The sequence below is a fragment of the Coenobita brevimanus genome, chromosome 100 (genome assembly GCF_032717465.1).
Source record: "Coenobita brevimanus isolate Jiangsu-jjx chromosome 100, ASM3271746v2, whole genome shotgun sequence".
NCBI lineage: Eukaryota > Metazoa > Arthropoda > Malacostraca > Decapoda > Coenobitidae > Coenobita > Coenobita brevimanus.
In genome coordinates, this window is record NC_137053.1 from 29,577,277 (window position 1) to 29,865,634 (window position 288,358).

A 288,358-nucleotide genomic window follows, 5' to 3' on the forward strand; every position below is an offset into this window, starting at 1 on the left:
AACTCAGTAACCAAAATCCATAATGACCTGATCCCTACCAGTGATCGAACAGATGAAAGTGGAACTCGTGTTCAACGACTCTGAAAGCTAATTGATGAACAGACATGGCCACACTTAGATTCAGCGCAACAAGAAGAATTAGCTAACGTAATTCTGCAACACGATCCCCTCTTCATTTTGGAAAAAGGAGAACTAGGAACCATCAGCGGTCCCCCCGTTCACATTAAAGTAGCAGATCCACAGCCCAGCCGTGGACCGATCTATCGATACCCTGAACAAGCTAAACAGGTGATCGCGGAAATGTTGCAAGACATGGAAGAGAGAGAAATTATTGAAAGATCAGCAGCTGCCTGGTTATCTCCTATTGTATTAGTTAACAAGCCGGACGGCAGCAAGCGCATGTGTTTAGATTATCGCCACGTGAATCAACACCTAGCCACGGATATCTATCCACTGCCCAGACTGGAAGAGTTAGTCGAGCAGGCCGCAGGTCATAATTACTATGTGACTCTTGATATGCGTGAGGCATATTTTCAAATCATGTTGGACGAGGAAAGTCGTGATTTAACCACATTCAGTGATGGAGTCACACTTTACAGATTTAGGCGCTTACCATTCGGACTAAAATGTTCACCAGCCATATTTTCCCGACGAATGCAGGACATTCTTACTCCATTGTTGAAGCAAGGCTGGGTAAAGAATTATTTGGACGATTTGATAATTTGGGCTGATGACTTCTCCATGTTCTTGAGTCGCTTACAGCAACTATTCACTTTACTCTCACAGAATGGGGCCAAGTTAAATTTAAGCAAATGTACCTTTGGGTTAAAAGAAGTAACCTTTCTTGGCCATAAAATCTCAGCGGCCGGGAGTACGCCGGACCCTAAAAACATAGAGGCTATCAACAAAATGAAAAGACCCACCAAAGTAAAAGAAGTCCGGAGATTCCTTGGAATGTGCGGATTCTACCGAAAACACGTACCTTCGTTCGCAAAAATAGCAGCTCCCCTAACTAACTTAACCAGATCCAGAGTAGCGTTCGAATGGTCAGATGAGTGTCAATCCGCTTTTGATCAATTGAAGTCGAGCTTAGTGAATGCGCCAGTATTGGTAAGAGCCAACGTGACTCGACCATTCATTGTAACCACCGACGCGAGCAACACTCATATTGGTGGCGTATTGAGTCAGATCCAACCAGACAACTCCAACTTGCCAATTGGTTACTTTTCCAAAAAGCTCAATCCTTGTGAAAGGAAATATTCCGCAACAGACAAAGAAGCATTGGCAGTTGTTCTCACATGCCGCAACTTTCACCATTACTTGTGGGGTTCCCACTTTACTATCTTGACAGACCATCAACCGCTTACTAGCATTTTTAAGCGAAAAACCAAATCCCCACGTATGAACCGATGGATTCTCGAGATGCGTGAGTACGGACTACAACGTGCAGTACGTCAAGGGTAAATATAATGTAGTCGCTGATCAACTTTCTAGACCTGTCAGAGTGATATTCCACCAGTCAGAAACCAACTGGCTTGGATTTAGTCGAGACGAGATGAGAGCTAAGCAACGAGAAGAACCCACGTGGGATGAGTTAGTTAAGTACTTGCGTAGTGAGAAGCTCCCTGCTAAAAGACTACCGAAAGCTATGTTGAGCCAGTTCGCATTGATTGACGAACTATTATATTTTGCCCGTGAAACAAGTGATGGTAGCATCCAATATTGTTTGGTGATTCCTAAGTCAATCAGTAGAGAAGCTATCAAACACGCTCATGAAACCTCAGGACATCTAGGTCAGAAAATCTATTAAGAAAGCCGAAGAACTATTCTATTGGCCAAATCTAAAGGTAGATGTATGCGAGTATGTGAAACAGTGTCCCACTTGTCAGAGATTCAAAGGTGAAACTGGGTCGCAGCAACCTTGGAAAGGTTTCCCGCCTGTAAGCAAACCATTGGAACGTATCGTGATTGACTTGACTGATATGGTTGCTGGATCTCAGGGTTACCGCTATGTCCTTACTGTGATAGATCATTATAGTAGGTTTGTAAAATATTATCCCATCAGGGATAAACATACACAACACATCATACACTGTCTTGGGCAATACTTCACCGACTTTGGGACGCCACGAGGTATCATGCTGGACAACGGCGGAGAGTTCATGAGTGGAGAGTTCAAGAAGTTCTGCCGGAGGAACCAGGTGGACTTGTTCTACGTCACCCCTTATCATCCCCAGGAATATTCCACCACTGAAAGGATGCATTGGACTATGAAAAGCATCCTAGCATCTCTCTGCAATGGACATCCCTTACGTTGGCCTCAGCTGCTTCAATCGTGTCAAGCCGTCATAAATCAAGCGGTGCACTCGAGCACGGGACAACAACCTTATTATGCCTTCTTCTCACGCCATCCCCCTCGCCTCATTGGTACCTTATTGCCTTCTGTGGATGCAGAGGAGGACGACCTGGCGATAGCACACACTCTCATAAAGGATACGAACCAACGGATCACGAGGCGATACCGGGAGGTGGCCAACAGGCGGAGGAGAGCCCAGAAGGTTGAAGTCAATAGTTTGGTGTGGGCGAAAAAAGAGACCATACAGCCGGGTACCTGTAGAAAACTGAATGCCAAATGGGACGGCCCGTATAAAGTGATTGAAGTGCTGCTAGATGGAAGTGTTTACATAATTGAAAATGTATTTAGTGGAAAAAAAATACAAAGGGCTGCTGAAAAGGTAAAACCATATTATGGTACCGAGGAATGGCTCTTAGAACCGCTGCAACAGGAGCTCGCCCCGGAGCCCGAAGATGAGCGATTACCACCGCGAGTGAGGAATGCCCCTCGGAGGGTCATAGAGGAGTGTTAGTTAGAAAAGTGGATAAGTGCATGTGACGAATGTTGTGAAACATAACTGCTTAAAGTTATGTTCCAGGTGGACTCATCTCCGAGGAGAGGGTGTAAAAAGGGAAAGAGAGAAGAGTTCCTGTTGGAACCGGGAAGTGCCTGACTTCGAGGGGAGTAATTAATCCCCTCACCTTACAGTTAGCACGGTTTGTGAGGTAGTGGAGTCTTCATGACAGAATGAGCGCTCACCTTTCGCGGGCGGAAAGCTAGAAACAAAAGGACAGAGTGAATGTGATTGCGAATGGAAGAGTGTAAGGAAGCCCCTCCCGTGGTGATCTCAATCTCGAGAGACCCTGTCGAGCTCATGTGAGTGACAAGCTATCCTCCAAAACCTGAGGCTGACTGGGGCATAAATTCCCTCATAACATCTCGAGTAAGGAGAGATCATACCTCCTAATGGAGTGAGTAAGCGACCTTCCGAGGTACGCATCAGGTGTTTAATGTGGACTGACAGGTGCCACCGATTGTGGGGAAAGGTATTCCAATTCAAAGTGTTCATAGCAGTTATCAGAGTAACAACATTCCATCCATGCACATGTCATAGAAAATTGACTTGGGTAAAATTTGTTTTCCGAACGTGGGAGCCGTGTAGTGCCACACATTTGATATTCATGTATGTGTTTAGTAGTACTGTAATTTTAAGTTAGATAGGGTGTAACCTGAAGATTAGTTTATAAGTTCCTACTCTAAGTAGTAATTCATATGTTAATGATTAATGTAGGGTTAACACTTTTTACATGTATGTATCTCTGTATCTATGCAGTGGGTGATGTAATTGTGGATGTTGAGCTATGGGAATTCCCCATCTGGCCGAGTAATGAAAGACATATGCGAGCAGCTTATCCCCTTCCTTTGTGCGTCGTTGCTGGGCGCCGAGTTTAAACCTTAAACAGAATGATGATGAATATACAATTCTTTCCGTAAACTAGTTGTGAAATGTTTGCTAATGAAGCAGCTAGAACACAAGTATGTAAGATTAGCAGTCCAAAAGGCCTAAATAATATCATTTGTGAGGATTTAAAGTTCCGTTTATCTTGGCCGTCACTAGATGGCATGAGCTGCTCTCAGATTCAAATTGAGATAGTGATAGAATCAGTATCTAAATTAAGTAAGGAATAAATCCCAAATTTTCCCCAATTCAATCAAAAGTCCTGGCATCATGGGTACACTGCTAAATAAATTGTAAAGAAAATTGAAACCCACCATATTTCAAAAACACCATCTCATTTGACTAAGCAGTGGCTGCCCAACGTAGTCACTCGAGCCCAGACGTCGTATCTAATGGACGTTCGTTCAGGTGAGCCGTCCACATTTCTTCTTCCTCCCCCTCTTTTTCTTTGTTTAATCCTTACTTGTTATGGACTATATGAAGTAATATTGTTGAGAGTTTAACGTAGTCACTCGAGCTCCAGACGTCGTATCTAATGGACGTTCGTTCAGTCCCCAGACACCGGCGACGTCAAAGTGTGCACGAGGCCTTCTCGTGGTATTGCCCGTAGACTCTTACATACACACTCACACTACCCATGAATTATTTTACAAACCGAAAGTAGTTGATATGGTATTATTGATCCTATCAAGTGAACTTTTTTTTGTAGATAAGGAATAGAAATTTAAAAGTGATGTGATCTTGTAACGGAAAGGTGAAATTCAAATTCATTAACCGTTCTCTTTCTTTAATATTAATATGTTAGAAAAATCAGGAGCGTGGAAGGGAACTTAGTGGTTGTGAGCAATAATGTGATATTTTGAGTTGTACCTCGAGGCTAAACAAGCCCGAGTGATTGGGTATTCTTGGTGATTATATTTCCTTTTTTTTAATTATTCCTCGAGGCTAGACAAGCCCGAGAGATTATGTATTTCTAGTGACTATATAGCATTGTTGATTATGAACTGTAAATAATACTGACGATGTGGGATTCTAGAAAATTACATGAGGAGAATATATTATATGGGTGAAAGATGAACACAAGTAATCATTCTTATTGGTTCGAGGCTATGCCAGCCCGAACAGACAATTCATGCCCGTAAAAATGTCCCTGTCTTGAGGCTATGGTTGAGCCCAAGAGTAACGGCCAAAAAGAAAGTAAAGTACAACAACTCCATACCGCGCGTGTATCAAATTGTTTTCGTCTGGTAATAATGTTAGAGGAATGATCACCCAAAAACCTTGGTAACATATACAATCTTCTCTCATACTAAAAAGGGTCATGTAATTAAAAATGTTTTGTGGAAATTAACAGAATTATTAAAGTAGAGTAAAGTATATATCATTTTCTTTTATTTATTACTGTACCTAATCAAGGAAATTATGTCCTCAAGCCAAATTCACTCCCCTTCCAATTCAAGATTCCTTTGCTGAGGGAACGACGACCACCTGTGGTACTGACTAAATCTAAGTTCGGCCAAAAACTACAAACGCTACCACAATTCTTTCTTTTCATAAATATTTACTATAAACTGTTATACTAAGTCGAGTACCACTTGTATTATCCATGGATGAGTTGATCAGTATCAACAACAGGTAAGAATATAAATATCACTATCATTACACTGGTGAATACCGGTGGGGTAAAAAATTCTTATCATTACACTGGTGTCAACTGGTGGGATAAAGTTTCAGGTGTTACACTGGTGAATACCGGTGGGAAAAAATTCTCTTAGTATTACACTGGTGGCAATAGCGGTGGGATACTCATCGTTCCCAAATTAGTGGCGTTGGTGAGAAAATGAAGGGAAGTGAAAGGTAGAGAGACTATTTCAAAATTTAATTTCCTCTTTTTTTGTGAGTAAGAATAGTACATTAGGGTCACCATGTCTCTATATGGACAGTTGTTTGCTCAGACACACCCGGAAGCTGATCGTCCGTCACAAGTAGGGCGAGATCATGTAACCATTCAATTGGATGAGGCTGAGGAACAGTTCGGTGCTACTAACAGAACGCTGCTTTCACACTCGACCCCTTGTTCACACATTATGAGTTCACATCACTTTCTCACAAAACCGCGCGATATCCCAATTTTGGAATTAAATCAGCTGCAAGGGATAGAAGCTACATCTCGCCTCGAAATGTTTTGTGAGGCGGTGGAACAAACTCATACTAGCAACGCAACTAGAATCCAGGTTGCCAAGAGTCGAATGGGTTCTGAATTGGCCACTTTTATTCATAATTATCAAAAGAAACATTTTGCACTGTCATGGCCCGAGCTTAAAAAATTCTTGAATGCAGAGTTTGCCATCGAGCTGAGTGTAGATCGAGCTTGGCAAGAGTTAGAGAACATGACCTATGACTGGGAGGAATCACCCCAGGCGTTTGTACATAGGTTCATGTGTAAGCATGCGGCTCTCAAAACAAAGTTCCCGAAAGAAAAGTTTCCCTCGCGAGATAAACGGATCAAGAAGAAACTGTGGTATGGTCTTCCACTCAAGTCTAGGGAAAAATTGGAAGCTTACCTTGATGACGGATATCCACTCCGTAAATTCATTGACAGGATCGAAAATGAAAGGCAGCTTCTCGAAGAGAGGTATACCACCAGAGTTAATGCAATGCCGGATAGAGACAATAAAAATGAAGATCCATCAGTTACCAGTGTAGTTGATAATCCACCAAGACCATCCCATGATAATTGTCAATCCGAGTCAGACAAGGAAGTGACTGAACTGAAAGCTCAATTAAGGGATTTGAACACAAATTTAGAGCAACTCAATCAAAAACAATCTACTGTAACACCGAGGCGAAAATACTGTAGTCATTGTCTGAAGAGTTCACACACGTTGCAAGAATGTTAGGCCAAACCACCACCAGGCCACTGTTTTGATTGCCGTAGGTTGGGATGTCGTAGAGGCAGTAATGATTGCCCAGGGCGCATAAACCGCAGCACAGCGATGCGGGGCAATAACAGATTTCACCCACCCAGTCCAAATGCGAGGCAGACCGCCACTCAAAGTTCCCCCATCAGGCTATTTGACTAACCGCAGGTATAACATCGCCCACAATAAGTGTCAGCGTGAATAATAAAATAGTGGAAACTGTTGTTGACACAGGGAGTGGATATACCTTACTTAAAGAGGCCACCGCGAAGCGGTTAGGAACAGAAATAAACACGAAAAGAAATCCACCGAGATTACAGGGAGTCACAGGAGCGCCACTCCGTATCCTGGGTATGGTCAAAGTAGATATCAGAGTGGGAGATGAGAAAGTTCATCAACAGTGGTGTCCGGTCGTTTCGAACGCCTACTTGACCACTGAAATGTTGTTGGGATGTGATGTCCTCGGACAATCTCCGTTGATCTGGAATGGTGCACAACGAGCGCTAATGTGGGGAGGAGCCCCGTACGTCGTGAACTACGTTCCGCGGCGAAAAGGAAAAGTTGAACGAGTCCAGGCCACACCTATCAGAGCCGTCAGGAACCCTCAACAGTTGAAGCAAATTAATCTTGTAACAGTAGAGAGACTCACCCCATATCAAACCGAATTCATTGCCGTGCCAGTGAGTGAGGAGCCTAAAACCACTTTACTGTTTTACCCACAAGCACGTTTCAGTCATAATAGTCACCCTTACTTATTACAGGTGAATTCAGAGGGCCTAGTCTATTTGCCCCTCAATAATAGAGCCAAACAAGACAAACTGTTTCGGATAGGTACCATTCTAGGCTCATATGAAATCATTGACGACCCTCCTGTAAGTACAGTCAACTCAGTAACCAAAATCCATAATGACCTGATCCCTACCAGTGATCGAACAGATGAAAGTGGAACTCGTGTTCAACGACTCTGAAAGCTAATTGATGAACAGACATGGCCACACTTAGATTCAGCGCAACAAGAAGAATTAGCTAACGTAATTCTGCAACACGATCCCCTCTTCATTTTGGAAAAAGGAGAACTAGGAACCATCAGCGGTCCCCCCGTTCACATTAAAGTAGCAGATCCACAGCCCAGCCGTGGACCGATCTATCGATACCCTGAACAAGCTAAACAGGTGATCGCGGAAATGTTGCAAGACATGGAAGAGAGAGAAATTATTGAAAGATCAGCAGCTGCCTGGTTATCTCCTATTGTATTAGTTAACAAGCCGGACGGCAGCAAGCGCATGTGTTTAGATTATCGCCACGTGAATCAACACCTAGCCACGGATATCTATCCACTGCCCAGACTGGAAGAGTTAGTCGAGCAGGCCGCAGGTCATAATTACTATGTGACTCTTGATATGCGTGAGGCATATTTTCAAATCATGTTGGACGAGGAAAGTCGTGATTTAACCACATTCAGTGATGGAGTCACACTTTACAGATTTAGGCGCTTACCATTCGGACTAAAATGTTCACCAGCCATATTTTCCCGACGAATGCAGGACATTCTTACTCCATTGTTGAAGCAAGGCTGGGTAAAGAATTATTTGGACGATTTGATAATTTGGGCTGATGACTTCTCCATGTTCTTGAGTCGCTTACAGCAACTATTCACTTTACTCTCACAGAATGGGGCCAAGTTAAATTTAAGCAAATGTACCTTTGGGTTAAAAGAAGTAACCTTTCTTGGCCATAAAATCTCAGCGGCCGGGAGTACGCCGGACCCTAAAAACATAGAGGCTATCAACAAAATGAAAAGACCCACCAAAGTAAAAGAAGTCCGGAGATTCCTTGGAATGTGCGGATTCTACCGAAAACACGTACCTTCGTTCGCAAAAATAGCAGCTCCCCTAACTAACTTAACTAGATCCAGAGTAGCGTTCGAATGGTCAGATGAGTGTCAATCCGCTTTTGATCAATTGAAGTCGAGCTTAGTGAATGCGCCAGTATTGGTAAGAGCCAACGTGACTCGACCATTCATTGTAACCACCGACGCGAGCAACACTCATATTGGTGGCGTATTGAGTCAGATCCAACCAGACAACTCCAACTTGCCAATTGGTTACTTTTCCAAAAAGCTCAATCCTTGTGAAAGGAAATATTCCGCAACAGAAAAAGAAGCATTGGCAGTTGTTCTCACATGCCGCAACTTTCACCATTACTTGTGGGGTTCCCACTTTACTATCTTGACAGACCATGAACCGCTTACTAGCATTTTTAAGCGAAAAACCAAATCCCCACGTATGAACCGATGGATTCTCGAGATGCGTGAGTACGACTACAACGTGCAGTACGTCAAGGGTAAATATAATGTAGTCGCTGATCAACTTTCTAGACCTGTCAGAGTGATATTCCACCAGTCAGAAACCAACTGGCTTGGATTTAGTCGAGACGAGATGAGAGCTAAGCAACGAGAAGAACCGATGTGGGATGAGTTAGTTAAGTACTTGCGTAGTGAGAAGCTCCCTGCTAAAAGACTACCGAAAGCTATGTTGAGCCAGTTCGCATTGATTGACGAACTATTATATTTTGCCCATGAAACAAGTGATGGTAGCATCCAATATTGTTTGGTGATTCCTAAGTCAATCAGTAGAGAAGCTATCAAACACGCTCATGAAACCTCAGGACATCTAGGTCAGAAAAAATCTATTAAGAAAGCCGAAGAACTATTCTATTGGCCAAATCTAAAGGTAGATGTATGCGGGTATGTGAAACAGTGTCCCACTTGTCAGAGATTCAAAGGTGAAACTGGGTTGCAGCAACCTTGGAAAGGTTTCCCGCCTGTAAGCAAACCATTGGAACGTATCGGGATTGACTTGACTGATATGGTTGCTGGATCTCAGGGTTACCGCTATGTCCTTACTGTGATAGATCATTATAGTAGGTTTGTAAAATATTATCCCATCAGGGATAAACATACACAACACATCATACACTGTCTTGGGCAATACTTCACCGACTTTGGGACGCCACGAGGTATCGTGCTGGACAACGGCGGAGAGTTCATGAGTGGAGAGTTCAAGAAGTTCTGCCGGAGGAACCAGGTGGACTTGTTCTACGTCACCCCTTATCATCCCCAGGAATATTCCACCACTGAAAGGATGCATTGCACTATGAAAAGCATCCTAGCATCTCTCTGCAATGGACATCCCTTACGTTGGCCTCAGCTGCTTCAATCGTGTCAAGCCGTCATAAATCAAGCGGTGCACTCGAGCACGGGACAACAACCTTATTATGCCTTCTTCTCACGCCATCCCCCTCGCCTCATTGGTACCTTATTGCCTTCTGTGGATGCAGAGGAGGACGACCTGGCGATAGCACACACTCTCATAAAGGATATGAACCAACGGATGACGAGGCGATACCGGGAGGTGGCCAACAGGCGGAGGAGAGCCCAGAAGGTTGAAGTCAATAGTTTGGTGTGGGCGAAAAAAGAGACCATACAGCCGGGTACCTGTAGAAAACTGAATGCCAAATGGGACGGCCCGTATAAAGTGATTGAAGTGCTGCTAGATGGAAGTGTTTACATAATTGAAAATGTATTTAGTGGAAAAAAAATACAAAGGGCTGCTGAAAAGGTAAAACCATATTACGGTACCGAGGAATGGCTCTTAGAACCGCTGCAACAGGAGCTCGCCCCGGAGCCCGAAGATGAGCGATTACCACCGCGAGTGAGGAATGCCCCTCGGAGGGTCATAGAGGAGTGTTAGTTAGAAAAGTGGATAAGTGCATGTGACGAATGTTGTGAAACATAACTGCTTAAAGTTATGTTCCAGGTGGACTCATCCCCGAGGAGAGGGTGTAAAAAGGGAAAGAGAGAAGAGTTCCTGTTGGAACCGGGAAGTGCCTGACTTCGAGGGGAGTAATTAATCCCCTCACCTTACAGTTAGCACGGTTTGTGAGGTAGTGGAGTCTTCATGACAGAATGAGCACTCACCTTTCGCGGGCGGAAAGCTAGAAACAAAAGGACAGAGTGAATGTGATTGCGAATGGAAGAGTGTAAGGAAGCTCCTCCCGTGGTGATCTCAATCTCGAGAGACCCTGTCGAGCTCATGTGAGTGACAAGCTATCCTCCAAAACCTGAGGCTGACTGGGGCATAAATTCCCTCATAACATCTCGAGTAAGGAGAGATCATACCTCCTAATGGAGTGAGTAAGCGACCTTCCGAGGTACGCATCAGGTGTTTAATGTGGACTGACAGGTGCCACCGATTGTGGGGAAAGGTATTCCAATTCAAAGTGTTCATAGCAGTTATCAGAGTAACAACATTCCATCCATGCACATGTCATAGAAAATTGACTTGGGTAAAATTTGTTTTCCGAACGTGGGAGCCGTGTAGTGCCACACATTTGATATTCATGTATGTGTTTAGTAGTACTGTAATTTTAAGTTAGATAGGGTGTAACCTGAAGATTAGTTTATAAGTTCCTACTCTAAGTAGTAATTCATATGTTAATGATTAATGTAGGGTTAACTATTTTTACATGTATGTATCTCTGTATCTATGCAGTGGGTGATGTAATTGTGGATGTTGAGCTATGGGAATTCCCCATCTGGCCGAGTAATGAAAGACATATGCGAGCAGCTTATCCCCTTCCTTTGTGCGTCGTTGCCGGGCGCCGAGTTTAAACCTTAAACAGAATGATGATGAATATACAATTCTTTCTGTAACCTAGTTGTGAAATGTTTGCTAATGAAGCTGCTAGAACACAAGTATGTAAGATTAGCAGTCCAAAAGGCCTAAATAATATCATTTGTGAGGATTTAAAGTTCCGTTTATCTTGGCCGTCACTAGATGGCATGAGCTGCTCTCAGATTCAAATTGAGATAGTGATAGAATCAGTATCTAAATTAAGTAAGGAATAAATCCCAAATTTTCCCCAATTCAATCAAAAGTCCTGGCGTCATGGGTACACTGCTAAATAAATTGTAAAGAAAATTGAAACCCACCATATTTCAAAAACACCATCTCATTTGACTAAGCAGTGGCTGCCCAACGTAGTCACTCGAGCCCAGACGTCGTATCTAATGGACGTTCGTTCAGGTGAGCCGTCCACATTTCTTCTTCCTCCCCCTCTTTTTCTTTGTTTAATCCTTACTTGTTATGGACTATATGAAGTAATACTGTTGAGAGTTTAACGTAGTCACTCGAGCTCCAGACGTCGTATCTAATGGACGTTCGTTCAGTCCCCAGACACCAGCGACGTCAAAGTGTGCACGAGGCCTTCTCGTGGTATTGCCCGTAGACTCTTACATACACACTCACACTACCCATGAATTATTTTACAAACCGAAAGTAGTTGATATGGTATTATTGATCCTATCAAGTGAACTTCTTTTTTTTGTAGATAAGGAATAGAAATTTAAAAGTGATGTGATCTTGTAACGGAAAGGTGAAATTCAAATTCATTAACCGTTCTCTTTCTTTAATATTAATATGTTAGAAAAATCAGGAGTGTGGAAGGGAACTTAGTGGTTGTGAGCAATAATGTGATATTTTGAGTTGTACCTCGAGGCTAAACAAGCCCGAGTGATTGGGTATTCTTGGTGATTATATTTCTTTTTTTTTTAATTATTCCTCGAGGCTAGACAAGCCCGAGAGATTATGTATTTCTAGTGACTATATAGCATTGTTGATTATGAACTGTAAATAATACTGACGGTGTGGGATTCTAGAAAATTACATGAGGAGAATATATTATATGGGTGAAAGATGAACACAAGTAATCATTCTTATTGGTTCGAGGCTATGCCAGCCCGAACAGACAATTCATGCCCGTAAAAATGTCCCTGTCTTGAGGCTATGGTTGAGCCCAAGAGTAACGGCCAAAAAGAAAGTAAAGTACAACAACTCCATACCGCGCGTGTATCAAATTGTTTTCGTCTGGTAATAATGTTAGAGGAATGATCACCCAAAAACCTTGGTAACATATACAATCTTCTCTCATACTAAAAAGGGTCATGTAATTAAAAATGTTTTGTGGAAATTAACAGAATTATTAAAGTAGAGTAAAGTATATATCATTTTCTTTTATTTATTACTGTACCTAATCAAGGAAATTATGTCCTCAAGCCAAATTCACTCCCCTTCCAATTCAAGATTCCTTTGCTGAGGGAACGACGACCACCTGTGGTACTGACTAAATCTAAGCTCGGCCAAAAACTACAAACGCTACCACAATTCTTTCTTTTCATAAATATTTACTATAAACTGTTATACTAAGTCGAGTACCACTTGTATTATCCATGGATGAGTTGATCAGTATCAACAACAGGTAAGAATATAAATATCACTATCATTACACTGGTGAATACCGGTGGGATAAAAAATTCTTATCATTACACTGGTGTCAAGTGGTGGGATAATGTTTCAGGTGTTACACTGGTGAATACCGGTGGGAAAAAATTCTCTTAGTATTATAACCTAAAGAAGTATTTCTTAGAAGTTGATTGGGAAAATGAGCTTAGAGGACAAGATTTAAATGCTGTATATAAAAAATTCTGTGAATTTTATGAAGTAGGAGTCCAGAAGTACATCCCACAGCACAAAGAAGCAGATAAGAAAATACAGAAATGGTTCAATACAGAATGCAAAAAATCAAAAGAAAAAAGAAATTTCTTGTGGAATAGATACAGAAGACACAATAGTGAAAGGGCATATAATAATTACAAACAGGCAAGAAACGATTATACAAGAATAAGGAGGGAAGCCCAAAAACAGTTTGAGGAGGATATAATAAATAAAAGTAGTGATCAACCGAAGCTATTTTACAGCTACATCAGAAGCAAAACCAAAGTAAAAGATATAATACAATCCATTACGGACGAGGGAATCACCTATACACAAGAGAAAGATATTTGTGAAGCACTAAATAAGAATTTCCAATCAGTTTTTAAAGAAGAAAAAAAATTTGAGATGGACTATGTGGAACATGCATGTCCACACATACTACCAGATATTACAAATATCAGAAAATGTAATACAGGAGGAGTTAAGTAAAATAGACAGAGGAAAAGCAAATGGTCCTGATGAAATTTCATGTTGGGTATTACGAGAATGTGCAAAGGAGTTAAGTAAACCATTATTTTTAATTTTCAAGAAATCCTTGAATCAAGGTACACTACATGATATTTGGAAGAAAGCTAATATTGTCCCCTTATTCAAGAAAGGGAATAGACAAAATCCACTCAACTACCGACCGGTATCACTGACTAGTGTTGTAAGCAAGGTATTAGAAAAGCTTATAAGAAAAGCTTGGGTAAATCATCTAGAAGAACACAATATGATAACAGAAAGACAGTTTGGTTTCAGAAAAGGAAAATCATGTGTTACTAATCTGTTGAGCTTCTATGACAGAGTAACAGACACAATACATGGAAAGAGAAGGTTGGGTGGACAGTATCTATTTAGATTTCAAGAAAGCATTTGACACAATACCACACCAAAGACTTTTATGGGAACTGTACCATCAAGGAGGAATTCGAGGCAAACTGTTTTGTTGGATGCAAGATTTTCTCATAAAAAGAGAAATGAGAACAGTACTAAGAGGAAACTACTCATCATGGAAAGAAGTGACTAGTGGAACACCACAGGGCTCAGTGCTGGCACCAATCATGTTTTTAGTGTATATAAATGATATAGACAGTAACACTGGAAATGAAAACTATCTAAATATGTTTGCAGATGATGCAAAAATACAAAGGAGAATTACTAACACAGACTCTTGTAAAGAGCTACAAGAAGAATTAAATAAACTTCATGAATGGAGTAATACATGGCAAATGGAATTCAATGTGGACAAGTGTCATGTAATCAAGTTTGGTAAAAGTGGAAAAAGACCTGATTGGGATTATACGTTAGGAAATAAAACCCTACACACATCAGAAAGAGAGAAGGACCTAGGTGTGATTATCAATAACAGACTATCTCCGGCTGACCACGTCAGCGAGAAGGTACGGAACATGTATACACTGCTTGCAAATATGAGAATAGCATTCACATACATAAATGAAGACATGCTAAGAAGGATAATAACATCATTCATCAGACCAACCCTGGAGTATGCATCAGTAGTCTGGAGTCCTCATCTCAAAAAACACATACAAGATTGAAAAAGTTCAAAGGCCCGCTACAAGATGGATACCAAGCTTAAGGGATCTAAGCTACGAAGAAAGACTAAATAAACTGAATCTACCAACACTACAGGAGAGAAGGAAAAGAGGTGACATGATAATGCTATATAAATGCATATCGGGGAAGGAGAAAATAGACATTAATGATTACTTAACATATGGAGAAGCATCAGCAAGAGGACACTGCAAAACACTGCATAAGAAGAGAGGTGATAAAGACGTAAGGAAATTCAGTTTCCCAAACAGAGCAATTGATCAATGGAATGCACTACCGAATGAAATAGTGTGTGCCAAAACAATTCACAAATTTAAGGATATGTACGATAAATATGGTCTAAGACACGGGACAATACGAGCTTGACTCATTCCTTGATACAATTAGGTAAGAACAATTAGGTAAGGTAAGAACACACACACACACACCATATGATCAGGACTCTTTGAGAAACCCACTTGGATCTACTAAACAAGATTGTCATCGGCCTGTAGTGAAACTACTCGTATGCATCGGCTGATGCAACAAATCAACTTACAGTTTCAAGATGAGTAACTTTGTATTTCATAAGAAAGTCGTCAAAATGTCCCTTTATAACTGACACTGGGAATCTCCTAACAGTCAGCTGATGCTTCAATTGGTGCAATTGCTGACGTGTTAAATCAAATCAAAATTTCAAGGTAAGAAAATCGCTCAGAACTGTCCATTAGCAGATATTCGAACTCTCCTTGAAGGAGAAAGAAATCGCATAATGGTCAGCTGATGGGTTAGCTAACGCAACAGCTGACCTATTAAATCAAATCAAAATTTTAAACTTAGCAACCTTGTACTCGTATATCATATGGAAATCGCACAGAGCTCTACAAGAGCAGATGTTCGAACCTACCCTGAAGGAGAAAAAGAAAAAAACCTCACTCGTGGATCTTTTTACACCTGTCGGCTTCGCTGCAGGTAATAAAGTACTACTAATAAAATATCTACCTCTGAATACTATTATCACCCCATACACTGTGTGGCCCTGTCAATATACAGTACATAAAGGGTTACATAATAGTTCTGATTATGTAAGCCACAAAAAGATACCTCAGGCTCTTTGTCGTTTTAATTCAGAGTGGCCAGAAAGTTTTTTTTTCCCCTAATACCCAGCGTTAGTTTTGTGAGCGATATACTGGTAAGAAGTAGAGTGATTAAAATTTGATGTATTACAGTTACATATACTAAGACCTACTGACTGTAAAGCCCTTTTGCATTCGATGACGTGCAGATAAGCTTCGATATGTTTAAATATTCACGTTTACTTTACTGATGGTTTTCAGATTGGTAGGAAATACATTTAGATCATTACGGACGAACAATTAAAAAATACATTGTACAAAAATGTTTGAAAATCGAGATAATTTAATCAACATCCGAATTAAAACCATGCTGACCTGTTGCTTATGGCGCTAATATACTCGTAATCTTGTATAAATAAACCACCTAATAGAACCGTAACCTCTCTCAACCACCATAACCAGGTTTGAGCATAATTAAGGTCACATGAGAGGCATTAGTCATTTTCTTGAATATTGGTAAACGCGCTTGGGCATACATGCTATTCTCACTTACACTACTCTGACAGTTTAAGAACCATAACCAGAAATTATTCCCGTTATCCTACCAGACTTTCTGGTACCTCTCATTAGTGTTTTATTTAGCATATTACATCCCAGTATTCCATTTCAAGCTAGGCATGCACATTATGTAAGAAAATATTACCGGGTCTATTAAAATTCTGATTTTCTGCTACATGTAAAGAAAATCAAAGGTTAATAGTCTGCAGATTTACTAATTTCCCGAGGGGGGGGGGGAATGAACACAAAGCCAAAATCAGAATCCCCTCATTTCGATATGTCGAGATGCATTGTCATAAACAATAGGAAAGACAGATTGTGGTATGCAGTTCCAGAGTTGACCAGTTCAGTGTAGGAGAAACCGATTATCGATAAATTCTAGCAACAGAAGTAATGAGAGAGAGAGAGAGAGAGAGAGAGAGAGAGAGAGAGAGAGAGAGAGAGAGTTGGGTGTCTCCGAAACTGACGAGAAAAAGCCGCAAGACCGAGTAGTTTCTACTGGTACTTACATTTTGCGCTAACAGCAGAGTGTGCCCAGAGGATGAGTAGGAGCGTGACAAGGATGCTGTGATGGAGGCTGTGGTGCCGCCTTACGCTGTGGCCTCCAGAAAACCACTCCCATATCCCACACTCATTCACCATTTTCATTAATTTGCACATATTTCGTAAATAATTTCACACTACAATGTATCTCCAAGTTTGTAAAAGTGTGTAATATACTTTCCCTATACAGTATATGTGTGCCTTATTTTCCCTTCAGACTTTTATTATTGATTTCATATTATCAATATATATTTGAGAAAGGACGTTTTTTTTTTTTACAAAAAGTCGACGCCATATGTTTCACTGTAAACTTCACACATGTTCTCTAATAAGAATCTCTCATGCTGTCTCTCAATTTGCATCAGAAATTAGGTTTCCATTTTATGGCTGTCCATGTGAATAATATTTTGGTGATTCCATGAAGTTTCACTGAAGTTTTTATCTCGTAACTAATATGCTTTCTTTAAATGTTTTACTGAGATATCTTCATATTGAAGCATAAATTTTAATATCACATCGTCCTCTGTTCTTTTTATAAAGAATTATGCTTTTCAGCACTAAGATCATCAGAGTGCAATAATTCTTTTTGTGATATATTTGTTTAACTTTCTGTAAAAGAAAGTTCTCATTTGCAACAGCCAAAATTTTCTGTGAAAGCCAATGTTAGGTTATTTATACTGTAAAGCAACAACATGTACCTACAATTATATTTGTAAGCGTATTTATTATATGCATACTCTATGTGCAAAGATAGTGTCAATAGTTAAATATCTACAAATTTTAGTTACTGTACCAGAATCATCACAAAACACAATTATTTTAAAAGACCGCACTGATATCAACATTTCACCTCAATATATTCTTACACAATTCTCACATGAATCTTAATATATTTAGTGCATTTTTTAAAAGTTTCCATCGATAGATTCTTAACCTCTTTTACTAAGGGTATGCTCGAGGTTCATCTACAATTTACTACAGTAAAACTAACTATGATTAAGCGACGCATAAGTTTATCTGATAAATCCTGCTGAAACATCCACAGGATTTGACTCATTTTCTGAAAGAGTGAAGGATGAACTTTTGATGACTTGATGTACACTTATGCGGGACTTGTCTTCTGAAGTATCGCCTGCACTCTGGAACCGGCAAAAGAAAGACAGATAGAATCAGCTAAATATATAATAACCATAATGGACAAATTTCAGGAAGGTGGTTTGGATGGAGCGAAGAACTGTTGCTGAGTCAGAATAAAGCTTTGTGCAGGTGTCTTTGGCGTGAGAAAGACAAGAGAGTTAAAGATATATATATATATATATATATATATATATATATATATATATATATATATATATATATATATATATATATATATATATATTGTATATAGGCATATAGATAGATTGATATAGATATAGATATATACAGGGTGATTCAAAAGAAACGTTACCCAAAATATTATGGTATGTAAACAATGGAAAGTAAATTGTATTTCTGTTTTCTTCCAACAGATGGCGTTAGTGGTATGTGTTGATGATGTGTTAGCACCCTCTGTAAAGCAGCGTACGTGAGTGAGCTACAGTAGTGATTTGTCTTTAGTTAACGCAGGATGGTGTTCTCCCAAGAGCAATGTGTTCTCATTCTTGAACAATATTTTTCATCGCGGTCTTATGCACTGGTGATAACATCGTTTTGAGAACGATATCCTTATGACCCCTCGGTCAGTAAGATGGTGATTTCAAGACTCGTTGTTCGTTTTCATGAAACCGGAAGTGTGCACAACAGGAAGCACAGTGGACAGCCGTCTGTGCTGACGGATGTGAAGCTTGAAAAAGTGCGGGCACGCTTACAGAAATCACCAAAAAAAAAGTCACAGGATTCTTGCATCTCAAGTAGATATGTCTTACTCAAGTGCCAGAGGACTGCAAAGAAATTACATCCGCGGCCCTATCGTATTCGTGTGGTCCATGAACTGCGACAACCGGATGCAGAAAAACGTTTATATTATTTATGGTGGTTTAGAAGGTTTGTTGAAGAACATGGGGTTAGTGTGCTTGATAAGATTTTCTTTAGCGATGAAGCATGGTTCCACCTTAATGAATATGTTAACAGTCAGAACAGTAGGATCTGAAATGCTGAAAATCCACATATGATTCACGAAAAAAACTCAAATTGCCAAAAAAATTGGAGTGTGATGTGCTGTAAGTCGGCGGCGTGTGGTGGGTCCGATTTCCATTACAACAACCGTGACTGGTGAATGTATACCGGAATCTTTATTATGCAGTTTGTATACTTCTTAATGAAGATGAACGTTTCTGCTGGTTTCAGCAAGACGGTGCCACATCCCACATATCAAATGAAACAATGTCATTCTTGCAGGATTTTTCGAAGACCGAATCATCTCCAAAAACTTGTGGCCACCAATATCACCAGACCTAACATCTGCCGATTATTTTCTATGGGGATACCTGAAAGGCGTGGCCTATAAGGAAAACCCACACACATTAGATGAACTGAAGGCCCAAATTGAAAATGCAATAGCAAAAATAAATGTTGCAACCCAACGTAAAGTGTCTGCTAGTATCGTAAAATGGGTACACGTGCATGCATCCATGAAGATGGGGCACACTTCCAACATATGCTTTGATTATCAACTGCTTTTGCCATGTAAACAATGTACATATGTACAGTATGTAATGTCAAAAATGTTCATGTACAGCACACAACGTACAATTAGCAAATCTAACTTGAAGTCAGAATAACGTTTCTTTTGAATCACTCTGTGTGTGTGTGTGTGTGTGTGTATATATATATATATATATATATATATATATATATATATATATATATATATATATATATATATATATAATCAGCACATCAGCAATGGACCCATGGCACCGTAATTTCCATAAAAGATCCCACACATGTATCCTGATGATGGCCAAGAGAAGTGTCCGAAAATTTGGAGAAATATATCGAAATAAAATGCTGGCGGGTGTAATCTCCATCCTTATTTGTCTTTTACATATATATATATATATATATATATATATATATATATATATATATATATATATATATATATATATATATATATATATATATATATATATATATATATATATATATATATTAGGGCGTTTCAATAATAGGGTAACAATTTCAACACTATATTTTTTTTCTTGCAAGAACATCACTCCCTTGTTACACATCTCATAATGATCATTCAAGCCAATTTTGGAGAAAATAGATGTATATTTAGAGGTCGTTCAAAATGATGACTTTTATCATTGTAATGGAAAATAAATGTTTGCTATTTTTTTTTATTCAAATTAAAAAGTGCCATACAGAAATTAGTACACTAACCAAAAGCCACTTTCGCCAGCTCGTTCTTCATCTTCCTTGGGTGTGCTTGCTCGGGGGCCACCTTGAGCAGGAACTGTTTCTGGTCCTCCTTCGTCATGATCGACAAATGCCACGCTCAGCAGCGTCACTGACCACCTTCAAGGACTTCACTCGTTTCTGGTAGTTTCCATCATCCTCCCACTCCTCTGGATCCTTGTTCAAGAACGTTGGCTCCAAGCCAGAAACCATCAGACACTTGATAGACTGGCTGATTTTTCGAAAAAGAAGTCCGCCAAGGGCTTATTCGACCAGGCCTTCTTGCCTTCAAGCCTTTTCAAGTCTGCTGTATGCTGCAACTCTTCCTTTTCAAGTTCTTCACCATGTCCTGCTTCGCTGAAACTTCCAGATGCACGTCAAAGAAGGCAAGGCCCACAAGGCCCTCTGTCAGATACCACAAATGATGTCTTGCCGCCTTTACAGCCACATCGGCAACTCTCCGATCTGAGTAGTTCTCCAAGAGAGAGAGAGAGAGAGAGAGAGAAAACGGAGATCATTTCGAGGTGCCCATTGAGGAATCATCGCTTCATTCCATGCTTCAACATAAATCAAGGAGATGAAGAGTGCAATCTGGCACATGCCTCGTGCCTCTCTCTGCGTCACTGTTGGGAATTGGCTGCCGAACATCACAGTCGTAATTGCATAAATCCCTTATGTCATCCATCATGCCTGATGCATGGCTCCTGGTGGGCAGAAAGTTGACTGGTCAAGTTGACCCCCCAAGAAGATGTATGCCAACTGGAGTAGATCCTTGCAGTCTTCACGAGGATGACTTCCACTCTCAATGGCTGATTTCAAGAATGTCAGCATGTACTTCTTCCATTCCTGAAGGGCGATGTTGATGGAGAAGAGCTCCATAAAATCTTCAGTATCCACAGTCTTGTACAAGGACTGACTGATAAGAGGCCAGTGTGTCTGCAACCACTTGCATAATCCTATATCTGTCCAGAGGAAGATCGTGGCAAACTTCACAGACGGTTTTCAGGATGACTTCATGAATATGATGTCTGCAAGCCAGCCACACAATTAACCTTCCGAGTTCTTGCTCAGTTACCGTGCAAGCACCCTATTTATTCCAGTATTTGCTGCAGTAGTATCGAAGATCAATGCAACAATCTTGTCTTGAAGATTGGCCTCCTAAACCTCAAAGAGCACAATACAAGCGAGTTCTTCTCCAGTTCCATTCATTGCTACTGGAACACCTAGGATGTCTTCAGTCTCCTCCCCAGAAACCAGTACTGTAATCCAGCTTTGCGAACTCTCGCCTTGACATATTTGGAAGTAGATTTTCATCCCAGTGAAGTGTCAATGGGATATCCTTTGACCTGATTGATGCAGAGATTCCAGCTGCTATCTCTTCTCTGTTCTTGCATCGAGCTCCATGGATTGTAGCAAGCGAAATCACAAACTCCCCGAGCTTATGATCAAGCTTTGGGCAGCAGCAGGATATGAACTTTTTGCCTGGCACACCGAAAGAGTGTCCCGATCCCAGGCAGCAGTCAACTTCTTATCCCAGAAAGCTTTCGGATTCTTCCTTGATGCTGCATGACGAAAGTACATTTTTTTTTTTTTTTTTTTAATAATGAATGGAGGAAGGAAAAACAAAGGATATAAAAAAACAAGTCCATGTGCCTAAAGGCATCCTCCATTCATAAAATATTTATAACAACTGGATTTAAATAAAGTGGATTAAATGATTGCGGGAAGCAACTCCAACGAAGTGAATTCCAGACAGTAGTATAGTTCTGGGGATAAATTAATTTTGATAAGCACAGGTTCTGCATTGTGGGGAAGAGAGTGTAAGTTCATGGGCACTCCCAGCTGCCTGAGTATTTTGGGAGCAAATGTGAAGGGGAGGCACAATTGGAGCAAGTTCGTCAGAGCACTTTTGGTAAAAAATATCGGTAAAATAATGCTAAAGATGCAACATCTCTACGTACTGATAATGAAGGAAGATCCTGCGTAATGGCAGGATTATTGACTAATCTAATTGCATTATTTTGAATTTTGTCCAACTGCCTCAATGCAACTGCTCCACATCCACTCCACACTGGCGAACAGCATTTGATCTGTGAACGCACATAACTTTTGTATATTGTGGCCAACTGCTCGTAAGTGAAAAATTGACGAACTCTGTACATACGTCTCAATTTTTTAGAAACATTTTTAACAAAGGATTTACCATATGCTATCCATCTTAGGTTGATGTTTGGTGACACCTAGGATATCAATTGTAATGGACATGGGAATACTGACATCATTTTAAATTATGTGGGAGTCTGAGGGATTCTTTCTGTTGGAGAAATGAATGTATTTAGTTTTCTGAACATTAAATGAGACCAGATTTGTCTGTCCACATTGATTGATTTTAGAAAGGTCCTGGTTCAGAGAAACTCCTGTGTTTATTTGGGAATTTATATCAGATTGTGTAAAGGAGGTACTAAATGTGAAAGAACTATGAAGTGTCAAGTCATCAGCGTAAGAGTGTATTGGGTTGTGAGTGACAGATAGGAGGTCAATTATATGAATGAAAAAGAGGGTTGGGGCGAAATCTGATCCCTGATGTACGCCAGCATTTATGGAATGAAATTGGGAATAAATTCCCTCTACCATGGCCCGTAGTTTTCTATTATGAATGTAAGAGGAAATTATAGGAACCAGTGATGCAAGGCCATAGTGTGACATCTTAGACCAGGGGTGGGCAACCTTTTCGGAGCGGAGGCCAGATGAGACTTTCCGGAGCAGCCCGCGGGCCGGAGTGACAGATGAGAACACGAAAGTGACTATATACAAGAACTGTATTGGAAAACATAGAAATTAAATCTATTTCAGGATATAAACTTCCATATTTGAAGGGGTGGAAACCGTGGAATGTGTTTGAGCTCGCGGGTTAAGATCTCAAAATATGTATGAACTTGAAAAGTACTACATACATACATGGACACACAACAAGTGTGTACCAGCCTTAAGAGTGACACATACCTCCTCTCAATGCAGAAGTCCTATGGACACTGGCGTCTGGCAGGATGATGGAAAGATTTGTCGTGCAGGATGAGGGAAGCACCAAGTTTCAAAATAGCATCTGCCAGCTGCATGTGCCCAGCAGATGCAATTTAACAGAATTTGATTTGTTTTGGCTGGGGTCTCGCGGGCCAGATTGCTATGCTCATGCCAAGCAGGTTGGCTGGCCGGACGTTAGACCTTCGCGGGCCGGATCTTGCCCATGGGTCGGAGGTTGCCCACCCTTGACAATATGGCATGGTGCCATACTCTGTCAAATGCTTTTGAAATATCAAGTGCTATTGTGTGTGCTTTACCATGTTAGTCTGTTGTTTTGTTAATCTGATGTGTAAGAAGGCAAAGAATGTCTACAGTTGAACATTCTTGTCTAAATCCATACTGCCGATCATTGATTAATTTATTATTTTCTAGGTGCTTGAGTATGTATTTGTTTATTAGTGCCCCCAAAACTTTACCGAGAACGTAAGTTATGGCGACTGGTCTGTAGTTTGATGGCTTTGAAGTGGCTCCCTTTTTAGGGGGGCCACTGTCTCCTCCAACCTCCTGCTTTCCTTCAAGTCTATCTGTTTTCACTCCTAGGCATCTGAATCGCGTTCTTCTTTCTCTCCTTGACCTTAGCCATTACAACATTGATATCAGCTACTGAGGACGAGGCTTTGTCCTCACGCTGACTAATCAGAAATCGCATATCTTCATCTGGAATGTTCATGTTCAATGCCTTCGAGTGTGCCACGTCGAATGTCTCTTCCAGATCCGCTTTGAAGAGACCTTGCTTCATCTTCTCAGTCTCTACCTTTATTCTTCATCATCTTTACATACTTCTTATATGGTTTCTTGGGCTTCTTGATTTGCCACGCTCCATCATACTGTGGAAGGCTGGCTCTTTTCCAGATATCCCTCACCTTCAAGATGGTTTCTTTGGCAGCTTTGGAAATTCTCTTTCTTTTCCACATGATGGAACATAAACATTTCTGGTACTTGTTCCACAGAGAATAACCGGCTCCCAGTTATATCCGGCTGCGGTATTCCAGTTAAACAGACCAGTGATGCATTATTGGTTACCAAGCTCTCTCGAAAGAAAAGTAAATGTAATTAACCAGGGAAAATAAATTGCTACATGTTAGTTTCAGATCTTATACTGTAAAATGCAAAACCTTTCTATTAGAGTGCACAGATGCATCACGTTAGAAAAATAGTGAATTTTTCAAGACATTAAAAACGTTTTACTTTTGAGCGACCTCTAAATATACCTCAGTTTCAGTGAAACTTAGCCAGAAGTGTTTTCCCATAAAGTGGAACTACGGTAAGGAGAACTTGTTCAAGTTTTCGAAAACTGATTTTTTAAAAACACCTTAATATATATATATATATATATATATATATATATATATATATATATATATATATATATATATATATATATATATTGACTGATCAGTAGATAGGTCGAGAGACAGTACACATATGGCATGCATATATTAAGTATACACTCGTTGTTATCGTTGTGAAGGCAGATGCATCATACATTACCGATAAATATGCATCACTAAGCTTTTTAGAAAGAAACCTAAGGTACGAGTTCGAAAAGAAGCAAGAGATTCCTTTGCCCTCAGCAGAGACCAAAAGGCACTTAACATTTTTTCAATGATTTATAAGGGCATTTACTGAGCGTTAAAATTTATTTAAGTGTCAAAGGGTTCTTGCTTATTTTTCACCTTGTTAGTCAAATATTTGTGATAACTGAATGTAAAAATTCCAGTGGAGCAAATGTGAGCCCAGAAAAAAGTTAAGATACTTTCCTGGCTCTCAGGAACAATTCAAAGAAAGGAGGTAATTCGATATTTTTTCTCTCTTTTCTTGTTTGGTTATTTTTACCTGTTGGGTAGTGCCAGATGAGCTCTTGTCGTTATAACCTCAGTATTTATGCTCTTCCTGCCGTTCAGATCTGTGTTCACATTTCTAGGTTTCTCTCTCTCTCTCTCTCTCTCTCTCTCTCTCTCTCTCATAGAGCTTCGTCACCCACCCTCTTATTTTCTCTTTTAGCTTTACTCTTTATTACATGGCTTGCTCCCAAAACCCTCTATTTCATCAGCGCCTCCCTTAAACCTTGCAGTACCATGATCTCTTATTTTGAATCGGTATGAAGGCTGAATCCCTTCAGCCAGATTGCATACTTTTTTTTTTTTCCTTTCTAGCCACCCCTGACGATTTAATTCAGCGTACAACTGACTTTTTGGACTGGAAAGGTTAGGTAAATGTCAACAACCCCTTTATCGCTAGAGGGTTCCCTTAAGGTTAGTAAAATCTCATCGCTTAACCACAAATCAAATACATTATGACGTCGTCTGTTGAAATGATTAAACCAAGCAGTATGATAATGCCTTTTAAGTTATATTCTTGCCGCCTCACACGATTCTGTTCCGTTCATCTATCTATATCTGGCACATCAGGAGTGTAGAGGCCCGGGGCTAAGCTTTTTAGTCCCAGGATTTAAGCCGAGGGTGACCAGCCTCACTAACCCACAGGTATCACTACGTGAGCGATAAACCTCGACCGCCTATCGGATGAAGACCTTTGCGAGTGCCATTCAGTTGGAGCGCCCTAACCCACTGGAACATCAGGTTATGGGTATCACCTAGTGTAGTAAACGGTTTCCTAGGTTACATTAAACCACTTGGTTTGTCACTCGGTGTGGAATCAACTGAAGGCACCACTACACTGAGTAAGTGGACCGTAGACTCCTTCACCAACCACAGTTTTGTTCATCTTACAGTAGGGCGCGTCTACATGTGTGCTGGAACAAGTGCTGGCAACATGTAAACAACAGAATAATGAACTAGCTTCAACCTTGCTCGGAACAGCATCGCCCACATCATGTTAGCAACATCATGGTGAAGTCTTAGCTGCCTTGTATGGACAAACCGCATCACCTCTGTTGCCAGTAAGTTGGAAGTTGCACCGAAACATCTTTACATACATGTGTCCATATCCTGCTGCATTCATGTATCCAAGCATATTGCCATCTGTCCTGTCAACACATGTCCGAGGACAAGTGCGGACGCGCACTTAGGAAATAACTGCTATATTAAGAGGATTAAGAAAGACATTGTCTAACTCCTAACGACTGCACCTATTTTCTTAACCCTAGTAAAACCGTTTAAAGATGACTAGAAAAAAAAAGTAAATGACATAAACACAGTGAAAGACTTAAACTATCTCTTCCTAAATGACGTTTGTCTAGTCGATAGGCATATGCCTGTTGTAAGTAACTAATACTGGATTCTCGGTTATTATTGGTGCCTTGAAATGGTCAAAATGATCTCTGGAAGTGATAAGATTACTGACATTTTAAGTAACTGATGTCAGAGGTGTAAGGCTGAGAGGAAGACAGCGAATACGATGAGTGGACAATGTGAAGAAAACGTTCGATGGGAGAGGGATGTCTGTAGGGCAAGGAAAAGTGGATGCGCATGATAATGAAGAATGGAGAGAAATTGTTAATGCATAAATGGTGATGCGATCCCGACGGGATGTTCTCCTGCATCTGGTCTGATCAGCTGATCGGGTCAGGAGCAGGGAAGGGGTTGGGTCCACTATGATGTGGCAGGTGGAGACCAGCTCTGCTGCTGGAACCTGCTGCAGATGTCACTGGATTGCACTGTTCAGTTGACCCTCGTGCGGTGTGGTGAGGTGAGGAGCGGTCTCTTCTCCGCTTAAAGGCTAACATACGAGTAAATCTGTGTGTGTGGATATGTATTATGGTGCTTGTGTCGTCCTGTCTTGGCTACTCCCCTAGGGGGAAAATGTCTAGGTATATAGATGGCTAGAAGTAACCAATACTGAATTGTCTGTTATTATTATTGTTATTATTATTATTATTATCATCATCATCGTCATCATCATATCATTATTATTATTATTATTATTATTATTATTATATCTATCTATCTATTGCCAGATGCCATAATCCCGTAAGGGGTGGCCATTTGACTTTGAGTTATTTATTTTACTGGGAGGGGCACTAACCCTCCACCAACCCACTTGTTGACACGTAGGGAGCACGTGTAGTTTGGTTATCTGGTTACCACCCAGCGTTGTAAATGGTTTCTTGGGTTACAGGAAACCATTTGGCTTGTCACACAAGGTAAAACCACCTGTAAAGGAGAGAAAAGCAATAAGAAGTGACAGGAAACGTGGGAGAAATAGGAAGAGAGGAGGGCAGGCACAGAAAAAGAATGATACAGGCTAAGGAAGAAGTAGGCAGCACTACATCAAGTGAGTGGATGATGATCGCCACCACCTACCACTGATTATTATTATTAATATTATTATCATTATTATTATCAATATTGTTGTTGTCATCATCATCATCATCATCATTATTACTGTTATTATTATTATTATTATTAGTAGTAGTAGTAGTAGTAGAAGTAGTAGTAGTAGTAGTATCAGTAGTAGTAGTAGTAGTAATAGTAGTTGTAGTAGTAGTATCATTATTATTATTATCATCATCATCACCAACATTATTATTATTTTTCTCTATCCTTCTATCTATTGCCAGACGCCTTAATCCCGTGAGGGGTGGCCACAAACAAATCACCTGCATGTCGCCCTCTCCCGTGCCACTTCACTGCCCTGCTCCCAGCTTACCTCCCCCCCACCCCTCTCTCATATACATCTCCACTCCATCCCTCCATCTCACCATCGGCCTCCCCTTCCCTCTTCCCCCTCCACCTCACTCGCATACACTCTCCTCGTCAGTTTCTCACTCCCCATCCTCTCCGCATGGCCAAACCACCTCAGTGTGTTTCTCCTAACGCTTCCTATTACATCCACATCCACACCACAAAGCTCCTTCGCTTTCTCATTTGTCAGCCTGTCTCTCCATGTGACTCCACATCCATATCTATCTATCTATTGCCAAACACCTTAATCCCGCAAGGGATGGCCACAAACAAATCGCCTCCATGTCGCTCTGTCCCCCGTCATTTCACTGCCCTGCTCCCAGCTAACACCCCCCTCTCTCATATCCCTCTCCACTCCATCCCTCCATCTAATCTTTGGCCTCCTCTCCCCCTTCCCCCCTCCACTTCACTCACATACACTCTCCTCGTCAGTCTCTCACTCCCCAACCTCTCCACATGGCCAAGCCATCTTAATGTGTTTCTCCTAACGCATCCCATCACATCCATATCCACACCACAACACTCCTTCACTTCCTCATTTGTCAGTGTCTCTCCATGTGACTCCACATGCTCCTCTCAAATAACTTATTTCCACTGCTCTCACTCTTGGCTTCTGTCTCTCCAACAAGGTCTAAGTTTCACTTCCATATGTTAAAGCTGGTATCACAATGCTGTCATGTAGTAGCTTTTTCACTTCCATGCTCACTTCCCTGTTTCTTATCGCTGCTTTCAAGGAACCAGCAACCATTCTTCCCTGCTGCACCCTTTCAAGCACTTCACCCTCTAAACTTCCATCCTTACTCATCACACCACCCAAGTACTTCATTTACATTCTCCATCTCCTTCCCATCCAATCTCACTGTGCATTCACTGACTTCATTTCTCTCGAAGACTCCACTTGCTCCTCTCAGATAACTTATTTCCACTATCCTAACTCTTGACTTCTGGCCCTCCGACAAGGTCCAAACTTCACTTCCATACGTCAGAGTTGGTATCATAATACTGTCATGTAGTAACTTATTCACTTCCATGCTCACTTCCCTGTTCCTTATCACTGGTTTCAAGGAACCAGTATCCTTTCTCCCTTGTTGTACCCTTTTAAGAACTTCATCCTCCAAACTTCCATCCTTACTCATCACACTACCCAAGTACAGTACTTAAACGCACTCACATTTTCCATTTCTTCCTCATCCAACCTCACTGTACATTCACTGACTTCACTTCTCTCGAATACCATAACTTTACATTCACCTTTAGACTCTGTTTCGTACACAATCACCAAGTCTTGCAGCTCCCCTTCGTCTTCCTTTAACAACACGGTATCATCTGCAAACAACAGTACAGGGAGTTTCCGAACACTGCCCTCTCCCATTAGAGCCACTCCAACATCACTGCCCTACCTAGTATCTCTTTTATAACCCCATCCATATACAGTGTGAACAACCATGGAGAAATGACACATCCCTGTTTCAGTCCAACCTTGAAGTAGAAAAATTCGCTCAGTTCACCATCCACACTCACTCCAGCCTTAGCACCTTATACATACTCTTCACAGCATTCAACAACTTCCCATCTACTCCATATCTTCTTAATATTTCCACAATCCTTGTCTATCCACCCTGTCGTATGCTTTCTCCATATCCATGAAGGCCGCATACAACTTCTTTCCCTTCTCTAGAGACTTTTCAACTAAAGAGCTAAGAATGAATATCTGATCTACACAACTTTTTCCCTTCCTAAAACCTCCCTGTTCTTCTCCAACTAATTCCTCTGTTATTTCCTTAACTCTGCCAATAAATATCCTACCATATACTTTTCCTATTACACTAAGAAGACAAATGCCCCTATGATTACCACACACTTCTTTTTCCCCATTTCCTTTGTACAAGGGAATAATTATTCCTGACTTCCAGTCGTCCGGGACTCTACCTTCCTTCCAGGCCAATCCGCACATCTTCCACATCCATTCTACTACTATCTCTCCCCCATGCTTCAGCATTTCACCACACATTCCATCAGTTCCTGGGGCTTTCCCCATTTTGACTTTCTTCATTACTTCCACAACTTCCATCCTACTGATTTCTTCTTCTGTTCTCACATCCCTCCTTCTCCCAGCCATTCCCCAGCCACTTATACTCGCATTACTTTCATTCTCTATGTTCAGCACTTCCTTAAGGTGTTCTCTCCATCTGCTTACTTTTTCTCCCTTCTCCACTGGTAATCCACCATTTTTATCTTGCACTCCCCAACAAACTTCATTGACACCCTGTCTAACTCTCTTTACCTTTTTCCAGAACATTTTCTTACATTCCTTCCACTTTACATTCAAATTCCTTCCAAATTCCTCATCCACTCCCTCCTTACTCTCTCTTACTAATCTTTTCACCTCTCTCTTCCTCTCTACATATAACTCTCTCTTCCATCTCTCAGTTTCTTCCACGTCCCTGTTTCTCATCCACTCACTATATATGTTTTCTTCTTTTGTGCCATAGCTTCTCTCACTTCTTCATTCCACGATGCTGTTCCTTGCACCCACTCTCGTCTTCTCTTCACCCCCCACACCACCTTACATGATGCACAGATTTCTTCTGTGAATATCTTGCACACGTCTTCCACGTCCCCCATCTGCTCCAATCCATATTTACCCAATTGCTCCTCCACTTCTCTCTTATATTCTGCCTTTTTCTCATCCTCTTGTAACTTTTCCACTCTCCTTGCATATACTACTTCCTCCCATCGTTCTGTTCTTCTATTTCTCCATTTCACTTGGACCTTGATTCTCACCACCACCAAGTGGTGCTCAGAAAGTCCACTCGCACAAGCTGTATATGCTGTTACATCCATCACACACCTTCGCATCCCTTCATCCACACACACATAATCAATCACTGCCTTCCGTTCATTAAGGTATAGATGGCGAGTGATGAGAAGGGTGGGACCCCTCTCATCACTCGCCATGTATACCTATGGATCATTTTGTACCTGAAGAGGGTTTTGGCTATCACCAACCCTCTCCCGGCACAAATGTCCACTAAAACTCTGCTATTCTCATCTATCTCAGCAGGCACACCTCACTCAGCAACTACTCCACCCATCTTCACATTCCCTACTTTACCGTTCATATCGCCAATCAAAAACACTCTCTCATTCCTTTCAAACTTTTCCATGCATGCTTCCACATTTTTCCAGAACTCTTCTCTCACTCTTGTGTTGGCGCATACATGCACACAATCGCCCACATTTGTAGTCCAATTTTCAATCTTACCCACACAGTCCTTGATCGAACTGATACATACTCTCTTATTCTCCTTCCACCTGTTACTCACCACAATACACACTCCTTCTTTTGCCCTCTTATTCTCACCTACTCCCGCACATATACCCCATCCATAGTCACATTCTCTACAATCCATCTTTTGCCCTCTCATTCTCACCTACTCCTGCGCATATACCCCAACCATACTCTCATTCTCTCACCCTCTCACCCCGTCATTTAGTTTCAGTTAATCCACATACATCCACTTTCCCACCCTCAAGCACCTGGACAATCTTTCTCTCTTTCACCTTATCATTTGCACGCCTTACATTCCACGTCGCCATCCGCATCATGTCCTTTGTTCGGTCCTCAGTCACCTTTTGGTCAGTCCTGGTCCAAGGCTTCTTGTTCGTATTTTTTGTTAATTATTTTCCGGGGAAGGGCATTAATCCTCCGCCAGCCCACTTGTTGTCATGTAGGGAACACATGTTGGTTAGTTATAAGGTTACCACCCAGCGTTGTAAATGCTTTCCTGGTTTACAGGAAATCATTTGGCTTGCCACTCAGTGTACAGCTACCCTAAAAACAGAGTACCACTACACTGAGTGGATGGTGGGCGCCCCCACCTACCACCAATAATAATAATAATAATATTATTATTATTATTATTATTATTATTATTATTATTATTATTATTATTATAACAAATACTACTACTACTACTAATAGTATTATTGTTATTATTTTTTATATTTTTTTACGCTCAAAGTGATCTCTTGAAGTGTTAGTATAATATTAACACTAAAGTAATGCATTTTCTTCATACATTTTTCTCCTAACATCAAATATATTTAACTTAGAGGATATTTATCGTACTGAGGGACCTATCTCATGCCTGTTCACTTCCACTCACTTTCTTCCTTTCTCATTATTTTTCTTTTGCATATTATTTCTATTCTTTCTCTTTCCAATTATGGTTTTCTCTTTGCACTTATTGTCCTTTTTTCTTTCCTGTTCATATCTGCATGTCTTTAGTCACCGCAATATGTCTTTATCTGAAGTTACACTGGTATTTTTCCCCCTCTCATATCTTCTCTTCCATCTTTCATCTTCTTTTATTCTTCCCCATTTCTCATCCTGTCAAACTTCGTCTCATAATTTTCATCCCCTTACCGTCTTTTTCATGCTGTTTTTCACCCTCTAATCTCTTTTATCATACAGTTTTCACACTCTGGACATCTTTTCTTTCACAGTCTTCAGCCTCCCCATTTCCTTTTCCGGCAGAGTTTCACCTCTACCTCCTCTCACATTATTAAGCTCTCATCTTCATTTTCTCTTTTTTTTTTTTTTCACCATTTCATCTTTCCTCTCGTTTTTCATCGTATATGCTTCTTTTCTCTTAAATTTTTGAGACTCTTTCAGAGCTCTGATTGCCTTCTAATATACAGTACTTTAGCACTAGCCGTGTGTGTGTGTGTGTGTGTGTGTGTGTGTGTGTGTGTGTGTGTGTGTGTGTGTGTGTGTGTGTGTTTTGGGCAGCCGAAACTACACATTCAAATCGCGCCAAAATTGGTATAAAAATCGCAAAAACTCGCTGATGTGAAAAAACTTGGTCCCATTACGATTGAAAAACTTTTAATATATTTAATGAACGATCACATTTTGACCAAAAAACGCCGCTCCCGAAGCCCGGCATAGGATCTCCGTAGAATTTTTTGCCCAGAGGTAGATCTAAAATAAACTGTAGCAGTAGCCGTGTGTCTGTGTGTGTACGTCGGACTTGCGTTCGGACAACTTGGGTTCCATTCCCGAAGCAGCAAATAACATGATCAGTTGGTTAGCTGCAAAAAATCCAAGTGACAACGTTACACTAGAACAGCACATAAACGCGAGAGCCCTCCGCAGGAGCAAGTGCGAGGGGCCCGAAGGGCCCACGAGCACTTGTTCTACTCTATTATATTTCTCTACGCGTCCCTTTTTCACGTTGTCGTCCTTCTTTTCCCAAACACTTCACTCGCTCCTTTCCTTTTTATTTTTTCATGTCTCTCCCTTACGTTGTTTACGTGTCAATTGATCTTCATTTTTTTTCTTTTGCGTTTCGTCCTGCCTGACTTTTTACTTAACCCGACCCTTTCTTCTATTCCTGCACTCCTCTCTCTCTCTCTCTCTCTCTCTCTCTCTCTCTCTCTCTCTCTCTCTGTGTTTGTGTGTGTGTGTGTGTGTGTGTGTGTGTGTGTGTGTATTCATGACATCTTTCTCCGTACCGCAGTTCCCTTTGCTCCTCCATATAGAGTACCCCGTATTATTCCGTGTCTCTCCCTCCTTCATTCCATTGGTATACTACAGTTTTTTGTCTCATTTACCTCTTTTTTCAGCTACTTCCTCACTGTTCTTCCATATCTTCCTGAATTTCTTATACTCTCACCTTCTCTACATCTTATCTAGCATCTGTCCAATTAAGACAGCCAGCACCCCCCCCCTCCCTCTCTCTCTCTCTGTTCTCCTTGTCTCTCTTCTTCTTCTTTCTTTTCTCTCTTTTTTCCTTTCTTCTGATCTCTCATCTTCCCTCTCCTTTCCTCTCCCTTCTCATCTTTTACCATTCTTTTCCCATCCTCCTACTACCTTTCTATTTTTTCTCCCTCCTCCTCTCCTCTCCTTTATCCCCTCGCTTTCCTTTCCCTTTCTCTGCTTTCGTCGTTTACTTAGCCTCTTCCATTCTCTTCTACTCTGATGTATTTTTCGTTGCTTTTATCTCCTCTCCTCATCTACCCCTCTGCTATTCTGTGTTCATCTCTCGTTGTCTGATCCTCCCCTCTCCTCTCCCCTCCTCTCCTTTCCTTCCGTCTTTCTTTTCGCCTTCTCTTCTCTCCTCTCTTCTCCTCTCCTTGCTGCTTTTGGCCTCTGCCTTGTCACCTCTGCTCTAGTTTGTTCTTATCTCCTCTTCTCCGCCCTCCTCTTCTCTGTCTTTCTTTTATGATTTGTCGTCCGTTGTTCTGCTTTGAGCGTCTTTCCTCCTCTCTCCTTTTCACTCTTTTCCTCTGCTTATATCCTCTTCTATGCTCTCCCTTTCTCATCTCGACCCTGTTCTGCTCTGCTCTGCTCTGCTACGGTGTCTGCTCGTCCCACATGTGTTACACTTGTCCTAGTATTTACACCATTTCGCGTTCCAGTCAATTGTCCCAAACTGAGGCCATAGCCTCCAAGGAGGCCATGCAGTGGAGAAATCCTTAGCGCCTGGAGTATGTAACGGCAAAAGTTCTCAATGTGTTTTCTCAGAGATGTTCTCTTATCTATGTTGTGCAAAGCATACATGGAAGCAAAGCAAAATTAATTTTTGGAACTTCGAAACAACTCATTGCTAAGGACACATTCATGGAGTGGAGTCTGACGAAGGTTTGAGTGACAATGGGGTACTGGCTCATTATCAGCAAATTATCTGGTTGGTTTTTCACGCATTTTCGTCCATAAACCTCTGCAAAGTGACAATTTCCGACCCACTTGGCCATATAAGAACAACATCGTAATTTGTTTGTAGCAGATCACCTCTGCTGTGCCCTTACTGTGTGAGTCAACCACAGATACCTCAGTAGCAAAATGCAGTTTGAACCATATCAATGAGTTTTCCCCATTTTTCGTGGGGAGGGGAGGGGGCTTTTATGTACAGGTGCTCCTTATTCACCTGTTATTACTAGAGTTTTAAATTCTTACACTTAATATGCCCGATGAAGCCATGTTGCTTTGTTTGTTTCTTCCAAATATATATGAAGACACGGACCACGAATATCACCGTATTTTGTCCAAGGGACCACAAAACAGAAAAGTTTGGAAACCTAGCTAATGATCCGACAGCCTCCCAATCAAGCACACCTACTTCCTCCTGCGCCAAAACTTTTCTCCCTTCCCCATCCCCTTCCCCCCTCTCTATTTTTCCCACCCTCTCCTGTCTCTTTCCCCTCGTTCCAAACTCCGCTCTCTCTCTCTCTCTCTCTCTCTCTCTCTCTCTCTCTCTCTCTCTCTCTCACACACACACACACACACACACACACACACACACACACACATTCGTTACTCCTCCACTCTTACCGGTACCCTGAAAACATTAAGAAAACCTACATTTCTGCAACCAGTTGATGTCATTTTCATTTCGTTCTTGGTACCTCCAGATGATGTTTTTAAACTTAGGAAAGAATTTTTGAACTGTCAGTGTCAGGTGCTGCTGCGATATTCCTTGCTCTGCTAAGGTGCCTTCCAGTGATGTATGAAATCGTCTATTAAAATCGTCAAGTAGCAGAAGAATAAAATAAAGACCGACGACCTCTGGCTGAAGGTGTAAACACTAAAATATGAGGAAAACCTGTGGATGTTGCAAGTTTCAGAGTTGAATGTGTGTGTGTGTGTGTGTGTGTGTGTGTGTGTGTGTGTGTGTGTGTGTGTGTGTGTGTGTGTGTGTGTGTGTGTGTGTGTGTGTGTGTGTGTGTGTGTGTGTGTGTGACCGACTCTGGGCATAGGCCTCACAGCCTGCTTTCAAGGCCCAGTAGTCCTCCAACGTACCGTACACCTCTACATGTCACCACTTCGGCGCTATCACCCACCGTCCCTACTGAATACATGCTAGGGCTGTCTCATACAAGACTGGTGTATTGGTATTAGCGAGGGTATTTTTACATGTCGGCGGGTCTTCTGGTAGATCAGTAAAGTCTGGTATTTATGAAATTCAAATCCTTAAACTGTTCCCTGCCCCAGAGGGATTTGAACCCGGGTCCGTTAGGACTGCAAGCCAACTGTGTGTGTGTGTGTGTGTGTGTGTGTGTGTGTGTGTGTGTGTGTGTGTGTGTGTGTGTGTGTGTGTGTGCGTGCGCGCGCTTTACACTGTTAATGTAGATTTTGTCTAACGTTTTATTTTAGTTTTAATTCATTTTTTTTTTTCATAGGTTAGTTTCTGTTTTATATAATATTTATCCTTATCATTATTTTTGTAATATGGTTTCTTATTACCATCTTTTAAAATATCCATATAGGACTATATTTTTTTGCCTTTGCTTTGGTAGATTTTCTTCACTTTCCACCATTTGATTATCTTTTTCCGGACTACATTTGTTTACCTATATGTTGTATACTCGTATTATTTTTCACAACTGTAACTTTCAGTATATGCCTTCCGTCGCATTCCTCCCCTTTCCACCCATGCTAGTTTTTCCATCTGCACTTTTCTATGACTGGATGTTCCCCGTATTGTGGCAATATTTCTCCAACTTTTGTTTCTACGACTTTTCTTGAAACTTTCTTCCCTCCTTGGGTTTTCCTTTCACATTTTCTAATTCTTTCAGTGCGATGACGCTTTTTATTATACTTTAACCTTGCTACCATCAAAAGATTTTTTTTTTTTTTTCATATCACCTTTATTTTGTGGTAGGTGGGGGCGCTCACCATTCACTCACTTGATGTAGTGCTGCTCTCGGGTGTCTGCCCTTTCCTCTCCTCCATCCTTTTTTCCATCCATCCTCTTCTGTCTTTCTTTCCTTCATTCTTTCCTCTTCCTTATGCCTGTGGGTGACTCTACACTGAGTGACAAGCCAAATGGTTTCCTGTACATCAGGAAACCATTTACTACGCTGGGTGGTAACCATATAACCAAATTTTGGCTCCTGGTGGGTTAGTGGGTAATAACGGTGCTCCAGTCGGATTGAGCCGGTGAAGGTTTATATCCAAGGGTGGTTGGGGTTTACTGCTCACGTAATGCCACTCAGGGATGAGTGAGGCTGGTCACTCTCATCTTAAATGCCAGGACCAACTTGCCTAGCCCCGGGCTCCTACGCTCCTCATGGGGCAACGTAGGATAAGGTGATGGATGGATGGATGGATATTCCAGGAAAGTACCTTTTTTTTTTTTTTTTTTTCCATTTAGCTTTTGCCTCCCTTTGACGATGTCATCAGCTTAGGAAAAGAAATAATGTAGTTTGGAGGTTGTTTATGGCTCTGTGTAATCCCGTGGCTATAGAAAGTTGTTTCTAAATCGTTAATCAAATTGTCTAGTGAGGTTAGGAACACGGTAAAAATAAGTAGTCGGATTGAGGAGATTAAGAAGGATTTTTGACAGTTAGCGATTAGAAATGTTCTCTATTTACCACTTTGAAGATATTTATTATCTTTTTTTATTTTTGGGCCTAACGCCAAGCAAATGCATGAAATTTTGCACTGGCTATTGTAGCTGTGGAACCGGCAAAATAAATTACAGTGTCATTAATCCTTTCAGAATGTCGACATCTTTTGTACTGTAGCCTTGGTAATACCAGACTTTTTTTGTCTTTTTTCTGGGAGAGTGGCCAAATACTGGAGAAGTTTTTGAACTGAAGTTGAAGTCGTTATTACAGAGTGGCTCGTAAGTTGCTTTAATGAGATGTAAATATTTACTGCAAGTAGATCTGCATCCTTTTGAGAATTTAATGTCGGCAGTTTGTAGGCATGTACTTTTCGGAAGTGTCGTATGCCGAATTGTATGTATCTATGTATGTACACTTTCGGGACAAAAGAAAATATTTCACGGCATCATCTCACCTTCAATTTCTAGTTGATATTCCAAAGTTGTTAAACGTTTGTTATGTTCCTCTGCCAACAAATGAATTTTACACCTCCAATCGCGAAGCGAGAGTGGACGCTATGTTATGCCTGACGTACGTACGTACGTGTGTGTGTGTGTGTGTGTGTGTGTGTGTGTGTGTGTGTGTGTGTGTGTGTGTGTGTGTGTGTGTGTGTGTGTGTGTGTGTGTGTGTGTGTGTGTGTGTGTGTGTGTGTGTGTGTGTGTGTGTGTGTGTGTGTGTGTGTGTGTGTGTGTGTGTGTGTGTGTGTGTGTGTGTGTGTGTGTGTGTGTGTGTGTGTGTGTGTGTGTGTGTGTGTGTGTGTGTGTGTGTGTGTGTGTGTGTGTGTGTGTGTGTGTGTGTGTGTGTGTGTGTGTGTGTGTGTGTGTGTGTGTGTGTGTGTGTGTGTGTGTGTGTGTGTGTGTGTGTGTGTGTGTGTGTGTGTGTGTGTGTGTGTGTGTGTGTGTGTGTGTGTGTGTGTGTGTGTGTGTGTGTGTGTGTGTGTGTGTGTGTGTGTGTGTGTGTGTGTGTGTGTGTGTGTGTGTGTGTGTGTGTGTGTGTGTGTGTGTGTGTGTGTGTGTGTGTGTGTGTGTGTGTGTGTGTGTGTGTGTGTGTGTGTGTGTGTGTGTGTGTGTGTGTGTGTGTGTGTGTGTGTGTGTGTGTGTGTGTGTGTGTGTGTGTGTGTGTGTGTTAACAATGTAAACAGTTTATAACTGAGTTTAACGAGGCTGGTGGAGTGTTGAGGGTCTATCAAAAGACTGGCCTTGTGTTTCTGAAAACAATTAGTCCTTGAACTTAAAATGGCTGGAAAACAGTGACGATGGTATAAACATAATAGTGCAGGCGCATATGTGCAGATATGAAATCCTGTGGGCATCTTTTTGAAGAAAGCATGGCACCTGTTTAGATGTCTTAGGGACATAGCTACAAGAAAAATCAAGGTGGTAATCTGAAATATTGTTAGATTCAAAATGGCGGCCAATTTCGAAAATTGTCACCAAGCGATATTGATATTTCTTAATATACAGATAGAATCGGATAGGATAGTCCGATTTTCATAATCTTTTCATCAAGTTGCATGTTTCTGACTATGCTGTAATGAAGTATTACACTGTTTTTAAGAAATTATCGAGGATTCTGGACCAAAATCTAAAAATAAAGGTAGAAATATGGGGGAAAAAAAAGTCAGTTTCCTTGAATTTTTCTTAGCAACTCTTTCTGCAACTGTATTGGAACGCCATGAAAACAGTGTTCTGAAGCTTGTAGCTACTTGAAGAGGCTTTACAAATCCCTGTTCAACTTGGTTATCAAATCAGTCATTCCTGAAAATGTCAAACAGGATCTTTGCAAACTAGATGAGATTGGACAAGAATTTTTTGAGACATGTTGCTAAACGAATCAAAAGTGTATCTGAAAACCTCTGGGCCCCAGTGAAGAAACAGAAGCTGGCTACAAGGAAGAGTACAGTAAAGAAAATAAGAATAACTACTCATGACAATGTGGTTGAACTGAAACAGGATTGTTCATTGATTGCAAGACTATTGGTTGACTGCAAGGCTAGGCCCGACATAAACTTAGATGCTGTGGGGAAATATGAATTTTCTATTGTCCCAAGATCTCTGTTTGCACCCGATGGTACAAAACTTCTTTGTTCAATGAAGATCAGTTTTATGGACATCCTAGAGAAGCTTCCTGGAAATAATGAAATTATGACCAATGCAACCAGCACTAATGATGGCACAGCTGAAGGACCAATGAAAACAGTAGGCTAGTCATTGTTGATGTAATGGCAGAGGTCCAAGCTTTTGCAAAGCCAAAGGACGTGAGGCACTGTTAAGAGCTTGCACAAAGATTTACGGAACACATCTTGCAGAAATACAGTGATTGTGATGAGCTGCGCCTAATATTTGACAGATATGATATAGAAAATTCACTGAAACTGGCCATTAGAGTAAGATGACATGGAGGGCAACCACCAGTCGCGAATCACATGACAGACACAACAAACATTGCCAGCATATCCTTGAAGAAACCATTGTCTCATACACAAACAAAGCATGAATTAACAGCATACGTGGCAGAGAAACTACTGACTGCAGCTGCTGAAAATCATCAAAATGTAATTAGCTAGTGGTAGCAAGCGTCAAGGCACATACAGGGATATGAGCTTCCTTGACAGCAGCCAAGAAGAGCCAAACACCAAACGTCTGCTGCATGCTCTGGATACAATATCCTCAGTTGCAACAACTCTGCAGATTCATTCCCCAGATACTGACGTGTTTATTCTCGCTACCAGGTGGTATCCAGATTTGTGTCAAGACATCATTTGTGACAGGAATGGGACAGCGGCATAGAGTGATCCCTCTGAGACCAATTGTTGAGGCACTTGGTCCAAATAGAACTGCTGCCCTTCCAGCATTTCATACACTCAGTGGTACAGATAACACAGGTAGCCTTCCTGGCAAGGGGAAAATTAGCTGTTGGAAAGCTTTTCAGGATGCAGAGGATGATATTCTATCAGCACTGACAAGTCCAGGCACTAGTGACCGAACAACAGATGAAATACTCACCTCCATCGAGATATTTGTTTGTCAGATTTACCTTCCAAAGACTCATATTTCCTGGCTGAAAAACTTAAGATGGTGGTTTTCCAAGAAGAAGCAGGCTGAGTCAGAAAAACTCCTACCAACCTCTGAGGCATATCCTGGAGGCCATATTGTGCACACATTACCAGTTACTGGTATGGAACCAAGATCGAATTGCAAATCCCAGACTACCATCACCTGAGGGTTATGGGTGGAAGTTTGATGGAAAAGAATGGGAACCAGTTATGACTAAACAACCACCAGCACCACATGCAATGATTGACTTGGTTAAGTGTGGCTGTAAAAAGTCTGTTACATTGGCCATTGTTCTTGTCAAAGTGCAGACTTCAGGTGTACAGATTTATGCAGTTGCTCTGATAGTAAGGTAGAATGTAAAAATACAGAGTCCATAGAGTTAGATGAAAGTGATGATGAAAATTGAGATGCTATTTAGCGATGAAAATATACATAGGCACAGCACATAATACCATGTTGGTTTTAGTTGTTCTAATGCTCCGTTTCATAGATTATACTTTTTATTCATGAACATAATTTGTCAGCAAAGGACTCATATTGGAACTATTGTACAATATAGCTCTCTGGTTGAATCTTTTGAGTCAACTTGAACAGTAAAACCATTAACAGCATAATTATTCGCTGTACATTCAAAGGTAATAGTTGATCAGGCATGTATGAATCGCTAGTTCTTTGATAAATGTATGCATGGTAAATGTGTGTAACATCTTATTCCAGGTCATTATTCTAATAGCACATTTAAGTGACATTTCAACCAATTTTACTTACACTTTTTAATTGTCAGAAAAAGCTAAATGATGTTAAAGAAACTAAATGATCAGCATTTTGGGCAATAGTCTGTTTAGGTAAACTTCATCACCTATTCCTGCTATTGTATGATTACTTTTTATATATTCTGACTTAAACACCAAACAGTATAGAAAATCATCGTTCTCTGTTGTCTTCAAATTCATGATTAAAGAAGGTTTTTGTGTCAAATATTGAAATATATGCCTTATTATTTAATATTTTGGGCCTTTTCAACTGAGTTACATGTATACAGGTGCAATTATTTGCTCCGATATTAGAGAAATAAGCAAATAAATGAGCACATGTCATATCAATGCATTTTTAAGGTCAGAATCAGATTTGCCATCACCAAAAACATATAATTTGATGTATAGATCATTATAATCGAGCAATCCTGTGATATTTAGCTGTAAGAATAAGAATCATCATTATTGCTAAGCGGCAATCTTTGAAACTGGCTGCCATTTTGAATCTAGCAAAATCTCAAACTGCCACCTATGTTTTTATTTATACTGAGGTTGTATTTTAGACATCTGAAGAGGTGCCATGCTTTCTTCAAAAAATGCCCACGGGATTGCACATGCTCCTGCACTATAACCCTCAAGGATATCTGTGGATGGCATTCTGAATGTAATTTACTCTTTCTGTCTTTTATACCATAGTAGCATTGTCCTAAAAAGAGGACCAAAAAACATACACTAGATTTAGGAGCAGTCTGGACTCGTTGAGGAAGGGACATTACTTTGATGAAAAATTTCACCAATATGTATATTTGTGAACTGCAATAAAATTTAATATCAATGTGCTTGGCAAGTCATTTAACTGGAGATTTCCATAAGCCGAACAAATCTCTAGTTATTATGATGAATATAACCTTCTTCCCAATGGCATGCTGAGGTGACGAGAAAATCACAGTGAAGTAAAAATTAAGGAACCCAGATCAGTCTTCTAATTCCTATGGTGTGAGATCTGTAAATCTGCTTGTGCCACAAATGGTTGGCAGTACGGCTGACATGTGCCCATGCAACTGTAAAATTTAACACAGAACAGCCAAATCAGTGTCTTAGCGTATGTAACTGTAATATTAATACCCAATACAGTATAAAACAGTTTAACCCAAATTCGAAGTACTTTACCTTAACCTAAGTCAATTTATTCTATTCTCTTTTGTCCTAACCTGGTAAAACTTGATTTAACCTAAATTAGCTTAACGCGGTCAAAATTAGATCAGACTAATTGCAACATCTCTTCGCAATCACCATATTCGGTAAAGAACGTGGGGTGAAAAATTACTTGCAGCTATGATTTTTAAAAATAATTTTGATAAAACGAGTTGGAAGTGGTGACCCGTAAAAGAATGTCTTCCGCTTTATACTTGGATTACCTTCGTGGAGAGTTATTACCGTAGGCAGCGGAAGTATTAAACAACAATTCTCTCTCTCTCTCTCTCTCTCTCTCTCTCTCTCTCTCTCTCTCTCTCTCTCTCTCTCTCTCTCAGGCCGAACCCTTAGGCCCGAATTCAGGACGACGGATTAAACTGAGGATGGTTCAAACCAGGGACTGGGGATAACTCTATCTATCTATTGCCAGGCGTCTTAATCCCATAAGGCGTGACTACAAACAAATCACCTCCATGTCGCCCTGTCCCCCGCCATTTCACTGCCCTCCCCCCAGGTCACATCCCCCTCTCTTATATACTGATACACTTCTCCACTCCATCTCTCCATCTCATCCTCCACCTCCCTCTGCCCCCCTCCACCTTACTCACTCTCCTCGTTAGTCTCTCGCTCTCCATCTTCTCCACATGGCCAAGCCACCTCAGTGTACTTCTCCTAACGCTTTCTATCTCATCCACGTCCACACCACAATGCTCCTTCACTTCCTCATTCGCCAGCCTGTCTCTCCACATGCTGTCCACATGCTCATCTCAAAAAGCTCATTTCCACCGCTCTCACTCTTGACTTGTGTCCTTCAAACAAGGTCGAAGCTTCACTTCCATATGATAGAGTTGGTATCACAGTATAATTATGCAGTGACTTTTTTTGCTCCCATGCTCGTTTCCCTCTTTCTTATCACTGCTTTCAAAGAACCAGCAACCTTTCTTCCTTGTTGTACCCTTTCAAGCACTGCATTGTCCAAGCTTCCATCCTTACTCATCACACTACCCAAATAAACGCACTCAAATTATCCATTTCGTCATCATCCAAGCTCACTGTGCATTCAGAGACTTCAATTCTCTCAAAGACCGTGACTTTACTCTTGCCTACATTCACCTTTAGATTCCGTTTCTTACACACTCTTCCAAACTCATTCACCAAATAATGCAGTTCCCCCTCGTCCTCACTTAACAATACAGTATCATCTGCAAACAGCAATACTGGAAGTTTCCAAACTGTGCCCTCTCTCATTAGGGCTGCTCCAACATCGACTGCTCTACCTAGTATCTCTTTTGTAACTCCATCCATATTCACATTAAACAACCATATAGACAGGACATATCCCTATTTCATTCCAACATTCAGATTTAAAAATTCACTCAATTCGCTATACACACACACTGCAGCCTTAGCCCCCTCATACATACTCTTCACGGCATTGAACAACTTGTCATTTACTCAATATAATCTTAGTATATTCCCATTCCTTATCTACCCACTCTGTCATATGGTTTCTCCTATATCCATGAAGGCCGCATAGAACGTCTTTCCCGCCTCTAAAAACTTTTCCACTAAATACTTAAGGATGAGTATCTGATCTACACAACCTCTTCCCTTCCTAAAACCTCCCTGTTCTTCTTCAATTAATTCCTGTTATTTCCTTAACTTTGTCAATAAGTATCCTACCATATTATTTGCCTATTATACTAAGAAGACAAATGCCCCTATGATTATCACAAACTTCTTTTTCCCCTTTTCCTTTGTTCAGGGGAATAATAATACCTGACTTCCAATCCTCCGGGACTCTACTTTCCTCCCAGGCCAATCAGCTCATCTTTCACATCCATTGTACTACTATCTCTCCCCCATGCTTCATCATTTCACTCAAACTCCATCAATCGCTGTGACTTTCCCCGTTTTAACTTTCTTCATTGCTTCCACTACTTCCATCCTACTGATCGCTTCCTCCCGTCTCACCACCCTCCTACTCGTAGTTAGCCATTCCCCAGCCACTTATACTCACATTGCTTTTATTCTCTATGTTTAACTGTTCCTTACATTGTTCTCTTCATTTGCTCACTTCTTCCTTCTCTATCATCAATCTACCATACTAACTTCTTTATCACCCTGTCTATCTCTCTTTACCTCCTTCGAGAAGATTATCTTAAATTCTCTCCATTTTACAATCAAATTCCTTCCAAATTCCTTATCCACTCTATACTTCCTGTTCCTCTCCGCATATAACTCTCTCGTCCATCTCTCAACTTTCTCCATGCTTCTGCTTCCCATCCACTCACTATACGTTTGCTTCTTTTGTGCCACAGCTTGCCTCACCTGTTCATACCACAATGGTGTTCCTTGCACCCTCTTTCGTCTTCTCATCACCCAGCACACCACCTCACATTCTGCACAGATTTCTTCTATGAAAATCTTGGACACACTTTCCACCTCCTCCATCTGCTCCAAATCATATTGACTTAATCGCTCCTCCACTTCTTTCTTATATTCTGCCTTTTTCTCCTCCTCGTGCAACCCCTCTATACTTCTTGTATGGACTTAATCCTCCTGTCCTTCCCTCCTTTTATTCTTCCATTGCACTTGAACCTTGACTTTCACCACCACCAAGTGGTGGTCAGAAAGTCCACTTCCCCAACATCTGCATACTCTTGCATCCATTATATACCTCCTCATTCCGTCATCCAGACACACATAATAAATCATTGCCTTCTGTTCATCGAGTTCACCACCCCACCTTTCTCATCATTCGCCAAGTATACCTGTGGATCATTTTGTGCCTGAAGAATGCACTGGCTATCACCAACCCCCTCCCAGCACAAATGTCCACTAGAGTACTGCCATTCTCATCCACTTCAGCAGGCACACCCCAGTCACCAAATACTCTATCCACCTTCACATTCCCTACTTGTCCATTCATGTCCCCAATCAAAAATACTCTCTCACTGCTCTCAAACTTTTCCATCCACGATTTCTCTTTTGCCCAGAACTCTTCTTTCACTCTGCTTACACGACTTTGCATTGGCGTGCGCAAGCACGCACACACACATGCACACACACACGCACACACACACACATACACACACACGCACACACACACACATACACACACACACACACACACACACACAGAGTCGCCCACATCTGTATTCCCACTTTCAATCTTACCAACACAATCCTTGAACAAACTGATCTATACTCTCTTACATTCTACTTCCATCTCTTGCAAACAACAATACATACACCCGCTTTTGCCCTCATTGTCACCTACTCCCGTGCATATACCCGATCCATACTCCCACTCTCTTACCTCCCCATTTAGTCCTAGTTAATTCTCGTATGTGTACTTTTCCACCCTGAAGTACCTGGAATCTCTCTCTCTCTCTCTCTCTCTCTCTCTCTCTCTTGCACCTCATCATTCGCATCTGTTATATTCCATGTTGCAATCTGTACCATGTTCTTTGTCAAGTCTTTAGTAGTCACCTGTTGGTCCGTCATGATCCGAGGCTTCTGTTTGTATTTTTACCCATCCCCATCCTGGAGGGCTTGGGAACGGGTATTGTTTTCACTTGGTTTGTCTGTTTGTTTGTTAGTCTGTCTGTCTGTAACAACTTTAACCCATTAACTGCGGGGCATCACTTTCATGACACTCAGGCACAATGGATCATACCTCGGGGCATCACTTATGTGATTCTGTGTTATTTTGAATTCTCCCGAGCCTTCAAGTGGTGGCTTGTATCATCTATCAGTACTGCTAATGTCCAACACTAGTCAGCACTCCTAATCTCATCTGTACTCCCATCCATTGTTGACAATTTAACCATTTTTCCCCGTTCTTGACTCCCCTCCCTACCTCCCCTCCATTACCCTCTCCTCTCGCCTGCCCGGCCGCGCTGCGCTAAGCAAATCTTCCCCGGAATTTTCCACTGATTTCATCCATGGAAATAAGCCCTATCCCCTTTTGTGATACAAATAATATATACAAAAAAGAAATACGGTAAGTGATAGTGCCATACACCTGTAATTGGCTAATTATCACCTGACAACACCTCACGTGCACTCGTTCGCTAATTTTCCCTGTTTATTTCCCCTTGAAATATGCCATATAATCTATTCTCTTAGTAAAAATATATATATGAAAGGAAGGGAGAAGCCTAAGTGATATTTACATTCACATGGAACCTACCTATTTTTTTATGTATTGTCGAGATTTCCTACCAATCATTTCATAGCATGTAAATTAGCAGCTGTCACCCTATTGACCTTGTCAACTCTTGCCTGTCCATATATGCCATGGGAATCAGTTCCTTGTCGTCCTCTGAGGTGAAACCATGTCGCACTCATGCCCCCGCCATTTCCGCCACTTCTGCGCCCATTGCAAAGGGCCCTGTGACCTCTACCCCTAGAAAAACTCGTGTGGGAAGCAGTAAAGTACTTAGTGACTCGGCAGTGGAACGTGAACTGGCAGAATTATCTATGATAATGATGGATAATGACTTTGATCCTTCGGGTGAATTGTGTGATGAGTCTGGGGAGGAAATCGTTACAGATACACCTAGTACGAGTGCTTCAGTGTCCCAAGTTATCCCTAGCTCCAAGGGAAAGGAGCCCTTAGTGCAGCAAGGGAAGGAATTTGGGAAGGGAGTGAAAAGGCAGTGGGTTAGCCCCACGTAACCCAGCCCGCCATGAGTCCCGAGCTGAATCACCTCCCCGCTCCCCCAGCCCCACTTCACTAATTTCTTCCTTATCTTCAGCGGAATATTCTCCTAAATCTTTGTCGTCAGAGTCTCCACCAGCATCTATAGTGAAGGCAGGCCATAGGGGAAGAGGTAAATCCCTGACTCGTTGTAAAAGTAGAGCAAGTACAGTAAGGGCTGCTAGTGCTACACAGCAACCTAGGGTCAATGAGAGTGACCTTGAAACAGCCCAGTCTGCCTCACAGCCACCCTCCACCCTCACTCACCCTACACCACCACGACAGGGAATCCTGGACGCCTTCGAGTGGACGGAAGGTTCCGATTTAGTCCCTGAATATCTTCATTTTTATGAGAGTTCCTTAGGGATACAGCCTGCCTTCACTCTTGACGAGGATGCTGAGTGTGTGGACTTCCTTTTGGCCTTCCTCAATGACAAAGTCATGCAGCACATATGTGATGAGACAAACAGGTATGAATCACAATGTGCTGCAATAGGCGCAGGTGCAGCGAATATGCAACAGTGGACTGTGCTGGGAGTGCAGGAGCTGTATGTGTTCTTTGCCCTCATGCTTCTCATGCCACACTCAAAGAAGCATGAGTTGGAAGAATACCGGTCCATGGACCCCTTACTACCCTCACCCACCTTCAATAAGTACATGGCCAGAGATCACTTCCGGAACATCATGGGAAACCTGCACTTTGCCAACAACGATGTACCTTCCCAAACCGACCCACTCTGGAAGATCCGGGATTTTCTGAGCAGAATGAAGGATAAGTTTATGTCATTCTTCCACCCCTTTCAGAAGGTTGTCATAGACGAATCCTTGGTTTTGTTCAAAGGACATCTTAGGTTTGTACAGTACATTTGAAGCAAATGCCATCACTTTGGAATCAAGTTCATTGTACTGTGCGACTGTAAAACGGGGTACATCCTCGACTTCGTCATCTATTCAGCCAGCACTGTCGATCTGGACCAAACACACCCCCTTGGCTTCTCAGGCTGTGTAGTGAAAGTGCTGCTTGAAAGGTATTTTGGTGGGAATCATGTGCTGTATACTGACAGTTATTATACAGCACTGAAACTTGCTAAATTTCTTTCAGAGCTTGGCATCGGCTCCTGTGGCACTGTGAAGAACAATCATGCCCACTTTCCCAAATTCCCAGAGGCAGGAAACTCGCAGCGAGGAGACTGTACCTATGCAAGTCTGAGAAGATGCTGGCAATACGGTGGCATGACAGGAGGGTCGTGCACATGCTCACCACCGTACACAAGAGGGAAATGAAAGACAGTGGGAAGGTTGACCGTTGGACAGGCAAACCTGTGAGGAAACCTGATGCTGTCATAGACTATAATATCAACATGCGGCTGGTGGGCAAGTTCGACATGATGATTGGAGAGATCGACTGCCTCAGGAAGAACACTAGGTGGTAAAGGAAAGTGTTTCTGTATCTCATAGACATGACGATGCTGAACGCCTTCATCCTGTGCAAGATGAAGGTAAAGTCACCCAAGTCCTTCTCCCTGAGGTTGTTCGCCAGGACTTGTGTTCAGCAGCTGCTTGAGAGATATGGTAGGGTGACAGCAGCAACTCCAAGGCGCCATGCAGTAAGACTTCCCGACAGACTTGAGCAGAGGGCGTACATGGATCAGCACAGACTGGTGCAAATGCCTGCCACAACCAAGAGGAAGGCTGCGATCTGCATGTGCCAGGTGTGTGCACATACCACCTGACACACACCTGAGCACAAACGCACCTCTTGGCAGTGCGCTGAGTGCCAGGTTCCCCTCTGCATTACCTGCTTCTTTGATTACCACAGCCTGAAGCAGTTCTAAAAGTGCAAGTGGAAAATGTAAATAATGTGTAAGTAATGTGTAAATAATGTGTAAATAGCAAGTGAAAGCAATGGATGTAAATATGATGGAACAGTAACAGTTTTAGAAGTTACTGCAAGTGACAGTGCATTACATAGTGTAAGTAAAATAGAAGTGTAAATATTGAAAATATAATAGGAAATGTAAATAGAAATGTAAATAATTAGTAATACAAGAATATGAGTACAAATACTTGAAGTTATGACAGCGAAAGTGAAACCTTGGTTCTCTTTGTATTTTACTGAAAGAGAAATTGAATGCCTACAGTGACAATAAACTACTATTACTGAAGGAAACTTCTGGATAAAGACTGAATATATATATAAACGTTATATAGTAATAGGAATATAAAGTATGAGTGTTTTTATGAATAATAAATGACAGAATAACAGCGGCGAATGAGCGCAAGTAGGAAGGTTATAGCTCTTAATTTTCACTGCTTTCACAGTGTTTTTTTTTTGGAGTATGGATTCCAAACTATTTGAAAATCATAGAATAGTGTTTCTAGTGATAGTATCAGGCTGCGGTAATCATATTACGGTTGTCGGGAAGTGTAAAGTGGAGACTTCGTTGCCCAACTTCAAGGTCTCCACAAGCCCTACGGTACTCGACGAAGGCTCAACAAACATCCTAGGAGATAGCTGAAAGTATGTGCCATATACATATTTAATTTTAACAATCTAGGACTAGTAACTGATTTTTGGCAAATATTTTTAGAAAGTCTGTCGGAGCGCGAATATCCTCGCGAGACACGCAAGTCGAGCCAAAACAACCCCGTGGTTTAAGGGTTAACCGAAAACTACTGGGGCGATTATGACTACAATTATAGGGACGATGGGCTATGACGTTCTCATCACCAAATTAAGTTTTGGGCCAAACTGGGCCAAGGCTCAGGCTGTAAGCCCAGAAAAAATGTAAAAAAAAAAAAAAAAATAGCTTTTTCGTCATAACTCTTTTCAGATTCGTCATATCGACAAGAAACCAAAACCTAAAGGTGCATCTTTCTTTCATATTAACATCCTGTAACATGCCTCATTACATCAGCGGGGTCACCCCCACCCCTAGTTAACAACAGAGGGTTCAGTGTCTGGTGGGTTGGTCCTAAAATTTCAGATGGGCATAAAATCGTCAATTTTCACTCGATGTACCCCAAATTTGATACGTGACATCTTTGACTTGATATCCTGTTGCGTTTATACGTCAGCACTAAAATGACTACCAGGGACGGGTTTGTTGTGCCTTGGCACCGCTTCTTGTTAGTTGTTTTTCGGGGAGGGACACTTACCCTCCACCAACCCACTGGTTGACACGTAAGGAACAGGTGTTGGTTGGTTATAAGGTTATCACCCATCATATTATATGATTTCCTGGTTTACAGGATATCATTTAGCTTGTCACTCAGTGTAGAGTTACCTGAAATAGAGTACCACTACACTGAGTGCATGGATGATGGACGCCCCCATCGATCATTAGGATTACTTGATTCAGGATAATAGCTTAGAGATCAGTCATATTCAAGTCGCTGGATTCTATCACAGATAATTATCTCGAATTATAATTCGAGTTTGAGTAATCTGGGACCTACACCTCGATGTGAAACACGCATTCGGACAAGGTGATCACAGCCAATCAGCACGCATTCTTAGCCTAATTGGAATTTGAATGAAGCGGGAAAACCAGCCTCTAAAGAAAAATAATAGTCGCTCCCTGCCCAGTTGGTGCATTATTGAGACAAAAAATATTCCAGGATATAATGCAATATTGCTATAGCACAAGCAAACTGAAAACAATCCATGACTATTCCTGAATAATACAGTACTGTTAAGTTGGTAAGCTTTAGTAGGGTGCATAAACACTTTACATTTGCAGTTCATTAGTTCTGTACCAACACCTCAGCTATCACTGTATTTACCACATGCGGATTTTATTATACAAGTTTTAATGCGATATTATCATTTGCTCATTACTGACACGATGTAAAAGTATCACAAGTTGAAACAAATTATGTCAGACAACATCGGTGTACTATTACAGTTGGGAGGGGGGGGGGTAGGAAATTTATGAACAGCCTGTTTAAATGATGTGGTCTACCATTGCACATGCTTCTTTGAAACAAATCTAAATTCATGATAATGCAAATGTACTTTGAGCACTAGAAAAAATATATTAATTGATGAAAGCGTTTATGTCACAAAAGTATGATAGGCTACCGGTTGTACAACTGACGGTTTTGTGATACTGACATACGATGATATAATATGGGTTACTGGTTACACAGCTGACACAGTTTTGTTTTTGTTATACAGAAGTAGTCGGTTACTGTCGCGCATATGAAATAAAATTCATCAGTACGGTATTAACAGGCTGTTCTTCTCACAAATGACAAAATTCTATGATAGAGGAAGTAAGACAATTATAATGCAATTATCACGCACGTCAACCAATAGTCTCCTCTCCACAAACTCTTCAATCTGTAACAATGTTTGGAAAGAATAATCTCGTATTTATGTTGATACTTGCCAGCCTCAGTCTCTAGTCAATCCATCCCCTAGAGGCGGTTTAAACAACGAATGAATTACACCTCGGATTATGTGCTCAGAGGCTCAAAACCTCTTTCTGATACCTATGATCTGGAATTATGCATTAACCCATGTTTAAAACCGGAGATCGGTTTCAAAACCGGGATATGAGTTTGGGCCAAAGAGCCTGACACATGAATCCAATGAAATGGAAAGTGTGTTTGGGACAACTTAATTGTTAGAGGCTGGGTCATTTTTAAAGTTTGGTGCCAGTCCTGTGGTGCTAAGAGGTGGGGAGAAATAAGAGGATGGTGCTGTGATGTTGTTTCAGTGAAAAAGTGGTAAGTGTGAGTTGATGCGATGCTTTTGGGATGAGTATGGTATGCTGTGATGTGGATCTGGTGTGGTATGCTTTCATGTGGATCTGGCTGTGGTGTGATTTAGTGTGATGGTGTGGAGATTAGTATGGTGTCGTATAATGGTGTAAGGCAGAGGGTGATGTATGATGTGGTGTTATGGTGAGACACTGAATGCGGTATGGTGTGATGGTGTGAAGCCAAGTGTGATGTGGTGTGGTGTGGTGTAATTGTATGGGGGTAAGTGTAAGGTGCTGTGATGTTGCCGATGAGTAGACTGTGATGTGGTATGGAGTGGTGTGAAGGTGTGTAATTACTTTGGTGTAATGAAAAGGTGTAAGGCTTAGTTTTGTGTGTTGTGAAGGTATGGGCCTGGATGTGGTGTGGTGTGACGGTTCTGGGCTACATGTATTATGGTGTGACTTTGCTATGATGGTATTATGGTAGTGTAAATGTAGTCAGTATGGTATGGACAGTGGTGTTATGGTGTTGGGCAAAATTTGGTATAGCGATATGGTTTGGGAAAGAGAGTGGTGTGGCGTGATGGCTTGGGTTGTGTGTGGTGAGGTATAATGATGTGGGGATGCGTGTGTTGTGATGTGATGATGTAGATGAGTGTTGGTGGTGTGATGGTGTGGGGCTGAGTGAGGTGTTGTGTAATGGTGTGGAGATGACTGTAGCGTGGCACCGGGTTGTGGTATGATGGCGTGGGGACAAGTGTGGCGTGGTGTGATGGTGTGGGGACAAGTGTGGTGTGGTGTGATGGTGTGGGGACAAGTGTGGTGTGGTGTGATGGTGTGGGGACAAGTGTGGTGTGGTGTGATGGTGTGGGGACAAGTGTGGTGTGGTGTGATGGTGTGGGGACAAGTGTGGTGTGGTGTGATGGTGTGGGGACAAGTGTGGTGTGGTGTGATGGTGTGGGGACAAGTGTGGTGTGGTGTGATGGTGTGGGGACAAGTGTGGTGTGGTGTGATGGTGTGGGGACAAGTGTGGTGTGGTGTGATGGTGTGGGGACAAGTGTGGTGTGGTGTGATGGTGTGGGGACAAGTGTGGTGTGGTGTGATGGTGTGGGGATAAGTGTGGTGTGGTGTGATGGTGTGGGGATAAGTGTGGTGTGGTGTGATGGTGTGGGGATAAGTGTGGTGTGGTGTGATGGTGTGGGGATAAGTGTGGTGTGGTGTGATGGTGTGGGGATAAGTGTGGTGTGGTGTGATGGTGTGGGGATAAGTGTGGTGTGGTGTGATGGTGTGGGGATAAGTGTGGTGTGGTGTGATGGTGTGGGGATAAGTGTGGTGTGGTGTGATGGTGTGGGGATAAGTGTGGTGTGGTGTGATGGTGTGGGGACAAGTGTGGTGTGGTGTGATGGTGTGGGGACAAGTGTGGTGTGGTGTGATGGTGTGGGGACAAGTGTGGTGTGGTGTGATGGTGTGGGGACAAGTGTGGTGTGGTGTGATGGTGTGGGGACAAGTGTGGTGTGGTGTGATGGTGTGGGGACAAGTGTGGTGTGGTGTGATGGTGTGGGGACAAGTGTGGTGTGGTGTGATGGTGTGGGGACAAGTGTGGTGTGGTGTGATGGTGTGGGGACAAGTGTGGTGTGGTGTGATGGTGTGGGGACAAGTGTGGTGTGGTGTGATGGTGTGGGGACAAGTGTGGTGTGGTGTGATGGTGTGGGGACAAGTGTGGTGTGGTGTGATGGTGTGGGGACAAGTGTGGTGTGGTGTGATGGTGTGGGGACAAGTGTGGTGTGGTGTGATGGTGTGGGGACAAGTGTGGTGTGGTGTGATGGTGTGGGGACAAGTGTGGTGTGGTGTGATGGTGTGGGGACAAGTGTGGTGTGGTGTGATGGTGTGGGGACAAGTGTGGTGTGGTGTGATGGTGTGGGGACAAGTGTGGTGTGGTGTGATGGTGTGGGGACAAGTGTGGTGTGGTGTGATGGTGTGGGGACAAGTGTGGTGTGGTGTGATGGTGTGGGGAAAAGTGTGGTGTGGTGTGATGGTGTGGGGACAAGTGTGGTGTGGTGTGATGGTGTGGGGACAAGTGTGGTGTGGTGTGATGGTGTGGGGATAAGTGTGGTGTGGTGTGATGGTGTGGGGATAAGTGTGGTGTGGTGTGATGGTGTGGGGATAAGTGTGGTGTGGTGTGATGGTGTGGGGATAAGTGTGGTGTGGTGTGATGGTGTGGGGATAAGTGTGGTGTGGTGTGATGGTGTGGGGATAAGTGTGGTGTGGTGTGATGGTGTGGGGATAAGTGTGGTGTGGTGTGATGGTGTGGGGATAAGTGTGGTGTGGCGTGATGGTGTGGGGATAAGTGTGGTGTGGTGTGATGGTGTGGAGAACCGATGGGTGTGGTGTGGTGCGATGATGTTGAGAACAAATGAGGGCGGAGTGGTGTGATGGTTTTGGTCTGAGTGCGGTGTACTGTGATGGTGTTGTATGGTGTTATGGAAGCTATGAGTGGTGTGTGTGTGTGTGTTCTTACCTGATTGTTCTTACCTAATTGTATCTTTACAGGAATGAGTCAAGCTAGTACTATCCCGTGTCTTAAACCATATTTATCGAACATATCCTTAAATTTGTGAATTGTTTTGGCACACACTATTTCATTCGGTAGTGCATTCCATTGATCAATAGCTCTGTTTGGGAAACTGAATTTCCTTACGTCTTTATCACCTCTCTTCTTATGCAGTTTTTTGCAGTGTCCTCTTGCTGATGCTTCTCCATATGTTAAGTAATCATTTATGTCTATTTTCTCCTTTCCTGATATGCATTTATATAGCATTATCATGTCACCTCTTTTCCTTCTCTCCTGTAGTGTTGGTAGATTCAGTTTATTTAGTCTTTCTTCGTAGCTTAGGTCCCTTAAGCTTGGTATCCATCTTGTAGCTGCCCTTTGAACTTTTTCAATCTTGTCTATATGCTTTTTGAGATGAGGACTCCAGACTACTGATGCATATTCCAGGGTTGGTCTAATGAATGATGTTATTATCCTTCTTAGCATGTCTTCATTTATGTATGTGAATGCTATTCTCATATTTGCAAGCAATGTATACATGTTCCGTACCTTCTCGCTGATGTGGTCAGCCAGAGATAGTCTGTTATTGATAATCACACCTAGGTCTTTCTCTCTTTCTGATGTGTATAGGGTTTTATTTCCTAACTTATAATCCCAATCAGGTCTTTTTCCACTTTTACCAAACTTGATTACTGTAATAAAGTCTGGGCACAGGCAAGGGAAGGAGGAAGACAACCTCTTCGACTGCTGGTTTTATTCTCACTAACTCGTCAATAAACAGCCAACCCTTTCATCAGGTCGGTTTGATAACCGACAGATTCGAACACAAAGTTCGACACAGGATGAATTCTTTTCTTAAATATACATAAAATGGGAAAAAGGGCAAATGGCATTATTACCACCTCTAAGATCAGCACCAACTTAACAGACATAGCATGACAGACATAGCATGACAAGACATAACACTCCCCCCTGATCTTCTAAAGATCACTATATTGGAACAGCCGTACTGGACGGCGCTCCCTAGAACCTCGACGGGGCAGTGGTCTCCCTGGACTATCTACTTCGTCTTCACTTGACGTATCACTTGACGTAGACTCATTCGAAGGACCTCTCACATCGATTAGCAAATCATCTTCTGTTTCTGATTCAGGGCTTTCTTCAGCTAGTGAATCCTCTGGGGCAGTAGACAGCGATGTTGCCAGCCTTAGGTCACGCACATGACGAGGCATACCATCCACCTCGACGTTCTGGGCAGATACAACTCGCGTTACTGTGCCCTCTGTGCTTCGAGAATCGCAGCGTCTGCTGGGATGCCGGATCCATACACGATCACCGACGCTGAAGCGATGATGTTCTTCCACCGGCTGATCTTGCAGAGTTACTCCGTCGATACCCAGCAGTCTGACCTCGTATCTAAATATTTTGTTGGCAGGGGTAGATGAGGCATCATCGCCTCGTGGCATAACGTTGTAGCGGTACACTGCTTCAGCTACGGAACAGCCTTTCCGTGCCAGTATAGTTTTCACGGTTCGATGATTTCTCTCTGATATTCCATTACCAGATGAAGCGTTGGCACACCGATACCCGATGACCATACCCCAACGCCTGGCGAACTCTTTGATCGCTGAGCTACGGAAGCTGGCAGCATTGTCAGTTAATAGCTCCTTAGGTGCTCCACGTTCATAAAACACAGACTCTAGCTGTTCAACACCGATACCCGATGACCATACCCCAACGCCTGGCGAACTCTTTGATCGTTGAGCTACGGAAGCTGGCAGCATTGTCAGTTAATAGCTCCTTAGGTGCTCCACGTTCATAAAACACAGACTCTAGCTGTTCAACAACACTGATGACATCTTGCCGCCTGAGTCTTTTCCAGATGGCATAACGTGTTGGCTCGCAGTCGATGAGCGTCAGATAGTGCTGGTTTCTGACATGACAGACGTCCATGCTAACTCTGCTCCAGATCTCTGAAACCCCCAACTCCCCTTTCTTCCACTTCTCTGGTGCCGGATCAAAGGATTGACATTCTTGACAACTCTGAAGAACACTGCGAACCTGCTGCCTCTGAACCGTAGGATAGAGCCTTCTGCAGAAGTACAGTGTACGCTTGATGCCGGGATGCCCGCTGGTTTCATGAATGTTAACGATGTCCCTGTCTGAAACACTGGCAACAGCTGCACAGCTTGTCTGCCCGTTTGCTAGTGTCATCCACCTCTTCGGTACTCGTGTTAGCGCATCTGCTTTGTTTTCAGTAGAAGACACAAACTTTACTTCCAGACACAGATTATACTTGACGATGATAGATTTAAAAGTCTCTAGGCGCCTACGGATCAACATTTCACTGGAAGCTCTAGTCTTCAAACGAGATTTTCCTGAGAGAGCATCCGCGATCCAGTGGAACACAGTTCTCGAGTCGTCATAAGAGTCAGCTGTTTCATCTTCCAGGAGATTGCAAGATTTATCCCCTTAATAACAGCGTCCAGCTCCGCAAGATTAATGTGAGAGCACTCGTCCCGTCATAACCAACACGAGTCTTCAATAACTTCACCTTTCACCTCCAACACAGCTCCCAATGCGAGAACTTGCATCTACCCATAGTATAGCTTCGTCTCCCGCCACATCCCATCGTCCTCGGGCCGGGTCTGAGTTCTTCACCCGCTCCAACGTGTCCGCAAGCATCGAGTGCAAACTGAGGTCATTAATCTCGTCGTCCCACGTAGTCGTGACCTCATTGGCCCGTCTTTTAATGTACGACGCCGCCACTCGCAACCAGCCACAAACAGGAAGGTGACTCGTTAGCTGCCCGCAGAGTGAAAACACTGTCCGCCTAGTCAGCTTTTCAGGTAGCTTGCCAACGCCGTTATCACGCTTCCAGACGAGACGATCGTGCTCCCCCCAGACTCTAATGCCAAGCACAAGAGCTCCTTCAGACACAATCTCGGGAGGTTTGCAGAGCAGGCCGTGACGACTAAGGTGACATTCCACTTCTGCTGCACTCGCCACACTTTCGTCCACCAGAATATCGTCCAGGTATGGTGAAGTGGCGCGGTTTATCTTCTCGTCCATGCTCAACACACGACTCAGGACCTCCTTCAATACTAGTGGTGCGATGTTCAGTCCAAAGCCCAGTCTAGTCAAACAGTAACGTCCCCCACGGAACACCACTGTCTGGGAAGACCATAGCGATCTGTGAACGTGTATCTGTAGGTAAGCCTTGCGCAAGTCAATGAGAGCGACCCTCTGTCCACGCCTGCGCCACTCCCGTATCTTCTCAGTGCAGACGTCCGCTTCAGCTGTGTGCAAATTAAGATGGGCATTCAACTCGCTAAAATCAAGGACAGGGCGTACTTTTTTCTTGTTTTGCTGCACGACAGCCATCAGAGGGATAGTTCCTTTCACAGGGCCATGTATACACTCGTTGTATGGAACCAGCCATCCGTCCTTAATCCATTCACACAGTTCATTTTCATATTCTTTTCGAGCTTCATTCGGCACCCTGTATTCAGAGACAGTATTCAGTAGTCGTGGAGGCTCTGAGTTATCACGCCAGTTCCACAACACTGTCCACTTTTTAGCTGCACTGTCATATGTTACTTCAAAATCCCTCTCGACAATATTTCGTTGTATGGTAGGTACTGTCACGGCTGAAGCCTGCACTTCCTCAATACCAAATCGCACTTTGTCCGGTGAATGCACTGTCACTCCCTGCAGGGCTTCAACACCGTTCATGCCCAGAATAAAGTCAAAATTAAGCGGCTTGGAAGGCACTACAATCACATTCACAGACACGGACACTTCTGACAGTAGCTGGACTATTACCACACCTGTTCCCATACACATATAAAGCTCACCGCTTACTGTCCTCACACTGATATTTCCTTTGGTCCAGCGAGAGCACATGGAAACGTGTGCAATACTCTGAGTACAGCCGGTGTCTACCAGGGCATCACAGTTCTTTCCATCAACAACCAAGCGAGTCACTGGTAAAGCGCCTCTCACTGACGGTCTGGAGAGGAGGCTGGCGCTGGTCCCACCTCTCCTGATCCATTTCCCGAAGGGCATGAGGTAGCGATGTGGCCTCGTCCCCCGCATCTGAAGCAGCGCACATTACCTCGCCCACCTCTACCTCTGCGCACACTGCGTCCAGCCTGGCAGTCACGAGCGTAGTGGTTCGGCTGGTTACAGGAATGGCAGCGCACACCACCAACACCAACTAATGCAGGAGCCACTGTGTGCTGTCTGGAGCCGGCTGGTTGTGCTGATGCCCCATCATCGAGGTAATTATCCGCTAGAACAGCTCGAGCACGGTTCAGAAGTTGGTTAATATCCATAGTTTCCATGCGTGAACCAGCTCTCAGAATGTGGCGAACAGCTAAAAAAGCACAACATAGACCGGCGTCGGTCATTCCTCCAGATCGTGTAGCCAGGTGGCGCAGGTCAGCCAAGTACAAGTCAACAGACTCGCCATCACGCAGCCTACGGTCCACAAACTGCTCATAGGCAACAAACTTGTCTGCAGCAAATGCCGAGGTGAGTGCATCCTTTATGGTGTCGAAGTTCCCCTTGTCTAGGCTGCCGAGCTGCTGATAAACAGAGAAAGCCCCGCCTGTGAGTCGCAGTGGCACAATGGTGTGTAGATCAGAGATCCCTCGTAGCCGACAAACCAGCTCCAGCTTTTCGATCCACTCTACCACCGAGTGCGAAGTACAGTCAAATTCCGGGATCAGACGAAGTTCCATCGTAAGGCTGTCTCCTCGGGCTGAGGTTGACGATGCCGGTTTGCCACTATCACTTCCGTCCATCATAAGTTGCGAGAGAATGCCTAGATAGCTTGTAATAAAGTCTGGGCACAGGCAAGGGAAGGAGGAAGACAACCTCTTCGACTGCTGGTTTTATTCTCACTAACTCGTCAATAAACAGCCAACCCTTTCATCAGGTCGGTTTGATAACTGACAGATTCGAACACAAAGTTCGACACAGGATGAATTCTTTTCTTAAATATACATAAAATGGGAAAAAGGGCAAATGGCATTATTACCACCTCTAAGATCAGCACCAACTTAACAGACATAGCATGACATAGACATAGCATGACAGACATAGCATGACAAGACATAACAATTACATGACACTTGTCCACATTGAATTCCATTTGCCATGTACTACTCCATTCATGAAGTTTAATTAATTCTTCTTGTAGCTCTTTACAAGAGTCTGTGTTAGTAATTCTCCTTTGTATTTTTGCATCATCTGCAAACATATTCAGATAGCTCTAACGTGTGTGTGTGTGTGTGTGTGTGTGTGTGTGTGTGTGTGTGTGTGTGTGTGTGTGTGTGTGTGTGTGTGTGTGTGTGTGTGTGTGTGTGTGTGTGTGTGTGTGTGTGTGTGACTAAGCTGTAATGGTGTTTCATGACGGAGATGAAAAACTGTGTTGATAATATACTGTAGCGGTGCTCGTATTAGAATGATGTGGCGAAGGTTTGGTGTGAGATAAGGAGTTATGATGCAGACAACGTACATAACAGTGTGGTCGTGCAGTAGTGATGTGTAATGGTAAAGCAGTGTGGTGGTTGAAAAGTGATTGTAGTGATAGCAATGTAAAGAGATAAGAGTTACAGGTGAGGTGAGGTGATGAAGTGGAATGATACATGGCATTAGTGTGGTGCGGTGTTGTGAAATGTGGGGAAGATGTGACGTGGTACTGGTGTGATGTGATGAGCTAGCGTGCAGTGGTGGTGCGGTGAGGTATTTTAGTAACTGGGCGTTGGAAATGACTGAAGGCTGTGGTGTTAAAATTATATAATGGCAATGCTGTGTAGTACTAAGATACAGGTGGTGCTTTTAAATGACTGTACTGTAGATGCTGTGGTTGTGTGGTGAGACTGTAGACATGGGGAATGGATGAGAAGTTGTAGGTTGGTGAGTGAAGAGCTAAGGGGTGCGGTATGATTAGTGCCTTATTGTGTTAGTATGATTGGACTGTTGTGATGGTGTTGTCAGGTTCTGTGGTGATGGTGTTGAGAAGTCGTGCGGTGATGCAGTGGTGAGGTATTAGGATGATGGTGTGGTCAGGTGTTGTTTTGAAGGTGTGGTGAAGTACTGTGGTGATGCTATGGTGAGGTACTGTTGTGATGATACGGTCAAGTATTGTGGTGAGGGTGTGGAGAAGGTGAAGCGTAGTGTTGGTGGCGTGGTGAGATATTGCAGTGATGGTGTGGTGAAGTATTGTGGTAGTGATGTGAAGTAATGTGATGGTGATGTGGTGAGGTACTCTGGTGATGGTGTGGCTGGAGTGTGATAATTGTGTGGTCAGATTTTGTGGTGTTGATGAGGTATTGGAGTGATGGTTCGGTGAAGTTACTGTAGTAGTGGTGTGGTGAGGTACTGTGGTGATGGAGTGGTGAAGTAAAGTGATGGTGGTGTGGTGAGGTGGTGTGTTGATGGTATGGTTGAGAATTTGTGGCGTTGATGTGGTTGGACTGCAAATGGTGGTGTGGTGAGGTGCTGGTTTGATGTGGGAAATGCAGCATGGTGTGGAAGAATGGTCTGGTTAGGGTAAAACTGTACGGATGTGGTGGGACGAGGACAGTGTGGTGGATATACAGTGATGTACTGTGATGATAAAGGTAACTTGGTTGTCAGGTTACTGTGCTGCTATTGCGGTAGTGTGGTAGTAGAATGATAACGTATTTTACTGATTTCCGAACAGTATTGCGGTGCGGTAGAATGATGCGATAAGAATGATGCATTGGTGCTGTAAGAGGACCTGGTTTGGTTAGGATATTGTGAGATGATAAAGTCAGGCATTGCAGTTGTGATAGAGGTGGTGGCTGTGAAACAATGAGACTTCGGGTGATTGTGGTGATGTTGCAGCGGTGAGGCACTGTGATGGTAATGATGGAGTAATGCGGCATTATGACTGTGGTGGTGGTCGAGCAGTAAGGCATTCTGGCAGTAATGGAACAGTGAGGCATTGTTTTGGTGGTGGTCGTGGTGGTAGTGTAGTGAGGCACTGTGTCTGTGGTGATTGTGGTGGTAGTGTTGTGAGCCACTGTGTTTGTGATGGCGATGGAGTAGGGAAACACTGAGGTGTGGTGATGGCGTAGTAGTGAGACACTTAGCTGTCGCGGTGGTGGAGCAGCTGCGAAGTACTGTACACTGGTTTGATTGTCAAGAAATCTAATACCTGTAGGCAAATGCAGGCAAAGTTGGCAAATGTGTTTTGGTAAAGGATTAGGATGTGTTGAATCCATTTAAAGCATGTACAAAGCTCTATCTTGGCTCTTTCAAATGGAAACCTCAAAAACAACCTGGCCGACTGATGAACTGGAAATTAATTGAATTTACTCTGTATTAATATTAATCAGCATAGATCTTCAGAAAATATTTTTTTTGTGTGTTAGTGTTACGTTAATTATAGTGCTTTTTAATGCTGTTACATATATATGTACAGTCGTCAGCACAAATTCGCTGCAAGCCTGCTCGTGTGATGTGGTTGTTTTGTCTGGCAACAGTGTATAGGAACTATGGTCGTACCATTCTAAAGTGGCGGTTTGGGTGGGGCACGAACCTCTGTACAGTGTTGCCACGTTTTCCATACTCGCGATGCCTCTCTCTCTCTCTCTCTCTCTCTCTCTCTCTCTCTCTCTCTCTCTCTCTCTCTCTCCTGGGGGGATGTGCATCACCCTAGGGAATTTTGTCTCTTTTGTCTTATAACCTTGTGCTTTCATTTCTTTATTTTGTTTTTTATTATAGTATTGTTTTACATATGACGCCAGATGACCTCGGTGTTACGGCGCCTTTTCATTCAATCATTCTCACCCTCCTTCCTTCCCTCCCTTCATCTTTCCCTCAGCTTGACAATGCACTCAACACTGCCCCTTGCCTGCCTTCTCTCTCTCTCTCTCTCTCTCCTTGGGGAGATGTGCGTCACCCTAGGGAATTTTGTTTCTTTTATGAGTGACTTATAAACTTGTGCTTTCTTTATTTTGTGTTTATTATATCTAATTATGTTTAAAAATATTACTGTTTTACATATGGCGCCAGATGACCTCGTTGTTGTGGCGCCATGATTTGTTTTCATTCAATCACTCTCTCCCTCCTTCCTTCCCTCCCTTCCTTCATCTCTCACTAAGCTGCACTCAACACTTTCCCTGGTCTGCCTCCCCCCCCCCTCTCTCTCTCTCGTCTGTGGTATTTTAGGATACATTTTGGTTATTTTCTTTTACGTTATAATGTACATATTGTCTTTATTTCCATACCACCCAGAAGGTTAAAGTCTTGGCGCGTTTTTTTTAAGAGGTGTCCCCAAACAGGCCTATTCCTCTATCCCTCACAGATGACCAGGTCGGACTGGGTGTGTGTGAGTGTTGCCGCTCACGAGGGTTTAATGTATATATTTTTTTACTAAGAAACTGGCATATTTTTGCTTATATTCCTGCACATTATCTTATAATCATAATTGTGACATTATTGCCAACCCCAGAAATACGGTAAGAGCCAATAAAAGTGACTACTTTTTTTTTAAGCAACACTGTAAAATAATTATGCCACGTTTCTGTATTGCCGTATAAATATTTTACGCATAATCAGTTTACTGTTCTTTCATATATTATAATACACACGTTACCATTATATTCTTATGTGTTTATCTTATTGTGATGCCTATTACATATATCAGAGCCGTTCACATAGCAGGTATGGAACACGTGGCATCACTGTATAGAGGTTCGTGCCCCATCCAAACCGCCACTTTTTTTTTTTTTTTTTTTTTATGTGTCCGACTCTGGGCAAAGGCTTCAGGGCCTATATCTCAGGGGCAGTAGCCTATCCCAAGGCCCAGTAGTCCTCCTACACCTCCACATGTCATCACTTCGGCGCTAACACCCACCGTCCATACTGAATACATGCTAGGGCTGCCTCATACAGGACTGGTGTATTGGTATTAGCGGGGGTATTTTTACGACATGTCGGCGGGTCATCTGGTAGATCAGGAAAGTCTGCCTTCTATGAAATTCAAATCCTTAAACTGTTCCCTGCCCCAGCCGGGATTCGAACCTGGGTCCATCAGGACTGCAGGCCGCCTCTCTACCGATTCAGCCACGCCTCCCGCACTTAAGATTGGTACCACCATAGTACCATTAAAAAAAAAAAAAAACAGTCGTTAAAGTGTATAAAAGGCTACGTGGCAACTAGTCCCCTTACACTGTTGCCAGACAAATGGACTCATATCACACGAGTAGACTTGCAGCGAATTTATGCTGACGACTGTACTTAGAAAGTCATTCACTGTAATATTATCAGTACACGAGAGTGTGCACAAGCTGGATAGCATGTGTACATAAACAGTATATAACATCATCTGTATCTGTATCTGTACTGTATCAATACCGTATGTGTACGTATTCATCTCTAAAGATGATTCTTTTCTTCTGCTGATGATATTTAAAGCTTAAGTCATCTTTGCAGTTCGCATAATTAAAATGGATCCAGTCTGTTGTCTGAAACGAGATAGGCTAGAGGGGTCAAAATATTGTATTCTTTGTCAAGAAAACACACGTGAACGAAACTCACAATCTCGGTGCAAGAGGCAAGGTAACGATGCAAGAAGCTGCAAAAGCAAAAAAGAGAACTACGTGATCATCAGAACAGAAACACAATAGACTGTAATGATGCTATGTAAGCTTCAGGTTTTAACAATGAGGTCTTCTACCATAGGACTTGCTATTCCACATTTACCAGTAGTTTCCACATATTACGACTGGACAAACTACAGCAGGCTTCTTCATTAAACAAGCCATCGTCCAGCCAACCTCCAAGAAATACAAGCAAAGAACCAAGGTATGCAACTGCGCTACGACGTGCTGTTACTGGTATGAATTGGAAAGAATGCATGTTCTGCCAGGATACGATTGTAAAAGAAAAGCTCATATCTGTGACAAAGTTCACCAAGAGTAGCTCAATTCTGGAAGCTCGACCTATGGCCCAGTCATTCATGTGCACCTATCTGGAGTGCTTTACCTCATTGCCGTTGAATGGAAGTATCGTAACAGATGTTACCACAACTTCAGATGTGTAACTTGCAATACTTTGGTGATAGAAACTCCGTGTACAAACAGCTAGATAGGAAGTTTATTACAAGCTCACAGTAAAATTGTCTGCCCGTCTTGGCTGCCTGCTATCAACTGATGCAATAACGCCTTCGTTCAGGCGTGGGAAAGCGTGCTAGGTCAGCAATTTTAGTGAGGGCATGTATGCATTGGGGGCGGACATATATACATCGGGGGTAGACATATTGTGGAGGGGGTACACTACTCCCCGGGTAGCTGAGATGGTGTCTCCTGACACCAGGAGTTGAATGGTGTTTGATTATAGTAGTAAGGCAGGACCGGGAGGTTTGTACAAGGGATAAGTATGATACAGTGGCAGTAGGGGAGACATGGCCATGTTGAGGAGAGGGAATTAGGATATATACATATAAGATATACAAGGAGTAAGACATAATGGGAATTACACAATAATAGTTTGATACATGATAAACAAGGAGTAGATATGAGAGTTCTATTGTTGTTCTTCCTTCAATTTTTTTTTTTCTTATGTATGTTCTGTAGGATACACTGTCACTCAGAAATGCATTAAAGAAATACCATCATTTTCTAGTAGGCAGAGTTCTGTTCACAGTTTGGTTAATTGGCAGATGGCATTGGTAGTCACTGAATGCGAGGGCACTAAGTATGGGGAGTTTCGACGTCGTGTGTAGGGCGTACTATGCCTGTAGCGACTCTGATTTCCTGGATTCGACGTTCCATTTTTCTGACACAACAATGCACTGCACATATGATGAGTAGAAAACCTATGAAAGCGATAACCACAGGGGGAAACACAACTGTTGGATGAACCGATGAACGGCTGAAGGCCAGAGAAAATTGATCCATAATGAAATCACTGTCATTGAGGAAGGTTAGCATGCGCAAGTTAGGGGAGGTGATGGTAATGTTGGCAGATGGTAGGGCTGAAGGCATGTCGATTGGTTGAAAGATGTCATAGAAGTGTGTACGGACAGCTTGGTGATAGCGAGTGGCGTAAGTGATGACGGACTCTGATTTGATGGTACAATAGTCAGGTGCTTTGTAGAGACCACTAGCGGGGACGGATCGAACCGAAGAACCAGAACACATGATTGTGACAGAGATGGGAACAGCAAAGAAGAAGTACTGGACATGGTTTAGGTGGGCATGGTGGACCGGGAGGTCAGGAGCCGGGACAAAAGAACAGGCCGAGTAGATGGAATGGTTGCGAACTAAAGCAGACTCACAGGGTGTAGCACTGCTAGGGAAGATAGCGAAAAGGTGGGTAGCACAGAGATGAGAGGTCGGAGTAAGGGAGGAACATTGCTGGAGGTCTGTGGAAGAAAGGAAGGCAACGGAAAGATGATCATGGGAGAGGAGGAAACATTCTGAAGGAACAGATACTTGTAACAAGGAGTTGTTGAGGCGGAAAGGGAAGGGAATGATGTGGAAAAGGGTAAAGGTTATGGCAGAACAGAGAGGAATATGGACGACGACGGATGTGGTGAGAAGAGTGGCTTCAAGAACAGGATAATAATATTCAAGGGAGGAGTAAGGGAGGACTGGGGAGAGACCGAAGGTGGAGTGAGCCCATTCCAGGACAGAACGGAGAGCTGAGACAGGTACTAAGTCGGCAGTGACACGTCCATGGATAGCATCGACCAGGATACGAACCATGGGAGAGACTTGAGACAGGAGAGAGTCAACGGCCAGTTGGAGATTATCCATGTTGAGTTTGAGGTAGAAGAACTGAGAGATAACGTTGAGATCTGAAAGGTGGCGGTGTAAGATATCGGTGAAATTGTTTAGAGTGGACGTGACTTCATTGAGTTGGGTCATGAGCTTCTGTAACATAGTGTGTTGGATTTTAATGACTCAGCGTTGTGATTCTAGGGCTGAAGCTAAATGAGTGAGATCAGATTTGAAGCCAGAAATATCACAAGCTGTAGCAACGCCAAACAAGCCACTCAGAATCTCACCGCCGAAGTCGAAGAGACTTCGTTTCACACGAGAACGACCCACGGGTGTCTGAATGGAAAATGTGTCATTGAGCTCAGTGCATCTGTTACTTATGTATTGCAATTGCCAGGAGAATGGGAGGAAAAGTTTATAGAGATACTCATTTGGGTTGTGTGTCCCCATGAGGGCCGTGAGATGGTTCCTGATTCCGTGGAGCTGGTGCGCGTAGGCAGGTAGGGCAATGGCTACGTCGGTAAGGGGCGCAAGATCGTAGCGCAAGGAGACCTCGCCTCCTGGGCCGACCAAGGCCCCGGGACGTACTCCACCATCGTCCTGACCTGACCCAGACCCCAGGAGGGTCAGCACTGCCAGCAGGGAGATCGCTAACATCGTACCTAGAAAATCAGGGTAGAGTTAATGGGGGAGGTCGTGAAGAGGTTGATGGGCAGAGCGCAGTTTGGACCGATATTGATTGGTTGATGAATGAGCAGGTGGAGGTGAAGAGGAAGGAGACTGAGGGATAGGTGGAGACAAGGTAGACTGAGGGATGGGAGGAGGGGAAGAGGGGGCAGGAGGTTGTGTAAGTGATTCTTCCAACACGAGGCCACGGGGTGCTTGCTTTAAGTCATCGACGTGGACCCATCTGGTGTCCTTAGTGGACAGGTCCTGGAGGTGAAATTTGTTGCCTTGTTGAGTGAGGATGCGGTGGGGCCCTGTAAATTTGTCATCCAACTTAGAGGAACGTGTATGGGAATGAGCAAAGACAAGATCGCCTACATTGATGGTGATAGGAGAGGCGGATTTATGTTGGCGCTGCAGCATGTCCTCCTGAGAGGAAGCCAAAGTGGATTGGACATACTGGTGGATTGTCTGGAAGTTGGCCAATTTTAGTTTAACATAATCATCCATGTTGTAGATGGGTTCTGGCTTTGAGGATAAGAGAGAGTATGGGAGGTCCTTGTCAAAACCAAAGAGGATGAAGAAGGGAGATTCAGCAATGGATGCATTGATGGAGCTATTGATGGAGGACGCCACATGGGCAATCCAGTCATCCCAGGACGAACTATGGGAGCCTAGATTTCTGAGGCACTCTTAAGATTTTTCAGTTGTGGCATTCTACAAGGCCATTGGAAGCCGGATGGTTAGGCACGATATTGCACTTACTGATATGAAAGCGGCGACAGATCTCATGTAGAAGGCTATTGTTGAACTCTGTACCGTTGTCAGTAAGAATGGTATGAGGGGTACTGAACGGGCAAATTACGTAATCTACAAGGGCACGTGCAACGCTCTTCGCGGTCTTGTCGGAGAGGGGTACGAGGACACAGTAGTGGGAGAAGTGGTCGACTGCTACGAACAAGTACTCAGTGCCAGATTCTGTGAGAGGTAGTTTTAAGAGATCGATTGAGACAGTTTCCCATGGTCGTGACGGGATTGGGTATTGTAAGAGAGGTGCTGGTAAGCCGGTTGATCCTTTGTGGCGGTGGCAGGAGAGGCAAGAGTCACAGTGGGCATTGATATCGTGGCGCATGGTTGGCCAATAGTATTTGAGACGTGCTTGGCACAAGCATCGGTCTTTACCTGGATGGGAAACTTGAGGAGTATTATGAACAATATGAAGAACCTTTGGTATCAGGGCAGTGGGGACAACAAATTGGCATACTTCGCAATTGGGCATATCTTTGCCTGTTAGCAGTGTTTTCCTGTACAAGAGATCATCATCTAGCATGAACTCATCTAGTGATACTGGCAGAGTAGGTAAGGTCGAGGCATCGCCAAATTCTAGGAAATAAATGACTTTGGACCACACGGGGTCTTGGCGCTGAAAGTTTCGAACAACTTCTGACGTTAGTGTAGTGTTTTCAGTTATTTCGGGCTGCAGTGATGTTATAGCTGCTGCTACGTGACGTGAGAGTGCGTCTGCGACTACATTCAACTTGCCTGGTACATATTGAAAAGTGGGATTAAAGTCCTGGATGATGACAGACCATCTAGCTAGCCTACCTGTTAGGTTGCGATTCTTGAACAAATCACATAGTGGAAGGTGGTCTGTTTGGATATGCACTGGATAACCATAGACTATATCTCTGAAATGTTTCAAGAACCAGACTACTGCTAGCGCTTCGAGATCTGTGACACTGTAGTTACTTTCAGCAGTTGTAAGGGTGCGACTAGCATACGCTATTATGCGCTTCCTTGATGCTTCATCGAGTTGCATCAAAACGGCACCAAGTCCAGTGCCTGAGGCGTCTGTGCAGAGAAGGAAGGGTGTGGCATAATCAGGGAACGCTAGAACAGGGGCATTTACAAGAGCTGTCTTTAGCTTTTGGAAGGCCTGTGACTGGTCGTCAGTCCAAAGGGCACATTCTGCTTGAGTAAGTGGGTCAGAGGAGCGGCGATCTTTGCATAATCCCGTATGAATCGACAATAATAGCCACTGAGGCCCAGGAAACTTCGTACAGCTTCGGTAGTGGTAGGTTCTGGGAAGTTAATGATCGCCTTAGTTTTATCCTCATTAGTATGAATGCCTTGTGCATCTACGACATGGCCTAGGAATTTGATTTTCTTTCGCAGGAAGTCACATTTACTGAGACTGATTTTCAGGCCTGCGAGCTGGAGGCGTTCAAAGACTTGCTGGAGTTTGGTAAAATGATCAGGGATGGATTTACTCACAACAATGATATCATCTAGGTAAGCAAAAAGAGAGTGTCCCACCATACCGCTGAAGACTGAATGGATAAGTCGCATGAACACGGAAGGAGCATTTCTCAGACCAAAAGGGAGTCTCTTAAACTGAAAATGTCCAGAAGGGGTGCTAAAGGCTGTAACTGGGCGAGAGGACTCTTCCATTTCGACCTGCCAGTACCCGCTGAGGAGGTCTAAAGATGAAAAGACTACGTTATTTTCACCAAGGGATTCTAGCAAATCAGTGAGAATGGGAAACGGTCTGGAACGGTGACAGAATTGACCTTACGATAGTCGACTACCGGTCTAAGGTTGCCGTCCTTCTTTGGTACTAAGAAAAGTGGGCTATTCCATGGACTGACGGAGGGTTCAATAATGTCTTGGTCTAACATGTTCTGTACCATTTGATCTGTCTGCTTTCTCTGGCTGTGAGGAAATCGATACGCTGGTATGTAAATCGGCTGAGTTCCTGGTAGTAGTTCAAGCGTATGTTTGACAAGGTCTGTTCTACCCATCGGTTCACTGGGTAAGGCAACCACGTTTCTGTACGAGGTCAGAAGGTCGAGGAGTTGAGGCGTATTTTCTGGGAAATCTGTGCAAGTGCGATGTGAGAGCATATCGGGTGAATATGTCGGCGCAGATCCCGTAGAGTTAATAGTACATACACCGATTGGCGTACTATCATCAGTCTGAATAGTAGGAATTGAGGAATCCTGGCACACCTTTAAGGCCGCTGGGTATACTAGGAAGTCTCCAATCTTTACACCACTTTTAAGTTTTAGTGGAGCATTTGTGACATTGAGCAAGTACAGGTAGCATAAACTGTCCTCTAAGACTGTACACCATGCTGACTCATAAGTCAAGCCATTCACACAACACGTCTCAGGTAGTGTTAGTACAACCACTTCTTCTTTCACACCGGCAACACAAACAGAGACTTTGGTGAACTCTTGCGGTAACAAAATTGTGCACGTATTCGTTACTGCACGTTTCGTCTCTGCGTGTTGGAGAAGATCATTCACACTATGTGAGGTAGGTAATTGAGACACGTCTGAGTCAGCGACAGTGTTGTCAGGAGAGGAGGTAAGAGCCATGTCCAAAGGCTGATATGATGTATCAGGAGACATTGAGGAATTTACGTCCTTGCTCGCAGTCAGTAAAGAAATGATCTCTGTATTCTCAGATGATGATAGTGGTGGTTTGGGCTGGGTTGGACGGTTTGGTAGTGACAGGGACAGAGGTAATTGAAGGACTGATTTGATTGTAAGAACAGGACGGGGACATTCCATAGTGTAAACCGGGAATCCAGAAATGTCTATACTACCACAAGCAGGTAATAATGCAATGGAGTGTTGTGCCATGGTGGAGAAACCAATAAGGGCATCTGCGGGATACTGCAAGTCATTAGTGACATGAAATTCAATGGGGATAGGGGGCAAATCTCTGTGGAGTTTGACTTCAGGGGTGACTCTTCCCTTAACCTTAAACTCTGAGCCGTCGACACCACATAGGCGAATGTCTCGTGGTTCTAGGAAACTGACGTGGTTGTGATGTCAATGAATAATTTGTAAGGAATTTTCGGAGATGAGATTGACTACAGATCCTGTGTCCAAGAAGAATGACTTTGGTATGTCATGACTGCTTCCGAGAATGACTAAACCCGAGGATGTTATGGGACCTACATGGCGGATGGGGAGTTGGGTGTCTGGTTCTAAGTGATATTGGTCTGATATGGGCGCGGCGCTTCCCCCGACTGTTGGCAGTTGAGGTAACGACATTCCTCTGTGGTGTGAGTCGTGCTTGATTTGTGGTATTTGCACTGTGGACGACGTGAGTGGGAAGGCGTACGCTGTCTGGTTTGGGAGTGAGGACGTCTGTATGTATGGTCGCAACTGGATGCTCGATGTCCAGGATGACCACAGTGCCAGCAAAGAATCGAAGATTGTCTGTTCCGTCGGGCGCTAGATTGATCACGACCTGCGGTAAGAGAACGAAGTGTGGCAGGTCTGCTGCGTGTGGTGGGACGGGAGCGAGATTGGTCTGGGGTAGTGGAGGTGTGACAGACTGAGGAGGCCAAGGGTTGGGTGGTGCCCTGACGTGTGTAGTTCGAACCTGTTCTTTCATGAATGGCTTTAGTGACCTGAATAATTTTATCCCCTGGATTGAAACCGATTTCCAGGGCTAGCTCTCGCTGTTTAGGAGTAAGCCAGTGAAGGAATCTCAGGTAACCAATTAAGTCAGCAAAGTTGGTGAGTGAAAACATTGGAACGCCATTCTTGTCTTCTAACCATTTCGTGCCTACCAGTAATTGGAGCATCTCACTACTAGTTGCTTTCATGGCGGCGGCAGCTTCGCGGAGCTTGGCATATTGCGCTGGGACTCGCAAGTCCTCATCTAGTTGGTTTAGGAGATTAATGAATCCCATGATAGACGCGGTATTTGAATGCTGGCAACAAAGGCTGATGAATTCCGTACGAAAATCAGCAAAGGTACAAATGCTATCGAAATGTCCTGCACGGATCGCGGATCCGATGTCCGATTTGCCGTGGTGCAAGCAACCTAGGAGGTAGGCTACTTTGAGTGATTCATTGGTTATTTGTCTATTGTGGATTTCTGTTTCGACTTCTCTGAGGAAATCATAGACAGACCAAGTTGGGTCCTGGCCGGTAAATTTGGGACGATTGGCATCGTCGAGATAGATAGACTGTGGAGGGTTGGCCATGGCTGGAAGTGCAGAAGTGGCGGCAGGAGAGGTGTGGGAGAGAGAGAAGGTAGTGGCAGTTAAGGGCGAGCAAGATGGGGTATGAAGGGAGGCAGGAGAGGGAACGACAGGGGAAGGAGTAGAGGAAGAAGAAGGGAGTGTAGAGGCAGGAGTAGAGGAGGAGGTATCTGGATTTACGAGTGTAGGATGGGTAGTAAGTGATTCTGCAGGAAGTGAAATGAGAGTCTCAGGTACAGGGCGGTGGTACTCTTTGCCACTTCGTAAATGAGTGATTGTGTTAGAGTCAGCAGACGGGGTATGATCAGGCGATGTTTCCGGGTCGAGAGGGCTGGTGTTACGCGGGCGACGTGGAAAGTATGACATTTAATGCGGCAATGTAAGATGAAAGGATGAAGATGGATACGTAGGTGGAAATGTATAATATAACAATGAGAGAATGGAATACACGAGTAGGTGTGAAAATGAATGAAGGTGCGGGGATGGATGGTTTAAATAAAAGGCGAAGGATGAGATGGAGTATAAATAACGTAGGTGAAGATGAAAACGGGGTAATGGAAATGAGATGGAATATTTACAATATCCAATCTGTAGAGAAAATCGAGGATAAGCTCTAGAGAAAGGGAAGAGATACTATAGTTACACAGGAGAGACGGGAGTGTCGAGATGTATGACGTGCAGGGGTGGCTGGGCATAGCTGGGCGTAGCTGGGCTGGGGCGGGGCGGCAGTGGAGAGACAGCTGGGTGGAGAGAAGAGACGCCGCGATGATTCACCGGCAGGGAGTGGCGGTCTTAGGAGGCTCCGTAATGCAGACCAGATGTGGCGGCGGCGGAGGCCGGTGGTGGGTGGTGAGGGCAGATGTTGGTGCAAGGCAGGTGTAGAGCGGTTGAGTTGCAAATGCAGAGAATGGTGGTGGGCAGGCAGTGGGCAGACAGTGATAAGTGGCACCGTGGGGGCAGGAGTTGAGTTCGGAACAGGTGCTGAGAACAAGTGCAACAGGTGCGTAGGTCGGCGACGGTGACACTGGCGGTCAGGAACAAGGCGTGTGGGTGGGGTTGTTTGAGAGGTGAGCACTGGTGAGAAAAATTGTACACTCGGAAAGCACAGCCAGGTACTACACCACTAGAGGCACTGAGGAGGTGCGAGGCTGGGAGATGCGAGACGTCGTATATCTTGTGATGTCACTAAAAATCCAAGGAGGCGGTCAGAATCTGATGGTTCGAAACACCGCTGCTACCAAATGTAACTTGCAATACTTTGGTGATAGAAACTCCGTGTACAAACAGCTAGATAAGGAGTTTATTACAAGCTCACAGTAAAATAGTCTGGCCGTCTTGGCTGCCTGCTATCAACTGATGCAATAACGCCTTCGTTCAGGCGTGGGAAAGCGTGCTAGGTCAGCAATTTTAGTGGGGGCATGTATGCATTGGGGGGGACATATATACATCGGGGGTAGACATATTGTGGCGGGGGTACAGAAGAATGATATCAAAACCAGAGAATGCTTCCAAATGGTTGGTTATGGACCTCAAAGAAACAGCCAAAAATAGCACTAGGTCTTGATCTGTCAAAGGTATGGCACTACTCTTGCGAACTGGCAGCAAAAGCAGATGAGGAAATACCCCTAGTCATATCTCAACTGGAGATGCACTTTCAAAGTCAAGCTTCAGCATCGGATTGGTGACTTTTATGATTGCGTCATACTGCAACCACCAGACAGACAGGTTCTGCTTCTTCCCACGGAATAAGGAAACATTCCATATTCGAAATTTGTGTCTCAACAAGAACCCTTACACATACGCCACACCAGGCTAGCGAGGAATTCCTTGAGATGACACACGTGGCACTGAAACTCAGATATGACATGCTATCACATCCTATCTGTAAGGGATTTGTCGTTAACGAGGAAAACATGGTCTCTTCCGTTCCGGAAACCTGATTCATTTTAATTATGCGATCCATTTTAATTATGCGAACTGCAAAGATGACTTAAGCTTTAAATATCTTCAGCAGAAGAAAAGAATCATCTTTAGAGATATGTACACATACGGTATTGATACAGTACAGATACAGATACAGATTGTTATATACTGTATATGTACACATGCTATCCAGCTTGTGCACACTCCCGTGTACTGATAATATTACAGCGAATGACTTTCTAAGTACATATATATGTAACAGCATTAAAAAGCACTATAATTAATGTAACACTAACACAAAAAAAAAATTATTTTCTGAAGATCTATGCTGATTAATATTAATAGAAGAGTACATTCAATTAATTTCCAGTTCATCAGTTGGCCATGTTGTTTTTGAGGTTTCCATTTGAAAGAGCCAAGATAGAGCTTTGTACATACTTTAAATGGATTCAACACATCCTAATCCTTTACCAAAACACATTTGCCAACTTTGCCTGCATTTGCCTACAGGTATTAGATTTCTTGACAATCAAACCAGTGTACTTCGCAGCTGCTCCACCACCGCGACAGCTAAGTGTCTCACTACTACGCCATCACCATACCTCAGTGTTTCCCTACTCCATCGCCATCACAAACACAGTGGCTCACAACACTACCACCACAATCACCACAGACACAGTGCCTCACTACACTACCACCACGACCACCACCAAAACAATGCCTCACTGTTCCATTACTGCCAAAATGCCTTACTACTCGACCACCACCACAGTCATAATGCCGCATTACTCCATCATTACCATCACAGTGCCTCACCGCTGCAACATCACCACAATCACCCGAAGTCTCATTGTTTCACAGCCACCACCTCTATCACAACTGCAATGCCTGACTTTATCATCTCACAATATCCTAACCAAACCAGGTCCTCTTACAGCACCAATGCATCATTCTTATCGCATCATTCTACCGCACCGCAATACTGTTCGGAAATCAGTAAAATACGTTATCATTCTACTACCACACTACCGCAATAGCAGCACAGTAACCTGACAACCAAGTTACCTTTATCATCACAGTACATCACTGTATATCTACCACACTGTCCTCGTCCCACCACATCCGTACAGTTTTACCCTAACCAGACCATTCTTCCACACCATGCTGCATTTCCCACATCAAACCAGCACCTCACCACACCACCATTTGCAGTCCAACCACATCAACGCCACAAAATCTCAATCATACCATCAACACACCACCTCACCATACCACCATCACTTTACTTCACCACTCCATCACCACAGTACCTCACCACACCACTACTGCAGTAACTTCACCGAACCATCACTCCAATACCTCATCAACACCACAAAATCTGACCACACAATTATCACACTCCAGCCACACCATCACCAGAGTACCTCACCACACCACCATCACATTACTTCACATCACTACCACAATACTTCACCACACCATCACTGCAATATCTCACCACGCCACCAACACTACGCTTCACCTTCTCCACACCCTCACCACAATACTTGACCGTATCATCACAACAGTACCTCACCATAGCATCACCACAGTACTTCACCACACCTTCAAAACAACACCTGACCACACCATCATCCTAATACCTCACCACTGCATCACCGCACGACTTCTCAACACCATCACCACAGAACCTGACAACACCATCACAACAGTCCAATCATACTAACACAATAAGGCACTAATCATACCGCACCCCTTAGCTCTTCACTCACCAACCTACAACTTCTCATCCTTTCCCCATGTCTACAGTCTCACCACACAACCACAGCATCTACAGTACAGTCATTTAAAAGCACCACCTGTATCTTAGTACTACACAGCATTGCCATTATATAATTTTAACACCACAGCCTTCAGTCATTTCCAACGCCCAGTTACTAAAATACCTCACCGCACCACCACTGCACGCTAGCTCATCACATCACACCAGTACAACGTCACATCTTCCCCACATTTCACAACACCGCACCACACTAATGCCATGTATCATTCCACTTCATCACCTCACCTCACCTGTAACTCTTATCTCTTTACATTGCTATCACTACAATCACTTTTCAACCACCACACTGCTTTACCATTACACATCACTACTGCACGACCACACTGTTATGTACGTTGTCTGCATCATATTAATACTAACTCCTTATCTCACACCAAACCTTCGCCACATCATTCTAATACGAGCACCGCTACAGTAAATTATCAACACAGTTTTTCATCTCCGTCATGAAACACCATTACAGCTTAGTCACACACACACACACACACACACACACACACACACACACACACACCACTCATAGCTTCCATAACACCATACAACACCATCACAGTACACCGCACTCAGACCAAAACCATCACACCACACCGCCCTCATTTGTTCTCCACACCACACCACACTTATCGGTTCTCCACACCATCATACCACACCACACTTATCCCCACACCATCACACCACACCACACTTATCCCCAGAACATCACACCACACCACGCATATCCCCATACCATCACACCACACCACACTTATCCCCACACCATCACACCACACCACACTTGTCCCCACGCCATCATACCACAAACCACTCAGCCCTAAATCATCGTGCCACACTACAGTCATCTCCACACCATTACACAACATCTCACTCAGTCCCACACCATCACACCACCAACACTCATCTACATCATCACATCACGACACACTCATCCCCACATCATTATACCTCACCACACTCAACTCAAGCCATCACGCCACTCCATTCTCTTCCCCAAACCATACCACTATACCAAACTTGGCCCAACACCGTAACACCACTGTCCATACCATACTGACTACATTTACACTACCATAACACCATCATAGCAAAGTCACACTAAAATGCGTGGCTTTCAAATCAGTGCCTCTGGAGACGATGTGAGAGAACAACAACATAGTGCCCCCAGAAATACGGAAGAACAACGTAGTGCCCCCAGACACACTGTGAGAAAGAAACAGTGTAGTGCCCCCAGAAACACCCCGACACCCCTACCCGGACCCCACGGAGTAGCCACACCCACACTAGGGATCCAATACGACAACGGCATAAGCCAGCCCTGGCCGTGCGCAATTATCACACTCAGCCGTCGCACCGCCACCATAGCAGACGGAGGACACTACCTTCAGAAAGCGGGACTGCCGAATCAGACTGAGGTGGAACTGATATTTCTGTTTCCGTTAGCGCCCCTCTGGAGACGGCCGATTGCCACTCCCGCCTTCGTCAGTTGGCCAAGCGTCGCACTGAAGGTGTTTCTACCGAGACGGCCGATTGCCGCTCCACCCTCCTGCCGAAGGAGACGGCCGATTGCTGCTCTAGAGGCGCTGCCCCTGAGATGGCCGATTGCCACTCAACCCTCCTGCCGAAGGAGACGGCCGATTGCTGCTCTAGAGGCGCTGCCTCTGAGACAGCCGATTGCCACTCAACCCTCCTGCCGAAGGAGACGGCCGATTGCCGCTCTAGAGGCGCTGCCCCTGAGACGGCCGATTGCCGCTCACTCCTCCTGCCAAAGGAGATGGCTGATTGCCGCTCACTCCTCCTGCCGAAGGAGATGGCCGATTGCCGCTCTGGAAGTGCTGCCCCTGAGATGGCCGATTGCCGCTCACTCCTCTTGCTGAAGGAGACGGCTGATTGCCGCTCCTTCCTCCTGCCAAAGGAGACGGCCAATTGCCGTTCTGGAAGCGCTGCCCCCGAAAAGGCCGATTGCCACTCACTCCTCCTGCCAAAGGAGACGGCCAATTGCCGCTCTAGAGGCGCTGCCCCCGAGATGGCCGATTGCTGCTCACTCCTGCCGAAGGAGACGGCCAATTGCCGCTCTGGAAGTGCTGCCCCCGAGATGGCCGATTGCCGCTCACTCCTCCTGCCGAAGGAGACGGCCGATTGCTGCTCCATAGGCGCTGTCCCTGAGACGGCCAATTGCTGCTCCATAGGTGCTGTCCCTGAGACGGCCGATTGCTGCTCCATAGGCGCTGTCCCTGAGACGGCCGATTGCTGCTCCATAGGCGCTGTCCCTGAGACGGCCAATTGCTGCTCCATAGGCGCTGTCCCTGAGACGGCCGATTGCCGCTCCCCCCTCCTGCAGAAGAGACGAGTCCACGGCCTCTGGAGAGACGACCAGAGATGTGCTGACTCCCCCACACAGCCACGGCCTATTGCCAGGCCCTACGGCCAGACAGGGGTGCCGACATCGCCCCTGCGTGAGACAGACGCCCGGCTCCCCAGCACCAGAGGGACCCCGCAAGGCCTAACAGCCTCCCCTGGCCTTCGGTCCTTATGCCTGGCCCTAGAGAAGACTCACCTGTCGGGCCCCAGCATGAGACGGTGCCGCAGCCCCCACCTAATGGCACCCCTTGATTCTGGGGACCGCAGCCCTCAGCCTCCTCGGGCCCTCCCCAGGACTCCCGGGCGCACTCTCTCCACGCCCAGGAGACAGCGACGGACCTCCACCTCTGGCCGAGACAGGAGCCAGAGACTCCTAGACCTGTTTGGCCCCAGCCCTGAGGGCCACACCCCTAATCCCAACCAGGAGACTACGGGCCTGTGTGCCACGTGCAGCCCTGGACGAGAGAAGACACCCCTGCGAGCCGTCCCGTGCCCTCTCGGCACGCCTTTCCCTGGCGGTGCCCCCTAGCCCGGTTAAATAGACCCCGGCGTGGCTCCCCACCACCCCCACGACACGAGTGAATATATGTCAAGTGTGGTATTGCCCCAAGACTAGTGACGGAAATTATAATAAGTGTGACGTTGCCCTAGAAAACAGGTTACAGTGATATAATGACTAAATATATGTCCAGTAGCAGGGTGAGTGAAATCATGGGCGAGCGAGTAAGGATGAGAACAGTGAGTAAATCCCGAGAACTCTGACTCATAAGTCATGCCCTCGTAAGAAACCAGTAAGAACTCTTCCCCTGAGGAAGCCTCTGTAGTGAAAATATACAAATGTCCCTTACTGTCAGAAAACCATAGAAAAGTGAGAATAATATCCGTCCCTTTGTATTACTGTAAAGCAGTGACTATCCAGTGTTCCGCTATTCCCTCTCTCTCCCTACAACATCCCCTCCCCATAACTAACGTAATATAAACAAGAGATAGATTAAATAACAAAACCCTTTTTGTATAGAGTCATACTAAGAGTGAATTAGAAAGACGTATCCTTTCCCAATATTACTATAACTCTGTTCCGGCTCGTCACGAGTCCTTTCCCTCCCCCCCCCGTGTGAACTTCCCCTCCCGCGCTCCCACGCACACCAGTGTTCCCTGAACACCTGTTCACTAGACTTTCTGTATTGGCAACCATAGTGGTTACATCGGTATCCTGTGAGATACTAATATCCTAAGTAAGGTTTTATTTCTGTGTCACTATTCGTGTTGTAATATCTGTATTTTGTCCTGTATCTAACTGTGGGAATATACGTGTAAAAGGTTATTGCCTAGAGTTTTTGTGTCCTACCTCTCTTTCATTGCACTAAGCTCCGGTCATGAAAGAGGACCCCGCTACACGTTAGGTGTTTTAGGACCGAGGAGTCGGGCCTTTTTCACCTAGCATTACACTGGTGGCCAGCAGTGGTTCTTGACCCGGGCGTAGAAGAGAGGTAGTGAGAAATATTTGGCAACATGGCAACTAAACTGCACGTACAATTACCCAGGTTTGACCCTGACCAGTACAATATACACACATATCTGACGATAATTAAACCCTTACTGGATACTGGCTTTGAGAACGACCAACAGAAAATTGCAGTCACACTTCCACTATTGGGCAAAGTGGCGGCGAACATAGCACCGAAAATCGTCCCGGAGCTCACCTGGCAGAACTTTACAAAGTTTGCTGTCCAAGCCATCACCCCATCATTAGGGAGAGTGGTGGCTCTGTCCAAATTGAATAGTTTTTAATTTGACAGAGATGTAGACAATACCCTGATACAGGCAAGATGCCTGGTCACCGCTGCCTACCCAAAGGCAGATGAAGAAACCCGGGACCAACACTTGTTTAACACTCTACTTAGAGTGCTCCCGAATGCCATTAGACAACAATTTACCATCCATGACCCAACTGGAGACATGGATAGGGACATCCAGCTAATACGGCACCTCCTGACTGCCTCCCCTACTCCTCAGCCGATCAATGTGGTGAAGAGATTTCCCACCCAATCCCCGGCCCCTCCAACCATGTCACGACCGCCCATGCCTCACACCAGCCCTACCCTGGCACCTAGCCCACCCAGGGCACACCCCTCTCGCCGGTGACCCACCCCACGGGAAAATCCAAACCTGATTTTGGTCAACCCGTGGGAATTCACAGCCTGCAGTTCTTGCTGTCCCCTACACGATATACGGGACCAACTCAAAGCTGCCCGCTGCAGACCCACAGCCCCGGGTTCACGTAAGGTGTCCTCTTTGGAGGGTGAGGCTCCAGAGGACGAGCTGGCACCCGTGGATGAGCCCTATGCGGGAGAACAGGAGCAGGAACAGGAGAGTGAAAGCCCCAGACAGCTGGATTTTTAGGCCCGCCCCCGCACCAACCCACGGTGGCAGGGGCCACTACCCCTAAGTATCGCCCCCCAGTGTATCACAAGATGAAATTAAACGGCGTGAAGGCCAGACTGCTAGTCAACACGAGAGCAGCCAGGTCCTGTTTATACAGCCACTATTTCTCCCATCATAAACCGACCTTTAGCCCGCTCCGCCCCACCACCACTCACCTTGTGGATGCAGGGGATGGTCTCCTGCCCGTCCGTGGGGAGACTCAGGCCCTATGGGTCGACACCCATCAGCCAGTGTCCACCCAGCATCAGTTTATTGTTTTTTACTCCTCCTGCCGGAGTTACAATGGGTATTTAGGACTGGGCTTGCTCCAAAAACTCGGAGCTACCATTGACTGCCGCTATCGACAGCTCCAGTTCTGCCCCCCACCCCGCCCTACCCAGGCCGTTTGCACCTGCACGCCACGGCCCCGGCCAGAGGATTCGTCCCCTCCCTCCCCCGCCCCCCCTCCTCCATCCCTCCCCCACCCCCCTCCCCTCCTTTCCCAGTGCTTCCCCCCACCGCCCCAGCCCCTTCCTTCCCCGCTACCGTCTCCGCCACTGTTACCATTCCCTCTCACCATGAGGCTTGGGTGCCACTGAACTGGCCCTCCGGCCCCTCTGTACTATTTTCCCCCTCCTCCCGTCGGGAGCCCTCTCCACCTGCCTTTTATCTCCCACCTTTCTCCCCCCCCACCACACCTCTGTCTGCATAGCCAACCTCGCCCCTTCCCCCCTTACCCTCCCCAGAGGGCTCATTATCAAAGAGATGGAGGAAGCTGAGCCCTGTGCCCCAACCTCCTCTCACTCCCCCGCCCCCCTATTCCCGACCATCTCGCCGCCCAGCTGTCAGATACCCTACGCTGCCTTCTCCTGGATTTCCAGGACCTGTTTGCGACCGGACCAGCAGATATAGGACATACCACATACCTGTCTCACAAGATCTATACGACAGGCCCACCGATTAGACAGCCTTCCCGATGCAAGAACCCCTAACAAAGGAAGGAAGAGACCGCTAAGTGCGCGAAATGATCGAAGCTGGTGTCATTTCCCCCTCCACCAGCCCTTGGTCCTCCCCTGTCGTTCTAGTAAGAGAGAAGGACGGTACGATGCGGTTTTGCATTGATTACCGCCGCCTAAACGACGTGACCGTCAAAGATGCCACTCCCCTCCCACAGATCGATGACTCCTTAGATTCCCTTCATGGGGCATCGTGGTTCTCTACCGTCAATCTCCAGTCCGGGTACTGGCAGGTCCTGGTACACCCAGAACACCAAGGCAAAACCACTTTCTCCATGCGCAACGGGTGGCACTTCGAATTCAATGTCCTGCCGTTTGGCCTTTGCAATGCCCCTGCCACCTTTTCCCGGCTAATGGAATCTGTCTTGAGCGGCCTCACTTGGGAGATATGTCTGGCCTATCTGGACGACGTCATCATTTTTAGCCAGACCTGGGCCGACCATTTGCAGCGCCTTCGTCAGGTCTTTACTACGATCCGCCAGGCAGGCCTCAAACTCCACCCCTCTAAGTGTGTCCTGGCCGCCAGGACTGTCTCATTCCTGGGACACTTTATTTCCCAGGCAGGAATCTCCCCCGACCCTGACAAACTCTGCGCCATAGCGGACATACCGCCACCACAAGACATCCACGGCATCCGCGCCTTCCTAGGACTCATGTCCTACTATCATTGTTTCATGAAGGGTTTCGCTCAAATTGCAAAACCTCTTCATAATCTGACCAAGAAGGGGGAACCATTCGTATGGACTGAAGCAAGACAAGAGGCCTTCCAACAACTGAAAAACAAACTCGTCTCTGCTCCCATCGTGGCTTTTCCCGTTTATACTCATCCGTTCCGCCTCTACACCAACGTTTCTCTCAATGCAATAGGCGCCGTGCTCACCCAGGTACAAGCCAGCCGAGAACTCATTATTCCTTGCGCCAGCCGCACTTTAAACCCAGCTGAGAAAAATTATGCCGCAACCAAACGAGAATGCCTCGGCATAATCTGGTCCCTCCAACATTTTAGGGCCTACCTTTCTGGAACCCAGGTCACAATCATCACTGACCATCAGTCTCTCCAATGGTTGCGTCAGTCGGACTCGCATAACGCCCAACTCGTCAGGTGGTGCGAAACCCTAGAAGAGTTTCAGCACGAAATCTCCTAAAGACCTGGGAAACTGCATACCAACGCCGATGCCCTCTCCCACCTTCCCATTCACGCGGTACAGCCAGATTCGGACCTCTTGCACCTATGGCACCGAAAGGAACGGCCACCCTGGATTCCCACCCACCTATTCACCAAACTATGCCGACAGGGCGATCACCTTCTAACTCCATCCGGGCACATTCTACTAACCCCTGATGCGGCACACGACACCCTACGCCACCTCCATGTCCATAACGGCATCCATCTGGGTACCAAGAAGCTAGTTCAAGTGTTCAGCGACACTTACTGGGTGTCAAACCCTTCCACCCTCGCCAAGGAGATAGTTCAAACTTGCCGCGCATGTGCGCTAGGGAAGGATGTCACCCGGACCGCCGGACCCTCGGGCCACATCACTGCCCATAAACCATGGCAACTCCTGGCAATAGATGTAGTGGGCCCCCTCCCTTCCAAATCTGGGTATAAAAATGTCATCACGCTTGTCGACACATATTCAAAATTTGTAGTAGCCTGCCCAGCGAGAGAACATCATGCCGTCGCTGTCGCCGATGCTCCTCTCCGACACGCATTCCCTTATTTTGGCATCTCTCAAGCCATCCATTCTGACAATGCCCCAGAGTTTTCTGGTAAAATCTGGGGGGAACTTGCCAAGATATTTGGATATAAGATCTCCCATTCCTTGCCTTATTGGCCACAGGGAAACGCCGTATGTGAACGTAGTCATCATACCCTGATGAACCAACTACGTACACGCATCGAAGCTACGAAATATGACAACTGGCCAGCCCATGTAAAGATCATTCAATGGGGCATGAATTCCTGTCCCTGGAAGGACGGAGTTTCCCCACATGAAAGAATCTTTGGTGAATCCTCTCTCCTGCTACCACTACGCCAACATCTGCAACCACTTGCCGCCACCCCCACCACTGATCCCTTGCACCTTTTGAAAAGTCGGCTGCACCATTTACAGAAAACACTGGACCTTGGCCCCGACACTGCCTCCAACCCCTTCAGCCTGGGCGATACTGTCGTCATCGCCCAACTTCCCACCCCCCACAAACTCGCCCCCCGCTTGACAGGACCCCACAAGATCACCCATCTTCCAAACCCCTACCAGGTTGTCGTGGATTACCATGGCACCCCACGCACCCTCCGAAACCGCCACGTGCGCCCTTTCTGCACGCCCACCCCTGCCACCCAGACCCACCACCCCCCACCTGCCCCTGCTCCCACACCGCCGGTCACTTCTACATACGAGTGCTATGTTTCCTCCTCGCCATCCCCCTCCACCCCCCCTACCACCTAAGCCTCCCCCGCCGCCACCACCCCCTGCATCTCACCTGCCACACCAACCTCCCCACGCTCACCCTCACCCCTTCCCTCCGCCGCCTCACATTTTCCACCCGCACCCACGTGCCCGGCCCACACCACAGAACACCCTACTACCACCTCCCCCTCCCCTCCACACCTGCGCACACCCACTCTGACAACCTCACCTTCCGCCGCAGCCCCAACACGTGCAACAGCATGTCCTAATCAACCCCGCCAAGCCCGCCCGCCCACTTCCCCACCCACCCCCACCCTCAGGACCACCACCACCTGCTCCGGCCGACTCTCACGCCCACCCACCTGATACACCCATACCCCTACACCTCCTGCCTCCCCTTCACTTCACACCATCATGATACATCAAGCCCAAATCCCCTCCACCTACATTCCCTAGAGACTCAATGCCACATTACCATGGCACAAAACCAGGCCTGGACCCTCAGCAGCCAGCATACAGCCCCCTACCACACCAACGACAACACCGACCAAAATGAAGATCCGACGAGCCATATGGGTGCCAACCACAGGCATGAATCAGCGGCATAGAGGACCATACCACCTACCGACCCTCCTCCGATCAATCCACACCAACTCCACACTCTTCCTCACCTGCGACGCCAAGCAAGAAGAAAATGTCCACACCACCTCTTGGCAAGCCCTGCTCCAGCATCTCCAGCCTGCATACACCACCCACGACACTCAAGTATACCACCTCCAGCCATGGGGACGTGACTTTTTCCAAGGGGAGAGTGGTACAATGCGTGGCTTGCAAATCAGTGCCCCTGGAGACGATGTGAGAGAAGAACAACATAGTGCCCCCAGAAATACAGAAGAACAACGTAGTGCCCCCAGAAACACAGTGAGAAAGAAACAGTGTAGTGCCCCCAGAAACACAGTGAGAAAGAAACAGTGTAGTGCCCCCAGAAACACCCCGACACCCCTACCCGGACCCCACGGAGTAGCCACACCCACACTAGGGAATCCAATGCGACAACGGCATAAACCAGCCCGGGCCATGCACCCTTATCACACTCAGCCGTCGCACCGCCACCATAGCAGACGGAGAACACTACCTTCGGAAAGCGGGACTGCCGAATCAGACTGGGGTGGAACTGATATTTCAGTTTCCGTCAGCGCCCCTCTGGAGACGGCCGATTGCCGCTCCCACCTTCGTCAGTTGGCCAAGCGCCGTACTGAAGGTGTTTCTACCGAGACGGCTGATTGCCGCTCATCTCTTCTGCCCCAGGAGGTGGCCGATTGCCACTCCACCCTCCTGCCAAAGGAGACGGCCGATTGCCTCTCAACCCTCCTGCTGAAGGAGACGGCCGATTGCCACTCTAGAGGCGCTGCCCCTGAGACGGACGATTACTGCTCAACCCTCCTGCTGAAGGAGACGGCCGATTGCTGCTCAACCCTCCTGCCGAAGGAGATGCCGATTGCCGGTCTAGAGGCGCTGCCAGAGATGGCTGATTGCCGCTCAACCCTCCTGCCGAAGGAGATGGCTGATTCCCACTCGAGAGGCGCTGCCCCTGAGACGGCCGATTGCCGCTCACATCTGCTGAAGGAGACGGCTGATTGCCGCTCTGGAAGTGCTACCCCTGAGACGGCCGATTGCCGCTCACTCCTGCTGAAGACGATGGCCGATTGCCGCTTAACCCTCCTGCCGACGAAGACGGCCAGTTGACATTCTAGAGGCCCTGCCCCTGAGACGGTTGATTGCCACTCAACCTTCCTGCCGAAGGAGACGGCTGATTCCTGCTCGAGAGGCGCTGCTCCTGAGATGGCCGATTGCCGCTCACTTCTCCTGCTGAAGGAGACGGCCGATTGCCGCTCACTTCTGCTGAAGGAGACGGCCGATTGCCGCTCTGGAAGTGCTGCCCCTGAGACGGCCGATTGCCGCCCACTCCTCCTGCTGAAGGAGATGGCCGATTGCCGCTCCAGAGGCGCTGCCCTTGAGACGGCCGATTGCAGCTCCTTCCTCCTGCCGAAGGAGACGGCTGATTGCCGCTCTGGAAGCGCTGCTCCTGAGACAGCCGATTACCGCTCACTCCTCCTGCCGAAGGAGACGGCCGATTGCCAATCTGGAGGTGCTGCCCCCAAGACAGCCGATTGCCGCTCACTCCTCCTGCCGAAGGAGACGGCCGATTGCCGCTCCAGAGGCGCTGCCCCTGAGACGACCGATTGCCGCTCCCCCCACCTGCAGAAGAGACGAGCCCACGGCCTCTGGAGAGACGACCAGAGGTGTGCTGACTCCCCCACACAGCCATGGCCTATTGCCGGGCCCTACGGCCAGGCAGAGGTGCCGACCGCCCCTGCATGAGACAGACGCCCGGCTCCCCAGCACCAGAGGGACCCCACGAGGCCTAACAGCCTCCCCTGGCCTCCGGTCCTTACGCCTGGCCCTAGAGAAGACTCACCTGTCACCACAGCCCCTTGAATCTGGGGACCGCAGCCCTCAGCCTCCTCAGGCCCTCCCCAGGACTCCCGGGCGCAACCTCTCCACTCCCAAGAGACGGCGACGGACCTCCACCTCTGGCCGAGACACAGAGACTCCTAGACCTGTTTGGCCCCAGCCCTGAGGTCCACACCCCTAATCCCAACCCGGAGACTACGGGCCTGTGTGCCACGTGCAGCCCTGGACGAGAGAAGACGCCCCTGTGAGCCGTCCCGTGCCCTCTCGGCACGCCTTTCCCTGGCGGTGCCCCCTAGCCCGGTTAAATAGACCCCGGCGTGTCTCCCCGCCGCCCCCACGACACGAGTGAATATATGTCAAGTGTGGTATTGCCCCAAGACTAGTGAAGGAATTATATTAAGTGTGACGTTGCCCTAGAAAACAGGTTACAGTGATATACTGACTAAATATATGTCCAGTAGCAGGGCGAGTGAAATCACGGGAGAGTGAGTAAGGATGAGAACAAGTGAATCCTGAGAACTGACTCATAAGTCATGCCCTCGTAAGAAACCAGTAAGAACTCTTCCCCTGAGGAAGCCTCTGTAGTGAAAATATACAAATGTCCCTTATTGTCAGAAAACTATAGAAAAGTGAGAATATCCGTCCCTTTGTATTACTGTAAAGCAGTGAATATCCAGTGTCCCGCTATTCCCTCTCTCTCCCTACAACATCCCCTCCCCATAACTAACGTAATATAAACAAGAGATAGATTAAATAACAAAACCCTTTTTTTATCGAGTGATACTAAGAGTGAATTAGAAAGACGTATCCTTTCCCAATATTACAATAACTCTGTTCCGGCTCGTCACGAGTCCTTCCCCTCCCCCTCCGTGTGAACTTCCCCTTCCGCGCTCCCACGCACACCAGTGTTCCCTGTATACCTGTTCACTAGACTTTCTGTATTGGCAACCACAGTGGTTACGTCAGTATCCTGTGAGATACTATTATCCTAAGTAAGGTTTTATTTCTGTGTCACTATTCGTGTTGTAATATCTGTATTTTGTCCTGTGTCTGACTGTGAGAATATACGTGTAAAAGGTTATTGCCTAGAGTTTTTGTCCTACCTCTCTCATTGCACTAAGCTCCGGTCACGAAAGAGGACCCCGCTACACGTTAGATGTTTTAGGACCGAGGAGTCGGGTCTTTTTCACCTAGCATTACACACACCATAATACATGTAGCCCAGAACAGTCACACCACACCACATCCAGCCCCATACCTTCACAACACACAAAACTAAGCCATACACCATTTCATTACACCAAAGTATTTACATACCTTCACACCACTCCATACCACATCACAGTCTACTCATCGGCAACATCACAGCACATTACACTTACCCCATACAATTACACCACACCACAACACATCACACTTGGCTTACCACCATCACACCATACCGCATTCAGTGTCTCATCATAACACCACACCATACATCACCCTCTCCCTTACACCATTATACGACACCATACTAATCTCCACACCATCACACTAAATCACACCACAGCCAGATCCACATGAAAGCATACCACACCTAGATCCACATCACAGCATACCATACTCATCCCAAAAGCATCGCATCAACTCACACTTACCACTTTTTCACTGAAACAACATCACAGCACCATCCTCTTATTTCTCCCCACCTCTTAGCACCACAGGACTGGCACCAAACTTTAAAAATGACCCAGCCTCTAACAATTAAGTTGTCCCAAACACACTTTCCATTTCATTGGATTCATGTGTCAGGCTCTTTGGCCCAAATTCATATCCCGGTTTTGAAACCGATCTCCGGTTTTAAACATGGATTAATGCATAATTCCAGATCATAGGTATCAGAAAGAGGTTTTGAGCCTCTGAGCACATAATCCGAGGTGTAATTCATTCGTTGTTTAAACCGCCTCTAGGGGATGGATTGACTAGAGACTGAGGCTGGCAAGTATCAACATAAATACGAGATTATTCTTTCCAAACATTGTTACAGATTGAAGAGTTTGTGGAGAGGAGACTATTGGTTGACGTGCGTGATAATTGCATTATAATTGTCTTACTTCCTCTATCATAGAATTTTGTCATTTGTGAGAAGAACAGCCTGTTAATACCGTACTGATGAATTTTATTTCATATGTGCGACAGTAACCGACTACTTCTGTATAACAAAAACAAAACTGTGTCAGCTGTGTAACCAGTAACCCATATTATATCATCGTATGTCAGTATCACAAAACCGTCAGTTGTACAACCGGTAGCCAATCATATTTTTGTGACATAAACGCTTTCATCAATTAATATATTTTTTCTAGTGCTCAAAGTACATTTGCATTATCATGAATTTAGATTTGTTTCAAAGAAGCATGTGCAATGGTAGACCACATCATTTAAACAGGCTGTTCATAAATTTCCTACCCCCCCCCCCTCCCAACTGTAATAGTACACCGATGTTGTCTGACATAATTTGTTTCAACTTGTGATACTTTTACATCGTGTCAGTAATGAGCAAATGATAATATCGCATTAAAACTTGTATAATAAAATCCGCATGTGGTAAATACAGTGATAGCTGAGGTGTTGGTACAGAACTAATGAACTGCAAATGTAAAGTGTTTATGCACCCTACTAAAGCTTACCAACTTAACAGTACTGTATTATTCAGGAATAGTCATGGATTGTTTTCAGTTTGCTTGTGCTATAGCAATATTGCATTATATCCTGGAATATTTTTTGTCTCAATAATGCACCAACTGGGCAGGGAGCGACTATTATTTTTCTTTAGAGGCTGGTTTTCCCGCTTCATTCAAATTCCAATTAGGCTAAGAATGCGTGCTGATTGGCTGTGATCACCTTGTCCGAATGCGTGTTTCACATCGAGGTGTAGGTCCCAGATTACTCAATCACGAATAGTAATTCGAGATAATTATCTGATAAAATACAGCGACTTGAATATGGCTGATCTCTAAGCTATTAAACTGAATCAAGTAATCCTAATGGTGGATGGGGGCGTCCATCATCCATGCTCTCAGTGTAGTGGTACTCTATTTCAGGTAACTCTACACTGAGTGACAAGCTAAATGATATCCTGTAAACCAGGAAATCATATAATATGATGGGTGATAACCTTATAACCAACCAACACCTGTTCCTTACGTGTCAACCAGTGGGTTGGTGGAGGGTAAGTGTCCCTCCCCGAAAAACAACTAACAAGATGCGGTGCCAAGGCACAACAAACCCGTCCCTGGTAGTCATTTTAGTGCTGACGTATAAACGCAACAGGATATCAAGTCAAAGATGTCACGTATCAAATTTGGGCTAAATCGAGTGAAAACTGATGCTAATATGCCCAGGGGGAGGCGTGGCTCAATCGGTAGAGAGGTGGCCTGCCGTTCTAACGGACCCAGGTTCAAATCCCCGCTGGAGCAAGGAACAGTTTAAGGATTTGAATTTCATTAAAATCAGGCTTTACTGATCTACCAGAAGACCCGCCGACATGTCGTAAAAATACCCCCTCTAATACCAATACACCAGTCCTGTATGAGACAGCCCTAGCATGTATTCAATATGGACGCTGGGTGTTAGCGCCGAAGTGGTGACATGAAGAGGTGTATGATACGTAGGAGGACTGCTGGGCCTTGATAGCAGGCTGTGAAGCATATGCCCAGAGTCGGACACATTAAAAAAAAAAAAAAAAAAAACTGAAATTTTAGGACCAACCGACCAGACACTGAACCCTCTGTCGTTAACTAGGGTTGGGGGTGACCCCGCTGATGTAATGAGGCATGTTACAGGATGTTAATAGGAAAGAAAGATACACCTTTAGGTTTTGGTTTCATGTCGATATGACGAATTTGAAAAGAGTTATGAGGAAAAAGTGATATATATATATTTTTTTTTTTTACTTTTTTTAGCCTACAGCCTGAGCCTTAGCCCAGTTTGGCCCAAAACTTAATTTGGTGATGAGAACGTCATAGCCCATCGTCCCTGTAATTTTAGTCAAAATCGCCCCAGTAGTTTTCGGTTAAAGCTGTTAACAGACAGACATACTAACAAACAGACAAACCAAGTGAAAACAATACCCGTCCCTGAGCCCCTCCGGGACGGGGACGGGTAAAAACACAAACAGAAGCCTCGGATCATGACGGACCAACAGGTGACGACTAAAGGCTGGACAGTTTGCAACATGGAATATAACAGATGCGAATGATGAGGTGCAAAAGAGAGAGAGAGAGAGAGAGAGAGAGAGAGAGAGAGAGAGAGAGACTCCAGGTACTTCAGGGTGGAAAAGTGCACGTACGAGAACTAACACTAAATGGGGAGGTGCAAGGGTGAGAGAGTGGGAGTATGGGTCGGGTATATGCACGGGAGTAGGTGACAATGAGGGCAAAAGCGGGTGTATGTATTGTTGTTTGCAAGAGATGGAAGCAGAATATAAGAGAGTATGGATCAGTTGGTTCAAGGATTGTATGGGTAAGATTGAAAGTGGGAATACAAACGCGGGCGACTCTATCTCTCTCTCTCTCTCTCTCTCTCTCTCTGTATGTGTGTGTGTGTGTGTGTGTGTGTGTGTGTGTGTGTGTGTGTGTGTGTGCGTGCTTGCGCACGCCAACGCAAGATCATGTAAGCAGAGTGAAAGAAGAGTTCTGGGCAAAAGAGAAATCGTGGATGGAAAAGTTTGAGAGCAGTGAGAGGGTATTTTTGATTGGGGACATGAATGGACAAGTAGGGAATGTGAAGGTGGATAGAGTATTTGGTGACTGGGGTGTGCCTGCTGAAGTGGATGAGAATGGCAGTACTCTTGTGTACATTTGTACTGGGAGGGGGTTGGTGATAGCCAGTGCCCTCTTTAGGCACAAAATGATCCACAGGTATACTTGGCGAGTGATGAGAAAGGTGGGTGGTGAACTCAGTGAACGGAAGGCAATGATTTATTATGTGTGTGTGGAGGTATATGATGGATGCAAAAGTATGCAGAGGTTGAGGAAGTGGACTTTCTGACCACCACTTGGTAGTGGTGAAAGTCAAGGTTCAAATGCAATGGAAGAATAAAAGGAGGGAAGGACAGGAGTATTAAGTCCATACAAGAAGTATAGAGGGGTTGCACGAGGAGGAGAAAAAGGCAGAATATAAGAAAGAAGTGGAGGAGCGATTGGGTCAATATGATTAAGAACAGATGGAGGAGGTGGAAAGTGTGTCCAAGATTTTGATAGAAGAAATCTGTGCAGAATGTGAGGTGGTGTGCTGGGTGACGAGAAGACGAAGGAGGGTGCAAGGAACACCATTGTGGTATGAGCAGGTGAGGCAAGCTGTGGCACAAAAGAAGCGTATACTGAGTGGACGGGAAGCAGAAACATGGAGAAGGTTGAGAGATGGAAGAGAGAGTTATATGCGGAGAGGAATAGGAAGTATAAAGAGAGTGGATAAGGAATTTGGAAGGAATTTGACTGTAAAATGGAGAGAATGTACGATAATCTTCTCGAAGGAGGTACAGAGAGATAGACAGGGTGATAAAGAAGTTAGTCAAGGAGTGAAAGATAAAAATGGTAGATTGATGATAGAGAAGAAGTGAGCAAATGAAGAGAACAATGTAACGAACAGTTAAACATAGAGAATGAAAGCAATGTGTATAAGTGGCTGGGGAATGGCTAAGACAGAGGTCGGCAACCTGCGGCTCAGGAGCCGCATGCGGCTCTTTAGGACAATTTTGCGGCTCCAGGAGCTTCTTAAATAATAATTTATTCTTTCAGATCGAAGGAATCATATTGCTATATTCAAGCACACTGAATAAATTACAGATCACATTATTATATTTTGATTCACTTTGTGAGTATAAGTAGATCGAACAATATCACCGTAATGTTTTGTATATATTTAGAAGTGCTGTAGATTTCGGTTTATGAGACATTTTTTTGTATTGTGGCTCCGAGAGTACTACATTGTTACGAATCTTGAACATAAATGGCTCTTCTAGCTTTAAGGGATGCTGACCTCTGGGCTAGGAGTAGGAGAGTGGTGAGACGGGAGGAAGAGATCAGTAAGATGAAAGTAGTGGAAGCAATGAAGAAAGTTAAAACGGGGAAAGTCACAGCGATTGATGGAGTTTGAGGTGAAATGATGAAGCATGGGGGAGAGATAGTAGTAGAATGGATCTGAAAGATGAGCTGATTGGCCTGGGAGGAAAGTAGAGTCCCGGAGGATTGGAAGTCAGGTATTATTATTCCCCTGAACAAAGGAAAAGGAAAAAAAGGAGTTTGTGATAATCATAGGGGCATTTGTCTTCTTAGTGTAATAGGCAAATAATATGGTAGGATACTTATTGACAAAGTTAAGGAAATAACAGGAATTAATTGGAGAAGAACAGGGAGGTTTTAGGAAGGGAAGAGGTTGTGTAGATCAGATACTCATCGTTAAATATTTAGTAGAAAAGTTTTTTGAAGCGGGAAAGACGTTCTATGCGGTCTTGATGGATTTAGGAGAAACCATATGACAGAGTGGGTAGATAAGGAATATGGAAAATACTAAGATTATATTGAATAAACGAGAAGTTGTTCAATGCCGTGAAGAGTATGTATGAGGGGGCTAAGGCTGCAGTGTGTGAGGATAGTGAATTGAGTGAATTTTAAAATCTGAATGTTGGAATGAAATAGGGATATGTCATGTCTATATGTTTGTTCAATCTGAATATGGATGGAGTTACAAAAGAGATACTAGGTAGAGCAGTCGATGTTGGAGCAGCCCTAATGAGAGAGGGCACAGTTTGGAAACTTCCAGTATTGTTGTTTGCAGATGATACTGTATTGTTAAGTGAGGACGAGGGGGAACTGCATTATTTGGTGAATGAGTTTGGAAGAGTGTGTAAGAAACGGAATCTAAAGGTGAATGTAGGCAAGAGTAAAGTCATGGTCTTTGAGAGAAATGAAGTCTCTGAATGCACAGTGAGCTTGGATGATGACGAAATGGATAATTTGAGTGCGTTTATTTGGGTAGTATGATGAGTAAGGATGGAAGCTTGGACAATGCAGTGCTTGAAAGGGTACAACAAGGAAGAAAGGTTGCTGGTTCTTTGAAAGCAGTGATAAGAAAGAGGGAAACGAGCATGGGAACAAAAAAAGTCACTGCATAATTATACTGTGATACCAACTCTATCATATGGAAGTGAAGCTTCGACCTTGTTTGAAGAACACAAGTCAAGAGTGAGAGCGGTGGAAATGAGCTTTTTGAGATGAGCATGTGGACAGCATGTGGAGAGACAGGCTGGCGAATGAGGAAGTGAAGGAGCATTGTGGTGTGGACGTGGATGAGATAGAAAGCGTTAGGAGAAGTACACTGAGGTGGCTTGGCCATGTGGAGAAGATGGAGAGCGAGAGACTAACGAGGAGAGTGAGTAAGGTGGAGGGGGGCAGAGGGAGGTGGAGGATGAGATGGAGAGATGGAGTGAAGAAGTGTATCAGTATATAAGAGAGGGGCATGTGTCCTGGGGGGAGGGCAGTGAAATGGCGGGGGACAGGGCGACATGGAGGTGATTTGTTTGTAGTCACGCCTTATGGGATTAAGACGCCTGGCAATAGATAGATAGAGTTATCCCCAGTCCCTGGTTTGAACCATCCTCAGTTTAATCCGTCGTCCTGAATTCGGGCCTAAGGGTTCGGGTTGTGAGAGAGAGAGAGAGAGAGAGAGAGAGAGAGAGAGAGAGAGAGAGAGAGAGAGAGAGAGAGAATTGTTGTTTAATACTTCCGCTGCCTACGGTAATAACTCTCCACGAAGGTAATCCAAGTATAAAGCGGAAGACATTCTTTTACGGGTCACCACTTCCAACTCGTTTTATCAAAATTATTTTTAAAAATCATAGCTGCAAGTAATTTTTCACCCCACGTTCTTTACCGAATATGGTGATTGCGAAGAGATGTTGCAATTAGTCTGATCTAATTTTGACCGCGTTAAGCTAATTTAGGTTAAATCAAGTTTTACCAGGTTAGGACAAAAGAGAATAGAATAAATTGACTTAGGTTAAGGTAAAGTACTTCGAATTTGGGTTAAACTGTTTTATACTGTATTGGGTATTAATATTACAGTTACATACGCTAAGACACTGATTTGGCTGTTCTGTGTTAAATTTTACAGTTGCATGGGCACATGTCAGCCGTACTGCCAACCATTTGTGGCACAAGCAGATTTACAGATCTCACACCATAGGAATTAGAAGACTGATCTGGGTTCCTTAATTTTTACTTCACTGTGATTTTCTCGTCACCTCAGCATGCCATTGGGAAGAAGGTTATATTCATCATAATAACTAGAGATTTGTTCGGCTTATGGAAATCTCCAGTTAAATGACTTGCCAAGCACATTGATATTAAATTTTATTGCAGTTCACAAATATACAGATCGGTGAAATTTTTCATCAAAGTAATGTCCCTTCCTCAACGAGTCCAGACTGCTCCTAAATCTAGTGTATGTTTTTTGGTCCTCTTTTTAGGACAATGCTACTATGGTATAAAAGACAGAAAGAGTAAATTACATTCAGAATGCCATCCACAGATATCCTTGAGGGTTATAGTGCAGGAGCATGTGCAATCCCGTGGGCATTTTTTGAAGAAAGCATGGCACCTCTTCAGATGTCTAAAATACAACCTCAGTATAAATAAAAACATAGGTGGCAGTTTGAGATTTTGCTAGATTCAAAATGGCCGCCAGTTTCAAAGATTGCCGCTTAGCAATAATAATGATTCTTATTCTTGCAGCTAAATATCACAGGATTGCTCGATTATAATGATCTATACATCAAATTATATGTTTTTGGTGATGGCAAATCTGATTCTGACCTTAAAAATGCATTGATATGACATGTGCTCATTTATTTGCTTATTTCTCTAATATCGCAGCAAATAATTGCACCTGTATACATGTAACTCAGTTGAAAAGGCCCAAAATATTAAATAATAAGGCATATATTTCAATATTTGACACAAAAACCTTCTTTAATCATGAATTTGAAGACAACAGAGAACGATGATTTTCTATACTGTTTGGTGTTTAAGTCAGAATATATAAAAAGTAATCATACAATAGCAGGAATAGGTGATGAAGTTTACCTAAACAGACTATTGCCCAATATGCTGATCATTTAGTTTCTCTAACATCATTTAGCTTTTTCTGACAATTAAAAAGTGTAAGTAAAATTGGTTGAAGTGTCACTTAAATGTGCTATTAGATTAATGACCTGGAATAAGATGTTACACACATTTACCATGCATACATTTATCAAATAACTAGCGATTCATACATGCCTGATCAACTATTACCTTTGAATGTACAGCGAATAATTATGCTGTTAATGGTTTTACTGTTCAAGTTGACTCAAAAGATTCAACCAGAGAGCTATAGTGAACAATAGTTCCAATATGAGTCCTTTGCTGACAAATTATGTTCATGAATAAAAAAGTATAATCTATGAAACGGAGCATTAGAACAACAAAAACCAACATGGTATTATGTGCTGTGCCTATGTATATTTTCATCGCTAAATAGCATCTCAATTTTCATCATCACTTTCATCTAACTCTATGGACTCTGTATTTTTACATTCTACCTTACTATCAGAGCAACTGCATAAATCTGTACACCTCAAGTCTGCACTTTGACAAGAACAATGGCCAATGTAACAGACTTTTTACAGCCACACTTAACCAAGTCAATCATTGCATGTGGTGCTGGTGGTTGTTTAGTCATAACTGGTTCCCATTCTTTTCCATCAAACTTCCACCCATAACCCTCAGGTGATGGTAGTCTGGGATTTGCAATTCGATCTTGGTTCCATACCAGTAACTGGTAATGAGTGCACAATATGGCCTCCAGGATATGCCTCAGAGGTTGGTGGGAGTTTTTCTGACTCAGCCTGCTTCTTCTTGGAAAACCACCATCTTAAGTTTTTCAGCCAGGAAATATGAGTCTTTGGAAGGTAAATCTGACAAACAAATATCTCGATGGAGGTAAGTATTTCATCTGTTGTTCGGTCACTAGTGCCTGGACTTGTCAGTGCTGATAGAACATCATCCTCTGCATCCTGAAAAGCTTTCCAACAGCTAATTTTCCCCTTGCCAGCAAGGCTACCTGTGTTATCTGTACCACTGAGTGTATGAAATGCTGGAAGGGCAGCAGTTCTATTTGGACCAAGTGCCTCAACAATTGGTCTCAGAGGGATCACTCTATGCCGCTGTCCCATTCCTGTCACAAATGATGTCATGACACAAATCTGGATACCACCTGGTAGCGAGAATAAACACGTCAGTAACTGGGGAATGAATCTGCAGAGTTGTTGCAACTGAGGATATTGTATCCAAAGCATGCAGCAGAAGTTTGGTGTCTGCCTCATGTTGGCTGCTGTCAATGAAGCTCATATCCCTGTATGTGCCTTGACGCTTGCTACCACTAGCTAATTACATTTTGGTGATTTTCAGCAGCTGCTGTCAGTAGTTTCTCTGCCACGTATGCTCTTAATTCATGCTTTGTGTATGAGACAATGGTTTCTTCAAGGATATGCTGGCAATGTCTGTTGTGTCTGTCATGTGATTTGCGACTGGTGGTTGCCCTCCATGTCATCTTACTCTAATGGCCTGTTTCATTGAATTTTCTATATCATATCTGTCAAATATTAGGCGCAACTCATCACAATCACTGTATTTCTGCAAGATGTGTTCCGTAAATCTTTATGCAAGCTCTTAACAGTGCCTCACGTCCTTTGGCTTTGCAAAAACATGGACCTCTGCCATTACATCAACAATGACTAGCCTACTGTTTTCATTGGTCCTTCAGCTGTGCCATCATTCGTGCTGGTTGCATTGGTCATAATTTCATTATTTCCAGGATGCTTCTCTAGGATGTCCATAAAACTGATCTTCATTGAACAAAGAAGTTTTGTACCATCGGGTGCAAACAGAGATCTTGGGACAATAGAAAATTCATATTTCCCCACAGCATCTAAGTTTATGTCGGGCCTAGCCTTGCAGTCAACCAATAGTCTTGCAATCAATGAACGATCCTGTTTCAGTTCAACCACATTGTCATGAGTAGTTATTCTTATTTTCTTTACTGTACTCTTCCTTGTAGCCAGCTTCTGTTTCTTCATTGGGGCCCAGAGGTTTTCAGATACACTTTTGATTCGTTTAGCAACATGTCTCAAACAATTCTTGTCCAATCTCATCTAGTTTGCAAAGATCCTGTTTGACATTTTCAGGAATGACTGATTTGATAACCAAGTTGAACAGGGATTTGTAAAGCCTCTTCAAGTAGCTACAAGCTTCAGAACACTGTTTTCATGGCGTTCCAATACAGTTGCAGAAAGAGTTGCTAAGAAAAATTCAAGGAAACTGACATTTTTTTTCCCATATTTCTACCTTTATTTTTAGATTTTGGTCCAGAATCCTCAATAATTTCTTAAAAACAGTGTAATACTTCATTACAGCATAGTCAGAAACATGCAACTTGATGAAAAGATTATGAGAATCGGACTATCCTATCCGATTCTATCCGTATATTAAGAAATATCAATATCGCTTGGCGACAACTTTCGAAATTGGCCGCCATTTTGAATCTAACAATATTTCAGATTACCACCTTGGTTTTTCTTGTAGCTATGTCCCTAAGACATCTAAACAGGTGCCATGCTTTCTTCAAAAAGATGCCCACAGGATTTCATATCTGCACATATGCGCCTGCACTATTATGTTTATACCATCGTCACTGTTTTCCAGCCATTTTAAGTTCAAGGACTAATTGTTTTCAGAAACACAAGGTTAGTCTTTTGACAGATCCTCAACACTCCACCAGCTTCGTTAACTCGTCACATCCCGAGCTATTTTGCACGTCTGACACCCCCCAATCCCGAGCTATTTTGGATTTTTTTTTCTTTTGGGTAAAACCCCCGCTTTTGATGAGAAACATCGAAAATTCATAGAGAAATCACTCACCTGACGTTTAAAATACTCAATCCAGGTAGCAGTACCTCCTTACCTTACTGTGTTTTCTATCAGGCTGGCTCCAAAGAAAACGAGTTCTATGGGAGGGTGACTGTTCCACACCATTCATAAATGGTATTAATTTATTTATTTATTTGGTACGAATTTATATGTAGTATGAGAGTATATTGGTTTTCAAACAGTAATATAGGCATTATAAGCATTGTTTCACTCACTAACTCATCGACATGCCTGACCCTTTTTGAAGACATTACCTGATCATCATTTCTGACTGTTTCTTCCTCTAAAATGCTATGTAAACTTTGACCTCCACATTGTCATCGATTGGGGAATCACTCTGGCTCTGAATGTCTTTATTGGCCAGGTCACTGGTAACAGGTGAATTGCCGAGACAATGGCGTGCAGGGGGGAAGGGAGGTTATGCGGTGTAAGGCATTGTCCCTGCCTGGCATCTTGCAGAGGAATAGAGGAAGGTGTCCCGTGTATCCGTACGAAAAATCACGCGCAAAAATTGAAAATTGTGCAAATTATGAACCTTGCAATTGCACGACGTACCAGTGCGTCGACAGGACTAGCTGTGACAAAATGCTGCGACATACCCATACGTCAATGGGATGCCTCAGGTTAAACTCAGCTATAAACTGTTTACTTTGTTAACACACACACACACACATCAGGCATAACATAGTGTCCACTCTCGCTTCATGATTGCAGGTGTAAAAATCATTTGTTGGCAGAGGAACATAACAAGCATTTCACAACTTTGGAATATCAACTAGAAATTGAAGGTGAGATGATGCTGTGAAATATTTTCTTTTGTCCCGAAAGTGTACATACATACATACATACAATTAGGCGTATGACACTTCCGAAAAGTACATGCCTACAAACTGCCGACATTTAAATTCTCAAAAGGATGCAGATCTACTTCCAGTAAATATTTACATCTCATTAAAGCAACTTACGAGCCACTCTGTAGTAACAACAGCAACTTCAATTCAAAAACTTCTCCAGTACTTGGCCACTCTCCCAGAAAAAAAAGAAAAAAAAAAGGCTGGTATTATCAAGGCTACAATACAAAAGATGTCGACATTCTGAAAGGATTAATGACACTGTAATTTATTTTGCCGGTTCCACTGCTACAATAGTCAGTGCAAAATTTCATGCATTCCCTTGGTGTTAGGCCCAAAAATAAAAAAAGATAATAAATATCTTCAAAGTGGTAAACAAGAAACATTTCTAATTGCTGTCAAAAATCCTTCTTAGTCTCCTTAATCTGACTACTTATTTTTACCGTGTTCCTAACCTCACTAGACAGTTTGATTAATGATTTAGAAACAACTTTTTATAGCCACGGGATTACACAGAGCCATAAACAACCTCCAAACTACATTATTTCTTTTCCTAAGCTGATGAAATCGTCTAAGGAAGGCAAAAGCTAAATGAAAAAAAAGGTACATTTCTGGAATAAAGGTGATAAATATGAAAAAAAAAAAAATCTTTTGATGGCAGCAAGGTTAAAGTAGAAGAAAAAGTGTCATCGCACTGAAAGAATTAGAAAATGTGAAAGGAAAACCCAAGGAGGAAAGAAAGTTTCAATAAAAGTCGTAGAAACAAAAGTTGGAGAAATATTGCCGCAATACGGGGAACATCCAGTCATATAAAAGTGCAGATGGAAAAACTAGCATGGGTGGAAAGGGGAGGAATGCGACGGAAGGCATATACTGAAAGTTACAGTTGTGAAAAATAATACGAGTATATAAGGGCAAAAAAATGTAGTCCGGAAAAAAAAAATCAAATGGTGGAAAGTGAAGAAAATATGCCAAAGCAAAGGCAAAAAATTATAGTCCTATATGGATATTAAAAAAAAATTGTAATATCAAACCATATTACAAAAATAATAATAGGGATAAATATTATATTAAACAGAAACTAACCTATGAAAAAAAATAAAGGAAATGAATTAAAACTAAAATAAAACGTTAGACAAAATCTATGTTAACAGAGTAAAGCACACACACACACACACACATTCAATCTAGGCGGACGTGCGACACCGGCGCTCTGTACCGAATCATCACGGCCAGTGGCATTACCTAAATTAGTATCTTTGTATGAGTCAAGCTCAGTACCAGGTTAGACTAAATGATTGTTCATATTAAAAGGAAAAAAATAATAAGTTTAAACAAGACTTGTTCAAACATGAAATAGAACCAAGACGAAAGAATACACTGAGCCATCTCTGAGGTTTGTTTAGACTACAACAACACGGAGATTGTAAGTACATGCTCTGCACTTTAAGTATTGCAAAATGGATACATACTTTAGTAAAGCAAATTTGGAAAAGAAAAGGGATATAGGTAAAAAGCAAAATGATGATTTCTATCAAGAACTGGTTGAAATAGAGACTCACAATAGACTGGTTGAACGTGTAAACACACTAGAAATGGCTTTCAAAAATGAAATTGATGAAATAAAGAAGCAGATGCACTTGCAAAAGGAAGAAATAGAAAACTAGGAAGGGAGGCCAATAAGAAAGACACAACCATCAGTGAACAGTGGAAATGAGTACACTTAGGAAGAAAATGAGTGAAATGGCAAGTACAGTAGTCAATCACGAGAGTGTTATGGAAGAGTTCAAAAATGACACAGAGACAATTAGGCAAGTTAGCAGTCTTATTGACCAGAGCAGTGATATTGAGGAGAAGATAACACAAGTGAATGAAGCTGTGCAAATCTACAAAAATGATGTAGAAACCACGTATGTTGAAATGGTGAATGTAAAGAAAGATTTAGAAACAAGGGTGGAGGAAAAAAGCATTAAAAAGGAGGTGAAAAGAATAATCCAAAACAATCCAAAGTTAGTCAGAGATTCAGTAGAGATAAACAAACCAATAGTAATCACTGGTATAGAAGAAGAAGAAGTTAAAAACAAGATCACAAGAGACAAAAAGATGACAAATGTAATGAACTTACTGAAAGAAGTATCAGAGGAACTCTGTAGTAAAGACATAGAGGAACACAAAAGGTTAGGGAAATACGAGAAAAGCAAGACAAGATCTCTAAAAGTGACTTTCCAGAGTGTATACACTGTGGAAGAGATACTAAAAAAATGCAAAGAATCTTATGGAAAAAGAGGAGTTCAAAAATGTATGGATAAAAAGATGCCTAACACAAGAGGAACTGGAATTACTGAAAGAGAAAAGGGAGGAAGCAAAAACAAAAAATGAGGGAAGATCACAAGAGGAGAAGAAGAAATTTTTTTACAAAGTAATAGGATTGCAGGTACGAAAGTGGTACACAAACAGGATGGAAGAAAAAGGAGGAAGGTAGTAGAACCATGTCAAGTATATAAACAAGATGATAAAGTTGATGTACTCAAATGTGGATGGAATGGTATCTAAATTACTAGAGATGAATGATTATGTCAGAGAAAAAGAACCACAAATAATATGCCTAACTGAAACAAAATTAACACCAAGGATATCCAATGACATACTAAACTTAGAGGAATACAATATATGGAGAAGAGACAGAAATTTAAAAAAAGGAGGAGGAATTATAATATTAACTAAGAAAAATCTAAAAGTCAATGAAATAAAACTAGATATACCATCACAAGTAGAACTGATTGCAGTAGAGATCGACACATCTGAAGGTAAAGTAATTGTAGCCAATTTGTACATGCCACCCAGATCAAACACATGGGAAAGAGACGAATATGAGGACCTGGCAGAGAGTACAATTCAGAGTATAAGATCATTGCTACATAAAATGGAAGAGAAATCGGAAAGAATTATACTAACTGGGGACTTCAATACAAATATAAATTGGAATACTCTAGATATAAATAGCCAAGAAAGCTGTTGGGACCAAAAGCTCCTGGATCTCGTACAAAAGTTTTTCTTAACGCAACATGTGAGGGAAACCACCAGAAAAAGAGGACTTGATGTACCTCCAGTGCTAGATCTAATATTTACTAGGCAAGAAAATGATATTGACAGTTTAATATATCATCCTCCACTCGGCAAAAGCGACCATGCAGTACTAAATTATAACTTCAGGATAGCATATGACATAGTAAACAGCAATGACAGTTACAAAAAGAGCCTAAACTATAAAAAGGGAAATTATCAAGACCTAAAGAAGTATTTCTTAGAAGTTGATTGGGAAAATGAGCTTAGAGGACAAGATTTAAATGCTGCATATAAAAAATTGTGAATTTTATGAAATAGGAGTCCAGAAGTACATCCCACAGCACAAAGAAGCAGATAAGAAAATACAGAAATGGTTCAATACAGAATGTAAAAAATCAAAAGAAAGAAGAGATTTGTTGTGGAATAGATACAGGAGACACAATAGTGAAAGGGCGTATAATAATTACAAACAGATAAGAAACGACTATACAAGAATAAGGAGGGAAACCCAAAAACAGTTTGAGAAGGATATAATAAATAAAAGTAGTGATCAACCAAAGCTGTTTTACAGCTATATCAGAAGCAAAACCAAAGTAAAAGATATAATACAATCCATTACGGACGAGGGAATCACTTATACACAAGAGAAAGATATTTATGAAGCACTAAATAAGAATTTCCAATTAGTTTTTACAGAAGAAAAAAATTTTTAGAGGGACTATGTGGAACACGCATGTCCACACATACTGCCAGATATACAAATAGAAGAAAAAGTAATACAGGAGGAGTTAAGTAGATTAGACAGAGGAAAAGCAAGTGGTCCTGATGAAATTTCATGTTGGGTACTACAAGAATGTGCAAAGGAGTTAAGTAAACCATTATTTTTAATTTTCATGAAATCCTTGAGTCAAGGTAAACTACCTAATATTTGGAAAAAAGCAAATATTGTCCCCTTATTCAAGAAAGGAAATAGACAAAATCCACTCAACTACCGACCAGTATCACTGACCAGTGTTGTAAGCAAGGTATTAGAAAAACTTATAAGAAAAGCTTGGGTAAATCATCTAGAAGAACACAGTATGATAACAGAAAAACAGTTTGGTTTCAGAAAAGGAAAATCATGTGTTACTAATCTGTTGAGCTACTATGACAGAGTAACAATCACAATACAGGAAAGGGAAGGATGGGTGGACAGTATCTATTTAGATTTCAAGAAAGCTTTTGACACAGTACCACACCAAAGACTTTTATGGAAACTGTACCATCAAGGAGGAATTCGAGGCAAACTGTTTTGTTGGATGCAAGACTTTCTCATAAAAAGAGAAATGAGGACAGTACTAAGAGGAAACTACTCATCATGGAAAGAAGTGGCTAGTGGAGTACCACAGGGTTCAGTGCTGGCACCAATCATGTTTTTAGTGTATATAAATGATATAAACAGTAACACTGGAAATGAGAGCTATCTGAATATGTTTGCAGATGATGCAAAAATACAAAGGAGAATTACTAACACAGACTCTTGTAAAGAGCTACAAGAAGAATTAAATAAACTTCATGAATGGAGTAGTACATGGCAAATGGAATTCAGTGTGGACAAGTGTCATGTAATCAAGTTTGGTAAAAGTGGAAAAAGACCTGATTGGGATTATAAGTTAGGAAATAAAACCCTGTACACATCAGAAAGAGAGAAAGACCTAGGTGTGATTATCAATAACAGACTATCTCCGGTTGACCACATCAGCGAGAAGGTACGGAACATGTATATACACTGCTTGCAAATATGAGAATAGCATTCACATACATAAATGAAGACATGCTAAGAAGGATAATAACATCATTCATTAGACCAACCCTGGAATATGCATCAGTAGTTTGGAGTCATCTCAAAAAGCATATAGACAAGATTGAAAAAGTTCAAAGGGCCGCTACAAGATGGATGCCAAGCTTAAGGGACCTAAGCTACGAAGAAAGACTAAATAAACTGAATCTACCAACTTTACAGGAGAGAAGGAAAAGAGGTGACATGATAATGCTATATAATTGCATATCAGGAAAGGAGAAAATAGACATAAATGATTACTTAACATATGGAGAAGCATCAGCAAGAGGACACTGCAAAAAACTGCATAAGAAGAGAGGTGATAAAGACGTAAGGAAATTCAGTTTCCCAAACAGAGCGATTGATCAATGGAATGCACTACCGAATGAAACAGTGTGTGCCAAAACAATTCACAAGTTTAAGGATATGTACGATAAATATGGTTTATGACACGGGACAGTACGAGCTTGACTCATTCCTGTAAACATACAATTAGGTAAGAACACACACACACACACACACACACATTCAACTCTGAAACATGCAACATCCACAGGTTTTTCCTCATATTTTAGTGTTTACACCTTCAGCCAGGGGTCGTCGGTCTTTATTTTATTCTCCTGCTACTTGACGATTTTAATAGAAGATTTCATATATCACTGGAAGGCACCTTAGCAGAGCAAGGAATATCGCAGCAGCACCTAACACTGACAGTTCAAAAATTCTCTCCATTTGGAGGTATCAAGAACGAAATGAAAATGACATCAACTGATTGCAGAAATGTAGGTTTGTCACGGGGTTTTTAAACATATATGCAATATTAAAGAATAATTAATCAATAATCTTGAGCGCAAGACAATGAATTGTCTTGTGAAAATCAAGCAATGTTTACTTTATGTAGCTTACTTCGCCGAGTCTCTAGGGACGAGAATTTATAAACTTTCTCAACAGTACACAGCAGAGACTAATTATTCACACATGCTGTTTATTAGTACTGTTGGCCTCTGAAGAAAGTGACTCCACCCCTGACAATCAATAACTAATGCTGTTAATAATAAACAAGTTCTTGCTGATGCAATTAACTCCTAGATGGCACAACGGATTTGAGTTCATACAAAAAGACTGGCCTAAGTACCAGTTATGAATAATACAAAGCGTTTATGCAAGCTAAGAGCTGCAACTAGAATAAGCTTATGGAGAAATAAAACACGAGTTTACATTACATTAAGCTCAAGAAAAAGAACTGTTAAATTTATTGATTACAAAGAAATAAATTTACGTTACATTTCAAAATGAATTCCAAATAAGGAGATCGCACTCACTCGCTCACTCAGAAGCTAACTCTTAAACCTAGGAAAAACGAAAAGAAATACTGGTCAGAAAAGTGGACTAAGCGGATGATTGGGCGTCCTTACTGAGGAAGGACACTGCACACGCTGAGCCTCTGGAATTCAACGGCGGCGGCGGGAACTGGGCGTCGTTGCTGAGGAAGGACACTGCCACACTCGCTACCTGCTTCCACGGCGCACAAATCTGACTTCAAATCGTGGGAGAGAGGCAAGTGTCGAGCCGCACGGGCTAACGGCTAGAATGAGCGAAACACGTCCATAACAAAGTACTCAGCGGAGGTGCTAAAGTCGCGCACACAGACGATCATTTATGACACAGTGAGAAATTGTTCTGAAACACTCCCGATCGTGTGAATACGTGGTGGTTAAACTGAGCGATAAATACTGGGATTCCACTAGAATTCGCGGTTTCCCACCAAAGTTAATGTCACGAGTTTATTCAAATACTTAGTCGCGCCGACTCGTGACAAGGTTTTCTTAATGTTTTCAGGGTAAGAGTGGAGGAGAAACAAATGTGTGTGTGTGTGTGTGTGTGTGTGTGTGTGTGTGTGTGAGAGAGAGAGAGAGAGAGGAGTTTGGAACGAGGGGAAAGAGACAGGAGAGGATGGGAAAAATAGAGAGGGAGGAAGGGAGAAAAGTTTTGGCGCAGGAGGAAGTAGGTGTGCTTGATTTGGAGGTTGTTGGATCATTAGCTAGGTTTCCAAACTTTTCTGTTTTGTGGTCCCTTGGACAAAATACGGTAATATTCGTGGTCAGTGTCTTCATATTTATTTGGAAGAAACAAACAAAGCAACATGGCTCCATCGGGCACAGTAAGTGTAAGAATTTAAAACTCTAGTTATAACAGGTGAATAAGGGGCACCTGTACGTAAAAGCCCCCCCCCCCGGAAAATGGGGAAAACTCCTGGCTATGGTTCAAACTGCATTTTGCTACTATGGTATCTGTGGTGGACTCACACGGTAAGGGCACAGCAGAGGTGATCTGTAACAAAGAAATTACGATGTGTTCTTATTCTAATAGATTTTGAATATATCATGACACTTCTTCAGCGATATAGTTTGCACACTATACTCTGGTGTTCATTTGAATCTTATGAGTGCAAATTATTTTAACATTAAAGGGATAGATAACACACAAGGCGTAATATACAAAATCCATTGCTGAGGAAGGGGTCCTAGAATGAAGCCTCTCATGCTCCCCTATGGTGGTACCATTCTTAACTGGCGGTTTGGGTGGGGCACCAACCTCTGTACAGTGTTGCCACTTTTTCCATATCAGAACTGCCTCTCTCTCTCTCTCTTTCTCTCTCTCTCTCTCTCTCTCTCTCTCTCTCCTAGGGGGAGATGTGCGTCACCCTTGGGAATTTTGTTTCTTTTATGAGTGACATAAACTTGTGCTTTCATTTCTTTATTTTGTTTTTATTATATCTAATTATATTTAAAAATATTATTGTTTTACATATGGCGCCAGATGACCTCACTATTGTGGCGCCATGATTTGTTTTCATTCAATCACTCTCTCCCTCCTTCGTTCCCTCCCTTCTTCCATCTCTCACTCAGCTGAACTCAACACTGCCCCTGGTCTGCCTTCCCCCCCCCTCTCTCTCTCTCTCTCTCTCTCTCTCTCTCTCGTCTGTGGTATTTTAGGATACACTTTGGTTATTTTCTTTTACGTTATAATGTACATATTGTAAATTTGACTTTATTTCCACATCACCCAGGAGGTAAAAGTCTTGGCGCGTCTTTTTTTTAGTGTCCCCAAACAGGCCTAGGATAGACGAAGCTCTGGCCAGGTGGGACTGGGTGTGTGTGAGTGTTGCCTCTCACGAGGGTTTAATGTATTATTTTTTTTTTACTAAGAAATTGACATATTTTTACTTATATTCCTGCACATTATCTTATAATCATAATTGTGACATTATTACCAACCCCAGAAATACGGTAACAGCCAATAAAAGTGACTACTTTTTTTTAAGCAACACTGTAAAATGTTTATGCCACGTTTCTGTATTGCCGTATAAATATTTTACGCATAATAAGTTTACTGTTCTTTCATATATTATAATAAACACGTTACCATTATATTCTTATGTGTTTATCTTATTGTGATGTCTATTACATGTATCAGAGCCGTTCACATAGCGGGTATGGAACACGTGGCAACACTGTACAGAGGTTCGTGCCCCACCCAAACCGCCACTTAAGATTGGTACCACCATAGTACTGTATACTGCAAACAGCAAAAACTCCCGGGTGTGAATATATTACCCCGTCTTGTGTTGTCACCAGCGTTAGTCCCACGCCACCGCTACAATGTATATTCCGTAACTGAAATTTTCCAAGCATTCCCGCTGTTTCCCTTTTGTGTGGATCAAATGCAGTGATGTCTTCCGCCAATTTCGGTGTAGATCCTGAATAATTACCCAACCTTTCTTTCTGGATTTCGTTTTTATTATTAGTTGCGTGTGTGGGAGGTTGAGGGGGTGCAGGGGGGAAGAGGGTGGCTGCTGTTGTTGGAGGTGGTGATGCTGTTTTGCTTGTTGTTAAGGTTCTTGTTGCATTAATTGTTGCTTGTGATAATGGTGTGTTGATTTTTATTGTTATCATTGTTCTTGTTGCTGTTGCTGTTGTTATGTGTTTGTTTTGTTTCTGCTGTTACTAATGTTCTTACGCCCGCGCTCTCATAGCGACAGAGGATGTTATGTTTTGTTCGATATGTGTGTGTGTGTGTGTGTGTGTGTGTGTGTGTGTGTGTGTGTGTGTGTGTGTGTGAAAATACAAGAAATATCCTAAACATTTCTCAGTGTGTAAATTTAACACAAATTTGATGGAGGTGACGAAGGACAGACAAGGGGTTAATCATTTGAGTTTTAGAAAAGTAGGTCAAGATCACAAATGTAGGTCAAAGTAGGGCCTGGAAATTTCAGCTTACAGTTTTTCACCAATTTAGACCAAACTTCATGGAAGAGTTGAAGGTAATTAAAAAAAAAAAAAAAAAAAACGAGGGATTCATTTTGAGAACCACCAATCAAAGGGCACGGTCAAAATTCGACTCACGCATCACCGTGTGAACAAAATAATTAAAACAGTTTTGATCTGATTTGGACTAAACATGGTTAAAGGGCTGAGAATCGATCTATGGGTTGATTCACTGCTTTTGAGAACAACAGATCAAATTACATGGTAAGGTTACCTTAAACGGTTTTTATCCAAGTTACACCAAACATTGTACAAAGATTCAAGTCAGGGCAAGTATAAATTAATTTGATTTTGAGATCAGTTTATTAATCAAAGACCAAAGGTACTCAAAAGGTAACCACTCATGGCAGCAGGGTAAGTAAATTTTTATTTGCACTGAACCAGACTTGGTGGTAGCGTTAAGGGTCAGGCAAGAGTCAGTTACAGTAATTCGATTTTGGGATCTCTCTCTTGGTCACGGTCGCAGGGCAAAGTCAGATGTTTGGCCATTAGACCAATTAATGGGACGGGCTGTGCACTCCCGGTGAGCTCCTTGCTGTTCCTGATGCTGATGTTGGTACTGTTGTTGTAGTTGCTGATACTGCTGCTGTTGTTGTAGTTGCCGTTGTTGCTGCTGTTGTTGTAGTTGCCGTTGTTGCTGCTGTTGTTGTAGTTGCCGTTGTTGCTGCTGTTGTTGTAGTTGCCGTTGTTGCTGCTGTTGTTGTAGTTGCCGTTGTTGCTGCTGTTGTTGTAGTTGCCGTTGTTGCTGCTGTTGTTGTAGTTGCCGTTGTTGCTGATGTTGTTGTAGTTGCCGTTGTTGCTGCTGTTGTTGTAGAGGCCGTTGTTGCTGATGTTGCTGTAGTTGCCGTTGTTGCTGATGTTGTAGTTGCCGTTGTTGCTGCTGTTGTTGTAGTTGCCGTTGTTGCTGATGTTGTAGTTGCCGTTGTTGCTGCTGTTGTTGTAGTTGCCGTTGTTGCTGATGTTGTTGTAGTTGCCGTTGTTGCTGCTGTTGTTGTAGAGGCCGTTGTTGCTGATGTTGTTGTAGTTGCCGTTGTTGCTGCTGTTGTTGTAGAGGCCGTTGTTGCTGATGTTGCTGTAGTTGCCGTTGTTGCTGATGTTGTAGTTGCCGTTGTTGCTGCTGTTGTTGTAGAGGCCGTTGTTGCTGCTGTTGTTGTAGAGGCCGTTGTTGCTGATGTTGCTGTAGTTGCCGTTGTTGCTGCTGCTGCTGTTGTAGTTGTTCTTATTGTTGCTGCTGTTGTTGTAGTTGTCGTTGCTGCAGTTGTTGTAGTTGCCGTTGCTGCAGTTGTTGTAGTTGTTGTCGTTGCTGCAGTTGTTGTAGTTGCCGTTGCTGCAGTTGTTGTAGTTGCTGTCGTTGCTGCAGTTGTTGTAGTTGCCGTTGCTGCAGTTGTTGTAGTTGCTGTCGTTGCTGCAGTTGTTGTAGTTGCTGTCGTTGCTGCAGTTGTTGTAGTTTGTGTCATTGCTGCTGTTGTTGTAGTTATTGTTGTAGTTGCTTTTATTGTTGTTGTTGTTGTAGTTGCTATTGTTGTTGCTGCTGTTGCTATTATTCATGTATATGTTGCTGTTGCAATTTGTTGTTACTGCTGTTGTGCTTACCCTTGTTGTTGTTGCTGCTGCTGTTGTTGTTGTTGTTGTTGTTGTTGTTGTTGTTGTTGTTGTTGTTGTTGCTGCTGCTGCTGCTGCTGCTGTTGTTGTTGTTGTTGTTGTTGTTGTTGTTGCTGCTGCTGTTGTTGTTGTTGTTGTTGTTGTTGCTGTTGTGGTTGTTTTTGTTGCTACTGTTGTAGTTGCTGTTGCTGGTGTTGTTGTAGTTGTTGTTGTAGTTGCTATTGTCGTTACTGCTGTTGTTTTAGTCGTTGTTGTAGTTGCTGTTGTTCTTGTTGTTCTTGTTTTTGTTCCTATTGTTGTAGTTGCTGTTGATGGTGTTGTCGTTGGAATTGCTGTTAATGTTGCCACTGTTGCTAGTATTGCTGTTGTAGCTGTTGTTCACGAAATGACTGATTTCACAGTTTGTGTACCTCTCTCTCTCTCTCTCTCTCTCTCTCTCTCACACACACACACACACACACACACACATACATGTATCTCTCTCTCTCTCTCTCTCTCTCTCTCTCTCTCTCTCTCTCTCTCTCTCTCTCTCTCTCTTTGTACATGTAAATATATATATATATATATATATATATATATATATATATATATATATATATATATATATATATATATATATATATATGTGTGTGTGTGTGTGTGTGTGTGTGTGTGTGTGTGTGTAAAGAGAGAGAGAGAGAATTACCACGGCCTTGTTTTCCTTGACTGTTTCCGTCATGTGTATATTTACGATTATGTGAGAACATGAGAGCGTGTGCCTTAGACAGTGTACGAATTGCCTTGGTATGCGTGCACAGGGGCTTGCATGGCGAGATGTGCAAGCCGTGACCCTCCATTACAAATCCAGACATAGCTTTAACATTGATCTTATTGACCTGTCACTAGACGAGGTTCTGTTAAAGTCTTTTACTATGATGACATATTTGTTTATTACTGTTGCTAGTTGCCGACGGTTTTGCCGAGAAAACAAGATATTCTTAAGCGGGAAAAATAGACAGACCATTCACTGGCCTTTCACTATTACAGATAGTTTCTGTGTAAAAAGAACTTTCTTTTTTCTTAGCATCTTGGCTAAAATTAAAAAAAAAAAAAAACGCAACCACATCAAAGAGTAAGTTATTTTTGATATGTTGACTTGAAATTACAATACAGGAATTAATTTCTAAACTCCAGACCTCGAGAAAGATAACTTTGGTTTTTCGCCACGCTGGGCTGGGGCACTTACCATTATTTCCATTGTAGTTACAAATATCGCAGGAATTGGCTTACGTTTTAAGGTTGGAAATAAATATCAGGAAGCGCTATAGCACGAGGATCGGACTTAACTTCAGGGGAAGGAGAGGTGGAAAACCGACTATCAAACCTAATAAAAAACATTCATTATCAGTTGTTGTCCTTATAAGTCCTGTGAACAATTTAGGTTTAAACGTAAGAAGAGTTCAAATGCCGTCAAGTGAATTTGTCTCAAGTGAAAGCCATTAACAGTAATGAGCAGGAAACTAGAATGTATTAACGAACAAATTAAACGCAACACTGCGCTATTCAGGTTCAGTACTCCTAAGTTTTAATAAACTCAGGATCTGCGTCAGGTCTCCCGTCAAGATGGGTGAACTGGGTTCTTTTCAAAGGTAGACCTGCACAAGGAAAGATTGCGTCTTCCACTGACCATTTTATGCACACTAAAAATTCGTATAGGCAACACAGGAATAACAATTTCCACTTATATTCACCGGCCAGCCATTCTCGTTCCAGAAACTCGTGCTTGCCGCATAGATGAACCCATTATCTGAGCGAGCAGGGTCATTCTCCTTCATAATGGCTTGATAGACTCGTAGCCCAAGATAACTGAGCCTTCCTCAAGCACTGGCGGGGACATCAGTGGCTGATGGGCCCTTCAACCGGTGCTTGTGACTCCAACTCAAGTGCAAGCAATTTGGGAGAAAAAGAGACGAAGGCAGCCAGTGACTTGGGTAAGCATACACGGAGGCTGGTAAGACCAGGACCTTTTGCTGAATGAGGTTCTAGCACTAGCAAGAAAAAATGCAGTACTAAGGGAAGTTCACACATAGGTTGTGCAAGCACAGGTGGGTGGGGGATTGACTGGGACGCAAACGTCTATTGAATGAATCAGGCAGCAACAAAGGTTGACATTTTGGTAGTTCAGCCTCAAGCATGCGATGAGTTTTGGAAATATATTTGGCCTTGAATTTCTGGTGGCTAAAGATCAGGTATAAACAGCCAGAATGGGGTGAGGGTTTGGCAGTAGTGAACCGTTTGTGATTAAAATCTAAGAGTAAGCAAGCACAAAAAGTTTGCAGGATAATAAACCCCTTTTTACTCAGGGACACAAAATAGGAAGTGTTAGGCCCACAGTCTTCTTATGGTAACTTGAAACACACACGCAAACACAGAGGGTTGGTAGGAGAGCGGACCCAATCAACCTACAAATACTCGTGATAGGTCCGAACAGTGAAACTGACACAAAAGGGAAGGGACTATGTGTCGGTCCTCGCAGGCAACTCAACAAACAGGTGACGGAAAGCAACTCGAAATTACTTCCTTAGGTGAGTGCACGGGATTTCGATGAATGTTTTGGACAGAGTTGAAACTGTTCAGCGATTTCCCCCGATCTCGTGTCAAGAGAGGTACAGAATATTTCTGAATGGTGTGGGGACGCCCACCTTCCACTCACTCATTGCAATGCTGCTCTCGGGTGTCTGCCCTGTCCTCTCCTCCATCCTTGTTTCCTTCCATCTTCTTCTGTCTTTCTTTCCTTCATGCTTTCCTCTTTCATCTGCCTACAGGTGACTTAGCACTCCCCCTCCTGTCTTTCATTCCTTCATATTTTCCTCTTCCTTCTGCCTGTGGGTGACTCTACACTGAGTGACAAGCCAAACGGTTTTCTGTACACCAGGAAACCATTTACTACGCTGGGTGGTAACCATATAACCAAATTATGGTGCCTGGTGGTTTAGTGGGTAATTGTGCTCCAATCGGATTGAACTGGTGAAGGTTTTTATCCAAGGGGTGATTGGGGTTGATTGCTCACGTAATACAACTCAGGGATGAGTGAGGCTGGTCACTCTCATCTTAAATGTCAGGACCAACTGCCTAGCCCCGGGCTTCTACGCTCCTCATGGGGCAACGTAGGATTGGATGATGGATGGATGGATGGATGGTGTGTCAAAGTCATGCGACCAATTTCGTTAAGCTAGTGTCAACAGTATATATATACAGTATATATATATGGAGCCTCTGTGGTACAGTGGTAAAGTGAGCGTTTTCGTACACTGAAGAACGAGCGTTCGCACCCCGCCAGGGTAATAAGCTTTGAGGGCGTTCTTCTGGCCACGTACTGCTTGGCGGACATCAGGGGTGCTGTGGTTGAACCAGTGTCGCATACTATAAAGTATGTTTGCACCCAGTCGGCTTGCGCGGGCTGATTACTCTTGGTTCACAGACTACACACACATCCAAAGCCACTTCAACGCTACAGTTACACTTACAAGCACTTCTCACCCTACATACAATCTCTATCAGACAGCCTAAGCCACGTGGTAGAGATACATTGGCTGTATCGTCCCCCACTTCGGTAGAGATAGGCCGCTCCTGCAGTGAACACTGAAACGGGTGATGAGATGATATACTGTCTATATATATATATATATATATATATATATATATATATATATATATATATATATATATATATATATATATACCCTTGAGTGATTATCAGCTTCTACCTATATACGTACTATTAATGACTTACCGGTAGTTATTTAATACAAGCTGGTTTGGAGTTGTTAATACCAAGTCAACAGTTCACTAAAAAATCGGACTCTCCCACGTGGTTTGATAGCAAAAGTGCCACAACAACGGCCCAAAAGTCACTGGCATATAATTCTTACTTAATATAAAAACCATCTGAATCATTTAGTAAAATGAAAATTGCTAGAAACCATGCAAAAACAGTAATAAGTATAGCTAAATCAAACTTTTTTCACAACCAAGCATCCAAACTACTAATGAAAATAGAATTTTCTGGTCAACTCTCAGTTCTTTCAATAATAACTTTAACAGGTCATCACTCATTCCCCTACTAAAATCTTCTGATGTTGACATTACAAATGACCCGCATGGTAAACTGCATCTTTTTGGAACTCATTTCCCCGGAGTTGTTTCCACCCAAACTTCAACCAACAACTGTTCAACTCCAAATGTTACAGATTGTTTTTGAATGGAGGATGCCAGTAATTTGTTGTATGGATTATTATTTTTTAATTCATTTTCTTCCCTTCTTCTGTTCTGTTATTAAAAAAAAATAATAATAAAAGCTCCTAATACATATAAAATGATGTAATGAATATATATACAGGCACAAGAGCTGCGGTGTATTTGGATAGTGACCTAAGTGAGTTCATTGATACGAATGTTGGACTGAAACGGATGTGTCATGTCTGTTTATTGTGTATGTGAATTGAGTTATAACAGATACAAGGTAGGAAAGTGGATGGAGGAGTGTCCCTGATGGGATAGGATAGGGTCTGGAAACTTTCTGTACCGTGCTGTTGTTTGTGAAGGATACTGTGATGTTTTGAGTAGACTGTAGCACCAGTCGAGCAGGGCAGTACTCCCAAGGTGGATGGAAAGCTGATGACAGGAAGAGCTGGAGCTCCCGTTCCATCAGCCCTCAGGACTAGTTCCTGACCATCCTCCTTTGCTGAACTATTCAGTGTTTCAGTAACACAGAGAGTAGGCCAGCATGCTCTCCAATACAAGATTCTCTAACTGTCAACACCAAACTACATGTACAGTACACACTACACTTCCTTTTCAAAATTAAAAAAGTAATTGAAAAATGGCGTTAATAAATCATGCCTCGGAGTCCCCGGGGGGGGGGGGACCATAAATTCCCCCATCTGCCCCTCTCCTGGTGACGACTCTGAGAGATGCCTGGAACCACTGTCTGACTCACTTCTTCATTTCTGCAACATTCGCGGCATTTCTTCTAACTTTCTGTTGAATACCACCTCTCCTTCTCTAAACCTCACCTTCTTTTCTTGACAGAGACTCAGCTGTCTGGGGCAACTGACAGCAAACCCTTTTCTGTTTTCTCCTACTTTCTCCGTACTTATTTCAAAGCCAAAGGTGGTTGTTGTGTATATGTACGCAACGACCTATCTTGCTCTCGTGTTCCTGAACTTGATTCTTCTGAATTCTCTACACTCTATGCAACGACCTATCATGCTCTCATGTTCCTGAACTTGATTCTTCTGAATTCTCTACACTTTGGCTTCGACTATCCTGTCATTCTCTGAATAAATATATCTGCGCTGTTTACTTATCTCCTAATTCTACTGACTATCAAAAATTCTTTGACTATCTTACTTCTACGATGGAACACGTTCTGTCTATTTCACCTTTCTCTGAAATCTCCATTCTAGGAGATTGCAATGTTCACCAACACCTTTGGCTCTCCTCTCCTGTCACTGATCCATCTGGTGAACAAGCCTACATCTTTTCTATCCTTAATGACCTTGAGCAGCTTGTACAGCACCCTACCCGTATCTCTGACCACCTTGGAGAGAACTCCAACATACTTGACCTCTTCCTTACAAGTAATCCTTCTGCTTACACTGTTAATCTTTCCTTTCTGTTGGGCTCCTCCGATCACAACCTTATTACCTTAACCAGTCCTATCTCTCTGGTACGGCCCGCGGACCCTCCAAAGAAACGACGTCTGTGGCACTTTAGAGCTGCCGATTGGGAGGCCCTCAGGCAGTATTTCTTTGACTTTCCATGGAATGATTATTGCTTCCTTGGCCAGGAGCCATCTGAGTGTGCCATGCACATTACAGAGGTTATTCTCTCGGGCATGGAAGAATACATTCCCTTCTCATAAACTCTGACTAATGCAAGAAAGCCTTGGTTTAATCATGCTTGTCTAAATGCTGTCCGCAACAAGGAGAGGGCTTATAAAAGGTACCGGAGCCAGCCCACCCCTGAATCACATCTTGTTTATGTTTCTGCCCGGAATCGTGCTAAGTCTGTACTTGGCTCTGCTAAAAATAATTTCATCCCTCCCGCTCCTTCTGGTACCTTGCCAAAAACCTTTCTAACAACGTTACCTCATCAGCCTTCCCTTCTCTTTTCTATTCTGATGGCTCTGTAGCTATTTCTTCTACTGATAAAGAAGATCTCTTAGCTCAGACTTTCTCCTCCAATTCCACCTTAGACGATTCCTGTGCTGTTCCTCTATCACTTCCCCCCTCAGGCTTCCTCATGCCTGACATTAAAATTTTTTCTGTTGATGTATTTTCTGCCATCACTGGCCTCAATACTAACAAGGCAAATGGGCTTGATGGAGTCCCTCCTGTTGTTCCCTAGAACTGTGCTTCAGTGCTTACTCCCTGCCTAGATAAACTCGTTCGCCTTTGTCTGTCAACTTGTACCTTTCCTTCTTGCAGGACACTTGCTCCCATTCAGCCAGTCCCAAAGAAGGGTGACCATTCCCAACCCTCTAACAATCGTCCAACTGCTGTAACATCCTGTGTCTCAAAAGTTTTCGAGTCAATTCTTAACAGAAAAAATTTAAAGCATCGTTCCCACCATAACCTTCTTCCTGATCGTCAGTATGGGTTCCATCAGGGGCGCTCCACTGGCGATCTCCTCACCTACTTTTCAGACTCCTGGTCATCCTCCTTTCGGGGCTTTGGGGACTTTGGCGAAAGCTTTGCCACTGCACTTGACATCTCAAAGGCTTTCGATCGAGTCTGGCATCAAACTTTAATTTCCAAACTACCGTCTTAAGATTTCTATCCTTCTATCTGTGCCTTCATCTATAGCTTCCTTTCTGGTCGTTCTATAGCCGCTGTTGTATGTGGCCATTGTTCTTCTAGATATATCAAGAATGGTGTTCCTCAGGGCTATGTCCTATCACCAACTCTCTTCCTTTTATTCGTCAATGACCTTCTAAGCTGTACCTCTAACCCTATCCACTCGTACATTGATGATTCCACCCTTCACCTTTCCATTTGGTTCCTGCAACGTCCATCTCAGCAGTTACTTCAGGAAACAAAGGATGAGGCTATGGCACACCTAATGTCTGACTTGGTTCGTATCTCTGACTGGGGTAAAAATAATCTTGTTGTTTTTAATGCATTAAAACCTTAGTTTTTACACCTATCAACCCGACACAATCATCCACAGGAGTACTCACTAATGTTTAATAATATTCAGCTTAATCCTGCATCATCCTTGAAGATGCTGGGGGTTTCATTCACTCGGGACTTAAATTGGAAAGATCACATTGCATCTCTTGTAAAACCTACTTCCAAGAGATTAGGTGTGCTAAGCCAAATCCGTACCTTCTTTACCCCTGCACAGTTGTTAACTTTATACGCAGGTTTTATTCGCCCCTGTTTAAAGTACAACTCTCATGTGTGGGGAGGCTCCCCACATACAGCTCTTCTCAACATGGTGGAGACAAAAGCTTTTCGTCTCATCAACTCTCTTCCTTTCACTGGCTCCCATCATCCTCTGTCTCTATGCCGCACTGTTGCATCTTTATCTCTTTTCTATCGTTACTTCCATGGTCACTGCTCATCTGAACTGTCTGCTTGCATCCCTCCACCTCTACGACGGGTGTTTAGCACCTGTCTAGGAACAAACTCTCATCCCTTTTCTGTCCAACTCTCTAATGAAAGAGTTAACCGTTACTCCCAGTCTTTCATTTATGCAACAGGTCAGCTCTGGAACAGTCTCCCTCTGTCTGTATTTCCTACTTCCTATGACCTCCAGTTTTACAAACGCAGTGTGTCCAGGCATCTCGAAATGAACGGATCTTGATTTTGGCTCTCTTTTGTTTTGTTTTTGTTTTTTCTTGGAGGGAACGGTTTGCCGGCTCCGGCCTTTGGTTCCTTCTTTCTTGCATTAAAAAAAAGTGACAGTGTAAGCTGCAAGGCCTGGTGAATGTGTTTGAGACTATATAAGAAGCAGAATGTAAAAGTGAAGTAAGTAAGCATAAAGTTATGGTCTTTCAGAGATAATACATCATAGAATGCACGGTGAGACTGGATGGTGAGGAAATGGAGAAAGTGAGTGAATTCAAGTATGTTGATAGTGTGATGGATAGAAGGTGTACGGAAGTTGTGAGGACGAAGTGCTTGAATGGGTACAGCACGGAAACTGGTTCACTGAATGGAATGATAAAGAATATGGAAGTGGGCATGGAAGTAAAAAAGTCGCTGCATGACAGTATGATCCCTACTCCAACATATGGTAGCAAAGCACTGGCTTCGTTGCAAGTGTCATAAAAAGACTTTGTAGTAACTTGTAGAGAAGTTTTGTTGATTAGTTATACATATATTAGACTCGTGTACGAGCGGTTGTTATACGTGAGTAGTTTGTAAGTAGATAATCTTCGTTCCCATTTGTCATGCAATGACAGGGGAGGTAAAGAATAGTATGGGACTATTTTTATTTGTCTTGGAAATATTAACAAAGTCTCTCACACACGAGTGAAGTATAAGTAGAGACCCGCGAGCTACCTCCTGTCTCGCTCTCTCTCTCTCTCTCTCTCTCTCTCTCTCTCTCTCTCTCTCTCTCTCTTCCTGCCGGTTCTATGGCTAGCCTCCTTCTCAACTCTGCTTCCTAAATTCTGGTGAAGCAGGGGTCGTATCACGTGTGTTACACTGTGGTTGGAAAGTTCCAGAAACCTGTGTGTGAGTATGTGTGTATATCACTAGGCACTGTCATGTGCCTATAAAGCATTCCTTGAGTTAAGAGTGTGTAAGCATGTTTAGCATTGCTCGATTCTCGCAGACACAATACCTTCTCATCATCTGACTTGCTGCTTCTATCTGTCTCTCTGTCTATCTATTTATCTATTTATCTATTATGATTTGTAATTATAATATGGACTCATAACATTGCTCGGCCACGCCGCTGAAGGTCCTCCGACAGCAATCATCATTGACATATGCTAATCTATTAGTACATAATATTGATTATAATATTGTATACATATAATATTCATAGTAAATTGCAATGATCTAGTAATATTACATTTTAAACAAGTTGTATACATATTTGAATAAATGCAATGGTTGTTGTATGACATTTTGTAAGATGTGTATGTATAACAGACATACGCATATAATTGTGCAATGGTATAATACTGCTAGGTTATTACATTACATATTGAGTTATCCCTTTAGTAATGTCTAATATTTCACCTAACTTGTATGATGATACTGGTAATACAGAATTGTGGTATACTTGTATGACTTATAATATTGTAGTAACATTGTGGTAATACATAATTGTAACATTGTGAATTGTTACATAATTGTATTGTAATTGTTACATTGTAGTAACATTGTAGTAATACATAATTGTAACATTTTATGAATTGTTACATAATATTGTGGTAATGCATAATTGTGTTGGCCTTATAACTGTAGTTACATTTTGTTAATGCAACTGTTACATAATTGTGTTGGCCTTATAATTGTAGTTAAAGTTACATAAAGTTACATCTTGTTAATGCAACGGTTACACAATTGTTACATATTGTTTGTAGTTACATAATTGTAGTTAAAGTTACATAAAAGTTACATCTTGTTAATGCAACTGTTACATAATTGTTACATATTGTTTGTAGTTACATAATTGTAGTTAAAGTTACATTAAAGTTACATCTTGTTAATGCAACTGTTACATAATTGTTACATATTGTTTGTAGTTACATAATTGTAGCAAGTGTAGCATAATGCAATCGTTTGTCGTTACATAATTGTTACATATCGTTTGTAGTTACATAATTGTAATAATTGCAGTCCTGACACTGAATCCGGTCATGCTGCGGTCGATGACACGGTTTTTTTTTTTTTTTTTTTTTTTTTTTTTAATGTGTCCGACTCTGGGCAAAGGCTTCAGGGCCTATATCTTGGGGGCAGTAGCCTATCCCAAGGCCCAGTAGTCCTCCTACACCTCCACATGTCACCACTACGGCGCTAACACCCACCGTCCATATTGAATACATGCTAGGGCTGTCTCATACAGGACTGGTGTATTGGTATTAGCGGGGGTATTTTTACAACATGTCGGCGGGTCATCTGGTAGATCAGGAAAGTGTGCTTTTAATGAAATTCAAATCCTTAAACTGTCCCCTGCCCCAGCCAGGATTCGAACCTGGGTCCATCAGGACTGCAAGCCGCCTCTCTACCGATTCAGCCATGTGCCATGCCACTAGCTTGTGGAGACAACAATTTGCTTTTTTGTTTGTAGTTTATGTGGTATTTTGGCATTTGTAGTAACTTTACACTTATTTTCATTTGCTTGTTATGTGATCTTACTCTATTTCTTTTTCTTTCTTTCTTTTTTTTTATGTATTGATTTTCTATAGTTTGTTTTTCTTCGTTTGTCTACGCTTTTTCTGTGTTGTTCATGGTTGCATAATTGCTGGCTAATTTCCCTGGGACCCTTTTTTAAGGTTTAGTTTATATTGCACAGATATTACTGAAAATGATATTATATAGCCCCATATTTTGTTATTTTATATAAAAAATATATATACACACTATACAGTATTAACTATATACACTGACTTGTTCTTCACTTGTACCTATCGTGGGCAATATATGTGTCAGCACTGTGTGGAAATCATTGTCTTCACGATTGTGTTGAAGATGTTCATTCTTGCTAACGTCATTTGTGTTGGCCATTTTTTTTTCTTTTTCTTTTCTGGTTTTCCTTGTAACTTAATTTATCTGTTTCCACTAGGTAGCTTTAATTAATAAATGTTTAATACGGTTCTTTTAATCGCTCACTGAGTAACTGTGATGGTATATTTTCTTTATCACTTTGTAGATGTAATAATGTATAGCTGTATGTATGAAACACGTATTTTATGTAGGTATAAATGGTAACACTCGTTGGTAGTAAATGCTATAATAAATGAATGAGTATATACAGTGTAGAATATTTATTGTTGGTGCAAGTATTTAATGATTGAATTATGAAGATAATTGAAGTAGGTATATGTATTTAAGTTGTAACTATACAGCACGTTTTATATGTTTGTGCAGAAGTTTTTTGTATGTCACTGTGTATTGTATAAATGAAGTAACTATGTAACTCACTAATTTTTTACCGTGGTGGAAATGGTGTAAGTGATGGTGCAGGTGGTGTGTTGACTGACGTGGCGTCTTTTCAGCAAGCAGCATGATGACGTCGACTCCCCGCACTGGTAGCTGTGGTGAGTGAATGAGTAGCGATGAGTAACTTGAGTGAAGATTGAGTGAGTAAGATGAGTTGTGAATATGGGCTTGGTATTTGCTTCGTCGTCTTGACCTCTTGACTCCTGCGTCAGCGGTGGAGGTTGGGTGGATGTAGCAGAGAGAGGAGGGTGAGGTCTGGTGGTTGTGAGTCGTGTCTCATTCTTCGTTTGTTTGTTTTGTTTTTCTTTCTCGATGCATTCGCGGTCCTTTTTTCTTGTGATTTACTCGTTGTGGGACGAAGACTGCTGCTACGTGTAGGAGCGTGTAGAAGATTATACAGACGCATCGTAGAGTTGTTACTTGTAGTTGATTGTAGATGGTTGTAGTTCGTTGGTTCGTCATAGAAATTGCAAGATTGTTTGTATCAGTACTTTGTTAAACTACTGGCAAGGCGTCCTGTGACCTCTTCACCTCTACATCAGCATGATGATCGGGGAAACGGAGGGGGGGTTGGAGAGAATACTGTCAGGAGCTGGTTGTGAGTTGTTGGTTGTGAGGGGTATTTTTTGTTTTCAATCTTGATATTTTGTAGGAATTCACTGTTGATTCGTAAACAAAATTCGTATACATTCGCTGCCAACCAAATGTCACAAAAGACTTTGTATAAACTTGTAGAGAAGTTTTGTTGATTAGTTATACATATATTAGACTCGTGTATGAGCGGTTGTTATACGTGAGTAGTTTGTAAGTAGATAATCTTCGTTCCCATTTGTCATGCAATGACAGGAGAGGTAAAGAATAGTATGGGACTATTTTTATTTGTCTTGGAAATATTAACAAAGTCTCTCACACAGGAGTGAAGTATAAGTAGAGACCCGCGAGCTACCTCCTGTCTCGCTCCCTCTCTCTCTCTATCTGTCTCTCTCTCTTCCATGTTGCTAAGCTACTACCTGCCGGTTCTATGGCTAGCCTCCTTTTCAGCTCTGCTTCCTAAATTCTGGTGAAGCAGGGGTCGTGTCACGTGTGTTACACTGTGGTTGGAAAGTTCCAGAAACCTGTGTGTGAGTATGTGTGTATGTCACTAGGCGCTGTCGTGTGCCTATAAAGCATTCCTTGAGTTAAGAGTGTGTAAGCATGTTTAGCATTGCTCGATTCTCGCAGACACAATACCTTCTCATCATCTGACTTGCTGCTTCCATCTGTCTTTCTATCTATCTACAGTATTTATCTATTTATCTATTATGATTTGTAATTATAATATGGACTCATAACACAAGGACACAGGTCAGGAGTGACAGCAGTGGAATCGAGTTATTTGAGAGTGACATAAGGAGCTACATGGAAGGACAGACAAATAAATGAGGATGTAAAGAATCATTGTGATGTTGATGTGGATATGAATGACAGCTTTCAGAGAAATGCTTTGAGATGGTTTGGCCACGTTAAGTGGCTGGAGAAGTATGTATGTGGACAGGGAGAGAGGGAGGGGCAGACCAAGGATGAGATGGAGAGAAGTGGAGAGACATATGAGAGAGGGGCGTGTGAGATGGAAGAAGAGCAGTCAAGTGGCAGAGTGGCTTGCGCCTTAGAGACATAAGTCACTGAAGGAAGAAATAACCATATATTTCATTAGTTCCTCTCTCTCTCTCTCTGCAGTTTGTCGTACATCTGGCATTGGTGCTGGAAGATAGGCAGTAAAGTCATGAAATCAAGATATCTCGCTACACCAATTAGCTACAGACAAATAGCAACACCAAGATAAACATTTTCTATGCAAGATGTATTATAAATGCACTGTACAATCATTAATTTCTATTACTCATATAAAATCATGCAACATTTTGACGTGTGATTTAGCTACTTTGTGTAAGCATAATCTGCTTCAATTTAATACCGGTACGGATTGGACGACGCAAAATATGATAGCAGTTCCTTAACCCCTAAGTACTGGGTGACGGTTATATCTGAAGAGAAATTGGTGGATCAGGGGTGCCGGGTGACAGCTATCACTGCAAGTCTGTTCACACCACAGTTTGAAGTGGCCGCCGCTTGATCTCTTCGCCAAAGGGTGGGGATAGCCTTCCAGCACCCGAGGCAAGCATAGTTTAGTTGTCTCTGTGACGCTGCCAGGTATATAGGACCATGTATTTTTACGTCTCTCATTCGATTCTGTTCCCGCCTTACGTGGACCCTTGCATATTCTGCTCCTGCCAAGCCTGTTTCCAAAAATACCAGAGAAGGGCTCGGTGATAGTGCCATAAGGCATGTCTTGGATGCAACAGTGTCTAGTTTATCTAGTAGTGGAATAAATTATCACATTGAAAGCAATGCCATAGTAGGCATCGTGGGCAGATGCAATAATACATCTTACTCTCACGCCGCTCTGGCAGCGAAAATGAGTTTTCTTCCTCACGTAATTACTCATGAATGCAATAATCTAGAGAAATGGGGATACGTTCATTTGCAAGAGGAAGAGTTGATGAGTAAAATGGTTGTTAATTCATTTCCCTAAGCGCTATACTTTCCGAGATATTAAGGTTTGAAATCAAGCAATTTTCAGCAGTTTCCGAAAAATTGCCTGTAGTAAGGTGACGACTTCGTTAAATATTGCCCAGCGTCCAAGGGTTAAGCATTGCTCCATTTACCACATTTGGTAAGTTCATTTGCGTAACATGATCGTAACTTGCAAGACTGAAGTTGACTATCTGAATGTTATGATAAAAACGATGCATTTTACCAAAAGGGCCTTTAACGTTAAGAACTGAAACAAAAATAGCTTATTTTAACCGACAGCCTATATTACATCCTCTCATGTAAAACTCTTTGAGATTTCTTCTTTTTTTTTTCTTTATTATTTTACCAAATACAGAATACCGAAGTCCACGTAGAAACTCTAACTAAGCCATCGAATGATCTAACTCAAATGCATCACACAAAGAAATTAAGACTGGAAGTTACGTGCCTGCTGATTAATTCAAATAAATATAAATCTAGAAGAACTAAGAGAAACTTCTTCAGTAAGCAATCATAATGCCACAAAATTGTTGCCTCATCCAGATGGGAGTCAAATCTTGTGGCAGACCATAACTGTCACTTAGCTCCTGTTGCATTTCCAAGAATAGAGCCAAGGATTTATGGGGATGGAGAGGGAGATAATGAGAGGTGGGGAAGGGGCTGATGTGTCTGGTGTGTGTCTCGGACGTGTCTGAGGTGTGTCTAAGGTGCCTGTGGTGTACATCTAGGCGACCGCTTACCAGCGTCGTGCTAGAATAGTTGTGTGACAGAGGAGCACCGAGGTGAGCGTCTTAGGCGTATCTGACGAGCATGTGGTGTGCATTTGACTGAGTACTTGTGTCGTGTCCGAATAGCGGTAAATATGACACAGAGGACCAGTGGGAAGTCACCTGTACTCGGACTGCCTGTCAACCAGACTGGTGCTATTGAAATGCCTAACCAGTAACTACTTTTTTCTTTACCTTCGTAATACAACTGGAGTGGTGCTTGTCTTGTTTGACTGTGGCAGTTGTTTTGTGCATAATAAACCCACATAAATACAGCAATTTTCTAATTCTAAGGTAAATCAAAGCTGAAAACTACAGTATAACGTTTTAAGATATCACTGTCAGTATACTATATATATACAAAGGACAAAAATTAAAATATCCAAATATTATAAAACATAAAGCTCAAATCCGCCTGTGCATATACAGTACTGTCCAGCAGTGTATCCCAGTGGAGGAGGGTTCTTGACAAACAGACCCCAGGGCACATCCGTTACTACTGTAATGACTAATGGCCTTTCTCCCATAGAAAATCAACGAAAATTATGAGAGAGGCATCCTTCTCAGAGTAAAAACGGCAGATCATGCATTTGATCAATTTCAGTTTTCCTTCCTAGCTTCAGCCTAATTTACTCAGCTACGAAAGCTTTTTTTTTATAAAGAAGTGGTTAAATAAGCACAGCAACTGGTCATGTCACCCGCAGATATTATAGTGAGTGTTGTAACTTGAAGAACATCACCAACTGCACTCCCTATATCACTCGTTCTGTCCATCTATTCTACAGTATGCAGAGGAGCTCATACAGACCAACGTAAAGCAGATAAAAAGCTTTCCTGACTGGTGTGTGTGTGTGTGTGTGTGTGTGTGTGTGTGTGTGAGAGAGAGAGAGAGAGAGAGAGTTGATGAATGTGGTATCTAAAAGAATATTGCCAGTTTTTCCAAACCTCCCTTTCGACATGCAGACATGTGTGAATGATACACACACACACACACACACACACACACACACACACACACACACACACACACACACACACACACACACAGAGCGCTTGGTGATTCAGAAAATAATGGTCATGCCAGATCAGGATCCAAGTCTCTCTCTCTCTCTCTCTCTCTCTCTCTCTCTCTCTCTCTCTCTCTCTCTCTCTCTCTCTCCCTCCCTCTCTCTCTCTCTCTCTCTCTCTCTCTCTCTCTCTCTCTCTCTCTCTCTCTCTCTCTTTCAGCAGCGATCCATCGTGAAGTATCACCAACTCCAACAGAAGACTTTCCTCGGCACTCATTTGTCAAAACTTTCCTCATCGCCAGAAGAGTTCACCATGGAGGAGCAGTATCACAGTGTCATAAAGACTTTGTAACTTCTGGTAGTGAGAAGTTTGTAGATTAGTTATATATACATTAAACTTGTGGACGAGCGGTTATTATACGTGAGTAGCTTTGTAAGTGAATAATCTTGGTTCCCTTTCGTCATGCAATGACAGGAGAGGTAAAGAATAGTATGGGACTATTTTTATTTGTCTTGGAAATATTAACAAAGTCTCACACACACGAGTGAAGTATAAGTAGAGTCCCGCGAGCTACCTCCTTGTCTCTCTCTCTCTCTCTCTCTCTCTCTCTCTCTCTCTCTCTCTCTCTCTCTCTCGCCCATGTTGCTAGGCTCGTTCTCCCTGCTACTTGCCGGTTCTAATGCTAGCCTCCTTCTGAGCTCTGCTTCCTAAATTCTGGTGTAGCAGGGGTCGTGTCACGTGTGTTACACTGTGGTTGGAAAGCTCTAGAAACCTGTGTGTGAGTATGTGTGTGTATGGTCACTAGGCTTTGTTCGTATGCTATCTCGCTGACACACTACCTATATCATCCCCTGACTTGCTACTTCCTGTGTATTGTCAACATTTCCTCAGTTAACTTGCAAGATCATTTCCCTTTCCCAGGCTTGCCTGGAGCTCTGTCTATCTATCTATTTATCTATCTATTTATTATGATTTGTAATTATAATATGGAGTCCTGACAACAGCACACACTCCCAGCCAGCACAGTCAGGACGCCACTCGGTCGGTTGGTCGGCTGGCTGGTGACTGGGAGTCGGTTGAAGTCATTGGCAGTTGGACGGTCTCTGAGAGTCGGTAAACAGTTCAACGAAGTGACGACTACCCTTTTTTTTTTTTATTGTTGTTGTTATTCTTGCTACCACCAGACTATTAAATTCACCCTATGAGTAACCGTTGGAAGATTAGGGCTGCATATAACATTCATTAACCCATTCAGTTCTGAGGCGCCATCCCAAGCAGAACAAAATCATAGAAAACCAGCAAGAATAGAAAAATGCGTTAGCTGACTGAAAGAGCCAAAAAACACCTGGGAGTTCGGAAGCTTGGCGGGATGATGGGGGAGGTGGGGGAGGGTGATGGTTTCTGTCGGGGTGGGGAATTGTGGTGGTGGTGGTTGTGGGGCTAGGCAAGTTGTGGTGGTGGTTGTGGAGGATGGGGTATCGTGGTAGTGGTTGTGAGGGTGGGGTTTTGTGGTTATGAGTGCGGTGGTGGGGGACTGTGGTGGTGGTTGTGGGGTTGGGGGATTGTGGTAGTGGTTGTGAGAGTGGTGTTCTGTGGTAGTAACTGTTGGGTTGGGGGACTATGGTGGTTGTTGTTGGGGTGAGGTAATGTGTTGGTGGTTGTTGTTGGGGTGAGGTAATGTGGTGGTGGTTGTTGGTGTGGGGTTATGTGGTGGTGGTTGTTGGGGTGGGGTTCTGTGGTGGTGGTTGTTGAAGTGGGGGATTGTGGTGGTGGTTGTTGGGGTGGGGGACTGTGGTGGTGGTTGTTGGGGTGAGGTAATGTGGTGATGGTTGTTGGGGTGTGAGATTGTGGTGATGGTTGTTGGGATGTGGGACTGTGGTGGTGGTTGTTGGGGTGTGGGACTGTGGTGGTGGTTGTTAGGATGTGGGACTGTGGTGGTGGTTGTTGGGATGTGAGACTGGTAGTGGTTATTGGGCGTGGGACTGTGGTGAAGGCTGTTGGGATGGGGACTGTGGAGGTGGTTGTTGGAGTGGTAGACTGTGGTGGTCGTTGTTAGGGTGGGGGACTGTTTTGTCTGCTTTTAGGCGTTTACTTCTTTGTCAGCCTCTGTACCACAGTCTATTCCTCTTTCTGTCTTTGCCGCTACCTTCGTCTTTGGCTCCGTTTTCATCTCACTCTACCTTCGTTCTTGCCAATATTTATCTCACTGTGTTTATGTTCTCTCTCTCTCTCTCTCTCTCTCTCTCTCTCTCTCTCTCTCTCTCTCTGACACATACACACACACACACAAATATATATATATATATATATATATATATATATATATATATATATATATATATATATATATATATATATATATTGTTACGGAACAGAGAAAGATAATGTACACTTTAAGTGAGAATACGAAGAGTCACTACTGTCCCGTAAAGTTCCAGGTTCAAAACAAAAGAGTTAGGTAAAATTACAAGTTAAAGTTTAATGCTTAAATTAACAACAAAACATTCAGGACTCATAAGGATAATGTAATGGCAAAAACAGGTTAAATATATGGTTAACTGCAATAGCCTCTATTAACACGAAATTAGTAAGAGTAAATTTATCTAAGTCAACCCTGATAAAATGAGATACCAGATAATACTCAGTGAATGCCAGATAAATAATTACAGATACAAACTATTATCAAAAATGACTGACATAAAGAACCCCACACGAATTACAAAAACTTCACTAGGCCTACAAATTAAACTTATGCTATACAGTACAAGAAAAAATGCAACAACAGTTATACTCAAATTACACACAGCTGCTAGATGGTTGGAGACTTCTTGAGCACTCACAATAATAATATCTGTACAGGGGAGGACAGAGATGTGAACAAAATGAGGAGCAGATCTAAGTGGCAATGATGCAGAGACTGAGCTCATTATATAGGAGCCAGGAGAGCTTGATACAACTTGTAATAAGGACGCGCAAATGAAGCCATGGGGACATAGAGTTGACAATCCCGCTCTGGACAACAGAGAGAACGACTTACTCTACTATAACGGTAGAAGGGGGACTGAGGCAGAACACGCTCGTGATCAAACATGCAGCATACTGTGCGTTAAAATTACACAAAGGATGATGAAATCATAGGCTATGTAACACCTCCCCACAAAGAAAAAGAAATTTACAAAGGAAATTTCTTATTACTCTAAAACAATCTGTCTAAAGTCTAGATAAGCAATCTGCAACAACATTTTCTCCCTTGACATGTTGTATGTCTAATGAATACTCCTGAAGAAGTAGACTCCATCTTGTCAATCTCTGATTTTTATCTTTAAACTTACTAAGGAATTTCAGTGGGTTATGATCGGTATAAATGACTATGGGGTCAAAACCAGAACACAAATAAAATGAAAAATGCTGTAAACCCAAAATCAAGGCCAAAAGCTCTTTCTCAATAGTTGAGTAGTTCTTTTGAGGTGGAGTGAACTTCTTACTGTAATAAGATACAGGATGTTCAATACCCTGATCATCCTCTTGCAGCAAAACAGCCCCAGCTCCTGTATCACTTGCATCAACAGCCATCTTAAAAGGCTTAGCAAAATTTGGAGTAGCGAGCACTGGCTGACTTAATAGAATAGCTTTAAGTTTGTTGAAAGAGGATTCACAGTTATCGGTCCAGACAAATTCAACTCCCTTTTTCAGTAGGTCTGTAAGTGGTGATACAAGAATAGAAAAGTTAAGAACAAATCTCCTGTAATAACCTACCATTCCCAAAAATCTTTGTAGCTCTTTCCTACTTTTGGGTCTGGGAAGATCACTTATAACCTGAACCTTAGCTCCTGGTGGTGCAACATGTCCATCACCAATTACATACCCAAGGTACTGAACTTTAGCTTGACCAAACTCACACTTTGATAAATTAGCTACAAGATTAGCATGAACTAAACGGTCAAGAAATTTACTGACATGGCATAGGTGATCTTTCCAGTTGTCACTGAAGATTAATACATCATCAATATAAACAACACACCCTGCCAAACCCTCTGTTTCAACATTCATGAGCTTCTGAAATGTGGCTGGTGCATTCTTCATACCATACGGCATTACTGAACATGCAAAAGCCTTTCCTAATGTTACAAAACATGAGATCTCCCTAGCACGTTCAGTCATAGGTACTTGCCAGTATCCCTTTAACAAATCAAACTTACTTATGTACCTAGCCTTTCCGATCTTGTCTATGCAATCTTCCACACGAGGGAGAGGGTAAGTGTCTGTTTTGGTTATCTGATTAACACGTCTGTAGTCGATGCAAAGCCTCTGTGACCCACCTGGCTTAGGGACTAGAGTGACAGGAGAACTCCACTCGCTCTGACAGGGCTCAATCATCTTGTGGTCCAACAGGTAGCCAAGCTCCTTCTGGATGAGAGGAACTTTCACTGGGTTCACGGTAAGGAGGCAATTTAATTGGCTTTGCGTCTCCAACATCGACATCATGCATCAACACAGTGGTTCTTCCTGGAGTGGCACGGAACACTTGCGGGTACTCCTGCAGTAATGCCGAAAACTCCTGCCTTTCCTTGGGTGGTAGATGAGAAAGCTTAGTCTGGAGATCATTCATGATATCAGGATTCTTCCCCAAACTATCACTCAGGCTCATACTGCATGGGAGAGCTTCACTTGCAGACTCGGGTGGAACAGCTACAGTGCAGACTGGATTATTTTCGTCCCGCCTGTGATATAACTTTAGCATGTTGATGTGACATAGTTGCTTGCTCTTTCTACGATCTGGTGTGGCGATGACATAGTTGACATCACTGAGTTTCTTCTCCACGAAATAAGGGCCACTAAACTTGGCTTGAAGAGGTTGCCCATGAACTGGTAACAGAATCAAGACCTGATCTCCTGGCTGAAAGTGGCGTAACCTGGACTTCTTATCATACCAAGTCTTCATCTTCTCCTGAGCAGCTCCTAAATTCTCTCGCCAGCTGTAAAGCAGTGGACAGCCGTTCTTTGAAATTCATCACATACTCCAGCAGGTTGACGTCATCTTCCTCCGACAGCCAGCATTCCTTGAGTAGCTTAAGGGGTCCTCTTACTTCATGGCCAAACAGTAGTTCAAAAGGTGAGAAGCCCAGTGATTCATTTGGAGATTCTCTTGCAGCAAACACAACAAATGGAAGACCTTTATCCCAGTCTTTCTGATGTTCCAAACAGTATTTCTTGAGCATCGATTTGAGTGTTTGATGATATCTCTCCAACGCTCCTTGGGTCTGGGGATGGTAAGCTGAAGACGTGATCTGGGAGATGCCCAACTCTTTCAGAGACTGCTTGAAAACATTTAACATGAAATTACTTCCCCGGTCGGACTGTACCTCCTTGGGCAGACCAAACTTTGTGAAGAACCCTAGCATTTCCTTAACCACGTTCTTTGCTGAGATGTTTCTAAGTGGAATGGCTTCAGGATAACGAGTAGCCATATCAATCATGGTCAACACATAAGAAAATCCTGAAGAAGTCTTAGGAAGAGGGCCCACAATATCCACCAACACACGGGTGAAAGGCGCCTCAAAAGGAGGAATGGGAACTAGAGGTGCAACCTTTTCGGTCTGATTACACTTTCCCACAACTTGACAGGTGTGACAAGACTTACAATACCAGGAAACATCCCTGAAGATACCTGGCCAGTAGAAGTGTTTCAAAATGCGTGCCACAGTCTTCCTCACTCCAAGGTGTCCTGCCAAACTGGAATCATGAGCCACTCGAATGATATCCTGCCTACAAACACGAGGGATGACAACTTGATGTACAACCTCCCATTCACAGTCGGCTGATGCTGTTGGGGGTCTCCACTTCCTCATAAGTACTCCTGACTTTACATAATAACAAGTAGAAGCACCGGCTGACTCTTCTTCACTGTAAGCAGAGTTAGCTAGACCTTTCAACTCAGGGTCAGCAACCTGCAACTCAACCAACTCTTGACGAGACAAATTATCAACACTACGGGGTACTGCCTCATCTGGTGAGTGGTCCAAATTAGCAAGAAAAGTGTCAGCTAGGATAACATCATCATCATCATCATTATCCTCTAAGTCACCAGTAACTTTAGACTTAGCCCTAGTGACAGCACATGCAGGGAACACATCAGGGACATCACAATCCCGGGACACAGCCACTGGCTCACTAGACAACTGAGGAGCTGGACACACTTGACTTCCACCAATATCATTTCCAAGTAAGAAAGTTACACCTGACATTGGGAGTGTCTCAACCAACCCAACCATAACAGAACCATTAACAAAACCAGACTCTAAATTCACTCTGCACAGAGGAACAGAGAAGTAATTATTCCCTACACCTTGTAAGATTACAGTTTCATCAGAGGAATTAAAATTAGAGCCTAGAACACTGGTCAGCATAAGGGATTGGCAAGCACCTGTATCACGATATATTTGAACTGATTTCCTGTCATTACTGTCCAGAGGACTGACAAAACCATCAGACAGGAAATTAGCACATGAACTCTTGAGAGAGTCACCCACGTTACTGCTCAAAAGAGGAGCTCCATCATGAGAATTTAAGTTACCCCTCAAAGCAGGTTCAGTTAACTCAGTTAAAGAATTCTGGGAACTCTCAAGAGTGGACACTAGACCAATTGACTGAATATTTAAAGACTCCTTTTTGTTCACATCACGCTGTCTCCTGAAACATCTCTCCGTAGTATGACCAAGCTTACTACAATAAGTACATTTACTTTTCTGAAATCTAGAGGTGAAGCTGGTATTTACTTCCTGAGAAACATCATCTTTATTCTCTTTCCTGTTACCTGTACTGTACTCTGAGTAGAGGCAACGTACTTACTCTCAGCTTTCCCTTTTTCTCTAGAATATCTCTTGTGAGTGAGAACATACTCATCAGCTAAAACTGCAGCGTCAGACAAATTATCTATTCTTTTCTCATCAAGATATAGGCTTACATCTTTATAAATACACCTTTTGAAGTCCTCCAGCAAAATCATCTGCTTAAATTTGTCAAAATCAGAATCCACATTCTTAGAATTTAACCACTGCTCCAACAAATCTTCTTTGATTTTTGCATACTCAACATGGGATTGCTTATCTTGCTTGTAAGTTGTCCTAAATTTTACTCTATAGGCTTCAGGAACAAGCTCATAGGCCTTAAGAATCAAGCTCTTAACTACATCATAATTATCAGACTGATCCTGAGGCAAAGATGCATAAGTTATTTGAGCTTTACCGGTGAGAACAGTTTGAAGGAGTACTGGCCAATACTCCTTAGGCCAATTAAAACCTGTAGCTACCCTCTCAAACAACTGAAAATACTTTGTTAAATCAGATTCATTAAAAGGAGGGACAAGTTTAACATTTTTAGCCACATCAAAATCATCAGAGCTAGATGATCCAGTTCCACCTTGTTTCATGCGATACTCATGGTCTGCCTGAATCCTAGCAATTTCAACTTGTGCGTGAAACTCAGCCTCCTTAGTCTGTGCTTGAAATTCAGCTTCCTTCACACGAGACTCCGCCTCCTTAGCCTTAGCCTCCTGCAGGGCTAGCTGTAACTTAGCTAATTCAATCTGCGTTTGCTCATTTGGAGGAGTTACGTTAAACAAGCTTTTATTAATCATGCCAACAATTTGATCTTTAGAATGATGAGAGTGAACTGCAATTCCCAATTGTTGAGCAACAAGCTTAAGTTCATTCTTTGTTCTGTTTTCTATATCACACACTGTTTGCACATTTGACAAAAAATCTTTGGCTTCATCAAGTGTAGAAATAGTAGCCATCATGAATATATCACAGTCACAAAATATCAAACAATATCCTTATGATAATATCCTGAATATCCTGATATGAGGTCGCCAAATTTATGTTACGGAACAGAGAAAGATAATGTACACTTTAAGTGAGAATACGAAGAGTCACTACTGTCCCGTAAAGTTCCAGGTTCAAAACAAAAGAGTTAGGTAAAATTACAAGTTAAAGTTTAATGCTTAAATTAACAACAAAACATTCAGGACTCATAAGGATAATGTAATGGCAAAAACAGGTTAAATATATGGTTAACTGCAATAGCCTCTATTAACACGAAATTAGTAAGAGTAAATTTATCTAAGTCAACCCTGATAAAATGAGATACCAGATAATACTCAGTGAATGCCAGATAAATAATTACAGATACAAACTATTATCAAAAATGACTGACATAAAGAACCCCACACGAATTACAAAAACTTCACTAGGCCTACAAATTAAACTTATGCTATACAGTACAAGAAAAAATGCAACAACAGTTATACTCAAATTACACACAGCTGCTAGATGGTTGGAGACTTCTTGAGCACTCACAATAATAATATCTGTACAGGGGAGGACAGAGATGTGAACAAAATGAGGAGCAGATCTAAGTGGCAATGATGCAGAGACTGAGCTCATTATATAGGAGCCAGGAGAGCTTGATACAACTTGTAATAAGGACGCGCAAATGAAGCCATGGGGACATAGAGTTGACAATCCCGCTCTGGACAACAGAGAGAACGACTTACTCTACTATAACGGTAGAAGGGGGGACTGAGGCAGAACACGCTCGTGATCAAACATGCAGCATACTGTGCGTTAAAATTACACAAAGGATGATGAAATCATAGGCTATTTAACAATATATATATATATATATATATATATATATATATATATATATATATATATATATATATTTATTTATATATATATTTATATATATATTTGTGTGTGTGTGTGTGTGTGTGTGTGTGTGTGTGTGTGTGTGAGAGAGAGAGAGAGAGAGAGAGAGAACGACGAGGCACGAAAATGAAAGACCAGAGTAAGAGCAGTGGAGATGGGACTTTTCAGTAATAAGTGCAATGAGTGAATGAAATAAGGAATGAAGAGATTCGTGAAATATTCGAAGTAAGGAAGTAGTTCGACACCAGAGCTGACCCACTGCGTGTGAGTCATTCGACACCAGAGCTGACCCACTGCGTGTGAGTCATTCGACACCAGAGTTGACCCGTGATGTGCGAGTTACCCCATATGAGTCAACTCTGGGAATGTGCGATCTACTGTACCTCATATAAATCTTTTGCACATGACGTCACGGGTCATGTTACTTTTATTCACCACGCCATACTGGACGGCAAATTGTCGGACGTCTAGAGAGTGAGAACTGCAGATTCCACAATGGTACTCCACTGTTTTACCTTCAGCTGTAAGACACGGCAGAAAAGTGGAAGTAGGATAAACTTCCGCTGGTTTCCAGCCAACGAGGAAAGGCAACAGAAGTGGATAGCTGCCGTGATGAGGGAGAATTGGCAGCCGACGGCCTACACCCGACTCTGTAGCAGGCATTTCATATCTGGTGAGCCACCCCCACCACCTCCAATCCCACCTCCATCCCCCCAACCACCACCCAACCACCTCACACACCAACCCACCCCACCTACACACCCCCACCACCCTCCCACTACCACCCCAACTCCCCCACCGCTACCCCAACCCCCCCAATGCCACCCCCACCCCTACACCGTCCCCCACCACCCCTCACTTCAACCCCCCAACAACCCCCTACCCCCCACTTTCGAACCCCCATCCCCCACACCCCACGCCCCCAAACTCCTCTCCACAGGCCCCCCAGCCCCCCACAATACCCCCCACCACCAAACCCTCTTTCCCTCCACCCCCTCCCCGTCCCACCCCTTACCACCCATCCCCTACCCTCCTCCACACCCTCACCCCCCCACACCCCTACACCCTGATCGTTTTGATCAGATAATGTAAATAAATGCATAGATGCGCAGGGGAGTTATTGTTATTATTATTATTATTATTATTATTATTATTATTATTATCATTATTGGTTAGTTAAGCATCAAATAATTTGGCACCTCATTCCAGTGACCAATAATCTTCGTCATTTTAGTAATTTTCTCTAGCTAACATCAGATACTTTTGCTCGTTTTGGGAAAGCACCGTCTGGTTTCAAGAGCAATTAACCCCTTCATTCGCAACATTTTAATCAAGACTGATAACGTAACTGGTCGCTCTATAGCCGCTGTTGTAGACGGCCATTGTTCTTCTCCTATACTCAGATTATTTTTTTATCGAGGTGAAGATGCACTTGACGGATTGGTGATTTCTGGCTGAATGCAACATTACTTCATAATCTAGCATTATTAACTGACAACAAATATCTGAGGGGGAAATTTGGGTTAGTAAATATTTTTTGGACATGTTGCATTCAGTCAGTCATCATCAACCTGTCAAGTGCATCTTCGCCTCGATTAAAAAAAAAAAAAAAAAAAAAAACGGAGTATAGATCTATCAACAGTGGTGTTCATCAGGGCTCTGTCCTATCACCAACTCTCTTCCTTTTATTCATCAGTGATCTAAGCTGTACATCTAACCCTATCCACTCATACGCTGATGATTCCATCCTTCACCTTTCCATTCGGCTCCTGCAACGTCCATCCCAGCAGTTACTTCAACAAACAAGGGATGAGGCTACGGCACACCTAATGTCTGACTTGGCTCGTATCTCTGACTGGGGTAAAAGTAATCCTGTTGTTTTTAATGCATCAAAGACTCAGTTTTTGCACCTATCAACCCGACAGAGTCTTCCACAGGAGTACCCACTGATGTTAAATAATATCCAGCTCAGGCCTGCATCATCCTTGAACATGGTCGGGGTTTCATTCACTCGGGATTTATCTTGGATAGATCATATTAAGCTTCCAAGAGATTAGGTGTGCTAAGCCGACTCCATACCTTCTTTACCCTTGCACGGCTGTGACTTTATACACGGGTATTATTTGCCCCTGTGTAGAGTACAACTCTCATGTGTGGGGAGGCTCCCCACATACAGCTCTTCTCAATAGGGTGGAGTCAAAGGCTTTTCGTCTCATCAGCTCTCCTCCTCTTACTGGCTCCCTTCAACCTCTGTCTCTTAACTGCACTTTGCCTCTTTATCTCTTTTCTATTGCTATTTCCATGGTCACTGCTCCTCTGAACTGTCTGCTTGCATCCCTCCACCTCTATGATGGGCGCATAGCATCCGTCTAGCAACAAACTCTCATTCCTTTTCTGTCCAACTCTCTAATGCAAAAGTTAACCGTTACGCCCAGTCCTTCACTTATGCAACAGGTCAACTCTGGAACTGTCTCCCTCTGTCTGTATTTCCTACTTCCTATGATCTCCAATCTTTCAAACGCAGCGTGTCCAGGTATCTCGAAATGAACAGATCTTGAATTTGGCTCACTTTTGTACTATTTTTGTTTTTTTCTTGGAAGGAATTGTTTACAGGCTCCCAGCCTTTGGTTCCTTCTTACTAGCATAAAAAAAAAAAAAATCGCCCTTTGCCACATCCTTCTGTAAGCCATACATCCACCCACCCACCAACAAAAAGTCCACCCATCCGACCACCCACACTGCCAACCCCATCCATCCACCCTGCACTCCCACCAACCCACCCACTTTGTTCTGTCCACCTACTCATTCTACCTATCCACCCACCCAACCCATCCTCCCACCCACCTATTCTGACTACCCATGCACCTATCAAATCACCCACCCAACCATCCACCCTGCTCACCCGTTCCACCAACACCGACCACCCACCCTGCCCACGCACCCACCTCGCTTATATTGCCTGCCCATCCTATCCCACTTACTACACTTACCTCACCTTTTCACCTATCCCATTCACCCATCCACCTACCCCACTCACTCATCTAACCACAATGCCCACTCACCCATCGGGTCAATCACCTACTCACCCTGCCTTCCCACCAACCGACTTATCCTGGCCACCCAGCCATCCACCCAGCCCGCACATCCCACACCGCCTTCCCATGCAAGCGGAATTAAATGGACCAAATTATTAAATGGCAAAAACAAGACAGGAAAGCGTTTAATATGACAAAGTAAGGTCGAATACTGTGGGACTGTGTAACCAACTCCTATCCGTAACACGAACATTAATTTATATTGCTATAGTCTCTACTGTTACGTGTCATAATGGATGGAATCATGTGCAACTTGCAGCAGGTCCCTACCTTCCCTCCCTCTCCACTCCACCCACCCCCTCGACACACAAAACCGACCATAGTTTGTAGTGTGTATTGAATTACCAACCAGATTCATTTCAATCATCATTCCCACCATACAATCATTACTACACGAATGAATTGGAGGTAACTATATCTCATAATCAATCAGACTATAGCATATTCGATCTGCTCTGCGAAGAGACCAGCATTAAGCTTTTGAAACTTGGCAGCTGATTGGTTGTCCGAGTGCATTCATTATTAACGATGAATTTCAAAATAGTTTTACTGTAAGATTCATATTAGCACTTTCACGATAAATTTACCAAAGTCTATCTATCTATCTATTGCCAGACGCCTCAATCCCGTTTCGGGTGGCCACAAACAAATCGCCTCCAAATCGCCCTGTCCCCTGCCATTTCACTCCCCTGCTCCCAACTCACACCCCCCTCTCTCATATACCTCTCCACCCCATCCCTCCATCTCATCCTCGGCCTCCCCCTCCCTCTTTCCTCCTCCACCTCACTCACATACACTCTCTTCGTCAGTCTTTCACCCTCCATCCTCTCCACATGGCCAAATCACCTCAGTGTGTTCCTCATAACGCTTCCTATCACATCCACATCAACACCACAAAGCTCCTTTATATCCTCATTCGTCAGCCTGTCTCTCCATGTGACTCCACAGGCTCCTCTTAAATAACTCATTTCCACTGCTCTCACTCTTGACTTACGTCCTTCCAACAACGTCCAAGCTTCACTTCCATACGTTAGAGTTGGTATCACAATACTGTCATGTAGTAACTTTTTCACTTCCATGCTCACTTCCCTGTTTCTTATCACTGCTTTCAAAGAACCAGCAACCATTCTTCCCTGCTGTACCCTTTCAAGCACTTCACCCTCCAAACCTCCATCCTTACTCATCACACTACCCAAGTACTTAAACGTACTCACATTTTCCAATTCCTCACCATCCAACCTCGCTGTACATTCACTGACTTCACCTCTCTCAAAGACCATCACTTTCCTCTTCCCTACATTCACCTTTAGATTCCGTTTCTTACACACTCTCTCAAACTCATCCACCAAGCCTTGCAGCTCCCCTTCGTCTTCACTCAACAACACAGTATCATCTGCAAACAATAGTACAGGGAGTTTCCAAACACTATCCTCTCTCACCAGGGCCACTCCAACATCCACTACCCTACCTTGTACCTCTTTTATTACCCCATCCATGTACAGATTGAACAACCATGGAGACATGACACATCCGTTTCAAACCAACTTTCAGAGAGAAAAATTCACTTAGTTCACCATCCACACGCACTGCAGCCTTCGCACCATCGTACATACTCTTCACAGCATTCAACAACTTCCCATCTACTCCATATATTCTTAATACTTTCCACAATCCTTGTCTATCCACCCTGTCATATGCTTTCTCCAAATCCATGAAAGCCTCATGCAACTTCTTTCCCTTCTCTACTGTACAGACTTTTCCACTAAAGATCTGAGAATGAATATCTGATCTACACAACCTCTTCCCTTCCTAAAGCCTCCATGTTCTTCTCCAACTAATTTCTCTGTTCTTTCTCTAACTCTGTCAATAAGTATCCTACCATACACTTTTCCTATTATACTAAGAAGACAAATGCTCCTATGATTACCACACACTTCTTTTTCCCCTTTTCCTTTGTACAAGGGAATAATTATACCTGACTTCCAATCCTCCGGGACTCTACCTTCCTCCCAGGCCAATCTGCACATCTTCCACATCCATTCTACTACTATCTCTCCCCCATGCTTCAGCATTTCACCACACACTCCATCAATTCCTGGGGCTTTCCCTGATTTAACTTTCTTCATTGCTTCCACAACTTCTATCCTACTGATTTCTTCGTGTCTTCTCACCTCCCTCCTTCTCCCAGCCATTCCCCAGCCACTTATACTCGCATTACTTCCATCCTCTACGTTCAACAATTCCTTAAATTGTTCTTTCCATCTGCTTACTTTTTCTCCCTTCTCCACTAGTAATCTACCATTTTTATCTTTCACTCCCCTGCTAACTTCACTTCCACCCTGTCTTACTCTTTTCACCTCTCTCCAGAACATTTTCTTACAGTCCCTCCACTTTACCCTCAAATTCCTTCCAAATTCCTCATCCACTCTCTTCTTACTCTCTCTTACTAATCTTTTCATCTCTCTCTTTCTTTCTACATATAACTCTCTCTTCCGCCTCTCAACCTCTTCCATGCCCCTATTTCTCATACCAAAGTAAAATATTATATATAGTCAGGGTTGCCATTCTTACGATAATTATCGTACATGTACGATTAAACTGCCTCTGGTACGATGAACGATACCTTTTCATATTATCGTACATTCTGTACGATAATTCTGTTTTATGGCATAAGAGTTTGTTTTAAAAAATGATAATAAAAAAAGCCTTTTCATCAAGAGTAAATCTTTTCCATAGATAGTACGTTATCTGTAAAATGAGAAGTCGTAATTTTCCTTAGAGCACGTAGAGTAATTGTGTTTATGAGATAGCTAGGTTTGTTGTACTGAACGAGATGTACAGGCACATTTCGAGTCACATTGACGGTTGACTGTTACGGTCTGATATTCGTCAGTCGTCACCGTGAAGTACAATACAGTATAAAAGAAATATTTATATTGATAACAAGAAAGAATTACCTAAAAGTATCTTGCGTAATCAGTGTTTTGTAAATAGTGTAGAGGAATTGTTTATTTTATTTAATATATTTTGATGAATTTAATTAACTTTTATAAAATGAATATTGTTATATAAACCTCCCTTAAATGATACCTGCTGTATACAGTATTTACATTAACCATTACATATATCAAAACTTTTATGAATTTCCTTTTTTTTTTCTTCTTTTTTATTACATGAGACTAATGCTGTTTATATAAATTTAAAACACCACTGAAGACGTGTTGGTAAGAACTCCATCATTTATGCTATCTTCATCATATTCCAGTAAAGCGTAGTGTAGTTGTAGCAGAAAAAAATATACGATAATTTTCACAGGCATCCGATATATTTTTACGATAATTTGGGTGGAAAAACGATAATTTTGAAACATCAGTACGTAACTCGATCAAAAAAATCTGGCAACCCTGTATATAGTTATTTGCACAGATTTATATAAAAACAGGGCCTTACAAAGTTTATCAGATGGCCTAGATATGGGTGAAATTTTACATTCTTGGGACAAATCAGGACACATCCAAGTAAAGTTTTACAGATACCTTGATTTTCTACCGATCTTTAGACAAATTAAGGTAAGTTGTCATTACTGCGAAATTATGTAAAATCTAACCTGGAAAAATGAATTCCAATGAAAAATGACTCCCTGAATTTTGGATGGTTGATACCGGGAGGGGGGTAGAGGGTTGGAAGCTCATGGGATGCCCCACTTAACCAAGTAGACGAATATTCAAATTTACTTGAAACCGTTTTCCTGTAGCGTAAGTTTACACTGTGCTTTCTACTTTTGCATCATCTGCAAGCTTTCTATCTTTTTAGTGTTGAATATCTAGTTACAACAAAGCTGTGTCAGTGTTTGGGCTGCGGGATATTTAAAAGTAACGGTGACATACAGCTTCTTCACCCTTGCCCACCAGTCATTTTTCATTGCAGTTCCGATGTTCCACTTGGTTGGATTTTCAATAACGTCGCAGTTATGACATACCGTAATTCACCTTAATTGGCCTAAAAGTTGGTCAAAAAATCAAGGTACCGTAACTCTTTACCCAGTCGTGATTTGATATCCCGAGAATTCAAAATTTCACACATCTAGGCCATCCGTTGTACTTTGTAAGGCCGTTTTTAAATCAGTCTATGCAGATAACTATATATATTATTTTATATGGGCAAAAGTATCGCCAAACTACTGTTATAAATCTTACAATAAAAATATTTTAAAATACATTGTTCATAATGAAAGAAATCAAACAACCAGTCATCTACCAGCTTTCTAATGCTCATCGCTGAGCAGATCAAATAAGCTATAGTGATATTGGACTATACACAGAGGAGGAACCAATTCTAACCTTTCAAAGCATGAATGAGGTGCAATCTCAGTAACTATGGAGGTGTAAAACTATACACTCCTGAATTTTGAGGTATCATTCTGTTGTTTGAAAATTGCTTACCTTCATCATCTATCTGTCTATCTATTGCCAGACGCCTCAATCCAGTTTGGGGTGGCCACAAACAAATCGCCTCCAAGTCGCCCTGTCCCCCGCCATTTCATTGCCCTGCTCCCAACTCACACCCCCCTCTCTCATATACCTCTCCACTCCATCCCTCCATCTCATCCTCGGCCTCCCCCTCCCTCTTCCCCCCTTCACCTCACTCACATACACTCTCTTTGTCCACATGGCCAAACCACCTCAGTGTGTTCCTCATAACGCTTCCTATCATATCCACATCTACACCACAACGCTCCTTTATATCCTCATTCGTCAGCCTGTCTCTCTATGTGACTCCACAGGTTCCTCTTAAATAACTCATTTCCACTGCTCTCACTCTTGACTTGTGTCCTTCCAACAACGTCCAAGCTTCACTTCCATACGTTAGAGTTGGTATCACAATACTGTCATGTAGTAACTTTTTCACTTCCATGCTCACTTCCCTGTTTCTTATCACTGCTTTCAAAGAACCAGCAACCTTTCTTCCCTGCTGTACCCTTTCAAGCACTTCACCCTCCAAACCTCCATCCTTACTCATCACACTACCCAAGTACTTAAACGTACTCACATTTTCCAATTCCTCACCATCCAACTCGCTGTACATTCACTGACTTCACCTCTCTCAAAGACCATCACTTTCCTCTTCCCTACATTCACCTTTAGATTCCGTTTCTTACACACTCTCCCAAACTCATCCACCAAGCCTTGCAGCTCCCCTTCGTCTTCACTCAACAACACAGTATCATCTGCAAACAACAGTACAAGGAGTTTCCAAACACTATCCTCTCTCACCAGGGCCACTCCAACATCCACTACCCTACCTTGTACCTCTTTTAAACCCCATCCATGTACAGATTGAACAACCATGGAGACATGACACATCCCTGTTTCAACCCAACTTTCAAAGAGAAAAATTCACGTAGTTCACCATCCACATGCACTGCAGCCTTCGCACCATTGTAAATATTCTTCACAGCATTCAACAACTTCCCATCTACTCCATATATTCTTAATACTTTCCACAATCCTTGCCTATCCACCCTGTCATATGCTTTCTCCAAATCCGTGAAAGTCGCATACTACTACTTTCCCTTCTTTAGAAACTTTTCCACTAAAGATCTAAGAATGAATATCTGATTTATGCAACCTCTTCCCTTCCTAAAGCCTCCCTGTTCTTCTCCAACAAATTTCTCTGTTCTTTCTCTAACTCTGTCAATAAGTATCCTACCATACACTTTTCCTATTATACTAAGAAGACAAATGCTCCTATGATTACCATACACTTCTTTTTCCCCTTTTCCTTTGTACAAGGGAATAATTATACCTGACTTCTAATCCTCCGGGACTCTACCTTCCTCCCAGGCCAATCTGCACATCTTCCACATCCATTCTACTACTATCTCTCCCCCATGCTTCAGCATTTCACCACACACTCCATCAATTCCTGGGGTTTTCCCCAATTTAACTTTCTTCATTGCTTCCATAACTTCTATCCTACTGATTTCTTCCTGTCTTCACACCTCCCTCCTTCTCCCAGCCATTCCCCAGCCACTTATACTCGCATTAATTCCAACCTCTATGTTCAACAATTCCTTAAAGTGTTCTCTCCATCTGCTCATTTTTTCTCCCTTCTCCACTAGCAAGCTACCATTTTTATCTTTCACTCCCGTGCTAACTTCACTTCCACCCTGTCTTACTCTTTTCATCTCTTTCCAGAACATTTTCTTACAGTCATTCCACTTTACACTCAAATTCCTTCCAAATTCCTCATCCACTCTCTTCTTACTCTCTCTTACTAATCTTTTCACCTCTCTCTTTCTACATGTAACTCTCTTCCGCCTCTCAACTTCTTCCACGCCCCTATTTCTCATCCATTCATTGTATGCTTTCTTCTTTTGTGCCACAGCCTGTCTCACCTCTTCAGTCCACCACGCTGTTCCTTGCACCTCCCTCTGTCTTCTCTTCCTTCCACACACCACATCACATGCTGCACATATTTCTTCTGTAAATACCCTACACACACCTTCCACATCTCCCATCTGCTCCAATTCATATTTGACCAATCGTTCCTCCACTTCTCTCTTATACTCTGCCTTTTTCTCATCCTCTTGTAACCTTTCCACTCTCCTTGCAACTACTTCTTCCTCTCGTTTTTCCCTTCTTCTATTCCTCCATCTTACTTGAATCCTAATTCTGGCCACCAACAAGTAGTGGTCAGAAAGTCCACTCCCCCAACCTCTATAAGCTCTTGCATCCATTACACATCTTCGCATCCTTTCATCCACACACACATAATCAAGCATTGCCTTCCTTTCATTCAGTTCACCACCCACCCTTCTCATCACTCGCCATGCATACCTGTGGATCATTTTATGCCTGGAGAGGGTATTAGCTATCACCAACCCCCTCCCAGCACAAATATCCACTAACGCACTCTCATTCTCATCAATCTCAGCAGGCACACCCCACTCACCAACTATTCCATCCATCTTCACATTCCCAACTTTACCATTCATATCACCGATCAAAAACACTCTCTCATTCCTTCCAAACTTTTCCATGCACACTTCTACATTTGTCCAGAACTCTTCTCTCACTCTTCTAGCACGATCTTGCATTGGCGCACACACACACACAATCGCCCACATTTGTATTCCAACTTTCCACTTTACCCACACAATCCTTGACCCAACTGATCCATACTGTCTTATGTTCTTCTTCCATCTTTTACTCACAACTATACATACTCCTCCCTTTGCCCTCTCATTCTCACCTACTCCTGCACATACAGTATACCCCATCCATACTCCCATTCTCTCACACTTTCTCCTCTCCATTTTGTTTCAGTTATTCCACATACATCCACTTTCGCACCCTCAAGCACCTGGACAATCTCTCTCTCTCTTTCACCTCATCATTCGCTCCTCTTACATTCCATGTACCCATTACCAAGTCCTTTGTCCGGTCCTGGGTCGTCATCGTTTGGTCAGTCCTTGTCCGAGGCTTCTTGTTTGTTTTTTAATACTTGTTTTCCAGGGAGGGGCACTAACCCTCCGCCAACCCTTTTAGTCGCCTTTTACGACAAGCAGGGATACTGAGGGAGTATTCTTGAAAAAAAAAAAAACTACCTCCAGGGGGGCCCTGCCCCCAGGGGGGGATTTATTCAAATAGCATTTGTAGATAGCATTTTATGTGCAGATTTAAAAAAATAACAATTACTAGCAGATACTCAATCTTCATTGATAATTTTACACCAGGAAAGATGATAAAACACAATGGAGGACAACAGAAATGAATATAACAGCAACTGGTATCCGAGTATCTCTTGCCTGCAGCCATAGGGGTATCTCTATCTTTCAACACACACACTGCATTAATATGGAAGAAAAGATATTATAAGAAATTTATAAAGTCATTCCTTTAATGCATATGCCTTAATGTACAACTGGTTGTATGATGTAGTTGCAGGCATGTACTATTTATTCTTTAGGAAGCATGAGCTAACCACAATCGACTTCCTAACGGATGAGATAATATGAAATAATCATTTCAATAACCAAGTACAATGTTATATTTCTAGAACACTTAAAAAAGCAGTTTCCTTAACCCTTTGATTAATGAAAGCTTATATGGGTGAATGATGAACTACAGAAATTTTTGAATTTGAGAGGCACAAGCGACAAGGAGCCCCACATAATTTCACTTTTCTCTCGCCACCTCCAAAAGTAACCATATCAAGCACTAGCAATTTCAGAGATAAGCATGAACGCATCTTCACTTAACGTTTATTCCATCAGACGTTTTACTATAGAATATCTTAAGAATAATGGGGGACCTGAGAAATTTTCACCTGTGAATACGGAAATATAATCCTTGCTACAGCCAAAAGATTTTATTTAACCCAGGTGACAATCTCCCATCTCAATGGTTGTAAAACCTTCATTAAACCCTCCTCTGCATGTGGCCTCTCGAATGGTGAATAAAATTTTCTACTAGCACCGAGAGGGGTTGTATACGATACCACTTCAGTCCGTCATCTTTTCGATAAGACAGGATACTTCAACCCCTTACTCAAATCTAAAGCATGACTGCCTGGCACACTTAAGTCAATATGCTGAAACAGCTGATTACATTATAAATGATCACAATTATATATTGCTCACTTAGTTCAAACGTAACCTCCTAACTCATTTCTACTCCCGCACCCCAACATGCACAATTTATTACTGCTCCCTTCATATAAATGTAACATCCTATCTCTACTCATCCATCACCTCCCAACAAGTTTCGCCTCATTATCCATCTCTCCCTCTTACTTCCTGCAACCATAGCACCTTACAGTGTCATACCTAAGACTGTTACCAAATCACATGACCACTACCCAAATTACTGTTACGCTGCATGATCATTCAACGCATTCCATCATTACATCATTGACAGAAGTAAAGCAGTGTAGTGCCATAATTTTAAGTATAATATATGTTAGTATAAGCTAGTATTGTAAATGTAATCGTAAGCTTAGGTATTGTTGTAAATATAGTTTGTACAGTTCATGTTTTAGCCGTCAAGTCCTATATTTAAGTTTGGTCATAGATGATATTCATAATGTGAACATGATTCTTATACTGATAGTACTAAGTCGAGTATTGGTGCGAATATGATTAATTTTTGTACATATGAACTAGCCATTTTCAACAAAGGCGTATAATCGCGGAAGTTTTAGTAGTGATTAACAATCACGAATGTCAATTCCTTCATATTCTGATGTAGAGATTTACATGCTGAAGTTAATAGTATTTCCCTTTTGAACTATGCAGTGATGGATTGAGAGTTGTCTAGATATGACTGTTGATGACAGTCATTTGCGAAACGTGAAATTTGTTACTGGCGTCGTGTCATTAGTCACGTAGGCTCATGAACCAGCATGGAAATAAACTGTTTGGATTCCTAATTGATTTGGCTTCGTTTTGATTAAAGTTCCTGTATGCCTGTTTCAAAAATTTTAAACATTGTAAGTCATTTTTCCTACAAATGTCGAGTACAAACGTATTTTTCATATTCTTTGGAGATCTTAGAAGAGTCAATAATATTACAAAGTAATCATTTAAAGTTTTAGCCGATTCCCGATACTGTAATGGATGAGTATAAAAAAAAAAGGCAGGGAGCGGCGCCAAACTCACACACACCACAAAGCCAGCCAGGAGACAGGACGTCCTGTCCTCCCCCTTTCTTTTTTTTAACCAGCCCATACCCCACAGACCGGGCTAATGTATGGCCCAGCCTGCACTCTATGTGCAGGAAATCTTTAACCCGCTGCGTCCCGGAGACGTGAATTCACGTCCTCACATGACGTGCACTCATATCCCGGAGATGTGAATTAACGCGGCAACATTGCAAGGTCCCTAATTTGCACAATTTTCAATTTTTGCGAGTGTTTTTTGGCACGTATACACGGGACACCTTCCTCTATTCCTCTACAAGATGCCAAGGAGGGACAATGCCTTACACCGCATAACCTCCCCCCCCCTGCACTCCCTTGTCTCGGCAATTCACCTGTTACCAGTGACCTGGCCAATAAAGACATTCAGGGCCAGAGTGATTCCCCAATTGATGACAATGTGGAGGACAAAGTTTACATAGCATTAGAGGAAGAAACAGTCAGAAATGATGATCAGGTAATGTGGGGAAAAAAGGTCATGAATGGTGATGAGTTAGTGAGTGAAACAATGCTTATAATGCCTATAATACTGTTTAAAAACCAATATACTCTTGTACTACATATAAATTCGTACCAAGTAAATAAATACTGTTTATGAGTGGATAAAATAGTTACCCTCCCATAGAACTCGTTTTCTTTGGTGCCAGCCTGTTAGAAAACCCAGTCAGGTAAGGAGGTACTCGTACCTAGATCGAGTATTTTAAACCTCAGGTGAGCGATTTCTCTATGAATTTTCGATGTTTCTCACCAAAAGCGGATGTTTGAGCCAAAAAAAAAAAAAGGTCCAAAAATGTCGGGACTGGGGGCACCACTGCTCAGAAAACGTCGGGACTGGGGGCACCACTGCTCAGAAAACTTCGGGATGGGGCGGGTTAAACGAAACGAAGTGCCAATCAGATTGCCGCTCCTCTCTCCATCATTCACAGGTTAGTGCCCGAACTCTCACTCCTCCCCCTTTTCTTGTGTAATGAAGTCCTCATATACGTTCGTTAGTTAAATTGGTGATATTTCTTCTGATCCTACTTGCACTGAATAATAAAATTACCGCTCCTCTCTCCATCGTTCACAGATCGAAAGTTCTAGCTCTGGCCTAACCTTTCTCACACTAAATCACACACCCTCCCCTTTTCCTTAGTTCTGGCAATCAAAGAGTATATAGGCTGGTCCATTTAATTACTGTATCTAGTCTGTATAGGATTCTTGAGTTACTGTACAAGTTTAGTCTTAAAGGGTTAACAGGTGTTCTTGTGCGTAGCATTGGCAGATTTTACTCACCATAGGGAAACACTGAAAATCTAGTGCCAAAGACACTGAGATTGTGTGGTTACTTAACCCATTTGCTCCCTATGTCCTCAATATATGACGGAACTGGGTATTTTCAAAGTTATTAGAGATGGGAACCCAGGGCTGCGTTTCAACAGCTGGAGCACCACGGAACGCGACGGCGCTTTCGAGAGCGAAAGTGTGGGGGGTGAAGGGGGGGTTGTTGCGGCCTCCGTCGCGGTTGGAACTATTTGGAGAGGTGGGTCTCTCTGGGCTGCGTTTCAACAGGCCTTAGCGCCCCAGAATGGTCCGGGGGTAGTGGGGGTAGCAGTGAAACCACCAACTACTTGGAGCTCAAATTCGCTTTTACTCTAGATATCCTTCTTTCAGAATACTTAGCAGTTATGTATATTTGATCATTACTAACAACAGCATTAATGTTACATGAATATTTGTCAGCAAAATATAATTGTAAATGCATATTGCCGAGATACTTTGGAAACATTTAAGCCGTAATGAAGAACCATAACAAATCCTGCGTTCGCCACAGCTGCTTCCTCTTGTAATTTCCTCCGATTTTGAAGACGAAATGAACCCAGCAGTGCAAGACTACAGTGGAACAAGATGACTTTGGAAGATATGATCATTGTACAGAGGTGAGGAGGTACTTCATGGAAGTATGATTTTTGTGGGAATGAATGAAAACAAACCTTCAGTCCGTACTCTTTAGATCCTCAATACTTAATTGAAATGAAGAGGGTATTGTAACAAATCTTTTCATTTATGACATGTTAGTATTCAAAATCCGTTCACTCTCTCAAATTACACAGAATAATACCCTGGCATTAAGAGTTCTGTTATCCTTTACACAACTGTGATCTAAACCACTTACAGCCGTCAGATGTCGCCAGAGAGACCCACCTCTCCAAATAGTTCCAACCGCAACGGAGGCCGCGACAACCCCCCCCTTCACCCTCCACACTTTCGCTCTCGAAAGCGCCGTCATGTTTCCTGGCGCTCCAGCTGTTGAAACGCACCCCTGGCGACATCTGACAACTGTAAATGGTTTAGATCACAGTCGTGTAAAGGATAACAGAACTCTCAATGCCAGGGTATTATTCTGTGTAATTTGGGAGAGTGAACGGATTTTGAATACTAACATGTCATAAATGAAAAGATTTGTTACAATACCCTCTTCATTTCAATTAAGTCTTGATTGTCGGCTTAATGAAAGTAAAGGCTATGCGGATCTAAAATGTAAGGACTGAGGGTTTGTTTTCATTCATTCCCGCGAAAATCATACTTCCATGAAGTACCTTCTCACCTCTGTACAATGATCATATCTTCCAAAGTCATCTTGTTCCACTGTAGTCTTGCACTTCTGAGTTCATTTCGTCTTCAAAATCGGAGGAAATTACAAGAGGAAGCAGCTGTGGCGAAGGCAGGATTTGTTATGGTTCTTCATTACGGCTTAAATATTTCCAAAGTATCTCGGCACTATGCATTTACAATTATATTTTGCTGACAAATATTCATGTAACATTAATACTGTTGTTAGTAATGATCAAATATACAAAACTGCTAAGTATTCTGAAAAAAAGGATATCTAGAGTAAAAACGAATTCGTGCTCCAAGTATTTGGTGGTTTCACTGCTACCCCCACTACCCCCGGACCGCTCTGGGGCGCTAAGGCCTGTTGAAACGCAGCCCAGGGGTAGGGACTTATGAGCTTTGCGACTATGAGCCTATAGGCGGAAGGCAGTACCCTTAGTACCCTTCCAGCAAAATCCCTCACACGGGAACCGTGGTTATTAATGGTTTAATGCAGATTTTCAGTCTATCATGTCTTCCAACACAAACACACACACACACACACACACACACACACTAGCAGTCAAGGAGAACAGACGTGCGTCGTCAGCACTCCATACCGAGCCAGCACGGCCAGTGGCATTAAATAAATTAGTATCTTTATATGAGTCAAGCTCTGTACCAGGTTAGACTAAATTATTTTTTATTATTAAAAGAAAAAAAATAATAAGAAGTTTAAACAAGACTTGTTCAAACAGAAAAGAGAACCGAGTGGCGAAAGAATGCGCTCAGTCAACTGAGGTTTGTTTAGACTACAACTGCCCTGGGGAATGTAAGTACATGTACTCTGTGCTTTTAGTATTGCAAAATGGACACATACTTTAGTAAAGCAAATTTGGAAAAGAAAAGGGATAAAGGTAGAAAGCAAAATGATGATTTCTACCAAGAACTGGTTGAAGTGGAGACTCACAATAGACTGGTTGAACATGTACACAAACTGGAAATGGCTTTCAAAAATGAAATTGATGAAATAAAGACGCAGATGCACTTGCAAAAGGAAGAAATAGAAAAACTAGGAAGGGAGGCCAACAAGAAAGACACAACCATCAGTGAACTAACAGTGGAATTGAGTACACTTAGGAAGAATATGAGTGAAATGGCAAGTACAGTAGTCAATCACGAGAGTATTATGGAAGAGTTCAAAAATGATACAGAGACAATTAGGCAAGTTAGCAGTCTGATAGACCACAGCAGTGATATTGAGAAGATAACACAGGTGAATGAAGCTGTGCAAAGCTACAAAAATGATGTGGAAACCACGTATGCTGAAATGATGAAAGTAAAGAAAGACTTAGAAACAAGGGTGGAGGAAAAAAGCATTAAAAAGGAAGTAAAAAGAATAATCCAAAACAACCCAAAGTTAGTCAGAGATTCAGTAGATATCAACAAATCTATAGTAATCACTGGTATAGAAGAGGAAGAAGTAAAAAACAAGATCACAAGAGACAAAAAGGAGATGGCAAATGTAATGAGCTTACTGAAAGAAGTATCAGAGGAAATCTGTAGTAAAGACATAGAGGAACACAAAAGGTTAGGGAAATGCGAGAAAAGCAAGACAAGACCTCTAAAGGTGACTTTCCAGAGTGTAAACACTGTGGAGGAGATACTAAAAAATGCAAAGAATCTTATGGAAAAAGAGGAGTTCAAAAATGTATGGATAAAAAGATGCCTAACATAAGCATAAGAGGAACTGGAATTACTGAAAGAGATGAGGGAGGAAGCAAAAACAAAAAATGAGGGAAGATCAGAAGAGGAGAAGAACACATTTTTTACAAAGTAATAGGATTGCAGGTACGAAAGTGGTACACAAACAGGAGGGAATAAAAAGGAGGAAGGTATTAGAACCATGTCATGACAAGTATATAAACAAGATGATAAAGTTGATGTACTCAAATGTGGATGGAATGGTATCTAAATTACTAGAGATGAATGATTATGTCAGAGAAAATGAACCACAAATAATATGCCTAACTGAAACAAAATTAACGCCAAGGATATCCAGTGACATACTAAACTTAGAGGAATACAATATATGGAGAAGAGACAGAAATTTAAAAAAAGGAGGAGGAATTATAATATTAACTAAGAAAAATCTAAAAGTCAAGGAAATAAAACTAGATATACCATCACAAGTAGAACTGATTGCAGTAGAGATCAACACATTTGAAGGGAAAGTAATTGTAGCCAATTTGTACATGCCACCCAGATCAAACACATGGGAAAGAGACGAATATGAGGACCTGGCAGTGAGTACAATTCAGAGTTTAAGATCATTACTACATAAAATGGAAGAGAAATCGGAAAGAATTATACTAACTGGAGATTTTAATACAAATATAAATTGGAATACCCTAGATATAATTAGCCAAGAAAGCTGTTGGGAGCAAAAGCTCCTAGTTCTCGTGCAAGAGTTTTTCTTAACGCAACATGTGAGGGAAACCACCAGAAAAAGAGAACTCGATGTACCTTCAATGCTAGATCTAATATTTACTAGGCAACAAAATGATATTGACAGTTTAATATATCACCCTCCACTCGGCAAAAGCGATCATGCAGTACTAAATTACAACTTCAGGATAGCATATGACATAGTTAACAGCAATGAAAGTTACAAAAAGAGCCTAAACTATAAAAAGGGAAATTATCAAGACCTAAAGAAGTATTTCTTAGAAGTTGATTGGGAAAATGAGCTTAGAGGACAAGATTCAAATGCTGTATATAAAAAATTCTGTGAATTTTATGAAATAGGAGTCCAGAAGTACATCCCACAGCACAAAGAAACAGATAAGAAAATACAGAAATGGTTCAATACAGAATGTAAAAAATCAAAAGAAAGAAGAGATTTGTTGTGGAATAGATACAGGAGACACAATAGTGAAAGGGTGTATAATAATTACAAACAGGCAAGAAACGATTATACAAGAATAAGGAGGGAAGCCCAAAAACAGTTTGAGGAGGATATAATAAATAAAAGTAGTGATCAACCAAAGCTGTTTTACAGCTACATCAGAAGCAAAACCAAAGTAAAAGATATAATACAATCCATTACGGACGAGGGAATCACCTATACACAAGAGAAAGATATTTGTGAAGGGCTAAATAAGAATTTCCAATTAGTTTTTACAGAAGAAAAAAAATTTGAGAGGGACTACGTGGAACATGCATGTCCACACATACTAACAGATATACAAATAGCAGAAAAAGTAATACAGGAGGAGTTAAGTAAATTAGACAGAGGAAAAGCAAGTGGTCCTGATGAAATTTCATGTTGGGTACTACGAGAATGTGCAAAGGAGTTAAGTAAACCATTATTTTTAAATTTCAATGAATCCTTGAGTCAAGGTAAACTACCTGATATTTGGAAGAAAGTTAATATTGTCCCCTTATTCAAGAAAGGAAATAGACAAAATCCACTCAACTACCGACCAGCATCACTGACCAGTGTTGTAAGCAAGGTATTAGAAAAGCTTATAAGAAAAGCTTGGATAAATCATCTATAAGAACACAGTATGATAACAGAAAGACAGTTTGGTTTCAGAAAAGGAAAATCATGTGTTACTAATCTGTTGAGCTACTATGACAGAGTAACAAACACAATACAGGAAAGAGAAGGATGGGTGGACAGTATCTGTTTAGATTTCAAGAAAGCATTTGACACAGTACCACACCAAAGACTTTTATGGAAACTGTACCATCGAGGAGGAATTCGAGGCAAACTGTTTTGTTGGATGGAAGATTTTCTCATAAAAAGAGAAATGAGAACAGTACTAAGGGGAAACTACTCATTATGGAAAGAAGTGACTAGTGGAGTACCATAGGGTTCAGTGCTGGTACCAATCATGTTTTTAGTGTATATAAATAATATAAACAGTAACACTGGAAATGAAAGCTATCTGAATATGTTTGCAGATGATGCAAAAATACAAAGGAGAATTACTAACACAGACTCTTGTAAAGAGCTACAAGAAGAATTAAATAAATTTCATGAATGGAGTAATACATGGCAAATGGAATTCAATGTGGACAAGTGTCATGTAATCAAGTTTGGTAAAAGTGGAAAAAGACCTGATTGGGATTATAAGTTAGGAAATAAAACCCTATACACATCAGAAAGAGAGAAGGACCTAGGTGTGATTATCAATAACAGACTATCTCCGGCTGACCACATCAGTGAGAAGGTACGGAACATGTATACACTGCTTGCAAATATGAGAATAGCATTCACATACATAAATGAAGACACGCTAAGAAGGATAATAACATCATTCATTAGACCAACCCTGGAATATGCATCAGTAGTCTGGAGTCCTCATCTCAAAAAACACATAGACAAGATTGAAAAAGTTCAAAGGGCCGCTACAAGATGGATACCAAGCTTAAGGGACCTAAGCTACAAAGAAAGACTAAAACTGAATCTACCAACTTTACAGGAGAGAAGGAAAAGAGGTGACATGATAATGGTTTATAAGTGCATATCAGGGAAGGAGAAAATAGACATAAATGATTACTTAACATATGGGAAAGCATCAGCAAGAGGACACTGCAAAAAACTGCATAAGAAGAGAGGTGATAAAGACGTAAAAAGACGTAAGGAAATTCAGTTTCCCAATCAGAGCAATTGATCAATGGAATGCACTACCGAATGAAATAGTGTGTGCCAAAACAATTCGCAAATTTAAGGATATGTACAATAAATATGGTTTAAGACACGGGACAGTACGAGCTTGACTCATTCCTGTAAAGGCCCTCTCCCACTTCGGCGAAAGTGGGGAAGATAAAGTCACGATGTGTCAAAAATCCCTAATCGTGGGTATTCGTGATCAAAATCTTGTCCATTCGTGGCATGTCGCCGATACGTCGCACGAGGTGGATATTTGTCGTGGGGGGCCACGACGTTTTCATGCTGCATGAAAACGTCGTGGCCCTCCACGATTTTGTAAAATTTCTCAGATTAGTCGTTGACAACAAGGCGACGCCTCGGCGACGTCGGCGATTACCCAGTGTATAAACCGCGTATGATCGCCGACATCGGCGAGGCGTCGGCGGTGAAAAAAAACGTTGAGATGTCGCACGGTCATATGGTGAAGTGTCGGCAATGCATTGGCGATGCATCGGTGAGGTTAATACGACATAGCTTACGTAAACCGTACGATACGTACCGGGTTGTGCGACAGTAATATTTCATCTTATGAATGTCGGTGATATATCGCCGACATTTCGCTGATGAACCGTCGATTAATCGCCTTAAATACGCCGATGACGGCGAGGCACCTGCGATGGCCTCGGCGTTTTGTCTGCAAGGTGCATGCGATTTATTCCGCATTGGCGCCAGTGCATTCGCCGACACATCGACGATACATCGTCGACAGCACGCCGCCGTTGTACCTTTATCACCGTTGAATCGCCGTAAAAAAAAACGTTAAAATTTGAATTTAGAATAATGCTTGCGCATTACGCCGACATATCGGCGATATGTCGGCTACTAGTCGCCGGTTATATCGTATACTCCGCCGAGGTGTCGGCGTTTTGTCGTACTGGTGTCGCCGGTATTACGCCAACACCACGATTCATGGTCAGAGTCGTCGACATATCTCCGACTTCGGCCACGATTTTCATCGTGGCTTCATCGTGCCTATTTACGCCGAAGTGGGAGAGGGCCTTTAAGATACAATTAGGTAAGAACAATTAGGTAAGAACACACACACACACACACACACACACAGTAATATACAGAAACAAATCTAGTTTGTGGAAATGATATAGCTATGCTGTATACTCTAAGGAAATTTTATAAGCTAGGGAAATACAAGAATTTAATATGTCATGACGATTGCCCTTGATAAGTGGTGAAAATAAGGCACGATCTATCGGTCAAAAAATACATCAAAAGTGAATCATGGACACTCATCACAGTTCATTAAGGCGTCTTAACTTGATAGTGAAACGAGGTGCAGCTGATTAGTGCTGCGACCAGTATCCTTTTCTGCTTAAAGCAGACACCAGTTTTAATGTAACTGATCATAACTATCAAAACACATTTACAGCACTGGAAAATACCTTTGTCATTATGTAGAGTACAATGTTCCAGCTATGTTATTAATATTATTATTATTATTATTATTATTATTATTATTATTATTATTATTTGACTGATCTCAGTTTCAGTAAGGGATATAAGATATAGGATGGTTTATCGATTTTCTATAAACAATATGATATACAAACTGATAACAATTTCCGAAAGTGTTGTCATCATATTCAGAAGCAAAGGTTGTGGCATCAAAGAAATGTAATTAACAAAATCGACGCGACTGTCTAACTCCCTGCCTCTTGTTCGATTAAAAACAACCCTATGAGACTCTGAGAGGTTCAAGTAGTGGATACAAGCGAAGGAAACATGGCCATTGGAATACGAAAACCATAGGTATTATTGCTCATTGTATTGAGAAATATGATCTAATACACACAGGACTATTATGATCCTGTCGCAGAAATGTTCTGGACACCTTAAACACTTCTTCGTTTGACAAACTCGTATGTCGTCATCCGTGTGTTTATGTACCAAGCAATGTTACCAGAACCATATGGCATCGAACTCTCTAACCGGTGATGGTCATCTGCAAACGCTTTGCAGTGGTCAGTAAAGTGACAGATTGCCGCACCACACAACCTGTTTTGCAAATCCACTTCTCCAGTGCATGGGTTTTAATAGAAAATGCTTCTTTGGTATCGATTTATGGAGTGAATGGTCGTGAACACAGTGGTGAAAAGAATATATCTGAATGAATTTGAAAGTGAAAGGCCTAGAGGAAGGTGGATAGATCTGGTATATTGATATGTGAGAAAAACGTACGGTACTGGAGCTAATGAGGTTAGGGGACTGACAGGCAATCGACCCGGTAGGATGAATTTTGTGCAGAGGAGCTTATGACCACAGTCTGACACCTCATTTTAACACGAGAGTCGTCAGATTAACTTAGCCTGATAGATAGGTATAAAGCTATGTGCGGGGTTGCCTAGTAATGTATCGTCCCCCAGTTTCCCCATTAAAAGATAAATCACTTCAATAAAAAGGAGAGCAAATTCAGTGAGCCATGGAGGATCCAAAAACTGCCCAGAACCCCAACCAAATGGGCATGTTTATAACATCGCGTGGAACGTGAGAGGCGTGAATGAGGACAGTAAGAGAGTGGAAGTGGTGAATGTGTTTAAGAGTCCTAGGTACATAGTAATGGCGTTGTGTGAAACAAAACTGAAAAGGCGTGAAATGTGTAAGGCCAGGTATAATAGTGCAGGGAAGATGCAGAGAAGGAATTACGTTGCTAATGAGTGATGAGTGGCCAAGGGGAATGAAAGATTATAAATGTGTCAGCTCGAGATGTATGTACGAGTACCGGTATGTCAAGTTCCAGTTCAGCAGGGTGAACTTAGCAGCAATTGAAACTTATACAACTTGTGATGAAAGGAGCTAGTCTGAGAAAGATAGATTTTGGGATCAGCTAGATAACGTGATAGAACAGATGTCCGCAAGTTAATGAACATTTGTGTGGCTGTCACGTAATTATGATATAATAAATCGGGGTGAGTGGATCCGAAAGGAAAAACATCACGTTTACATGACTGCAACACATCTTTTAGATTTGTTGTGGAGAGATGAGTTCAGGCCCCACACAGGTGATGGTGCTTTGACGTATGATGTTATTGCAACCTGTCATTATACATTTATATTTATATTCAGTGAATGTTGGTGTGCGTGAGGGGTCAGTCTTCAGCCCCTTATTGTTTATCACGGTGCTAGAAGCCCTCTCACGTGATTTCAGAATGGACTGCCGTGGCAGATGTATGTCGATGATTTGGTGTTGATTGGAGAACGATAGGAAGTTGAAGGAAAGATTTAAGCAGTGGAAAGAGCGGAGAGCTGGTATGGGGCACAAGAGCTTGAGAGTATATGCAGAAAAAAAAAAAAAAAAAAAAAAGGTGACGGCATCAAAGGTTGATGGGGGTACTGTCAAAGAAGAGGGAGAGTGGCTATGTGCAGTTTGCCCCAAGGGTGTGGAAGGTAATTCCACCCTGTGCAGTGTTTGTGATAAGTGGGTGCATAAGAGATTTAGTGACATTAGTCGTAGACTGCAAGATAGTGCTGATTTCATGTGTACGGTGTGACGGGTATAGAGCATGTGGAGATTGTCAGGTATGAAAGGATTGATCTTGCTGGTGAGTCTCTTGAGTCTGTGGTAGTTTTGTAGTTTTGTTCGTTGGAAAACATGTTATGTGCTGCAGGTAGGGCTGGAGCTAGCTCTGAGGCCAGAGTGAGGAGTGGTTGGAAGTCCAAGAAGCTGTTTACCTCTCCTGATATTGAAACAGCTCTTCCTCCATGCGAAGGGATCTTTGTATGTGACATGTGTTAGTAGTGTAATGCTGTATGGTAGTGAGATCCGGGCAGTAAAAGAAAGAAGATACTCGTATTTGCAGGCTCAAACGTACAGAAATGACAATGATTAGTTGAACGTGCACTGTGTCCTTGAGTGCAAGGCCTGGGAAGCTAGGTTTTTGATGGAAGAGTTCAGAGGTGGGATGGGGCTGGAGTGTATTGGTGTTGTGATGAAAAGAGGTGGATAGAGGTGGTTTGCAGTGCTGGGGAGGTGCGCAAACACTTGCGCAAAGCGCAATTGCGCACCCTTGCGCTCCAGTGTTATCATTTGCGCATTGCGCACTGCACGAGACCATGCGCAATTTTGCACTTGCACACGTGAAAAGGCAGGTGCGCAAGCGCAAACTTAGTTGCGCTTGCACAACTAAGTTTGCGCTTGCACACATCCCTTGCGCACTGCGCAATCCAAGGGACACGTGGTCCTCCAGGGGACACGTGGTCTTGGGAGCTTCCCGCATGGCTGGACAATGGATGGGGGAGGCTGGGGCGGGTCGCGAGGGTGGGTTGGTGGGGGGAGGCGGGAGGGAAGGGGGTAGTAGCATTTCTTAATATGCTTCAACAGAGATAAAATATTTTTAATATTTTTTAAATTATTATTATTAGTAAATAATAATAAATATACATTATTTATTAAGATTAGCATATGCAGTGCCATACAAAAACCATTAAAACATATTATTTATATCAAATATCCACAGCCTAATAATTTATTAGGCTGTGGATATTTGATTTAAATACTCTGTTTTCATGATTTTTTATTTTTTGTAACGAATTACATATGCTATTGTATATCTATATTGAATTATTAAATAAATTGTCTTGACAAGACAAGAGAGAGAGAGAGAGAGAGAGAGAGATAAAGAGCATTATTCTGAGAGAGAAAGAGAGAGAGAAAGAAAGTAAATAGGCTACGGGAATGGCAAAGGAGAGTCCCTTTGAGTGTGGAGATAAGGCATAAACTTCGTCCCTCTTCTCTCTCTTCTTCTCCATTCCTTCCCTCCTCTCTCTCTTCTTCTCCATTCCCTCCCTCCTCTCTCTCTTATTCTCCATTCCTTCCCTCCTCTCTCTCTTATTCTCCATTCCTTCCCTCCTCTCTCTCTTCTTCTCCATTCCCTCTCTCCCTCTGTCGGAGAGAGAGAGAGAGAGTTGATGATACAGTAATCACGTGATCTTTGCCAACGCCTTGGAAAATAAAGGCTGTTTTTCCCGGACAATTACCTACTGTACCTCAGTCACCGCGGGTGGTGGGCAGGTTGCTAATTTAGTAATTTATTTAATTATACCAATATAAATTTTACAGTAATTCCCGCAAATATATGCAAATTATTTGCGCTAGCGCTTTGCGACATTGCACAAGCTAAATATTAGATTGCGCACTTGCCCAAATTACAAAAAATAGAAAATAATAATAATAAATAAAAGTAGGTATGCTGTTTTATTTAAATATCTCAATATTTTTCAATAATTCCCAAAAATATATGCAAATGGTTTGCGCTTGCGCTTTGTGACATTGCGCAAGCTAAATATTCGTCAGATTGCGCATTTGCACTTGCGCAAGGTAGTGAACTGTGGATTGCGCTTTGCGCTTGCGCAAGGTCCTTCTTCGTTTGCGCTGCCCACCACTGGTGGTTTGGACATGTGGGGATGATAGGGGATGAAGATTGGGTGCAGAAAATGAGACATATTAACGTTAGGGGGTAGGGTTACGAAAGGCAGACCGAAAAAGGCCTAGGATGAGGTCATTCAGGGAGGCTGCAAGAGATCGAGCAGCATGGAGAGCTGCCATTAGGTGACCATGGCTGACGCATGCAAGCATGCTGGAGCACTTAAAAACGAAATGAAACGAAAGGATATAATATATATATATATATATATATATATATATATATATATATATATATATATATATATATATATATATATATATATAATTTATTTACATACACTTACATACACACACACACACACACACACACACATATATATATATATATATATATATATATATATATATATATATATATATATATATATATGAGAAGAGTGAATGACGAAGTGAAAGATAGACAGATTGTGCAGGTGCTTGAGGATACAAGAGTGGATGTATGTGGTTGACTGAAACTAAATGGAAAGGTGAAAAGGTGAGAGAATGGGACTACGGTTTATGAATATGTGCGGGAGTTAATGACAATGAGAGGGCAAGAGAGGGAGTATGTCTGATGATAAGCAAGAAGTGCAATGAGAATATAATAGAGTATGGAACAGTGGGTGCAAGGATTGTATGGGTGAGGATGAAAGTAGGTATACAAGGTTGGACGATTGTATGTGAGTACGCGCCGACAGAGGGCCGAATGGCAAGAGTGAAAGATGAGTTTTGGGCAAGTGTTGATGCATGTATTGACAAGTTTGAGAGGAGCGAGAGAATGTTTTTGATTGGAAACATGAATGGCAAAGTTGGGAATGTACGAGTGGATGGAGTGGTTGGTCAGTGGGGTGTGCCAGCTGAAGTAGCTGGGAATGGTAGTGATTTGGTGGACATCTGTGCTGGTAAGGGGTTTGCAATAGCCAACACCTTCTTTTGGCATGAGATGATCCACAGGTATACATGGAGAGTCATGAGGAGGATGGACGGTGAACTTGTTAAACGAAAGGCAATGATAGATTACGTATGTGTGTGGATGAGCGAATGAGAAGACAAGTGTTGGATGCAAGACTGTGGAGTGGGTGGGGGAATGGAATTTCGGTCCATCACTTAGTGATGGCCAGGGTAAGGCTGCAATGAAAATGGGTGAAGAGACGAAGGGGAAGGTAGGAGGAAACATCTCCTGTGAGAAGAACAGAGAAGTTGCAAGATAGTGAGAAAACGTCAGAGTATAAGAGCATAGTGGAAGAAAGACTGGAAAGGTATGAGTTAGAGCAGATGGAAGGGGTGCAAGAAGTGTGTAAGATATTCACGAAGAGATAGGCACAACGTGTGAGGTGGTTCATGGAGTGAGGAGGAGATGCAGGGGTGTGCAAGGGACAGCATGGTGGAATGACGAAGTGAAACGAGCTGTGGAACAAAAGAAGAAGGAATATGGCTAGCTAATAGAGGTAGGGGAGATGATGAGAGAGAGAGAAGAGAGAGGTATATGTGAGCAGGAGACGGAAGATGAAGAGATTGGTGAAAGAGAGTAAGATGAAAGTGAATAAAGTGTTCGGGAGGAATCTGAGTGTAAAATGGAGGGAGAGTAAGAAATTGTTTTAGAAGGAAGTAAAGACAGTAAGACAATGTGAAAGGGGAAACAGTAGGAGAGTGAAAGGTGGGAATAATAAATTATTGGTGGAGAATAGAAAGAAGTTGAGGAGATGGAAGGAGCACTCTGAGGATCTGTTGAATGTAGAGAGTGAGAGCAGTGCGAGTATAAGTGGTTGGGGAATGGCTGGGAGAAGATGAGATGAGAGGAGGGAGGAAGAGATCAGTAGGGCCGAAGTTGTGGAAGCAATGAAGAAGATCAAGATGGGAAAGGTCCCAGGAATTGATGGCATGTGTGGTGAAATGCTGAAGTATAGGGGGGAGATTGTTGTGGAGTGGATAAGGAAGTTGTGCAGATTGGATTGGGAAGAGGGAAGGGTTCCAGAGAACTGGAAATCAGGTATAATTTTTCCTTTATACAAAGGAAAAAGGGAGAGAGAAATATGTGGTAACCATAGGGGTATTTTCCTTCTTAGTGTGACTGGAAAAACATATGGTAGAGTACTCAATGATAGGGTTAGACATATAACAGAAGAGCTAGTTGGAGAAGAACAAGGGGGATTTAGGAAGGGAAAAGGGTGTGTAGATCAGATATTTGTTCTAAGATGTTTAGTGGAGACGTATCTAGAGAAGGGAAAGAAATTATATGCTGCCTTCATTGACTTGAAGAAAGCTTATGACAGAATAGATAGGCAGGGTATGTGGAAGATATTAAAAATATATGGAGTGGAGGGGAAATTGTTGAGTGTTGTGAAGAGTTTGTAAGAAGGAGCAAGGCTATGGTGTGAGTGGATGATGAGCTGAGTGAGTTCTTTGATCTAAATGTGGGACTGAAACAGGGATGTGTGATGTCTCCATGGCTGTTTAATATATACATGGATAGCGCTCTAAACGAGGTGCAAGGTAGGGCAGTGGATGTGGAGGTGGCTCTAATGAATGAGGATGAGATGTGGAAGATTCCGGTGTTGCTGTTTCCTGATGAAACAGTATTGTTGAATGAAGATGAATTGGAGTTGCAAGGTTTGGTGAATGAATTTGGGAGAGTGGGTAGAAAAAGGAATCTGAAAGTTAATGTAAACAAGAGTAAAGTTATGGTGTTTGAGAGGAATGAAGTCACAGAATGCACGGTGAGGTTGGATGGTGAAGATATGTAGAATGTGAGTGCATTCAAGTACTTGGATAGTGTGATGAGTAAGGATAGAACTTTTGGGGATGAAGTGTTTGAAAGGGTACAGCAGGGAAGGATGGTTGTTGGTTCACTGAAAACAGTGATGAGAAATAGGGAGGTGAGTATGGAAGTTAAGAAGTCACTGCATGATAGTATTGTGATCCCTACCCTGACGTATGGAAGCGAGGAATGGACCCTGCTAGAAGGGAACAAACCAAGAGTGCGAGCAGTGGAAATGAGTTACTTGAGAGGAGCATGTGGAGTGACATGGGGGGACAGGTTGACGGATGAAGAAGTGAAAGAACGTTGTGGGATGGATGTGGATTTTTTTTTTTTTTATGTGAGGAAGAAGGAACCAAAGGCAACGAGCCCGCAAAACTGTTCCTTCCAAGAGAAAAACAAAATACAAGAGAGAGCCAAATTCAAGATCCATTCATTTTGAGATGCCTGGACACACTGTGTTTGAAAGACTGGAGATCATAGGAAGCAGGAAATAGAGACAGAGGGAGACAGTTTCAGAGATGACCTATTGCATAAATGAAGGACTGGGAGTAACAGTTAACTCTTGCATTGGAGAGTTGGACAAAGAAAAAGGGTGAGAGTTTGCTGCTAGACGGGTGCTATGCGCCCGTCATAGAGGTGGAGGAATGCATGCAGACAGTTCAGAGGAACAGTGACCATTGAAGTAGCGATAGAAAAGAGATAAAGATGCAACAGTGCAGCGAAGAGACAGAGGTTGAAGGGAGTCAGTAAGAGGAGGAGAGTTAATGAGATGAAAAGCCTTTGACTCCACCCTATTGAGAAGAGCTGTATGTGGGGAGCCTCCCCACACATGAGATTTGTACTCCAGGAAGGGGCAGATAAAACCCGTGTATAGAGTCAACAATTGTGCAGGGGTAAAAAAGGAACGGAGTCGGCTTAGCACACCCAATCTCTTGGAAGCAGATTTTACAAGAGATGTAATATGATCTTTCCAAGATAAATCCCGAGTAAATGAAACCCTTAGCATGTTAAACGATGATGCAGGATTAAGCTGATTATTATTAAACGTTAGTGGGTATACCTGTGGAAGATTTTCTTGGGTTGATAGGTTCAAAAACTGAGTCTTTGATGCAATAAAAACAACAAGATTATTTTTACCCCAGTCAGAGACACGAGCCAAGTCAGACATTAGGTGTGCCATAGCCTCATCCCTTGTTTGTTGAAGTAACTGCTGAGATGGAAGTTGAGGGAATCGAATGGAAAGGTGAAGGGTGGAGTCAACAGCGTATGAGTGGATAGGGTTAGATGTACAGCTTAGAAGGTCATTGATGAATAAAAGGAAGAGAGTTGGTGATAGGATAGAGCCCTGAGGAACACCACTGTTAATAGATCTAGGAGAAGAACGATGGCCGTCTACAACAGCGGCTATAGAACGACTAGAAACGAAGCTAGAGATGAAGGCACAGATAGAAGGACAGAAACCGTAAGAGGGCAGTTTGGAAATTAAAGATTTATGCCAGACTCGATCGAAAGCCTTTGAGATGTCAAGTGCAATGGCAAAGCTTTCGCCAAAGTCCCGAAAGGAGGATGACCAGGAGTCTGAAAGGTAGGTGAGAAGATTACCTGTGGAGCGTCCCTGACGGAACCCATACTGACGATCAGAAAGAAGGTTGCGATAGGAAAGATGCTTTAAAATTTTTCTATTAAGAACAGATTCGAAAACTTTTGAGATACAGGATGTTAAAGCAACTGGACGATAGTTAGAAGGTTGGGAATGGTCACCCTTCTTTGGAACTGAATGAATGAGAACAAACTTCCAGCAAGAAGGAAAGGTACAAGTTGATAGACAAAGGCGATAGAGTTTGCCTAGGCAGGGTGTAAGCACAGAAGCACAGTTCTTGAGAACAACAGGAGGGACTCCTTCAGGCCCATATGCCTTATTAGTAATAAGGCCTGTGATGGCAGAAAATACATCAGTTGAAGAAATTTTAATGTTAGCCATGAGGAAGTCAGAGGGGGGAAGCGATGGAAGAACAGCACCGGAATAGTCTAAGGTGGAATTGGAGGAGAAAGTCTGAGCGAAGAGATCTGCTTTATCAGAAGAAGAAATAGCTACAGAGCCATCAGAGTAGAAAAGAGGAGGGAAGGATGATGAGGTAAAGTTGTTAGAAAGGTTTTTGGCAAGGTGCCAGAAGGAGCGGGAAGAATTCGAGTTAGAGAGTTGAGAGTATCTTGTACGGATGAAATTATTTTTGGCAGAGAGAAGAACAGACTTAGCACGATTCCGGGCTGAAACGTATAAAAGATATGATTCAGGGGTGGGTTGTCTCTGGTACCTTTTATAGGCCCTCTCCTTGTTGCAGACAGTATTAGAACTAGTTTGAGTAAACCAAGGCTTTCGTGCATTAGTCAAAGCACCGCCGGATTAAGGGGGGGGCCCAAGGGGCCCGGGCCCTGGGCCACCCACCAAAAGGGGGCCTCCCACCAGAGCAGCAGAAAGTTGAGCACAGGCACCCACCTGTGCGGAGGAAGGTATCCCTAATATTCAAAACTGTATCTGGAACATTAAACATATTCTATGAAAAATATTTTTTACTGAACTGACATCGTCATGATAAATTATTTAGCCTTACCTTAGTTTTTCTGATGTCTATGACCAAACTGTTGATAAATCATGATAATTACAAGTTAGTCAATTTCTAAATCGTAATTGAAGAAGCACAAACCATAATACAGACTACAATACTTGTCATTTTCATCAATACTTGTCTTTTAGTAACTTGGCAGCACTGCTTATATTTGTATCGTCCAAGGCTACTAGAATATATGAATATAATACTAGAATATAATATAATATAATACTAGATATAATATAACAATAGAATATAATATAATATATAATATAATATAATATAATAACATATATAATATAATATATATTATATAATATAATATAATATAATATAATATAATACTAGAATATAATATAATACTAGAATATAATATGCCATTGGGGGAGTTGGAAAGGGGGCCTCCCTTCCAAGCGGGCCCCGGGCCTCCCACATGCTTAATCCAGCCGTGAGTCAAAGGGTATGAGAGAATAACCTCCGTAATCCGGAGGACATGTGGAGAGAATGGAGAATGAAGGACTGATTAAGAGAGTGTATGTACGTGAAGTGGAGGGAGGGAGAGGGACGGGAAGACCGAGGATAAAGTGGAGAAATGGAGTTGAGAGGTATGTGAGGGAGGGAGGAGTATGATGGGGGGAGGGCATCAAATAGTGGGTAACAGAACGACTTGGAGGCGTTTTGTCTGCAGCCACCCCTTGCGGGATCAGGGCGCCGGGCTATATATATAATATATATATATATATATATATATATATATATATATATATATATATATATATATATATATATATATATATATATATACCTGCGGTAACACCAGATGATGTAAATAATTCTCTCAAAAATATGAAAAGAGGGAAAGCTCCGGCACAAGATGGAATAGCAGCAGATTTACTGTTGGATGCAGGAGCAGAAGTACAAACTAGGCTTGCTCACTTATTTACTCAATGTATAAAAAGGAAGAAAATTCCCAAAACATGGTGTAATGCAATAGTTATTTTGCTTTACCAAAAAGGTGACTCAAAAGACCTTAGTAACTATCGACCCATTAGCTTGCTATCAGTCATTTATAAACTCTTCACTAAAGTCCTTGCAAACAAAATAACTACAAATTTGGAGGAAAACCAACCCCGTGAACAGGCAGGATTCCGAAGCGGGTACTCGACTACCGATCATCTACACACAATGAATCAGCTAACTGAGAAAACTACAGAATATAATAAACCACTGTGCTTAGGTTCTGTTGATTACGAAAAGGCTTTCGACTCAGTGGAGCACATAGCAATTATAAAATCATTGCGAGAACAAGGGGTGAATGAGAACATTGTAAAACTGCTCGAAAACATATACAAAGAGGGAACTGCTACAGTTAAATTACATAAGGACTCTGAGAAAATTAAGACTGAGAAGGGCGTGCGTCAGGGAGATACAATTTCACCAAAGTTATTTACAGTATGCCTAGAAAGTATTTTCAGAAAGCTTGATTGGTAAAACAAAGGAGTGAAATAGATGGAGAAAAGCTAAACCATTTAAGATTTGCAGATGACATTGTCCTTATCTCAGAAACAGCAGAGGCATTGCAAGAAATGTTAAATGGCTTGAACAGAGAAAGTCTCAAAGTAGGGCTAAAGATGAACCGGAGTAAACCTAAAGTAATGTTTAATCCTCAAACACCAAAGAGCGTCATCAGAATAAGTGGAGAAATTCTTGAAGAAATCGAGGAATACAATTACCTGGGACAAATACTAAAAATAACGAAAGATAATTATAGCGAAATAAAAAGACGCATTACAATAGGATGGAAAGCTTTCGGTAAACATAGGGACATTATGAAAAGTAGCTTGCCAGTTTATATGAAACAAAAAGTATATATCGAATGTATAATTCCAGCTATAACGTATGGTTGTGAGACTTGGAAACTGACAAAATCGATGGAAATTAACTAATTCATTCTCAGAGAGCAATGGAAAGGTCAATGTTGGGAATATCTTTAAGAGACAGGAAAAGATCAACTTGGGTGAGAGAGCAGACTAAAGTCAAAGATATTATAGAAGTTATAAAAGAACAGAAATGGAGGTGGGCAAGCCATGTAGCAAGAATAAGGGATAATCGATGGAGCAAGAGGTTGACTGACTGGACACCAAGAGATTGTAAGCGTAGCAGAAAAAGGCCAGACAGGAGGTGGAGAGATGAGATAGAAAAATTTGCAGGGAAAACGTGGCAAAGATTGGCTCAGTCAAGGAATTCGTGGAGAAGGCTGGGGGAGGCCTTTGTTCAGCAGTGAATATGTAATGGTTGATGATGATGATCTACATATATATATATATATATATATATAGATAGATAGATAGATAGATAGATAGATAGATAGATAGATATCGTACGCTGCCCCATGAAGAGCGAAGGGGCCTGGGGCTAGGCAAGTTGGTCCTGATATTTAGGATGAAAGTGACCAGCCTCATTCATCCCTGAGTGACATTACGTGGCTCAGTCCAATGGAGTGCCTTAACCCCTTAACCGCGGGGCGTCACTTTCGTGACGCTCGGCTACAATGGATCATACCGCGGGGCGTCACTTTTGTGATTCTGTGTTATTTTGAATTATCCCGGGCTCTCAAGTGGTGGCTTGTATCATATATCAGTACTGCCAATGTCCAACACTAGTCAGCACTCCAAATCTCATCTGTACTCCCATCCATTGTTGACATTTTAGCTATTTTAACCCCTTCCTGATTCCCCTCCCTACCTGCCCTCCATTACCCTCTCCTCTCACCTCCCACGCCGAGCTGCGCTACAGAAATTTCCCCCTTCTCTTTCCACAGATTTCATCCATTGAAATCAGGCCTATGCCCTATATTTTTACCCAATAATATATACCAAAAAAAAACAGGTAAGTGATAGTGTTATACTCCAGAAATTGCCTAATTATCACCTGACAAAACCTCACGTGCATTCATTCGCTACATTACCACGGTAATTTCCCCTTTGATTTATGCCTTGTAATCGATGTCTGTAATAAAAATATATATCAGAAAGGAAGGGAGAATCCTAATTGACATTTACAGTCACCTGGAACTACCTATTTCTATATTTATTGCCGAGATTTTCTACCTATAAAAAATTAGCATGTAAGTTAGCAGCAGTAAGCCTAAAGTGTCATTGTCAACCCTTCCCTTCTCAGATAATTTACCCCCTTCTTGACTCCCCTCCCTACTTGCCCTCCATTACCCTCTCCTCTCACCTCTCACGCACGCTGCCACGGAAATTTCCCTCTTCTTTTTCCACAGATTTCATCCATTGAAATAAGCCCTATGCCCAATATTTTTACCCAATAATATATACCAAAAAAAAAACAGGTAAGTGATAGTGTTATACTCCTGAAATTGCCCAATTATCACCTGACAAAACCTCACGTGCATTCATTCGCTACATTACCATGGTAATTTCCCCTTTGATTTATGCCTTGTAATCGATGTCTGTAATAAAAATATATATCAGAAAGGAAGGGAGAATCCTAATTGACATTTACATTCACCTGGAAGTACCTATTTCTTTATTTATTGCCGAGATTTTCTACCTATAAAAAATTAGCCTGTAAGTTAGCAGCAGTCAGCCTAAAGTGTCATTGTCAACCCTTCCCTTCTCAGATAAGCCGCGGCATTTAGTTCCTTGTCCTCCACTGCAGAGACAACATGTCGCACTCGCTTCCCGCCATTCCTGCCACTTCTGCGCCCATTGCAAAGGGCCCCGTGACCTCTACCCCCAAGAAAAGTGTTGAGGCAAGCAGGAAAGGCCTCAGTGACTCTGCAGTGGCACGAGAACTTGCTGAATTGTCGATGATAATAATGGACAGCAGCGATTTTGACGATTCCGGTGAATCGTGTGATGAGCAGGGTGAACTTATCGCGCCAGAAACAGCGACAACAAGTGCTCCTACCAGTGAATCTGTGTGTAGCTCCAAGGGAAAGGAGCCTTTAGTGCAGGAAGGAAAAGAATTTGGGAAGGGAGGAAAAGGCGGCGTGTTAGCCCCAGAACAATGCCCCCACGTGACCCAGCCCGCCATGAGTCACGAGATCATTCACCTCCCCGTTCCCCAAGCCCCGCTTTACTCATCTCATCATCATCGTCGGTTGAGTTATCTCCGGAGTCTTCGTCGTCGGAGTCACCACCAGCATCAACAGTGAAGGCCGGCCGAGAGGTAGAGGTAGATCTAAGAGAGTGAGAAGTAGTGTAGCTAGTAGGGTAAGGGCTGCTAGTGCTGTACGGCAACCTAGGGTCAGTGCGAGTGACCTTGACCGTGATAAGCCTCCCTCTCAGCCAACCTCCACCACCACCACCACCACCATCCCTCCACCGCCACGCCAGGGAATCCTGGACGCCTTCGCGTGGACGGAAGGGTCAGATTTTGTCCCCGAAAACCTGGTTTTCGATGAGAGCTCGTCAGTTCAGCCTGCCTTCACTATGGACGAAAATGCTGAGTGTGTCGACTACCTTTTGGCCTTCCTAGATGACGAAGTCATGCAGCACATATGTGATGAGACTAACAGGTTCGAATCACAACGTGCTGCTAGTGGTACAGGTGCAGCCAAGATGCAACAGTGGACCATGCTGGGAGTGCAGGAGCTGTATGTGTTCTTTGCCCTCATGCTTCTTATGCCACACTCCAAGAAGCATGAGTTGGAAGAATACTGGTCCATGGACCCCTTACTACCCTCACCGACCTTCAACAAGTACATGGCCAGAGATCGCTTCCGGAACATCATGGGAAACCTGCACTTTGCCGATAATGATGTACCTTCCCAAACCGACCCACTCTGGAAGATCCGGAGATTCTGAACAGAATGAAGGATAAGTTCATGTCATTCTTCCACCCATTTCAGAAGGTTGTCATTGATGAGTCCTTGGTTCTGTTCAGAGGACGTCTTCGGTTTGTCCAGTACATTCCAAGCAAACGCCATCGCTTTGGAATTAAGTTCTTTGTACTGTGCGACTGTAAGACGGGTACATCCTTGACTTCGTCATATATTCAGCCAGCACTGTCGATCTCGATAAAACACACCCCTTGGCTTCTCAGGCTGTGTAGTGAAAGTGCTCCTAGAAAAGTATTTTGGTGGGAATCATGTGCTGTATACAGACAACTACTATACAGCACCGAAACTTGCCAAATACCTTTCTGAGCACGGCATTGGCTCCTGCGGTACTGTCAAAAGTAATCGTGCCAACTTCCCCAAATTCCCAGAGGCAGGAAACTCGCAGCGAGGAGACGTGCACCTACGCAAGTCTGAGAAGATGCTGGCAATACGGTGGCATGACAAGAGAGTCGTGCACATGCTCACCACCGTACATAAGGGGGAGATGAGAGACAGTGGGAAGGTCGACCGTAGGACAGGCGAACCTGTGATGAAACCTGATGCTGTGTTGGACTATAATATAAACATGCGGCTGGTGGACAAGTCCGACATGATGATTGGTGAGATCGACTGCCTCAGGAAGAATACTAGGTGGTACAGGAAAGTTTTTCTGCATCTCATAGATATGACGATGCTGAACGCCTTCATCCTGTACAAGATGAAGGTAAAGCCACCCAAGTCCTTCTTCCTGAGGTTGTTCGCCAGGACTTGTGTCCAGCAGCTGCTGGAAAAATATGGTAAGGTGCAAGCAGCAACTCCAAGGCGCCATCCAGTTACACTTCCCGACCGACTTGAGCAGAGGGCGTATATGGATCGGCACAGACTTGAGCTAATGCCTGCCACAGGGAAAAGGAAGGCTGCGATTCGCAGGTGTCAGGTATGTGCGCATACCACACGCCGCACACCTGAGCATAAACGCACCTCTTGGCAGTGCGCTGAATGCCAGGTTCCCTCTGTGTAACCTGCTTCTTCGATTATCACAGCCAGAAGCAGTTCTAACAGTGCAAGTGTGGAAGCAGAATTATTTGGAAATAATGTGTAAATAATGTGTAAATAATGTGTAAATAGCAGGTGAAAGCAATGGATGTTCAGTTCATATGATTGAACAGTGTACTATAGTTTCATCTTACTGAAAGTGACAGTGAATAACATATTGTAAGTAAAATAGAAGGGTAAATATTGAAAATAGAATAGAAAATGTAAATAGTAATGTAAGTAATTAGTAATATAAGAATATGAGTACAAATAATTTATGTTATAACAGTGAGAGTGAATCCGTGGCTCTCTACGTATTTTACTGACTGAAAAATAGAATGACTTCAGTGACAATAAATAATACGACTGAATGAAACTTATGGAGAAAGACTCCAGATATATATAAGTGTGATATAGTAATAGAAATATAAAGTGTGAGGGGTTTTATGAATAATAAATGACAGAGTGCCTAGAGCGAACTAGGGCAAGTGCGGCGATCAGACGCGCTCGTAATTTCCATTGCTTTCACACTGTTTTTTTTTTTAGTATGGATCCCAAACTACTTGAAAATGGTAGAATAGTGTTTATAGTGTTTGTATCTGGCTGTGGTAATCATATAACGGGTTGTCGGGAAGTGTAAAGTGGAGACTTAGTTACCCTACTTCAGAGGTCTCCACAAGTCCTACGGAAACTGACGAAGGCTCAACAATCATTCCAGGAGAAAGCTGAAGGTATGTGCTATAAGCATATATAATTTTATTATTCTAGGACTAATAACTGATTTTTAGCAAATATTTTTTGAGAGTCTGTCGGAGCCCAAATAACCCCGCGGGACACGCAAGTAATTGGTAAACAAGCCCGCGGTGTAGGGGTTAATTACCCACTAAACCACCAGGCGCCATAATTCTGTTACATGGTTACCACCCAGAGCAGTAAATGGTTTCCTGGTGTACAGGAAATCATTTGGCTTGTCACTCAGTGCAGTCACCCACAGGCTGAAGGAAGAGGAAAGAATGAAGGAAAGAAAGACAGATAAGGGAGTACAGTCACCCACAGGCAGAAGGATGAGGAAAGAATGAAGGAAAGACAGAAGAGGAAGGAAGGAAGAGAGGAAAGGGCAACACTAGGTCGAATGAGTGCGTGGTGAGAGTCCCCACCTACCACTACATATATATATATATATATATATATATATATATATATATATATATATATATATATATATATATATATATATATATATATATATGTGTGTGTGTGTGTGTGTGTGTGTGTGTGTGTGTGTGTGTATCTGACGAATATCCCCTCTTACACTGCCTTCTTGATTGCCCTGCCACCGCCTCCCTTCGCTTCTCCCTTGGATCCAGCCTCATCAGTCATCCTTCACGAGAATTCACAGCTGCTGAAACAGTCCTTCTCTTCCCCACATCTTCTCTACTTCAAACCGTCTCCACCCATCCCCCACCCAAATAGCCTACCTCACGCATAATCATACGCCAATACTCTGACGGGCTTCACTTGCCTGTTTCCACTCTGACCATAAGGTGGATAAATCCATAACAAAAACAGCAACAGTGTGTGTGTGTGTGTGTGTGTGTGTGTGTGTGTGTGTGTGTGTGTGTGTCAACCATGGTGAGTGAGAGAGCTTAAATTAACTACCGTAAATACTGCAGCAGGTCTGAATGTGTGGCTCTAAATGGGTATATTCATAATAATGTGGTGTGATGACCACATAACTTTTAGAACTGCAGTAGTACGGTATGATCATATTACAATCTATCGCTAACCCATGGCGTGTGACTTACCCCATATGAATCAAGAGAAGGGGCATGCAACCCACCTCATAATTATTAGTGAGATTTTCATCAACGCATCTTAATTATCTCCATTCCTACCTTCTTTATTGATGCCAACCACAGAGGAGCAGTGGCTGCTGTGAGAGAATTTCATGCACTTCCCTAATCCATTTACAATGTGTTAGCACCTGTGGAAGTCTCAACCTGTCTCTAAAACCCGGTTTCTATGATAAAATCGAATACGAGTCAAGCAGTGGCTACACAGGAAAAATCAAAGATGAAATACACGGTCGAAAGTAGTACGCCACGGTCAAATAAAGACTTACTGGACTAACTGGCATCTCTGTGAGGCTCGGACAGGAACAAGTCCAGCTCGAATTATCGCCGGTTTCCCGTCAATCGCGACATATCCGACCATATTACCTCTGTAAACATGGTGCATTGAGCCATACTATTTCATGTGAAGGTGTGTAAAGCCATTTCCCGGACAATATTGTACATATGAAATAATTTGGCAATGATCAATAAACTGACGATATTGTCTCATCACAAAGTCTTTGCAACAGAGAGAGAGAGAGAGAGAGATGTGCGTAAGGGTAGCTGAGCATCTAAGTGAACACTTCAAGATAAGTGTTGACGTGAGACAAGGTTGTCTGATGTCTCTTGGCTGTCCAGTATAAATATGGATGGTGTTATGGCAGAGGTAAAACCATGAGTAACTGAGAGACGGATGGCACTGTATTAAACGGAGGATGGATTATTTATAACCTGATATATGCTAATGATACAGAGCTGTTTGCAAGTAGCGTGCAAGAGCTTGGAGTATTGGTGCAGATTATTGTAAATACTTTTGACCACCGTACCATGACAGTAACCGTTCACTTACGAGCACTAATATCTGCTCAGAAGTGCGCCCTTCCTACCTCTGTACAGCCAGGGAAGAGGGGAGGGGGGAACTAAGAGAGCACCACCCGCCTTTACCCCAGCTGCCAACCCTCCCCAGTCTCCCCCACTCCCAAGAGTTACGTCTCAAGCTGACCTTATACTTAACATAAAAAAAAAAAAAATGGAAAATTTAAAAAGTATATAATATAACTACCAATACGCTGCAGCAAGATATATATATAAACAGGCAAGAAATTATTATACAAAGATAAGGAGGGAGGCTCAGAGACAGTTTGAGGAGGACATTGTAAATAAAAGTAGTGATCAACCTAAGCTTTTTAACTGCTACATCCGAAGTAAAACCAAAGTTAAAGATAAAATACAGTTTATCACGGATAAGGGGATCATCTATACACAAGAAAAAGTTATTTGTGAAGTACTAAATAAAAACTTTCAATCAGTTTTTACAAAAGAAAGAAATTTTGAGAGATGATATGGAATATGCATGCCCACATGTATTACCAGATATGCAAATATCAGAAAAAGTACAGGAGGAGTTACGTAAATTGGACAAAGGATAAGCAAATGGTCCTGACGGAATTTCAGGTTGGGTGTTGCATGAATGTGCAGAAGAGCTAAGCAGACCATTGTATTTAATATTTAAGGAATCCTTGGGTCAAGGTAAACTACCTGATATTTGGAAGAAAGCAAACATTGTTCCCCTATTTAAGAAAGGGAATAGACAGGATCCACTCAACTACCGACCAGTATCACTGACCAGTGTTGTAAGATACTAGAAAAGTTGACAAGGGAAGTTTGGGTAAAACATCTAGAACACGGTATGATAACAGAGAGGCAGTTCGGTTTTAGGAAGGAAAAATTATGTGTTACTAATCTTTTAAGTTATTATGATAGAGGTACAGAAACATTACAGAAAAGAAAAGGATGGGTGGACAGTATCTATTTAGATTTTAAGAAAGCATTTGACAGAGTACCGCACCAAAGGCTTTTATGGAAAATGTACCATCAAGGAGGTATCCAAGGCAAATTGTATTGTTGGATGCAGGATTTTCTCAGAAAAAGGGAAATGAGAACAATATTAAGGGGAAATTACTCATCATGAAGGGAAGTGACTAGCAGAGTCCCACAGGGCTCAGTGGTGGCACCAATTTTGTTTTTAGTAAATATAAATGACATAGACAGTAACACTGGAAATGGAAGCTATCTAAATATGTTTGCAGATGATGCAAAAATTCCAAGGAAAATTACTAACATAGATTCTTGCAAAGAGCTGCAGGAGGAACTGAACAAGTTTCATGAATGGAGCAACAAATGGCAAATGGAATTTAATGTAGATAAATGTCATGTAATTACATTGGTAAACGTGAGAAAAGACTAGATTGGGCTTATAAGTTAGGAAGATCAACCCTACACATATCAGAAAAGGAGAAGGACCTAGGAGTAATTATCAATAATAGACTATCTCCAGATGATCACATCAGTGAGAAGGTACGAAACATGTATACATTGCTTGCTAATATGTGAACAGTATTCACATATATAAATGAAGATATGCTGAGGAAGATAATAACATCATTCATCAGACCAACCCTGGAGTATGCATCAGTAGTATGGAATCCTCATCTCAGAAAACACGTAGATAAGTTTGAAGAAGTGCAAAGGGCCGCTACAAGATGGGTACCAAGCTTAAGGGATCAAAGCTATGGAGAAAGACTAGAAAGATTGAATCTACCAACGCTGCAGGAGAGAAGAAGAAGGGGAGACATGATTATGCTATAAAAGTGCATTTCAGAGAAAGAGAAAGTAGCCATAAATGAATATATAATATATGGTGAAGCATCAGCAAGGGGACATTGTAAAAAACTGCATTAAAAAAGAGGTGATAAAGACATAAGGAAATTCAGTTTCCCAAACAGGGCAGTTGATCAGTGGAATGCACTACCGAATGAAGTTGTGCGTGCCAAAACGATTCATATATTCAAGGATATGTATGATAAAAATGGTTTAATACACGGGATATTACGAGCTTGACTCATTCCTGTAAAGATACAATTAGTTAAGAACAATTAGGTAAGAACACACACACGAAAGGCTAAATACAAATTATTTTTAATTTCACGGTATATTTTCTTTCATTAATTGTACTTGATTTGGAGGCCCCCTCAGAAAGTTTGGGGGGGCGAGCGCCCCTCACTGCCCTCCCTCCAAATGACGCCCCTGCCTAGGCCTAATGGTTACCGCAAAACTGCCCATCAATGATTATTAAAGTCCCCCGTCACAGTAAGAGAAAACAGGAAAACATCGATGGAAACCCCCTTTTGCTAGAGAATCTTACCAAATCAATGAAACCAATGTAAAATATGTTTCTATCGGTGAAAATAGGTTAAGGAGTCAGCATGAGTTATTTAAAAAAATCAAAACTCGAAAAATTCGGCAGAAAAATAATTTTCGCTAAGAACCTTACCAAAATCAATGAAATCACTGTTAAATATGTTTCCATTGATGTAACTAGGTTCAGGAGCCAGCATGAGTAAAGAAAAAAAAAGAAAAAAAAATGTTTTGGTGAGTACATAGACACAGGCTGATCATGGCTGAGAAATTACGGTGAAATATCCAGGACAAAGGATTGGAAGGGAGGAAGGTGAAGGTGCGTTGGGGGTCTTTGGTGGGGGTGAGGGAGGATGAGACACCCCCAATGCAGAGGAGGTGGTGTGGGGGTATTATGGTGGGAGGATACACACACAAAGGGATCATAGCAGGGAAATTGCCGCATCATTTGATATAAAGGGGGGATGGAGGGAGGTGGAGGAGAGGTAGGGAGTCTCTGGTGTGGGTGAGGGGGGAAGAAACACCCCCCTAAATGCGGGGAAGATGGTGTGGGGGGTATTATGGTGAGAGGGAACATACACAAAAGGATCATAGCAGGGATATTGCAGCATCACTGATATAAAGAGGAGGTGGAGAGAGGTGGAGGAGGGGTCGGGGGTCTCTGTTGAGGGTCAGGGGGGATGAGAAACCCAGTGTGGGGGAGATGGTGTGGGGGTGTTATGGAGGAAGGAAACACACATAAAGTGATCACAGTAGGGAAACTGCTGAGTCATTCGACATGAAAGAGGGCGTGAAGGGATGTGGAGGAGGGGTGGGGGTTCTTTGGTGGGGGTGGGGCGGGACCTCCCATACGATGTAGATGTGGTATTGGTAAGTAGTTTGGGTGGGAGGGGACAGAGCTGGCTGTATCCAATCAGCCAGAGGGAGGTGGAGAATTGACACTGACTGGGGGGGGTACCCCCACAGACCTGGTGAGGGGGCGGGATCTTCCTTCCCACCACCTCATCCATTAGTTCTGATTGGATAGGAACCATTTATGTCATATAATGGGTTAGCTTAGTGTCCGGCAGTTTTTGACACACCATGTATGATCGTCAGTCATAGGACCCAACATGGCAAACTTCCAAACTGGCGATCATCAGTCATAGTACTTTAGGGGTTAATGTCAACCATGAGGAAGTCAGAGGGGGGAAGTGATGGAGGAACAGTACAAGAATCTTCTGAGGTGGTACTGGAGGAGGAAGTCTGAGCAAAGAGTTCTGCTTTATCAGAACAAGAAAAAGATGCAGAGCCATCAGAGTGGAAAGATGGGGGAAGGATGATGATGTAAAGTTGTTAGAAAGGTTTCTGTCAAGGTACTAGAAGGAGTGGGAAGAATTTGAGTTCAAGAGTTCAGAGCATTTAGTACAAATGAAATTATTTTTAGCAGAGCAAAGAATAGACCTACGGCAATTCTGCGCAGAAACATAAAAGAGATGAGGTTCAGGGGTGGGTTGGCTCTGGTACCATTTGTAGGCTGTCTCCTTGTTGCGGACAGCATTAGAACAAGTATGATTAAACTAATTCTTTTACTTTTTATTGGGCATAGAGTGAGAGAAAGGAATAATGCTTCCATGCCCGAGAGAATAACCTCCGTAATGTGAAAGGCACAATCAGATGGCTCTAGGCCATGGGAGAAATAGTCATTCCAATGAAAAAATAAGAAGCACTGCCTGAAGGCCTCGCAATTAGCATCCCCAAATTGCCACAGTTGGTGCTTCTTTGGAGGGTCCACAGGGCTTACTGGAGTGATAGGACATGATAAGGTGATAAGATTATGATCAGAGGAGCCTAATGAAGAGAAAAGATTAACAGCATAAGCAGAAGGGATAGTTGTAAGGAAGAGTTCACATATATTAGACCTCTCTCCACGGCAGTCAGGGAAATGGTTTGGGTGCTTTACAAGCTCCACTAGGTCATTAAGGATAGAAAAGATGCAGGCTTGTTCACCAGACAGATCTGTGAATGGAGAGGAGAGCCAAAGGTCTTGGTGAACATTGAAATCACCTACAGTAGTACAAAGATTTCAGAGAAAGGAGAAATTGATGGGATGCATTTCATCTTAGAAGACAGTCAAAGAATTTTTCATAGTCTGCAGAATTAGGAAATAAGTAAACAGCACAAATTATTTAGTCAGTCAATGACAGGATAGCCAAAGCCAGAGAGCAGAGAATTCAGAAGATTCAAGTTCAGGAACCAAGAGCAAGATGTGTTGTTGCATACATATACACAACAGCCACCTTTAGGTTTGAAATGAGTACAGAGAATGTAGGAGGACACAGAGAACGGTTTGCTATCACTTGCCTCAGACAGCCGAGTCTCTGTGAGGACGAGACAGTGAGGTTTAAAGGAGGACAGGAGGAGCTCAACAGACAGATTTTCAGGGAATGCTGTGAAAGTTACAGAAATGAAGAAGTGTCAGACAGTGGCTCCAGGCATCTCGCTTGGTCGCTACCAGGAGAGGGACAGATGGTGGGGGCCTTTATGTTCTCCCCCCTCCCCCCCCAGGGACTCTGAGGCTTGGTGTTGTGAAGCCTTAAAAAACAAAAAAACAAAAGAGAAAAGGAAGTGTAGTGTGTAATGTGCATGTTGTTTGGTGTTGACAGTTAGAGGAACTTGTATTGGAGAGGATGCTGACCTCTTCTCTGTGTTACTGAAAGACTGAAAAAGTTCAGCAAAGGGGGATGGCCAGAACTAGTCCTGAGGGCTGATGAAAAGGGAGCTCCAGCTCTCCCTGTCATCAACTTTCCATCCACCTTAGGAGTACCATCCTGTTTGACTGGTGTATTTATGTGTACGTGTATGTGAACAATATAAACAGAGAGCCCAGTGCGTGAGGTCTGGGGCAGCTATTATTTATTTTTATTTATTATTTTGTTTTAGCCCCAATGTTATTGTGCATTATTTTCTTGCTGCACCATACTAATAGTTATATCATATACAGTACTTTTTATATATACTAGTGTTTTATGTTTGCGTAACAGCAACGGTTTGCTATCACTTACACCAGTCAAACAGGATGGTACTCCTAAGGTGGATGGAAAGTTGATGACAGGGAGAGCTGGAGCTCCCTTTTCATCAGCCCTCAGGACTAGTTCTGGCCATCCCCCTTTGCTGAGAAGAGGCGGATGGAAGGGTGCAAGGAATAAATGTGTTGGGAGAGTTGAATGGTTCTTTGATCACGAAGGAAGAAGTGGAGAAGGCAGTAAAGGATATGAAAACAGGGAAAGCTGCAGGTATGGATGGGTGTGCTGTGGAATGCCTGAAGGGTGGTGGAGTGACTATTGTTGAATGGTTAGTAAGATTGTTGAATGTGTGCTTTGAGAAAGGTATGGTGCCAATTGACTGGGCAAGTGCTTGTGTGGTCCCGTTGTATAAAGACAAGGGTGATAAGTATGAATGTACTAGCTTTAGGGGTATAAGTCTGTTGAGTGTTGTAGGTAAAGTGTATGGTAGAGTGTTAATTATGAGAGTTAGAGAGGGTACAGAGGGAGTGATTAGTGATGAGCAGTGTGGCTTTAGGAGAGGGAGGGGATGCGATGATCAGGTGTTTGCTGTGAGACAAGTGTGTGAAAAGTATTTAGCGAAAGGCAAGGATGTGTTTTGGGCATTTATGGACTTAGAGAAAGCGTATGATAGAATTGATAGGGAGGCTTTCTGGACTGTTTTAAGATTGTATGGACTTGATGGTAGGTTACTAAAAGGGGTGAAAAGTTTTTATGTAAATAGTAGAGCATGTGTAAGAGTGGGAAATGCTGTGAGTGATTGGTTTCCCGTGAGAGTGGGGCTGCGACAGGGATGTGTGATGTCGCCTTGGTTGTTTAATATTTACATGGATGGTGTTGTAAGGGAGGTGAATGCAAGAGTTTTAGGTGGTCTGAGTCTGGTAAATGTTGATGGAGGAGAGTGGAATCTGAAGCAGCTGCTGTTTGCAGATGATACTGCACTGGTGACTGATTCAGAGGAGAGATTGAGACAGTTGGTAGAGGAGTTTGGAAGGGTGTGTGAAAGGAGGAAATTGAAAGTAAATGAGAATAAGAGTAAAGTGATGAAGTGTACGAGGTTGATAGATGGTAGGGGGATGAATATAGTTCTGAATGGTGAGTTGCTTGAGGAGGTAGATTGTTTTAAATATCTAGGGTCACATGTTGCTGTGGATGGAAGAATAGATGCAGAAGTGAAGTTTAGAATAAATGAAGTAGGAAAGGTGCTGGGAGGAATGAAAAAAGTGTTTAAATGTCGTTCGCTTAGAATGGATGTAAAGAGAAGGCTGTATGAGGGTGTTGTGGTACCGACTGCATTATATGGGGCTGAAACATGGAATGTGGGTGTAGCAGAGAGGAAAAGTTTGAATGTAATGGAGATGAGATGCCTGAGGAGTATGTGTGGAGTGACGCGTATGGATCGAGTGCGAAATGATGAAGTGCGAAGGAGAACTGGAGTTGTTCGGGAGATGGCTGGTAGAGCTGAGCAGAGGGTGTTGCAATGGTTTGGGCATATGGAGAGAATGGATAATGAACGATTGGTGAAAAAGATAACTAGATCTGATGTGAGAGGTGTAAGGCTGAGAGGGAGACCACGAATAGGATGGATGGACAGTGTGAAGAGAGCGCTGGATGCGAGAGGGATGTCTGTTGAGCAAGGAAGAGTGGCTGTGCGTGACAGAAATAAATGGAGAGAAATTGTGAATGAATAAGTGATGACGCAGCCCTGAGGGGATATTCTCCCGCATTTGGTCTGATCAGCTAGTCAGGTCAGGTGCGGGTAAGGGGATGGGTCTGTTATGATGTAGCAGGGGTAAACCAGTTCTGCTGTCGGGCCCTGCTGCGGATGTCACTGATTGCATTGCGCAGTTGACCCTTGTGCGGTGTGATGCGGTGAGGATCTGTCCGTTCTCCCCTTTGGGGCTAAGATGCGAATGAATGTGTTTGAATGGATGAGTAAATGGAGAGTGAGTCGTCCTGTCTCGGCTACCTCCCTTTCCTTGGGGGAAGCAGCCTAGGTATATAGATAGATAGTAACAGCAATGTGACCAAGAATTTTAAGTATAAGGTCAGCTAGAGATGTAACTGCCAGCTAATGCTGGGTGGTCTGTGGTTGGGTAGGGGTATGGGGGAGGGTTGAGAGCTGGGTAAAGGAGGGTGAAGCTCGTTTCATTTCCCCGCTCCCCTCGTCCCTGGGTATACAGGGGCAGGAAGGTGTCACCCATGAGCAGAAATTAGTGCTCGTGAGTGTACACGAGTAAAATGATGATTGTTGAGAGATGATTTCCAGTGAGATGATATGGTGAATGAAGAAAGACTTGAAATGGTGAGAGTGTAGGACGTGGGTGCAGTGATAGAAAAGAGGAGTAAATGTATAAAAGAAGTGGATAGTAGAACGGCAGAGGGAAGGGAAGTGGCTAGTGTTTTCGACACCTGGATAAGAAGCAGAGGACTAAATCTGGAGGCTGGAAGTGGCACCCATGTGTAAGTTTTCATTCCTACTCTAATAAACGGTGTGAGACTCCATTTTGGCCTGAAAATGAAAAGAGTAAGAGCAGTGGAAGTGGGACTGTTATGGAATGTGTGTGGCATGCAGATTGTAGATAAGGTAAGGAAAAATTTGATCTGTGAAAGATGCAGTCAAAGCAAGTCTGTGGAGACAAGAGTTGAAGAGGGTGTGCTTCAATGGAATGGGCATTTGGACAGAATGGACCTGAATAAAATGGTAAAAAAGTAATATCTGTGCGAACATGACGGTGGGACGGGATGTGGTAGGTTTAGAGGATGGTAAATGGTGATGGTAAATAAATGTGTGAGAAAGAGTGGAACAGGAGCTAACAAGAATTGGGAACTGACACACAATCGAGATGACAGGATGAATTTTGTGGGGAGCAGTGTATTACCAGGGTTTGGGACCCCTTTATAACCCCCAAAGCGTGGTTAATTGAACTGGTTGTTGGTGTTCGGGAAATAGTGGCTGATGAACATAGCAGTTTTGCTTTTCTAACCACTCTTCGAAGTGACTACCATTCTCATTTGTGAACACTGCATCATGCAAGCAAAGAGGAGGCTGTAAGATGGAATTGCAAGTTTGCCATGCATTCCAGGAGGGCCAGGAATGATTAGTTCAGATTCCACATTCCCAGATTTGCTTGTCATCACAGCTGCCTGCCCCGTGCCACCTCCGCCCCTTCTGAGCCACCCACTAATGCAAGGAAGGGACTGAGTGAGAGGTCAGTCAGGAGGAAGCTTGAAATGGCAGTGTTCTTATTTTCAAATGAGGGGACAAAAGCTGAGACTGGAAGGTACCTCGTGGAGAGTGAAATGTGCCAAAGTGAATGAGAAAACTATGGAAAATTTCACTGTTGAGAATACTTTTTTTTTTTTTATGAACGTAGGGGCTGACACTCATTTGATGAAATAAGATGAGTGCAATATAAACATGTTACTCGAAGATAAGGAAAACTGCGGTACAGAATATAGTATTGTGGTCAAACTAACCATTCAGAAATGGGTACTGTTCCTGTACTGAAGTAGCAACATAGAAAAATAAGTGCATTATGAAGTTGGACGACAGGTGAAGTCTAGTGGAATATGAGGGAGTCAAAGCAGGGCACACAGTCTTGCCTGTGTGGACAGTCTGCCCTAGTCACAGACTTGCACGCTCGTTGAGATGCAGCCTCCCTGTGGCCCAAGTACGGAAGACTCTCTGTTCTTCAGCTCCATGCTCCACAACACATTCACCAAGTCAAGTGGGGACACTTGCAGCTAAGAAACGAAGTATTGATGAGCATTTTGACCTTTTCTTGAATGTTCTAGGTTGTGGAGTTTTTTTTTTTTTTTATGTGTCCGACTCTGGGCATAGGCTTCACAGCCTGCTATCAAGGTCCAGCAGTCCTCCTACATACCATACACCTCTACATGCTATGATGGTTTGAAAACAATTTTTGTAACTATTCCTGGGTACAGTGGGTGGCATGCCAGATTTGAATCAGGGCTTTGGGGGTTAACTTGATAGTGGTCAGAATGACTGTCAGATAGGTGCAAGTGATTCTATGCATGGAATGTTTTGTTTGTGATGCTATACATGGAATGTTTTGTGTGTGAGGCTATGCATGGAGTGTCTTGTGTGTGATGCTATGGACGGAATGTTTTGCATGTGATGCTATGAACAGAATGTTTTGTGTATGATGTTTTGTGTGTGATGCTATGGATGGAATGTTTTCCATGTGATGCTTGGCACGGAAAGGATTTCTGTTTGTTTTTTACCAGTTGCAGCCAGGATTCTGAGGGTTTGAATGATGAGCAAATGCAATTGTGGTTATTCAGTTGGGCAAACTTTAGTTTGTATCTCATTCTATCAAGTTTCTTTTGCTGGTTCTCTCTGGATTCTACCTAACTTCATCTTACCCTGGAATGGGAGGTCTGGATACATACACACATATATATATATATATATATATGGTGTGCCGGGAGGAAAGGGCAGAACTTTGGGAAATGATAGACGAATGAATTCTAAGCAAAAAATGTTATAGCAACAAGAGTCCAAATCTTAACCGCTATGGAATTTCAATTCGAGTCATCACGACTTCTAGTTCATGGCCTAGCTCGTCAGGTGTCCATTGTGTAGCTTCTACACAGAAAATTGAAAATGTGGACAATTCGAAATATCCATATATATGTATATATTTCTATATATTTCTGATAAACGTATTATTCTCATTTATTTTCTGTATAACACGTAATATACACTCGACCCTCGATTTGCCGGACCCCTATTTCCCGGATTTCGGATTTCCCGGACAAAATACTGAAAATACTGAAAATTACATTTCACACTACCCACAAGCAGTGATCCCTTCCGTTCCCCGGTCAGTGACCAGGCCTCCCGCTAGATGGCCACGTTCGCGCCAGACATTTATTTACTGTTGTCTCATGCTGTAAAGCGGCCTTACATCTGAGCATTATCTGAGCAGTTTATAACTCCAGGATGGCACCACCAACCCCTAGGAAAGTGACCAAGTGCACAAATAAGCCTGTGCATCTCTCAGTGTCCCCAAAACTTGAGTTAATAAGGAAACCTGAGTCTGGGAAGACAGTCGCTTTGGTGTGCGAGGAGTAAGGTGTAAAAAAACAGACTGTATCTGACTTTAAAAAGTGACAGAAAAGCTGCAGAGTTACGCTGTGAAGTTTTCTGTGCCTGATGCAAAGAAGACTGGATCAGGTAGGAAACATATGAAAAATTCAAAGTGTGCTGAGTTAGATGCTGCTGTGCACAAGTGGTACGTTCAGCAGCAGGCTTGTGGTGTCTCAGTGAGAGGTGTGGAGCTGGCTGCCAGTGCTGCAAAGCTTGCTGCACACATGGGTATTGCTGATTTTAAGGCAAGTGATGGATGGCTGTGGCGTTTTAGGAAACACCACAGCATCCATAGTGTGAAAGTGTCAGGTGAGGCTGCCAGTGCCGATCTTGAAAGTGTTGAATCATTTAGGTTGAAGTTAGACAAGCTTTTTAAGCATGAACATTTATCATTGAGTCAAATTTACAATGTGGATTAGACTGGGGTTACGTGGAGGTCTTTGCCTAATTATACCCAGGCAAGGCAGGATGAGCATAAGGTGCCAAGTAAAAAGATTAATAAAGAGCGGTTATCAGTGATTTGTGGTGGTAATGCGTCAGGCACACATAGGCTCAAACTGGCTATTGTGGGGAAGTCTACAAAACCCAGAGCTCTCAAGGACTGTATGAACAACCTTGCTGTCCATTTTTACAGTTCTAGCAAAGCGTGGTTCACCAGCTGGATTTGTGAAGACTGGTTCCATCATCACCTGGTGCCTGAAATTAGGAACCACCAGGAAAAGGTGCTGAAAATCCCGCCTGCAGAAGTGAAGGCATTAGTGCTAATGGACAATGCCCCCACCCACCCTGCCCAGGATGAATTTGCAGAGTGCTGATGGGAAGATAAAATGCATGTTTTTACCCCCAAACACCACCTCACTGATCTAACCAATGGATCAAGGAGTAATCAGTTCACTGAAGCGAAGGGTACCAGAGAAAATATCTTGACGAAGTGCTGGTTGTGTTGGAGACTGAGGCTGATAGGGGAGAAGATGCAAGAGGGAAAAGAACCCTGGATTATATTAAAGCATACAACATCTGCTCCGCCATCCAGAACTTGGCTGAGGGGTGGGGTGATGTTATGCATTCCATGCTTACCAACGCATGGAAAAAACTCCTCAAGGACAAAGATTATGATTGATTTTGAGGGGTTCGCAGCATCAGACTTCCATGCACTTCTCCATATGGGAGGGGAAAATGCAGTTACGCTAGGTGACATTCATGAGGGGATAGAAGAAAATGAAGCTGCAGAGGGGCATGAAATATTGTCCGAGGAACAGATAATGGCAGCAGTGACTGGGGAGCAGAGCAGCGACAGTGAGGAGAGTGAAGCCAGCAGCCAACAACTGTTAAGATGTCTGTGATCAGGGAATGTGCAGATATGCTACTTCAGTTTGTGGAAAACAGCAACAAGGATATCCAGGAGCATTACGACCAGCTCCGCCTTCTCTGTGCAAAAGTTATTGCGATGCAGCACCAAGCTGGCCACCAGTCTAAGATTGAGAGATTTTTTAAAACCACGCACTGCCCAGCCACCTTCTCCAGAACCAGGTGCCAGTGGTATGAGCCAGTCTGCCACTGCCAAGCCGCCACCTCCTGAACCAAACAGCTCACCTGCAGCTGAACGCTACTCCAGTGGTGCTACAGATTCACCTATGGATGTCGTGGCTGATTTTGAATAGTTTAAGCTATTCGAGGAACCACTATATGATCACGGCATACACGAACATCCTCTCTACAATACAGTACAGTATGTACAGTCACGCGTACTAATTTCTGCAAGGGGTTACCCCTTCCTTCCCCCCACTACCCTGGACAGAGGGAAGGGGGGAATCGCGAACAAGTCTACCCTGCCTTCTGCCCCCAACTCCCCCACCCTCCACCTCCAGCTGCCAGTTACTGATTAGACGCAAATTTTCTCATGGCCCATAAACATGACTAAACTGTCATTGCACACGCTTTCAATGGCCAAGATTTGAACTATAATTTTAGAATAAATTATTACAGTATTGAACTGCATTCTCAAATTGAAAATATTCACCATCATTGTAATCCAGTGTCGTCCGCTGCACAATTCTGGGTTCCAATGCTTACCTTTTCACTTCCCCCAGCTGTCTCTCTCTCTCTCATATATATATATATATATATATATATATTTATATATATATCTATATATATATATATATATATATATATATATATATATATATATATATATATATATATATATATATATATATATATATATATATAAAATAGCTTTCCATACATCTGACCTAAGTGTGTGTGATAAATGTTGCCTGCACGCGATATACGAAGGAGCGGTGACGGTATAACTGACTGCTGATCAGGCCTAAGGTGGGGGGAGGGGAGGGGTGAGAGGCGGGGAAGACTTAAGACAAAGAACGAGAGAGAAGGGGGAGAGAAGCAAAGAGAAAGTTATATAAATTTAAAAAGAAAGAGTGAGTGGGAAAAGTAAATTCAGAGAGAGAGAGAGAGAGAGACAGCTGGGGGAAGTGAAAAGGTAAGCACTGGAACCCAGAATTGTGCAGCGGACGACACTGGATTACAATGATGGTGAATATTTTCAATTTGAGAATGCAGTTCAATACGGTAATAATTTATTCTAAAAATATAGTCCAAATCTTGGCCGTTGAAAGCGTGTGCGACGACAATTTAGTCATGTTTACAGGACTTGAGAAAATTTGCGTCTAATCAGTAACTGGCAGCTGGAGGTGGAGGGTGGGGGAGTTGGGGGCAGAAGGCGGGGTAGACTTGTTCGCGATTCCCCCCTTCACTCTGTCCAGGGTAGAGGGGGGAAGGAAGGGGTAACCCCTGAGCAGAAATTAGTACGCGTGACTGTACATACAGTACAGTATGTTAAATATACAGTATTTATTTCTTGTTTTATGTAGTCATATGTTCTTATTATATTAAACCATGTTTTGTATGTACCATAACTTATGTTCGTACATGTATTACTGAGTGCTGGACTAAGTGTGGTAAAAGTCCGGGGCGGGTACTGAATATTGGCGATTGCCGGACTGAGTATGCCAAACTTAGGGGAATGGGCCGTGACCCCCGGATTTTGCGATTCCCAAACTTTTGTGATTCCCGCACTGGCCTTTCCCCCTTTTAGTCCGCCAAATCGAGGGTCGAGTGTATGTGCAATATTGTACGATAACTGCAAGTGCTTCGTTGTTGAGTGTGTTCGTCTTGGAATATATTCGGTACATACTTCCCTCAGTTTTGTTTAAATCCAGCAGCAGCATTCAGTGAATTTGTCCAAGTTTTTCGTTGCAGTACGTTCCACTACACGGCAGTCATCTCCTAATTTTAGTAACAACAAATGTAGTATCTCGCACTTATACCGAAATATGTTTCCCATGGCTTGAACAACAACAAAGCTAGCCCAGCTGACCGACCCCAGGTGTCGTCTGCACGGAGTGACATGCAGGAAGTTACTGCTGAAATTATCCGCATGTTATCTCAAGTATTGTGACATTTATCAACATCATTTTATGAAATATATGTGTCAGGAATATGGTTGGATGTCTTACTGACCTATAGGCAATTATAGATCAATATATATATAGACAGATAGATAGACATCTATATATATATATATATATATATATATATATATATTACAGGCCACTTGCTACTTTGGAGGAACAGAAGGAGTGCTGTGGTTGAACCAGTGTCGCAAACTAGTATGCTTGCTCCCACTCGGCGTAAGGCGGGCCGATTACACTTGGTTCACAGACTACATACACATTCAAAGCCACTACATCACTACAGTCACACTCACAAGCACTTCTCACCCTACATACAGTCTCTACCAGACAGCCTAAGCCACTGAGTAGAGATACATTGGCTGTATCGTCCATGCTTCGCTAGGGATAGGCCGGTCCTGCAGTGGACCTCAACGGCTGATGATGATGATGATGATGATGTTACAAGCAGACTGTGAAATCAGTCATTTCGTGAATTAAGGTTAGTTTAGTTTAAGTTTATTTGGGTTAGGTTAGATAAGGTTAGTTGAGGTTTGGTTAGGTTAGGTTAATTTAGGCTAAACAGAAGGGAACGGTAACTTCTAGAGTAAGGCACTTCGTGCATACGACATCGGCAGCGTGATTCACCCCCTGCAGTATGGAGCAAAATCCACTTGAAAAATGGACTGTTGCACAGCTTAAGCAATACTTAAGACAAAGATCAGTGTCGCATATGGGATTAGTAAGGGAAAGCTAATGCAGCTGGTAAGAAACTCTTGAACATCCCAATATACTTGGCCAAGTTGAGCCAACTGACGGCAAGAGTGAAGGTGAATCAAACGGACTGTTTGTGTTGACAGGAAAATATTGGTATTCCCAGATCCCCATTTATTAACAAATTGGGATGATAACCCATTTCCTATCCAATCAGTAAAATGTCTTGAGCATTTTGCATGATCTCGTAGCCTTCCATCCTCCGTTCCATCTATTTTCCCAGAGCTTTCGTTAGCTGAGGAAAATTTCGTCCTGCCTCTAAATTCAGCCATAGAAGGATACTGATTAGTATTAGCACTCTGTAGGCCTACCTTTTACGACAAGAAATATTTCAATTCAGTTCAATGCCTGAATCACTGTGTTTATGTTGATGGTCCGAGACTCCCTAGAATGACAATCGTGCGCCTGGCAGCGTGGCGGGCATCTGCATAAAGATGCCACAGACTTCTCACTTCATATCTTGGCCAATATATATCAGTATTCACAGACAGTGACATGCGTTTATATTACCTTTTTCAATCTTACCATATGTAGTTTCTGGGTACATAATAAGTCACTTCAGTATCCACTGGCTGTTCCTGAATGTGCGAAAGGGCCATAAATTGGTATATGTTAAATTTCCTTACAAATTTTGCAGCATTCACACACGGATGGCATGCTTTTGATAACATTAGATACTACATCTTTATATATATGCTGAATAACGAAAATTACTTTCAAGTATAGTTTAAGCTTAGGAAAAAGGAAAATAAAAATCCGTTACTGATTACTCTCTATCATCCTTTGTCCCCATATTCTGAGAAAGACACTATGGACACCTGGCGGGCTAGAGCATGAACTAGACTTCGTGATGACTCAACGAGTACTTTAGTGAGTTTAATGGTCTATAGTGTTGCAAACTCTTGTAAGTTTATCCAGAAATATAGAACAGTCACAATAGTTATGTTACTCTTCTAGATCTGGACCGAAATAGGGCTCACCAGCTGGGTGGCAGACGACACCTGAAAGTCCCTCATTGCTGATGAACTTGTGAAAGAAAATGGTCTCCCTCATAAATTACCCATGAGTTTATCAGTAATTGAACTCTGAAACGGTTATGGTTTTGACACATGTTGATATAACATTTTTTGCTTAGAATCCACTTACCTATCATATCCCTTTCGCTCCTTGCAGCGTACATTACATAACAAAAAAAGGATAAGGCTGTGGCACACCTAATGTCTGACTTGGCTGATATCACTGATTGAGGTAATAGTAATCACGTCTTTAATGCATCAAAAACTCTGTTCTTTTATCTATCAATCAGTAATAATCTGCAGAAGTATCCTATTTTTTGAAATATCCAACTCAATCCTACATCATCTTAAAACATATGAACACTTGGGGTTTCATTCTCTTGGGATTTATCTTGGAAAAATCATATTACCTTCTTTGTAAAATCTGTTTTCAAGAGATTACATGTGTTAAGCAGACTGTGGCTTCTTTACCCTCGTCCACGTTTTACACGGGCTTTATTTGTCCCTGTGTAGAGTATAAAGGGGCTATCACACGGGAGACTCGTGGACGTCCAAACTGGCCGTGGACGTCCAAACTTGCCCCCGCGGGAGGGTCATGGACGTCCACGGGAGGAAGGCCGCCTGACCCATTCGTGGACGTCCACGGTGACCGCGGACGTCCACGACTTGGTGATCTCCTTCTTCTCTAAGGAGTTTACACGTAGTGTGTGTCCTCTGCTATCTTGAACTCTGTAGTCAGTTGAGGTGATATATTATGATTAATTCAAAACCGTCAGTAAACTTTTTACTTTAAATATTTCTGTTTGTCATAGAAACTTTTCATAAATACCAAAATGTGGTAAATATGATGTAATGTGGACTGATTGTTTCCAAGAGAGGCCTGGGCACGTTCGAAAGGCATACTCAGGAAGAAAGCACTACTGTGCAGATTTCTATACTGGCTGCTTTCTTCACTCCGTGGAAGCCATTCTCTCATCCACAGTGCCCTCCTTCTCCCCCTCCTTTGTCTTCTTGCAGAGGCTTCTTCCTCATCCTGCAGGGTTAGGACTGCAGCACCCATTGCAAAAGTCACAATCTGGTTCATGTCTATTGTTGTTGCTGATAAACACGTCGTCTGCTAGGGAGTTGGAAGTGACCTCCCAGTCGCGTGGGGTGAACTCCATAAAGAAGAAGGTGGCCGTCGACGTCCACTGTGTGATAGGGTATGGACGTCCAAGCTCAGTTTGGACGTCCGTTTTGTGCTGCACAAATTGTTCACGGGTCCCCGTGTGATACCCGCTTAACTCTCATGTATTTGGAGGCTCCCCACTTACAGCTCTTCTCAACAAGGTGGAGTCTAAGAATTTCTGTCTCATAAACTCTGCTCCTCTTACTGGCTTCCTACACGCTCGGTTTCTTTGCTGCACTGTTGCACTTTATCTCTTTTTCTATCTCTGCTTTAATGGTCACTGCACCTCTGAACTGTCTGCTTGCATCACTCAACTACTATGGCGGGCACATAACACCCGTTTAGCAACAAACTCTCATCCCTTCTCTGTCCAATTGTCTAATGCAAAAGTTACCTGTTGTTCCAGTCCTTCACGTATGCAACAGGTCAACTCTGGAACTGTCTTCGTCTGCCTGTATTTCCTACTGCATATGACCACCAGTCTTTCAAACAGCGAGTCCAGGCATCTTAAAATGAATGGAACTTAATTTGGCTCTCTTATCTTTTTGTTTTATCTTAGAGGGAACAATCTTCTGGGCTTCTGGCCTCTGCTTCCTTCTTCCTTGCATAAATAACTTTAAATAAAATGCCGAAATAAAGCCCTTTCCTCTCGGAACACCCTGTATGTAAGTCATACAATGATGGAGATAACACTCGCCAGCATTTTACTTTAATGTATTTCACTATATTATCGGACATCTTAAGTGGCCATCATCAGGGTGCAGATGAAGGATCCAACCAAGAGGCATAAACCCGCAACGTTATTTAATTTATGGATCTTTAAAAAAAAAAATAAATAAATAAATGTCATTAAGCATCCAATCGTACACAAAAAACAAAGATTACCGATAACCAACCGACCAACAAACAAACAAACAGATAAAAATTACAATGATAGGTCGCAATATTATAATCCATAATCATAACGAAAAATTGCCTGACAGTTAGTCTTTCATAAATTAAATACAGGAAAACAGTTTGGCAAATAATACACAAAAAATAATGCACAAAAAAAGACACTCATAAATAACTCACCAATCAGAGATAACTATTTAAAAAATTAATAAGATAAAAACACTACACCGACCAGAAGCCCATACTGAACAGGGCTTGTAAGAGAACTGGTACAGCAACAAAAAAGGACAGCGGCAGAGACAAGGTGGGGAAAAGAGAAGGATGGCAAGGCCAACTCACCCCCCACCTCCCCCGAGACCCTCTTGAGCCAGAGTCCTAGCTGGAAAAGGTGGTGGCTTCTGGAGGTATGGATAAGGAGGGTAGACCATCTTAACGACCTCTTCCAGAAGTGAAATTAACTATTGACTGTCAAGGGGCAAGGGTCATTCTTTCTCTGAGGCCAGCAGTATTAATGATTCAGCATTAGTGAGATATTCTCCACTGTGTACTGCTGAAGCGAAAATTTATAAAAGGAACTTTGTAAATTCCTCATCTTAGAGAAGTGGCGCCGTAAGGCAGAATAAATAAAAATAATTTATTTCATATGTCGATTCCCTTGTGATAAGTGGTGACTTTACTTTTTCTCCAACAAGTAGAGGAGATATTTTCAATATAATCCTTTTTCCACCATGACAACTGGCGATATATTTGTTTTATATATATGTAAATTCCCTTCCCCGTGATATATATATATATATATATATATATATATATATATATATATATATATATATATGGAGCCTCTGTGATACAGTGGTAGAGTGTGCGTTTCGTACACTGGTGAACCAGGGTTCGCGCCCCGCCAGGGTAATAAACTTTGGGAGTGTTCACCCGGCCACGTACTGCTCTGGCGGACACAAGGGGTGCTGTGGTTGAACCAGTGTCACTTACTATAAAGTATGCTTGCACCCAGTTGGCTTGCGCGGGCCGATTACACTTGCTTCACAAACTACACACACATCCAAAGCCACTACAATTACACTTACAAGCACTTCTCACCCTACATACAATCTCTAATAGACAGCCTAAGCCACTTGGTAGAGATACATTGGATGTATCGTCCCGAGTTCGGTCAGTGGATACTCAAACGGCTGATGATATATATATATATATATATATATATATATATATATACTGTATATATATATATATATATATATATATATATAGAGAGAGAGAGAGAGAGAGAGAGAGAGAGAGAGAGGAGTAAGGCTGAACAAGAGAGGGGGCTGTTAGTGGAACAAGATATTCTGAGTGTAATATCGACTACCACAGTTATGGGAAAAAAGAAAACAAGAAAAAAGAGAAAGTGGAAAAAAGAACAGATCGTGCAGGAACAAAAACCTAAAAAAAGGAGAAGAGGAAAGAAGCCACTTCCTCTCTTCCATAGATACTGAAGGTACTACGGTATATATGGGCGTTCTACCCGACATCTACTACATGTCACCGGTAATGAATAGTAATATGCCATGCGAGCACACGCTTCTAACTTCCATGTTAGTATGTCATGCCGGTTAATCATAGAGAGAGAGAGAGAGAGTAACGGAGTTCTTGTTATTCCAAGGCGGTGAAATCAGTAAGATGACAAAGTACTGTGCTGGTGGTGACAGGAGTAACGACTGATACTTGTAGTGATGAAGATGAGTGGTTGTGTACATAGCGATGATGAAAGGTTGGGGGTGTGGTAAATGTGGTGATATGAAGGTGGTTGGTGCAGATGATGTAAGTGCTGGTGGTGACGTAGATGATGGCAGTGCTGACTGAAAATGAAAGGGATGGCTTGGAGTGATCTCGAGGTCATGGTGGAGAGCAAAACGAAGTAAATGATAGATACGGATGACCAGATGGTGAAGAAAAACAATGTGACTAATCTTGTGAAAGAAAGACAGGGCAGCCAAGAGGAAGTGTGGGGCGAAAGAGAAGTATTAAGGGAAGGAAGGGGTAAATTGAGATATATGAAAGGTAACTGAATTTAAAATGGTACGGAAGGGGATAAGGAAAGATTTGAAAACGACGGGTACAAAGTGAATGTAAAGTATGAGCGTGGATCATTATGCATAGGGGTTACATAAAAGATCAACTGAATAATAAGCAAAATATAAACATAAGGAAAAATAAGATGAAGCACACAGGACTGAAACAAATAGAGTATGGTGAGAATGGTGTAGAAAAAGGTAAGAGATAAATAATGGAGATAATGTATAAAGTAGCCCAGAGACGTGTGAGGACGATTAATGTAAACTATTACGAAATGCCAAAGGCATGAATGGCTGAGGCGAAAAAGGTTAGTACTCTCAGACCCAATATTTCAACTATAGTTACCGGTACATAGAATGAAATAAGGGGCCCTGACCATTTGACGGTTCATGGTGACAGTATTAACACTCCGAGGCTCCAGTGGTCACCTTTACTTCAATAAATCCTCCTTGCATTGACTGCAGTAAAGCACTAGTTCTGATTATGAGAAGGTAGTGATGGCAGAATACTCATGTTCACAGACCCATGCAATCATACGAGTATTTAATCGGCTGGCGTTGGCAGGAATATAATAATAAGCTTCTGCCGACCAGTTACTACAGGTACCGTGATTCACGTAGCCATAAACCCGGTGGAGTGTAGAAATCCGGTCATTTTAAGTGGACTCTCTTAGAAATATTTGCAGAAGATTGTGTGTGTTTTGATAATGAGGTGCAGGAGGTGAAAAAATGAAATACTGGAATGGCATTACGGTGTGTGGCTGGAAGAGGGGGACGGGGATAGGTGAAGTGGGAAAGGGTGCAGTATGGAAAAAAGAAAAAAGTGGAGGGGGTTTGATGATCAAGTGGAGGGAGCAATAAAGACATACAGTACAAGGATTAAAATGATGAAATGTGAGAGACGAACGAATGGGATGAGACTGACAGGAAGTAAAAATGAGGCATATGAAAGTGGCCTGTGAAGAAGATCAAAAGACAAATGAGCAATATAAAAATGATAAAAAGAAGGCATGCACAAGTCGAGGAGGCAAGTGACGCCAGGATCTGCAAGGAAAAGTCATTATGTGTAAAGGATGAAGGAGACCTCAAAGAGTGTAATACCCGCGCGACAACTGGCTGATCCAAAGGCTGACAGTTTTACTTTGTCCTACGTCCTTGACTTTCTACCGACTGCTCTCAGAACAATACTTCATCCTCCCCTGACCTTTAGCCCTTCCACCAAATCTGGCTCAAACTGAATCGGAACTTTCAGTTGACCCTGGCCTGCGTTCTGAAGTTAGTCTTTCTCCGTTAACTTTATCTTTGTATATTTCCAAGTCAGTTCCTTTTGTCCTTGCCTAACCCTGGACCCTTCGACCGTGTTTTGTTTGAATCAGATAAAAACTGTTTAAGTTGAGCTGGACATGTGATCTTGGCTTCTGACCAATTGCTCTAAAAAATAGTAGCTTAACCCATTGGCTCATCATCAACCCATCCACCAAGTTTGGTCCAAATAATATCAAAACCCCACCAGTTAATTTATTTACACACATGCTAAGGGATCGAACGTCTACTTTGCCGTCCGTTTTCATCATCGAAACACTTTGTTTTTAAACTGCCCTCATTGCCCTTCCACTAAGTTTAGTCTAAATCAGAAAAAATAAGTTGATCATGCTCGGTCAAAATCTGGACTTTCCGTGTGACCTTCACATATGACTGTAATAAAAACTGAATCATTTACTCTTTTTATACTCCGCCCTCCCACACGGTACCACCTAAATTTGGTAAAAACTGTTGAAGTTGACTTTGACCAACTGCTATGACAACAAGTTTAGGCCTACTCACGGGCTGAACGTCAACTATTCCGACAAGTGTAATTACATCCGCATCCAAACTGTTGAGATGTTTTGTTTACAAATACTTACAACGTCGAACTTTGACTTTGACTTGTGACCTTGACCCTGACTTTTGACTGATTTTTCTCAAAACTGAATCATTCATTCTTGCTTTACCGTATACTTTTACCGCAAGTTTTGCCAAATGGAATGAAAATTGTATAAATTGATTTTGCTGGGTAAAGCTTTGACCTAGCTGTACGACTTTGACATCTGACATACTGATCTAGGAAATAACAGGTTTACTCATTGGTTGACAGTTATTTTGTTAAAACACACACACACACACACACACACACACACACACACACACACACACACACACACACACACACACACACACAAAGCACGCGCGCGTGCGCGTGTCCACCCACCTGCCTGCCTCCCATCCCGCCACCCTCCCCACACCCAGTTAATAAGTAACATCCACTCTCGTTTCTGGAGTATTAGTGTAATTACGAAATAATAATTGAGAGGGAGTTGGGGTAATAAATCTGCACTCTTCTGACGAATAAAGAAAAAGAAAAAAATAATTCAATCAAATATGCTAAAAGAAAAAAGAAAAACAGGAAACATGTAGTTTATAATCAAGCTAGAAGGTGTCACATAAAACCCAGGCCAAGTAGGTAATGGACGAGGACGAAAGCCTATTTATGAAGGATCCAGGGTATAATAAAGACGTGGCACTCAGCACTGACCCTTCTGGGGAGATCATACAACAGAGTCGGGCAACTCCCACGCGCTGATTGGATGACGCGTTCATCATGAGTGCACCGCCAATTTGTCATTTTTCCATCTCTTCGACTTGATGCATGGATGGATGTGAGAATGGGTGAGTGGATAGATTAAGGGGTGGATGAATGGTAGCAAGTGTACTCTAAAAGGAGTATGAATGGTCAAGTCGACGGATGTAGAGATAGATGGATGGAGAGGACAGTGCTCAGATGGACATGTGAAGGGATAGGTGCATGGATGGTTGGATGCATCAGTGGGTGGGCGGATGGAAGGGCCAGGAGGTAAGAGGTTAAGTGGTAGAATGGACGGATGAATAAGTAAATGGACGGAATAAATGATGGACGGGTGGAAGGAAGGGTGAAGAAATGGATGGATGGTTGATTAGACGGATGCGTGATGGATGGCAGGATGAATGGGTGGGTAGATGGAAAAGCAGGTAGATAAACAGATGGTGATAAATAGTAATATAAACAGATTCCGATGCTGTCAACCGAATGACTGATGGATACTTTCTGTAGGCAGTCGGACGTTTAGGTCGATCTAACAGACACCAACGGTACACCAGTAAAAATAAGATAAACATAGAAAAAAAAAGGCGGCTAAGGCATTCTACACAGACAAAACGAAGGCAAACCTAAGGACCTTTAACCTTTACACTGCTATAGCAAAAAAAAAAAAAAAAAGGAAAAGGAAAAAAATCACTACTGAAAGCGTAAAGAAGGCTTGTGTTAGCGTCATCATAAACAAATTTCTCTTTAAATTGTTGTCTAAACCCTCCAGTTCGAAAAATCTCGCCTATTCTGAATATAATCAACCAAAGAAATAACTGACACATGACATCCTCTGATGCAAATGGCTGAACTATTACCCCTCTGGCACCTGTGACTCACCTGAATAAAACTGTCTGACTGAATACTAGAGCTATCATGAACATGAGAGGGTTAATCACTTCAGGCCTATAACATTTTATAAATTCGTCTCATCTCCAGACAACTGTGTTCAGCTTAGGAGATAATTTTCGACCGGAAGTGTTATATAAAGCCTACATAATCCCTTTCATTACTAGTTTCTCCTAGGCTGAATAAAATCACCTGAAGGTAGGAAGATTGTTATACCATAAGCTCATCAGAAAGTAGAGGTTAATAATAAAAGTACATATAACTAACATTCTGTAATAACTTCACCTTACCAGTGACGCAGAAGAGACCACCATGATAAAAAAAAAAAAAAAAGGTTCGTGTATGCGTTGTCAACGTTCGTAGATTAACCAATATCATTCGTGGACGATGTAGGCGTTCATTGATAATTTTTTTAGGTGCTCGAGGATGCACGGATGATGTTCCTGGATGCGTGGCTAACGTTCCTGTATGTGCTAATGGTGTTCGTGAATTTGCTAATGATGATCGTACACGTGTCGATGATGGTCGAAGATGCATTTTAGAAGTTCGTAGATGTGTGTAGTGGATGCGTTTTCAGTGTTCATAGATGAGTTTTTCGTGTTCGTATAGCCTTTTTTGTTCGCTGACTCTTTGGTTTTTATGGCGTTCGTAAATGTGTTGATAGCTTTTAGGCTTCCGCAAATTCGTGTACGAATGGCTAAGCGAGTCATAGTATAATAACAGTTGCCTCAAACATACACTAAACAGACATATTTCTGCGTATCATTTGCACGGGTACATTACATCGGATAATTAATTTTGTTGTATTAAACTTCCTCCGGAACACGACTCGCTGGAACACTCACGGCACAGGCGGAGCGAACGTAACACCGACACGAGAGCTGAAGCAACACTGAGAATCTCCCTCTCTGCTTTCCGTCTCTCTGAGTCTGTCTACTAATATTCGTGTAGTACATCAGAATTCTGATTTTTTTTTTTTTTTTTTTTGTCCAACTCTGGGCATAGGCTTCACAGCCTGCTATCAAGGCCCAGCAGTCCTCCTACATACCATACACCTCTACATGTCGCCACTTCGGCGCTAACACCCACCATCCATATTGAATACATGCTAGGGCTGTTTCATACAGGACTGGTGCATCGGTATTAGCGGGGGTATTTTTACGACATGTCGGCGGGTCTTCTGGTAGATCAGTAAAGCCTGATTTAATGAAATTCAAATCCTTAAACTGTTCCCTGCGCCAGCCGGGATTCGAACCTGGGTCCGTTAGGACTGCAGGCCACCTCTCTACCGATTGAGCCACCGCCTCCCCCATGTCTGTGTTGTATGTATCTGTCTGTCTGTGTGTATTGTATGTATCTGTCTGTCTGTGTGTATTGTATGTATCTGTCTGTGTGTTGTATGTATCTGTCTGTGTGCACTGTATGTATCTCTGTCTGTGTGTTGTATGTATCTGTCTGTCTGTGTGTATTGTATGTATCTGTCTGTCTGTGTCTATTGTATGTATCTGTCTGTGTGTATTGTGTGTATCTGTCTGTCTGTGTCTATTGTATGTATCTGTCTGTGTGTATTGTGTGAATCTGTCTGTCTGTGTGTACGTGTGTCTGTCTAACTTTCTGTTGGTCTCTGTCTGCGTCTGCTTGCCTTTCTGTTTTTCTGTCAGCCAGCCTGTTTGTTCGCCCGCTTGCTTGTACGTCGGTGTTTTCCAGCCGTCTGTCTGCTTGTCGGCATGTCCACTTGACTGTCTGTATGTCAGCCTGCCTGGTTACCTGATATTGTCCTGCCTTTTATATCTTTGCCTGAGTGCCTACCCGCGTACCTGTCTGTCTGTCTGTCTCTCTCTCTCTCTCTCTCTCTCTCTCTCTCTCTCTGTTTGTCTGTCTGTCTGCTTCAAGCTTCTGTCTACTTGCCAGTCTGTCTAGCGATTTCTCAGTTTTCTATTGTGCCAGCATGACCGCAGTGGCGCCCATGTCGGCTACTCAGTCCAGACCTTTTCGGCTCGAGTGACCAGGCGTCCGCTCCACAGCAGTATTATGTGTATATACGAGTATAATAAGCTTCACATATTACCTGAGGCTTGGCTAGTGAAGGTAGTAGACCACGAGTAATTATTCCATATTAGACCTATAAAGTGTGGGGGTGTAGAGTTGGGCTTCTCATTCAAGTAAATTTGAAGACACCTTCTTTCCCCTGATGGCATTACATTCTCAAAAAACTCCCAGTCGCCTCTTCGGAATAAAACGTATGCACTTTCCACACTCTGACTCAGACCTTAACCATCAAACCGCAAGGCATCATAATATTCTGCCATTCTTGCACTGTTTGGTGTAATCTTTAGAACTTTAAACTACACAGTACTCGTACCTTGTATGCTTTACATACCCTGCGTTTGTTCTAATATAATAAAATATCCCTTTCCCCTTTATGCTCAGTTGTTACATTCTGACCTCTGACGTGCTCAGGTTAAGATACGGTACACGTTCCGAAGTTCTCCCCAGGCCCTTCATAAGATTGCACCTGCCCAACAATTCTCCAGCTCCTAGTGCACAAAGGAGTCCATCTGAGACTTCATGGTGAAAGAACAGGGTAAGTATAGATGTTGTTTGTTTTGGGAATTCGCAATAAGCATAGTTTAGAAATTTGGAAAAATTGTAAGGCCATTAACGAGTTATGGGATGATTGATTGAGTGATTACACTTTAAAGTCCTGGCAGCGTAACATCAAAGGCAATTGCCGCCGTTATGGGATGAGGAGGAGGGGTAGGAAAGTGAGGCTGAAATGGTCAACGCCAAGGCAGTGTATCTAGAGGGAGTTAAAAAAAATGAATTTTAAAGCAGAAACAAGGCAAGATGACACTGTTGGATTCGAGCCATTTAAGCAAGAGTGCAAGGCTAAGGTAAGTAACAGCGATACGAGTGTAACTGTTAGGAACAGATTTCAGGTTCTAGAAGATGAAGTGTAAGGTAAGCCTAGCTTCATCCTTGTCGGGAATTGATTAGGCATCAGGAGATGGAATTTTGCGCTGTTATTTTTAGTATCATTCGGTAATTTCATTCAGTATATGGAAGATATCTTGCCGTGAAGGTCTAATGAAGGCTATATCTATTATCGCCATCTCGAGAAGTGACCCTAAGCTATATAAAGCCACCTGTAGGTATTAAAGATAACGAGGAAATACGTCACCGTATTGAAATTTTTAAACATTTTGCTTTTATGGACATATTAAGTTCTTTTACGCAAGCTGTCACAAGACGATTTTGTTCAGCTGAAGGAAATCTCAGTAGTACACCCACGCACCAAAGTTTCTGTACCCCCTTCGTTGGAAGGAAGTGGAAGTCAGGGTTAGAGAGAAGGCAGGTGAACGGACAACAGTGATTGGTAGTTTGATATTGAGCTACGAGGCGAATGATGAGAAACCTGATGACATTGGATTGGAAACATTTCCATGCTATTCACCTGCAAATGATTATGCGTTCGTAACATGCATAGCATATATTATAGTGTTATGCTAGGTGTTTTTAGGGCGACTTCTCGTCCTAGAAACACTAGAAGTTGAGCCGGGGTTCTCTTTCGAGACAGGAGCTAGAACGCACAACGAGAAGAGCGCGACATGAAAACTCTGGACAACAACCTTACACGTGTATTATCTCAAATACAACTCGCAGTATACTATATGAATGTAAGTAACACACAGTACACTACTCAGTCTCAGATATACTAGGCAGACTAGAGGGCTCCGACTGGATTGTGGTGTATCAGTATCACACAGGATGCTATCTAGTCACAAGGACACTAGACAGACACTATACACAAGATGGATGTAAGTCTCACACAATATACTAGTCAGTCACGAGTACACAATATGAACACAGGTATCTCACAATATACTATGCAGTTATAAAGGCACTAGACAAACACAGTACACAATATGAACACAGTATACTACTCAGTCACCAGGGCACTAGTCAGGCACAGTATACAATATGAGCACCAGTATCACACCATACATTAGTCAGTCACAGTTACACTAGGCAGACTGGAGGACTCCGACTGGGCTGCAGGAGTCTGGTGGCCCTCAGGTGTCGGCCAGACGTGGGAGGGGTCCCGTCAGGTATTCCTTCTTGCAAAGGTCATGGGACAACCCTCAGGGGCGACGTCGTCTTCTGTGGGCTGCTGCTGGGCATGGTGAGAGGCCCTCCACTGTAGGGCCTTGCTGAGTGGTCTGGTCCTCAGGGCTTGGGCCAAACAGAGAGAGTAGGCGTGCTTGTCTGTGCTCACCCTGGGGAGGAGGTCACCGTTGTCTAGGGCTGGGGAGGTCACGCCCCAGGGTCGCAGGGGCACCTCGCGGAGTCTGGCATCCGCGGTCTCCCTCCCATCAGGCCGCCATCAGGGTTGAAATGTGGCGTCGTCTCCGGCGGGAGTCTGTCAGCTGGTCGTCTCGCCAGGGCGCTGGCTGTACTGCACACACTCCTGGGGACAGCACGGGGCCTCGCCAAACCTCCTCCAGACCGGAAAGCTCCTCCTGGGTGTTGTCTCTGTGGGGAGAAACGGAGGAATGTCCCTCGGCTATTGGAGGGGTGAGCCAAGCAAGGGCTGTCCTCCACAGGGGAAGTCTCAGGGGATGAGAGACAGTTGTTGGGGTGTTTCTCCCTGGCGTGGCTGAAGGCCGTCGCCGAGGTCCCGTGGGCAACAGGAGGAGGGAGGCTGAAGGCTGTCCTTTTCCCGTCGGTGCGGCTGAAGGCCTTCACCGGGGCCCAACTTCCTGGCAGGACCTTGAGCGAGGTGCGGCTGAATGCCATCACCTGTCCACAGATGCGGCTGAATGCCATCACTGGTGTCCTGCACGGGGAGTGGCAAGCAGTTGAGGTGCGGCTGAAGGCCGTCACCTGCCTGCGGATGCAGCTGAAGGCCGTCACTGGAGTCCAACTCCCGGAGGCTGCTGCAGAAGGAGAGGGGGCGTTACTGTCTCTCCCCACGTGCGGCTGAAGGCTGTCACTGGTTTCTGCAGGGGAGTTGGGGGGGGGGGTTGCAGCAGTTGAGTGGCTTAAGGCCATCTCAGTATTTGTGGGGCTAAAGGCAGTCACTTGTTTTGTGCGGCTAAAGGCCGTCACTGTTTTTGTGCGGCTAAAGGGCATCACTTGGGTGCAGCTTGGGACTGAGTATTCAGCACCACCCTGAACCTGGCAAGGGCTGGTCTGGCTGGAGGGTAATGCACTCGAACTGCGACAGTCCCGCTGGGTCCGTTCCAGGGAATAAGGGTGCAAGGTAGTCGGGGACATAGGCCCATACTGCCTAGGCAACACGTGCGCCCTCAGAGCCCCTCTGTGGCCTCCTCCTGGGGGGGTGTCACCATGTCCCGGTTGTGCTTTGTTGCCACGGTAGGTATTTCATATAACATAGACTACTATGTTATCATGGAGTCCTATGGAACTGGTTCAGACACAACCCATCGCACGTTTCGGATCCTCATAATACAAATAAAGCACCAAGCCCTTTGTATTTAAGCTGCGACTGGTCATTATAACTGCAGTGATAATTTTTGTGAGTTATTCCTGGATTGTCTATAGCTATAATATAGAATGATTGTGGAAGTAATGTTGATTCCCACTGCAGCTGTGCAGAGGATTATGTTAAAAGTATTTTATGTGGACGAATAAACCACATTGTGATGGGCAGCGGGGAGCATTCACCAGTAATTATAACCAGATGAAATTAGAAGCAAACCACACAAAATATTATGAGACAACGAAGATACAGCTGTGGTATCCTGCTCCGCCTTGTTATCCAGGCCTTAACTGTTGCTTCACCTCATGGCTTCACCTCATATGTGCATTATTTTCCTTCAGTCTCTGCCTCTTCCATTACTCTTCCCGGTATTCTCTTACTGCGAGCCGTCATATTCCTTAGGAGGTTTCTAGTTGTCCAGTCCTATAACCCCTACTGTATTACATGATTCGTCACATCACTCTCACGCAAAGAACGTTTGCAGAAGACTGTTGAATCTGTTACTACCAATATTGACACTGCCACTACTAACACCCCTAGCCCCCCCGTGTCTAATTTCCCTCACAATACTACTACTGCTACTCCTACTCCTAATCCACTATTAATCTGTATAATAATACATATGATAGTCCTTGCGTGTGTGTGTGTGTGTGTGTGTGTGTGTGGTGTGTGTGTGTGTGTGTGTGTGTGTGTGTGTGTGTGTGTGTGTGTGTGCGCTAACCACATTGTCCCTGTCACACCGAAACACTTCTTTATCAAATAAATAATCTTTAAGCTATCCCGAACAATCTTTTTTCTTAAACAAAAAGTGTCATGCCACAACTGCAGACTCCACCATTCTGGCACGGAATTTGACTGATAAGCTTAATAATCCAATGACAGCTGCTTTATAATTAGGCTATGATTCATATCATTTGTGTTTTCAAGACTCTCAAGAAATCGCTTGCAGTTCATATGTTATCCGAGTTTTGGTATTCAAAAATCACACAAATGTGGATTCCACAAATGAGTTCGTAGTTGTTAGAATCTTACTGAAGATTTTTTTTTTTTTTTTTTTTTGAAATACAGTGAAAGACTGAGTATCATATTCCAATACTTTTGGAAGGTTAATGGATTATGAGTTATTCCAAAAGTTATCCAACCATCCACCCATTCATCACCAGAGAAAAAAAAAAAAAATCCTTACATCATAGAAAATGAAAAGGATACAGTATTTGAGGACAACCCTAAATGTATATAGATCGCCGCACCCATACCAGTGTTGTGCCTTAGCTTAAGGACCCAATGTAGAATCCCCTAATTGTGCAAAGAATACTTCTCTTTTTCTTTTAACATAAGGCCAACAGTGTCTCACACCCTTTATAAGTACGCCTTAAGCATGGACCAACAGATATTATGCAGTCATCATTTTACCACTATATTTCCGTGTTACTTGAAAGATACTGCAGTAATCATTTTTAGTTATGCATACCCTGTATTATGACAATATCACAATGAAGGATAATTTTACAAACATAAGTGAACAGGCAATTTTTTCGATAGTGACATCCAACCTAATCATTCTCATTTTATCCTCGTATTATCAAGCACTATCTGTCTTAAACAATACAGACAATCATAAAACAATATACTGTTACGTCCATGTCCCACACTGCCACAGGCTCCAACAGCAGTAGTTCAGTATAGGAAGGACGTTGCCCAGTGAGTTGTTCTTCCTATGGTCAGCCTTTCGTTGTGCAACAACAAGATCGGCTGAGGCATGGTAGATAAACACTGGCTTCTTAAGTTCATGGTCTTTATTCACCAAATAATTACACTTAATGCTTGCCGACTACATTGTTTTCACAAGCACCGGAGCTATACAATCTTCACTAGGCCACACTGACACTGAAGTGCACTGAAACAAACTGAGAATAAACTGACCCCCTTAGGCTCTTCCACCTCCTTATATAGCCTTCCTTGCTTTCCAACATTGTAGGACTTGGTGGTACATGCCACTAGCAACAACAGTTACCAAATCGGAGACTTCCAAAACATGCCAGAGTTTTCTTGCAGTGCATAACACTCGAAATGCTTTAGCATAGAAAATGAAATACAATTACATAATTTAATTTAATAAACAAACACCGAAATAAAGCACTATGGAGATAAAGAGAATGAAAATCAATGTATAACTTCACAAAATAACTCCACTCACAATAGCATACTAACTGGCAACTCTGACATGTAACAAAAACTGCTAGAACCACCAAGAACTCCCCAGTTCTACCAAACCAGCAAATCTCGCTTCTCAACACTACCCCCTCCCTAGTCGTTTTGTCGTCCCGACAAACCTACACAATGTTTTTTAAACCTAACCCTTAACCGAAGGCATCCTGTTGACATATGGATACGTCACCACTTTTTGTCATGGTGACACCCGACGATGTATCCATACGTTTTGCAATTGCGAGGTCCATCATTTGGATGTTTTTTAAGTTTCACGAGTGATTTTTGGTAGGCATATGTAGGAGACCTTCCTCTATCCGCCATCAGGCGGGGATACTTCCTGGCACCACCTGACCCCCCATCCCCCCCCGCACGCCATTTTCTCAGCAACTCACCTGTTAGCAGTGACCTGGGCAGTAAAGACTTGTCGCACCAGGGTCTCTCCAATGACGAAATTCAAGGCAAAAGTGATTCCGGAGGTGGAGGACAAAGGAAGAACCAAGCCAGTGGAAGAAACATGCAGAACTGATGAGGTGGTAATGTCATAAAAGAATGTGCCATATGTTGATATGTTTGGTGAGTGAAACAATGCTTATATTGCCTGTATTATTGTGTGAAAACCAATATACTCTTGAACTACATATAAATTCATACCAAATAAATAAATACCGTTTATGAGTGGTGTGGAATAGTTACCCCTCCCATTGAACTCATTTTCTCTGGAGCCTGCCTCATAGAAAACACAGTAAGGTAAGGGGTACACTTACCTGTATCCGGTATTTTAAATCTCAGGTGAGCGATATCTCTATGAATTTTCGATGATTCTCACCAAAAGCAGAGGTTTGAGTAAAAAAAAAAAAAATTGATCGTTTCCAAAATCTGTCGGGACTGAGGGAGGGGTCAGTGGTGGAAAATTGGTCGGGACAGGGCGGGTTAATCCAAACTAAACATTTAACTATAAACAAACTAGTCCTTCCACTTATCATGTCTTATGTTGCATCCCAAGACATCCCTGCTCCTCCACACAGTCCACTTCTGGAATTTCTTGCTCCTCTTCGTGATACACTTCTTCTCTTAGGAAACTGTCACTAGATGTACGGCTTAGAAGGTCATTGATGAAAAGAAAAGAGTTGGTGATAGTACATAGCCCACAGAAACATCACTATTGATAGCACTAGGAGAACAGTGGTCGTCTACAACAGCAGTTAAAGACCGACCTGAAAGGACGCTAGAGGTAAAGGCACAGATAGAAGGATAGAAACCGTTAGAGGGTAGTTTGGAAAATAAATATTTATGCCGGACTCGATCGAAAGTCCCGAAAGGAGGATAACCAAGAGTTTGAAAGGTAGGTGAGCAGATCACCAGTGGAGTGCTCCTGGTAGAAACCATACTTGCTTTCAGAAAGAAGGTTGTGATAGGAAAAATGCTTTAAACGTTTTTCGTTAAGAATAGACTCAAAATCTTTTGAAAAACAGGATGTTAAAGCAATTGGCCAATAGTTGCAAGGCTGGGAATGGTCACCCTTCTTTGGGATAGACTGAATGAGAGCAAACTTCCAGCAAGAAGGAAAGATGCATGTTGATAACAAGGACGAAAGTGTTTACCTAGGGACAGAAGCACAAGTCCTGAGGACAACAGGAGGTACCTCATCAGGCCCATATGCCTTGTTAGTACTGAGTCCAGTGATGGCAGAAAAAAACTTCAGTTGAGGAAGTCAGAGAGGGAAGAAGACAGGCAGTAATAGAATCATCAATGTGGAGAAAGTTTGAGCGAAGAGTTCAGCTTTATCAGTAGAAGAAATAGCTACGTAGCTATCTGAATGGAAAATAGGAGGGAAGGATGAATGAAGTAGTCAGAAAGGTTTTCGGCAAGGTGCAAGAAGGAGCACGAAAAAGTCGAGTTGGAGAGTTCAGAGCATTTCATGTGGATGAAATTATTTTTAGCAGAGTGAAGAACAGACTTAGCATGATTCTGGGCAGAAACATGAAAAAAGTGAGATTCAGGGTTAGCTTGGCTTTGGTAATTTTTGTAGGCCTTTTCCTTTTTCTGGACGGTATTTGAACAAGCGTGATTAAACCAAAGTTTTTTGCATTAGCCAAAGGATATGGGAAAGGAATGTGTGCGTCCATGCCCGAGGGAATAACCTCTGTAATGTGCACGTCTCACTCAGATGGCTCTAGGCCATGGAAGCAATAATCATTCCAGGGAAAATCAAAGAAGTATTGCCTGAGGACCTCTCAATCAGCAGCTCCACAATGCCACAACTGACGTTTCTTTGGAGGGTGCACAGGCCGTACTGGAACAATAGAGCAGGTTAAGGTGATAAGGTTGTGATCGAAGGAGCCCAATGGAGAGGAAAGATTTACAGTGTAAGCTGAAGAATTAGTTGCAAGGAAGAGGTCAAGTATGTTGGAAATCTCTCCAAGGCGTCAGGGATATTGGTAGGGTGCTGTACAAGCTGCGCTAGGTCATTAACTCCCCACACACCGGGCAATGTGTAATGAAGTCATCACCTCAATATGGATAATTTCTCGGAAACCCATGAAAACTGCTTTCAAACTTGAACTCTTCCGTGGCAGTAGGTCCGGAATTTTACGTCCACCCCTGGCCAACGCCAGGGCCATTTTCTGAAGTTTCGAAAATTGATTTTTTTTCCCTTGCCACATTGAAGAGGAAGTTCCAACGCACCTGACGGTGCAAATATCAGCTTCCTTGACCCATCCTGTGGCGTGCAATCGAACATGGAAGTTGTGTAAATTTAGGCAGCTGATACTAGTCACACGTAGGTATTGCGGTGATGCAACATCGCACTTTTTTTTTCCCCCAAAAAACATTGTCAGTGGTGCTGAAAAGGTGTGAGATAACTAGATATGTGTATTTTGAAGTTTTTCAATACATAATATATAAGGTTTGAATTTCACTAATTATGAATTTATTTTGCGTTTTTCGGTGTTTTTGTGTTTATGGTTATCGATTTATTTTTATAGTCTGGGTGGTGGAGTTTGTTGGAAAAGGGAGGCGAGAGTGTGTTTTCAGACCTGAGATAAACGTCCTCCCTTGAGTTTACAGGCTGGACAGTGAGGGTTGCAGTGCAAAGATGACCTGCCATTCGCACCTCGCATGAGCTGATTAGCAGGAAGGGAAGAGAGGCCTTTCTACCCACGAAAGCATCACGTGAACACAGAAAATGTTCTTGTTATGCTTGTAAAGGCAGAGAATATGTAAAATGATTCAAAACAGTGCAACAAACCTGAGCAAACAAGATACCAAGCAAAAATTAATCTTTTATTTTCATGTCTTTTTTGTTTATGTCTGTGTTTATTTATTATCGTAAACAGGGTGGTTGTGTGTGTTTCGCAAGGGAGGAGAAAAGATTATATTTTCTGTCTGGGTCGAGATAATGGGTGTAACTGTGTGCGTGCGCAAGCATGGCCACGAGCGAAAAAATCGTACATCCACTCGCCAAGGCAGCAGGTGGTGAACAGACTAGTGACAAATAAATGAGGTGTGAGACAGTGAGAGAGCGTGAAGTGAAAGTCAGTCTCATGTCCCAGATTTTCGTTCACTTCCCGAAAGTTTTCACAATTTTCTACAAATCACTGCATCGAATGATCCAAACCAGTACAACAAACTTGAGCAAATAGGTAAAGATACCAAGACAAAAATGTATTTTTCTCTTATTATCATGTCTTTTTTGTTCGTGCCTGTATTTATTCATAATCGTAAACAGGGTGGTTGTGTGTGTGTTTCACAAGAGAGGACAAAGATATCTTCTGTCTGGGTCGAGAAAATGGGAGTAGTTGTGCTTGTTTAGGCATGGCCACAAGCAAAAAAATTGAAAATCCACTCATCACAGCAGCAGGTTCTGAACTGCTTGATGGGGTGTATGGGAATGTAGTGTAGGTCATTCTGAAGACATTCAGAACGTTCGTTCCGTTCCCAAAAATTTTCAACGTTTTTTATAGGCCGCACTCAAACGACGCATGCAGCCATTTTATTGGATAAACGTCATTTAACGCCGGCGGCCATAGAGGGGTTAATATCTCGGAAAGTACAGCATTTAGTGAAACGAGTTAATGACCATTTTACTCAACAACTCTTCCTCTTGCGAATAAATGTATTCCCAGGTCTATACGTCCTTGCATTGATGAGTTATGACGTGAGAAAGAAAACTAATTTTCAGCACGAGAGAGAGGTGTTCGTGCGTCTGCCCATGGCGCCAACTATGGCTTTGCTCTCAACGTGATAACTTACTCCACTATTAGATAAATTAGACACTGTTGCATCCAAGGCATGCCTTGTGGCACTATCACTGAGCCTTTTTCTAGTATTTTTGGAAAGAGGTTTGACAGGGGCAGATGATCCAAGGGTCTAAGTAAGGCAGGAACAAATGAGAGACATAAGAAAACATCATTCTACACCTGACAGAATCACAATGACGAGTGAGGCATGCTTGCCTCTGGTACTTGGAAGCTATCCCCACCCTTTGGTGATGAGATCAAGTGGCAGCCACTTACAGTGGCATGAAAACACTTGCAGTTATAGCTCTCTCCTGGCCCCCTCGATCCACCAAATTTGTGTTGGATATAACCATCACCCGACGTTTAGAGGTTAAGGATAGAAAAGCTGTAGGCTAGTTTATCAGGTGGATCAGTGAAAGGAGAGGAGAGCCAAAGGTGGGGGTGAACATTGAAATCTCCTAGAATGGAGATTTCAGGGAAAGGAGAAACTGATAGGATGTGTTCCTTCATAGAAGTAAGATAGTCAAAGAATTTTTCAGAGCAGAATCAGGGGATAAGTAAACAGCTCAGATATATTTAGTCAGAGAACGACAGGAAAGCCAAAGCCTGAGAGTAGAGACTTCAGAAGAATCAAGTTCAGGAACATGAGAGCAAGATGAGTCATTGCGCATATATCCACAACAGACACCTTTGGCTTTGAAATGAGTATAAAGAAAGTAGGAAGATACAGAGAAGGGTTTGCTGTCAGTTGCCTCAGACAGCTGAGTCTCAGTTAGGAAGACAAGGTGAGGTTTAGAGGAAGAGAGGTGGTGCTGAACAGAGAGAAAGTTAAAGGAAAGGCCGCGATTGTTGCAGAAATAAAGTGAGTCAGTGGTTCCAGGCATCTCGCTGGGTCGTCACTGGGAGAGGGGCGGATGGTGGGGTATTAATGTTCCCCCCTCTGGAGGACTCCGAGGATTGGTTAAATGGCTCCGTTTTTGGTGGACAAGTCTTTGCTACTTGGAAGATACCATTTTTTATGGTAGTGGGGCCGACGTCGCCACTATTGCCAGATCAAAGAACTGCGGTGAATTCTAACCACGAGAAGACTCCAACTCCCTCTGAAGGGAAAGGTGTGTGCTTCATGTGTTAGAAGCACAATAACATATGCCTCAGAAACGTGGCCTGTTAAAGAAGATATCAACAGAATGAAACTTAATGAGATGAGAGTGGTGAGATGGATGTACTGGGCCAAATTGCAAGATACAATATCTAATGAAGAACTGAGGAGACAGTTGCGTATCAAGAGCATCAACGATGAGATGCGCACAAGCAGGTTTGGTTGGTTTGTGCATGTGGAGAGGATGGATGAACCAAGCTGGGTGAAACGATGCAAGTCAGTGAATGTGCAGGGAGCTGTACCAAGGGTTAGACCTAGAAAGACATGGGGTCAGACTATACGATCTGATCTACTATTTAAAAACCTGACAAGTGAGGCAGCTCTGAATAGGGCTGCGTGGAGTGCCACCATTTGGACATGAGACTGGAACCTCACTTTGTGTGAAGCTCTCTGTCTTTATATATATATATATATATATATATATATATATATATATATATATATATATATATATATATATATATATATATAATTTTTTAAAAATTGGTTTTACACCAGGTATCCCCGAAGGGCTAAGGCGTTGCCCCTGGGTAGAGGACTTTTGGACAGGAGCATGTAGCATTTTATGACCGAATGCCCTTCCTGATGTCTACCAATGACCCTTGGGTGGATTCGATCCTCCGACCCTTCAGTCAGAGCGGAGAGCCACGGCTGAGATATATATATATATATATATATATATATATATATATATATATATAGATAGATAGATAGATAAATGATTAATATATTCATTTGCAATTATTTTTTTAAATTACCCTCCCAGGTTTTTTACATAAAACAAACAAACAAACAAACAAAAAAACGGCCAGGGTACCAAGTAGGTACCTGAGAGCTACCATGCCAACCCTACTTTGAACAGCTGTATTTGGCTGAACCCCTCAGTGGGGAGGTTCAGTTGGACGGTATGAAAGCCTGAGCTTGCTATTCCACGAATCGACGATGCTGTGCCCTCTCTAGATGATATCAAGAAGACAGTGGTTAGGGTTAATAAATTATATTCTAATTTAAAATTCATTTCTCTCATCATTCTTTCCTCATTTCTCCTTATACCTGTATTTCTCAGTTCTCGTTTTCTGTTGTTTTCATTTCTGTATCTTCTCCATTGCCGTCATATCACTCCTCCTGAACCGGAGGAGAATATATGTATACCCTTTATTAACTTTCTGACCGTTGGTAGCTTGAATAAACCGCTTGATACGTTATCTTGATTAAAATATTACCCTAAGTCTACTAATACCAAGTCGGTTCACTTTCCGTCAGTGCGCAGGGAGGTGTGGCTTGTGTGACGTCAGCTGGCTTAAGTAACAGAAAATGTATAAAAGGGCAGACTCAAATTAAACATTTATGATAAGGGAAAATGAAGAAGGGGAAGAAGTGCGGACTCGTTTAACCCTATAATATAGCAGTAGGTTCCCTCACACCCCTACACCTTCCCTCACACATTTCAGTCCCTCCCTCACTTCTCCGGACTGAAAACGTGTCATGGTCTGAATGGTGGAGCAAGCATACGCTCACTGTCATGGTCAGGAGTCAACTGAACACTGGGGTTTCATGCCAGACCCAGTCGACGTCACTTCGATGCTCCACCCCCTGCGCGAGCTTGGAGCTGTTTCAGAAGGAAGTGATCCGACTGGTATTAGTAGACTCAGATATTACCTATGCATCACAAGCCATAACTATAAAACAGACGTCAAAAACAATCTGAAAACAAGCAAAGACAGCATATCCTCTATCTATTCCATCAAACGAGCATCAATAATAAAACACGGTGTAGTTGGTTGCTGCAGTTTGTTCAGATGCTAAACAAGTTAGGGATGGTGACGCGAGGCACGAGCGTAAATGTTGCACGTTTGTATGGTATGTCTGCGTGATGGGCGAAGGTCACGACTGGTGGGGTGAGAGGGATGAGTAGGGGTGTGAGATTGCGCGTGATGGGTGTGGGGGGATGTGAGCATACAGTATGTAAAAAAGGAGAGAAGGGTATGGGGATGTGTGAGTGGGGTAAGGAGGAGTACTGGGAGAGATGTGAGGAGGGATGTGAGGATGTGTGAGAAGGTTGAAAAAGGTATGGTCATATGTAAGGAAGGCTAGGAGAGGTGTGGATATGTAAGACCTGCAACGAGAGGTGTGGGCATGTAAGGAGGGCAAGGAGAGGTGTGGATATATGTAAGACCTGCAACGAGAGGTGTGGGCATGTAAGGAGGGCAAGGAGAGGTGTGGATATGTGTGACAAAGGTAAGGAGGGGTGTGGGAATGTATATGATGGATTTGGAAGTGTGTGGGAGAAAAGTAAGGTGGGGGAGCAGGAGGAGTGAAAAGAAGTAGGAGAACAAAAGACGTCTGAGATAGTCAATAGTTCAAAACTGCAGCTTTGTACGACACAGTTTCATGAGGTGGCAGTGGCTGTGCCAAAGGGTGTTGAAAAGGGTAGTGGTAAGTAGTTTATGCTTGGAAACTGGAGATGTAGGAGCAAGGAAGGAATTGGGAGACGTGCAAAGTTGCAGGGTACGTGTAAAGAAAAGTGTGTTAGGAGGTGATAGGTTGGGAAAATACTGGTGTAGAGGTGATGCTGAACTTTTTCAGTGTCTCAGTAACACAGAGAGTAGGCCAGCATACTCTCCAATACAAGTTTCTCTAACTATCTACACCAAACTACATGCACAGTACACACCACACTTCCTTTTCAAAATTTGGAAAAAGAAAATGGCGTCGATTAACATAACCTCGGAGTTCCCGGGGGGGGAGGGAGATCAAAAATGCCCCCACCATCTGACCCTCTCCCGGTGACGACTCAAGATGCCTGGAACCACTGTCTGACTCTCTTCTTCTCCATTTCTGCAACATTCGTGGCCTTTCCTCTAGCTTTCGCTCTGTTGAGCACCACCTCCTTCTCTAAACCTCACCTTCTTATTCTAACTGAGACCCAGCTGTCTGAGGCAACTGACAGCAGACCCTTTTCTGTATCCTCCTACTTTCTCTATACTCATTTCAAAGCCAAAGGTGGCTGTTGTGTATATATACACAACAACTTATCTTTTTCGTGTTCCTGAACTCAATTCTTCTGAATTCTCTACACTCTGGCTTCGGCTTCCCTGTCATTCTGTGATTAAATTTATCTGTGCTGTTTATTTATCTCCTAACTCTACTGACTATCAAAAATTCTTTGATTATCTTACTTCTATGATGGAACACATTCTATCCATTTCTCCTATCTCTGAAATCTCCATTTTAGGAGATTTCAATGTTCACCACCTTTGGCTTTCCTCTCCTTTCACTGATCCACCTGGTGAACAAGCCTACACCTTTTCTATCCTTAATGACCTAGAGCAGCTTGTACAGCACCCTACCCGTATCCCTGACTGCCTTGGAGAGAGCTCCAATATATTTGACCTCTTCCTTACAACTAATCCTTCTGCTTACACTGTTAATCTTTCCTCTCTGTTGGGCTCCTCTAATCAGAACCTTATCACCTTAACTGGTCCTATCGTTCCAGTATAGGCTGCGGACCCTCCAAAGAAACGTCGTCTGTGGCACTTTGGAGCTGTGGATTGGGAGGCCCTCAGGCAGTACTTCTTTGATTTTCCAAGGAATGATTATTGCTTCCATGGCCGGAAGCCATCTGAGTGTGCCTTGCGCATTACGGAGGTTATTCTCTCGGGCATGGAAACATACATTCCTTTCTCATATCCTTTGACTAATGCACGAAAGCCTTGGTTTAATCACGCTTGTTCTAATGCTGTCCACAACAAGGAGAGGGCCTATAAAAGGTACCGAGGCCAATGCACCCCTGAATCACATCTTTTATACATTTCTGCCCGGAATCATGCCAAGTCTTTTCCTCACTCTGCTAAAAATAATGTCATCCGTACTAAATGCTCTCAACTCTCCAACTCGAATTCTTCCCGCTCCTTCTGGCACCTTGCCAAAAATCTTTCTAACAACTTTACCTCATCATCCTTCCCTCCTCTTTTTTACTCTGATGGCTCTGTAGCTATTTCTTCTACTGATAAAGCAGATCTCATCACTCAGACTTTCTCCTCCAATTCCACCTTCGACGATTCCAGTGCTGTTCCTCCATCACTTGCCCCCTCTGACTTCCTCATAGCTGATATCAAAATATCTTCAGCTCATGTATTTTCTGTAATCACAGGCCTCAGTACTAACAAGCCATATCGGCCTGATGGAGTCCCTCCTGTTGTTCTCAAGAACTATGCTTCTGTGCTTACACCCTGCCTAGGCAAACTCTTTCACCTTTGTCTGTCAACTTGTACCTTTCCTTATTGCAGGACACTTGCTCCCATTCAGCCAGTCCCAAAGAAGGGTGACCATTCCCAACCCTCCAACTATCGTCCAATTGCTTTAACATCCTGTGTCTCAAAAGTTTTCGAGTCAATTCTTAACAGAAAAATTTTAAAGCATCTTTCCTATCACAACCTTCTTTCTGATCGTCAATATGGGTTCCGTCAGGGACGCTCCACAGGCGATCTTCTCACATACCTTTCAGACTCCTGGTCATCCTCCTTTCGGGACTTTGGCGAAAGCTTTGCCATTGCACTTGACATCTCAAAAGCTTTCGATCGAGTCTGGCATAAATCTTTAATTTCCAAACTGCCCTCTTACGGTTTCTATCCTTCTATCTGTGACTTCATTTCTAGCTTCCTTTCTGGTCATTCTATAGCCGCTGTTGTAGATGGCCATCGTTCTTCTCCTAGATCTATTAACAGTGGTGTTCCTCAGGGCTCTGTCCTATCACCAACCCTCTTCCTTTTATTTAACAATGACCCTCTAAGCTGTACATCTAACCCTATCCACTCATATGCTGATGACTTCACCCTTCACCTTTCCATTCGATTCCTGCAACGTCCATCTCAGCAGTTACTTCAACAAACAAGGGATGAGGCTATGGCACACCTAATGTCTGACTTGGCTCGTATCTCTGACTGGGGTAAAAATAATCTGGTTGTTGTTAATGCATCAAAGACTCAGTTTTTGTACCTATCAACCCGACAAAATCTTCCACAGGTATACCCACTAATGTTTAATAATATTCAACTTAATGCTGCATCATCCTTGAACATGCATAGGGTTCCATTTACCCGGGACTTATCTTGGAAAGATCATATTACATCTCTTGTAAAAATCTGCTTCCAAGGGATTGGGTGTGCTAAGCCAACTCCGTTCCTCCTTTATCCCTGCACAATTGTTGACTCTATACAGGGTTTTTTTCTGCCCCTGTGTGGAGTACAACTCTCATGTGTGGGGAGGCTCCCCATATACAGCTCTTCTAAATAGGGTGGAGTCAAAGGCTTTTTGCCTCATTAACCCACGGCGTCCCATCGACGTGAAATAACGTCCACACATTTTGTCACTGCCAATCCCATTGACGTTCATAAACGCGAATCAATTGCACAATTTTCAATTCTTGGTACGTATACACGGGACACCTTCCTCTACAAGATGCCAGGCAGGGACAATGCCTTACCCAGCATGACCTCTTCCCCCCCACCACGCCATTGTCTCAGCAATTCACCTGTTACCAGTGATCTGGCCAGTAAAGCCATGTCATGCCACGGTACGAAATTCAGGGCCAAAGTGATTCCCCAATCGATGACAATGTGGAGGACAAACTTTACACAGCATTAGAGGAAGAAACAGTCAGAAATGATGATCAGGTAATGTCACCAAAAAAGGTCAGGTATGTTGATGTGTTTCATGAGTGAAACAATGCTTATACTGCCTATATTACTGTGTGAAAACCAATATTCTCTCATACTACATATAAATTCGTACCAAATAAATAAATAAATACCGTTTATGAGTGGTGTGGAATGGTTACACTCCCATAGAACTAGTTTTCTTTGGAGCCAGCCTGATAGAAAACACAGTAAAGTGAGGAGGTACTGCTACCTGTTTCGAGTATTTTAAACCCCAGGTGAGCGATTTCTCTATGATTTTTCGATGATTCTCACCAAAAGCGGAGGCTTGACCCCCCCAAAAAAAAAAATCCAAAAATGGTCGTGACTGGGGGGAGTCAGTGGTGGAAAAGTGGTCGGGATGGGGCGTGTTAACTCTCCTCCTCTTACTCACTCTCTTCAACCTCTGTCTTTTCGCCGCACTCTTGCATCTTTATCTCTTTTCTATCGCTACTTCAATGGCCACTGCTCCTCTGAACTGTCTGCATGCAGTCCTCCACCTCTACAACGTGCGCATAGCACCCGTCTAGCAGCAACCTCTCATCCCTTTTCTGTTCAACTCTCTAATGCAAGAGTTAACCGTTACTCCCAGTCCTTCATTTATGCAACAGGTCAGCTCAGGAACTGTCTCCCTCTGTCTGTATTTCCTGCTTCCTATGATCTCCAGTCTTCCAAACGCAGTGTGTCCAGGCATCTCGAAAAGATCGGATCTTGAATTTGGCTCTCTCTTGTATTTTGTTTTCCTTTTGGAAGGAATAGTTTTGCGGACTCGTTTCCTTTGGTTCCTTCTTCCTCACATAATATATATATATATATATATATATATATATATATATATATATATATATATATATATATATATATATATATATATATATATATATATATATACCGTAAAACATGAAATGTGGAGGGGTGCTAGGGTGTGTGGGGAGCTTCGAAATCGATGAGGAAAGAGGTATGAAGAGACAAAATGGCGGGATGGTAAGAGACTTAGCAGTGTGTGCGAAACTGTTTGGAAACGTATGTTAAGTACGCAAAGGGAAGCATAGGTGTGTGTGTGTGTGTGTGTGTGTGTGTGTGTGTGTGTGTGTTCTTACCTAATTGTTCTTACCTAATTGTATCTTTACAGGAATGAGTCAAGCTCGTACTGTCCCGTGTCTTAAACCATATTTATCGTACATATCCTTAAATTTGTGAATTGTTTTGACACACACTATTTCATTCGGTAGTGCATTCCATTGATCAATTACTCTGTTTGGGAAACTGAATTTCCTTACGTCTTTATCACCTCTCTTCTTATGCAGTTTTTTGCAGTGCCTTCTTGCTGATGCTTCTCCATATGTTAAGTAATCATTTATGTCTATTTTCTCCTTTCCTGATATGCACTTATATACCATTATCATGTCACCTCTTTTCCTTCTCTCCTGTAAAGTTGGTAGATTCAGTTTATTTAGTCTTTCTTCGTAGCTTAGGTCCCTTAAGCTTGGTATCCATCTTGTAGCGGCCCTTTGAACTTTTTCAATCTTGTCTATATGTTTTTTGAGATGAGGACTCCAGACTACTGATGCATATTCCAGGGTTGGTGTAATGAATAATGTTATTATCCTTCTTAGCATGTCTTCATTTATGTATGTGAATGCTATTCTCATATTTGCAAGCAGTGTATACATGTTCCGTACCTTCTCACTGATGTGGTCAGCCGGAGATAGTCTGTTATTGATAATCACACCTAGGTCTTTCTCTCTTTCTGATGTGTATAGGGTTTTATTTCCTAACTTATAATCCCAATCAGGTCTTTTTCCACTTTTACCAAACTTGATTACATGACACTTGTCCACATTGAATTCCATTTGCCATGTACTACTCCATTCATGAAGTTTATTTAATTCTTCTTGTAGCTCTTTGCAAGAGTCTGTGTTAGTAATTCTCCTTTGTATTTTTGCATCATCTGCAAACATATGCAGATAGCTCTCATTTCCAGTGTTACTGTTTATATCATTTAATATACTAAAAACATGATTGGTGCCAGCACTGAACCCTGTGGTACTCCACTAGTCACTTCTTTCCATGATGAGTAGTTTCCTCTTAGTACTGTCCTCATTTCTCTTTTAATGAGAAAGTCTTGCATCCAACAAAACAGTTTGCCTCGAATTCCTCCTTGATGGTACAGTTTCCATAAAAGTCTTTGGTGTGGTACTGTGTCAAAAGCTTTCTTGAAATCTAAATAGATACTGTCCACTCATCCTTCCCTTTCCTGTATTGTGTTTGTTACTCTGTCATAGTAGCTCAACAGATTAGTAACACATGATTTGCCTTTTCTGAAACCAAACTGTCTTTCTGTTATCATACTGTGTTCTTCTAGATGATTTACCCAAGCTTTTCTTATAAGTTTTTCTAATACCTTGCTTACAACACTGGTCAGTGATACTGGTCGGTAGTTGAGTGGATTTTGTCTATTTCCTTTCTTGAATAAGGGGACAATATTTGCTTTTTTCCAAATATCAGGTAGTTTACCATGACTCAAGGATTTCTTGAAAATTATAAATAATGGTTTACTTAACTCCTTTGCACATTATCGTAATACCTAACATGAAATTTCATTAGGACCACTTGCTTTTCCTCTGTCTAATCTACTTAACTCCTCCTGTATTACTTTTTCTGCTATTTGTATATCTGGTAGTATGTGTGGACATGCATGTTCCACATAGTCCCTCTCAAAATTTTTTTCTTCTGTAATAACCAATTGGAAATTCTTATTTAGTGCTTCACAAATATCTTTCTCTTGTGTATAAGTGATTCCCTCGTCCGTGATGGATTGTATTATATCTTTTACTTTGGTTTTGCTTCTGATATAGCTGTAAAACAGCTTTGGTTGATCACTACTTTTATTTATTATATCCTCCTCAAACTGTTTTCGGGCTTCCCTCCTTATTCTTGTATAGTCGTTTCTTGCCTGTGTGTAATTATTGTACGCCCTTTCATTATTGTGTCTTCTGTATCTATTCCACAACAAATCTCTTCTTTCTTTTGATTTTCTACATTCTGTATTGAACCATTTCTGTATTTTCTTATCTGCTTCTTTGTGCTGTGGGATGTACTTCTGGACTCCTATTTCATAAAATTAAAAAAAAAATTTATGTACAGCATTTAAATCTTGTCCTCTAAGCTCGTTTTCCCAATCAACTTCTAAGAAATACTTCTTTAGGTCTTGATATTTTCCCTTTTTATAGTTTAAGCTCTTTTTGTAACTGTCATTGCTGTTTACTATGTCATATGCTATCCTGAAGTTATAATTTAGTACTGCATGATTGCTTTTGCCGAGTGGAGGGTGATATATTAAACTGTCAATATCATTTTCTTGCCTAGTAAATATTAGATCTAGCACTGAAGGCACATCAAGTCCTCTTTTTCTGGTGGTTTCCCTCACATGTTGCGTTAAGAAAAACTCTTGTACGAGATCCAGGAGCTTTTGGTCCCAACAGCTTTCTTGGCTATTTATATCTAGAGTATTCCAATTTATATTTGTATTGAAGTCCCCAGTTAGTATAATTCTTTCCGATTTCTCTTCCATTTTATGTAGCAATGATCTTATACTCTGAATTGTACTCTCTGCCAGGTCCTCATATTCGTCTCTTTCCCATGTGTTTGATCTGGGTGGCATGTACAAATTGGCTACAATTACTTTACCTTCAGATGTGTCGATCTCTACTGCAATCAGTTCTACTTGTGATGGTATATCTAGTTTTATTTCCTTGACTTTTAGATTTTTCTTAGTTAATATTATAATTCCTCCTCCTTTTTTAAATTTCTGTCTCTTCTCCATATATTGTATTCCTCTAAGTTTAGTATGTCATTGGATATCCTTGGTGTTAATTTTGTTTCAGTTAGGCATATTAATTGTGGTTCATTTTCTCTGACATAATCATTCATCTCTAGTAATTTAGATACCATTCCATCCACATTTGAGTACATCAACTTTATCATCTTGTTTATATACTTGTCATGACATGGTTCTACTACCTTCCTCCTTTTTCTTCCATCCTGTTTGTGTACCACTTTCGTACCTGCAATCCTATTACTTTGTAAAAAAATTTCTTCTTCTCCTCTTCTGATCTTCCCTCATTTTTTGTTTTTGCTTCCTCCCTTTTCTCTTTCAGTAATTCCAGTTCCTCTTGTGTTAGGCATCTTTTTATCCATACATTTTTGAACTCCTCTTTTTCCATAAGATTCTTTGCATTTTTTTAGTATGTCTTCCACAGTGTTTACACTCTGGAAAGTCACCTTTAGAGGTCTTGTCTTGCTTTTCTCGTATTTCCCTAACCTTTTGTGTTCCTCTATGTCTTTACTACAGATTTCCTCTGATACTTCTTTCAGTAAGTTCATTACATTTGTCATCTCCTTTTTGTCTCTTGTGATCTTGTTTTTAACTTCTTCCTCTTCTATACCAGTGATTACTATTGATTTGTTTATCTCTACTTAATCTCTGACTAACTTTGGATTGTTTTGGATTATTCTTTTCACCTTCTTTTTGATGCTTTTTTCCTCCACCCTTGTTTCTAAGTCTTTCTTTACTTTCACCATTTCAGCATACGTGGTTTCTACATCATTTTTGTAGCTTTGCACAGCTTCATTCACTTGTGTTATCTTCTCCTCAATATCACTGCTCTGGTCAATAAGACTGCTAACTTGCCTAATTGTCTCTGTGTCATTTTTGAACTCTTCCATAACACTCTCGTGATTGACTACTGTACTTGCCATTTCACTCATTTTCTTCCTAAGTGTACTCAGTTCCACTGTTAGTTCACTGATGGTTGTGTCTTTCTTATTGGCCTCCCTTCCTAGTTTTTCTATTTCTTCCTTTTGCAAGTGCATCTGCTTCAATATTTCATCAATTTCATTTTTGAAAGCCATTTCTAGTTTGTTTACACGTTCGACCAGTCTATTGTGAGTCTCTACTACAACCAGTTCTTGGTAGAAATCATCATTTTGCTTTTTACCTTTATCCCTTTTCTTTTCCAAATTTGCTTTACTAAAGTATGTATCCATTTTGCAATACTTAAAGTGCAAAGCATGTACTTACAATCTCTGTGTTGTTGTAGTCTAAACAAACCTCAGAGATGACTCAGCGTATTCTTTCGTCTTGGTTCTATTTCCTGTTTGAACAAGTCTTGTTTAAACTTATTATTTTTTTCCTTTTAATAATGAACAATCATTTAGTCTAGCCTGGTACTGAGCTTGACTCATACAAAGATACAAATTTAGGTAATGCCACTGGCCGTGATGATTTGATACGGAGCGCCGGTGACGCACGTCCGCCTAGATTGAATCCCTGTGTGTGTGTGTGTGTGTGTGTTCTTACCTAATTGTATCTTTACAGGAATGCGTCAAGCTCGTACTATCCCTTGTATTAAACCATTTTTATCATACACATCCTAAAATTTATGAATAGTTTTGGCACACAATATTTCATTCGTTAGTACATTCCACTGATCAGTTGCCCTATTTGGGAAACACAATTTCCATACGTCTTTATTGCCTCTCTTTTTATGTAGTTTTTTGTAGTGTCCTCTTGCTGATGCTTCCCTATATAAAAGTTATATATTAATTTATGTCTATTTTCTCTTTTGCTGAGGTGAATTAATATAGCAATATCATGTCTCCTCTTCTGCATCTCTCCTGTAGTGTTGGTAGATTTAATTTTTCTAGTCTTTCTTCGTAGCTTAGATCCCTTAAGCTTGGTACCCATCTTGTAGCTGCCCTTTGTACTTTTTCAATCTATCTATGTGTTTTTTGAGATAAGGATTCCAGACTACTGATGCATACTCCAGGGTTGGTCTGAGGAATGATGTTATTATCTTTCTCAGGATGTCTTCATTAATATTATGTGAATGCTGTCCTCATATTTGCAAGCGGTGTAAACGTGTTACGTACCTTCTCACTTATGTGGTCAGCCAGAGATAGTCTGTTATTGATAATCACTCCTAAGTCCTTCTCCTTTTTCTCATATGTGTAGGGTTGATCTTCGTAACTTATAACCCCAATCTGGTTTCTTCTCACTTTTGCCAAACTTAATTACATGACACTTGTCCACATTAAATTCCATTTGCCATTTATTGCTCCATTCATGAAGCTTATTTAATTCTTGTTGTAGCTCGCTGCAAGAATCTGTGTTAGTAGTTTTCCTTTTTATTTTTGCATCATCAGCAAACATATTTAGATAGCTTCCATTTCCAATGTTACTATGTCATTTATATATACTAAAAACATAATTGTTGCCAGCACTGAGCCCTGTGGAACACCGCTAGTCATTTCCCCTCCATGATGAATAAATCCCCCTTAGTACTGTTCTCATATCCCTTTTTCTGAGAAAATCCTGCATCCAACAGTTCAGGTTGCCTTGGATACCTCCTCGATGGTACTGTTTCCATAAAAGTCTTCGGTGCGGTACTCTCTCAACTGCTTTCTTGAATACATACTTTCCACCCATCCCTCTCTTTTCTGTAATGTTTCTGCAAGTCTATCAGTGTAGCTTAATAGATTAGTAACACATGATTTACCCTTTCTAAAACCGAACTGCTTTTTTGTTATCATACTGTGTTCTTCTAGATGGTTTACCCAAACTTTTCTTATCAGCTTTTCTAGTATCTTAATTGCAATACTGGTCAGTGATACTGGTACGTAGTTGAGTGGATTCTGTCTGTTCCCTTTCTTGAATAGGAGAACAATGTTTGCTTTCTTCCAAATATCTGGTAGCTTACCTTGACCTAAGAATTCCATGAATATTAAATATAATGGTCTGCTTAACTCTTCTGCACATTCATGTAGCACCCAACCTGAAATTTCGTCAGGACCATATGCTTTTCCTTTGCGTAATTTGCTTAACTCTTCCTGTACTCCTTTTTCGGATATTTATATATCTGGTAATACATGTGGGCATGCATGTTCCATATCGTCACATTCAAATTTATTTTCTTTTGTAAAAACTGATTGAAAGTTTTTATTTAGTGCTTCACAAATATCTTCCTCTTGTGTATAAATGATCCCCTCGTCTATAATGGACTGTATTTTATCTTTAACGTTGGTTTTGCTTCGGATGTAGCTGTTAAATAGCTTAGGTTGAGCACTACGTTTATTTATAACGTCGTCCTCAAACTGTAAGTCTCCCTACTTATCTTTGTATAACAATTTCTTGCCTGTTTATAGTTGTTATATGCCCTCTTGCTATTGTGTCATCTGTATCTATTCCACAGCAAGTCTGTTTTTCTTTTGATTTTTTACATTCTGTATTAAACAATTTATTTTCATTTCTGTTTTTTTGTGCTGAGGGATGTACTTTTGGACTCCTGTCTCATAAAAATCACAGAGGCTTCTATATATTATAATGTTTAAGTCTTGTCCTCTAAGCTCCTTTTCCCAATCTACTTCTAAGAAGTACGTCTTCAGGTCATGATAGTTGCCGTTTTTGTAGTTTAGACTCTTTTTGTAACTCTCATTAACGTTGATTATGTCATTTGCAATCCTGAAGTTGCAGTTTAATACTGCAAGATCACTTTTGCCGAATGGAGGGTGATAAATTATACTGTGAATATCATCTTCTTGCCTAGTAAATATAAATTCTAGTACTGATGGATCATCAAGTCCTCTTTATCCTTTACATGCTGTGTTAGGAAAAACTCCTGCACAAGGTCCAGGAGCTTTTGATCCCAGCAGTTATCATGGCTTCTTACATCTGGAGTATTCCAATTCACATTTGTACTGAAATCTTCAGTTAATATAATTCTTTCAGATTTCTCTTCCATTCTACAGTATGTAGTAATGTTCTTAAACTCCGAATTGTACTTTCTGCCAGGTCTTCACATTCGGCTCTTACCTACAGGTAAGTGTTTGTTTTGGGTGGCATGTATTAATCTGCCACAATTAATTTCCCTTCAGATGTGTTAATCGCCAATGCAGTCAGTCCTATTGTGAGGGTATATATGTTTTTATTTCTTTGACTTGTAGAGTTTTCTTTGTTAAGATTATAATTCCTCCTCCTTTTCTTAAATTTCTGTCTCTTCTCCATATATCGTAGTTTATCGTTTCATTTGATATTTTTGGGTTTGATTTTGTTTCAGTTAGGCAGACAATATGTAGTTCCTTATCGTTGGTATAATCTTCCATCTCTAGTAATTTAGACATCATTCCATCTATATTTCAATACTTCAACTTAATCATCTTGTTTACATACTTGCCATAACATTAGTCAATTACCTTCCTCCTTTTTATTCCCTGTTATGTACCACTTTCGCACCTGCAATCCAATTACTTTGTAAAAAAAAAAAATACTCTTCTCTTCCTCTGATCTTCCCTCATTGTTTGTTTTTGCCTCCTCCCTTTTCTCTTGTAGTATTCCCAAGTCCTCTCGAGTTGGGCATCTTTTTCACTATACTTTTTTAAATTCCTCTTTTTATATGAGTTTGCATTTTTAAGTATTTCTTCAACAGTGTTCACACTCTGGAAGGTTACTTTCAGGGGCCATGACTTATTTCTCTCATATTTCCCTAGCTTTTTGTGTTTCTTCATGTCTTTATCACAGATTTCCTCTGATATTTCCTTCAATATGCTCATCATATTTGCCATCTCTTTTTTGTATCTCGATTTTTTTTTTCTTCCTCTTCTATACCAGTGATTGCCATAGATTTGTTGATATCTGCTGAATCTTTGACCAGTCTTGGGTTGTTTTTTTGTTATTTCTTTCACTTTCTCTCTAATGCTTTTCTCTTCAACTCCTGTTTCAAAATCTTTCCTTATTTTCATCACTTCAGCCTATGTAGTTTCCACATCATCTTTGTAACTTTGCATCACTTCATTCTCCTGGGTTATCTTCACTTCAGTATTAGTGCTTTGGTCTATCAGACTGCTTGCTTGCCTAATTGTCTCTGTATCATTTCTGAACGCCTCCATAATACTCTCATGGTTGACAACTGTACTTGCCATTTCACTAATCTCTCTTCTAAGTAACCCACCTCAACTGACATCTCATCTATTTTTGTGTCCTTTTTATTTAATCCCTTAATAATTTTTCATTTTCTTCCATCTGCATGCACAATTGCTTCTTAATTTCATTCCTCTCATTCTGAAAAGCCTTCTCCAGTTTATTCACCCTCTCTGCTAGTTTGTTGTACGTTTCCATTTCAACCAGTTCCTGGTAGAAATCATCATCCTGTTTTCTACTTTTATCCCTTTTCTTAACTCCTTCTATATTCACTTTACTAAAGATGGTGCTCATCTTGTAGTATTACTGAGAAAGATTCTACTTGCAAGTATGCATCTCTGTCATGGGGTTTTTAATGAATAAGCAATATTAAAGGATAATATTCAATAATACTGAGAGCAGGACAGTGAATTGTCTTGTTAAAATCAAGCAATGATTACTTTATGCCGGCTTACTTCGCCGATTCTCTAAGGACGAGAATTTATAAACTTTCTCAACGGTACACAGTAGAGACTAATTATGCATACGTGCTGTTTATTAGTATTGTTGGCCTCTGGAGAAAGTGACTCCACCCCTGACAATCAATAACTAATGCTATTAATGATAAACAAGTTCTTGCTGATGCAATTAACTCCCAGATGACACAACGGATTTGAGTTAACCCACCCCGTCCCGGAGACGTGAATTCACGTCCTCACATGATGTGTAATCATATCCCAGAGATGTAAATTAATGTGGCAACATTGCAAGGTCCCTTATTTGCACAATTTTCAATTTTTGCGAGTGATTTTTGGCGCGTATACACGGGACACCTTCCTCTACAAGATGCCAGGCAGGGACAATGCCTTACCCAGCATGACCTCCTCCCCCTCCTGCATGACCTTTTCTCAGCAATTCACCTGTTATCAGTGACCTGGCCAGTAAAGCCATGTCATGCCACGGTACGAAATTCAGGGCCAGGGTGATTCCTCAATCGATGACAATGTGGAGGACAAACATTAGAGGAAGAAACAGCCAGAAATGATGATCAGGTAATGTGGCAAAAAAGGGTCAGGAATGGCGATGAGTTAGTGAGTGAAACAATACTTATAATGCCTATATTACCATTTGAAAACCAATATACTCTTGTTCTACATATAAATTCGTACCAAATAAATAAATAAATACCGTTTATGAGTGGTGTGGAATAGTTATCTTCCCATAGAACTCGTTTTCTTTGCAGCCAGCCTGATAGAAAACCCTGTAAGGTAAGGAGGTACTCCTACCTGGATCGAGTATTTTAAAACTCAGGTGAGCGATTTCTCTATGAATTTTTGATGTTTCTCACCAAAACCGGATTTTGAGCCAAAAAAAAAAAAAAAGGTCCAAAAATGTCGGGACTGGGGCATACCACTGCCCAGAAAACGTCGGGATGAGGGGCGTTAATACAAAAAGACTGGCCTAAGTACCAGTTGTGAATAGTGCAAAGTGTTTATGCAAACTAGGAGCTGCAACTAGAATAACCTTATGGAGAATAAAACACGAGTTTACATTACATTAAGCTCAAAGAAAAAGAACCGTTAAATTTATTGAATACAGTAAAATAAATTTACGTTACATGAGTCTCAAGATGAATTCAGATAAGGAGATCGCACTCACTCGCTTACTCAAAGGCTAACTCTTAAACCTAGGAAAAAACGAAAAGAAATACTGGTCAGAAAAGTGGACAAAGCGGATGACTAGGCGTCGTTACTGAGGAAGGACATTGCACACGCTGAGTCTCTCGCCAATCACACTAGGTGGGAATACGGCGGCGGCGGGAGCTAGGTGTCGTTGCTGAGGAAGGACGCTGCCACACACACTACCTGTTTCCGCGCGCTCAAATCTTGACTGACTTCAAATCGTGAGAGAGAGGCAAGTGTCGAGCCGCACTTGCTAATGGCTAGAATGAGCGACACACCTTCATAACAGTGTACTCAGCGGAGGTGCTAAAGTCGCACACAAAGACGATCATTTATGACACAGTGAAAAATTGTTCTGAAAACACTCCCGATCGGGTGAATACGTGGCGGTTAAACTGAGCGATAAATACTGGGATTCCACTAGAATTCGCGGTTTCCCACCAAAGTTAATGTCACGAGTTTATTCAAATACTTAATCGCGCCAACTCGTGACATTACGCCCCATCAAAAATGAAATTTTTTTTTTCAGGAAAAAAATTCAATATACATACATATAAATTCTAATTCAGTCACACAAGATTCTCACTGTGGTGTGTGTGTGTGTGCTATCCTGCTACAGGAGAAAGTCACAGTCGCCAGTGAGCAAAAAAAAAAAAACTCATATTTACGTTAATAGAAGCAAGCTTGAGGGAAAAACTCCAAGATGACAGTGAAAAATCCTGTACTCAGGTCAAACTGAGTGAAAAGTTCGCTACATTTACATTAACAACTAATTGTTATGTAGTGTGATGTATGTAATACACGGTGTAGGTGTGACAGTTGTGGTGTAACTGTACCTACGTGTAAAATTACATAATGCAAATCAATAATAAATGATGACGATGAGGCAGAAGAGAAGAGAAGAGGCGGCAGCATGCGTCAGGGGCGATCAGCTGTTCTGCACGACAGTGCTGCACCCACCAGCTACACCTGCGAAAGGAATCAAGATGGAGCATCAAAAGTGTCATTTCTCTCTCTCTGCCTAGCAATCAGTACTTATGTCATTATTAACCAGGAAACGTAGTCTTAGGATTCACAAATCTCTCAGGACCCTTATAGTTTACTGGTTAACGCTTATTAACTAGGAAACGTGCCAGTTCTTGAATTGCTCAAATCTCTTAGAACGGGCAGTTTACTAGTTAACCTAACATTATTAACCAGGAAACGTGCCAGTTCTTGAATTGCTCATATCTCTTAGAATGGGCAGTTTACTGGTTAACCTAACTCTACACTTACGATTAATGACAGGAAGCTGAGAATCGCTACGCAATCTCGGGCAGGTCACGTTTTAACACCCACCGTGGGTGTGAACACTCGTGTGGATATTGTGCATTCTCCGGGAATCCTCAGAGAGGCCCACAGCTCGAGATGTTCCACAAGGTAATTCATACACAGCCTCGGACTGTCTCTGCAGTGTTCTCAAACTTCCCCCTTAACTTATGGTATACATGTATATACAGGTCCTGGACGTAACGTGTCCTGTGGGACCAACGGGCAAGACATCAGCAATTACTGGTACACTTTTAACTGGGAACCAGGCTGGTCCTTGGATTACTCAAATCTCTGAGAACGCCTATCTTACGGAACCCGGTGTACAACAGTTGCCCATGTTAGTCATTAGTTAGTAGGTGAGACATCGGGTCTGCACCCACATTACCACTGCCCTCTCTCTCAACTGCTTCAGAGATTATGGGTGTGGGTTCAAACGGCACAGGAAGGACATGTCCCTGATTAGTGGTACGGTACTTTGACACACTCTGCAGGAACGCACAAAGCTATCTATTTCTCATCCCATCCCTGGCCAAAAAAAGTCAGCTCGGATACAGCCCTGGGTCTTCCTTTGCCCATGTGACCTCCTGAGGCTGAACAATGACCCCATTCTAACACTGCTTGGCGGTATTTGGTGGGAACGACAAACTGCAGTCGTACCTCACCCTGGGGTGTTCGTGACTCATGGTAGAGTCGTTCTTGTTTACGAAGGAACTTGGCTCGACCTCCCCGTGAATACTTTATCACTCTACCCTTTTGTTTCTTCCGCACAGCAGCAAGTCAGGTCAGAATGTTGTTCTTGAACAACAACTTGGCTACACATCAGATCCTGTGGCAATTCAATGGTTACCGGGGTGACACAGTTCGGAGCCTCAGCGATGGCTCGTGTTACTGCAGCCGAAGTCTGAGTAGCGTCATCTTCGTGCAACTATCCTTGGCACCTGGAATATTGCCTATGATTAGGTCAAACAAGGGTTCTGGCATGACAACAGCAGCTGTCAAACCAGTGTAGAAAGGAGATGCCACCTGGATACGTGCCTCAGGGTACAATCTCACTGACCCATCAATAAGTCTAAGTTGGATCTGCTTACCCGTGTACTCATCGGGCCGAACTAAACTTTGGTTGACAGAGCAGCCTGAGGAACCATTATCTCTCAGGACATTTACAGAAACACCCACAAACCCTGGCTGAACAAGAAAGGCAGTGTTACTGGTGGAAGGGTCTGAGGAGGTAGCAGCCAGTCATTGGTGAGACTGCGGAACAAACGATGCAGCAAATGTGGCGCCCTGAGAACTTGATACCTGAGGGGTCGTGCTCACCATCTGAGGAGCTGGAGCATTGACCACCTGTGGAGGAGGGTTCACTGTCACTGGGGAACTAGTGAACTGTGAAGTACCTGTACTGGTGGGGTTGGCACCACTGTACGCTTGTTGTGGCATAAGGGCAGCATTTGCATCCTGCCTCCGATACACTAAAGTCGATTTTCCTGACTGAGGGCTACGTGGTTTGTCCTTGCCCTGCTGCTGTTTGTAATACTGGTACTGCTGCTGGTTAGGGTTCTGCTTATCATGCCACTTCCACTCAGGTTTCTGAGTGTTTTGCCCCTGGCCCTTCTTCTGCGGTTTTGGACCTTGGCCATTATTCTGAGAATGGCCTTTATTGCTGGGGTTCAGTCTGAGACGGTTTCCCATATTTATCAGCTTTCCTGTTCCAGGTATACTGCTTACGAGTTTGATACCTGTATGCAGTGAAGAATGCATCAGCCTTCTTCACCATTTGGCTGGCATCTCTTACCTGGCAGATCTTCAGCTGAGCCATAAGTTCAGTAGGCCACGACTTTTCTAGCTGCATGCGCAGCATAAGGTCGACTATCCCCTCACGCATGGAAAGAGTTTCATCTTTCTTCAACCACTCATCTAAGTAAGCAGTAAGCTGGTCAAGAAACTGAACTGCAGTCTCTTTATCCTGTAAACGCGCCCTCATGAACTGACTCTTGGCGTCGTCAACTGTGAGACTGTACATTTTGACGAGTGCGGCTTTTATCATCTCATACTTGAGACTGTCTCCATGAATTCTGTGGAGAATATCGAGGGCAGGGCCCTCAAACAGTCTAAGAAACTGAAGCTACTTAGCTGCATCATCCAGCTGGTAAAGCTGAGCCATGTCTTCAAAACGGGCTATGTATGGCTCAATTCGCTCACCTTCCTTATAAGGGGGAAGCTTGATGTGTGGGGTCACCAGAACATGTGCAGGGAGAGCGCTCGTGGAGCTTGGGCCAGCTGCACCAGATGTGTCTGAAGCCAAGGAATCTTGCTTGAGCTTCAACATTTCAAGTTCATGTTTTTCGCGTGCTTCTCGCTCTGCATGTTCGTGTTCTCATTCTCTGTCTCGTTGTTCACGCTCATATTCGCGTTCTTCTCGCTCTTGTACTAACTCGAGTTCGCGTTGTTTTTGCTCATGTTCATGTTCTCTCTCACGTTCCTCGCATTGTTTTCGCTCGTGTTCACGTTCTCTTTCGCGTTCTTAACGAGCATCTTTCTCACGTTATTGCTCGTAATTAAACCGTGAGAGGACGTAGTTTTGAATTTTTTCGGGGTCGCTAAGCCCCATATCTCTAGCTTCCTGTACATAGACGCTGGTATTCATGATGCTAACTCAATCTAAGTAAACTAGCGACTCAGTACTGACTGCAATTTTTTCAGAGAAAGATGCCAATAATCGAGATTAAAGAATATAGGCACAGGTTAGTGGTGACCAGTTTTATCTAATTAAACTTGTAAAGAAAGAAAATTAAACAAACAACTGACTGAGAACTGTTACGTAAATTAATAGAACTGAATCAATAATCACCAGTAAGATAGTGCCTATAGACTTTAATGATAAATACCTAAGTATGAATGAGTGAGTGTTATCTTGTGAATAACTTTAGAGGTAGGAGTTAATATCCTGGCGAGGTCACCAATTGTCACGGGGTTTTTGATGAATAAGCAATATTAAAGGATAATATTCAATAATACTGAGAGCAGGACAGTGAATTTTCTTGTTAAAATCAAGCAATGATTACTTTATGCCGGCTTACTTCGCCGATTCTCTAAGGACGAGAATTTATAAACTTTCTCAACAGTACACAGCAGAGACTAATTATTCACATGTGCTGTTTATTAGTACTGTTGGCCTCTGGAGAAAGTGACTCCACCCCTGACTATCAATAACTAATGCTATTAATGATAAACAAGTTCTTGCTGATGCAATTAACTCCCAGATGGCACAACGGATTTGAGTTAATACAAAAAGACTGGCCTAAGTACCAGTTGTGAATAGTGCAAAGCGTTTATGCAAACTAGGATCTGCAACTAGAATAAGCTTATGGAGAATAAAACACGAGTTTACATTATATTAAGCTCAAAGAAAAAGAACCGTTAAATTTATTGATTACAATAAAATAAATTTACGTTACATGAGTCTCAAGATGAATTCAAATAAGATCGCACTCACTCGCTCACTCAAAAGCTAACTCTTAAACCTAGGAAAAAACGAAAAGAAATTTATCTATCTATCTATCTATAGCCCAACGCCCTAATCCCGCAAAGGGTGGCCGCAGACAAAATGCCTCCAAGTCGCTCTGTCACCCACCATTCGACTACCCTCCCCCCAGCTCACCCCCCCTCCCTCATATACCTCTCAACTCCATCCCTCCACCTCATCCTCGGTCTACCTCTCCTCCCTCCCTCCACCTCACCTACATACACCCTCTTAGTCAGTCTTTCATTCTCCATTCTCTTCACATGTCCAAACCACCTCAGTGTATTTCTCCTAATCTTCTCAACCACATCCACATCCACCCCACAGCGTTCCTTCACTTCTTCATTCATCAACCTGTCCCTCCACGTCACTCCACATGCTCCTCTCAAGTAACTCATTTCCTTTGCTCTCACTCTTGACTTGTTCCCCTCTTGCAAGGTCCATGCCTCGCTTCCATATGTCAGGGTAGGGATCACAGTACTATCATGCAGTGACTTCTTAACTTCCATACTCACCTCCCTATTTCTCATCACTGCTTTCAGTGTACCAACAACCTTCCTTTCCTGCTGTACCCTTTCACGCACTTCATCCCCCAAAGTTCCATCCTTACTCATCACACTACCCAAGTACTTGAATGCACTCACATTCTCCATATCCTCACCATCCAACCTCACTGCACACTCTGTGACTTCATTCCTCTCAAACACCATAACTTTACTTTTGTTTACATTAACTTTCAGATTCCTCCTCCTACACACTGTCCCAAATTCATTCACCAAACCTTGCAACTCCCATTCATCTTCACTCAACAATACTGTATCATCAGCAAACAGCAACACCGGAAGCTTCCAAATCTCACCCTCATTCATTAGAGTCACCCCAACATCCGCTGCCCTACCCTGCACCTTCTTTACAACCCCATCCATGTATATATTAAACAGCCATGGAGACATCACACAACCCTGTTTCAGTCCCACACTGAGATCAAAGAACTCACTCAGCTCACCATCCATTCGCACCGTAGCCTTAGCTCCTTCGTACATACTCTTCACAGCACTCAACAACTTCCTCTCCACTCCATATATTCTTAATACCTTCCACATACCTTGCTTATCTATTCTGTCATAAGCTTTCTCTAAGTCCATGAAGGCAGCATACACTTTCCTTCCCTTCTCTAGATACTTCTCCACTAAACATCTAAGAACAAATATCTGATCTACACACCCTTTTCCCTTCCTAAATCCCCCTTGTTCTTCTCCAACTAGCTTCTCTGTCATATGCCTAACCCAATCAATGAGTATTCTACCACATATTTTACCAATCACACTAAGAAGGCAAATACCCCTATGGTTACCACATACTTCTCTCTCCTCTTTTCCTTTGTATAAAGGAACAATTATACCTGATTTCTAGTCCTCTGGAACCCTTCCCTCTTCCCAAGCTAATGTACACAACTTCCATATCCACTCCACAACAATCTCACCCTCATACCTAAGCATTTCACCACACACTCCATCAATTCCTGGGGCCTTTCCCAACTTAATCTTCTTCATCGCTTCCACTACTTCCGCCCTACTGATCTCTTCCTCCCTCCTCTCATCTCTTCTTCTCCCAGCCATTCCCCAACCACTTATTCTCGCACTGCTATCACTCTCAACATTCAACAAATCCTCAAAGTGCTCCTTCCATCTCCTCAATTTCTCTCTCTTCTCCACCAACAATCTATTATTCCTATCTTTCACTCCCCTACTATTTCCCCTTTCACACTGCCTTACTGGTCAGAAAAGTGGACAAAGCGGATGACTGGGCGTCATTACTGAGGAAGGACACTGCACATGCTGAGTCTCTCGCCAATCACACTAGGTGGGAATATGGCGGCGGCGGGAGCTAGGCGTCGTTGCTGAGGAAGGACGCTGCCACACACACTACCTGTTTCTGCGGCGCTCAAGTCTTGACTGACTTCAAATCGTGAGAGAGAGGCAAGTGTCGAGCCGCACTTGCTAACGGCTAGAATGAGCGAAACACGCCCATAACAGTGTACTCAGCGGAGGTGCTAAAGTCGCGCACAAAGACGATCATTTATGACACAATGAAAAATTGTTCTGAAAACACTTCCGATCGGGTGAATACGTGGCGGTTAAACTGAGCGATAAATACTGGGATTCCACTAGAATTCGCGATTTCCCGCCAAAGTTAATGTCACGAGTTTATTCAAATACTTAATCGCACCGACTCGTGACAATCTCCTTGCTCTCGCCTGGTGATAGACGACACAGCTGATGATGTGTTGATCAGCACAATCTTGCACTAATTGGATGTATTCTGTTATATGGACAACACCTTTGCTTATACTTGCTCTACTATATTAAAACACCATTTAGTTTAACTCAGTACAGAGCTTGACCCATATGAAGATACTATTTAGGTGTGGCCAGTTGTAGCCAGGGATGGCCAGCGAGGAGCGAAGAGACAGATTTGTTGACTCTGACGCTGCCTCTGTGTGTGTGTGTGTGTGTGTGTGTATGTGTGTGTGTGAAGGGGACCAGGAAGTGAACAAGGCGTAGGGTTGTGTGGGAGGGAGGAGGAAATGGTTGAAAGAGTTTGGAAATTTGGAAGGAGAAACAAATAAACTGGATGTTGAAATGGCTTACAAGAAAACATGATAAAAAAACAAAAAAGTTTAGAAAGACGTAGGCTGGTTGTAGAAGTGTGCTGGGAGAGAAGTAAAGTGCAGAGAATTGCAGCAATGTGGTAGCCAATGATGTACTGTGAAAGAAACAGAACGGGGTGTCTAAAAGAGAAACGGAATGTGAAGGAATAAGTTCGAAAAAAAGAGTACCACCAAACAAACTGTAGCACCACCCGAGCAGGGCAGTACTCGCAAGGTGAATGGAAGGCTGATGACAGGGAGAGCTGGAGCTCCCGTTTCATCAGCCTTTAGGACTAGTTCCTGACCATCCCCCTTTGCTGAACTTTATCAGTGCTTCATTAACTCAGAGAGTAGGCCAGCAAGCTCTCCAATACAAGTTTCTCCAACTATCAACACCAAACTACATGCACAATACACACTACACTTCCTTTTCAAAATTATAAACAGTAAAATGGCTTCAAAAAATCAGGCCTTGGCGTCCCCAGTGGGCGGAGGACCATAAATTCCCCCACCATCCTCCCCTTTCCCGGTGACGACTCTGAGAGATGCTTGGAACCACTGTCTGACTCACTTCTTCATTTCTGCACCATTCGCGGCCCTTCCTCAAACTTTCTCTCTGTCAAACACCACCCCTCCTCCTCTAAACCTCACCTTCTCTTCTTGATTAAGACTCAACTGTCTGAGGTAACTGACAACAAAGCCTTTTCTGTTTCCTCCTACATTTTCTATACTCATTTCAAAGCCAAAGGTGGATGTTGTGTATATGTACGCAACGATTTATCTTGCTCTCGTGTTCCTGAACTTGATTCTTTTGAATTCACTACTCTCTGGCTTCGGCTTTCTTGTCATTTTCTGACTAAATATATCTGCACTGTTTACTTATCCCCTAATTCTACTGACTATCAAAAATTCTTCGACTATCTTACTTCTATGATGGAACACATTCTATCTATTTCTCTTTTCTCTGAATTCTCCATTCTAGGAACTTTCAATATTCACCACCACCTTTGGCTCTCCCCTCCTTTCACTGACCCACCTGGTGAACAAGCCTACATCTTTTCTATCTTTAATGACCTAGAGCAGCTTGTACAGCACCCTACCCGTATCCCTCACCGCCTTGGAGAGGGCTCCAACATACCTGACCTCTTCATTACAACTAATCCTTCTGCTTACACTGTTAAACTTTCCTCTCTGTTGGGCTTCTCCAATCACATCCTTATTACCTTAACCTGTCCTATCGCTCCGGTACGGCCTGTGGACCCTCCAGAGAAACGTCATCTGTGGCACTTTGGAGCTGCAGATTGGGAGCCCCTCAGGCAGTACTTCTTTGATTTTCCATGGAATGATTACTGCTTCCATAGCCGGGAGCCATCTGAGTGTGCCTTGCGCATTACGGAGGTTATTCTCTCAGGCATGGAAGCATACATTCCTTTCTTATATCCTTTGACTAATGCAAGAAAGCCTTGGTTTAATCACGCTTGTTCTAATGCTGTCCACAACAAGGAGAGGGTCTATAAAAGGTACCAGAGCCAACCCACCCCTGAATCACATCTTGTTCATGTTTCAGCCCGGAATCGTGCTACGTCTGTTCTTTGCTCTGCTAAATATAATTTCTACCATACTAAGTGTTCTCAAGTCTCCAACTCAAATTCTTCCTGCTCCTTCTGGCATCTTGCCAAAAACCTTTCTAACAACTTTACCTCATCATCCTTCCCTCCTCGTTTCCATTCTGATGGCCCTGTAGCTATTTCTTCTACTGATAAAGCAGATCTCTTCGCTCAGACCTTCTCCTCCAACTCCACCTTAGACGATTTCGGTGCTGTTCCTCCATCACTTTCCCCCTCAGACGTCCGCATGGCTGACATTAAAATTTCTGCAGCTGATGTATGTTCTGCCACCACTGGCCTCAATACCAACAAGGCATATGGGCCTAATGGAGTCCCTCCTGTTGTTTTCAAGAACTGTGCTTCAGTGCTTACACCCTGCCTAGGTAAACTCCTTTGCCTTTGTCTGTCAACTTGTACCTTTCTTTCTTGCTGGAAAGTGCTCTCATTCAGCCAGTCCCAAAGAAGGGTGACCATTCCCAACCCTCTAACTATTGTCCAATTGCTTTAACATCCTGTGTCTCAAAAGTTTTCGAGTCAATTCTTAACAGAAAAATTTTAAAGCATTTTTCTTATCACAACCTCTTTCTGATCGTCAGTATGGGTTCCGTCAGGGACGCTCGACTGGCGATCTTCTCACCTACCTTTCAGACTCCTGGTCATCCTCCTTTCGGGACTTTGCCGAAAGCTTTGCCATTGCACTTGACATCTTAAAGGCTTTCGATCGAGTCTGGCAGAAATCTTTAATTTCCAAACTGCCCTCTAACGGTTTCTATCCTTCTATCTGTGCCTTCATCTATAGCTTCCTTTCTGGTCATTCTACAGTTGCTGTTGTAGATGGCCATCGTTCTTCCCCTCGATCTATCAACAGTGGTGTTCCTCAAGGCTCTGTCCTATCACCACCTCTCTTCCTTTTATTCATCAATGACCTTCTAAGCTGTACATCTAACCCTATCCACTCATACGCTGATGATTCCACCCTTCACCTTTCCATCCGGTTCCCGCAACGTCTATCTCAGCAGTTACTTCAAAAAACAAGGGATGAGGCTATGGCACACCTAATGTCTGATATGGCTCATATCTCTGACTGGGGTAAATATAATCTGGTTATTTTTAATGCATCAAAGACTCAGTTCTTACACCCATCAACCCGACAAAATCTTCCACAGGAGCACCCTCTAATGTTTAATAATATCCAGCTCAGTCCTGCATCTTCCTTGAACATGCTTGGGGTTTCATTTACTCGGGACTTATCTTGGAAAAATCATATTGCATCTCATGTAAAATCTGCTTCCAATAGATAAGGTGTGCTAAGCCGACTCCGTACTTTCTTTACCCCTGCACAGTTGTCTTTATACACGGGTTTTATTCGCCCCTGTTTAGAGTACCGTACAAGTCTCATGTGTGGGGAGGCTCCCCACATACAGCTCTTCTCAACAGGGTGGAGTCAAAGGCTTTTCGTCTCATCAACTCTCCTGCTCTTACTGGCTCCCTTCAACCTCTGTCTCTTCGCCGCACTGTTGCATCTTTATCTCTTTTCTATCACTCCTTCAATGGTCACTGGTCCTCTGAACTGTCTGCTTGCATCCCTCCACCTCTACGACGGGTGCGTAGCACCCGTCTAACAACAAACTCTCATCCCTTTTCTGTCCAGCTCTCTAATGCAAGAGTTGACCGTTACTCCCAGTCCTTCATTTATGCAACAGGTCAACTCTGGAACTGTCTCCCTCTGTCTGTATTTCCTACTTCCTGTGATCTCCAGTCTTTCAAACGCAGTGTGTCCAGGCATCTCGAAATGATCGGATCTTGACTATGGCTCTCTTTTGTACTGTTTTTTTTTTTTTTTCTTAGAAGGAAAGGTTTGCGGGCTCAAGGCCTTTGGTTCTTTCTTTCTTGCATAAAAAAATAACTCTGACTAATTTTTATCTCCTTCAATTAACTTCATGAGGTAAATGAAAGACAGTAGAGAGGAGCAGGCAGGGGAAAACCGGGGAGAGGGAAATGAAATGAAAGTGATGGCAGTGTTGGTAAGGAGTGATTATAGGGGGTAAGAGACTGGAAGAGAGGCCGGGGTAGGACAGAAAAGGGCACAAAACCGCATAGGGCAAGGCAAGGAAGGCCAGGAGGGAGGGAGGCGGGGCTGGTTAGGGCAGGGCAAAGAAGTGGCAAAAAAGAATGGAAATGAAAGAGAGATAGATAAAGGTTAAGAGGTTAACTGCAGATTGGCGAAACAGGCAGGAGCAGCATGAGTATATAAGGGTGGAAGAGACAGAAAGGCAGAGGTGAGCATGATAAAATGAGAAGTAGAAAGAGGCAGGGATGTGAGAGAGAAGGGAAAACTTATTAGACAGAATGGTGTTATGAAGAAGGCGTTATTAGAGAAAGGCGCTGGAATAGACATGTAGGGTGTAGCAGATAGGGCAGGATGAGGCGAAGAATAAAAAAAAAAAAAATGTAGGAAGAAACATAACAAATGAAAAAGTAGTCAAAAGTGAGGCAGGCCAGGCTGGTGAGGGTACGAAGACAGCACCAGTGAAAGACAGTGACAGTCAGATCCTATAAAAAAAAAAAAAAAAAAAAAAAAAAAAAATGAGGAAAGATAAGACAGGAAGAAGAGAGGCTAAATCAGTGAAACCCACATGAGATGCCACTAGGCAGAGAGGGGGGAAAGGGAGGGATGGAAGGGGATGGAAGGGCAGGCTGAGAACGGGACAGGAAGAAGGATAAAGATTTAGGGGTAAAGTGGTGAATGGATAAAATTGGAAGGCTGAAAATACCAGGAGGTTAGAGAGCTTTGGAAAGAAAAAAGACATATAATTAATACTAAGGGACTGGGAAGCAGGAAGGCAGGGAAGGGAAAATGAGGAAGGAAAAAACAGAATGTGGGAGGAACACTAAAGGAAGGGATGGCAAGGGGAGCTGGAAGATACGGAGGGCCAGAGAGAGAGAGGAAGATAGGGCACAGGGGGGAAGGAAAGGAATGGTGAGGCAAGGTGGATGGAGAAACCACGACAGGAGGCGGGTGAAGGAAGAAAAGCTGACTAATTGGTTGACTGACTGAGAGAGAGAGAGAGAGAGAGACAGAGAGAGAGAGAGAGACTGAGATGGGGGAGGAACATGCATTCAGTAGGTTGAAAATGAGAAAGAAACATAGTGTGAAGGGTAGGAAGGAAATAAAAACAAGGAAGAAAGTGACGTGGAAAGCAGGACTAACAGGAAAGGCCACATGGACAGACAGGGAAGGAAGGTGAAGAAACACAGGTTTTTTTTTTTTTTTTTTTATGCGAGGAAGAAGGAACCAAAGGCCATGAGCCCGCAGTAACAGTTCCCTCCAAGAGAAAAACAAAATACAATAGAGAGCCAAATTCAAGATCCGATCATTTTGAGATGCCTGGACACACTGCGTTTGAAAGACTGGAGATCATAGGCAGGAGGAAATACAGACAGAGGGAGACAGTTCCAGAGCTGACCTGTTGCATGAATGAAAGACTGGGAGTAACGGTTAACTCTTGCATTAGAGAGTTGGACAGAAAAGGGATGAGAGTTTGCTGCCAGACGGGTGCTACGCGCCCGTCGTAGAGGTGGAGGAATGCAAGCAGACAGTTCCGAGGAGCAGTGACCATTAAAGTAGCGATAGAAAAGAGATAAAGATGCAACAGTGCAGCGAAGAGACAGAGGTTGAAGGGAGTCAGTAAGAGGAGGAGAGTTAATGAGACGAAAAGCCTTTGACTCCACCCTATTGAGAAGAGCTGTATGTGGGGAGCCTCCCCACACATGAGAGTTGTACTCCACACAGGGGCGGATAAAACCCCTGTATAGAGTCAACAATTGTGCAGGGGTAAAGAAAGAGCGGAGTCGGCTTAGCACACCCAATCTCTTGGAAGCAGATTTTACAAGAGATGTAATATGATCTTTCCAAGATAAGTCCCGAGTAAATGAAACCCCAGAAAGGAAAAGGAAAAGGAAAAGCCGAGAAGGACTGAGAAAAAAAAAAAAAAAAGAAGAAGAAGACAATTAGATATGGACTGCGAAGAGATGAAAATGCAGAAAGGGACAATGAATCGCAGAAGACAGAAAGAGGGTGAATGTAAAAGCAAAGGTCAAAGAAAATGACAAAGACAGCGGAATGCGGGCGAGACAAAAGGAGAAAGCAGGGAGGGGGAAAAGGCCTTGCTGGGAAAAGTACGAGAAGATATGGAATGGTAGGGAAAAAATGAACGGGCAATTACAGAATGTGAACAAAAGGAAAGGTTACGAAAAAGAAGGGAAATACATGGTAGGGGGTGGGCAAAATGAACTGGATAACAGAGAGAGGGGGGAAAATGTTAGAAATAGCTAGCAACATGTCGAGAGACAAAAATAACCACCTAGGACGGCGGGATGGGGGGAAGAAGGTGAGGGGTGAGAAGAAAAGATACAAAAAAGGCACACAAGTATAATTATGAAGAGGAATGAAAATACGGGGAGAAGTGCGCAAAGTTAGGAAGAATCAGGAAACTGTAGTGAAAGGAAGAAGATACGAAGAAATGGAAAAGTAGGACACAAAGAATGAAAACATGTAAAGAGAGGCAAGAGGGCAGGAAAGGTGGGCAGAGACAGGCATAGTTAGGGAGAGGCAGGAATATGTACGTAAAGGCAGGGAAGAAAAGGAGACTAAATTGTAGGAAATGCAAACACAGTCAGGGATAAAGCTTGCCCCTGTTTTCCATTCGACCTTTACTTCCCCGTGCTGTAGTGAAAACCAATTGTATCGCCCCGTGTTTACTGAGCACCAGCTCCACTTAACGGCCCGACTAATTGGGCTGTGAGGCCAGGTGCGTGTCTGTAACTGGGTGAGCGTGCCCGTGCGACAGTAGCGGTAAGTGTATGCAACACTGGGTGAAGGGATGTTGGGATGACTGTGTGACTCAGTGTCTGTGGGAGTATGAGGAGAAAGGTTTAGAATGTGATAATGGGAATGGAAGTGTGCATGCGAAAAAGAGATGTGATACGTGGGCAACTAGTCTCTAGAATAAATGTGTGTGTGTGTGTGTGTGTGTGTGTGTGTGTGTGTGTGTGTGTGTGTGTGTGTGTGTGTTAAACCATATTTATCGTACATATCCTTAAATTTGTGAATTGTTTTGGCACACACTGTTTCATTCGGTAGTGCATTCCACTGATCAATTGCTCTATTTGGGAAACTAAATTTCCTTACGTCTTTATCACCTCTCTTTTTATGCAGTTTTTTGCAGTGTCCTCTTGCTGATGCTTCCCCATACGTTAAGTAATCATTTATGTCTATTTTCTCCTTCCCTGATATACATTTATATAGCATAATCATGTCACATCTTTTCCTTCTCTCCTGTAGTGTTGGTAGATTCAGTTTATTTAGTCTTTCTTCATAGCTTAGATCCCTTAAGCTTGGTACCCATCTTGTAGCGGCCCTTTGAACTTTCTCAATCTTGTCTATGTGTTTTTTGAGATGAGGACTCCAGACTAATGATGCATACTCCAGGGTTGGTCTGATGAATGATGTTATTATCTTTCTTAGCATGTCTTCATTTATGTATGTAAACGCTATTCTCATATTTGCAAGCAGTGTATACATGTTCCGTACCTTCTCACTGATGTGGTCAGCCGGAGATAGTCTGTTATTGACAATCACACCTAGGTCCTTCTCTCTTTCTGATGTGTGTAAGGTTTTATTTCCTAACATATAATCCCAATCAGGTCTTTTTCCACTTTTACCAAACTTGATTACATGACACTTGTCCACATTGAATTCCATTTGCCATGTATTACTCCATTCATGAAGTTTATTTAATTCTTCTTGTAGCCCTTTACAAGAGTCTGTGTTAGTAATTCTCCTTTGTATTTTTGCATCATCTGCAAACATATTTAGATAGCTTTCATTTCCAGTGTTACTGTCTATATCATCTATATACACTAAAAACATGATTGGTGCCAGCACTGAGCCCTGTGGTACTCCACTAGTCACTTCTTTCCATGATGAGTCATTTCCCCTTAGTACTGTTCTCATTTTTCTTTTCATGAGAAAATCTTGCATCCAACAATACACTTTGCCTCGAATTCCTCCTTGATGGTACAGTTTCCATAAAAGTCTTTGGTGTGGTACTGTGTCAAATCCTTTCTTGAAATCTAAATAGATACTGTCCACCCATCCTTCTCTTTCCTGTAATGTGTCTGTTACTGTCATAGCTCAACAGATTAGTAACACATGATTTTCCTTTTCTCAAACCAAACTGTCTTTCTGTTAACATATTGTGTTCTTCTAGATGATTTACCCAAACTTTTCTTATAAGCTTTTCTAATACCTTGCTTACAACACTGGTTAGTGATATTGGTCGGTAGTTAAGTGGATTTTGTCTATTACCTTTCTTGAATAAGGGAACAATGTTTGCTTTCTTCCAAATATCAGGTAGTTTACCTTGACTCAAGGATTTCTTGAAAATTAAAAATAATGGTTTACTTAACTCCTTTGCACACTCACATAGCAACCAACATGAAATTTCATTACGACCATTTGCTTTTCCTTTGTCTCATCTACTTAGCTCCTCCTGTATTTCTTTTTCTGTTGTATATCTGATAGTGTGTGTGGGAATGCATGTTCCACATAATCCCTCTCAAAATTTTTTTCCTCTGTAAAAACTGATTGGAAATTCTTGTTTAGTGCTTCACAAATATCCTTCTCTTGTGTATAGGTGTGTGTGTGTGTGTGTGTGTGTGTGTGTGTGTGTGTGTGTGTGTGTGTGTGTTCTTACCTAATTGTTCTTACCTAATTGTACCTTTAAAGGAATGAGTCAAGCTCGTACTGTCCCGTGTCTTAAACCATATTTATCGTACATATCCTTAAATTTGTGAATTGTTTTGGCACACACTATTTCATTCGGTAGTGCATTCCACTGATCAATTGCTCTATTTGGGAAACTAAATTTCCTTACGTCTTTATCACCTCTCTTTTTATGCAGTTTTTTGCAGTGTCCTCTTGCTGATGCTTCCCCATACGTTAAGTAATCATTTATGTCATTTTCTCCTTCCCTGATATGCATTTATATATCATAATCATGTCACCTCTGTTCCTTGTCTCCTGTAGTGTTGGTAGATTCAGTTTGTTTAGTCTTTCTTCGTAGCTTAGATCCCTTAAACTTGGTACCCGTCTTGTAGTGGCCCTTTGAACTTCTTCAATCTTGTCTATGTGTTTTTTGAGATGAGGACTCCAGACTAATGATGCATACTCCAAGGTTTGTCTGATGAATGATGTTATTATCTTTCTTAGCATGTCTTCACTTATGTATGTAAACGCTATTCTCATATTTGCAAGCAGTGTATACATGTTCCGTACCTTCTCACTGATGTGGTCAGCCGGAGATAGTCTGTTATTGACAATCACACCTAGGTCCATGTCTCTTTCTGATGTGTGTAGGGTTTTATTTCCTAATGTATAATCGCAATCAGGTCTTTTTCCACTTTTACCAAACTTGATTACATGACACTTGTCCACATTGAATTCCATTTGCCATGTATTACTCCATTCATGAAGTTTATTTAATTCTTCTTGCAGCCCTTTACAAGAGTCTGTGTTAGTAATTCTCCTTTGTATTTTTGCATCATCTGCAAACATATTTAGATAGCTTTCATTTCCAGTGTTACTGTCTATATCATTTACATACACTAAAAACATGATTGGTGCCAGCACTGAGCCCTGTGGTACTCCACTAGTCACTTCTTTCCATGATGAGTCATTTCCCCTTAGTACTGTTCTCATTTTTCTTTTCATGAGAAAATCTTTCTTCCAACAATACAGATTGCCTCGAATTCCTCCTTGATGGTACAGTTTCCATAAAAGTCTTTGGTGTGGTACTGTCAATTGCTTTCTTGAAATCTAAATAGATACTGTGCACCGATCCTTCTCTTTCCTGTAATGTGTCTGTTAATCTGTCGTAGCTCAACAGATTAGTAAAACATGATTTTCCATTTCTGAAACCAAACTGTCTTTCTGTTATCATACTGTGTTCTTCTAGGTGATTCACCCAAGCTTTTCTTATAAGCTTTTCTAATACCTTGCTTACAACACTGGTTAGTGATACTGGTCGGTAGTTAAGTGGATTTTGTCTATTCCCTTTCTTGAATAAGGGAACAATGTTTGCTTTCTTCCAAATATCAGGTAGTTTACCTTGACTCAAGGATTTCTTGAAAATTAAAAATAATGGTTTACTTTACTCCTTTGCACATTCACGTAGCACCCAACATGAAATTTCATTAGGACCATTTGCTTTTCCTTTGTCTAATCTACTTAGCTCCTCCTGTATTTCTTTTTCTGTTGTATATCTGGTAGTATGTGTGGGCATACATGTTCCACATAATCCCTCTCAAAATTTTTTTCCTCTGTAAAAACTGATTGGAAATTCTTATTTAGTGCTTCACAAATATCCTTCTCTTGTGTATAGGTGATTCCATCGTCCGTAATGAATTGCATTTTATCTTTTACTTTGGTTTTGCCTCTGATTTAGCTGTAAAATAGATTTGGTTGATCACTACTTTTATTTATGATATCCTCCTCAAACTGTTTTGGGGCTTCCCTCCTTATTCTTGTATAATTGTTTCTTGCCTGTTTGTAATTATTATATGCCCTTTCACTGTTGTCTTCTGTATCTATTCCACAACAAATCTCTTTATTCTTTTGATTTTTTACATTCTGTATTGAACCATTTCTTTATTTTCTTTTCTGCTTCTTTGTGCTGTGGGAGGTACTTCTGGACTCCTGTTTCATAAAGTTCACAGAATTTTTCATATACAGCATTTAAATCTTGTCCTCTAAGCTCCTTTTCCCAAGCAATTTCTGGGGGTAGGGACCCCCTGGGGGTAGGAGGGTTTCAAGAATACTCCCCCAGTATTCCTGCTTGTCGTACGAGGCGACTAAAAGGGTTAGTGATGGGTTAGTGCCCCACCCAGTAAAAAGAACTAACTAAAAAAGCGAATAAAGCACCTCGGACCCGGACGGACCATACGTTGACTACTAAGGAACGGACAGAGGACATTCTTAGGGTGGGAACATGGAATGTGAGAGGAGTGAATGATGAAGTGAAAGAGAGAGAGATTGTTCAGGTGCTTGAGGATGCAAAAGTGGATATATGTGGATTGACTGAAACTAAATGGAAAGGTGAAAGGGTGAGAGAATGGGAATATGGTTTAGGTATATGTGCGGGAGTCAACGAGAATGAGAGGGCAAGAGAGGGAGTATGTCTGATGATAAGCAAGAAGTGGAAGGAGAATATAAGAGAGTATGGAACAGTGGGTGCAAGGATTGTATGGGTGAGGATGAAAGTAGGTATACAAGCATGGGCGATTGTATGTGTGCATGCCCTGACAGAGGATCGAGTGGCAAGAGTGAAAGATGAGTTTTGGGCGAGAGTAGAAGCATGTATGGACAAGTTTGAGAGGAAGGAGAGAGTGCTGTTGATTGGAGACATGAATGGCAAATTTGGGAATGTACGAGTGGATGGAGTGGTTGGTCAGTGGGGTGTGCCAGCTGAAGTTGATGGGAATGGTAGTGCTTTGGTGGACATCTGTGCTTGTAAGGGGTTGGCAATAGCCAACACCTACCATCGCCATAAGATGATCCACCGGTATACATGGAGAGTAATGAGGATGGATGGTGAACTTGTTGAACGAAAGGCAAGGATAGACTACGTGTGTGTGGATGAGCGAATGAGAAGACAAGTGTTGGATGCAAGAGTGTGGAGAGGGTGGGGGAATGGAGTCTCGGACCATCACTTAGTCATGGCCAAGGTAGAGCAGCAAAGAAAGTGGTTGAGGAGACGAAGGGGAAGACAGGAGGAAGCAGCTCCTGTGAGAAAAGTGGAGAAATTACAAGATAGTGAGAAAATGACAGAGTATAAGAGCATAATGGTAGATAGATTGGGAAGGTATGAGCTAGAGCAGATGGAAGGGGTGGAAGACGTATGTAAGATATTCATGGAAGAGATAGGCGCAGCGTGTGAGGCGGTTTGTGGAGTGGGGAGATGCAAGGGTGTGCAAGGGACAGGATGGTGGAATGATGAGGTGGAACGAGCTGTGGAACAAAAGAAGAAGGCACATAGTGAATGGTCAGTGAGTAGAGGTAGGGGAGAAGATGAGAGAGAGAAGAGAGAGATATATGTGAGCAGGAGAAGGGAGGTTAAGAGATTGGTGAAGGAGAGTAAGAAGAAAGTGGATGAAGAGTTTAGGAGGAATCTGAATGTGAAATGGAGGGAGAGTAAGAAATTGTTTTGGAAGGAGGTAAAGAAAGTAAGGCAGTGTGAAAGGGGAAATAGTAGGGGAGTGAAAGATAGGAATAATAGATTGTTGGTGGAGAAGAGAGAGAAATTGAGGAGATGGAAGGAGCACTTTGAGGATTTGTTGAATGTAGAGAGTGAGAGCAGTGCGAGTATAAGTGGTTGGGCAATGGCTGGAAGAAGAAGAGATGAGAGGAGGGAGGAAGAGATCAGTAGGGCGGAAGTAGTGGAAGCGATGAAGAAGATTAAGTTGGGAAAGGCCCCAGGAATTGATGGCATGTGTGGTGAAATGCTTAGGTATGAGGGTGAGATTGTTGTGGAGTGGATATGGAAGTTGTGTACATTGGCTTGGGAAGAGGGAAGGGTCCCAGAGGACTGGAAATCAGGTATAATTGTTCCTTTATACGAAGGAAAAGGGGAGAGAGAAGTATGTGGTAACCATAGGGGTATTTGCCTTCTTAGTGTGACTGGTATAATATATGGTAGAATACTCATTGATAGGGTCAGGCATATGACAGAGGAGCTAGTTGGAGAAGAACAAGGGAGATTTAGGAAGGGAAAAGGGTGTGTAGATCAGATATTTGTTCTAAGATGTTTAGTGGAGAAATATCTAGAGAAGGGAAGGAAAGTGTATGCTGCCTTCATGGACTTGGAGAAAGCTTATGACAGAATGGATAGGCAAGGTATGTGGAAGGTATTAAGAATATATGGAGTGGAGGGGAAATTGTTGAGTGCTGTGAAGAGTACGTACGAGGGAGCTAGGGCTATGGTGCGAGTGGATGGTGAGCTGGGTGAGTTCTTTGATCTCAATGTGGGACTGAAACAGGGTTGTGTGATGTCTCCATGGCTGTTTAATATATACATGGATGGGGTTGTAAAGGAGGTGCAAGGTAGGGCAGTGGATGTGGGGGTGGCTCTAATGAATGAGGGTGAGATTTGGAAGATTCCGGTGTTGCTGTTTGCTGATGGTACAGTATTGTTGAGTGAAGATGAGTGGAGTTGCAAGGTTTGGTGAATGAATTTGGGACAGTGTGTAGGAGGAGGAATCTGAAAGTTAATGTAAACAAAAGTAAAGTTATAGTGTTTGAGAGGAATGAAGTCACAGAGTGTGCAGTGAGGTTGGATGGTGAGGATATGGAGAATGTGAGTGCATTCAAGTACTTGGGTAGTGTGATGAGTAAGGATGGAACTTTGGGGGATGAAGTGCGTGAAAGGGTACAGCAGGGAAGGAAGGTTGTTGGTACACTGAAAGCAGTGATGAGAAATAGGGAGGTGAGTATGGAAGTTAAGAAATCACTGCGTGATAGTATTGTGATTCCTACCCTGACGTATGGAAGCGAAGCGTGGACCTTGAAAGAGGGGAACAAGGCAAGAGTGAGAGCAGTGGAAATGATTTACTTGAGAGGAGCATGTGGAGTGACGTGGAGAGACAGGTTGACGAATGAAGAAGTGAAGGAACGTTGTGGGGCGGATGTGGATGTGGTTGAGAAGATTAGGAGAAATACACTGAGGTGGTTTGGACATGTGAAGAGAATGGAGAATGAAAGACTGACTAAGAGGGTGTATGTAGGTGAGGTGGAGGGAGGGAGAGGGAGGGGTAGACCGAGGATGAGGTGGAGGGATGGAGTTGAGAGGTATATGAGGGAGGGGGGGGTGAGTTGGGGGAAGGGTAGTCAAATGGTGGGTGACAGAGCGACTTGGAGGCGTTTTGTCTGCGGCCGCCCTTTGCGAGATTAGGGCGTCGGGCTATAGATAGATAGACTTCTTTAGGTCATGATACTTTCCCTTTTTATAGTTTAGGCTTTTTTTGTAACTTTCATTGCTGTTATCTATATCATATGCAATCCTGAAATTGCAATTTAGTACTGCATGGTCTCTTTTGCCGAATGGAGGGTGATATATTAAACTGTCAATATCGTTTTCTTGCCTAGTAAATATAAGATCTAGCATTGAGGGCACATCGAGTCCTCTTTTTCTGGTGGTTTCCCTTACATGTTGCGTTAGGAAAAACTCTTGCACAAGATCCAGGAGCTTTTGGTCCCAACAGCTTTCTTGGCTTATTATATCTAGAGTACTCCAATTTATATTTGTATTAAAATCTCCAGTTAGCATAATTCTTTTCGATTTCTCTTCCATTTTATGTAGTAATGCTCTTAAACTCTGAATTGTACTCTCCGCCAGGTCCTCATATTCGTCTCTTTCCCATGTGTTTGATCTGGGTGGCATGTACAAATTGGCTACAATTACTTTCCCTTCAGATGTATTTATCTCTACTGTAATCAGTTCTACTTGTGAGGGTATATCTAATTCTATTTCTTTGACTTTTAGATTTTTCTTAGTTAATATTATAATTCTTCCTCCTTTTTTTAAGTTCCTATCTCTTCTCCATATATTATATTCCTCTAAGTTTAGGATGTCATTTGATATCCTTGGTGTTAATTTTGTTTCAGTTAGGCATATTATATGTGGTTCATTTTCTCTGACATAATCATTCATCTCTATTAATTTAGATAACATTCCATCCACATTTGAGTACATTAACTTAATCATCTTGTTTATATACTTGTCATGATTTGGTTCTACTACCTTCCTCCTTTTTATTCCTTCCTGTTTATGTACCACTTTCGTACCTGCAATCCAATTACTTTGTAAAAAAATGTGTGTGTGTGTGTGTGTGTGTGTGTGTGTGTGTGTGTGTGTGTGTGTGTGTGTGTGTGTGTGTGTGTGTGTGTTCTTACCTTACCTAATTGTTCTTACCTAATTGTATCTTTACAGGAATGAGTCAAGCTCGTACTGTCCCGTGTCTTAAACCATATTTATCGTACATATCCTTAAATTTGTGAATTGTTTTGGCACACACTATTTCATTCGGTAGTGCATTCCATTGATCAATTGCTCTGTTTGGGAAACTGAATTTCCTTACGTCTTTATCACCTCTCTTCTTATGCAGTTTTTTGCAGTGTCCTCTTGCTGATGCTTCTCCATATGTTAAGTAATCATTTATGACTATTTTCTCCTTCCCTGATATGCACTAATATAGCATTATCATGTCACCTCTTTTCCTTCTCTCCTGTAGTGTTGGTAGATTCAGTTTATTTAGTCTTTCTTCGTAGCTTAGGTCCCTTAAGCTTGGTATCCATCTTGTAGCGGCCCTTTGAACTTTTTCAATCTTGTCTATGTGTTTTTTGAGATGAGGACTCCAGACTACTGATGCATATTCCAGGGTTGGTCTAGTGAATGATGTTATGATCCTTCTTAACATGTCTTCATTTATGTATGTGAATGCTATTCTCATATTTGCAAGCAGTGTATACATGTTCTGTACCTTCTCGCTGATGTGGTCAGCCGGAGATAGTCTGTTATTGATAATCACACCTAGGTCCTTCTCTCTTTCTGATGTGTATAGGGTTTTATTTCCTAACATAATTATAATCCCAATCAGGTCTTTTTCCACTTTTACCAAACTTGATTACATGACACTTGTCCACATTGAATTCCATTTGCCATGTACTACTCCATTCATGAAGTTTATTTAATTCTTCTTGTAGCTCTTTACAAGAGTCTGTGTTAGTAATTCTCCTTTGTATTTTTGCATCATCTGCAAACATATTCAGGTAGCTCTCATTTCCAGTGTTACTGTTTATATCATTTATATACACTAAAAACATGATTGGTGCCAGCACTGTGTGTGTGTGTGTGTGTGTGTGTGTGTGTGTGTGTGTGTGTGTGTGTGTGTGTGTGTGTGTGTGTGTGTGTGAACACAGGAATATCGTTTGTAAAAGTAATCCTGTACTGTTATTCGTTTTAACAGATTTTTTATTAGCACTGCTGCAGATGTTCTAAGCAATGTGTGTAGTTAACAATATGTGCACATGTTTCATGTGTATCTTAGAAAGCATGTGAGAATTCACGATGTGTGTGTGTGTGTGTGTGTGTGTGTGTGTGTGTGTGTGTGTGTGTGTGTGTGTGTGTGTGTGTGTGTGTGTGTGTGTGTGTGCACGCGCTAGTATGTCGATGTCAATTTCCTGGAGCCACAAACACCCATACTAAATCGGCGTGGTACACTATTAACACAGCAATCTGGAAAGGTGCTGTTCCTGCCTTACGTAACCAATGGCACGAGATGAATTTGCAACGAAGGGATGGCGAAATAACCAAAGATGAAGTAGATAAATAATGATGTCTTATACCTGACTGAATCGGTAGAGAGGCGGCCTGCATTCCTAATGGACCCAAGTTCAAATCCTGGCTGGGGCAGGCAACAGTTTAAGGATCAGAATTTCATTAAAGCAGACTTTACTGACCTATCAGAAGACCCACAGACATGTCGTAAAAATACCCCCGCCAGTACCAGTATACCAGTCCTGTATGAGACAGCCCTAGCATGTATTCAATATGGACGGTGGGTGTTAGCGCCGAAGTGGTGACATGTGGAGATGTGCACGAAGGTTATTGTGCCTTGGGATAGGCCCTGAAGCCTTTGCCCGGAGTCGGACACATAAAAAAAAAAAAAAAAAAAAAAAACTTCCGGGAAGTAGCTTACAGCAGTCTCATAAGTTGAAAGAATGTTTCACTAGACTGCAACATAAAACCACAATTAACCAGTATTATCTGAATGAAACTTGTTATAGTTGTGGCGCACTACTCTGAGGTTGTCATTATTGTACCTTGGCAACCTGCCCGTCAACTGTGCTTCCGATTTCGTGTATAATATGATACGCGTGTGATTCGTGTATATGTTCGTCTATAATAATATTCGTGTATAATATATTCGTGTATAATAATATGAGTCATGTATAATATGATACGAAATCGGACGCACTTTTTACAGGTAGGCTGCCAGGTTACGATAATGACAACCTCGGAGTCGTGCACCGCGACTAAAGTAAGTGTCGTTCAACGTGTGGATCGTCTGGCGGGAGAGAAATCCTCATAGGACAAAGCGCATCCATCCTATATTTCTTCGCTGTCCACCTCACGTAACATATCTTCGCTGTCCACCTCATGTGGCATCTCTTTGCCACGTCGCTGTCGCTCAGCAATCGAATCTGGAATCCCAAGGGGTTAAGCAGTGGAGTTTGGTGTTGCTTGGACGGCGTAATGGGTTGTTGTGGGACCTTCCCTTAGCCGGTGTAGCAGTTATGAAAGCCCAGCGACAGGATCTTCATACTAAGTACGTGGATTTCTCTCTCTTTTTTTTTTTTTTTTTTGGTAAAAGCATTTCATTAGACAATGCTGTGTGTAGATTAAACTGTTTGGACTGTACACTCTTAATAATGAATAATTCAATGTCCCTGGTAAATCTATCTATTTATCTATATATCTAGGCTGCTTCCCCCCAAAAAGGGAGGTAGCCGAGACAGGACGACACACTCCCCATTTACCCATCCATTCAAACACATTCATCTGCATCTTAGCCCCAAGGGGAGAAGGGACAGATCCTCACTGCACCACACCGCACAAGGGTCAACTGCGCAGTGCAATCAGTGACATCCGCAGCAGGGCCCAACAGCAGAGCTGGTTTACCCCTGCCACATCATAATAGACCCATCCCCTTACCCGCACCTGACCTGACTAGCTGATCAGATCAAAAGCGGGAGAATATCCCCTCAGGGCTGCATCATCATTTATTCATTCACAATTTCTCTCCATTTATTTCTGTCACGCACAGCCACTCTTCCTTGCTCAACAGACATCCCTCTCGCATCCTGCGCTCTCTTCACACTGTCCATCCATCCTATTCGTGGTCTCCCTCTCAGCCTTACAACTCTCACATCAGATCTAGTTATCCTTTTCACCAATCGCTAATTATCCATTCTCTCCATAATCCGATTAATTGATTTCTTTTTGCTTGTAGTTAAACTTTACATTGTATATATTTCTTTCACCCAGCAAATGATTTTTATTGACATTAGCACCCTCAAAGCTCTTGCATCATCATCAACCTTGGACATTTAATAATTTTACTGTCAAGGGAAGAAATATATTCAGTTTCCAAATCATTGTGATCAAATCCGTTGTGCATTGACATTATGTACAAGAGCTTTGGAGTTCTATGAATTTGTAGAATTTACGACAGTTATGCAGTGGACATTATAATGGCTGAACACTTCCTTTTACTGAACTAAGTAATAAGTATATATGACTGGTTGTGGGTTCCTTCTTCCTATTAAGGCCATTATAACATTTCAGCACATTTAATAACTTTTTCTGAGAAAACTATCTGAATAAGTGCCACCCTAGAGTACTGCATATGAGAGTTAAACCCCATATCATGTCAGTCGAACCATGCATACCGTGGAACGTGGTATCTAAGAAGTTATGATTTTTGAAAGAGATAATAAGAAAACAAGGAATCTACACCGTTATAGTTTTATCTCGTTCTGGTTAAACATGTCAGACATCTTTAAAAAAATAAATAAATAAAACACCCTGACTCTTTGCTATCATTCTTCACCACATGCATCTTGTACACGAAATAATGTCAAACTGATTCACTGCTCGTTTCACAGTACCACCAAGCAGCAATCTTTTCTCACGGGGATGTATGTTAAGATGATATGGCGCACAATGGGTGGTTTACTCATTTCTTCTTTTTTGTTATATTTTACAGATCTTGCTTGTAAGCAGCTTCTCATGTGCCAGTAACTAAGCAGGTATGGCTTCGTAGGGAACTTTTTTTTTTTTTTAAATTCAATCTACTCTGTAAGAACCAGGAACAATTACCAGTTTGCTGAACCAGAGCAATACTAAAATATATTAGGCAAAAGTTTAATTTTATTCAAAAGAATTTTGGGATTTTTTTTTTTTTTTTTTTTTTTTGAATACTCATATGAAGACTCAAGCCAAAAAAATTAGGAACCATGTCTGTAATCAGACCTATCCTAGATTATAAATTTAACCTAACCTAACCTAACACAATTTATACTTCCTAATCTTAACCCAGTACAGCGAAAACCACCATACCCCAAACCTAAGGAAGTAAAATATAATCCAGCTTATTCTTGTCCATCTTTCCGAATCAAAACTATTTATATCTACCATATACTTACCAACTAACTTAAGAAAAACACACTAGTTTAACTTAAGCAGCTCAAACCAAAATAATAATTTTTTACCAAAAATTGACCATGATGCCGTAGCCAACTTTAACCCAACTTGCTAAGCCCAGTCTAAGTGAACCACAGAGATACCATCATTAACTCCTTTACATCGTCTTGAAGGTCGTAGGTGGACCATCATCCACTCATTTAATTTGGTGCTGACTACTTCTTCCTTCACCTCTATCATTCTACTTCTGTGTCTGTCCTCCTCTCCCCCTGCTTCTCCCTTTCCTTCCTGTCACTATTTATTATTCATCTTTCCACTTCAGGCGGCTCTACATTGAGTGACAAACCTAATGTTTTCCAGCAACCCAGGAAAGAACTTACAACTTCGGGTTGTAACAGGGAGTAGGCTGTTGCACTTGTCGAACAAGGCAGTATGCCCAAGGTGGGTGGAAAGCTGATGACAGGGAAAGCTGGAGCTCCCATTTCATCAGCCCAAGGGACAAGAATTACTTTTTCAGTGTTATAGTAACATGAAGAGTAAGGTGCCATACTCTCCTAAACAAATTCCTCTAACTGTCAAAACCAGACCAGATGCATATTAGAGACCACAAATCCATTTCTAAATTTTTAAAAAATGGCATCCCAACACCAAGCCAGCCTCGTAGTACCCGGGGGGGGGGGAGTATAAAAGCCCCCACCATCCGCCCTTCTGGTGTCGGCCAAATGAGATGCTTCGAACCACTGTCTGACTCACTGCTTCATTTCTGCACCATTTGCGGCCTCTCCTCCTAATTTCTGTCTGTTGATCACCACCTCTTTTCCTCTAAATCTCACTTTCTCTTCCTTACAGAGACTCAACTGTCTGAGATGACTGATAATAAACCTATCTCTGTATCCTCCTACTTTCTCTATACTCATTTCAAAGCCAAAAGTGGCTGTTGTATGCAACAACATATCTTGCTCTCATGTTCCTGAGCTTGCATCTTCTGAATTCTCTACTCTCTGGCTTTGGCTATCCTGTCTTTCTCTGACTAAATACATTTGTTCTGTTTACTTATTCCCTAATTCTACTGACTATGAAAAATTCATTGACTATCTTACTTTTAAGATGGAGCACATCCTATCAGTTTCTCCTTTCTCAGAGATCCCCATTCTATATGATTTCAATGTTTACCACCACCTTTGACCATACTCTTCTTTCACTGATCCACCTGGAGAACAAGCCATTTTTTTCTGTCCTTAATGAGCTAGAACAGCTTGCACATGACCCTACCCTTATCTCTGACTGCTTTGGAGAGAATTCCAGCTTGCAACTTATCCTGTTTCTTTCTACAGTTAATCTTTTCTCTCTGTTGGACTTCTCCAGTCACAAACTTATCACTTTATCCTGTGCTATTACTCTTTACGACCTTTGGTCTCTCCCAGGAAGAGGCAGCTTTGACACTTTGTTGCATCCCATCAACATATGGGTACATCAGAACTTTTTTTTTCATGCTGACACCAGTCGACATACCAGTATGTTCTGCAATTGCAACGTCTGTCATTTGCACATTTTTCAAGTTTTACGGGTGATTTTTGGTAGGCATATGTGGGAGACCTTCCTCTACCCGCTGCCAGGCGGGGATACTCCCCGACCCCGCGTGACCCCCGCGCGCCATTGTCTCAGTCACTCATCCGTTAGCAGTGACCCAGCAAAGACATGGCGCGCTGCGGTCTCTCCGACGACAAAATTCAAGCCGCCCTTGATGCTTTCACAGATGACAGCAATTCCCCAGTAGATGACAATGTGTAGGACAAGGATTACATGGCACTGGAGGAAGAAACGAGCAGCAGTGATGAGGAGGTACCGTCACCAAGGAAGGTGAGGTATGTAACATACCGCAGGGCTAGGGAAGGCCTGCCTGGACCCCAACCATGTGCACGCACCTCTCTCCAGCTTGTGGACAAAGGGTCTGATGAGGACGAGAACGGAGTAGTAGGTCGTGGTGTTCCCTCACGGTTGGGGAGGGAGAAGATTTCACTGTAGGGAGCTGAAGGGGCGGTGAAAAGAAAGATAAGGTATGGAACTATTGCTTTGTCTGGGGAAGGCGTGAGTGATGGGGCGGGCGTGAGTGAAAGGGAAAGTGGTGGTGGTGGTGGTGAGCCAGCTCCCTGGCGAGCATGTGGTGCACCTGGGGAGCGAGCAGGTGGGGTGCAGCCACTCCCAAGCACCTCTTTCACCCCGCAAGCTTCCCGCACTTCCTCCCCACAGCCCCAAGATGTGGGGAAAGGAAAGAATGGGAAGGGAAAACAGAGAGAGAAGAAGAGCACGAGTTGGGAAGGGTGCTGCTCTCCACCTCCCCAACCACACCCACCACCTTCTCCCCACCCCAATGAAGGCGACGATGGAGATGAAGCTGGAGATGGCGGTGTGTCGTGGGACTGGGAAGATGGGAGTGATTTCACTTCCATCATTCACCACTTCACAGAGGAGTGGCGGTCTGCTGTACCGCACCTGGCAGGTTCCACCAGGGTTGATTTCTTCCACCAATGCTTTAGCGAGGAGTTTGTGGAGCGAATGGTGGAACAAACAAACACTTTCGCTGGCAGCCAGTGCCGCCAAAGGGAGCATGAAGGTACAACAAGCAGGAACTCCCAACAATATGACTACCCAATCACCACAGGTGAGATGTTCATCTTTTTTGCCCTGGTTCCTCTTGATGGGTATTGTGAGGAGATTCCGACATACTGGTCTATGGACCCTATGATAAACACACCTATCTTTGGGAAGGTAATGGGTTGTAATAAATTTCAGCAAATTCTGAGCCGCCTTCACTTTTATGATGCCGAGAACCCTGTTAATGCTAATAACACTGATCGAATGAGGAGAATCAGGATGTTTTTTGGTCCCCTGCAGGAAAATTTCCACTCATCCTTCTATCCTTATAGAGACCTGGTCATAGATGAGAGTCTCGTGTTGTGGAGAGGCAATGTTTCTTTTCGGCAATGCGTACCCAACAAGAAACGCCGTTTTGGATTCAAGATCTTCATTATGTGTGACCGTAAGACTGGTTATGCACAAGACATAGTCTTGTACACTGGCGCACAGGCAAACATAACAGAAGATCGGAAATAGGACTCTCAGGGGCTGTGGCGAAGACCATGATTGAGGAGTACCTTCATTGTGGTCACGTCTTGTACCTTGACAGCTGGTACACTAGCCCCCCTTCTTGCTCAGTGCCTCCACCTTCACGACAACGGAGTCTGTGGCGCAGTCAAGAAAAACTGTCGGCATATGGTCAAGGTTGGAAGGAAACTCGACAAGAATGAGTTTTTTTTTTTTTTTTTTCAAGGCTTATAACATCCTCGCCACTGTATGGAACCACAACAGGGAAGTTTTTCTCCTGTCAATGGTACACCACCCCCTGATGCACTGCACCAACTCCGTGGATTACTGCAGTGAGAGGAGGATCTATGCCTAGAAACCAGAGTCAGTAATTGACTGCAATTTCAACAGGAGACAGGTTGAACAGTCTGACTCCATGATTTCCAGTGTGGAATATGCCAGGACCACGCTGAAGTGGTACAAGAAGGTATTTTTCCACCTGCTGGACATCACGATCCTCAACACCTGCTACCTCCATGCCTTGATCACGGGTGTCTCACAGACCTTCAAGGGGTTTGTGAGGGAGCTGTTCTGCGAAATAATCTCGAAATATGCAGAGGACGGGCCCCACCACTGCCCCCACCTCGTCACTGCCGGCCAGATTCCCCTTCGCCTCACCAGACACCACTTCCCCACCATCATCCCTCCTCAACCGAACCATCCTAGACCCCAGCGCCACTGTCACGTATGCAGTCACTCTATTGTAAGACCAACCACTCAAGGAAAAGACACGAGGTACGAGTGTGTTGAATGCAACGTTGGATTGTGCATGGAGGCCTGTTTCAGGGAATACCACACCTTAATACATTTCTGATACTGTGTGTGCATGTGATATGTGATGTTCTCTATAGTAGTAAGGCTTGTAAAAATATGTGATAACAGTTATATAAGGTGGAAACTGGTATAATGTTTGTGGGAAAGTATTATGTAAGTTGAAAAATAGAATGTAAATTGAAACAACAGTCGTAGTGAGTCACTGGTGTAAGATTTTGCGATTTTTATGTGTTCAGTGAGTGAAACACTTATATCGCTCATATTATTGTGTAAAAACCAATATATTCTTGTACTACATATCAATTCGTACCATATGAACAAATATCTAACTATTCTGAGTGGTTTGGAATAGTTACCCCTACCATAGAAAACGTGAGAGCAGCAGAGCGGCTCCAGAGAAGACGGTACCAGGTGTGGGAAGGGTCACCCGTACAGCGCACTTCTAAGCTAAGGTGAGCACTTTTTTGGGTAATTTCCAATGTTTCTCATAAACAGCGGTGGTTTGAGCCCCCCCAAAATTCAAAATCTGCTGGAATTGCCGGGAGGGGGTCACTGGTAAAAAATCTGCCAGGACGTGGTGGGTTAATTTTCCCTGGATGGCCGAGAACCATTACATGAGTGTCCCGCATGCAATATGAAAGTTATTTTCTTGGCCAGGGAAGCATACAATCCTTTCTCTTCTCCAGACTAATGCAACAAAAACGTGGTTTTATCACACTTACTCTAATGCTGTCCCCAACAAGGAGAGGGCCTTCAAAAAGTACCAGAACCAATTTACCCTGAATCTCCTATCTTTTCTGTCTGTGCCCGGAATTGTGCCAAGTCTGTCCTTTGCTCTGCTGAAATTAATTTCCTTTGTACTAAATGCAATGATCTCTACAAATCAATTTTTCCCATTAATTCTGGCGTCTTCTCAAAAACCTTTCTAACAACTTTACTTCACATTCTTTTCTCCTTTCCACTCTGATGACTCTGTAACTGTTTCTTCTACCGATAAACCAGAACTCTTCATTCAGCCTTTCTCCTCCAGTTCCACCTTAGGTGGTTCCGTTGCTGTTCCTCAATCACTTCCCCCCTCTGACTTCCTCATGGCTGATATTAAAGTTTCTTCAACTCATTCTGCCTTCGTGACAAGTGCGTTGGTGGAGAGTTAGTGCCCCTCCTCAGAAAACAACTAACTGAAAATACAAACAAGAAGCCTCAGTCCATGACTGACCAACAGGTGACGATTAAGGACCGAACAAGGAGCGTGATACAGATTGTGACAAGGAATGTGTGGGGTGCGAATGATGAGGTGAAAGAGAGAGAGAGAGATTCTCCAGGTGTTTGAGGTTGCAAAAGTGGACATATGTGGAACAACTAAGACTAAATCGTGAGGTGAGAGTGTGAGAGAGTGGGAGTTTGGATGGGGCACATGCATTGGAGTAGGTGAGAATGAGACAGCAAAAGAAGGAGTATGTATTATTGTGTGCAAGAGATGGAAGGAAAATATAAGAGAGTATGGATCAGTTGGCTCCAGGCTTGAGTGGGTAAAATTGAAAGTAGGATTACAAATGTGGGAGATTGCGTGTGTGTATGTGTCAGTGTAAAATCGTGCAGACAGAATGAAAGAAGAGTTTTGGGCAAATGTGGAAGTGTGCATGGAAAAGTGTGAAAGGAATGAGTGTTTTTGATTGGAAATATGACTAGAAAAGTAGGGAATGTGAATAGAGTAGTTGGTGAGTGGAGTGTGCCTGCAGAACATGACAATGGTAGTGCTCTACTGGGCATTTGTGCGGGGGGGGGGGGGGGGGGGTGATGAGGATAGCCAATACCCTCTTTAAGCACGAAATGATCCGTAGGTATACGTGCCAAATGATGAGAAAGTTGGGTGGGGAACTGAAACAACGGAAGGCCATGATTAATTGTGTGGGTGGATGACAATAAGAAGGTATGTAATGAATGCAAGAGCATACAGAGGTTGAGGGAGTGGACTTTCTGACAACCATGTTTTGCTGGTGAAAGTCTAGGTTCAAGTGCAATGGGGGAATAGAAGCAGGCAAGGACAGGAAGAAGTCCATATAAAGAGGGTAGAAAGGTTGCAAGAGGATGAAAAAAAAAAAAAAAAGGCAAAATATTAGTGAGAAGTGGAGGAGCAATTGGGTAAATATGATCTGGGGCAGATGGGGGCAGTGGAAGGTGTGTGCAAGATATTCACAAAAGAAATCTGTGCAGAATGTGTGGTACTGTGTGGAGTGAACAGAAGACGAAAGGGAGTGCAAGGAACAGCATGGTGAAATGAAGAGGTGAGACAGGCTGTGGCACAAGAGAAGAAAGCATATAGTGAAAGGATGGGAAACAGCGGCGTGGAGGAAGGTGAGATGGAAGAGAGAGTTATATGTAGAGAATGAGAGAGAGGTGAAATGATTAGTAAGAGAGAGTAAGAAGAGGGTGGATGAGGAATTGGGAAGGCATTTGAGTGTAGAGTGGAGGGAAAGTAAGAAAATGTTTTGGAAAGAGGTAAAGAGAGTAAGACAGGGTGATAAAGAAGTTAGTCAAGAAATGAAAGATAAAAACAGTAGATTGCTAGTGGATTGGATAAAAAAAAAGAGTGAGCAGATATTGAGAACACTTTCACTAGCCGTTAACCACAGAGAATGAAAGTGATCCGAGGATAAGTGGCTGGGGAATGGCTGGGAGGAGGAGGAGGAGGAGGAGGAGGAAGCTGAGAAGAGAGGAAGAAATCAGTAGGATGGAAGTAGTGGAAGCAATGAAGGAAGTCAAAACGGGGAAAGACCCAGGAATTGATGAAGTGTGTGGTGAAATGCTGAAGCACGGGGGAGAGGTAGTAGTTGAATGGATGTGAAAGATGTACAGGTTGGCCTGGAGGAAGGTAGAGTGCAGGCGAATGGGAAGTTCGGTATAATTATTCCCCTACACAATGGGATAGGAGAAAAAGAAATGTGTGGTAATCATTGGGGCATTTGTCTTTTTAGTGGAAAAGGAAAAGTGTATGATAAGATGCTTGTTCACAGAGTTAGGGAAATAACAGAGGAATTAGTTGGTAAAGAACTGGAAGGTTTTAGGAAGGGAAGATGTTGCATAGATCAAGTATTCATTCTTAGGCCTTTAATGGAAAAGTTTCTAGAGAAAGGATAGAAATTGTATGCAGCTTTCATGGATTTGGAGAAAGCTTATGACAGGGTGGATAGACAAGGAATGTGAAAAATATTAAGAATATGCGGAGTATATGGGAAGTTGTTGAATGCCATGAAGAGTATGGATGAGGGGTCTAAGGCTGCAGTGCATGTAGACAGTGAATTAAGTCAATATTTGTTTGACAGTTGGATTGAAATAGGGATGTGTTATGGCTCCCTGGTTGTTCAATCTGTATATGGATGGGGTTATAAAAGAGATACAAGGTAGGGCAGTGAATGCTGGAGTGGTTATAATGAGAGAAGGTAAAGTTTGGAAACTTCCTGTACTGTTGTTTGCTGTTCCCAGAAACCCAACAGTTCCCCTACATACCACACACCCCAACATGCCCCCAGTTAAGCGATAACTCTGTATCCGTGCTGAATGTATGGTAGGATTTCATACAGGACTCGGGTATTTGTCCATGACCACTAAAGTCTGCCTTAACGAAATTAAAATCCGTAATTTTTTCCCTGTCCTAACCGGGATTCGAACCTCCCCTAGCTGGGAAAGCAGACCACCCCTCTACTGACCCGACCACATCGACATAGAGAAAAATCCTGTATCAAATTTCAGAAATACCGGACAGAATCTGAAAAATTACGTTTAATTTAATACTCCCCCGTGTGGTCAAGATTAAAAACAGCAATGGCAGAAACAAAAGAATCGCCACTGCATACTGCCAAAATCGGATTTTTACTTCTTTTCCTACAATTCCAAGTTTCTTTCTCTTCTTTAACCACTCATCTATCTATCTATTACCAGACGCCTCAATCCCGTGAGGGGTGGCTACAAACAAATCGCCTCCACCTCGCCCTGTCCAATGCCACTTCACTACCTTGCTCCCAGATCGCACCCCCTTCTCTCATATACCACTCCACTTCATCCCTCCATCACAACCTCGGCCTCCCCCTCACTCTCTGCCCCCCCAACTCACTCGCATACATTCTCCTCATCAGTCTCTCACTCTCCATCCTTTCCACATGGCCAAACCACCTCATTGTATTTCTCCTAACGCTTACTATCACATCCACATCCACACCATAGATCTCCTTCACTTCCTAATGTCAGACTGTCTCTCCATGTAACTCCACATGCTCCTCTCAAATCTCATTTCCACTGCTCTCACCCTTGACTTGTGTCCTTCCAACAAGGTCCAGGCTTTACTTCCGCACATTAGAGTTGGTATCACAATACTGTCATGCAGTGACTTTTTTACTTTCATACTAACATCGCTGTTCCTTCTCACTGCTTTCAAAGAACCAGCAACCTTTCTTCTTTTCAAGCACTTCACCCTCTAAACTTCCATCCTTACTCATCACACTGCTCAGGTACTTAAACACACTCACATATTCCATTTCCTCCTCATCAGTGACTATACTTTTCTCAAAGATCATAACTTAACTCTTCCCTATATTCGCTTTTAGATTCCGTTTCTTACACACACTCTCAAATTCATTCATCGGCAGTTCCCCCTCGTCTTCACTTAACAATACAGTATCAGTTGGAAACAACAGTACAGGGAGTTTCTAAACACTGCCCTCTCTTATTAGGGTTGCACCACCTTTCACTGCTCTACCTTCTATCCCTCTTATAACCCCATCCATATTCAGACTGAACAACCATGGGGACGTGACACATCCCTGTTTCAATCCAACATTGAGACAGAAATATTCACTCAGTTCACTATTCACACGCACTGCAGCCTTAGCACCCTCATACATACTCATCACGTCATTCAGCAACTTCCCATTAACTCCATATATCATTAATACTTTCCACATTGCTTGTCTTTACACCCTGTCATATGCAGTCTCCAGATCCATGAAGGCCGCATACAACTTCTTTCCCTTTTCTAGAAACTTTCTACTAAAGACCTAAACTTCCCTGTTGTTCTCCAACTAATTCCTCTGTTATTTCCTTAACTCGATCAAGAATCCTACCATATTCATATCCTATTACATTACGAAGACAAATGACCCTACGATTACCACACACTTCTTCCCCTTTTCCTTTGTACAGTATATGTATAACTGACTTCCAATCCTCTGGACTCTACCTTCCTCCCAGGCCAATCTGTACATCTTCCATATCCATTCTGCTACTATCTTTCTCCCATGTTTCAGCATTTCACCACACACTTCATCAGTATCTGGGGCTTTCCTCCTCTTGACTTTCTTCTTTGCTTCCACTGTTTCCATCCTACTGATTTCTTCCTGTCTTCTCACCTCCCTCCTCTTCCCAGCCATTCCCCAACCACTTATACTCGCATTACTTTCATTCTCTATGTTCAGCAATTCCTTAAAGTGTTATCTCCATCTGCTCTCTTTTTCTCTCCTCTCCACTAGCAATATACCATTTTTATCTTTCACTCCCCGATTTACTTCTTTATCACCCTGTCTAAATGTCTTTACCTCTTCCCAGAACACTTTCTTACATTTCCTTCAGTTTACACTCAAATTCCTTCCAAATTCCTCATCCAGTCTCTTCTTACTCTCTCTTACTAATCTTTTCACCTCTCTCTTCCTCTCTATATAGAACTCTCTTCCGTCTCTCAACTTCCTCCACCTCCCTGTTTCTCATCCACTCACTACATGTTTTCTTCTTTTGAGCCGCAGCCTGTCTCACCTCTTCATTCCACCATGCTATGCCTTGCACTCCCTTTAGCCTTTTCTTCACCCCACACACCACCTCAAATGCTACACAAATTTGTACTGTGATTATCTTGCACAACCTACCTCCCTCATCTACTCCAAATCATATTTACCCAATCACTTCTCCACTTCTCTCTTATATTCTGCTTTTTTTTTTTTTTCATCCTCTTGCAACCTTTCTACCTTCTTTCTATGGGCTACTTCCTCCTGTCCTTCCCTTCTTCTCCTCCTCCATGTCATTTTAACGTTGACTTTCACCACCACTAAGTGGTGGTCAGAAACTCCACTCTCCCAACCTCTGTATGCTCTTGCATGCATTACACACCTTCTCATTCTGTCATCTACACACACACACACACAATCATTACCTTCCGTTCATCCAGCACACCACCTTCCCTTCTCATCACTCACCGCGGATACCTATGGATCATTTTGTGTCTAAAGAGAGTATTGGCCATCACCAACCCCCTCCCTGCACAACTGTCCACTAGAACACTGCCATTCTCATCCACTTCTGCAGGCACACCCCACTCACCAACTACTCCATCCACCTTCACATTCACTACTTTTCCATTCATATCTTCAATCGAAAACACCCTCTCATTTCTTTCAGACTTTTCCAAGCATGCTTCCACATTTGTGCAGAACTCTTCTTTCACCCTACTTGCACGATCTTGTGTTGGTGTGCACACACACACACACACACACACCAGGCGCCGAGCGGAGTGGATGCACGTCAACACCACACCGTACTTGGCCAAACCTGACCAGTGGTTATACCTAAATTAGTATCTTTATATGAGTCAAGCTCTGTACCAGGTTAGACTAAATGGTGTCCTAATTAAAAAAAAAAAAAAAAAAGTTATAAGGCTATAAGTCTGTTGTTCAGATAGTAAAGAAAACAAAGTAGCGCAAAAATGCGCAAGATCAGCTGATCAGTTGTTTAGTCTGCGACTCTGTGCCAGGGAATGTACTGTAAGTAGAATCTGTGCTCTTAGTACTGCATGATGGCCTTATTAGTAAAGAAAATTTGGAAAAGAAAAGGGATAAAGGTAGAAAGCAGGATGATGATTACTACCAAGAACAGGTTGAAATGGAGACTTACAATAAACTGGTGGAACGAGTAAGCATATTAGAGATGCTTTTCAGAATGAAATTGATGAAATTAAGAAACAGTTGCACTGGCACAAGGAAGAAATAGAAAAATTAGGAAGAGAAGTCAACAAGAAAGACACAACAATAGATGAGCTGACAGCAGAGGTAGGTTCACTTAGGAGGAAAATTAGTGAAATGGCAGGTACAGTAGTCAACCATGAAAGTATTATGGAAGAGTTCAGAAATGATAGACAATTAGACAAGCAAGCAATCTGATAGACCAGAGCAGTGATATTGAGGGGAAGATAACACAGGTGAATGAAGTAGTGCAAAACTACAAAAATGATGTGGAAACTACATATGCTGAAATGATGAAAGTAAAGAAAGACTTAGAAACAAGGGTGGAAGAAAAATGCATTGAAAAGGAAGTGAAAAGAATAATCCAGAACAACCCTAAATTGGTCAGAAATTCCGTAGATATAAACAAATCTATAATAATCACTGGTATAGAAGAGATGGCTGGTAGAGTTGAGCAGAGGGTGTTGCGATGGTTTGGGCATATGGAGAGAATGGATAATGAGCGATTGGTGAAAAAATAACTACCTGTAGATCTGATGTGAGAGGTGTAAGGCTGAGAGGAAGACCACGAATAGGATGGATGGACAGTGTGAAGAGAGTGCTGGATGCGAGAGGGATGTCTGTTGAGCAAGGAAGAGTGGCTGTGCGTGACAGAAATAAATGGAGAGAAATTGTGAATGAATAAGTGATGACGCAGCCCTGAAGGGATATTCTCCCGCATTTGGTCTGATCAGCTAGTCAGGTCAGGTGCGGATAAGGGGATGGGTCTGTTATGATGTGGCAGGGGTAAACCAGTTCTGCTGTCGGGCCCTGCTGTGGATGTCACTGATTGCATTGCGCAGTTGACCTTTGTGCGGTGTGGTGCGGTGAAGATCTGTCCGTTCTCCCCTTTGGGGCTAAGATGCGAATGAATGTGTTTGAATGGATGAGTAAATGGGGAGTGTGTCGTCCTGTCTCGGCTACCTCCCTTTCCTTGGGGGAAGCAGCCTAGGTATATAGATAGAGATAGAAGAGGAAGAAATTTGGAACAAGATCTATCTCAAGACAAAAAGGAGATGGCAAATGTAACGAGCATATTGAAGAATGTATCAGAGGAAATCTGTAATAAAGACATAGAGGAACACAAAAGGTTAGGGAAATACGAGAGAAATAAGTCAAGGCCCCAAAAGGTAACCTTCCAGAGTGTAAACACTGTGGAGGAGATACTAAAAAATGCAAAGAAACTCATGGAAAAAGAGGATTTCAAAAACGTTTGGATAAAAAGATGTCTAACTCAAGAAGAGCTGAAATTACTAAAAGAGAAGAGGGAGGAAGCAAAAAAAACAACGAGGGAAGATCAGAGGAGGAGAAGAATACCAGTACATTTTTTTTACAAAGTAATCGGATTGCAGGTTCAAAAGTGGTACATAAACAGGAAGGAATAAAAAGGAGGAAGGTAGTAAAACCATCTCATGACAAGTATGTAAATAAGATGATGAAGTTGATGTATTCAAATGTTGATGGAATTGAATATAAATTATTAGAGATGAATGATTATATCAAAGAATATGAACCACATATAATATGCCTAACTGAAACAAAATTAACATCAAGGATATCAAATGACATCCTAAACTTAGAGCAGTACAATATATGGAGAAGAGATAGGAACTTGAAAAAAAAAAAAAAAAAAAAAAAAAAAGAGGAGGAGGAATTATAATATTAGTAAAGAAAAATCTAAAAGTCAAAGAAATAGAACTAGATATACCCTCACAAGTAGAACTGATTCCAGTAGAGATAAATACATATGAAGCGAAAGTAACTGTAGCCAATATATACATGCCACCCAGATCAAACACAAGGGAAAGAGGCGAATATGAGGATCTGGCAGAGGGTACAATTCAGAGTTTAAGAGCATTACTACATAGAATGGAAGAGTCGGAAAGAATTATACTAATTGGAGATGTTAATACAAATATAAATTGGGATCTTCTAGATATAATAAGCCAAGAAAGCTGTTGGGACCAAAAGCTCCTGGATCTCGTGCAAGAGTTTTTCCTAACGCAACATGTATGGGAAAGCAACAGAAAAAGAGGACTCGATGCATCGTCAATGCTAGATCTTATAATTACTAGGCAAGAAAACCATATTGACAATTTAATGTACCACCCTCCATTTGGCTAAAGCGACCATGCAGTACCAAACTGCAACTTCAGGATTGCATATGACATAGTTAACACCAATGAAAGTTACAAAAAAGACTAAATTATAAAAAGGGAAACTATCATGACCTAAAGAAGTACTTCTTAGAAACTGATTGGGAAAAGGAGATAAGAGAACAAGATTTAAATGCTATATATAAAAAATTCTGTGAACTTTATAAAATAGGAGTCCAGAAGTACATTCCACAGCACAGAGAAGCAGAAAAGAAAATAAAGAAATGGATCAATACAGAATGTAAAAAATCAAAAGAAAAAAGAGATTTGTTGTGGAATAGATACAGAAGACACAATAGTGAGAGGGCATATAACAACTTTAAACAGGCAAGAAACGATTATACAAGAATAAGGAGGGAAGCCCAAAAACAATTTGAGGAGGATGTCATAAATAAAAGTAGTAATCAACCGAAGCTATTTTACAGCTACATCAGAAGCAAAACCAAAGTAAAAGATAAAATACAATCCATTACGGATGACAGGATCACCTACAGTATACACAAGAGAAAGATATTTGTGAAGCACTAAACAAGACTTTCCAGTCAGTTTTTACAAAAGAAAATAATTTTGAGAGGGATGATATGGAACAGGCATGCCCACATGTATTACCACATATACAAATATCAGAAAAAGAAATACAGGAGGAGCTAACTAAATTAGAAAAAGGAAAAGCAAATGGTCTTGACGAAATTTCATGCTGGGTGCTACATGAATGTGCAATGGAATTAAGTAAACCATTATTTTTAATTTTCAATGAATCCTTGGGACAAGGTAAACTACCTGATATTTGGAAGAAAGCAAACATTGTTCCCTTACTCAAGAAAGGAAATAGACAAAATCCACTCAACTACCGACCAATATCACTAAGCAGTGTTGTAAGCAAGGTATTAGAAAAGCTAATAAGAAAAGTTTGGGTAAATCATCTAGAAGAATACAATATGATAACAGAAAGGCAGTTTGGTTTCAGAAAGGGAAAATCATGTGTTACTAATCTGTTGAGCTACTATGACAAAGTAACAGAAACATTACAGAAAAGAGAAGGATGGGTGGACAGTAGCTATTTAGATTTTAAGAAAGTATTTGACAGAGTACCGCACCAAAGGCTTTTATGGAAACTGTACCATCAAGGAGGAATTCGAGGCAAACTGTATTGTTGGATGCAAGATTTTCTCAAAAAAAGAGAAATGAGAGTAGTAGGCCTACTAAGGGGAAAATACTCATCATGGATGGAAGTGACCAGCGGAGTTCCACAGGGCTCAGTGCTGGCACCAATCATGTTTTTAGTGTATATAAATGTCATACATAGCAGCATTGGAAACGAAAGCTATCTAAATATGTTTGCCGATGATGCAAAAATACGAAGGTCAAATTACTAATGCAGACTCTTGTAAAGAGCTACAAGAAGAATTAAATAAACTTCATGAATGGAGCAATACATGGCAAATGGAATTCAATGTGGACAAGAGTCATGTAATCAAGTTTGGTAAAAGTGGAAAAAGACCTGATTGGGATTATAAGTTAGGAAATAAAACCTTACATCAGAAAGAGAGAAGGACCTAGGTGTGATAATTAATAATAGACTATCTCCGGCTGACCACATCAGTGAGAAGGTACGGAACATGTATACACTGCTTGCAAATATGAGAATAGCATTCACATACATAAATGAAGACATGCCAAGAAAGATAATAACATCATTCCTCAGACCAACCCTGGAGTATGTATCAGTATTCTGGAGTCCTCATCTCAAAAAACAGATAAGATTGAAAAAGTTCAAAGGGCCGCTACAAGATGGGTACCAAGCTTAAAGGATCTAAGCTACGAAGAAAGACAAGAAAAACTGAATCTGCCTACACTACAGGAGAGAAGGAAGAGAGGAGACATGATTATGCTATATAAATGCACATCAGGGAAGGAGAAAATGGACATAAATGGTTACATATCCTACGGGGATACATCAGCAAGAGGACACTGCACAAGACTGCATAAAAAGAGAGGCGATAAAGACGTAAGGAAATTTAGTTTCCCAAATAGAGCAATTGATCAGTGGAATGCACTACCGAATGAAATAGTGTGTGCCAAAACAATTCATAAATTTAAGGATGTACCATAAATATGGTTTAAGACACGGGACAGTACGAGCTTGACTCATTGCTGCAAAGATACAATTAGGTAAGAACAATTAGGTAAGAACACACACAGACACACACACTTGTAGTCCAACTTTCAGTCTTACCCAATCATTGAGCCAACAGATCCATACTCCATACTCTCTTGTATTCTCCTTCCATCTCTTGCACACAACAATACACACTCCATCTTTTGCCCTGTCATTCTCATGTCGTTATTAAATTTAGCTTTATATTTTGCACTGTCCACACTATCAAGGACTGTTTCTAGTAGGACAAGATGGCACTGAAAAACTCAGATGACGTCGTCTTGTTTTATTTGTGAAATGATTTTTGCTTTCTTTTATGTAATAGTAATAATAATTTTTATCATGTAATATATCTGGAAAGTTACTGCTATTAAGCTTTTCAGGTTTTCTCTAAAACCTGTTGCAGAGAAAAAGCTGAACAGATTTGAATCTGATCCTATTCATTAGGCTAAATGGCAAAATATTAAGCCAAAATTCCTCAGCAAACATTTTTTGCGGGATGATTTTCATCCAGGCAGCTGCATCTCAAATAGTTGCTGAGATATTTCAATGTCAAATATGCAATTTTAAGAATAAAAATGAGTACAGCATATCACCTTTAAGAATAGGTCAAGGTCAGTTATATTTGGTACAAGGACTGAGTTACCCTAGGGTAACCCAGTGTGACATCATAAAGATCGAAGAAAAACGGGCAAAGAAAAATAATACTAAGTAGTTACCTATTCCTCTTCTGTAGCCACTTTAAAGAAGCTTTGCCATAGCCATTAATGATATGTAAGGTATTTGTATTATGAACAAGATCTGAATACTAAGCAACCTTCTTATGTAACGTCAACAAGACCTCAAGACAAAGGTGTCGCAGAACGCAAGGGTAAATGTTATGTTTGTCTCAAGAACTGGCTAACTGTATGCTTAACTGTATCCATATTCCTTTCAAATCATAAAAGATACCACAGCTATATATCTGGAAAAGTACAGCTTTAATGCTTTTGTGATTTTCTGTTAAAAATGTTTCAAAGAAAAAACTGAGTAGATTTGAATTCGGTACTTCCACAGAATTAAATGACAAAATAAAGAACAAAAATTGTTTAGCAATGATTTCAATCACAGGATTTTCAACCAAACAGCTATATCTCAATTGGTTTCTGAGGTATTTGAATTTCAGTTATGCAATTTTTGAAATAAAAATGAGAATATCATCTTCAAATATAAGTCAAGGTCATTTATATATGGCACAATGACGTGGGAAAATTTAGGGTACCTTCACGTATAATATCATCAAGCTCGAAGAGAGAAACCTGCAAAGGAAAATAGTAGTAACTACGCTAGTTACATATTCTTATTGTGTAGCCACAATAAGGAAGCTGTGCCATAACTTTTTATGGTACATAAGTTATGTGCATTGTAAAGAAGATATGGAGACCCAAAGGTTACTTCCTGTGTAACATCAAGAAGGGATCTAAAGACAAAGGTGTCAGAGAACGCAAGTTTTACGTTTGTCTCAATAACTGGCTAACTGTATAATTAACTGTAACCATTTTCTTTTCAGATCATAAGACGGAGCACAGTTATATATATATATATATATATATATATATATATATATATATATATATATATATATATATATATATATATATATATATATATATTCAAAGCTCTTCTGGTTATCTTTAAAACGAGTTGTAAAGAAAAAACTGAGCAGATTAAATTAGGTAGATTCCACTCGGCTAAATGGCTTAATATTAAACCAGAATTATGCAACAAAATGTATAGCTACACTAAGGAATCTTTTCCATAACTATTTATGGTACATACAGTGTTGCCAGCTCCACACAATTTGAGAATCTAATGAGGAGTTAAATGTTTCATAATTCGATTACAATTAACCTGATTACAGCAAGAAAAAATAAGTACTATTGCCTTTATTGTTCCTTGGACACATTAATCAGTATCGAGATCTAGCTATACAACAGGATATTCCATTTGTATGGAAAAATTAAACATGGGAATTATATACTTATTATCTCGTGCAGTGCTTTGTAATCAATGCATTTAAAAAGAGAATACATGTGATTTCCAGACCCTGATAAATGAAAATGTGTTCTAGGAATGTTGAAAGCAATGGTACAATACATGTCACAATAAAAAAAATAGAGTAAAATGACTCGCCGGGGGCCGTAACCGACTCGCCGGGGCTCAGTATGGACGAACTGTCAGGAAATATACGTGAACATGAACCAAGGAACGTGAACTGAAAGTAGGCAGTAGGGTAATATACGTACATATTTACGAGTGGGAGGCAGACTGATTACAAGTTCATTAATTTTACTGGTTGAATTTGTGAAACTGCATCATCATCATCATCCGGACCTTCTTTCACACTCTAGGGCAGGGTGAGGAGTAGCAATGTCCAGACAGCCAAATTTGCCCATTCCAATGGGCCACGCTTCCATTCGCTCACCATTCAAGCCTCGGGAATCCTGGCTCCATCTGATAAGCCAACAACATTCACTACGTTCTGCAGTTTCACAGACACGTATCCGAGGGGAATCCTGGTTCCAATAGATAGCCAACAACATTCACTACGTTCTGTAGCTTCACATACACGTATCCGACAGAGTCAATCCGGACGCTGTCACGTTAAAAAGGGGTGCTAATCCCTGATCAAGCACTTCCCCTCACAATATTCATCCAGCCAGCTCGATCTTTTGTCATTTCTCTAGTCTCACTGACTTCCAAACCTCTCTTCCTCACACACTCATCCACCATATCCCTCCACCTTCTCCTTGGTCTACCTCGCATCCTCTCTCCTTCAGATTCGCTCAGATATACCTTTTCACCACTCTGTTGTTATCCACTCTCTCCACACGACCATACCATCTCAGTATACACTTTCTTCGATTCTAGTGTCCAAAGACTTCCTCATTCCCCATTTTTCACGAATCACATTATTTGGTATCCTATCCACTCTCTGTACTCCACATACATTCCTCAGCAGTCCCATCTCCACTGCTCTCACTCCTAACTTCATTTTCATGCCACACCATAGTCTCACATCCATATGTTAAAGTTGGCACTAACACTCCTTCATGCAAGCCTCGTGCAGCTGCAACACTCAAGTCTCTGTTTTTTTTGTTTTTTTTTATAAAGGCCTTCATTACACCAGCTACTTTCCTTCTTTGTGTCACTCTACCTTTTTTTGCACTTTTTCCTCCTTTTTCTATCACTGTACATGGCACTGGGAGTCACCTTCTCTCTCAGTAACCACCACTTTACTCTTTTCTACATTTACTCTCGAGGCAAGACGCTTACAGACATCAGCAAAACTCTACACTAGTCTACCAAGAAATTGTCCGGTACTCGTATATGCAAGTTGTACTGCATCATCAGCATACAACAAATCTGAAATATTCCATCCATCACCATTCAATACCATCTCCATCCCCCTCACCATTACTCGTGTTTTTACTTCTATCTTCACCCCATCCATATATATATTGAACAACCATGGGGACATCACACAACCTTGACGCACGCCCATTGGCGTATATGGGGGGGGGGACCATTCGGCCATGGCCCCCCCCCCTTTTGTCCCAGTAGGCCTACATATCTGCAGATCTAAATACATATACAAGTAATCAATTAATTCAGCCGTAAAAATAGGCTGCTTGATTTCAAATGATCAACTTTCACACGACTTTAGTAATCTCTCTCTCTCTCTCTCTCTCTCTCTCTCTCTCTCTCTCAACTTCATTCATGCGAGTTATAGTTTAACTTGCTCAATGTTTCATATACAGTACTCTCTCTCTCTCTCTCTCTAAGTCATTAATGCGAGTTTTAGTTTAATTTTTTAAATGTTTCATATAAAAATGAACATTGCAGCTTCCAGGAATGTAGGAATCAACAATTGCATATGATCTATCTTTTTTTTTTATACATAACGGGTACTGCAGAATTCCCTATTTAAATATTTTTCAAACAGCTCTTTTTTGTTTCAGCCAAGATACTTAAACTTCTTTATATTGTTTTGCCACTGAATATCAAATAAGTGCAATGTATCCCTCCTGAGGCCTCAAAATGCCCCTAATAGTGCTTGATTTCCAAAAAATTTCCTGGGGCGGCTTACACCGCCCCCCCAGACCCCCCAGCTGTAGAGGCTCGCTTCGCTCCTCCCCCTTAACAAAATTCAGGATTCACCCCTGTGCCCCCCCCCCCTTTCCACGAACCTATATACGCCACTGACTTAAATGCCCATTAACCTTTACACATGCATCACTACCATCATAAAAACTCTTGACGGCACCTAGCAGCTTACCCTCTTCACCGTACATGCGCAAAACCTTCTACAATCCCTCTCCGTCTACTTTGTTATATGCTTTTTCCAGGTCCATGAATGCCAGAAACACCTCATACAGTAGTCCTTCTCACAAGCCTTCTCCGCTATCTGTCTCACTGCAAATATTTGATCCACACATCCTCTGCCACTCCTAAAGCCACCCTGTTCATCACTCACTAGGACATCTGATATCCCTCTTACTTTCTCTATAATAATTCTTCCATATACCTTCCCTACCACGCTCAAAAATTTTATGCCACGATAATTCTTGCACTCACTTCGCTCACCTTTATTTTTGTACAGGGGTACAATCACAGCCGTTTTCCATCTGCTGGCACAGTTTCACTCATCCATGCCTTTTTACGTATCTCCAACAAGCACTTCATTCCGCTCTCTCCACCACACTTAATCATCTCTGCATACACCTCATCAACCCCAGCTACCGCTTCACAGCGCTCTCCACCTGTGCAAGTGTCACATTTCCTCGCACTGCATTCCTTCTCTGCACACCCCCAAAACCAATCAAGTTTACAGTAGCTATGCCCTGTCTGTTCCCAAGCATCAGGCTTTCAAAATATTCTTTCCATCTGGTCCTTACTTCATCCTCATGGGTTAATATCCTACCACCTGCGTCCTTCACACCTTCACGTTTCTTTCCGCTTTCACTTCTACAATTCTGCTCCTCTTTCCAGAATAACTTCCTATTTTCAGTGCAGTTTGCATTCATTTTTCTTCCTAGATCATTATTTACCTCTTTCTTTTCCTCCTCACTAGTCTCTTTACGTGCAAGTTCTTGCTCTCAGTATATTCAGTTCTTATTTCAATTGAACCCCTGTCCTGTAACCACTCTACCCACTTCCTCCTTTCCTCCACTCCTCTCTTAACCTCCACATCCCACCATGCCGTACCTTTCTTCTTTGTTGTTACTTTTGCCACACCACACACCGCTTTGGCATTTCTAACCAAGCAATCCCTGTATGCATTCCACAGGCAGTCCAGATCCATTTCATTCCAGTTCACTGATTCTAACTCCTCCCCTGCTTGGGACTTATATTCATCTGTCATTTCCATGATTCTCAGCTTCTCGACTTTCAGTCTCTCACTGACTGCTCCTCTCTCTCCTGGTCCACCTCACCCTTGTCAGATTGATCATGCATATCACGATCATATGATCTAACAGACCTCCACACATCGTCGTCTCATGGCCCTTGTATCAGCAACCATTCCCAGCATGACAAATATATCCTTTCCATCCCTCTAGCAAACCGTCAGACGATCATGCACTCTCTAGATTTCATGCTAGCTCCTAAATCAATATTTTACCAGCTAGATTACAAACAAAACCTCCAGATTTAGCGAGAAAACCGCTAACTTGATAACACTGGGTACATAAAATTGTGGGGGAGGCGGTGGCAGAATCGGTAGAGAGGCGGCCTGCAGTCCTAATGGACCCAGGTTCGAATCCCGGCTGGGGCAGGGAACAGTTTAAGGATTTGAATTTCCAAGCGGACTTTTCTGATCTACCAGAAGACCCGCCGACATATCATAAAAGTACCCCCTTATTACCAGTACACCAGTCCTGTATGAGACAGCCTAGCATGTATTCAATATGGATGGTAAGTGTTAGCGCCAAAGTGGTGACATGTGGAGATGTAGGAGGACCACTGAGCCCCAAGGAGGAACACTGGGACTTGGGAATAGGCCTTGAAGCCTTAGCCCAGAGTCGAACACGTTACGGTATATATATATATATATATATATATATATATATATATATATATGGAGACCTTAAGGTTACCTCCTGTGTTACGTTAGCAAGGAATCAGACGACAAAAGAGTCGATGAACGCATGTCTAACTTTTGTCTCAATAACTGGTTAACTGTATGTTGAACTGTAACATTTCTTTCACATCATAAGAGGGATCACATCTATATATCTTGAGAGTACAGCTTTAAAGCTTTTGTGGCTTTCTCAAAAATGTGTTGTACATATAAATCTGAACAGATATGAATTCGATATTTTCCAGGGTTAAATGGCAAAAATATTAAGCCAAAGTTATTCAGCAAGCATTGTTATCAATGGATTATCAACCAAATAGCTGTATCTCAATTAGCTTTTGAGATATTTCAATTTCAATTATGCATTTTTTAGAATAAAAATGAGTATATCACCTTAGAAAATAGGTCAAGGTCATGTACATTTGGCACAAATACGTGGGTAGATCTAGGGTACCTTCATGTATATCATCAAGGTCGATGAAAAATAGTGCAAAGAAAAATAATAATACCTAGTAACCTATTCCTATTCCTTACCCACAATAAGGAAGCTTGGCTATAACTGTTTATTGTACATAAGATATGTGTGATGTAAACAAGATTTGAAGACCTAAAGGTTACCTCTTTTGTAATGTCAATAAGGAATCTGAAAACAAAGGTGTTGAAGATCGCATGTGTAAATATTATGTTTGTCTCAATAACGGGCTGTGTATGCTTAACTCTAACCATCTTCCTTTCAAATCATTAGAGGGACCACAGCAATATATATGGGAAGTTGCTGCGTAAATTCTTTATGGTTTTCTCTAAAACGTGTTGCAAAGAAAATAAAACACTAAATTTGTTACTTTCCACTACGCTAAATGGCAAAATGCTAAGCCTAAATTTTTCAGGAAACATTTTTGTCATAGGATTTTCATCCAAATAGCTGTATCTCAAATAGTTTCTGAGATATTTCATTTCCACATTCTCAATTTTTGGAATATAGTTGAGTATATCACCTTCAAAAATTAGTCAAGGTCAAATATATATTTGGTACGAGGGCTTGGGTTACCCTAGGGTACCTTCGTGTGTAATAGCATCAAAATCGAGGAAATAATACGGCAAAGAAAAGTAGTAATAATAATAAGCCTGATGAACACGAAAATTTTGCCATTCATATGGTTAAGCTTAACCCAGTGTTGTCAACCCCCAAAGACCTCACCGCTATCTCTACAGATACTGAAATTATCTACATTTCCCTTCGTTACCTTACGGTTCGGGATGAACTATGCTTGTTGGAACTGTTAAATTATTTATATACAGTAGTAATAACAAAAAATGTGGTTTCTGTTGTTTAGTGCAAAACTAATCCTACACCTTACCTTCTTTCAAAAATAATATTTTGGACATAATTGTAGATTATATCTTCCTGCAAAAACCATAATTTGAACATAATTGCAGATTATAATATTTTCTTGCAAAAATAATAATTTGAATATCTAATGTAGATATTGGGCCCCTCTAAATCAAAATCAAGCTTCTTAAAAAAAAAAAAAAAAAATCATAAAGGTTTATCAGAAGTAATTTTATAACCTTTTTAATCTCAAAACAGAAATATTGGAGCCACCCATTTTTAATTTGCAATTCATTCGATTGATTTTTTACATTATTGAATCCAACTATTGGTACATTATGTAGACTGTACTGTATGTGTTCAAGTCCCTGTTCGGTGCATCCCTTAGCGATTTCCCACACTTACGACCCTAGTATCGTGAAAAGTATTTTGAGTAATGTTATTGGTGTGACGAAGTGAAAGGAACGCATTCGAACACGTCGGCGCCGTTGCAAGGCAAGCGCCGCCAAACATATCGTACCCCCCCCCGCACACACACACACACACACACACACACACACATGTTTAACTATTATCAAATTTAAAATTAATGTTATCAAATGACCAAATATTTTACCATTCACCAACGCTTATTATGTTTGCCATAAAGCTGTAGGCTATATTTTGTGTCTGAGGGTTGCAGTATCAATGAACCGTTTACTGTTGTCACACACACACACACCGACCATAACATGGAATTGATAGCTTACACATCTTCCTCATCATCATCACCACCCTTCCTCCCTCACACTCACCACCTCCCATCTTCCTCCCTCACCACCACCTTCCCTCCCTCCATCACCCTCACATTCACCACTATATTCCCTTCTGCCCTACTCTCCCTGTCTCGCCACCACCGCTTTTTTCTCACCACTATCTCACTCACTCTCCACCACTAATACTTTCCCTTTCTCCCTCATCATCATAACTCCTAAACCCACTTTCAGTGGATTTACTTTTTCCACTACTAGGTAGACTAGTTGATGGAGAGAAAGGTATTAGGCAGGGAAATCTAATAATGTAAGCATGTAAATAATTACCCGGTACTGGTTATACATACAAATATTTTTTTATGCAAGAAAGACGGAACCAAAGGGCAGGGCCCTACAAATTGCTCCCTCCAAGAAGAAAACAAGACAGCAGAGCCAAATTCAAGATCCATTCATTTCGAGATGCCTGGACACACTGCGTATGAAAGACTGGAGACCGTAGGCAGTAAGGAAAACAGAGATGGAGATAATTCCAGAATTGACCTGTTGCATACATGGTAACATGAATGACTGGAGCAACGGTTAACTATTGCATTAGAGAGTTGGACAGAAAAGAAATGAGTTTGTTGGCTAGACGGGTGCTATGTGCCCGCCGTGGTGGTGGAGGGATGCAAGCAGACAGAGGAGCAGTGACCATTGAAGTAGCGATAGAAAAGAGACAATGATGCAACAGTGCGGCGAAGAGACAGAGGCTGAAGGGAGCCAGTAAGAGGAGAGTTAATGAGACGATAAGCCTTCGACTCCACCCTGTTGAGAAGAACTGTGTGTGGGGAGCCTCCCCAACACATGAGAGTTGTGCTCTACACAGGGGCGAATAAAACCCGAGTATAAAGTCAACTGTGCACGGCCGTGGGTTAGGGCTTCCTGACTAAAACCTCCCCAAGTAAAGAATCCAGTCCTGCTGTGGACTAAAAACGGAAAGTACATAATGATGATGATGATAATACTACTATATACTTCTTTCTAATGACTGAATATAATATTTAGCTACGCGAGTTTCAGCCACACTCAAAAAAAAGTGTATTACCAGGATACGGGACAAGGACCCAACTCGCTGTATCCCACAAACCACTTTCCCCAACCTCCTCCCTTTAGAAAGTGGTTACATTAATTTTTCAAATGTCATTACCATTATATAATAATGAATTACAGAAGTAAAAGATTATCCTTATCAATTAATTATACATGTGTGTGGTGTGTGAGGACTGTGTTGGTGTGTGACGATAGTGTTGGTGTGTGAGGACTGTGTTGGTGTGTGAGGACTGTGTTGGTGTGTGGGGACTGTGCTGGTGTGTGAGGACTGTGCTGGTGTGTGAGGACTGTGTTGTGTGAGGACTGTGGTGGTGTGTGAGGTCTGTGGTGGGTTGTGAGGATTGTGTTGGTGTGTGAAATATAATTTATTCGTGAGAACAGACTCGACCTTTTCATCGACCCACTTCACGTGTAGAGGAGTTTGGAAGGGTGTGTGAAAGGAGGAAATTGAAAGTAAATGAGAATAAGAGTAAAGTGATGAAGTGTACGAGGTTGGTAGATGGTAGGGGGATGAATATAGTTTTGAATGGCGAGTTGCTTGAGGAGGTGGAGTGTTTTAAATATTTAGGGTCGCATGTTGCTATGAATGGAAGAATAGATGCAGAAGTGAAGTTTAGAATAATTGAAGTAGGAAAGGTGCTGGGAGGAATGAAAAAAGTGTTTAGATGTCGTTCGCTTAGAATGGATGTAAAAAGAAGGCTGTATGAGGGTGTTGTGGTACCAACTGCGTTATATGGGGCTGAAACATGGAATATGGATGTGGCAGAGAGGAAAAGTTTGAATGTAATGGAGATGAGGTGTCTGAGGAGTATGTGTGGAGTGACGCGTATGGATCGAGTGTGAAATGATGAAGCGCGAAGGAGAACTGGAGTTGTTCGGGAGATGGCTGGTAGAGTTGAGCAGAGGGTGTTACGATGGTTTGGGCATATGGAGAGAATGGATAATGAGCGATTGGTGAAAAAGATAACTAGATCTGATCTGAGAGGTGTAAGGCTGAGAGGAAGACCACGAATAGGATGGATGAACAGTGTGAAGAGAGCGCTGGATGCGAGAGGAATGTCTGTTGAGCAAGGAAGAGTGGCTGTGCGTGACAGAAATAAATGGAGAGAAATTGTGAACGAATAAATGATGACGCAGCCCTGAGGGGATATTCTCCCGCATTTGGTCTGATTAGCTAGTCAGGTCAGGTGCGGATAAGGGGATGGGTCTATTATGATGTGGCAGGAGTAAACCAGCTTTGCTGTCGGGCCCTGCTGCGGATGTCACTGATTGCACTGTGCATTTGACCCTTGTGTGGTGTGGTGCGGTGAGGATCTGTCCCTTCTTCCCTTTGGGGCTAAGATGCGAATGACTGTGTTTGAATGGATGAGTAAATGGGGAGTGTGTCGTCCTGTCTCGGCTACCTCCCTTCCCATGGGGGAAGCAGCCTAGGTATATAGATAGATAGATAGACTTCACGTGTAACTAGGAGTGAGAAACAGGTAGACCTTTATCATACAAATGGATGGCGAGTAAGAAAGGGCCGGGGAGAACAGGAGGTAGATAAGGCACAAGGCGGTAGATGTACAGGAGAAAAATGCTTGAAAAGACATAATAATTGCAAAATTCCACATCAACACCCTTGTGCCTTACCTACCTCCTGTTCTGCCCGCCCCTTTGTTGTATAATAAAGGTCTACCTGCTTCTCACTCCTTATTTACATCTGAAGGGGGTCCTTGAGAAGGCTGAATCTGTCACAAATATATTATATAGGAATTTCTAAATTCGAATACCGCAAATTAAAATTGAAGGGCACAGAAAAATATTCAGTTATAACCAAATATTCAAAGGGCACGGTAGCTCTATCTGCTCATGCAACGCCCCAAGGAGTATTCTGAACAATGCAATAACAAACATTCAATTATGTATAGTTATATCCAAAATATCATCAATATATATAAATCGTTACTCAGTGAGGCAATCAATCCCTAAATACCTACAACTCAGTCAGTAGACTGTCCTGATGTCAGTTTATTAGTAATTTCCCACTGGTCAATCACTAACCTATCACTGAGACCTTTGTCGGTCAGCCAGTCAGTCTCTCCAGAAGTCAGTCCCTTGATCCTGTGTTAGTAGTCACCACGAGGAAATGCAGCTGCCAGCCAAAGCTCCGTACATGCGAGGTCACCATTAAATTCTTACGAGTAGACTATTAACCAGGAAACGTGCCAGTCCTTGGATTACTAAATCGCATAGAGCAGCCTGTAGCTTTCTGGTTAAACCCTGTATCTCTATTAACCGGAGAACAAGCTGTTCCCTGGTTAATGCACAGTCATAGTGTGGATATGAGGGGTGAGGTCCAGAGCCTTGCCTGGCACTTTCAAGGGAGACAGCAGTCAATCAGGCCCCAGCTCCTCTCCACTGCGAGACCATGCTTCATTTCAGCTGATCCACCCCCTGCAGCATCAACCCCTGGTACGTTAAAAAGATCCCGATGGGTGCCAATTAACTAACAGGGCACTCAGTGACCCACAGCCCGTCACAGGTCGAAAGTAATACTAGTAATCGTTAACTCGAGGCTGTCCATGCCTGTGCTCCTGGTCTATGTATTGTTCGGCGGTATTTGATCCTACACACTCGAACATCTTTATTACTCTATACTTACAACTAATATAAGTAAGCTGGAGGATTCTTATGCTGCAAAATCCTCGAGGACCTTCCGTATCTTTATTTACATCTATCATATAAGGAAATTATTTAAACATAAAAACATAATCCGTAATAATGTAAACTCAGTCATAAACTATACATATTCGCAGACGTGCATATTCATTCTTAATTTGCAAAACAAGACTTTCACTGATTGGGCATGTTACCATAGCATTTCGTACATACTTTATTTAAATGCTGATCACAGGTGTGCTTGTGACATACTTGACATTGTTTCGTGGACAATTTTACTTTAGGGCGATTCTGAATGTATCCTGGACCATAAATAGACTCCAGGCATGAATGACACTTGCGCCTCTTCCCTGACCTATTCTCATGTGTTACTTCTGGGACGGCCTCCTCTACATCTCCCTGTCCGAGCATCAAATTCATCTTAGCTATTGTATTCCTGGTCAAACCACAAGCCTGAACTTTTCTTCTTTCAGTTTGCGGATTACACAATGCCTTCACTAACTGCCAGCCATAGGAGACTGAAGCAATTTTTCTTGGGTCCTGATTATTATGTAATGAATAAATTGTCTGTGAATTTACTCTGGCAGTGTCGAGAATGTAGCCAAGGGCATTCACTGCCCATCTTCTAGATTTAGTGTGTACTGTATGAAAACTTATTCTCTGATCCATGTCAGTGCCTCCTTTAGTGAAATAATACAATTTAAATATACAGTATAGACTCGTTATAACGGACTTCAATATAGCGGAATTCGCTTTTATCGGACTCGAGGAGCCAACTGGACAAATTTCTTATGCATCAGAAAAAGTCCGATAAAGCCAGAAGCAGTCCGCCTCTTGGAATAATGAATAAACAGACAAATGGAGGAGATTTCATAACATCAGTCCCTCCTCCCTCTCTCCTCCTCCAATTCTTCTCTTCCTCACCGAGATGGGAGAGAGAGAGAGAGAGAGAGAGAGAGAGAGAGAGAGAGAGAGAGGTAGTGAAACTGAAAATGAAAATTAATCGTGAAAATGAGTGTAAAGATGAAGATGAAAGAGCATGGAAGTGAATGTGAATGTCAGAGTCAACAGAGAGAGAAGGAATAAATACGGGAATGACAAGTGGCCTTCCCTTTCCCATAAACAAATGAGGGAGATAGGCATAATATTGGTCCCTCCTCTCTCTCTCTCTCTCTCTCTCTCTCTCTCTCTCTCTCTCTCTCTATTCAGGAGAGAGGCGAAAGCGAATTTATAAATGAAGGTCAGTGAAGGTAGTGTCAAGGTGAAAGTAAGAATGAATGTGAAAATGGTGAAGGTGAAGATGAAAGTGAAGATGAAAATGAAGTCAAAAGTGAAAGCGAAGGTGGAAGGTGAAAGTGAAAGTGAAAATGAAAGTGAAGGTGAAAATGAAAGTGGTGAAAATGAAATCAAAAGTGAAAGTGAAGGTGAAGGTGAGGTGAAAGTGTGGGTGAAAATGAAGGCAAAAGTGAAGGTGAATGTGAAAGTGATGATTAAAATGAAAGTGAAGGTGAAAATGCATGTAAAAGGGAAGGTGAAAGTGAAGGTGAAGATGATGAAAGTGAAAGCGAAGGTGAGGGTGAAAGAGGTGAAAATGAAAGTGATGGTGAAAGTGAAGGTGAAGGTGAAAGTGAAGGTAGAGGTGAAAATGAAAGTGAAGATGAAGGTGAGTGAAGGTGAAGGGGAATGTGAAAGTAAAAGGGAGGATGAAAGTGAGGGGTGAGTGAAAGTAATTCTAAAGGTAAACATGAAAGTAGTATTGCAAGTGAAGGTGAAATGGAAATTCAAAATGAGTGATAGTGAAAGTGTGAAGATGAAGGTGAAAGTGAGCAAGGAACTGAATATGAAAGGGAATGTGAATGTCAAAGTGAACTGAAAACAAAGGCTAAATAAATGGGAAGGTGAAGATGAAGGTGACGAGGAAGACAAAAAATATGTGAAGTAAAATGGAAGTGCCCAGTGAGAGAGAGAGAGAGAGAGAGAGAGAGAGAGAGAGAGAGAGTGTAGAATAAATGCATGAATGACAAGCGCTTCTTTTTGCATAAGGGGAAGGAAGTCCAGGGAGGAGTCCAGATGTCGCTTTCATCGGACTTTCGCTTTTTTCGGAGTGGCTTGTGCCCCAATTAGTCCGATATAGTGAGGTTTTCCTGTAGCTGTTTTTTTCATCATCCTTGGTAATGCCTAATATAAGGGAGACTGTGCTCAGAAGTAACACATTTTTCTTACCTTTGCTTTTTGTGGGTGTTACATAGGAGTTCAGTGTCATTTCCTCCCCGTGTTTCTTCCAGTAAACTTTGTATGACCTATCTTCCCTTTCTGTGACTGCCTTTATCTCTGGTGGTATGCCTTTCCTGGTAGAATCTATAGTACCTATGGCTGAGACACCTTGTGTCTGAAGCCACTCCAAGAACTCTATACTGGTGTACAATCTATCCAGACTAATAATCCTACCTCTAAGGTCGACTGAGGCTTCTAACTGACTTACCAGAGCTTTCACTGTTGGGACTGTACCGCGTATTTAATGTGGTCCTGGCTCTCCAGAAGGTTTACCTTAATATACAGCTGTCCTAAAGGTAAATGGATATAACTGCATTAATAGATTTATATAGGAGGCCGTAGCATATGGGTTTGCTCTTATTGTACTGTCTGAACCCTATTTGTGTTCTACACCCATACAACGTTTCGTCAATGGTCAAGAAGTCACCTGGCCCTAGCACTGAGCAACAACAATTATTGAACTGTTCAAAAAGCTCCATAGTTGCTGCAAACCGATCGTGTACCTATCTCTGGTGTCTGGTATCAATGTTGTCAAGAGTTATGTTGGCATGTAAGAAACCAAATCGTTTTACAGACATGACGGCTCCAAATATTGGGTGACCAAACCCTTCCATGAAGAGACGTTTATAGCAATATTTATTTTGTCCCAACAAGCCTCTTGCATACAGCAGGCCAAAAAAGCTTTTCACTTCTATGGCATCAGTCACCTTGACGTGTGTTGGTATTTCAGCACTGTCAGTATTAGAAATTTCGGTAATTATGCCCTGAATCTTATTGTTAGTATGGGTTACAATACCATTAATCATATTAGTTATAAACAACTCCATGCCATTATTTCTGTATTAGCTGACCTTGCCTCTCCTAACAAGCATCCTTCACTGGGCAATATCTTCTCAACACGCCTACCTTCTGTATGATTGGTCCATGTTATTGACTTACCGATATCTGATTTTCTCTGGGGTTTCTCTAAAATGCAGGTATATTCCCTGAGCTCGTTTGGCAGGACAAATTCGTCATAATTTTGTTTGTTCAAGCATTGGTTCAAAGAACTGATTAATCTATTTTTCACCAGTGGCTTTCTGTTTCTGACTGGTACCCACTTTTCTTCATCCATTATGTCATCATTCTGATCCTCATCTTCATCGTCGCCCTCAGCTACTCTATCCAAGGCAAGGTCATCATCATCATCGCCCACTACCTCTGCCAAGTAATCTTCGTCTGGGTCGTCAACATAGTCGAAAGTAAAAGCCATGACTGCATCCGTCAGCACGCCCACCCCGTCCCCTAATTAATGCCTAACTAACCGTCCTACACGAGCCGCGAGGTTTGTGTGTGTGTGTGTGTGTGTGTGTGTGCACATTACAATGCACGTGTGTGTATCTGTTCTTACCTAATTGTTCTTACCTAATTGTATCTTTACAGGAATGAGTCAAGCTCGTACTGTCCCGTGTCTTAAACCATATTAATCGTACATATCCTTAAATTTGTGAATTGTTTTGGCACACACTATTTCATTCGGTAGTGCATTCCATTGATCAATTGCTCTGTTTGGGAAACTGAATTTCCTTACGTCTTTATCACCTCTCTTCTTATGCAGTTTTTTGCAGTGTCCTCTTGCTGATGCTTCTCCATATGTTAAGTAATCATTTATGTCTATTTTCTCCTTTCCTGATATGCATTTACTGTATATATCATTATCACGTCACCTCTTTTCCTTCTCTCCTGTAGTGGTGGCAGATTCAGTTTATTTAGTCTTTCTTCGTAGCTTAGGGCCCTTAAGCTTGGTATCCATCTTGTAGCGGCCCTTTGAACTTTTTCAATCTTGTCTATGTGCTTTTTGAGATGAGGACTCCAGACTACTGATGCATATTCCAGGGTTGGTCTAATGAATGATGTTATTATCCTTCTTAGCATGTCTTCATTTATGTATGTGAATGCTATTCTCATATTTGCAAGCAGTGTATACATGTTCCGTACCTTCTCGCTGATGTGGTCAGCCGGAGATAGTCTGTTATTGATAATCACACCTAGGTCTTTCTCTCTTTCTGATGTGTATAGGGTTTTATTTCCTAACTTATAATCCCAATCAGGTCTTTTTCCACTTTTACCAAACTTGATTACATGACACCTGTCCACATTGAATTCCATTTGCCATGTACTACTCCATTCATGAAGTTTATTTAATTTTTCTTGTAGCTCTTTACAAGATTCTGTGTTAGTAATTCTCCTTTGTATTTTTGCATCATCTGCAAACATATTCAGATAGCTCTCATTTCCAGTGTTACTGTTTATATCATTTATAAACACTAAAAACATGATTCGTGCCAGCACTGAACCCTGTGGTACTCCACTAGTCACTTCTTTCCATGATGAGTAGTTTCCTCTTAGTACTGTCCTCATTTCTCTTTTTATGAGAAAGTCTTCCATCCAACAAAACAGTTTGCCTCGAATTCCTCCTTGATGGTACAGTTTCCATAAAAGTCTTTGGTGTGGTACTGTGTCAAAAGCTTTCTTGAAATCTAAATAGATACTGTCCACCCATCCTTCCCTTTCCTGTATTATGTTTGTTACTCTGTCATAGTAGCTCAACAGATTAGTAACACATGATTTTCCTTTTCTGAAACCAAACTGTCTTTCTGTTATCATACTGTGTTCTTCTAGATTATTTACCCAAGCTTTTCTTATAAGTTTTCCTAATACCTTGCTTACAACACTGGTCAGTGATACTGGTCGGTAGTTGAGTGGATTTTGTCTATTTCCTTTCTTGAATAAGGGAACAATATTTGTTTTTTTCCAAATATCAGGTAGTTTACCTTGACTCAAGGATTTCTTGAAAATTATAAATAATGGTTTACATAACTCCTTTGCACATTCTCGTAATACCCAACATGAAATTTCATCAGGACCACTTGCTTTTCCTCTGTCTAATCTACTTAAGTCCTCCTGTATTACTTTTTCTGCTATTTGTATATCTGGTAGTATGTGTGGACATGCATGTTCCACATATTCCCTCTCAAAATTTTTTTCTTCTGTAAAAACTAATTGGAAATTCTTATTTAGTGCTTCACAAATATCTTTCTCTTCTGTATAAGTGATTCCCTCGTCCGTAATGGATTGTATTATATCTTTTACTTTAGTTTTGCTTCTGATATAGCTGTAAAACAGCTTTGGCTGATCACTACTTTTATTTATTATATCCTCCTCAAACTGTTTTTGGGCTTCCCTTCTTATTCTTGTATAGTCGTTTCTTGCCTGTTTGTAATTATTATACGCCCTTTCACTATTGTGTCTTCTGTATCTATTCCACAACAAATCTCGTCTTTTTTTTTATTTTTTACATTCTGTATTGAACCATTTCTGTATTTTCTTATCTGCTTCTTTGTGCTGTGGGATGTACTTCTGGACTCCCATTTCATAAAATTCACAAAATTTTTTATATACAGCATTTAAATCTTGTCCTCTAAGCTCATTTTCCCAATCAACTTCTAAGAAATATTTCTTTAGGTCTTGATAATTTCCCTTTTTATAGTTTAGGCTCTTTTTGTTCTATCATTGCTGTTTACTATGTCATATGCTATCTTGAAGTTATAATTTAGTACTGCATGATCGCTTTTGCCGAGTGGAGGGTGATATATTAAACTGTCAGTATTATTTTCTTCCCTTGTAATATTAGATCTAGCACTGCAGGTACATCAAGTCCTCTTTTTCTGGTGGTTTCCCTCCCCTGTTGCGTTAAGAAAAACTCTTGTACGAGATCCAGGAGCTTTTGGTTCCAACAGCTTTCTTGGCTATTTATATCTAGAGTATTCCAATATATATTTGTATTGAAGTCCCCAGTTAGTATAATTCTTTCCGATTTCTCTTCCTTTTTATGTAGCAATGATCTTACACTCTGAATTGTACTCTCTGCCAGGTCCTCATATTCGTCTCTTTCTCATGTGTTTGACCTGGGTGGCATGTACAAATTGGCTACAATTACTTTACCTTCAGATGTGTCGATCTCTACTGCAATCAGTTTTACTTGTGAAGGTATATCTAGTTTTATTTCCTTGACTTTTAGATTTTTCTTACTTAATATTATAATTCCTCCTTTTTTAAAATATCTGTCTCTTCTCCATATATTGTATTCCTCTAAGTTTAGTATGTCATTTGATATCCTTGGTATTAATTTTGTTTCAGTTAGGCATATTATTTGTGGTTCATTTTCTCTGACATAATCATTCATCTCTAGTAATTTAGATACCATTCCATCCACATTTGAGTACATCAACTTCATCATCTTGTTTATATACTTGTCATGACATGGTTCTACTACCTTCCTCCTTTTTCTTCCATCCTGTTTGTGTACCACTTTCATACCTGCAATCCTATTACTTTGTAAAAAAAAAAATTCTTCTTCTCCTCTTCTGATCTTCCCTCATTTTTTGTTTTTGCTTCCTCCCTTTTCTCTTTTAGTAATTCCAGTTCCTCTTGTGTAATGCATCTTTTTATCCATACATTTTTGAACTCCTCTTTTTCCTTAAGATTCTTTGCATTTTTTAGTATCTCTTCCAGTGTTTACACTCTGGAAAGTCACCTTTAGAGGTCTTGCTTTTCTCGTATTTCCCTAACCTTTTGTGTTCCTCTATGTCTTTACTACAGATTTCCTCTGATACTTCTTTCAGTAAGCTCATTACATTTGCCATCTCCTTTTTGTCTCTTGTGATCTTGTTTTTAATTTCTTCCTCTTCTATACAAGTGATTACTATTGATTTGTTTATCTCTACTGAATCTCTGACTAACTTTGGATTGTTTTGGATTATTCTTTTCACCTCCTTTTTAATGCTTTTTTCCTCCACCCTTGTTTCTAAGTCTTTCTTTACTTTCACCATTTCAGCATACGTGGTTTCTACATCATTTTTGTAGCTTTGCACAGCTTCATTCACTTGTGTTATCTTCTCCTCAATATCACTGCTCTGGTCAATAAGACTGCTAACTTGCCTAATTGTCTCTGTGTCATTTTTGAACTCTTCCATAACACTCTCGTGATTGACTACTGTACTTGCCATTTCACTCATTTTCTTCCTAAGTGTACTCAATTCCACTGTTAGTTCACTGATGGTTGTGTCTTTCTTATTGGCCTCCCTTCCTAGTTTTTCTATTTCTTCCTTTTGCAAGTGCATCTGCTTCTTTATTTCATCAATTTCATTTTTGAAAGCCATTTCTAGTTTCTTTACACGTTCAACCAGTCTATTGTGGGTCTCTACTTCAACCAGTTCTTGGTAGAAATCATCATTTTCCTTTTTACCTTTATCCCTTTTCTTTTCCAAATTTGTTTTACTGAAGTATGTATCCATTTTGCAATACTTAAAGTGCAAAGCATGTACTTACAATCCCCGTGTTCTTGTAGTCTAAACAAACCTCAGAGATGACTCAGCGTATTCTTTCGTCTTGGTTCTATTTCCTGTTTTTATAAGTCTTGTTTAAACTTATTATTTTTTTCCTTTTAATAATGAACAATCATTTGGTCTAACCTGGTACTGAGCTTGACTCATCCAAAGATACTATTTAGGAAATGCCACTGGCCGTGATGATTTGGTACGGAGCGCCGGTGTCACACGTCCGCCTAGATTGAATCCCTCTGTGTGTGTATCTGTGTGTATGTGTACGAACAACCATTTCATTGGGTATGAGGAGTCATAGAGAAAAAACAATGAATAATACATAGATAATAAAATTAGTGCATGAAATAACCATTTCACTACGTATGAGGAGTCATAAAGTATGAACAATGAATAATATATAGAAAATAAAAGTAGTTTAATGAAAACAGGAAACGTATCGTACGTCTGGAAGCTGTGTTGATGA